The 249,729-nt window shown below is 41.2% G+C and overlaps 11 protein-coding genes across 21 annotated transcripts; 3 read left to right on the top strand and 8 right to left on the bottom strand.

Moving 5' to 3' along the window:
• Positions 1 to 17,760: 17,760 nt before the first annotated feature.
• pde10a (phosphodiesterase 10A) lies at positions 17,761 to 74,068 on the bottom strand. Of its 5 annotated transcripts, none has more exons than XM_086122487.1 (23): positions 73,723 to 74,068; positions 72,997 to 73,158; positions 41,709 to 41,840; positions 31,097 to 31,125; positions 30,091 to 30,214; positions 29,415 to 29,464; positions 29,171 to 29,311; positions 28,729 to 28,884; positions 27,800 to 27,850; positions 27,223 to 27,281; positions 27,013 to 27,064; positions 26,551 to 26,693; positions 26,258 to 26,350; positions 25,961 to 26,147; positions 24,618 to 24,760; positions 23,994 to 24,077; positions 23,756 to 23,906; positions 23,494 to 23,649; positions 22,360 to 22,532; positions 21,211 to 21,322; positions 21,044 to 21,124; positions 20,268 to 20,356; positions 17,761 to 19,953 (listed from the first exon to the last, which is right to left on the bottom strand). In XM_086122487.1, exons 1-23 carry the CDS (start codon positions 73,736 to 73,738, stop codon positions 19,854 to 19,856), a joined length of 2,484 nt encoding a protein of 827 aa, XP_085978613.1. In that variant the 5' UTR covers positions 73,739 to 74,068; the 3' UTR covers positions 17,761 to 19,853. The 5 variants fall into 5 exon arrangements, with proteins under 5 accessions (XP_085978613.1, XP_085978614.1, XP_085978615.1 ...); XM_086122488.1 differs by having other exon boundaries at positions 30,091 to 30,211; XM_086122489.1 differs by lacking the exons at positions 72,997 to 73,158; positions 73,723 to 74,068 and adding an exon at positions 54,256 to 54,611.
• Positions 74,069 to 76,434: 2,366 nt separating this feature from the next.
• Positions 76,435 to 80,793, bottom strand: tbxtb (T-box transcription factor Tb). Of its 2 annotated transcripts, none has more exons than XM_086122059.1 (9): positions 80,224 to 80,793; positions 79,906 to 80,134; positions 79,564 to 79,828; positions 79,347 to 79,481; positions 79,128 to 79,189; positions 78,703 to 78,764; positions 78,407 to 78,592; positions 77,981 to 78,113; positions 76,435 to 77,382 (listed from the first exon to the last, which is right to left on the bottom strand). In XM_086122059.1, the coding sequence occupies exons 2-9, from the start codon at positions 80,112 to 80,114 to the stop codon at positions 77,103 to 77,105; spliced, it is 1,332 nt and encodes a 443-aa protein (XP_085978185.1). In that variant the 5' UTR covers positions 80,115 to 80,134; positions 80,224 to 80,793; the 3' UTR covers positions 76,435 to 77,102. The 2 variants fall into 2 exon arrangements, with proteins under 2 accessions (XP_085978185.1, XP_085978186.1); XM_086122060.1 differs by having other exon boundaries at positions 77,981 to 78,110.
• A 12,505-nt stretch (positions 80,794 to 93,298) lies between these two features.
• prr18 (proline rich 18) lies at positions 93,299 to 95,529 on the bottom strand. The gene has a single exon (XM_086121912.1). It carries the CDS (start codon positions 94,804 to 94,806, stop codon positions 94,090 to 94,092), a length of 717 nt encoding a protein of 238 aa, XP_085978038.1. The 5' UTR covers positions 94,807 to 95,529; the 3' UTR covers positions 93,299 to 94,089.
• Positions 95,530 to 95,667: 138 nt separating this feature from the next.
• Positions 95,668 to 106,335, bottom strand: sft2d1 (SFT2 domain containing 1). The gene is made up of 8 exons (XM_086121913.1): positions 106,102 to 106,335; positions 105,259 to 105,345; positions 104,385 to 104,467; positions 103,207 to 103,288; positions 102,990 to 103,025; positions 102,846 to 102,904; positions 99,352 to 99,381; positions 95,668 to 97,377 (listed from the first exon to the last, which is right to left on the bottom strand). The coding sequence occupies exons 1-8, from the start codon at positions 106,165 to 106,167 to the stop codon at positions 97,338 to 97,340; spliced, it is 483 nt and encodes a 160-aa protein (XP_085978039.1). The 5' UTR covers positions 106,168 to 106,335; the 3' UTR covers positions 95,668 to 97,337.
• Positions 106,336 to 108,109: 1,774 nt separating this feature from the next.
• mertka (c-mer proto-oncogene tyrosine kinase a) lies at positions 108,110 to 122,782 on the top strand. Of its 2 annotated transcripts, XM_086121586.1 has the most exons (19): positions 108,111 to 108,353; positions 109,190 to 109,505; positions 110,323 to 110,423; positions 110,496 to 110,666; positions 114,365 to 114,451; positions 115,126 to 115,241; positions 115,317 to 115,506; positions 116,110 to 116,255; positions 117,744 to 117,879; positions 118,991 to 119,141; positions 119,668 to 119,756; positions 119,953 to 120,048; positions 120,129 to 120,209; positions 120,295 to 120,387; positions 120,497 to 120,615; positions 120,703 to 120,812; positions 120,909 to 121,068; positions 121,795 to 121,931; positions 122,024 to 122,782. In XM_086121586.1, the coding sequence occupies exons 1-19, from the start codon at positions 108,266 to 108,268 to the stop codon at positions 122,463 to 122,465; spliced, it is 2,829 nt and encodes a 942-aa protein (XP_085977712.1). In that variant the 5' UTR covers positions 108,111 to 108,265; the 3' UTR covers positions 122,466 to 122,782. The 2 variants fall into 2 exon arrangements, with proteins under 2 accessions (XP_085977711.1, XP_085977712.1); XM_086121585.1 differs by having other exon boundaries at positions 108,110 to 108,353; positions 120,497 to 120,812.
• Positions 122,783 to 123,060: 278 nt separating this feature from the next.
• tmem87b (transmembrane protein 87B) lies at positions 123,061 to 133,591 on the top strand. 2 transcript variants are annotated; one of them, XM_086121590.1, is made up of 19 exons: positions 123,061 to 123,321; positions 124,147 to 124,207; positions 124,303 to 124,394; positions 124,473 to 124,607; positions 124,691 to 124,744; positions 124,831 to 125,005; positions 125,297 to 125,358; positions 125,432 to 125,615; positions 125,701 to 125,800; positions 125,895 to 125,988; positions 127,051 to 127,122; positions 130,973 to 131,081; positions 131,161 to 131,219; positions 131,306 to 131,409; positions 131,508 to 131,581; positions 131,665 to 131,732; positions 132,064 to 132,116; positions 132,220 to 132,250; positions 132,359 to 133,591. In XM_086121590.1, exons 1-19 carry the CDS (start codon positions 123,175 to 123,177, stop codon positions 132,398 to 132,400), a joined length of 1,716 nt encoding a protein of 571 aa, XP_085977716.1. In that variant the 5' UTR covers positions 123,061 to 123,174; the 3' UTR covers positions 132,401 to 133,591. The 2 variants fall into 2 exon arrangements, with proteins under 2 accessions (XP_085977716.1, XP_085977715.1); XM_086121589.1 differs by lacking the exon at positions 127,051 to 127,122 and adding an exon at positions 126,820 to 126,887 and having other exon boundaries at positions 130,969 to 131,081.
• Positions 133,592 to 150,112: 16,521 nt separating this feature from the next.
• fbln7 (fibulin 7) lies at positions 150,113 to 162,690 on the bottom strand. The gene is made up of 8 exons (XM_086121318.1): positions 161,774 to 162,690; positions 160,885 to 161,050; positions 159,101 to 159,277; positions 156,427 to 156,552; positions 156,222 to 156,359; positions 155,064 to 155,201; positions 154,563 to 154,701; positions 150,113 to 151,965 (listed from the first exon to the last, which is right to left on the bottom strand). Exons 1-8 carry the CDS (start codon positions 161,846 to 161,848, stop codon positions 151,593 to 151,595), a joined length of 1,332 nt encoding a protein of 443 aa, XP_085977444.1. The 5' UTR covers positions 161,849 to 162,690; the 3' UTR covers positions 150,113 to 151,592.
• Positions 162,691 to 162,824: 134 nt separating this feature from the next.
• On the top strand, positions 162,825 to 170,990 carry zc3h6 (zinc finger CCCH-type containing 6). Of its 2 annotated transcripts, none has more exons than XM_086121315.1 (12): positions 162,825 to 163,079; positions 165,559 to 165,784; positions 165,860 to 165,982; positions 166,063 to 166,297; positions 166,367 to 166,515; positions 166,587 to 166,712; positions 167,229 to 167,343; positions 167,424 to 167,533; positions 167,603 to 167,829; positions 167,932 to 168,335; positions 168,412 to 168,600; positions 168,676 to 170,990. In XM_086121315.1, exons 1-12 carry the CDS (start codon positions 163,030 to 163,032, stop codon positions 170,088 to 170,090), a joined length of 3,369 nt encoding a protein of 1,122 aa, XP_085977441.1. In that variant the 5' UTR covers positions 162,825 to 163,029; the 3' UTR covers positions 170,091 to 170,990. The 2 variants fall into 2 exon arrangements, with proteins under 2 accessions (XP_085977441.1, XP_085977440.1); XM_086121314.1 differs by having other exon boundaries at positions 162,825 to 163,279.
• LOC147199266 (uncharacterized) lies at positions 162,849 to 176,707 on the bottom strand. Its single transcript, XM_086121313.1, has 6 exons — positions 176,296 to 176,707; positions 172,442 to 175,654; positions 172,053 to 172,223; positions 171,788 to 171,960; positions 171,595 to 171,712; positions 162,849 to 171,511 (listed from the first exon to the last, which is right to left on the bottom strand). The coding sequence occupies exons 1-6, from the start codon at positions 176,437 to 176,439 to the stop codon at positions 171,263 to 171,265; spliced, it is 4,068 nt and encodes a 1,355-aa protein (XP_085977439.1). The 5' UTR covers positions 176,440 to 176,707; the 3' UTR covers positions 162,849 to 171,262.
• A 1,486-nt stretch (positions 176,708 to 178,193) lies between these two features.
• itga9 (integrin, alpha 9) lies at positions 178,194 to 223,349 on the bottom strand. Of its 2 annotated transcripts, XM_086121317.1 has the most exons (29): positions 222,943 to 223,349; positions 222,604 to 222,731; positions 221,205 to 221,311; positions 218,161 to 218,284; positions 216,539 to 216,606; positions 214,086 to 214,215; positions 213,917 to 214,002; positions 213,756 to 213,818; positions 212,630 to 212,767; positions 212,243 to 212,348; positions 211,065 to 211,159; positions 210,033 to 210,123; positions 209,684 to 209,729; positions 209,430 to 209,581; positions 207,847 to 208,007; positions 192,754 to 192,906; positions 191,670 to 191,746; positions 190,601 to 190,748; positions 187,374 to 187,460; positions 187,199 to 187,278; positions 186,320 to 186,403; positions 185,807 to 185,915; positions 185,608 to 185,715; positions 184,214 to 184,339; positions 184,006 to 184,125; positions 183,838 to 183,933; positions 180,522 to 180,641; positions 180,060 to 180,178; positions 178,194 to 179,884 (listed from the first exon to the last, which is right to left on the bottom strand). In XM_086121317.1, the coding sequence occupies exons 1-28, from the start codon at positions 223,116 to 223,118 to the stop codon at positions 180,080 to 180,082; spliced, it is 3,078 nt and encodes a 1,025-aa protein (XP_085977443.1). In that variant the 5' UTR covers positions 223,119 to 223,349; the 3' UTR covers positions 178,194 to 179,884; positions 180,060 to 180,079. The 2 variants fall into 2 exon arrangements, with proteins under 2 accessions (XP_085977443.1, XP_085977442.1); XM_086121316.1 differs by having other exon boundaries at positions 178,194 to 180,178.
• A 1,776-nt stretch (positions 223,350 to 225,125) lies between these two features.
• golga4 (golgin A4) lies at positions 225,126 to 247,605 on the bottom strand. Of its 2 annotated transcripts, XM_086121739.1 has the most exons (25): positions 247,406 to 247,605; positions 245,819 to 245,896; positions 243,685 to 243,786; positions 241,281 to 241,349; positions 240,853 to 241,179; positions 240,729 to 240,776; positions 240,599 to 240,655; positions 240,379 to 240,477; positions 239,589 to 239,733; positions 239,303 to 239,493; positions 238,359 to 238,442; positions 238,083 to 238,230; positions 237,785 to 237,963; positions 237,537 to 237,635; positions 237,288 to 237,443; positions 233,078 to 236,766; positions 232,805 to 232,926; positions 232,432 to 232,562; positions 232,064 to 232,150; positions 230,470 to 230,490; positions 229,996 to 230,064; positions 229,559 to 229,634; positions 227,492 to 227,589; positions 226,191 to 226,277; positions 225,126 to 225,741 (listed from the first exon to the last, which is right to left on the bottom strand). In XM_086121739.1, exons 1-25 carry the CDS (start codon positions 247,481 to 247,483, stop codon positions 225,724 to 225,726), a joined length of 6,258 nt encoding a protein of 2,085 aa, XP_085977865.1. In that variant the 5' UTR covers positions 247,484 to 247,605; the 3' UTR covers positions 225,126 to 225,723. The 2 variants fall into 2 exon arrangements, with proteins under 2 accessions (XP_085977865.1, XP_085977866.1); XM_086121740.1 differs by lacking the exon at positions 243,685 to 243,786.
• Between the last annotated feature and the right edge of the window lie 2,124 nt (positions 247,606 to 249,729).

Raw genomic sequence — 249,729 nt, 5'->3', positions numbered from 1 at the left:
GCCGCCACAATTTTTTTTTTACAGTGTACGGATGTCTTACTCACACAATAGCGTCTACTATGAAATCATGACATCCCTAAACAAATGCCATTGCAAGGATGAAAAAGAATGCTTATAACATTGTCATAGGTTATGTAATAAAATATGATAATAAGATTACAGTTTGATGAAAATATACAGACTGGTAAATGTTGAAACCCATACAATCAAATCATGCTGAGATGTGAAGAACAACTGAGTGAATTGTTTAATTAAAATATAATTATTATAGTAAAACGAAACTAATTTACAAATAGTTGTCATGACTTTTAGCTTATTGGTCACGACACCTCTTATGTTAGGTTAGCAATTAGCAAACTAGATGAGATTGATCAAAAATCACTGCTGCTGTTTGCAGCCAAATAGTCCACGCCACAGCGGGTTTCCTCAATTGCGTAAGAAATGAATGAATGAATAAATAAATACATAACATCAACAATTTGTCACCTTTGAAACAATTGCACAATGGAAAAGAGAAAGGGGTACACTATAGCACCAAGCTATTATGACAGTTAAAATATGGATATTTATTTGGAATGAAATGTGACAAACCGGATGAAAAGTGTGAGTTCAATGACTATTTACCGCAGATTATTATCATTCATATTCAAGTCATTGCTGCCCTCTAGTGTTCAAAGGAAATAGTGCCACACAGGTACAATATGTCAAATTAATGTTTGTTTCGTCACCTTCAGTGGTACTGGTTTAGTGTTACTTTTGTTATATATTTATTTTACACACACACACACACACACACACACGCACACGCACACGCACACGCACACACACACACCTAGTATAAATTGTGAATGCGACATGTAGTATTTCATTTTCTAGAAAATATGACTGGAAATTTAGATTCTTATTATTACAGCGTATTTTATTCAAAGTTACTGTTACAGCAAAAATTGTTAACTCATTCTAAAGGATGGTAATTTTTAATAGTACTGTGCTTTTAATACACTGTATGCAAGATGCACGATGAGAGACGATGGAAAACTGTAGATTGTGCAGAACTTCTCCTGCTTCTTCTTCTTTCTGCTTGTCTCATTAGGGATCGCCACATGCGTCAATATTTTCCACCAAATCTTCTGTATTGTACTCTCGAACACCAATTGCCCTCATGTCTTCGCTCACCACATCCATCAAGTCGTGGAGTTCAGCCGCTTGAAAATGTGAACCTTTCCCTCGATTCCTCTGGTATCTTCTGACCCACCCCAGTCAGCAGAGGCATCTGGCCCGGATTCGGCATGAAGCTGGCACAGCTGGCCTTGAGTCGGCACTGGTATAACCAGATGAGGGTCAGTTGTGCAGTGAAGTATTTGGGCCAGAAATCAATTTACAACTCCGGCCCGTACATGGCCAGCCAGTATTGAGCCACCCTTAAATGCAGTTTCAGATTTATTTTTTCAACACACAGCCTTGTTTTTTAATTGCACACGGATGCGGAATTCCATTCATCACACACACACACACACACACACACGCACGCACACACACACACACACACACACACACACACACACACACACACACACACACACACACACACACACGCGCGCGCACACACACGCGCGAGGTTCAATCAGGCCCGCAGGATACCGGTAATTTAAAATTTTAAAAAATCAGTTGCAATGCATATATGTTTGTTGTTACGTCGTGTGGACCTGATGTGGACTTTTTTCAGCATTTTTTGGCCACGACATTCATCAAGGAGGAGACGATGTGCTCGGTGGTTGCGCCTTCTCGGCAGCATGGGTATACCAGCACTGTTTTTGACTGGGAGGAATGTCGGCGCCATTTGACTGTCGTTGCTGGACAGTCCGGGGCGCTTGTGTCTTGCGCCTGTAATGGGCAGCATTTTTCACAGCCCCGCTTTGTTCAGCGGAGAGATCGGTGCTGTTGAACGGTCTGCGGCTGGATGGATGAAAGTCTTGAGGAGCCGACGATGAGAAGAAAGGAGCGTTAGCGCGGAGCGCCGATGCGGATTTGGAACTGGGAGTCGCGGCTTGGAGTTTGAAGCGGATTACGTGGGACAGGAGAAGTGAACTCATCTCTTTTCGTCAATGGACGCTACAGCTTCGTGTTTGCTTTCAAAACTTAGCTTGTAGAAGACGTGTGCAAATTTTCAGCATGACGTCTGATCTTCTGGTGAAAGGACACTTTGATCCTCTCCTCTTTCATCTAGAACTGCTTCAGACAACAAAATGTATGCAGAAAAGTGGTGAAGATTGCACGACTGTCTGTGCCCTATGTGTTGTGTTGTGTTATTTTTGTTATTTTGACTTCAAAATGGCGCCGCGAGAGTGGCTGCCTTTCCAGCAGCTCCTATATTTATAATCTTATCTTATTTTGTTGTTCTACTTCTTCCTTTCATAACTTTGCTGCTGTGAATTGGGAATTTCTCCATTGTGAGACTAATAAAGGTTTTCTTATCTTATGTATGTAAATGATAAAAGTAAATTGCACATTTGTTGAAGGAAATGTAAGGTGCTTCATGAAATGTTTTGTAAAAGATACGTTCATTAAATTTCAACATTTTCCGAATGTTCTTGTGCTTCTTTATACCAAAACAAAGGAATGACATGTTGTTTTGGTTGTTTATAGCAAAGTATGGTATCATTTTAATGGTCCGGCCCACTTGACATTTACCGAGGCCGTATGTGGCCCACCATGTGAAATGAGTTTGACACCAAAGATGTATAGTAAGCGTTTTAGCCGAAAAAAACAACCATGTACAGAAAGGCGTTTTTAGCCGAAAAAAACGACCATGTATAATAAGGCGTTTTTAGCCGAAAAAAACGACCATGTGTAGTAAGGTGTTTTTAGCTGAAAAAAAACCGACGATATATATAGTCAGGCGTTTTTAGCCGAAACACCCCCCGACAATGTATAATAAGGTGTTTTTAGCCGAAAAAAACGACCATCTATAGTAAGGCGTTTTTAGACAAAAAAAACGACCACGTATAGTACGGTGTTTTTAGCCGAAAAAAACGACCACGAATAGAAAGGCGTTTTTAGCCGAAAAAAATGACCATGTATAGTAAGGCATTTTTAGCCCAAAAAAACGGACCATGTATCTAGTAAGGCGTTTTTAGCCCAAAAAAACAACCATGTATATAGTAAGGCGTTTTTAGCCGAAAAAAACGACCATGTAAAGTAAGGTGTTTTTAGCCCAAAAAACGACCATGTATAGTAAGGCGTTTTTAGAAGAAAAAAACGACCATGTAAAGAAAGGCGTTTTTCGACGAAAAAAACGACCATGTAAAGAAAGGTGTTTTCAGCCAAAAAAACGACCATGAATAGGAAGGTGTTTTTAGCTGAAAAAAAACGAACATGTATAGTAAGGCGTTTTTAGCCGAAAAAAAACGACCATGTATCTAGTAAGGCGTTTTTAGCCAAAAAAAAACAACCATGTGTAGTAGGCGTTTTTAGCCGAAAAAAAACGACCATGTAAAGTAAGGTGTTTTTAGCCAAAAAAACGACCATGTATAGTAAGGCGTTTTTAGAAGAAAAAAACGACCATGCAAAGAAAGGCGTTTTTTGACGAAAAAAACGACCATGTAAAGAAAGGTGTTTTCAGCCAAAAAAACGACCATGAATAGGAAGGTGTTTTTAGCTGAAAAAAACGAACATGTATAGTAAAGCGTTTTTAGCCGAAAAAAAAACGACCATGTATAGTAAGGCGTTTTTAGCCGAAAAAAACGACCACGTATAGGAAGGTGTTTTTAGCCGAAAAAAACGACCACGTATAGGAAGGTGTTTTTAGCCGAAAACAACGACCACGCATAGTCAGGCGTTTTTAGCCGAAAAAAAGACCATGTCTCATAAGCCGTTTTTTGTCGAAAAAAAAAACAACCATGTATAGTAAAGCGTTTTTAGCGGAAAAAACGACCATGTATATATAGTAAGGCGTATTTAAATGAAAAAAACGACCATGTATAGTAAGGCCTTTTTAGCCGAAAAAAAGACCATGTGTATGTAGTAAGGCGTTTTTAGCCGAAAAAAATGACCATGAATACTAAGGCGTTTTTAGCCGAAAAAAAGGACCATGTATAGTAAGGCGTTTTTAGCCGAAAAAAGGACCATGTATAGTAAGGCGTTTTTAGACGAAAAAAAAACCCGACCATGTATAGTAAGGTGTTTTTAGCCCAAAAAACCGACCACGTATAGTACGGTGTTTTTAGCCGAAAAAAACAACCACGAAAAGAAAGGCGTTTTTAGCCGAAAAAAACCGACCAGGTATCTAGTAAGGCGTTTTTAGCCGAAAAAAACGACCATGTATATAGTAAGGCGTTTTTAGCCGAAAAAAACGACCATGTGTAGTAAGGCGTTTTTAGCCGAAAAAAACGACCATGTAGAGTAAGGCGTTTTTAGAAGAAAAAAACGACCATGTATCGTAAGGCGTTTTGAGCCGAAAAAAACGACCATGTAAAGAAAGGTGTTTTGAGCCGAAATAAACGACCATGAATAGGAAGCCATTTAAAAAAAAAAAACACCATGTATAGGAAGGTGTTTTTAGCTGAAAAAAACGACCATGTATAGTAAGGCGTTTTTAGCCGAAAAAAACGACCATGTATATAGTAAGGCGTTTTTAGCCGAAAAAAACGACCATGTGTAGTAAGGCGTTTTTAGCCGAAAAAAACGACCATGTAGAGTAAGGCGTTTTTAGAAGAAAAAAACGACCATGTATCGTAAGGCGTTTTGAGCCGAAAAAAACGACCATGTAAAGAAAGGTGTTTTGAGCCGAAATAAACGACCATGAATAGGAAGCCATTTAAAAAAAAAAAACACCATGTATAGGAAGGTGTTTTTAGCTGAAAAAAACGACCATGTATAGTAAGGCGTTTTTAGCCGAAAAAAAACGACCATGTATAGTAAGGCGTTTTTTGCCGAAAAAAACGACCATGTATTGTAAGCCGTTTTTAGACGAAAAAAAGGACCATGTATAGTAAGGCGTTTTTAGACGAAAAAAGGACCATGTATAGTAAGGCGTTTTTAGACGAAAAAAACGACCATGTATAGGAAGGCCTTTTTAGCCGAAAAAAAAGACCATGTGTATGTAGTAAGGCGTTTTTAGCCGAAAAAAAACGACCATGAATACTAAGGCGTTTTTAGCCGAAAAAAAGGACCATGTATAGTAAGGCGTTTTTAGCCGAAAAAAGGACCATGTATAGTAAGGCGTTTTTAGACGAAAAAAACCCCCGACCATGTATAGTAAGGTGTTTTTAGCCCAAAAAACCGACCACGTATAGTACGGTGTTTTTAGCCGAAAAAAACAACCACGAAAAGAAAGGCGTTTTTAGCCGAAAAAAACCGACCAGGTATCTAGTAAGGCGTTTTTAGCCGAAAAAAACGACCATGTATATAGTAAGGCGTTTTTAGCCGAAAAAAACGACCATGTAGAGTAAGGCGTTTTTAGAAGAAAAAAACGACCATGTATCGTAAGGCGTTTTGAGCCGAAAAAAACGACCATGTAAAGAAAGGTGTTTTGAGCCGAAATAAACGACCATGAATAGGAAGCCATTTAAACTTCCGGGTTGAGTGAACGCTGGCGCGTCTGGCTGCCGCTGCTCACCCGTAATTATTTTTTTTTACCGTTTTTTTGCGGTTTGCTGTCATTTCTGCGGTTTGCTCTCGCCATGGGGGAGTCCCTGCACTCCAGTCGTGGTTCGTTGTGGTTTTGGACCGTCGGTCGTCACACGGTTGTCCTCGGTCGCGCTGTCGGACGGGGCCCCGTGTCTTCTCCCCTCTGCGCTCCTTGGTGGGGGTCGACGGGGCCTGTGTCTGGGCTACGCTGCTGTCTGCCCAGACACAGGTCTCCTCCGTCTGCCCGTGGAGGCACTGCTGCGGTGCTCGGAGCCCAACACTGGTACACAGTGCTTCCGCTTCCGGTGGTCGGGCTCCCCGCCTGCGCTGCACCGCTTCCCGGGCGTCGCTCCTCGTCCTTCCCGGGGGTGCATCCGCCACGGATCTTGTCGGGGCTTCCACCTCGATGGCTCCAGGGGCCTAACCTCCTTTTGGTCGTCCTCCCGCCGGCCACGCAGAGACAACGGCAGAAACGGCGGCCGATCTGCGGACCACGGCGTGTTGGCCGGCTTGGCTGGGTCGGTTAGCGCTCCTCACGACGGCGACGTTGCCAGCGTCAACTATTTAAAATCGCATATTCAGTTTAAATTCATTTCTCTTTTTATTATTTCTAATTTTATCTGTCGTTTTATTGTTCTTGTGTTGATTGTAAAGTGTCCTTGAGTGTTTTGAAAGGCGCTTATAAATGAAATGTATTATTATTATTATTATTATTATTATAAAAAAAAAAAACACCATGTATAGGAAGGTGTTTTTAGCTGAAAAAAACGACCATGTATAGTAAGGCGTTTTTAGCCGAAAAAAAACGACCATGTATAGTAAGGCGTTTTTAGCCGAAAAAAACGACCATGTATATAGTAAGGCGTTTTTAGCCGAAAAAAACGTCCATGTGTAGTAAGGCGTTTTTAGCCGAAAAAAACGACCATGTAGAGTAAGGCGTTTTTAGCCGAAAAAAACGACCATGTAGAGTAAGGCGTTTTTAGAAGAAAAAAACGACCATGTATCGTAAGGCGTTTTTAGCTGAAAAAAACGACCATGTATAGTAAGGCGTTTTTAGCCGAAAAAAAACGACCATGTATAGTAAGGCGTTTTTAGCCGAAAAAAACGACCATGTATTGTAAGCCGTTTTTAGACGAAAAAAAGGACCATGTATAGTAAGGCGTTTTTAGACGAAAAAAGGACCATGTATAGTAAGGCGTTTTTAGACGAAAAAAACGACCATGTATAGGAAGGCCTTTTTAGCCGAAAAAAAAGACCATGTGTATGTAGTAAGGCGTTTTTAGCCGAAAAAAAACGACCATGAATACTAAGGCGTTTTTAGCCGAAAAAAAGGACCATGTATAGTAAGGCTTTTTTAGCCGAAAAAAGGACCATGTATAGTAAGGCGTTTTTAGACGAAAAAAAAAAACGACCATGTATAGTAAGGCGTTTTTCGACGAAATAAACGACTATGTATAGTAAGGTGTTTTTAGCCCAAAAAAACAACCACGAAAAGAAAGGCGTTTTTAGCCGAAAAAAATGACCATGTATAGTAAGGCGTTTTTAGCCGAAAAAAAACGACCAGGTATGTAGTAAGGCGTTTTTAGCCGAAAAATGCGACCATGTATATAGTAAGGCGTTTTTAGCCGAAAAAAACGACCATGTGTAGTAAGGCGTTTTTAGCCGAAAAAAACGACCATGTAGAGTAAGGCGTTTTTAGAAGAAAAAAACGACCATGTATCGTAAGGCGTTTTGAGCCGAAAAAAAAACGACCATGTAAAGAAAGGTGTTTTGAGCCGAAATAAACGACCATGAATAGGAAGTCGTTAAAAAAAAAAAAAAAGACCATGTATAGGAAGGTGTTTTTAGCTGAAAAAAAAACGACCATGTATAGTAAAGTGTTTTTAGCCCAAAAAAACAACCACGAAAAGAAAGGCGTTTTTAGCCGAAAAAAACGACCATGTATAGTAAGGCGTTTTTAGCCCCAAAAAACGACCATGTATAGTAAGGGGTTTTTCGACGAAAAAAACGACCATGAATAGTAAGGTGTTTTTAGCCGAAAAAAACAACCATGTATATAGTAAGGCGTTTTTAGCTGAAAAAAAGGACCATGTATAGTAAGGCGTTTTGAGCCGAAAAAAAAGGACCACGTATAGTAAGGTGTTTTTAGCCGAAAAAAACGACCATGTATAGTAAGGCGTTTTTAGCCGAAAAACCCCCGACCATGTATAGTAAGGTGTTTTTAGCCGAAAAAAACGACCATGTATAGTAAGGCGTTTTCAGCCGAAAAAAAAAGGACCATGAATACTAAGGCGTTTTTAGCCGAAAAAGAACGACCATGTATAGTCAGGCGTTTTTAGACGAAAAAGAACGACCATGTATAGTAAGAAGTTTTTAGCCGAAAACCCCCCCGACCATGTATAGTAAGGTGTTTTTAGCCGAAAAAAACGACCATGAATAGTAAGGCGTTATTAGCCGAAAAAAAGGACCATGTATAGTAAGGTGTTTCAACCCTAAAAAACCACCATGTACAGTAAGGCGTTTTCAGCCGAAAAAAAAGGACCATGAATACTAAGGTGTTTTTAGCCGAAAAAGAACGACCATGTATTGTAAGAAGTTTTTAGCCGAAAAAACCCCCGACCATGTATAGTAAGGTGTTTTTAGCCGAAAAAAACGACCATGAATAGTAAGGCGTTATTAGCCGAAAAAAAAGGACCATGTATAGTAAGGTGTTTCACCCCTAAAAAACGACCATGTATAGTAAGGCGTTTTTTGCCGAAAAAAACGACTACGTATAGTAAGGTGTTTTTAAGACGAAAAAAACGACCACGTATAGTCATGCGTTTTTAGCCGAAAAAAACGACCATGTATAGTAAGGCGTTTTTAGCTGAAAAAAACCGACCATGTACAGTAAGGCGTTTTTAGCCGAAAAAAATGACCACGTATCGTAAGGTGTTTTTAGCCAAAAAAAAACGACCATGTATAGTAAGGCATTTTTAGCCGAAAAAAACCCGACCATGTATAGTAAGGTGCTTTTAGCCGAAAAAAACGACCATGTTTTCAGCCGAAAAAAAAGGACCATGAATACTAAGGCGTTTTTGGAAGAAAAAAATGACCATGTATAATAAGGCGTTTTTAGCCGAAAAAAAGGACCATGTATAGTCAGGCGTTTTTAGACGAAAAAGAACGACCATGTATAGTAAGAAGTTTTTAGCCGAAAACCCCCCGACCATGTATAGTCAGGCGTTTTTAGACGAAATAAAACGACCATGTATAGTAAGGTGTTTTAACCCAAAAAAACGACCATGTATAGTAAGGAGTTTTTCGACGAAAATAACGACCATGTTTATAATAAGGCGTTTTTAGCCGAAAAAAAGGACCATGAATACTGAGGCGTTTTTAGCCGAAAAAAAGGACCATGTATAGTAAGGCGTTTTTGGAAGAAAAAAACGACCATGTATCATAAGGCGTTTTTAGCCGAAAAAAAGCACCATGTATAGTAAGGCGTTTTTAGACGAAAAAGAACGACCATGTATAGTAAGGCCTTTTTAGCCGAAAAAAAGACCAGGTGTATGTAGTAAGGCGTTTTTAGCCGAAAAAAACGACCATGAATACTAAGGCGTTTTTAGCCGAAAAAAACGACCATGTATTGTAAGGCTTTTTTAGGCGAAAAAAAGGACCATGTATAGTAAGGCGTTTTTAGCCGAAAAAAAACGACCATGAATACTAAGGCGTTTTTAGCCGAAAAAAACGACCATGTATTGTAAGGCTTTTTTAGGCGAAAAAAAGGACCATGTATAGTAAGGCGTTTTTAGACGAAAAAAACGACCCCGTATAGTCATGCGTTTTTAGCTGAAAAAAACCCGCCAGCTGAGAACGCCTTACTATACATGGTCCTTTTTTTTTCGCCAAAAATGCCTTACGACACATGGTCGTGATTTTTCGCTAAAAACGGCGAACTCGACATGGTCGTTTTTTTCGGCTAAAAACGCCTTACTTCATGATTTTTGGCTAAAAAAGGCTGACTATATACATGGTCGTTTTTTTTCCCGGCTAAAAACGCCTTCCTATATACGTTACATGGTCATCTTTTTCGGCTAAAAACGGCTTACTATACATGGTCGTTTTTTTTCGGCTAAAAACGCCTTACTATACATGGTCCTTTTTTTCGCCTAAAAAAGCCTTACAATACATGGTCGTTTTTTTCGGCTAAAAACGCCTTAGTATTCATGGTCGTTTTTTTCGGCTAAAAACGCCTTACTAAACATGGTCGTATTTTTCGGCTAAAAACGCCTTACTATACATGGTCGTTTTTTTCGGCTAAAAACGCCTTCCTATACAAGGTCATTTTTTTCGAGTTAAAATTCCTTACTATACATGGTCGTTATTTTCGGGTTAATACGCCTTACTATACATGATCGTTTTTTTCCGGCTAAAAACGCCTGACTATATATGGTCGTTTTTTTTTTCATCTAAAAACGCCTTACTATACATGGTCGTTTTTTTTTTTTGCCAAAAACGCCTTGCTATACATGGTCTTTTTTTTTTCAGCTAAAAACACCTTACTACACATGGTCGTTTTTTTCGGCTAAAAATGTCTTTCTATACAGTACGTCGTTGTTTTTTTCGTCGAAAAACGCCTTATTATACATGGTCTTTTTTTTCGTCTAAAAACGCAATACTATACAGGCTCATTTTTTTTTAGTTAAAACGCCTTACTGTTCATTGTCGTTTCCCCCCCCCCCCCCCCGAGTTAAAATGCCTTACTATACATGGTCATTTTTTTCGGCTAAAAATGCTTTACTATATACGGTCATTTTTTTCGGCTCAAAACGCCTTATTACACATGGTCTTTTTTTTCGGCTAAAAACGCCTTACTATACATGGTCGTTTTTTTCGTCTAAAAACGGCTTACTATACGTGGTCGTTTTTTTCGGCTAAAAACGCCTTACTACACACGGTAGTTTTTTTTCGGCTAATAACGCCTTATTGTACATGGTCGTTGTTTTCATCTAAAAACGCCTTACCATACATGGTCGTTTTTTTCGGCTAAAAACGGCTAGCTATACATGGTCGCTTTTTTCGACTGAAAACGCCTTACTATACATTGTCGTTTTTTTCGGCCAAAAACGCCTTACGACACATGGTCATTTTTTTCGGCTAAAAATGCCATACTATACATGGTCGTTTTTTTCGAGTTAAAATGCCTTACTATACATGGTCATTTTTTTGGGCTAAAAATGCTTTACTATATACGGTCATTTTTTTTCGGCTCAAAACGCCCTACTACACATGGTCGTTTTTTTCGGCTAAAAACGCCTTATTATACATGGTCTTTTTTTTCGTCTAAAAACGCAATACTATACAGGCTCATTTTTTTGGGGCTAAAAACACCTTAGATGGTCATTTTTTTCGTCTAAAAACGGCTTACTATACATGGTCATTTTTTTCGGCTAAAAGCACCTTCCTGTACGTGGTCGTTTTTTTCGGCCAAAAACACCTTACTATACGTGGGCCTTTTTTTTCGGCTCCAAACGCCTTACTATACATGGTCGTTTTTTTTTCCGGCTAAAAACACTTTACTGTACAATACATGGTCATTTTTTTTGGGTTAAAACACCTTACTATTTATGGTCTTTTTTTTCGGCTAAAAACACCTTACTATTCGTGGTCCTTTTTTTTGTCGAAAAACGCCTTACCATTCATGGTCGTTTTTTTCATCGAAAAATGCCTTACTTCACATGGTCGTTTTTTTCGTCTAAAAACGGCTCATCGTTCACTTCAAAGATGTGATGGTGACAGGAAGGAGAGCATGAGAAGACAAGAGGACATGGAGAGTGCAACAATTTGATGGACAGAAAAATACCGTTCAAGAGTAAGCTGCATCCCAATTTGGACTTTGTGTTCACTGTTAAATAAAGAAAAGTGCATTTTTCCAGTGTATGTGGAGTTATATGTGAGGTTCACAAATTATGACAATAAACATATTTTTATAACAGTCGTTCTTGAGACTTTTTTTTTAAATGTGGGTCAAATATGGCTCATGAAAGATGTGGCTTAGTTGAGGTTGAATTCAGGCTGATATCAGGAACCTGTTCTGGCCCAGCGTCGGGCCGGAGTAGGGCCAGATATGGTTTTACAATGCGGCTCAGATCTGGGCCGAATGCGGCCCACATCATGGATGCCAGACGTGGGCCACTGCAGGACCGTCATTCATTGAGGTATGTGGGCCGAATGTATGTGCCATGTCTGTCCCAGAGCTGGGCCAGACCAATTTTGCTGACTGAGACTACAACTCTATCGAACAACCTGGTCAAAAACTCCACAGGCACAGCCACTGATGCTTCGATTCCTCCAAATGTACATCATCAGCACCAACTGCCTTCCCAATTTTCAGTCTTTTTTGTGCCATTCTAACCTTTTCCTTCCCAATCATTGTTGGTCCACCTCACTTGTTTCTTCTTCTCTTTCTTCTCTTTCATGTTTCTCATTCGATTCGTCAAAGTATTCTTTCGATCCATCCAGCACACGACTATCAAAGCGCCATACATTCGTCTGAACTGAAAACGTTCAGATTCCCCGAATTCATTTAAAGCGCCTATGTTTTTTTAAAAATTATTTCTATGACTAAACTCTCATTTGAACATGTTGCAAAAGGGTACACTGAACTCTCTGCATGCCTGCTATACTGACAAAGGGATTATTCACAGAACAGCAAAGACATATGATTTGAAGTTAGCATGTGCAAAAGCCCCATACGATCTTGTGTTGAATGTGCTTTTACATGCAGTGAAGAGTAGTGCGGTCAGTGCCTCAAGAACTATGCTTAAAGTTTCACTCCTCCGGGCCTGTTTTATGAATAGAACATTCTGTTATTGAGGGTGTGCGCCGTGTTCTTTTACGTCACACTCATTTATTAAGGCTTTTCCTGAAGCTCTTTTCGACCAAAGAGCCATAATTGGCAACTCTCGTCAAAATAGCCACCAACCATTTCATTTCTCCCTGACAATCAGCCAAAAAAGCCTTATAATGAACTTTGGGCATTAGGCCTTAACATTTAAAAATATTGGTTAAAAAATGTCATCTGTTGAGGCACATAAGTTTGAAAGTAAGAATTCTGTTATTTTTGTAGAAAGCTTCTGCTACTCATGTTAACATGCAGATGCCCGGTACTAAGAAAGCAGTGGTTAAAAACAGCTGATGAGGAGCAAGCAGGTATTTCAAGCTATTGGAGTCTCAAGAGTCATGTTTGCTGTTTGGAGCGAACTTCAAGTACGTCACCACTCGAATTGAGTGAAAAAAAAAAGGTGATGGAAACATTTACTTATGAGCAAAGGGGAGCCATAGTTGCAGATGCACTTTCAGCCGTTTATTGAACAGGGTAAAGAGTGCAATACACAAGTACAAAACACTCGAAAGGAGCTGTTGTCAGCCACAGCTCTTGGCCAAATGCTCACACGTTTGCACTTTATAAAAACAGTTTATGTCTTCACATTTTTTTCTCAATTTTTTAAAATTATGTGTTTAATACAGTGCATCATATAATAATATACCGGTAATATAATACAACTTTCCGTGTGTGTAACGCCATCTTTTGAATAAGCACCAATGGAGTTGTAGTCCACTGTTGACCCTGCTGTCTGACACACCAGGGCTGCTGTTTGTGCCACTTTTGCCCAGACTTTTGCAACACTCCAGGGACGTGTCGTCCCGTCTGAAACAACCCAGTCAGCAGAGGCATCTGGCCCGGATTCGGCATTAAGCTGGCACAGCTGGCCTTGAGTCGGCACTGGCATAATGCATGTGGGCCGAACACGGCCCAGGAGTGGCAAAGGAGGCACTGGCTTGACTCTGACAAACCAGATGAGGGCCAGTTGTGGAGTGAAGTATTTGGGCCAGAAATCAATTTACAACTCCGGCCCGTACATGGCCAGCCAGTACCTTACTATACGTGGTCCTGTTTTTTCGGCTCAAAACGCCTTACTTTACATTGTCTTTTTTTTCAGCTAAAAACGCCTTACTATACATGGTCGTTTTTTTCGGCTAAAAACACCTTACTATACATGATGGGGTTTTTTTGGTTAAAACGCCTTATTCATGGTCGTTTTTTTCGGCTAAAAACACTTTACTATTCATGGTCTTTTTTTTCCGTCGAAAAACGCCTTACTATTCATGGTCGCTTTTTTCGGCTAAAAACGCCTTACTACTCATGGTTGTTTTTTTTCGGCCAAAAACGCCGTACTATACATGGTCTTTTTTTTCCAGCTAAAAACACCCTACTATACATGGTCGTTTTTTTTCGGCTAAAAACGCCTTACGACACATGGTCGTTTTTTTCGGCTAAAAATGCCTTACTATACATGGTCCTTTTTTATCGGCTAAAACCGCCTTACTATAGATGGTTGTTTTTTTCGGCTAAAAACGCCTTACTATACATGGTCGTCGTTTTTTTCGGCTAAATACGCCTTACTACACACAGTTGTTTTTTTCGAGTTAAAATGCCTTACTACACAGTACATGGTCATTTTTTTCAGCTAAAAATGCCTTACGACACATAGTCGTTTTTTCGGCTAAAAATGCCTTTCTATACATGGTCTTTTTTTTCGTCTAAAAACGCTTTACTATACAGGGTCGTTTTTTTGGCCTAAAAACGCCGTACATGGTCGTTGTTTTCATCTAAAAATGCCTTACCATACATGGTCGTTTTTTTCGGCTAAAAACGCCTAACTATACATGGTCGTTTTTTTTCGGCTAAAAACACCTGACTATAGATGGTCGTTTTTTTTTTAGTTAAAACGCCTTACTGTTCATTGTCGTTTTTTTTCCGAGTTAAAATGCCTTACTATACATGGTCATTTTTTTCGGCTAAAAATGCTTTACTATATACGGTCATTTTTTTCGGCTCAAAACGCCTTTCTACACATGGTCTTTTTTTTCGGCTAAAAACGCCTTACTATTCATGGTCGGGGGGGTTTTCGGCTAAAAACGCCTTACTACACACGGTAGTTTTTTTTCGGCTAATAACGCCTTATTGTACATGGTCGTTGTTTTCATCTAAAAACGCCTTACCATACATGGTCGTTTTTTTCGGCTAAAAACGGCTAGCTATACATGGTCGCTTTTTTCGACTGAAAACGCCTTACTATACATTGTCGTTTTTTTCGGCCAAAAACGCCTTACGACACATGGTCATTTTTTTCGGCTAAAAATGCCATACTATACATGGTCGTTTTTTTTCGAGTTAAAATGCCTTACTATACATGGTCATTTTTTTGGGCTAAAAATGCTTTACTATATACGGTCATTTTTTTTCGGCTCAAAACGCCCTACTACACATGGTCGTTTTTTTCGGCTAAAAACGCCTGACAATACATGGTTCTTTTTTCTCGGCTAAAAAAGCCTTACTATTCATGGTCGTTTTTTTCGGCTAAAAACACCTTACTATACATGGTCGGGTTTTTTTTCTGCTAAAAACTCCTTACGACACACAGTTGGGTTTTTTGGGGCTAAAAACGCCTTATTGTACATGGTCGTTGTTTTCATCTAAAAACGCCTTACCATACATGGTCGTTTTTTTCGGCTAAAAACGGCTAACTATTCATGGTCTTTTTTTTTTGGCTAAAAACACCTTACTATTCATGGTCGCTTTTTTCGGCCAAAAACGCCTTACTATACATGGTCTTTTTTTTTTTCGGCTAAAAAAACCTTACTATACATGGTCGTTTTTTTTCGGCTAAAAACGCCTTACGACACATGGTCGTTTTTTTCGGCTAAAAAGGCCATACTATACATGGTCGTTTTTTTCGGCTAAAAACGCCTTACTATACATGGTTGGGTTTTTTTCGGCTAAAAACGCCTTAGTACACACGGTTGTTTTTTTTCGTCTAAAAACGCCTTACTATACATGGTCGTTTTTTTCGGCTAAAAACGCCTTATTATACGTGGTCTTTTTTTTCGTCTAAAAATGCTTTACTATACATGGTCGGTTTTTTTCGGCTAAAAACGCCTTACTACACACGGTTGTTTTTTTTCGGCTAAAAACGCCTTATTGTACATGGTCGTTGTTTTCATCTAAAAATGCCTTTCTATACATGGTCGTTTTTTTCGTCAAAAAACGCCTTATTATACATGATCTTTTTTTCATCTAAAAACGCTTTACTATACAGGGTCATTTTTTTTGGCCTAAAAACGCCGTATATGGTCTTTTTTTCGTCTAAAAACGGCTTACTATGTGTGGTCGTTTTTTCGGCTAAAAACACCTTACTATACGTGGTCCTTTTTTTCGCCTCAAAACGCCTTACTATACATGGTCCTTTTTTTGTCTAAAAACGCCTTACTATACATGGTCGGTTTTTTGGGCTAAAAACGCCTTACTATACATGGTCGTTTTTTTTTTTGTTAAAACGCCTTACTATTCATGGTCGTTTTTTTCGGCTAAAAACACCTTCTAGTCTTATAAGGTCATTTTTTACGTCGAAAATCGCCTTACTTCACATGGTCGTTTTTTTCATCTAAAAACGCTTTACTATACATGGTTGGTTTTTTGGGCTAAAAACGCCTTACTATACATGGTCGTTTTTTTCGGCTAAAAACGGCTCATCGTTCACTTCAAAGATGTGATGGTGACAGGAAGGAGAGCATGAGAAGACAAGAGGACATGGAGAGCGCAACAATTTGATGGACAGAAAAATACCGTTCAAGAGTAAGCTGCATCCCAATTTGGACTTTGTGTTCACTGTTAAATAAAGAAAAGTGCATTTTTCCAGTGTATGTGGAGTTATATGTGAGGTTCACAAATTATGACAATAAACATTTTTATAACAGTCGTTTTTGAGACTTTTTTTTAATGTGGGTCAAATATGGCTCATGAAAGATGTGGCTTAGTTGAGGTTGAATTCAGGCTGATATCAGGAACCTGTTCTGGCCCAGCGTAGGGCCAGATATGGTTTTACAATGCGGCTCAGATCTGGGCCGAATGCGGCCCACATCATGGATGTCAGACGTGGGCCACTGCAGGACCGTCATTCATTGAGGTATGTGGGCCGAGTGTACGTGCCGTGTCTACCCCAGAGCTGGGCCAGACCAATTTTGCTGACTGGGAAGTGATGGCACATGCTAAAAAAAAAATAAAAAATAAAAAATCAGCCGATGGGTACAGAGGAAATGGAACAAGCTTAATTTCCCTTAGGATGCATCCAAATACAGATGAGCCTTCACACACATCATCAAAGACGTCAGTGAACACCACCAGGCGATCTCTGTTGGAGCAGCCCTGCTGTGACACTTTCTTCAAATCCTGACAATGACACACATGCACAGCATTTAATGAGCATTACAATGGTGTGAATATGTTGAAGGCACAGAAGATTTTTTGTTATTTTTTTAAAATAAAATTAATTTCATGACATGTTAGAAAAACATTTTCACATAAAAACACATCATTATATATATCTATATCTATATATATATATATGGAAATATATGTAGAAATATATGTCACAGAAACAAGTAGAGTTCTTGTTTTGCATTCAAAGTCTTGCAACAATGATTGTACTCTTGATGATACGCACGGTGACCTTCTATTATTGAACAGGAAATTAAAATGTTAATTTGACATTGGGCGGCCCGGTAGTCCAGTGGTTAGCACGTCGACTTCACAGTGCAGAGGTACCGGGTTCAATTCCAGCTCCGGCCTCCCTGTGTGGAGTTTGCATGTTCTCCCTGGGCCTGCGTGGGTTTTCTCCGGGTACTCCGGTTTCCTCCCACATTCCAAAAACATGCATGGCAGGCTGATTGATCACTCTAAATTGTCCCTAGGTGTGAGTGAGGGCGTGGATGGTTGTTCGTCTCTGTGTGCCCTGCGATTGGCTGGCTACCGATTCGGGGTGTCCCCCGCCTACTGCCCGAAGACATCTGGGATAGGCTCCAGCACCCCCGTGACCCTAGTGAGGATGAAGCGGTTCGGAAGATGAATGAATGAATGAATTTGACATTGCTACAGCGAACAAAGATGCAATGCACGAAAATGAGTGACAATCATTTACATATGTCCATAAATGTCAACCTTGAATGAGATTTGTTGTGAAATATCTGAAATGGAGAAATGTTACTGGGGAAATGACTCACGGGGGAAAAAAATGACCCAACACAGTGTGGTATTTTTCTGGTATTTAATAAAAGTCATTTTAGCTACTGCTCTTATAATTACATCATTACAACTTCCTCAATTATTGTGGGTAACAGTAACATGTATGGACCATTTTGTTTGTCACCAACAAAAATGGCCAACATTATTTTTCTTTGTATAAAAAATATAAGTTAATTTAAATTTCATTCTAATTAAGAAAATAATAGATATAATAGCAATAATATTAATAATAATCATCATCATCAAGAATAATGATAAAGATATGCTGAACATAGTGCAGATAATGATATAACTGGTGCTGAAAAGTAGGAACAGTGCAGTGTTGTGGACGTCACCGTGTTCTCAACCATATAGGGTGAATGTAAATAGTAAATAGACTCTTGCACACACACGGACACACACACACACATTCAGAAAGTGCATGAACTGCCATTCAGTTTAGCACCATTAGAGCAAATATCGATTCTAGAATGCACACAGTACACACCTATTACTGTACTTTATATGCAAATTACATCTCACTTCAGTCTAAGTGCATGCTAAGTGTTGCTCTTGATTGGAACTTACTGGAAGCAATTTTGAACAGTTTGACAGAACACACCCGATCCACATGCCACATTCAGGGGATCAACAGAACACACATTGGATACAAAAGTCTAAACATCCCTGTCGAAATGCCAGGGTGTACACACTTATGCAACCAGACTATCTCAGTTGTTTATTTTTAATTCCCCAGTACAAAAGATTTTATTTGATTTTTTTCCCCCCAGCCCATTGCAATTGTACAGTTTGTAGGTCAGATTAACGGTGGAAAATTTTGAAACGACATCTTTTCAACCTGGCATTTGAGAGTGGCGTACAGACTTTGTATAGATGCACTGTAAATGAACCAAGTGTACATTCACACTACAGGGGCCACCTTAGCATTCGTGAATCAAATTATTAGAGGGACCACGTCCACTGGAATGACCATTCGGAAAAGATCGAGAAAATGTAATCAGGAAGATCTTGGAAAATCATCTGCAGGAGAACGAGCGGATGCTGAAACGTTAAACACACCTGCAAAAAGTCGAGCAACAATCTTGCAGAACAGTCCCAGAGTTACATGCAGCTTATCAGATTTGACACTGACGACACGGAGTAGTGCTCAAGTCTCATTTCCACCGATCATGTCTTCTGCTTTTACGTGTGGAGATCCCACGTTAAAATTTACAAGCTGTCTTAAACATACGTGACTTCTTGCCGAAGGTTTCAAGTGCTAGCAATGGCCTGAGGGCAGTGCTGTGACGGGGGGTCGACTTCAGGGCCGCACGTTGTGATTTTTGTGACAGTGTTGACACACAGAAATCCCCATCCTCTCGTAGTCGCAGTTGAACCTTTTTTTCGCGCAAAATATATCGTGCGGGATTTCTGCCATCTTTGTGTTTAAACAGGTTGTGTGTCTTTATTCAAGTACTGCAAAGGATTTTTGCTCAAAAGTTAAGAAAGAAAAACATTCTGACATCCCCCCTCATCTCTAAGGTGGCATTATTATAGCATGCATGCTCAATGTACTACACATTCCTTCTGTCTCTGAATACCTTGCTGAAGTAGTAGTGACTTGTTTACTGCAGAAGGCAAACAGTACCATTTTAAAAAAATATCAACCTAAACAACAAGGTTTCACATCACCTTCCTGTGAAAGGTTCAGTGTAAGGCCTCTCAAATACAAGACCGCAAAGAATCAACTCAAATAATAATTATAATAACAATAATAGGAACAATAACAATTAAAAAAACAATAGCAAATGACATACACAAAGCCAAATAAACAATCAAAATGGCACTAATCCATTTTCAAAAAGAAATTCCCAAACGGAGTAGATGTAGGGTGATGGGTTTCAGTTCCTCCCGTTAGCTGTCAGTCAGTCTCTGGGATCAGTAAAACCATCAGCATTGACACCTCCGTCACCCATTGAGGTAACTTGTGTTTTTTTGTTAAGTCAAGGCGCCTTTTTGCTGATCCAGCTCCTGCTCCTCTCCCCTCTTAAAAAAAGCTTCATAAGTGCGGCAAAGTTCAGATTGAACCCGTTATGACAAGCAGTCAACCCTTTGGTAGTCAGTTGTCCACCTTGACAGGTCCTGAATCAGAAGGCCGACTAGGAACCACATCCTCCACCTCACCGTGCGCTATCTTCTCCCATTGGCTCAAGTTCTCCCTGCAACACACACCGCACCTACTTTAGAGTCATACTCAACCATCCCGTATTGAAATCAACCCTTTCATGAACCCTGGAACCTGATAACATGATAAGCTCTCCACTGTCGTAACCACTGTCCCTGAAAAGGTTAACTCAAGCCATCCATTTTCTTTTCCACTATTTCCTCATTCTGTTCCATGCTGACTTTGGTATACCCCAGACTGGTCAGCAGCCAATCACAGGGTACATATAGTCAAACAACCATTCACAGTCACATCTACATCTAAATCACTTTACAGGCAGTGAAAATACGTTTCTGACAGGATCCTTACTTGCACGCTTTTAGAAGTGGACTGGATGGAGGGAAAAGGTCTGCTAGTGTCGTATAACATGGAATTGCTACAGCGTTGTAGAATCCCACCTAAAAATAGAGAATAATTAGAAATTATTACACCGATTAAAAGTATACCGTATTTTGAGGCAGCTGCGAAAAATGTCGCCTGTCCATATGGCACTTTCAAGGTTAATGAAAAAAAAAACTTGGACTTAAACTGGATTTATCAACAAATAAAAGTTATATTGTAAGAATATTGCAGCATCATCTCATCTGTCCCGAACACTATTTATTACTTCTACGGGTGGTTTCTTCACTTCAACAAATTTGCAAATGATGATACAGTAACAAGAAATACATAGTCATAGATGGCTACAATGTATCACACGGGACATCTTGTAAATTTCTCACACATTCCAATACAAAAGTGGATGACAGTTGTGCTAAATAGTTTAGAGTAATGAAACAAAATCGATATAGTTTTGAGCCTAATAGAATAAAAAAAAATCTGGATTGTAGAAGATTTTTTGGGGCAAATGTGCATATCTCAAGTGCAACATAGTATATGGTAATGTACAATATTTGAAATACAACCGTGATGCGTGTTCTGCAAATGAACAGTGTAAAAATACTGCATTGGCATTATTTGCTGGTGGGATACAATTACCCCTCTGGATGCAACGGAATTTCAAATGTCCATTCAAAAGACACGATTATAAGATACTAACTATAAAGCGATGGAATCTGTATAGTGAGTGAAACTCGTGGTCTTACTTGGCCTTGAGGGACTTCATCCTTCTTGTCTCGATCCATCATTGAGATGGGCTGCATCCCGATCTTCTTCATCTCATCTCCCTGTGGCAAAGCAAAAAATAACAAATCCCATGTATGGAAACTCTTGCAACCGAAGCACATGATTCTAAACTTGACTGATGTTGTACCTCGGCCCAGAATTCAGCATAGATGTCGTTGGCTGTGAGTCGTGTGATCTGCCACTGCTTAGTTACAGAACACAGGTCACATGCTGTCATCATCAGACCAATCACACGGTCCCTGGAGGAGAGCAAAGCTACGTTATCGCCTTAAGTGCTAATATACTGTTCACTAGTGTTCAGGGACAGCTGCAGCATGTTTTTTTTCTCTCCCGGGGCTAAATGGGGGGCTTGACTGATACATAGAGGGGCTGAGAAAATAATGTATAAACATATTTTACAACATCAAATAAAATGTTATTGCTTAACTGGGCCTACACAGATTTCTGACGGGTCCATAGCCTCCGCTAGCGCAATTCCTGCCCGGGAGTCTGTGTGTAACTCAACTCATTTGATAATAAAGTTGTATTCAATTCATTTCAATTCAATTCATTGTGTATTATACTCAAAGAAAAACATAAAAATCCAGCAATATAGGTGAATATTTTATGTTCAATAAACAAACAAACAAACAAACAATATACTTTTCCTAAATCAAGATGATTGCACATTATAGCTCTCACTCTTTAGGCAAGGAATCATATGAAAATTGCTATGAGGCCTTTTTTTTCTTTGTCGAAGAGATTCACAAAATGATTTAAAAAAGTTACAATTTCATTTCATGAAAGGGAAGTATGTAACATTGTAACAAAATGTTATATCTTGACAACTATGAGAAATGTCGTCTTTACTTAACCTTAGCAGCTTATGTTGGGGATGTGGGAGCAAAATGAATTCCCAGAGAACACCCACGCGAGCATGAGCATAACACGCAGAGATGTTCCGATGTCAGTTCAAACCAAGATCGTGTGACTGTGAGCCAGATGTGATAAGCATTTTATTTCACCATGCTGCTTGTGTGCCAATATATTCTGGCGATTTGCATGTAATGTAAATAAACTACTGAATTATGGTCAGTCAGTCAAACTCATTCAGTACCAGCCAATTCTAGACCAAGTCTGAAAAGACGTTTACAAACGTCTTTGGGAGTGAATGAGTTAATTACATTTACAAAGCACTGGCTGAAAAAAGGTGTGTGAGCATTCTTCGGACGTTGGATACAAAACAGTACAACTTCAAAGCCTCAAGGTTTTCAAGCTTCCCCGGGTGTAGTCTCACCTGTGTGAGTGGTTGTTGAAGTCCAGATCACCTGAGGTGAGAAGCTCTGACAGTTGCTGGTGGTTATTGAAGTAAAGGGCCAGGTCGGTGGCGATGATGGCCTTTCGGATGATCTCTAGCACCTGCTCATACTCGCTGGAATTCAGGTTGGAGAAAATATTGTGCCCTTCCAGCTATGAGAAACAAAGAGATCAATAAAAAAGCAAAGGCTCCACTGATGAGGCGTTCACTTCAGCTAGACTACAAGAGATTAACAAGATTTTCAACCATCGCGGATCTGTTGACCATTTGTCCAAGTGCTTCGCGAAAACAAAAGTGCCCTTGAGGCCGTTTGCCCTTGCTGCGATACACCTGTATGCGTTTGCAGAATCATTGTTGAATCATCTGTGAAGTTGAATCCTCTGAATTTTTATGGTCCTTTACAAGCAGCACCAGCACCATAACAAGGCTAACAACAACAGTTTAATATGGTGACTGGTAACTCTTAAAAATGCAACAGGAACGATATTAGCATCCTCCTCCTGAAATGGACCAACATAAGGCACCACAGAACAAATATAGAGTGCCTGAAAACATAACCTACAATAATGCTAAATGAAGAGTCTCTCACCGCATGTGGTGCGAAGCTGTTTTTTAATCATTTTGCCAGCTTGTGTGTTTAATGTTAGTGTTAAGTGATGCGAGACAATTATCGTAGCATCTTCACATGTTAAGAAACCGTCATAGACACTTGTAATGGAGAGAATCCGTTCACTTTTTAAATTCCAGCAAGTATCCATTCACTTTTCAAAATAAAATATTTTTTCAGCCTGAGACAATGAACAAACCAGAATCACTGCAAGTTTTTTTGATCCTCTTATCTGTGCGGCCAGCGGCCCGGCGGTTGAGGACCACTGTTCTATGCGTACCGACAGTGATGATGATTTTTAGGTCAGCATCTTCCATCGCTATTATTTTATATTTTGCTGTTGAAAAATCTAATCGGCAACTGTACTGCCCTGTATGATGGGGACAGCACCACTTATAAGGTCTGATTTCCAGAACCGCCCATACAGCGGCCCCTGAGCTGTGCCACTGGAACTGTAGAAATTCTGACCGGAGACATAAAGTTGGTATTGCATCGTGGAGCTCTACCTGCAAAATGGAGACAGTCTGAGAGAAGTGATGCTGCTCCATTGTAGAGGTGGAGTAGAGAGCAGCCAGAGGGTGGTCAAACTTCTGCAGATAAGTGTTGCTGTATCCTCGATGGTCCAGATCATGACACAGACAGGCTATCAAGAGTCCCTTCTTCTGTAAAAGGAAAAAAATCATTTTTGCAGCCACACACTACATACTCATATCATGCTATTTCATTCATTATTGTTTCTATTAAAAGGTGACCCAATGAGCAGCGGACCTCTAGCTCTGTGAAGGTCCCAGGGCTCTTCTGTAGGATGGCATACATACAGTGGGCCACGGTCACAGCGTGCTTCCAGTTGTGGTAGGGCACACGCCGGTAGTTCTTGCGTACAGACATGGTGAATCGACAAAGCTTCTCCAGCTCAAAGCTACACCAAGCGAAAAAGGGGATGAACAAATATAAAATGACCTTATAACCAGAGACTGCCACCTTAACAGCTCTGCAGTACCCTTACCTGGTCTTCCCACAGGAGCTGTGAACCATGTAGATGAAAACTGCAGGCCAGATCTCCTCAAAGGGATTGATGTCAAAGTGAAACCTGGACGAGGAAGAGGAGTGAATTTTACTGGCCAGGTCTGTGAAACGGTCCTGCTTGCTCCATTGTACACTTTTCCCGAGAAGTGTTAAAAGCACAAACTAAACAGCATCCCTGTTATTGTTTTGGTTGTGACATACTCAAGTATTTCGGGTTCCTAAACGGTCTTAAAGCACTGAAACGATACAAGATTGTGTTTTGGAGATGTGGGAGGTTGGGGATTTCCAAGTTGAGCGAGTCCAGACTACCGGTTCCTCCTGTGTCTTGGTTATGTAGTAAACGGATACACCAATTGCTACATTTACTGTAATACTTATCAGTGTTTGTTTTTGGAAAACCTTTGGGTGTTTAAACGATGATTTTGTCCAATGCATTTTCGCTAGGAATAAATAAATTTGTGTTTGTTTCTCAAAGTGTGTTTTTATTGAAAAAGATCCCAACAAGTATAAGGTGAAAAAAACAGGGTACGACAGATGCTGTATATGACTAATACATTTGTGCAGGCGTCATGAGGTGAAGCCCATAAAGCATTGCAAGACTCACATTTCGATCTCTTTATAAATGAGAGTGGGAAGGTTGAGCTGAGTGAGTGTTTTCCATTCTTCTGAGGTGCAGATGCTGTGATAAGACAGTTTTTCCATTGTCACTCTGTAAATGCATTCAGAGTGGCGAATTCGATGGTACATCTACACACAAGACACATACGGGGAAAGTCACAGAAAAAGTTTTTTTTAAGAGAGACATTCAGCACGAGCAACATCAACCAGCAAAGTATAATGATGAAAATACAATCATCTGAAAAAGGCTATTGGCACAAGCTTCATGTCAATTCCAATTTACAGTACTTGCAAAAAAGTATTGAGATTAATCAGTGTTTGGGCTAAACCCTTTTCTTCTTCCGGAATCATAGCAACACATTTTGAATGAGTCAGTTTTAATGTGGGAACAGTTTGACTGTTCCAGCATGGTACCTGAAGGCATAGTTAGACGACTTTGATAATGTTTGAGATCATGTGGCCAAATGAGCAAAACCTTCCATACACTCCAGAAGGCATCCCAGAAAAATGTTCCAGCTGACTTTATCATCCTGCTGGTATAATGAAACAGGTGTAGCGACGCTTTTGTCCATACAGTCTAGACCAGGGGTCGGCAACCCAAAATGTCGAAAGAGCCATATTGGACAAAAAACAAAACAAAAAAACAACTGCAAAAAAATAAAAGCCTTCTATAAAACTTACAATGAAGGAAATGCATGCTGTATGGATGCAGGAGACTGGACTGTCTCAGAATTGTTTGTTATTTATTCCTTTGTTGTGTGTTCACAAACGCCCCCATAGAATTTATTTTGTGACTTCCTTGCTTGATTTTTTGTTTTAGTGCGTTATTTTGTCGGTGAAGTGATCATGAATTTCCATTTTTCGCAGGTTGTCTTTGAACGCCTCTCGAGTCGAACGAGAAGAGAAGAGAGAAGGCACGGAGTCGGACGCAGACTTGTCTGTGTTTGTCGAGACTGAAAAGCATAAAGTGTATGTTTTAAAAAAACAACACCACGGCTCTACTTTTTCGGAGCTGCAACGTGTATCTATATCTATTTGAGCTATATTAGCCTACTATCAAAATATTTTTCCATTTTCAAACATTTTTATAAAGCTCCATGGAGCCACTAGATGTCGCTAAAGAGCCGCATGCGGCTCTGGAGCCGTGTGTTGCCGACCACCGGTCTAGACCAAATGGCATCTTAACTCACTCATTCAAATCACAGTCTAATAGAAATATACAGTCCCACATGGGAGCCATATCGCCTCATCATGACTGTTTTCTGTAAATGAACCTTTTATAGATAACGTGCTGTTGCTATAAATGAGCGTATTTGTTCACTGACTCACATTTGCACAGTGTAAGGCCAGGGCACAGAAGACAGCAAACATCTTGAAGTTGTTCTCATCTGTTTTAGTGAAGGCACTACCGCTTAACTTATTCACCATCTGCACCACTCCAATAACAGTCCCCCTGCTCACGATGGGCATGCACAGGATGTTCCGCGTGGTGTAACCTGTTTTGAGGTCCACCTCTCTGTCAAATAAGAGCCAATCATATCACAAAGTCAGTTTAGCCCACAGGTTGACGGTGTGTTGAAAGGGATGACGTTTTTCATGAAAAAGCCAAGTGCTTAGGGTGCGTACCGGTTAAACCGCGGGTCTGCATAGGCATCTGGGATATTTAAGACTTCCCCTGTCCGAGCCACTTGACCAGCTATTCCTTTCTCTATAGAAAACCTGCATGGACGTATGAAAGGGGAGCAGCCCATGAACACGACAAATTCATTATCCGATTGATAATACAAACACAAACAGGCAAAGAATCATGAATATGTTGAAGCTCAAATACACCATTCACAAATTCCTCGTCAAAACCAAGATGTAATAGACAACCTCGACTTTGTCGCTGAAGGGGGCAGAAAGTTGACTTTACACACCTAATTTCTTTGGTTTTCCTAAAGACTGGCTTGCCTTCTCTCTCCTCACCAATATCGAACAGGTCAGAATACAGTTCTTTGTTGTTTTGATCTACCTGGAAGAGTGCACACCTGTCGGCATTCACCAGGTTTTTTGCATATATCTGCAAAGAAAGCAAAGCTAGCCATTAGACCAACTCGACATGACGTGATGATGGATATTGCTGCCGTCAGGTGGAATCTTTGTATTTTCCAAAATCATCACTTCTCAGGAGATTCCCACTGTTTGTTCAACCCTTAACATTTCTTCAGCAAAGCCATTTTCAGCAATTTCGATTGGCCAATAATTATTATTATTAAATAAATAAATAAATAAATAAATAAATAACACGCACGTGCATGTGGACTGACCAATAATGAAAGATTTGTGAAAAATCTAAGATAAAAATACCAAATTGTGAAGTAAACAAAAATCCCACTTACCATAATGTGTTCAAGTAGAGAATCTATTGCCACAATATTATCAAAGTATGTTCTGTGAGAAGAGAAGAAATGATACATTGAAATGTTTGACAAAACATTCAAGACATAAACGTAAACATTTTTTTCCCCTGGGGAGAAAGCACTTTTAGCTTGTGCTAATGCTGAAGCTAAATTACTGGATAGTGATGTCAAAACAGGAGCGACTCTTACTTTGACACATCTAGTAGGAAGTCATTGAGCTCAGTCTGTTTGGCGAGACCTCGGCACACCTAGAAGAAGAAGAAGAAGGTCAGGTCATACGTGAACTCACGCATTTCCCATAGTACACTTGCAGCATCCTGCTTGTACTCCAAACAGGCCAACATGTCTGTCTAGCGACAGTGTTTTCCAGCAAGCACCCAGCCCAAGAGTACCATGCGCTGCAGTCCTATGCAGCTCACAGAGGTTCAGAGGCCCACTGTGGCCAGTCCTGCAGTGGGACACTACTTCTCTTAGGTGTTGTGCTATGACTTCACATAAAAACAGTGCCGAGGCTATAATGACGTCCCCGGAGACCTGTTTGTTGAATCTACAGCTTAGCTGATTGGACAGGGCCCGGTCACAACCCCTTCAAGTACACAGTGGATTTCTCTATTAAAAACAGCAGTGCAGAACCAGAACAAACAATGGCGCTAACATCATTACAACTGGGCATGTCAGCATTCACCTTATTCCCAAACAAGTCAAGTACATTGGAGTGTACAGCATTTGCAACAGTGTGCACAGGTCCCTGTGGACATTTGCTCACCTGTACTTGATGAATGGCAATTGACACCCAGGCTAAGTTTGCTGTTGCAACCTGAAAAATAAAAGTCCAACTTTATATATATAACATTTTATATCACATTTATTTATTTATATTATATTTTTAGGTGAGTACCCGTAAAAGTATTGGAAAACATGGACTTAAATAACACTTGTCAACACAGTTTTACATTTTTAAATCATAGATGCAAGTCATTTTCTCAATGTTTTTGAATCTAAATTTTATAATAGTATGATAATGAGAATAACATAATTAGATGGAATATATGAATATATTTAGTAATATTTATGAATTAGGCAACACGTGTAATTATTTTCTGAAACATCATTCCTATAAAATACAGTCCTTGGTAAAATCTGTACCGCAAAATCTTTGAGAGGTCAAATTTAACCCATTTAATCCCAAATTTTTCTCAGACATTTAAAAGTCAAAATCAGGTGTCATTGGTCGCCCTTTTAAGTAATCAGTCATAAAAATGTTTTGAGCCCTGCAAATGAAATCATTGTTGTCCTACACAAATGTGACCGGTGGGATTAAATGGGTTAAAACCAAAAAATGAAAATATCTTAAAATCCTGATATGCGAGGAATAAAAGCAAAGACATTTAAAAAAAAATCTGAAACAAAAATACATTCAGGGAAAAATTTACTCTTGCCCAGGGAAATCTATACATTTGGTGAGACGCAATAGTTTCTTGAAAAAACTGCACAGAGCTCATGTTTTTAGTCTACGCTTGGCATTGTACGTCATGTATTTGTTTCATAGAAAGCCCCATAACGTAAAAACAAAACAAAACAAAACAAACAAATCCAAGTGCCACCTTCGAGAGTTGAATTTCAGATTTGGGTGCACACCGGGGATCGGTTCTGTCTTTCCAATCTGACGTGTTTTTTTTAATAGGTGGAACTGACCTCTTGGTGGCTGAGGTTAAACGGCTCCTTTCCCCAGTGCCGACGCAGCTCCAGTATGGCGATGAGGTCCCCGATGGCAGTAAGGATGGGGAGGCACAAGACAGAATGAACACGGATCCCTGAGTCCTGCCCTGTGCCATCTGGGAAGCGCTCGTCCTGAACACACAGAACAATGAAGGTCATTTAAGAAAGAGTTCTTCGCTCACTATGGCCCATTGAGACAATATTAGGAAACTTTAAGCCCATGATTTAACCACTTGAAAATCGTGGCAAAAATATTTTTATGTAGTTTTTTTAATGGTTTGTACAGTGTGTTGACAGAAGGCCGTGGGTACTGCTGGAAAAGGATCCAGATCTAATAATAACATTGCGCCTCATTTGTTCTTACGCCTTTCATACTAAATTCTCTCTAATTTTATGGGTTGGCAGACAACAACCTTACCCCCATGATGTCTTCTACTAAAAGTGTTTTGCGAGTCTTGGCAACATGAGCTGCAATGGTTGTCCCGAATGCGATGGGGCCAGAGGGGACAAGGCTTGGGGGACCATCCTTGGTCCTTGTTGGAGTAAATAGACATAAACTCTGTTTGGAAGCAACGGAAAGAAAAGACAAGGTGTGAAGAAAATCTCAAACACCAAACTATACTTGCTGAGAAATTACATCACATTAATTGCTTCATACTTACATTGTTGCATTCTCCCAAAAAGTAAAGTGCAAATCCATCAGCTTTTGTTGCTGCAGGAATAAGAAGACACCAATGATCAGATAAAATAGTGGAAATAGAACAGATTAGTGCATGGACTACCAGTATCAAGGATGGTGAAGTGTCACTCGGATAGATAGATCCTTATATTGTGGTTACCACCCATCCATTCATCCATTTTTGATAACACCTGACTTCATTTGGGTCGCTGTTGAACTGAAGCCTATTCCAGCTGACTTTGTGCGACAGGCAGGATACACTCAAGCCTGGTTGGCAGCCAATCGCAGGTAATGTTGTCTCCGAAATTGGAATTTAAGACTGTCAATACTGGAGCAGAAAAGACACCATCGCCTCGTAACATGCAATCAGCCTGAATGCTGAACAAGCAACTCACTTACTGCAATTTAATAACTGTGAAAACGTGTGTACGTGCTTTTGTGCGGCTGTTTAGGTGGGCAACAGAATGAAAACGGCCTCCATATTTAACTTTGTAATGTCTGAGTAATAGCTGAGCTATTTAAAGTTACTACTATTCTTTTTTTCTTGATGGGAAAGTATCCAGAGGAACCGTTGATTTCTCTTACGTGGATGACACACTGTCTATTAGAGGTGTGGAAACAATAGTAAAAGTTGACATTTTTTAATGCAAACCTTGTACCTGTTTTAATGATGTTGCAGAGTTCATAGAGCAAGAGCTTGTTGTCTCCTCCAGTGTCCAAGCGCTGCTCCATGTAGCTATTGAGTTCATACACCACGCCCTGCATGTTCGCATCCTGGTACTGCTGGACACAAACACAAAAAAATTCCTTTCCATACCATTCACCTCGAGTGAACGGTAATGAAATGTATAAAAAAATAAATAACCGCAAGCTCCCTTTTGCGGATTTTTTTGTTGAATGAAGTAGGCTTGTCCCACGATTCACAAAAGGAGAACCTTGTCATCACAGCATTATGTGTCTCCTCACCCTTAACCTGCTCCCTCATCGCTGCATTCTAGTTGAGGGATCACCTCGCCTGTATCCCGAGAGGAGGCCATCGAAGCCTCGCAGTTCTGATGAAAGAGCTCTGGAGCTTTGATGCTCACATTCATCTTAAAAGTGTGCTTATGTAACAGGCAGACCTCCTGCTAGCACAGGGCCAAAGACCTGTCATGTCTGCGCCTGCAGGGAGGGTGAGGATGGGGGCGCGGCAGGGAGAGTGGCGCACTAGAAAGCCTCCCTCTAGGGATCCATTTGACCCGCCCACATCCTGTTTGCACAGACGTATGGATGACGCACAGAAAGGTTGAGGGACCCTCATTTTTTTCTGCGTATATGGCTTGTAAGTCCCTTTCATTGAGGTCATGCACCCCACTAAGTGGACTGAGATAGTGATTCCAGTGGGCAAACAGGCGTCAGAATAAGGTGCAAGCTTGGTATGGCAGCACAGGGGAAATTTTTCCAACTGTCCAGTCTACACGGGTGACAGCTATGTCTGTGCCAATAAACATACCGGTATGCCTTTTAACAGGGTAATGAATTGCAATTTAACAAAAGATAGAGAGTCCAGATTCTGAGAACGCACACAAAACCTGCAAAGTATTTGCCTATTGTGCCATGTCACACACTGTACATTCAATATATGAAAATATACAGTACATCTGTTCACAGTGAGGCAAAACATACCCTGCTGATTTCTTTAGATGATGTGTCATCTGTGAAGAGAAAATAAGTACATTAGATATAACGGCAATCAATACAAAACCAAGGACAACCAAGTTAGTATGTTGGATAAAATTACCAGGCATTCAATCTAGTTTGTTTCACTGCATCTTGCATTGCTGTTTAAGTTCCACCTTCCCACACAGTCTGACTTTCAAGAGGCTTTAGTATGCATGGCTGTTTTTTTTTTCCTGTCATTGACACGTTTGAGCAATCATTACCTGGGTTACCAGTCACTCCTTCACACAACATTTAGGATTTAAGATATATGCCAATTCTGCTTAAAGGAGTACATATCAACTGGTAAGTAAATAAGGTAATTTTTTTAGGGCCCAATGGTGACTAAAAAATATATTTTTTTACCAGGGCATGAGGCATGTTCTTGAAGGACTGAGTCTGCGGCAATGGGACTTCTTTGTTTCTAAAGAGGTACCAACATTGTGGTCCCGTATAGAAAAACGTTATCAAAGAAGAATCTCGAAACATTTCACAACTCTGGACCATGGTTCATTTGCCTCTGTAGGGGAAGGGACAGAGTGAATCAAAGTCAAGTCAGGTCACTTATGTAGTACCCGGGCTATTCTGTAAGAGGCAGCCTGGTGCAACAGGACATGGAGTCTGCAGGCAAATCTAAAGGAGTAATAGAAGAAGTATCAGAGGCTGTACTGTAGCTATCAGCTAATCTGGGAAAGCGCGCTTAGCAAGGCTTCTCCAAGTCATTTCGATTGTGCTGAATGATTATGGGGACACACACATTGAAGCACTTTCTCCACCACTGAGAAAAAGGTGTAATAGGTGTTACCCTCAACATGAATCCAATGGTAATTAGCAATGATGAATGAGATCTAGTTTTACAATCAATGTCACAGTCAAGTGGCACTTTACAGCAACAACTTTTAGTAACCGCTTCGTTATGTAAGCCAACCACTTGTCAGACACATTTTAGGGAACAAATGACTCACATGTGACCACCTTGTAGTTGCCAACCACGCCAGAGAATTAGATCTGAGGAATATGAACTGAAGAACCATTTTGGATACAAGGTCAAGTCTTAATCCACAAAGAAGTCTAATTGCCTTGAAGTGGAAATGCATACGCTAGTACATACATACATTTTCCAATCCGCCTTATCCTCACAAGGGTCGCGGGGAGTGCTGGAGCCTATCCCAGCTGTCTTCAGGCAGTAGGCGGGGGACACCCTGAACTGGTTGCCAGCCAATCGCAGGCATACGCCAGTATTGTTGGTAAGTCTGGTGGACTTTCCTTGACACTTTAAGTCATGTCTGCAAACATTTAATCTGAGTAACCTCAACATGTCACTTCACCAAAGACTCGAACAGTATAGCGTTCCACTGACCACACCCAGTAGGGCCACAACCTGCAGCAAGGCGAAACGGGAAAATCACTTGGAGTCGAAAGAGATGTGAGTTGATACCTTGTAAAAATGTCTACATCCATTTTTTCCCCCGGCAATACTGCAAACAAGAGGAGGCTCAACAGGAAACCGGCATTTGAAGGCTGGGTGAATTTGTTTGCAAGACTACAAGCGATTGAATAAATTAAAAGAAGGACTACATATTGCACATAAATTGTTGATTTATATTTCCTCTTCCTGTACTCAGGGACACATTTGTTTCAATTATGATTCTATTAAAAGTAAAATCTAGAGAGAAATCAATTTACTTGACAAGTACAAAATTCCGAGACCTCAAGAGCAAATTCCTGGAGGGATTTGAGGCCATTGGGAAGACAGTAAACAGATGGAAATTGACCTTGGATGTAGAAATTGACAAGTTTTGATGATAGCCAATGACAACAGCTACTGGATTTATACACTGGGAGTGCTAGTTGAGATGAAAATAAAATCACTCACGCAGTTTGAGCAGTCTCCGGTGCACATGAGTCAACAGAGGACAAGAGCAGATACTGCTCCGATCTCTTTGATAACATTTCATGTGATCCAACCATGCAAAGCCTCGGGTGCATTGGAGAAAAGAAATCTTGCTGACTCAAGCTGGTGCAAGCTTTGAAACAACCCTCTGTGCATGTGAAGAAAGAATTACAACCGGCCACATTGTTTGCTGTTTTAAACATGCCTCTCTTAGTTTCCTAACTTAGCCGTGAGAGCTATTTTAGAGTGGACCCCTGGCCATGTGTGACGTCAAACGGAGGACAGGGGGCTGCACTAAAAGAATGCAAAGCCTTTAGGGTAAAGACCACAAACCCTCTTTTTTTTAGGCAGTTTGTTTTTAAAATTACCTTTTAATGGCAAGGACCAACTTGAAGCGATTATACACCCACCTCCTGTTGCAAAATAGTTTACAGCTCTAATATGTGACGAAAAAGCACCATAACACCACTCAACATAATATGTGAGTCTTTTTTTTGTTCTGTTACTGGAGAGTCCCGTTCGGAATGTCATTTGAATAATAATGGAATGAAACACAATGCTAAGTGAATGACAGGAATCCTAACAGTCTGGATGCAGTATAATGTAAAATTGGATCCAGTGCCACATGTCGCCTTCACATTATGTATTAGGTTACATGACTTCTGTCATGCTAGTGTCAAGGGATTCAACAGTGAAGCCAAGATTATGGGCGATATTTTCGTGATTGGCACTAGGTCGACGCGTGCATTAAGTCTGTGCGGAGGCGGGTTAGACCTGGTCTTGGTAATTTCACAGACGCCTGCAAGCTGCCGCATTTAAAAAGGGTGGTTTGCGCTGTTGTGGGCGTGAACACAGCCGACTGCATTCACCGTCAATCAAAGAAGCTCCTAACAGTCTCTTTCAACGTGGTACATTCACATCGGGCATTGAGCACTGTCACTACTCTTGACTGGTGTGGCAACGGATAAGCTAAGCTCAGGTAAGCGGGTACCCTCATTAAAAGCAGAATGAGCTGACTTAAATATGTCCGCGGAACTAATTTATCTATCCCCACCACAGATTGTTCATGTACCAACCCCTCCATAGCTGTGTGTCGGCCAGTGGGATGATTTAAAAACGCCATGGTGGTATTAATAATAATAATAGTAGTACATAGGGGAGCTTAAAATCTGTCTCACCAATATTTCGTTCGTACAGCAGTCTACCCACTGCACCAGACTTAAAAGACGTATAGTGTAGACAACTGTCTGCCACCAAATTGCCAGTTCATGTGAAAAACATCCACTCACAATGCCAGAACGTTGAGCTTGGTGAAGAATGGTCATCTTAATTCCCAATTCAGCACAGCAAGGCCTGCACCTGCATGAAAATCAGGATACACCAGCATTTCCGCATGTGCTATCTACCAAAATAGAGCCCTGAGTGTTCACATGTTCCCAACACTGTGACAAGAACTATCGTCTCTCCAAATGGCAACCCCTATTTTCCGGGAACGGCTATGCTTTCAGTAAACAGCAAACTCAGGGCACTGTAGTCTTGGAAAATATTAGGCCAAATCCCTCCTCCAAAGCTCTAGAACAGACAACATCTACTGTCTCATGAAAATGACTTTCAAATTGAATGACTTTAAAAATGAATGCGAGTGTGAATGGTTGTCTTTCTCTAGATGTGCCCTGAAATTGACTTGTGACCAGTTCAGTGTAGTCTGCCTTATCGGACTCCAGGTAAAACGTGACACTGAACAGGATATGCGGTATAGAAATTGGAAGGACATATAGATTTAATAATTTAATTGCAAGAGAATTTATCAAACTGAAAGTAAGGACCGCCAGTCAGTACTATAGAAAATTTGAAAGCTCTCTGGTCAACTGTTGATGAGACAGTAACATGAAAGAGAAGGTGCGTGGACACTACTCTGAACTGAGACATGTTCACCTACGCACAATCCCTCAGTCGGCTGCGTGGAACTTGCAGGATCATTGACAAGAGCTTTATTGATCCGCTGCCACGGTTACATAAAATATCCCACAGGACACTGAGCCGCCAGACTGACTCAGCGCTCGATATGTGTCAGCCTCGTGGTGGTCTTCAATTGACCTAGTTTATGGAGGACATACTGGCTCTAGAAGATGTCATCTGCTCCATTTTGAGAATCTGGCAAGTTGGAAATGACAGACTTCTGCCTTCGGAAAATGCAAGCGTCCCACCCAGAACAAATCGATGTCGACTGAATTCACAAACTGCTGCTGTCTTACATCACACAATATTTGTGAATCATGAACTAACTCACAATAAACACCACATCTGTCTTTCTTTATTTGCTATATAGTGAACCTCATTGTCTGATTTCAACTGGCCTTTCAATCCACATGTTTGCTAGCTTTCACAAGGAAACCGATGAGGACGAAGAAAATGGTAACCTAAATTATTCTTTTGACATGACGGACTATGTTAATGGTGTTTAGAAGTAGGACAGTATTGTAACAGCCTGACCTGTTGATGGTAAGAACAACATCAACAGGTTACCCCCCCCCCCCTTCCCATTCATCCCCCCCCTTATACATGTTATGTCTTGTGACTTGTTGTAACTGTCTAATGCTTATTCATGTGCTAGGGTCTTTTTTATCCTGGACTTAAATTATCCTCGGAAGAGGATAGTTCGAGCGTGGTTTTTTTTCCCCTCTCCCTATCCAGCGTTTTTCCTTTCTGAATTCTGATTGTAATTTCCCCATTGCGGGACAAATAAAGGATATCTTAATATCTTAAATAAATAACAAGAGCTCTTCAAAGCACTCAAAAATCAAAGATTCCCGTTGGACTGGATTGGGCTTCAGTTTATAGAGCCTACTGCAGAAAATGTCAGTATGCCATGTGGACACCAGAGTAAAAAGATTGGACAATATAAGGTAGGATATAATATAAGATTATCAGCTCTTGATAATATTAGCGCAGAGCTGATCAATGACAATCTCAGTGTATAAAATTAAGATTAAAATAATTAGTGGGTGCTCCAAAAACTTTCATCAAACAATATCTCGACAATTAAAATAAATGATAGTTCATCACAGTCCTCGGGTTTGTTTTATTTTCTTATAATGCATTGAAGTTGCTCAAAAAAGGATTTTATTTATTTTCGTATTGTAATAAACATATGACACATTTTTTTCTCTACAAAACGCAACATCTTTTTTGTCACTCACCTCACATTCATGCCTCACTGAAGTATTTTCTAATTGTGTATCATTTGAGGCTTCATTTCGAACAGAGACGCACATCTCACTGGCAAGGTTTTCGAGCATGACAAGTCATTTCTTAGCTATACTTGAGACAACACTTTTCCAACATTTGAAGCTGAACCAAAAGACTGTTGTGTTGCGTTGGGATGCGCACCCGCATCCCCTCCCTCTCCCTGGTGGCAAGCCCTGCAGGTGAGACGAAGCTCTTATCCCACCAGTGGGGGGTATGTGGAATTAGGGCATGCCACACAAACACATCTTTGTCTCTGTGTCACTGCCATCCACACTCTGAACTAAAATGAGAAATCAGCTGCTTAACACGCTTGCCCTTTAGGGTGAGTTGAAACAGTCTAATCTGAAACAGAATACACATTCTTCTTCAAAGCAGTATAGGGATGGATAGCCCTCCTGATCTGGATTACCACAGTTAAATGAACTACAGCGGATGCCTGCTCACCGCTGGGGATAGGGACCGAGCGCGACCAAAAATAGCAAATATATGTGAATAATTGACACTCCCATACAAGTGATTATAAATGCCTATTAGGGGAGTAAAGAAAAGTGATTTGAATCAGGAAATGATTTTTCATTGAATAGATGGGAGTGCATCGAATCAAACCAGGTCAAAATGTTCCACTTTAATATTGAACATTGAGATACGAATCAAATCGTCTTTTATTGGAGAGATATGCATCCCGAATATACATTTTATGAAACTTATTTTGTGCACCGGTGCACAGTCGTGCTGGACGAGGAAGGTGCCAGTCCCAAACTGTTCCCACAAATTTGAGAGCATCCAAAATCTCTTGGTAAGGTGAGTGCTTCTTGACCTCAACCCGAGAGAGCACCTTTAGAATGAATTAGAGTGGAGACTGAGAGCCAAGCCTTCTCGTTCCATATTAGTGTATGACCTCACAAATGCGCTTCTGGAAGGATGGTCAAAATTTACCATAAACGCACTTTGTGGACAACCTGCCAAGAATTACATCTCTACATACATCTATATTTTTAATTTTCTCTCTCTCTCTCTCTCTCTCTCTCTCTCTCTCTCCCTCTCCCTCTCCCTCTCTCTCTCTCTCTCTCTCTCTCTCTCTCTCTCCCTCTCCCTCTCCCTCTCTCTCTCTCTCTCTCTCTCTCTCGCACATACACACTCACACACACACACAATTGTGGGTAAGTCTGATGTAATCCAATGGTGTCAATCACATGACAATAAAGAACGGGACATGCTGCAGGGACTGCTTCCGGGAAGCAGTAAACTCAGAGCTGATCACATGATGACAGGGCCTGCCGAATGTCACTAAAATAGATAAATGAACGTCTAAATGGAAAAGGCTGCTCTTATTAACACAAATGTGTAAAGAGAATAATAAGAGGGTGTCTGATAACAATCTGTACATTAAGTGTATTTTCAGAAGCGTTGGAACACAGGGTTGTACCACTATTCTTACAAATGTTACTCGGATATTTGTGTCCAAGCGGTTCAAATAAGGGAGATGAAATGGGGAGGGGGGGCATAACCTCGTAGATTTGTCACTGGAAACTGATCACTCACACAATCTCCATGTCCTTGTTGCAATTGCCCCTCCCAACATCAGGCAGGAAGTTACAAGCAAAGTGCAGAAGCCATAAAGGTTGAACACCACAATCTCTATGGACATCATCTCCCATTAGAACGACCCAAGTCAAGAAGAAACTTTCTCATTTTAGGAAGAAACCAGACTCCAGCTCTGGATCTGAAATTTTACCGAGTTAGATCCGAACATCAGGAACAAGAACAGTATGCTCCAGGGTTGCACTGAGTAACCGAGGCTACAAAACCGACCAAACATCTGTAAATGTGGTGCACATCATGGAACATAACCCCGTCTGCCCTCTACAACCCAAATCCTGCAGCCAGAAAGATTTTGTCAACTTCAACACAAACACAAAAATCTATGTCAAGAAATGGGAGACCGTTGCATAACATCCCTTTGAGGAAACGCTAATAATGCTAACATGTAATACACTTAAAGTGTGTCTAAACAAGCACAAAGGAATCCCCCGTAAGCAAACATAATGCAACTTTAGTAAAGAACGTGCAAAAGGAGACCATTAAGATAATGATACATCGTGGCCATGCACGGTCCAACAAACTTTTGTTTGTGCCTATGCACTAAAGAGCAGTTCAGAGTATCGATCATTTTGCCGGGGGATTTCAATGCTCATGTGGGCAATGACAGTGAGGACTGGAAAGGCGTGATTGGGAGGATGCCATCAAGCTGAGCAAAGAGTCCTTTTTGACCAGTGGGACTCCGGAGGCAGCTGACAGAAACTGGCTGGCCAAGGGGAATGCACTTGGCCAGCCAGTCAGCGGTCATTGAGGCAAAACCTCGGGCATGCGAGGAGTGTGGCAAGGCCATGGCAAACAACTTCAGGGTGGCTTAGAGGAAATTCTGGTCCACCATTCGGTGTCTCACGAGGGGGGAACAGTACACCACAGTGGATAGTGGAGATGGGGTGCTGCTGACCTCGACATGGGATGTGGTGAGTCGGTGGTTTGAATACTTTGAAGACCTCATCAATTCCACCAACACACCTAGTGAAGAAGCAGAGCGTGGAGATTTTGAAGTGGGCTCTCCTATCTCTGGGTTTGAAGTCATGGAGGAACAGTAGAAAAGCTCTATACCCTTGGCAGGGTCAGCGAGGGTGCATAGGAGTTTGCCCAACTAGTTTACATGTGTTTTGTGGATGTGGAGAAGGCGCTCGACCGTGTCCCTTGAGGAGTTCTGTCGTGGGTGCTTTGGGAGAACGGGGTACCAAGCCCTGATATGGGCTGTTCGGTCCCTACACCACCAATGTCAGAATTTGGTCTGCATTGCTGGCAGTAATTTGGATTTGTATCCAGTGAGTGTTGGACCTCCGCAAGGCTGCCCTTTGTCACCCTGTTCATAACTTTTATGGACAGAATTTAAAGGCGCTGTCGCGGTGTTGAGGCGATCCCGTTTGGTGGCCTCAATATTGCATCTCTGTTTTTTGCAGATGATGTGGTACTGTTGGCTTCTTCAAGCCGTGATCTCCAACTCTCATTGGAGTGATTTGCAGCCGAGAGTGAAACGGTTGGGATGAAATTCAACACCACCAAATCTGAGACCGTGGACCTCAGTCCGAAAAGGGTGGAGTGACCTCTTCAGGTCGGGGATGAGATTCTGCCGCAAGTGGAGGAGTTCAAGTACTGTATCTTGGGATCTTGTTCACGAGTGAGTGCAGGATGGAGCGCGAGATTGATAGGCGGGTCCGTGGGTCTGCTGTGATGCAGACTTTGTATCAGTCTGTCAAGAAGGTGCGCATCACAAACAGACTATTCAAATGCATGGCACCTGTTGTACATGATCCAATTCAAAGTCCTTTCTTCAAGAAAAATGGTCAGCAATATACTTTGTATATCTTTGGTTGAGTGTCTAAAATAAAACAGGTAACACTATATGATCTCCGATTAGAAGAACACAGAAACACTTGCTAAAGTTGAACTAACATACAGTATTTGACCAGGTCTTTCAGCTTAGTCATGAATTACCATTAGCATATCTTTCTGTGAATATTATACTTACATTGCTCTTGTCTTCACACCAAATATTTCAAGCTTGAAGATGTTTGAAATCATGGCTTTGGGTACTCCCTTGTTATAAGCATAACTAACTGCAGAGTGGACCCTAACAAAAGGGTTCTTAGAAGTGCAATAGTCTGGGATGTACAGTATATTTTTGGAACCATACAGGAAAGCACAATAAAATGCATATTGCACTGAAATGAACACATTCTACTGCTTGGTGGTAAGACGGGCCTTCTTGAACAATTCAAGTGCCAGAAGGTGTAAAGGGTATTTGGTACTTGCACTAAGCAGGCTAAAATCTTCTCTCTCACTGCGCTGTGATAAAGTTCTGCTCCGATTCCTCTGCACTGACCCAAGCTGAATGACTCCAGTGAGTTATTCATACTTGGCGCCAGAGAGCTTGATTACCACCAGCGCCTTAAGAAACGGACACCCTTCTATTTGTATGAAGAGAGCTGCTTCAAAATCTGACAAGTCTATCCTATTCCAGTTTCCTCCACACCCAAAGCCAGCACCCTCGCTACCACCGCCGACAACCCAAACTCTTGCCCCCCCACCCCCCACTCCCCCTCCCCTGGGCCCCCTTCAGCCAAGCTGCATGTCTCTGGAGGACGCCTCTGACGTCAGCAGCTCGACTGGGCTGTGCGCCAGCACTGTTGGCCCTTGATGGATGCCGTTGGTCTGGGAAACAGCTCACTGAGTGTGGAGCGGTACACACTCAACATGGCCTGCTCGAACACATCCAACATGCAGTAAACAAGCCCGTTCCTTCTCTTTCTGTTGTCTATCGCACACAATGGCAATTAAAGAATATGTACAGGTGAGGCATTGTACAGCAAATGAGCAAAATAATCAATAAATGCCGGCTCAAAAATGTGTGCGGGTAAATATTGTAGTGCAGTGCCATTTTTATATGACAAGAAAACTGGTGGGCCACCACTTACATACCAAAAAGACTGCAGTACTCTATTTAGCAAAGAATTTATTGAGCCAAGGCGCCCATTTTACATAATATCATGTCGCAACACCAGACAAAAAAATATGAATTCTGATATAATGACAGTCTCAACTCAATTTACTTACACTAAGTGACTTAGTCTGAAATCTGGGCCATTTTAATGGAATGCAAAGCTTGTATACTCACAGGAAGCCATGACTGACAAGAAATGGATGCACAGGTTTATTTTTTTGAAAATAATAAATTAAAACCCACAAAAGATCTTCAAAAAACACTGATAAATAATCACACGTTGCTCTCTTCACAATTGTTCTCCTGCTTAAGTCTCGGACGGTGCTCACAGACCGCAATGATTATTTTGTCTGTTTGTCCACTTTTTCCTGGGGTGGACAGTGGAGCAAATTCGGCGCAACTTTATTGACTTTATATGTAATCGCATCACGAGAATAGCTCAACATGTTCAGTTTTACTGTAAACGTTAAATGGGAATGACAAATAAACAGCTTGACCTCCTATTTAGAGAACTGTGAGAGCAAAGGCCTTTTCTTTGTTCCCTCAAAGTGATGTTACACGATAGTCGTCCATTTCTTGAGCGAGAATGAGAACAAACATGAAGGGATACTTTAACAAGTGTGTTTTAAGTAGGAAGCGTGAAAACATAGTCGCTCTATGTGGCGGATGTTGCTGGTGGGTAGTTTGGGAAGGTATCCACCGTGACAAATAAAAGCAAAAGATGGACGTAAACACGAAAATTCAAGACAGCCCCTATTTGTGGTTGATTTATTCGGGATTATGTGGGCTGAAACTTACAAATCGAATCAAAGGAACACATTAAAGCAGATCCAATCATGATGTCGAAAAGTACACGTTTGAACAAATGTGTGTGTTAGTGGTTGTACCTGCAGGCCTGCTGCTGGTCTTCCTTTTCATCCATCTGTCCAACGTCTCGGCGCTCACGCTCTCCAGCACAAAGTCATCCAGCATCTGCGGGTGCAGAGAGAGGTAGGCCTTCACTTTCTCATCTGTCAAGCCTGAGAAGCACAGAAGCAAAGGACTGTTTGAACTCACTCACTGCACAGCCTTTTTTCATGATTAACTAATGCATAAAGATTTGGAAAATACATATTCGGGAAGTTCAAAGGAAAACAAAATATGGGAGTATGTGGAATTATTTTGTGCGACAACATGTGACATGCTGTTACAATTGGGCAAGCATGGGAGCACCTGAAGTACTCATACAGGTGGGCCATGTTTATCTATGTTTACAGTCAAGCAGTGTCTCAAGGGATGGGAGCCCCCAACAGAGGCCGCAGAATAAAGGAGGACTCGATTGTGCTTAATAGGCAATTAGGTTCTTGAGAGGTCGCTAAGTGCTGCCGTTTACTGTCTTTGTTGTCAGGGAAAAAGCCTTTCGCCAGATTATTGTTGAGGGGAATTTGTTTTGAATGCTGGACCGGCATCTGATCACCGCTGCCTTGATTCACAAAGAGAAACCAACATATTTAGGTTATCCAGCGGCTTTAAGGATCGAGCCCCTGGTTCAGGACAGAAAATTAATCATACAATATGACAGAAAAAGTCCCAACATAATGACTTTCGGTTCCATCCATAAGCCAAAAAGGGGTTCAACAAAGTGAGACAGCAAATACTGAGATGTAGCCTCATCTCATTTTAAAACAGGAAGAAAAGCACAACTATCATTTGATTGATACAAAGAATTCATGTCAGATCTTTGAATACCAACTTGGGCAAATGGTTCGACTGCACCCCAGATTGGTTGCCAATCAGTCACAGGTCACATAGAGATAAATTACCGGTACATTCACACCATCCCTGAGTGGGAGTAGACCACCACGCCGCATGGAACAAAACCAGGTGACTGTACCACGACAGATCAGTGCCTGTCTTTTAATATGAGTTCAATATTAGTTCAAACACAAATACAAACCTACATGTGTGTGTGTGTGTGTGTGTGTGTGTGTGTGTGTGTGTGTGAAGGTCTTACAGAACTTGCATTTGCAGGCAAATAAGGAAATGGAAGGTAGAGGTAAGGAGGATTTGGGGGGTGCAGGATGCTGCTCTGCAGTCTGACACTGTCCAGACACGAGACACGGGGCTTCAGAAGTGCAAGGCCTCGTGAAACTCCTGGCCAGCTCTGACGCAAATCGGCGGAATATGGCTTAATAAATCAAAGCAACTTAAGGGGCTGGGGGAGGGTCGAAGAGAGCTGCTGTCGGCAGAAACCAGAGCACGGCATTGCTGAAACTTTTGTGCCGTTTGGAACACGAGGAAGTGTTTACTGTCATAAGCAGCGCTTACTGTACACACACACACACACACACACACACGTGTATGTATGTGTATGTATATATATACACACACACCTGTATATAGAAAGAAAGAGAGAGAGAGAGAGAGAATTGTATTTGCAAATTGACCATTTGATTTGCACATTAAAATTAACCCAACAGCCGGCAAGGTACGCATGCCTAATTACAAAATACTATAATATAAAAGCTCTCTAAAGTTATGTGAATTATTAAACGTAAACTCTTCTTTTTAATTCTGAAATAAAAGTCTCAATAATTACAGTTCAATTTGAAAGAAGAAGTTGCGCAGTGATGATAATGAAGATGACGATGAATCTGTGCAAATTTTGCAGCAGTGATGTATGTGCACATGAACGAAACATTTTATTTCCACAAGAATTTAGTGACGGGCATGTAAACGAGGTGACGAGTACATACTTTCATTTCTCTAAAAATCAGCAAGAAAGATCCGGGGGGGGGGGTGCGCAGGTCAGGCAGTGTGATGGCAAACTAAGGCAAACTGATGTGCTTTAATTGCTTCAACATGAGCAAAAAGCCAAAACTGGCTATGAAAAAAAAATGCCGTAAAGGATGAAAACAATCATTGAGAATACTGTTAAGACCACTGATGACCAAAACGCAGTGTTTATTATTTGCTTCCTGTCCTTTCTCTGCTCATCTTCAATATTTTGCTTCTCAATATTCAGTGAATAAATTCACTCCACCATACCGGGTATATTAGCGAAACAAAAAAGTCATATACTTGGGACCTGAATGCAGATGAGCAAGTCAGCAGCAGCTTTTTCAACCAGCTATTGAGATACCCTCCTTCATTTCTTAACATGTATTGTATTTGGTGACCCCCTTTTGCCTCCTGCATTGCCACATCTCCTTTGCACGGAGTTGATCAGGTTGTTAATTGCGGCCTGGGGAATGTTGGCCCAGGCCACTTCACCGGCTGTGCGAAGTTGCAGCAAATTGTCAGGAACTGCACGCCGCGTCGTATAGGCCGATCCAGAGGTTCTCAAGTATGCTCAATAGCTGGCAAGTCTGATGAGTATGCTGGCTCTGCAAGAACTGGCATGTTTTTAGCTTACAGGAAATGTGTACAGATTCTTGCAACCTGAGGCCTCAGGATCTCATCATTGTATCTGTGTGCATTTTCAAATTTATTAACCTCACAGCCACCAAGGGCAACTCTGTCCACGACGTTGACGTCAACAAATTGCTCGCCCCATTGATGCCATACACGTCAATGGGGTGTCAACCGCAATGTAGAGTAAAATCTGGGATTCATCAATTAACAGAACAAATTTCCGAGGACGCCATAAAAACGAGATCATTTTGCCACTCAAGTCGGTTAAGCCAATGAACTGCAGTCAGGTCGAGACCCCAAGCATGCAGATGAGGTTGCTCGAGAAAGTTTATGACGGTTTAAGCAGAACTCCTTAGATTTTGTGAAACGATTGCTGAGGCAGCTGTCCAGGTGGTTGTTCTCACATGATCCTGGGAATGTAAGATGCTGGATACATGGAAGTCATGGACAGTTGGAGGTTGGTGAACTGGTTACACGTGGCCTGTGGTTGTGAGGGCAGTTGGATCTGTTGCCAAATGATCTGAAATGCCTTTTGGAGATGGCTTATGGTCGAGGTATTAACATTCATGGGCAACAACTCAGGTGGGCATTCCTGCAGTCAGCTTGCCAATCGCTGCGTCACAGATTTTGTATCCATACAAGTCTTCGACCTTTGAGTTCAGCTCATGCAAAATGGGATCACTAACCCAATTGTTGCGTTGATATTTTTCTTCAGTACAGTACATGCAGAAATGGGAATTTCCACCTGCTCGTCAGTACTGACGGACATTCCGTCAGTCTGTCACGGATGGACTCCCATTTTTGCTGGCGGATTGCCGATTGATGGTAACTGACAGAATAAGCGCTGATGCAAGTGATTCTTGGTTGTCCGACGACTGACATGGACCCGAAGAAAACTAGATGAGGGGCCTTTTAGGGATGAGAAGCAACAGTAGCAGCAGTAATAGTATAACCATATATATATATATATATATATACCTGTATATATATACAGTATATATACACAGTATATGTACAACCATTTATATATATATCCGTCACTGACGTGCCCACCACTGAGTATATGTACTGTAAGTCATAACAGCAGTGCGGGATATCAACACTAATTATCTCGTGCAGCACAAACAAACAGCCTTGCTTGGATTTTGACATCCTCAACCATGCCTACACTGAACGCTTAACATGTATTAGCCAGTCAAAGCAATTAAGTGAGGGGAATTGTTTGAAATGCACGTTTCTTTTCAAAATTGGATTTGATTGCAACAATCAACAACTTTCAGATTGCCAAGGAGAGAAGGACTAAAATAAAGGGAAATAAAGGAAGGACATCGCAAGCGTGTGGCTTTTTATCAATAACAAATAGTGCCACCCTGGTCACGTTATTGTCAAGGGATGTTTTTTCACAATATCAAACTGTTCGCAACTGAATCCTTATTAGATCATTTCCTGATGTTTGAAGAATTACTCTTATAATGACTATAATATGGATTAAAAACAATACCTAGTAAATACAAGTTACTAAGTCTATTGACTGGATAGCAGTACCTTTGGAGTCATGCATTGGCGGTCAGCAGCTTGTTGCGCTGCATGTTCACGGATGAGTTGAGCCCATTTGGCAGAGACGTGTTGCCTGACTCAGACTTGTGCTTCCTGTGTAAAAACCGAAGCCTGAGTTCATGCAGTGAGGTATTGTTATGTAATACTTATCTGGACGACAACACACCACACCCTGACAATGGGAAAGGGAAGGCCAAACGAGTCACAGTCTGTCTGGATCGCTGCTCTGATCATTTCAAAATTAACCATGAAAAGTCTCACAGTCAATCAACAAGATTTGGCTACACCATGTTTTGGGTGAACAATGTGTGCAGAATTTGAGCAAAACAATGGATTTTTGCTGCAATCCCAGTCGAAAGGCTTTTTATTCAATGAGGTAAGGGCTGACTTTATATGGAAGTAAATTGCTGTTGGGAATAAGTATTTTGCAGGCTTTCTGGTCTATAGTGATTTTAAAATGGACTGACATCAAGCCACCTAAGAGCAAAGTCATTTATGAATAAATACAACATCCTTCTGATTTATTTCCGCTCGTTTTCTCAATCAGGACTGGAAAATCTCGAACTGCTTGATGACATCTGACCTGTTACACTTTCACACAAGAAGAAAAAGCCCCAGAGTCTATTTGACGCCGCATTTCTTTTATATGAGGCTCCTTTAGAGAATTGCTGAAAACAAGAAAGTGCTATGAAGCAAGGCCTTATTTCTCTAGCCACAGCCTTTGTGTCGAACAATGATTGGGGTTGCATGAGAATGTTCTCTTCTCTTGAGCAACATATTTGACTTTCGGTGTTTTTTATTTCTGTGGCAAGGCTGCTCGATTCATTTGAATAAAGGAAAGAAATTTCAATCACAAACCAAGCTGGCAAAGTGTCAAGGCTGAGACATGACTATCGTTTAAAGGGATGAAGACAGCTGCTATGAATGTGGTGTAGATGTGCAGATGGTGAAACAAACCTGCTTGTAAATAATGGCACCTTCAAAATAAGTGTGAGGGAATTCTAACAGCAGTTTTATCCATTTATTAGTTTCCTGTACATTGGTAATCACTAAATGTTGTTTGTAGGTAACAAGTAAATGTTTTTTGTTTTTGTTTTTTCAAAGTATGAGTGGAGGTGATGTGGACATGACCTTAGTGAGCTGTGTCGGAGAAATGTTAAGTGAGCTTGTGCCTTTAGTGCTCCAGTCAGATGATGTCAAGTGGTAAGGTCACAAGTCTAGCTGATCTTTAGTGGGCAGCATGTTTCTTCTCTGCTACACATTCATGAAAAATGAGTGAAGAAGGGGAAAAGACCACTTCTATTGAAGCTTACACTGCCTGGCACAGAGTCAAGGGCAAGCTGCCAGGGTACTACTCTCCACTTTTCATGACAAGAGTCTGAGGCAGGAAGGGAGCGGATGTGTGAGGGGTGGGGAGTGGCGGGTTGGATGCAGGGTGCGTGCGTCAGCAGCTCCGCCTGGGACTCCCTTGCCAGGAGGTTTGAAGAGCATATGTGGGTCTTATCTTATCTACTCTCCGAAAAGGGCGTAGCACAGCAGCCGACACTGACATTCAGTGGGCACCAAAAGTGACGATGGACAGGCCTTGATTTCTCTTTCCCACATTTCACCTCATATATTCATCAAGCCAGGAGGTGAGTGTGTGAGCATATACAGGTGAGTGCACGCACATTCTTCTTGTACTCCTTTGCAGAGTGTGTTCTAACCTACACCGATCAATCAATATGAGGCCGTTCAATGGTGTCAGATTAAGTAGATAAACATCATGCTTCTTGATTAGGGGTGAGACAAAATGTTGTTTGTCTCATCTCTTGTAATGAATGAGAGAGCCAACCAAATATCAAAAGTTTGCTACACACTGAAAAAAATAAATAAATGATATATACACAGTGCATCGGCCGCGGGTTCAATTTCGGCCCTGGCCTTCCTGTGTGGAGTTTGCATGTTCCCCCCATGCTTGTGTGGGTTTTGTCCGGGTACTGCGCTTTCTTCCCACATTCCAAAAACATGCATAATTGATTATTTGTAATTGTTTATTTAAAGCACTACTTGGCTGCAACCAGCAGAGGTACTATTGATCTACTCCCAAATAGTTTCTTGTTTAAAGAAGAAAAGCTGATAAAGCCAAAATCCTCCACGATGACAACGCTTCCATGAGTTTGCTCAATGTGACACTGGCATGGAAACGTTTAGACACTTTCAGCCCATTAAAAACATATTTAAAAAAAAAATAGAAATACTGGTAAATCAGTTCGTTGAACACTAATTTAATATTAATTTAGTTGACAAAGGATTTCTTTTTTAAATTTTTTTATTTTTTAATCGGCAACTATAAACCATAGTCGTGACAATATTATATTGTGAATGCCCCATTCGAAAACCACATGTGGTGGAAACATGGAGAGAAAGAGAGAGAGAGAGCGCGAGAGAGAGAGAGACTGAGGATCTCAATGGAAATGTAATTTGCATTATTTCCACTTCCTTGGCCCAGGTATACACATAAAGGGATGGTGCTATAAATGGCAAGCTGGGATAAGACATCTTGGCGTGTGCTCACAGGCAAGTAGTGAGAAATGACAGACATACAATACAATACAATACATGCTGATTTATATAGCGCTTTCACAACAGCAGCAGCTGTAACAAAGCGCTTAACAAAACAGTTAACATAAAGTAAAATAATAAACACAACACATAACATAAAACACGGACAGTCATGCAGTTCTAACCACTTTTCCATCACACGCTTTGTTGTTTGAAGCAGTTTGAGATGAAAGAGGAGAGAATCAAAGTGTCCTTTAACCAGTGGATCAGAGACGTCATGCTCAAAATGTGCACATGTCGGCTACAAGCTAAGTTTCAAAGTCAACAAGAAGCTGTAGCATCCATTGACGAAAAAAGAGATCGGTTCACTTCTCCTGTCCCATGGAAATCCATTTCAATTCCAAGCGGCGACTCACGGTTCCAAATACGCATCGGCGCTCTGCGCCAACGCTCCTCTCTCCTCATCCTCAACTTCAGCAGCCATCCATCCAGCCGCACCAACGCCGACTGTCCAACAGCGCCGACATAGCCACTGAACAAAAACGGGGTTGTGAAAAATGCTGCCCATTACAGGCGCAAAAACACAAGCGCCCCAGGTCTGTCCAGCACCGACAGTCAATGGCGCCGACATTCCTCCCAATCAAAATCTGTGCTGGTACAGGCGTGCTGCCGAGAAGGCGCAACCACCAAGCACAGATACTTCTCCTTTGACGAATGTCGTGGCCAAAAAGCGCTGAAAACAGCAAGAGACATATACAGTATCAAGAGGAACATCAGCTAACTCTGTGATTGAACTGCAGTCCATCCATGTTCTATACAGCTCATCCTGTTTGGAGTTATAAGAAAGGTTGAGTCAAACCCAAGGCAGCCAACTCCATCCTGAAGTGATCGCCTGTCAACCGCAGGCGATTACGAATGTGGCATTGAGCTAGACTTGAGCCTGCGCCAGCTGCATGAAAGTGAGTGTGACTGTGACCCATCATAATTTCACATCAACTTGCTTCAATTGATGAGAATTTTGAGGATGGCACCAATCATTGTGCCTCAGAGTCAGCATTTTTTCCAAACCACAGGTTTAATGTAAATGCTGCGACACCACGTTCCCCTTCCACCACCTCCACCGTTTCCCAGAGCCCCGTCCACGATGGGGTCGCGTTCGTCACCGCACATCTGGACTGATGTTGAACTGATGGGAAGCTGCTAATGAGAACCACAGAACTCAGATCCTGTGTCTTCTCCTGTATCACGTTTTTCGATGAGCTCCAACATGAGGACAAGTTGGAAGGGAATCTATCCGTCTGTGGCCTTTTCCCATCCCCTCAGATACCGAGACTTTGACCAGCTGACAGAGGGGTCAATGGATGGAGGATGCCTTGAGGAGAATGTCATCTGTTTTGTCACTAACATCGTGCACTGTGCCCTGGCGCTGAACCAGTGCTCCGCAGATTTTGACATAAAGGTTTCAAACTGCATCGCAGGCTTATTTTTTTTGGCTTGAACTTTATGTATTTAAAGCAAGAGAAAATGTCTTGCTCAAGGGCTCCCCCTAACAATATAAACAAAACACTAACAGCATTTTGAAATACGGTACATGCTTTACACTCTACAGCATTATTTTTCAACAACAAAAACATATTGGAACAAGGGGGCAATAAATGGGCGTGCCGACAAACTCTTCTTGCAATGTCATGGCTTAAAATCAACAAGATATGCTCTGCAACATCACACTAATGTCCTGTCTAATGTCCTTAGTCCTCCATGAAAGCAAACAAATTGTCTTTGCGTTACAAGCAAAATAGAACATTCATGGACATCAGTGCGGACTGATCATTTTTGCCCATGCAGTTTTTGACAATCTATGATTTCAACCAGGGGTAACCAATTTCGGACCAGAGCTGGTGACTCCTGGTTCAAACACGCCCATCAAAACCTCACCACATGATATCGGTTCAATGAATTCCCAAATTCTCAATTCCTGGTAAGTGTATGTGAACAAGTAGATATTAAAATGCAAATGAATAAACTGTCTAATGACCCTGTTCTGAACATTAGATTAAATAGAGTGCTTTTATCCATCAGCACAAATAATAATTACCATATTGAAATACAGTACAGTATGAACAAGAAAATATGAACACGACGATTATGACTTCAAGACAGGAAATAAGTTCTCATTAGAATGTAGCATAAAAGTCTCATTATGTAAAGTATGAAAATATTTCATATTGCAAAGCAGCGAGTGCAAAGTACTAAAGATTGTGTTTGTTCTAGCATTTAAAGAGCCTGTGTTTGATGTGTTCTTAATGTGTTTGACAATGCGTTTCTGCAGTACGGGTGGAAATTCTCCCGTCTCGGCTTTTGACACAGCCAGCTTGCATAATGTGGAAATTTGTTTTTGTGTTCATTTTTTTTAATAAATCCAATGAAAGCAATTTAATGAGAATACCGTGCACATAACTGAACGCTTCGGAGATGGTGCGAATTGCGAGTTGAGCAGGTTGCCAAGCAGCGCAATGCGCACATGGGGCATCAAATACAAAAAAAAATAAAAAATCAGTAACGAACATTCAATAATTGTAGCTCTTTGCATTTGGCGCTTCAACTCCAAGCCCCATCGGCATGTGGGAATGCTCCTCACAGGTGAAGAAAAAAAGTCAGCTGGCGCTAATCCTTTTATTCCCCAATTAATGACATAATGTTGACACTCTGCCAGCAGTGTAAATTAGTGGGAACACATATACAGTCGTATGTGAGACAAGTGACAAGTTCACTCAAGATTTGATATGTTTACAGCTTCATAAGTGCCAGGAAAAATGTTGGTGAGTCAGGTCATGAATGTCCAGAATGAGCACTTCCTGCCTGACAATGTTCCGCGTTCTTCATCCAGTTAAGCAATATGTTGAAAAGCCAATTGGGTTGAAAAACATGCACGAGAGATCACATTAGGGTTGACCTTAAATGAACACTGCGGGCCAACAATGCAGTCACACAAGCCACTACAAACAGCTGGAACTACTGTTAACTGTGTGTTAGGGTTACGCGATTTACAATGAGATGAGCAAGCGGTGATGTCAACATACCCCGAGTCTGCATTAGCTGGCCACTCTTGCATCAAGTCCCATTTCAGAGGGGGACAAACAATGGAAAACATATCAGTTGCTGCAAAACAAACCACAGATAATGCAGCCCACCTGTGCATACTGGCCTGTCACATGAAGAACCCAATGCCATGTCTTTGTGTACAGTAAGACTCACGCCACAATTAATTCTGTTGTTCTAACAATGCTATAATGTTACAGAGTTTAAAAAAAAGATATGGTAAGAAGAAAAATATTCTCATCCAACCAGGGTCACGGACGTGCTGGAACCTATCCCAGCCGACTTTGGGCAGTATAGGCGGGGTACACCCTGAACTGATTGCCAGCCAATCGCAGAGCACACATAGATAGACACCCATTCACACTCACAATCACCCCGAAGAACAATTTAAAGCCATCAATTAACCCACCGTGCATGTTTTTGGAATGTGGGAGGAAACGGGAGTACCCGAAGAAAAGCCAAGCAGGCGACACGCAAACTCAACGCAGGAAGGCCAATGCCCTATTCGAACCTACGACCTCTGCACTGTGATGGGGACGTGCGAACTTTTTAGTTTTGTAATCTTCTCCTGAGCCTTGCGTTACTGGGTTTATTTATTTATTTTTGTGTATGTATGAACATACCAAATTTGCCCATCTGTCGAAACCTTTATTTTAAAAAAAAAACCTTCCTCTATGCTCTGCCTGCTTTGGGATCTGACCAGTCGCAAATCATTACAAGGCAGGCATTACAGAAGAGAAATAAAAACTAAAAGAAGGTTTTCTTGTCATGGCCTATGTGGAAGAAGGTGTATTTTCTTAATTTGCTATTGTCTTTTTCAAAGCTCTTTTCAGAAGACATTATTTGTGCAAAACATTTGGAAACAAAAATATATCTCTACCAAAAGAACTTCGACACAGATTAGAGTACAACGATCGAACACCTGATCACATGATAAAATAAAATAAGCCATCGTGAAAAAAAAAGTGAAACATGAAACAGCATGTTTTAGTTTGTGTGCTTTGCCATCAGTGACATTCTAAGAAATGCACATTCCCTAAAGGTAACCCGATTCTCTGAATATCTCATGTGGCGTGCTAGAATGTGTGCTAGTTAATCGCAAATGCTGTCAAACACAATGTTATCCTTGCAGCAGACTGTACTGCAAAGCGACACATAGGAGGAGAACAACACAGTGTACTTCAGTCCGAGAATCTCTGTGAGGAGATACGAGTGTATCTGAGGGGGGGGGGAAACTGGTGACTTTTCAGAGACGTAAAAGAGATCGACAAGATAATAACCATGTGGCATTAATTTTACAAGGGAACAGTTTTCATGTTACATTTTGGGGTAGTTTGAGAATATCCATCCATCCATTTTCCGAACCGCTTGATCCTCACTAGGGTCACGGGGGGTGCTGGAGCCTATCCCAGCTGTCTTCGGGCAGTAGGCGGGGGACACCCTGAACCGGTTGCCAGCCAATCGCAGGGCACACAGAGACGAATAACCACGCGCGCTCACACTCACACCTAGGGACAATTTATTGTGTTCAATCAGCCTGCCATGCATGTTATTGGAACGTGGGAGGAAACCGGAGCACCCGGAGAAAACCCACGCAGGCCCGGGGAGAACATGCAAACTCCACACAGGGAGGGCAGAGCTGGAATTGAACCCGGTACCTCTGCACTGTGAAGTCGACATGCTAACCACTGGACTACCGAGCCGCCCTGTTTGAGAATATATTCAGTTATTTTATTTGGTAATCCCATATAAAAGGTTATATGACTTTATACAAGGAGAACGAAGCACCTGATTATTGGGCTCAGTGACCACTCAAGAATAATCAACAGTTAAGAGTATTGAGGGATTAAAAAATGTTAAGAATGTTAAATGTTTGGATCAAGGTATACTTTAATTTTTTATTTTTACAAATAAAGCTTTTGTATATTTTTTGTTAATTTTCTTTTTTTAAAGCATTGTTGTCTCCTTTCTGTCCCCTACTTTGTACCTTTTTTCGGTTACGTAATTATTTAGTTATTTGATTGACATTTCATGACTTTTTTTTCCCTTTTGTATTTTGGGTATTTCATACATGTAAGGGATTTCACCTTTTGCTCGCCTTTATTGTTGTGCTCGCACTGCAGAATATTGTTGCTTGTTGCAGTTTTTTAAAAACCAAAAATAATAAACCAGATGATAGATTTACACTACTGTAAATGCATATACAGGAGTTTTTATGTTTCTTTTAGTTGTTCCTTATTCACTGTCCCATTTGGTGCTTTAACATTTGCAATGTTGTGTAAATTAATCCCAGTTCGCTTTGGTAGTGTAACACTTCTGCAATAACCTTACGGTAGATGTATGAATGTTCAACAATAATTATTATTGCTTTGGCCCCCAAATTTTATTTTGCTTAGGTTCCCTTGGGGGTCGTGAGGCCCCTCTCAATTGATTTGCAACATTTCTTACAATACTGTACATGAAATGTGGTAATTAACACATTTCCATAAACGGACTGCAACTCTAATATTTTTACGGGAATAAAAAGTTATTTCGCATTTCTTGTTTATTATGCTGTTTGGTTATTTTTACGGTCCTCGGCATGACTCGCGACCAACACGCTGCATGTTTTATTAAACCGGACCGCACGCGCTATACAAGCAGCGAATCGTGTTGCTTCCAGCTCCACACCCGTGGAGGAGCCATCAATGTGTCATTCATAAACTTAAGTGGCCTCACATGAGGAGACAAGACGCCAAAATGTCGAGACCTTCGCACGGAATTGCTGCCGCGCGCTCTCCGCTCCAAGTCTTGGACATCATCTTTATAATTTGCTATGTCTTAAAAAATAAGTGTACCTACTTGCACCCAGGAAGCAGTCCGTTAACCTTCTGAAACAGCTTGTCGAAGACGGACCATCTTCCATTTCGGATAGTGAGCGCAAACTGAGAGATGAGCCGCGGAGAAAAGTGCGCTGAACCCAACAACAACCAAGAAAAAATATTATAATTTCAAAAAGAAAAAAAAACTACTCCAGGACAAGATGAGTCCTCAATTTTAGGAAGGGCGAGGAGGGTCGTGCGCTGGCCCCCGACCACTGCCGCCACCGCACCTCCACCAGGCACCGCTGGCCGAGGTGTAACTCCTGTCCGTCCGCCTCCTCGGCGTCAAGCTCCGCCGCGGATGTGCAGCAGAAGACTGGGCAAAGCACGGGCGACGGCGGAGGAAGCGAGCGCAGTCAAATACGCGCACACGCACGCATAGCCGCTCAAACACACCCGCGCACGCGGACAGTAGAAGAGAGAAAGAGCGCGTTGTCAAGTCAGCCAAAAGCAAACGTTTTCCGATTATTTGGTTTCACAATAAAATAAAACAGATGCGCCTTTCTTTGCTACCCCCAAGGGCAGTCTTTAGTAACTCACTGACCGCGACATTAGGTACTCTAAATAAATCCATAGGATTAGGATGAGCTGTAATGAAAATGTATGGTGCAATATTGCTGGTTGAGATGATTCATCTACTATAAATCGGGACGGCTCCAGGATTCTTTATCTCCCAAAGGGGGGCTTGAGTGAGACATGGAGATGGGGAGGGGGCTAAGAACATAATTTGTAATTATATTTATAATATCAAATAAAATGCTGGAGCGTCTTATCTGCGGCTACACAGATTTTTGACAGCATCACCCCCCACCCCCCTTTTTCGGCCCAGTGTCGCACCTTCCTTGCTGGATTTAAATAAGGTCACCAAATTATTGGACATATGCATCGCTTGTCACTAGTGGTGAGCACGTCTGCCTCATAGCCGAGAAGGTCTGCGTTTGAATCTTGACAAGGGGGCTATCCTGTGTGAAGTTTTCATGTTCATACCGTACATCAGCACGTCAAAAACTTGCACATTAGGTTAACTGAAGACTCTAAAGAAGACAGCTGGGACAGGCTCCAGCATGCTCACTACCTTCATGAGGAAAAGCAGAATAGAAATTGGATGGATGGATGGATGGATGGCCCCCATAAAATGATGCCGGGGGCCAAATCTGGCCTCCGGGCCCTGAGTTTCACGTCTGTGGTCTAAACATAATACATAATAGGTGCATCGAACATTAATTAAGAAAAATAATGGCAACTAGCAGCGTATTGCCGAGTTTACATTCATCTAAACCAAGAGGGCAGCATCAGTCCAGGTCAGCTGAACACTATCGTACTAAATTGGAGCTGGGCATGACCTGCAGTGTAAATCCAGCTTTTGGCTGTGTGAGACATTTGGAGGATGGCATGAGAGTGTGTGGCGCATTAGTCTAAATATTCAATATACCAAGGTCTTATTTGTCTCTTATCGACTGAGAGATTCCGTAAAGCTCTCTTGTGTGACGTGGATAACATTTGTTTGTGTGTCACAGCTTCACTGAAGGGCCAAAGCCGTTGCACTGTCCATTACTGTATTGTATTGGCACAAGGAAATTCCTCCAGACCTGACTGCACAATTCAGTTTAATAATATTATAGCCATCAATCGTAGTATCTCATCATTCAAATAGTAGGGATGGGTATCATGGAATGACCTGTGCACTTAAACAACCAGGTGTCAACAAACTTTATGAAACTGAGAGCTACTTCTTTGTTGGTGATTAATGCGAAGAGCTGCCAGCTTGATACACACTTCTAAAATAACCAATTTGCTCAAATTATGGGAAGACACTAATCATATTCATGATTTGAGGTAAAAAAACAGATACAGTGATGGTTGTTTTTAAAGTGCTCTATAAGTAACGCTGAGTTGAGCTACAGTAAATATTAATACGCAACTCTTTCGAAAAATTTCTGGAAGTGTTCACATTTTGAAACGATCACTTCTGCAACATTCCCAGGAAATCACACTTTGAGAACAGTCCCGCTATTCATGTGGTCCTTGGGGGTTAGCTGCTACCCGAACCATGTTGGTGACCACTGGTTTACGTAATCCAATATGAAATCATGCAATACTTTTATTGCATGATTTAATATTATTGCGGTATTCTGCCAACTATAATGATGATGTCACAGTAGTAATCAATATTTATTGTCGGTAGAAAATGAGCTCCATCAGATAGTCAAACAGTTGTGTTTGTGTGTAACTCAGTGCTGTCTGAGGATTTAAAAAACCACTCTTGCAACATGTACATCTACTGCACTACTACTGTCACATTACTTACCAAAGGAAGTATTGGTTAGTAAACCACATATATGCAAATGAAAGGTATTTAAAAGACATGCTGGTAAGTGAAAGCCTAAATATACGTGAAGTGTAAGTGTGAATCACGTCCACGCACTGGTGTAGGAATGGGCATAATAATTTATGACTTGACAAAGTGATGAAAGTATTTGTGGAATTAATTGTTGATCATCTTGAAGTAACTGACGGAAAGTGCCATGTAATCGTGCAAACATGAGAGGCACCTTTTATTCTGTTGTGACCAAAGATTAACATGATTTTGGCTTTATATTTTCATTTAATTATCCATCCATTCATTTTCCGATCCGCTTATCCTCACAAGGGCCGCTGGCGTTGCTGGAGCCTATCCCAGCCATCTTCGGGCAGTAGGCGGGGCACACACAGACAAACAACCATCCGTGCTCACACTCACACTTAGGGACAATTGAGAGTGTTCAATCAGCCTGCCATGCATGTTTTTGGAACGTGGGAGGAAACCGGAGTACCCGGAGAAAAGCCACGCAGGCCCGAGGAGAACATGCAAACTCTACACAGGGAGGCCAGAGCTGGAATTGAACCCAGTACCTCTGCACTGTGAGGGCAACGCGTGAACCACTGGGCCGCCTTCATTTAATTAGTCATGATTAAAATAATCACTTTTAAGAATATTCTATTCTAAAGATAAAGAAAATTGGGGCGTGGGTGGAGGGGGGTAACAAAACTTGATCCCTATACTAAATGCTGGGAGCAAATCAATATAATACAAAAATAATAGCTGACAATAACAATCAATTACTTGATTCCTATACAATATGATTGTTTTCAGAAGTGCTCATCTGTAAAACCTTAGAAGAGGAAAAGTGTTTAGTAATTTTTTCACGTGTATGAATTGGTCCCAACAATTCTGGCATCTATCATATACAAAATTATGAGTTCTTAAAGAGAATAACAGCACTTCTCTTGACCTCCTCCAGTAAATACTACAGAACAACTTTAAAGGCCCTGTGCACACTAAAGACCAAGTGAAAGTGAAATACAGGTCCAGCTCGTATCTGTTTCCACCGTAATAATCAGTGAAGATGATGTCCAAGCGTCCAAAATGAAAAGAGCTCCCTATCTACCCAGCATTCAAAGATGTCCACTTGACGTATTAGCACTGAGTGCACCTCAGCGTCTCGCCAGAGAGGTTCGGGCAACATGATCCAGCATAAACCCTCTGTGCTGCAGCGCTACATTCTGATCATATCGAGAGTCAGAGAGGAAGGTGTGGGGCGGCGGCGGGTTACGTCAGCTTGTGCGCTATCAATCACTGGCATTCCTACACTCTCCAGCAGCTGGTCCATTCAGAGGTCACGTACTGTAAAACATCATGAATTCGCTCTGACGCATGCTGTCGCTTTTCACTTCCACCGGGGAAAGATGCCAACAGCTTGCTGTGACTCTTTTCCCCATTTTATTAACTGTGCAATTTGGCCAATTTAACTGAAATTGGCCAAATTGCACCATAAGTGTGTGGGGGGGGGGCAGAGGGGGGGGGGGGGTTGTGTGTTCAATACAGTGAGAAAGTGAAGAAAAAGATCCAATATGCGGACTGATGGAAAAAAAAAATCTGTCTTCACAAACAAAAGTGAGTGACAACTTTAACTCATTACATGACCACGTTCGTAACACAAAACACGTGTCTCAGATCACCCCCCCCCCCCCCAAGAAATGAATGGAAATGCCATGAATCCGTTGCAGACCTTGTGCTCCTTCTGGTGTGCACAAATTGGCCAGCCATACAGACACAAACTAAGAAGAGTTTAACAACTATGTGACCCAGTAAGCTGAATCAATCGTAGTAATATTTTGCAGGGGATAAAGAATATATGCCAGTGAGTATTGTTATATTGTCTTTTCACATGTATTGCATCATTGGTGTTGTAATATCAGTACATCTTAAGTACCGGTAATCCTAAAAGCATTATAACACTGCCACATTGATGCAGCTTGTTAGCTAGTCTATGACTTTGTGCATTTTGTTAGCATTAAGCTAGTGGACATACAGTAAGTGTTTTAAATATGTTTAGTTTGACAGAAAGGTACAACTGGTAGTGACAATTAATAGCGTAATAAGCTATTAATGAACCTTCTTTTTTGAGATATATTTCACTATGTGCCAAACTTATGAGTTGAATTCGTGGCCACCCTCCATCGCTCTTATTGCAAATTTTCAAGGTACCACTGTCATGCGCAGTTTTTCTCGAGACATTCAGAGAGGGGATAATAATTATCATTTTACTTTTTAGAATTGCACTGCATCATACTAAGAGTTGTTTTGAATATTTTGCCTTCGTATGTAGTGAAAGACAGCCTATAAACAGATGCACTGTACCAAATACAAAGTTAAATGCCCTAAAATTGTTCTGTCCAAATTTTCAGGAAAAGTACAACCAACAACAACACAGGAATAACACAACAATGTTTTTACTTTGTTTTGTTTTGGGTAAGGTGAAGATAAAAATGTGATGGTAAACATCACAGAAAGTGATTTATATGCTCAGTACAACACGAACACTTCAATTAATTGAATAAAGTGCAAGCAAAAATGAAATGCACCAAACAGATGCTTCATTTGAGAAGCATATCGCTGAAAGCATGCTAATGACTAGCATGGAAATAACCAGACAGGTTTGCCAACACATGGTTTCCAGTCCCCTCTGCTTCATGTCTATTGGGCATTTTTGCTAACAGTGAGCAGTTACAGTGCTATGAAAAATTATTTACCCTCTTCTCAAATTCTTGATTTGTTTTGTTTCCCCACCAAAGTAAATATCAGGCAAACATAACCAGAGTCAACATAAAATGGGGATTTTACTTACATTAAAAATATATATTTCAAACTGGTTGGGGCACCCTCAGCAAGGAGGATCAACCAAAATCAATATTTCCATTGAGATATTTGGTCTAGTCCTTGCAGAATTGCTTTAATTCAGCAACACTGGAGGGTTTTTGAACATCAACGCTTTTATTTAGGTCATACCACACTATTTCAATCAAGTCCAGGCATTCACTCGCTCAAAAACCTTCATTTTGAGTCATTCATAAGTTGACTTGTGTTTTACATTGTTGTCTGTGCAGAAACCAAGATAACCAGCTATTCTTCCTCAAGATTATTTGGTTAAGAACACAATTTATGGCTCCGTCAATGACAAATTGCCTTCCAGGTCCTGAATTAAACAGGCCCAGAACATCACACTACTACCGCCAGTGTTGGTATGGCGTTCCATTTCTGAAATGCTGTGTTCCATTTATGCGAGATGTGAATTAGTGCGAGTGGACGAGAGGCGAAAAGCCATAGAGGATGATGAGACACATAAATTCGCATTTGCACGGGCCACTCTCATCTGTGTACTGCTGAAGGATGGAATAAAGCCTTCAGTTTAATGAGCATGAGAACATTTGCCCTGTACTTGTTGAAGGTACCGAGAAGATAACGTAGCATAATATTTATGATTTCATAGAAAAGGCAGCTGACGAAGGGCGATTTGGAGGGCCGTAAAATACAAAGGTACACGGTATTCTCAAGAAAGTACGGTAATCAGACTTGCGTGTGGGCGGTGAAAATGAACTCGGCTTGCCAAAAAATGTGATTCGCCACAGTCATGTCTAAAAAATGTACTTTTTCGCACAGGGCCAAGTAGCTTTGAATAGCTTTTTTTCAACAAACAAAAAAAAAATCACCATTTTAAAATTTGACTTGGGTTACCTTTGTCTGATATTACATTTGTTTGATGATCTTAAACATTTAAGTGGGGAAACGAAAAAAGTGTGAGAATTTGAGAAGAGGGTACATTTTAAAGGCAGTGTAAGATTTAATTTACTTTATTCCCGCAGAAATTTTAAAGCCCCTATCCTACTAAGAGTGACTCTTGACAAAGGTAGCAAATTGCGCTTTCCCATCAGAATTCGTCAGGGTTTGTTCAAGGTCGTAAATATTCAAAGACCGTTCACCAAACCTTAACCAGACTTTTCACCAACAGCGTTACTGATTTTTCTTGTCGCAAGGACATTTTGAACATGTTCAAACTTCCTTTGAGAAACGATGACGAACATTTGCGGCTTTGAACGAACCCTGACAAGAATACGAAATTTGCTGCCTTAGAAAACACCTCCACTTGTTTGCCACTCAGTGTGATAGGGGCCTAAATGTATCTCATGTCTTTGGGAGGGGGGGGCCGATTAAGTTAAGTTCGGTTTGGGGTCATGGGGGATCGGAGCCTGTTCGAGCTGACTTTGGGCAGAAAGCAGACGACACCCTCAACTGGTCACCAGTCAATCACAGGGCATATGGACAACCATTCACAATCATGTTCACAGAGACAGAATGGAAATTAGACTTTACGTTGCCTACATTGAAGTAAAACGAGTAGACCCTGAGAACCCCAGCCACTCAAAACAGGCGATCGATTTAACAAATGTGGATGAAAAGCTCGTTCAGCCTTTCAAGTAGCTTAGTCATTGGCTTAAAATAGAAAAGAAATACTTTAAAATGTTCCCTGCAAAGTTCGTGACTGGGCGATTATAAGCTTATGCGAAACGGTTCTGGATGAATAACCTAAAGGGAAATGTGGGAGATCACAAGGGATGTCACAACTCTCCCGTCTGAACCCCTAGTGAGGCTGTTTTCCTTCACAGCTCTCAAAAAAGGACCAAAGCTACTTAGCACATGAGTGTGGTGTTTTATAGTATTATACTTGTTTGTGTAACATAATCATCTAGCCACAGTTTGTCTGTCTGTCACATGTATCAGAGCAGCTCCTATGGACGTCGAAGCGCTCATGTCCACAGTGGGATCACCATCTGACTCAAAGTGGTTGGCGGCCATGCTGAAACATTCTGTCCTCTTGGCTGTTTTTGAACAAACATCCTCCTGATGACTGCAACCTCTGTCTCCCGGCATCCGCTGACATGAGCGCTTGTTCACAATACTCACATATGCCCCCCTCCTTATTACCGACCTTACCGACCTTATCTACTTGGGTACATTTCCAATTCAAGGAAGTCTAGACACTTTTTTTTTGCGCTGCATTGATGCGCACACGCAGTCCTGAGATGTGAGTAAAACATTTACAGATCACATGCAAGCATAGAAACATGAACACACACACGCACACACAGCGGCGCATGGTCACATTTACAGAGGCACACAGGCCTGCTTTCACACATCACATGCAGAACACACATGCACACACACCTCAGTGACTTGCAGTCCCCTCCCCCCCCAACTGAATAGTCTGTTCTGACAATCCACAGGACAGCCGGCGCATTGACGTCAGAGGCAGGCCCATGAAAATACAGGGTCCCTGGGGGGCTGAGCGAGCTATGCACATCTTCACAGCTTGGCTCATAACTAGCTAGACAACCAAGCGGCAGATCACTCTTACACTTGGCCCTTTATTTGTCTGAAAATGCAGTCATTGAAGAAAAAGAAGGAGAAGAAGAAGCGGCTACGTTTACACAAAGCCCGACGTGGAACCATTTGCATGTGACTGCATTGCGGATCACCTCACTGTGACGTCAATGCATGTCACCGTGCACCGTGATCCATTAGGACAAATGTGAGATAAGTACATCATTTAGGTTAATGGGAATACAAATTAGAGCACATCATTAAAGTAGCTGCCTTGTAACAGTAACCGTCAAACTGGAGTAAATGAACACACCCAAAGGAGACGCACAGGCCAGAGAAAAGATGACATCTTTGTTTATAACTCGACGTCTTTGTTTGGATTTTACTGCAAAGTTGCCATTAGGACATGAGAGGCATTCATCTTACACTTCTCTCTTCTGTCATCAACAGTATATCTGACATTCGGTGCTTTACTGTGTGTACTAATGTGTTTGGATTTTTTTATTTTACCAAATGTGACACAAAATGCACGTGAGTACCACAATTTTACCCATGTTGCTATAATTTAAAAAAATAAACACAAGCTTCGGAATGATGGGAAAACATGTAGTGAGAGTTAGTAAGAGGGATAATAATGCAGATTTGGTTTATGCCGTGAAAGCAAATTTTTGCTGGTCACTTCGCTATCAAGTAAGTTAGCAAACAGGACAGCAACAGTCGTTGTAGCACGTCCACCTCATAGTTCTGAGGTTCGGTCGTTCAAATCTCGGATGCGGCCTTCCCGAGTGGAGTTTGCATGTTCTCCGTGTTTGCTTGGGTGGGCTTCATTAACTCATTCAGTACCAGCCAATTCTGGACCAAGTCTGAAAAGACGTTTAAAAAAGTCTTTGGGAGTCAATGAGTTAACGATAAATTCAAGACAAAACAAGTGGGTTATGAATTACAAATATCAATTTCAATGTTATTTGACGAATGAATGAAAGTTTATTTTTAAAGAGACACTGGAATGGACTTGGACTTAAATTTTGCCAAAAGTATATTATTATTTGGGATGCTTGACAGCATAATTGTGAGTATTACACGGATTAGAGTGCGTGATGCATCTAACTAATGTGACTTGCAGCAGAGGTGCAGGCAGCATGGGCTCGTCCAGAGGAAACAGGCTGAACAAATGAAGGGTTGCCTTTTATGGCAACCTGAGGAGGATAACGGTGGAAACCTCAGTGTGGGGTGATGCATCCCGTCTCAAACACTGTTCTCTGCATCATGAGGAATTATGGGAGACATTGGATTCTGCATTCGGCATGAAAGAAGAGGGTTTTGTGCTGCATTCATTGGCCACCATCTTCTCCAACTTGACCCGATGAATTTAAGTACATACACGTGTCTATCGGGGTCTTGTTCTGTACACCAACACAATGTGATGCATACAGACATAATCAGGTTAGACAGGAGGAGCTTCCTTAAATTTCTGTTGAGCTCAAATATGTTTGTGAAGTATTCCGCGCCTTGATGAGAGAGAATGTGCTTGCAATTTGAAAGCATGAGTGAAAGCTTGTGTAGACAGAATACGTCACACAGGTATGTGGGGCACTGCAGCGTACGGTTTAGCATATGAATTAAAAAAAAAAGCAACAAAAAAAAGGTTTCACTGAGTGAGAAAAATTCATGATGAGAGAGGGGGGCGAGGTTGTGTGTGTGTGTGCGTGTGCGTGTGTGTAAATTGGGTGGAGGGGTGGGGGGGGGGGCTATCTGCGTCAGAGCGAGAGGAAATGAAGTCAGAGACGGAGGCAGGCGGGCTCGAGCAGGAGAGGCTGCTGCCGCCACTCACAGCAGTCATTTGGGCCTCACATCGGCTACGTCACAGAGCTGGCACTAATTATGCCCGTCTCAATGTAGAACAGAGTTTGTGTGTATTAGACACACACACACACACACGCTCTCCACACCTTTAAATTACCTCCGCCCCATGTATTTTATTCCACTAGAGAGGATTTCTCCAATATGTATTTTCATTGCATTATATGATGTGGGTTTATTGGAAGGTCCAAATGTGAATTGCGCTTGTCATACAATTTAGTCAAAATTTTAGGGGAAACTAGACCGTCAAAGTATGTCATGTCATACAAAGGCTTCAGCAGGTTTCGTGAGACATCAAGGAGCAAACAATGAACACCGCAGATGTGTGTGGCCTTTTTTTGTGTTTTGTAGAGCTCCCACAAAAGGGCACCAGCAGTTTCAAAAATTGGAAAATGTAATATCACCGTACCTTAGTAAAAGCAATATGCACATCTCTGTCCTGGCTGTTCAATAGAATATATATAGTAAGAATATGTTATGTGTTAGGACTGCACGACTGTCCGTGTTTTATGTTATGTGTTGTGTTTATTATTTTACTTTATGTTAACTGTTTTGTTAAGCGCTTTGTTACAGCTGCCGCTGTTGTGAAAGCGCTATATAAATCAGCATGTATTGTAAGAAGTACAGTGCTATCATTTTTACTCAGCAGAAGCTAACATTTCACAAAAGAGAGGTTGAGTATTTTAAACTGAATATTGACACATGCGATGACTTTACCTTTGGGATTTTTTTCTAAATAATCTGAAAATGCCAAACAAAAGATAAAACCATTCAAAGAACAAAACATTAAAAAATGCCTTTGTCACTTAAAATAGGTCACTTAAAAAAAGGGGCCCCTACACGGAGAGATTTGAGAACACCAATCAGTGTAACTACCATGTGGACCTCAAAATACCTTGGGAAATTTTTCAACGATTCAACCTCATTACTGATGACTTGTTTAACAGAAAAGAAGTGACCGCTAACCAAATTCAATTCATAATTCTATGTTGAAATTCAATATTTACGGCTCCCACTCACCATAGCTGCGAACAGAGAGGGGCTACAAACTCACAGTCGGTGTTGCAAACATAGTTCTTTGGTCACTATATTTAGTGAATTTTCCAACCCTTTGGCGGCTATTTTTCAAAAAGTGAGTTCAATTTAAAAAAAACTGGCATAACCTGAATAATATTTACATTGTCTTCCGGATGACAAGAAAGGAGGATAGGTGTCATGGTGTCCACCGCAATGAACATTCCCAAAGACACAGTGCCCATTAACTTTGTTGTAAAAGTAGTGATATATTGATATGTAGTTAGCATGTGCTCCCTGTGCCCGTATGGGTTTCCTCCGGGTACTCCGGTTTCCGACCACATTGCAACAACATACATGGCAGGTTAATGGAAGACTCTAAATCGTCCATATGAGTGTGAGCGCGAATGGTTGTTTGTCTAGGTGGGCCCAGTAATTGGCTGGCAACCAGTTCAGGGTGTCCCCCGCCTGACAGCTGGGGTAGGCTCCAGCAGGTCCGCAACCCTCGTGAGGATAACCGGATTAGAAAATAGATGGCTGAATGGATATTGGCATGTTGGAAACTTTTGACCCGAGATATGTTTTTCAGCTGCTGATTTTTTGCTAAGGTCACATTGCCTCACCTGTACAGCTGTTCATGAGAAAAGAACATGCTAGAAATGTTTCACTCATGCAGGGAGGAGTAATTGGTTTCGTATGTTTGCTTCATTTGTGGGCTGGTTTGCTGGTCGGTATGAAAGTTACATCATTATAAGCTATTTTGCCACCCCTCAACTTACAGCTTGCTGGTTTGAGAACCACCGCTGCATAGACATCATTAATCTTTTGTTGAACAGATTTTGACTGAACCGATTAATTGTTTCAAAGGGATGAAGTAATGCTCGTAAAATTTGCAGGTCTGGGTCAACAGTTTTCTTTGAATTTTCAAAATGGATTTAAGGTGTTTTTGCAAGGAGCACCTCCCTTAATATGGTAGCAAAGAGAATTTTCAATCTGATCTCATTTACTGTATTGGATTGAATGGATGTAGCTGGTGGAAAAACAAGCTGGGAGCCTTAAATGTAGGTGTGCAGTCATATACAGTACTTTCCATGATGATGATGATGATGCAATATGCTCGATTAAGACTATTAGACGAGAAGCAATTTAACTTGGAAACTTTATACACACTCCAAATGTACTATGCACCTGCAACCACTTATAGTAAACTAATGAAATCATGACAAATCCTTCTTTTCTTACGTCAGTACGTAATTATTGTACGTATTTGTACTACTTCAATATGCTAACTGGGTTTAATCAGTGGCGGTTCTGGGGGGGGGGGGGGGGGGGCAACGGGGGCCAGTGCCCCTGTAGCACCGATTCTGGCCCCCCCTGTGGGCCCCCCCCCCCCCTCCGAGCGCAGATTACGCAGTCGTGCCGAGTCGCCGACGCAAAAGGTGGAACCAAAGTGCGTGATTTAACATTCTAGTCGGACCCTTTAGTGCGCTGCGCCATTTAAAAATGAGCGGGAAAATGAGAAGCAGTCCGCAGAGAAGGAAATTACCACGACACGAGTGCTATTTGCGTGTGTGTGCGCGCGTGTTTGTGTGCGTGTGTAACTTTTTTAGTCTCCCTTTTTATTTAAAAGGATCAATATATAAGACATTGCCTTTTAAAATTTGGATAATTATATGCATGTAAAACATCTAGCTTCAGTGCATTTGCAATTTTTGTCCCCTGCAGGCTGGTACCATATCATCCCCTGGCTTGAATATTCTCAACAGACGTATTGCTACGCTTGCAGACATTTTAGCCCTCCTAATACTGTTTTTTTTCTCATCACTGTAATGTTATGACTACAATTTCAAAGTCTGAAGAAATAAAAAGTCAAATAAGATTTCGAATCTGTCTTTTTAGCCCTGGGTTGAATGTGCCCCCCCATCAAAACCCCTGGCCCCAGCCCGGCCCCCTCAGTGAAATTGATCCAGAACCGCCCCTGGGTTTAATGCTAAACTATCGTTCCGTTGTTTGTTCATAATTGGATTAGTTGTGTGGAATTGTGCAGTCTCGATGACTAGCATGACATGAGCTATTGACATTTGATCTTGAGCGACGTCATTGCATCTTTCAGACAACATTAAGGTACTCCATGCAATACTTGTACGGAAACAGGAGTTCAGAGTATTCAGAGGGACATCCCCCAGTAAAATAGTGATGAAATATTTAAAGCCAGGAAATAATAGTCAAAATGGCCATCGCTAATGCTGATTGTATACTTATGCCTAAAATTTATTTCATAAACACATGCATGCCGCATGCGTCTCCGACTAAATACAATCCTGCCTGTTTCTATTGGCGCTCAATTGTGACCTAGATTTTTGCATGTGTAATTGGAGTGGAAGACGACGATGATGACGAGCATGTGGTTCACAAGTGTTCATTTGCTGACGTCAATAGAACACGACAAACGTTGCACGGTCCAATCTTATAAAAATTGCAAGATGAGGTGTGTGTGTGCATGTGTCTTTTAAAAAAAAAAAAAAGGGTTGGCACAAGCGCTCATTTACATAAGTGTAGATTTGTGCTGCTAGCATAATTTAACTTCAAGTGGCCGGTGGGATGAACTACCGTTTGAGGGTTTTTTTTTAACATGATGACGCAGAACATGGGAGACATGGTAGCCTCCCTTCAAACTACTAAAAACGCGCGCATGCGCACGCTGTCTAATGAGGTTAAAAAGGAGCTCATCCCAACATTTTTATTGTACAACCGTCCAAATTTAGAGAAATGACCCCACAATGGAGATGCGATGTCAAGGGTTGGGTCACACATAGACATCTTGTATGTATGTCAAGTGATTGTGTGATTGTGTGACTCACACCTGGACACACCAAGACAAAAGTTCCCTTTAATCCTATTGATCGTAGACTTTAATGCATCGCTGGAATAGGAATACAAAATAAGATTGATGCAGTGAGACTATCGCTCCCCCCCCCCCCCCAACTGTTCATATTTAGATATTTATTACCATGATGATCAGCTGCTTGATGGAGTTTTTTTGGGGGGTTATTTTTTTCCCCACACCTGCTCATTCTGATTTGACTCAAGTCACTTTCTCTTTCTATGAAACATTTGGCATCAACAATTTTTCATGACCCTTCACTATTTTGAACAGCTATTTAATTTGTTAATGTTCTAGAATCACCTTAGGCGAGCAAGATTTTTGGTAGAATTTTCAAATGGGTCTTGAGAAAGCCATCTCTAGGAAAATAGCATTAATAACACATGTTAAATATTAGCAGCCTGTATAACAGTGTTATTATAGTGCGCATTTTGTTTTTGCATCCCCTGTGAATAATTCTGTCTTACAACATAAAATTGTGAGCGTGCATAAGATTTGTATAATTGAAAATGTGGTTCTGATCCAAATGTCCAATGCCCTGCTCGTGGACAACAGTGTACTTTGTGACAAATTTCGAGCTGCAAGCAAACTTTGACTTAAAAGGTTTGAGTCGCCTATGAAAAAAATTCAAACATGAACTCAAATCTGTCGAGACATTGTAGGCTACTAAATGTGTTGTCCTGTGGAAAAAGCCCAGAGAGTGACGTAAAGTAATGAAAAGAAAGAAGCTGCAAAGGAGCACCAATCTCAACATGTTGATAAAACTTCATTGCTGGCCTTGAAGACTAAAGATAGGGAGACCTTCAGGATGTCAAGTGCCAAGAACTGAGGGAGTGGTTGAGGAGATGAGTCGAACTCTGCTGCCTGCAGCAGCCCTCATCACAAGCCAAATAAAGTGAGTATAAATCACAGGTGAGAAATATGGGCACTGACGTCCAGGCTTGTCAGTGTGTCTGCCAAATAAGATGAGCAGCCAGACATCAGCTTTGCTTGTTTACCGATAACACGTGGACACACACACACACACACACAGTCGCCATGGACCTTACTCATGCCGTATCATTTGTCCAATGAAAAGCATGTTCTTTATTCCCAAACTAAACATATGTATATCCAACCATCTATCGATTTTCTAATCTGCTTACCCTCACAAGGGTTGCTTGCTGGAGCCTATTCCAACCGTCTTTGGACAATAGGTGGGGGTACACCCAGAACTGGTTGCTCGCTAATTCAGATAAGAAAACCTTTATTTGTCTCACAATTTAGAAATTCCCAATTGCGTGCATATATATCTATAAATGTATAGATATAGATATACTGGAAATATATCATAAAAAGGAATATATATACAGTGTGCGTGTGTGTATATATATATATATATATCAGAATCATCTTTATTGGCCAAGTATGTAGAACACACAAGGAATTTGTCTCCGGTATAACGCGCTGCATTAGTATCATCATAAACAAGGACATGACAAATAGGTATGGAAGGACCTTTCGTAATGTATATATATATATATATATATATATATATATATAAACACACACACACACACAGGGACACAGAATCAGCGAGCTCGATAGATAGAGTACTATTGAAGACACATGCTGGCAACATTTCAAGATAGTTATTTCATTTTGTTGACATCAAGACTGCGCTTTTAAAAGTGTAAATCATAAAATACTTACACTCTATCAAATAGAAATTGATTATTTTTTTAGAGTGCATTTAATATCCATGATCTCGTTTTTGTGGCGTTTTTCCGGAGTGAGACTCACTCTCTCCCTCATTAAATATTAGTGAACGACTGCATCATCTCTCCTGTGACTCATTTTTTACACTCTAGCACCACCTAGTGCCTGTTTTTGAACTAGTTTAGGCATCGTGATGAAGGCGTTTTATATAGATTTGAGGTTATGAAAGGCCAGCTTAAATGTAACCGGTATGACACAATGAAGCCAATCTCTCTGTAATCCAAGAGCTCAACAGTGATCTGCAAGTCAGACCAAATCGGCAGTCTCAAACTGAACATGCAAAGGCGAAACTGCATGCGTCCACACCAACACACCTGAACACTACACACGTTTATGACATGCATCTTTAACATATCACTCCCGTCAGTCAACGTTGTTTAAGTATTTCCTCCGTTTAAAATTGGAGGCAAATAATAATGACAATAGTAACAATCATAATAAGAATGATCAACAGAAATATCAAAATAAAAGAATTCAGACCTCTTTCTCTTTTCCTGCAGTTCTCAAAAAATCTGAAAAACAATGACTATCAGGTTTTATGATTTCATGTGGAGAAATATAAATTACTTACCAATAATCAATATGGATCTAGAAGCAAGCGATCAACAGCACAAACTGAACTGACACAAGAAACCAGATTTGCAAAAAATAAAAACAAATGTTGGCTGTTGGATCATTCATTCAGCTAAAGAATGCATCCATCCATCCATCTATTTATTTTCTAAGCCGCTTATCCTCACAAAGGTCGCGGGGCGTGCTGGAGTCTATCCCAGTTGTCTTTGGGCAATAGGCGGGGGACACCCTGAACCAGTTGCCAGCCAATCGCAGGGCACACAGACAAACAACCATCCGCGCTCACACTCACACTTAGGGACAATTTTGAGTGTTCAATCAGCCTGTCTTGCATGTTGTTGGAACGGGGGAGGAAACCGGAGTACCCAGAGAGGAAACCGGAGTACCCGGAGAAAACCCAGGCAGGCACGGGGAGAACATGCAAACTCCACACAGGGAGGCCGGAGCCAGAATCAAACCCGGTACCTCTGCACTGTGAGGTCAACGCACCAACCACTGGGCCACCCTACATACATTTTTCAAACACAGTATGATTATATGTCAAACATGTACTGTATGTTGGCATTTTTATTTCACTTCAATCTATTTGTTTTGTAGTTCTTTTTTAGTTCCCTTTTTAATCCTTTTCACACATGTTCAAATATAAAGCAGTCAGTCAGCCATGTTCACATGTTTAGCACGCTCATGTTAATTTCGAAAGCATAATAATTGATTCAACTGCCAATATTCATCTAGACAAGTATATGGCTTCACAGTGCAGAGGTACCGGGTTCGATTCCAGCTCCAGCCTCCCTGTGTGGAGTTTGCATGTTCTCCCCGGGCCTGCGTGGGTTTTCTCCGGGTGCTCCGGTTTCCTCCCACATTCCAAAAACATGCATGGCAGGCTGTTTGGACGTTCTAAATTGTCCCTGGGTGTGAGTGTGGGCGTGGATGGTTGTTCGTCTCTGTGTGCCCTGTGATTGGCTGGCAACTGATTCAGGGTGTCCCCCGCCTACTGCCCGAAGACGGCTGGGATAGGCTCCAGCACCCCCCGCAACCCTAGTGAGGATCAAGCGGTTCGGAAAATGGATGGATGGCCGGCGATGCAGCTTACTCAACTAGTCGAACATTAACGTTTAACACTTGTGACTTTCTTCACTCTTGATTTGTCATGGTTTGATTCTGATGCGCAATTCCATGCGCTGTCTTTTGAGTGTCGATGCAGAACAACAATACAACTATTCTCCCAAAAGTCACAGTGCATCCAATTCCAGATAATTGAGGGACTAAAGTTAAGGGAGTTGCGGTTCAAAAGTACATGTGCTCTCCTCAGGCAACATTTACTTGCCTCGCTGATAATCACTGATAAGCAGCCGTATGGGCCGCAGGGGTCAATGTGTAGTGATGATGTTGATAAATGACAATGTCGTTTGTGTCTTTCGCCATAAATCAAAATGGACCATTGCAGCCAATATGTGGGAAGCCCTCATTTCTACCATATCTAAATGTCATCACCGTGAAATGCAAAATAGTAACATCTTGAGTAGGCGTGCACCCCCTGAGTGGTCACAGATGTCAGGCACAGTCATGGCAAGGAAGTGCCCGTATTCTCCTTCTGTGTTAGCCAGAGGAAACTCTCACTTGGGTGTGGGCCCAGAAAGATCCAAAACTCGGAACGCAAATGAAACAGGGCAGAACAGGTTGAATCTCAAAATATGCTGTACAATTAATGGCCACAACGTTAGGTAAATGATGAATGCACAAACTGCCCCAATGAATGCATCTTGGGGAAATTATTAAAAAATGGTTTGCAGGGTAGATGTGCACAACCACGATAATAAACATACAGTATTTTCTGGCACGCCATTGCGAGGCAAGTACAGTGCAGTTTCTACAGACAGTCAACAAGCTCTATAGCACCGTTTGTGGAGCGATGACTGAGGAATAATTAATGATATTTTGAGAAGTATCCCGATTAAAGTTGCAGAGTTAATGTGGTGGTTTCAGTCACTAGCTAATCCGTCAAACTTCCAGGTTTTCCAGAATAAAAAACGCCGCCATCTGCATGTCCATCATGTCTTTTGTCGTCCTCCATGAACCAGGGCTTAGAATGCTAACCAGTAATAGATGACAAATATAAGGCACAACAGGATTTGTTTTCAACTGAGTGACATCTTTGTAATGGTGTGATGTTGATCCAATTAATTTGATACAGTTCTAGTGTGAGGGAGAGAGAGAGAGAATAATACTAAACTACTCCATCAACATCCTCCAGTTGGTTGTTTTGCATTGTGCAATTTGACACAACTGGATGAGTTGCACACGCACCGATGTCAAATTTCTGTCCGGCCTGTACAGTGATGACTCGTGACATCAAGTGTTGGGGAGCCAATCTGAGGTCCCCTCCTCATTCAGCATTGTGAGGAAATGACATGCCTCCAGGGCACAAACATGGAGAATGGAGGTTATTGTCAAGCGAGGAGCTTCTTGCACCCAGCTGTCAAACAAGCAAACTGGGAAACTATTTGTTGAGATATTTGTGAAATAAATTGATCAAACTTCGGTATTCATGTCTATAAGGAGTATGCGCAGGGGGTTTTTTTTTTTGCGTGTTTCAAATGTAGGGCATAAAACTGGGCCCCCCAAAATTTAAAAAAAATGAAGTAATGTATAGATTGTTGAAAAACCACACTAACAAACTTCCTTCTCACCACTTCTGCACCACACGCGTGTACAGTATATTTGCGTTTATGCATCCACACACTGTTCAAGTCTTCAATAGTCCGAATATAAAGACACATCAAATGTGACTTGTCAGATAAGAGATTATCGAAAATAATCCACAGCAGCACACAAGATTGAGATTAAAAATAGCAAAAGAGATGATTAAATGGTCGGGTTCACTCTTCTAATATGAGTGAACAATGCTTGCATGGAGAAATTGTCTTCCTCACCTTGGTCACTGCATCCTTCCAGGGGAGACTCCTCGAATCCCAGATCGTCAAGACTTTTCCGTTTCTTCGACATTTGTGGGACCGGACAGAATCCCCGGCCGATGTGTCGGACAACTTGGGGCGCCTTTGTCAACCGGCGGGATACACAACACGTGGAACAGTCTGCGTGGGGTGATAAGAGGGGTGACGAACACCACCAGAGGCGTTCATTCAGACGCGTGCGTGCATCGTCCTTGAAAGAGGCAGCCTGGTCACTTTGTCGCGATCTGGTTCGGCGTGTGGCCGGGCGAAAAAAATATGATGCGATTTGTCACTCACGTGTGCGGCGGATTACAATGTGGGACTTGCTCAAATGTGAATTTACGCACGAGGTTGGTGACTTGTTCCGCCATGTAGGTGAGCCGCAAAAAAAAAAGAAGTGTTTCTTCACTGGTGCCCGACCCTCGCTTCGTAACTATCGTTTCCCAAGGGAAACCGTTGCGATGCTTCATTTAGTTTTGAGCGAATGGCTCACGGCGACGTCAGACGACCCATCTAATCAGGCGTGGATGACGCACGGAGGACATCGCGGCAACTCTTGGATATCCCGATGAAAGAGTGTTCGCTCAATGCAAAAGGACCGTTCACATGCATTTCGTGTCTATTCTAACTGTCACGTCTGTCGAGGTGGGCACTTGTGCGTAAAATTAGTTCACTCATGGTGTGGAGTGCGCGAGGGTACTTTACCTTCTCTTAAATCCATAAATCCCACGAAGCTTCGTGATCGACGAAGAACCTCCTAATCCACGCGTGACAGTGACACAAATGGACCCAATACGCATTGTAAAATGAGGACCATCTAGGAATAACCTTTTCTTTTACTTGCCGGCGACACAGCAACAATACAAACCAGTACAGTAATGAATATATTAAAGTGCATTTGTCGTGCCGAGGCGTAAAATTAAAATAACCCGTATAAAGGATCAGATTTGAAAACCTGGGAATACAAATTATTAACAAACTAATAATAACATCTCGGGAGAGTTTCCGTGCACGCGTGGCTGTTCCAATTGGTTAAAACACAGGCAGTGATAACCAAATATGACACATTGTCTCTCCTTTCCAAAAAAAAAAGGCACAGATGGGTGCCACCAGTTGAGCGTGCGCGCACACACACGCACACTTCCTCTCCTCTCTTTCTCTCCCACCCTCTCTCAATTCTCCCACATCCTGATTTATTCATGAACACACCATGAGGGTCACTAGATCATATTCCTTTCCTCACATCTGGTTTACATTTACAGTGTAACGACCAAAGCTGCACAGTTGAGCTCAGGAAGACTTTGTGTTTTATTATTTCTAATAACAATTTTAATTGATCCTATTTCTTTGCACATACTCTTTAATTGTGAAGGCTGGCATTCGCTGATGCTGGTGTTTAGTGGTATTTTCTCTATGCAAACACCTTGCAAACACCCCTCTCTCTTTCTTTCCTCTCTCTTGTTCCCTCCCTCCCCCTTCCACTGCAGCTGCTGACGTCAACACACGCTTGCGTCAATGCTGCCTGCTTTGGCAGAGAGGTTTTTTTCATTGTGATCATAATGGGATTATTAGATTTAGAGAAATACCCTGCCTTCGTGTTTTTTTACATGCTTTTTTTTTCAAAAACATAATGATTGACCCATCTTTTTCTTTCCTTGCTCCTTGCACTAAATATGATTATGATCACAAAGGACTCATGACCTCTTTGTTTATCCTTTGCAAATCATTTATAGATGAAAGAAAAATCAAAAGAATTTAAGACAAATATCAAAACACGGAAGTTGCACTTGTTTCGAACCGTGACAGTACGAGCTGCATAATATGCAAGCATACATATAGAATAAATATTTCAGGTAGGGTTGAGATGCTCCCCACAAAAAAAAAAATCGACTGTCCGCTTATGTCAATGTGCATGTGTGAGACGCAGGAAGATGTTATGATGTTCTTAAGCGCTGACCTTCTACAATGAATGGACTCTACCTCCTGTAGGTCGGCCTTGATTTACCTTCCATAGCTTTAGTCTCTCACTTGGACTTTGAGAGACTAGCTGCCTGTATGTTCAAATATGTGCGTATTAAATTCTCCACTTGAGCAGTAAGTAGATTTTTCTCAGCAGCGTTTGCAAAACATGCCACAGCGTACGTGGATAAAGCAAAAGCAAATTTACTCCTTGAATGGAATATGTACCAACATGCAGTGAGGGTCCTATAACGGCACCCTGTGCAAGCCCTCTTTTGATGCTTATTGATGTTGATGTCATGCAATATACTCAATATAAGTGGGCCGTTTGGTTGTGTACACTCCTGCACAAAAGCAGTGTTAACAATTCAATTTTTCAAAATGATAAATTCTCCATTTTGATTGACACTGCCAGAAGGGGTTATTAAAGATTCGGTGTACAATTGCAGTGCATTATACAAACAGATGTTACTTTAATACTTTCAACCTCTTGTGTGACCAAAATATTAGCGATGTCTCTCAGTATGATGCAGTGCAGTTTAACGCCACTGCATTATAACTGTGCAGAGCTAATGAAGTGTCCAAAATGATTTTCATGACCAATTAATCCCACATCACTCACCCCCATTATCCGAACCGCTTTTCCTCACGAGGGTCGCAGGTGTGCTGGGGCCTAGTCCACTTGTCTTCAGGCATTAGGGCCAGGGGTGTCAAACTCAGGTCCTGCAGGGGCCGCTGTCCTGCATGTTTTCAAAGACTCCCTGTTGCAACACACCTGATTCAAACGAACAGGTTTAATGTCAGGCTTCTGCAGACCTTGCTGATGATCTGATCATTTGAATCAGGTGTGTTGCAACAGGGAGACTTTGAAAACATGCAGGACAGCGGCCCTCCAGGACCGGAGTTCGACACCTGTGCATTAGGCGGTGTGCACCCTGCCAATCACAGGGTGCACATTGCGCTCACAATCACACAGGTACAATTTAGAGCAGGGGTGCCCAACCTTTTTTCGCCGAAGATCTACTTTTCGATCAAACAACTTCCTGCGATCGACCAGTTACCGCACACACTTGCCCGGGCATGCCATGAAGAGCAACAGCCAGAACACCCTTGTTCAGGGTCACAAGGTGATGATTGAACACACAACCTTTGAGTTGCGTGTTGACAGCTCTGCCACCTGAGCCATGTGGCACTGACAGGCTGTTGCGTGATTATATTGTAGTTACCGGTAATTTACAAACGTAGCCGGGCGAGGTAAACGACTTCATTTATGGATCCAAAATCTATGATTTACTTCTCCCCAATTAAATTGGCTGCAAATTGTTACGATACATTTATTGGGTAGATTCTATAGGTTGTTTTGGGGTTGGGGGGGTTGTTTGTTTTTTCACAGAGTATACTTATTCAGTAGATTTTTTTTGTTGTTTTTTTTAAGTGTTGGTATATTTTACTAAAAGTTTCTCAGTGATGTTTATGACTGATATAAAATAGTTAGTGTATGCATAAGTTTCCCTTAATTTTATAATTCATTTATGGCCGAAAATAATCAGGTACATTTCACATGATTTTCATGAATTATCGTTACCACTCTCCAAAATCTTTTTTTACTGTGCAGTCAATGATATTGGATGACGCTTTCCTTGAATTTTGACATTTTAAAAATTTCCGCTTTTTTTTTTTTTTTTTTTAGTAGTAGGAGCCTATTTACATCAAGCTACATGAGGTATGGAATAGTCGTTTTCTCATTTGCGATTTTGCGATCAACGATTTTTGAAACCTGTAAAAAAAAAAGCTACCAATCATCACTTTATCATGGACTTGCACTTAATATAAGCGCATTAAAGCTAGAATTGTGCTTCCAATACGATACACATTCATGTACATGTATGTTCGGTGAAGGATCTAATGATCATATATACAGTACATAAACTGCAGAAAGCCAAGAGATCTTCCTTTCAGTTTAAAAGCACAGAACCTCACCTGCTGCTTCCTCTTAGTAACAAACACAATATCAGATGTCAGCATTTGAAGATCTCAAATTCATTTCCTTGAGCCTGGGAAATGGCATTTCAAAAGAGTCTTGTATTTTAGAAAAGAAAGCATTAAACTGCACTCTATCTGATCCATCACATGGACGGGAGCGTGACAGCAGTCCAGGCTGGAGAATGCCGCTGCAGAGAGGAATCATACTGAGCTGAGTCGTGCCCCTCTGTGTTACTGCTGTCATACATGGGTGAGCCAGATGAGGGCGCTGGGACCGAGTGCGCCAGATGGGGATAGTGACTGCCGGACCCTCTCAGAAACTGGGAGCTCAAGTTGTTGTTGTTCATCCCAGCCGAATGGTGAGACACCGGGGAGACTGGGGTCAGCTGTGTGTTGTTCATCGACCAAAGGCTGCTGTACTGACTTTATCAAGACATGGACGCACAAGACAGGTTGCTTAGAAAGAATTTGAATGGACATTTTGTAGATAACATTGAATGTTTTGTTTTGGCATAGGCAAATATCCATTCCAGACAAAAACTAATTACAGTTTTGACTGACTTACATGTGAATTCTACTTTAAGCAATATCATTCAGTGACAAATAACTTAAATGTTACACAAAATGTAGGGAAGAAATTTTGCATTGAAATTGGTGATTTTAACAGCGATATTAAAAACCTACCTTTAAATGAGAAGTTATGCCCTAAACAGCCACGCACGTTTATTGCTTTACATTCCCATAAAATGATTTTACTTCTTGTGGAAATTTGGCAACTTTTGTATTTTTGTAAAGCTAGCATCAGAGACAAAATAGAAGAAATAAACTCAGTATGTACACAAATTACGACCACATCAATAAATCTGTAGTGTTCACAGAATGGTAACTGATCTTTTTTGTCAAGATTGATTTGATATGGCCTAGCAAATAAAATTGCACAAGTGTAAATATCATGTCTCCATAAATGTGACCACAAATATGTGTTATTTTTCCAAATCAAGAATATTAATAAAGAACTGACCTGGAGTTGGTAGCAGAGGTTGGATTGTGGGTCATGGACATCATGCTGGAGTGCGTTGGAATCTGGAGACCGCACCAGTTGTCTTGACTTGACAGCATTGACAGACATGCAGAGGAGTTCTCTGTGTAACCTGCTGCAACATAGAAGCAAAATAGTTTTACAGTGGTTTTAATGCAACTATTATTAAGCAGGCAGTCACTCCAGCTAAGCTTCTGAGCCATGACCTTCTCTCCCTTTACCCTGTCAAATGAAGGTATAAACATTCCTTGTCTGAAGGACCAACGGTTTACAACTTTGGGGCTCCACTCGGACAAAAGCAAGTGGAATGCAGACCATGGCTCAACCGGTAACGTTTGTTTCACTTGTTAAGAATCAGAGACGATGTGTTTGGTATGAAAGCGAGGGTGAACTTAGAAGGGCACTCACTGGGCGAGTTAGTCCGATGGTTGTAAGAAGAGGTGCTGTAGGGCGCCGAGCGGTGGGTCCTGAGCGTGGAGTAGCGCTCACGACCGTGGGAAGGCGAGAGAGAGATGGGGCTTCCAAATTGACTGTGAGGGCTTGCAGCCGCAGGAGGGCAGAGGGAGCCTGACGCAGGTAGAAACCAACCGCCTACTGGCTCCAAGAAGGAAGACACAGGTTGGGAGTGACACAAAAACAGCCATCGGCTATGTCGATATAATTAAAATAGTTTTGAACACATTTAAAGGAATTAAGACACTTACACGGTGAATACGTTGACTGCTGGTGTTCAACTGTTTCGTCTTTGATATCTTTGTCATCACATCTGGAGGAATTAAAAAAAAGGTGTTTCAACTTTAATGTCTGTTAAACTATGAATAAAAGGCAAGGAACCATACTGAGGTCAGGCTGCCACGCATTTCACTATCGGACAATATTTATCCCCGCTAAAGACGTTAATAGCAACAATAATAACATTAAAAGACAAGGTAATATTACAAAGATATCCTCAAATGAATGTATAATATACTGATGCGTCACTGTTATAAATGCAATGAGTACGAGTGCGCATTTTGAAAACATTAGTTAGTAAAAATAAAGACTGCAAAAATCGTCCGGAGTATGGGATTAGCAAGTATTTGAGTAAGAGTACAACAAAGGTTTAAGTCTTATTTTGAAACCTTCTTACCTTTCCTTTGCATCCAGGAACGCCTTGGCAAAGGGGTTGTGTTTTATTTTCAAAGCGGTTATCTAAAATACAACAATGAATAATAGATCATGTTTAAATTGCAAAATACGTGCAACGCAGAAGAAACAAAGTGCGTAGATGCCGCGCGTAATCACGCACACCCGCACACGCACATACAATTTATGATTTAGCTTTCATGTCAAATGATATTTCGCTAACCTCTTCATTTTGATAGGCCGTCACTGCAATAAATTGTGTCTCTGGGAAGGAATGACTGGTAACCATCCTGCGCGGGCCTCCAACGCGCACGATGTGGATGCGCGGCTCATACTTGTGTAAGGAGTTTAACATGATCTATCAAAAAATACAGTGACGCTCGTAAATTATTCGAATGCGAGCGGCAGAGTGTAAAAAAAATCCAAAGTTCTGTTCCTACCTGACCTCCCCCGTTGAGTTTATTGGTGAGTTTGACTTTGCTAAAAGAGACGGGCGCTTTCATCCAGTGTGCGCCGAAATTTGGTGAGTCCGGGTGGATGTAGACACAGCTGGGAGTCTGAGGTTCGGGCTTCCCCCCGGGGACCCACTCCCCGCTCACGTACTTCCACCTGTGGTTGTCCGCAGATACAAAGTCCAACAAGAAGGAGTACATGGCGTTCGGGTCCAGTCCGGACACGTTGACTTTCATCACGGGAAACATGCGCCTTTCAAGAGAACAACCGGAAGCTTAATTTCAAGTTGAAATGTCTCAATTACACCCGGTGCAATGCAATAGGCTCACCTGCCGTTTTTTGTCACTATCATCTCGTTCGTGAGATCCTTAAATTTGCCCCAAAGTTCGCTGTCATCCAAAGATAGCTTCAGCTCCCTCTCCGTGGGGTCGCCCTTCTCGCTGCCGGCCTGTAGCTCACTTTGCACGGCGCTCAGGAGGTGATCCACCCGGTACTGGCCGGCCTTCCCCGGACTCTCGCTCACGCCCGCTATGGACATCCTTTCCAACCGCTGCGGGTCTGAGTAAAGGTGTGGCGGTTGTAGCCTAATTCCCACAACGATATTTATCAATGAAACAAAAAATAAATAAATACAATTAAAAACCCACTCTCTCTCTTTCTTTAGCCACTCCGAGAGATCTCTCCGGGATGAGAAGGTCAAATATATAGACCAGGGAGAAGGTACATGTCAGGAGGGCCGCTTGGAACAAATCTGGTTGGCTCGTCCTCACTTTGATCTTTGACGGCTTGGCACCGATTCGCTGCAATGAGTCCATTGAATCCACAGGAACCCACAGTCCTGAATGAAGAAGCTTGGCCCACTTGATTACAAGAACGAGTAAATATTGACACTTACATCAAAGCTCACCTGCACAAGCCCGAATGCCCGATCGCGGAGACACATTTACATTTAATTCCATTCTTTTCCCTCTGAATTTCGGAGGAGGAATTATTATTTGTCAAATTTCACTCAAAAATATACCACTTTACCTCACACAATTGTATTCTGTGACAGTCATGTTATATTGGGTTTAACTAAATTAATTTAAAACATTTACGATGTACAAAAAAATCATAAATCTTAAAACAAGAACCAAGTATCAAATTTAATTAAGGTTGATTTCTTTGACTTGACTTAATAATTAACAATTATAATTCATGTCTGAAAAAAACTTGCTTGCAAGGGTGACTGCAGATTAATTTAGAAGCTATAACATGAAATGTGAAATATTGCACGTGCAATTTAGAGATGAAATAGTTTCAAGAATACTATTCACAAATGAGTAAAAAATAAGTTGAGAGTTTTAGCAGTGAAATGTGATCATAAAAACAAAGCAATGGAGATGACAAAAAATGTTGGCCTTGCATTCCTAGAATAATTCTATTTAAAAAAATTAAAATATAAAAACCACAATCTTCAGGTTTCTAGTGTACAAACCTTTTTTGTGATCTGTGTATCTGTATAGGTTTATTTAGTTTCATCTGCTGCCTAGATTTCAAAAGGAGAGGATATAACATTTTAGAGTGCATTTCAAGTAATACAGTCTGGGACTCCACATGAGTTTGCTGACACTATTCTTCAATGCATAATGTAACAGGTGTTTCACACCACATTTCACATGTTAATTACTTTCTATATACCTCACAGGTACCTATTGTGGCTGTTTACCTTGAAGTACTGCCGAGCATTTAAATAGGAGAGGTGAGTGACTATTGCTAATTCCATTTTGGATAACCCGTTTCTACAGCTACGCAACAAAACAAAAACAAACATTAAAGGCTGAAGCGAGTAACAGCCGCGTGCTAGCTTCCGTAGCTCTGCGGTGTTGTGTTGTGGCTGGTTTGTGTTACTAACCAAATGTTGGATGCCTCATTCCTGCTGCAACCAGCAATGAGAGTCTGTCTCCACGTCCAAAAGTCTGGACGCGAGTTCACAGCAAGCAGAGAAAAACAAACCAGGGCAGTTTAAGAGGCAGTTAAAAGACTTCTTCAGTGTCTCCTCGGTTGTTCTAAATGTTACACAAGATTATATATTTAAATGGGTCAAATTATCCATCCATCGGTGAATTTCATGCAGGACACTAACCTTTGGGAAAACACCATGACGCTCGGACATATAAAACATATTTTCTTCAACCCTTTCAGGTAAATTAGGCTTTAAAAGTGCATCACTAACAAAATGACCTACTCAATATCTTATTTTAGAAGTTCATCATAAGGTTTGGCTGTACATTTACAAATGCGGGCACTTTCATCTGTGGGTGGCACATTAGAACTATTTTTCATTTCCTACTTAATGAATATTATATATGTTGGGGAAAAAAGCACCCCCACCCTTTTTTTTTTTGGTACAGGAGCTTAGGTAAGTGAGATGTAAAAGTCAGAGGTGTAATAGCCAGTGTCATTTCCCACAGTCCCAGTGTTCCATTTGGCGCCTTGCTCTCCTCCTCCAACACCCCGGACAGCGCTAAGTGTCACACTGTAGGCCACATCCTGTGTGGGGCTGCAGCACTGTGAATTAACGTTATTGGTCTGTATGGTGCTATATGGCCCCACACAGGACAATACAGGTGCAAGTAAAAAAAAAAAAAATACCTTTCAAGTCTGCAGTCAGTCATCCTTTCTTTTGGTTACATCTTAAAGGAGCGGTAGACTTTGTAGGAACAAATACCCAGTTTCTGGAATTCTACATTCATGTATTATGTATTGTTAGTATTTCTTTGTTAGATTCCTGATTTAAAGCCAACCATTTGTCAGGAAATTATTATTTATCTTTTGAAAATATTGTGTATGTTTGCTCATCTATCTTTGCCGGCAATGTGGAATGACTGGCAGAACTATTAAATATTCATGGCTGAAAGTACAACCCTGTCGGCCTTCATCCCACAAAATAAGTCATCCTGCAAGTATATCAGCTTTGTGCTCAATGAAACAGGCCCAGATTTCACACTGAGCAAGTTAATATGTGAATTGGTGGAGATAAGGTCGCAATGATTTTAGTGTACATACTTTCTGTGATATTTTTATTCCGTGGTATGCAATTGGATTTTTATTTAAAATGGGTGTCTTGGATCAATACAGGTGTACTATAATTCAGAGGACATTTGCTCTGTTAATGAATAACGTTTTCATCTACCTACAGTGTCTCTCTCTGGAAAGAGAATGTGAAACCATTAAACACAAATTGTTACATTCTGTTTGTATTTACTCGTGCTGATTTTGAGCTAATTAAAAATTATGTATGTTTCTTTCAGTTCTGTGGCAGTCAGGTGGTATTTTTAACAAAAAGGGGAAAAATTCCAACAATGTTAATAATTTTGTTCAGTTAATATCTGACAGTGGCAATCAAAACTGTTGTTATCATGAAGAGGTCAGAACATTTTTGATAGAAGAAAGAGAATACAATGCTTTTTATTATAAATGTGTCCTTCTTGTTCCCAATATTACCTTTTTGTACTCGTGAGAACAACGTTTTGCAAGGGTGCTTAAATTGGTCACCACTAATCTCAATTTTCAAAACATAAAAATAAATGATTAAATCTAAATCTTAATTTGAAAGTCTAAACCAAAAAAAAGTGATATAACAAGAGTATTTACATTAAAAAAATACAGGGTATAGTTGTATTAAGCACTGATTCAGTGTTATGTGAAGTGCTGTCACAACATGTGATTGTCTTAAGAACTTACAACTGAATGCAAATGCTTTATTTGTGAAAATGACAACAAAAACTAAGGTCAAAGATCATAGATGAATGTGTTTCACAAGAATAGGGTGACGGGCTTCTGTGGCCATGGCGGATTTGCCCTGTCACCGAAGAGCCAGGCTGAGTGGCTACTCTTGGCTCAGACTCATCTGACCAATATTTGTGCTCCTAACTCTAGACGGGCTCATCCTCTCCTGGCCCATATTGGCACAGAGGTGAGAGAAAGATGACTCCTGCATGCCTGGGTGAGTGCTTGTGTGTGTGTGCATGTTTGTGTGTGTGCGTGCATGTCTCAGTACCATCAGTGTTTGCACTTTCTTCACTTTCCCCAAGCTCCTGACATTATATGAAAATGTCAAACAGAGCCACCCAAGTCAATGTTTTTAACCAGCAGAATGTCTATGTCATCTTTGATTCACCATCAGAGATCGATGCCTTTCTTTAGAGTATAGTGGCGGAGTGACGATTCAGTCAAAACGTCTTTTTTCTGTGTACGTTGAAAACATTTTGTCTTGTATTGGCTTTGGAAAGATGACAGGGTCGTCAAAATGTTCTCTGTTCATGCATGTCTGTAAAGATGACTATAACAGCAAATTTTAATGAGATAGCGTTATGTGTCTCAAAATGTATTTTTGATATTGATTTTAAACATTTCCTTTTTCTCCCCCCTAGGGCTTTTCGTTTTTGAGATATTTTCATTTTTTGTTAAGTTAGACCTATGAAAGTTTACACAATACAGATTCCACTACGCGTTGTAATTTATTACTATAGAGTACGTTTCAGAAAAAAATCGAACAGTTGCTGACATATCCTTCAATTCATAAATATTCCTAAATATATTATTGAATTATATACTATTACTATTGCATCATGAAAACCTGATGTGTTGAAGGAAAAACAACAGCAGAGTCGGTATCAGTGCAAAACAAACCTAGAAAAGTTCATTGCAGTGCCAATCACCCAAAAAACAAAAAAAACAAAACCCCAAATAAATTGTAAAAATGTGTAATTACTGTACTGTGAAATAATCATTCAAATAGGAAGGGTACAGAGGTTGCAGACACAGAAGAACTGCCAGGGTGACTTTGACATTAACTTTGGGTAATAATGGCATAATTTCACCTTATTCTAGGTTGTCACCAAATATCTGCTGTGCTGAAACCTCACGTGAAGACACCTGTTAGCTAATCCACATCGCCAATGGATAATGACAGAGTGAAAGCGATAAAACATTTCAAAACATGTAAAAACATCCTCATCACCTGGTTGTCTATCGCCTACCGCTGTGATGTGCCACGTGTACACAAAATGCCAACTTGTTAATATATTCCTAATGGTGTGCGACTTCTCAAGAGAAGCCTTCGTGTGGTGCAACTCACACCCGATAACACCGGACACTCGGGTGACAGCACACTTTGTCTGATGGGTGCAAACTGGCTCCTAAGTAGACTCCCGAGCAAGGCAGCGTTTACTCACAGGACTGTGAAGCAGCTCACAGATGTATACAAACCCCATCTGCACTGGACCCGAATCTCAAACAATCATGTGGCCACTTCATTAGGTACGTACAATGTGAGTAGATCCAACACAAGAGTATCAAAAAAACTGCCTGACTGCAGTACCGGTAGCAACTTCATCCCACAAGCTCATGTGAAAAAAAAAAAAAGACAATTTGCGCAAAATTTGAGGAAAGTGCGTTAAAAGGCATTTGCAAGCGCACGTCTTCAACTGGTGCCACTAATATTGTGTGATGGCTCATCAATGACCTTGATGGGGTTGGATCAATGATCACTCAGTGCTCCATTCACAAGCACTGTAAACATGGATGCCCCAACGATGTCATCTTGTACCCCTGGTTGGGAATCAGTCAAATTCTGCTCATAAATACACAAACTATATTATTTTCAGTTATTTTACTGTATAGGCTGACATATACCAAAGCGGCGGTGTGGTGGTTAAATAAAACAAATATCTCTAGAAACCAAACTCATTTGTCAAGTATACATATTACACTGCGAGTGGCAATTTTAGGAATATGCAGTACACGTGAGTACTGTGTATGTTCTGGTCAATCTAATTTTGCAGGCCTGTGATGCAGGTTTTGTGAAATTCAACATGCTGCAGAGATGATGACGAGATGGCCGCAAACACAGCAAATGACCGTGTCTAGATTTGAATGAATCATTTGCTGCAAATAACGATGTTTATAAATAGGCCTTGCGGAAAGATTGATTGGATGAATGGAATTAAAAACATATCCAAGAGGCCAGTTGTCGACATGTTTTGGCTTGTGCTCTAATTGCTTTTATTTTGGGTATTTCTCGAGCATGTGGGGAATGTACTTGTATGGGAGGGCTGAGGTGGAGTACCGGGAGCTGCTGTCTCGTCGTGTTTGTCTGTACAGTGGTGGGATTTCACACCGCAGGAAGACTTGTCAGTTTCAAGACCTCACTCGCTTTCTGAGCAAGCTCCTGATTGTCTCGGAGCCAGTGTGGTTGCCACAGCAGGGGCCTCGATCCCAACGTCACCCCGTACACGTACAGTGCTATTACTAAACTTGGTTACAGTCAACATCCTGGGTTTTCTAACTTCTTGGTCAGCACTCGGATTTGAACCCACGACGTCTGAATCGTGAGGGGATACGCTGACCACTTTTTTAAAGTTCCGCCTCATTTCCACTCTTCTTGTACATTATGTTCCTCTGCATTAGTAGGCAAAAGATGACTATTTGCTGTAAGTCAGTAAAATAATGTGAACTTTAATCGGGGTAAGCTAATTATAAATGTTGATACATTTCTGTGAATGTATCCCAGTCTGTTAGTTCGTGTTAATGTAGACTTTAACTATTGTGTTCTCTGCATCCAAAACAAATTTGGACTCGAGCCTCTTTTAGCGAATCGTAACTGTCCTTGGATCATATTAATTCAGTAATGAATTAGTCATTAGAAATTCCCCTCCATCGACTGGATTTTCTTTTTTAGCCACAACAGATTTGTCGTAGCCGAGGGAAGTAATACTTCAATGACGATCCCAATACCGCTTAAACAGATTCGATTTTTCTCTTTTTTTACAATATCTGCAAAGAGGATAACCCTTTTAGTATCGACAGTACATCAGCTGACAGCGCCGGAATGATGTGAAACCAGCAGCCCAATAACCATGCTAATTTTGTGGTGCATATAATCACAACACTTTTCTTCCCAGGATGATGTTTGTCAAAGTTTCCGAAGAGGTGAATTTCCAGAAAAGGACGGGGGGTCAGGATGGTGTTTGGCCATCTCACTTCTATGTGAGTAATCAGATCTCTCCTTCAGGAGGGCCCACGCCAAACAAGCATCCACTGGAGACTGTGTTTGCTCTTAAAGTCAGCGCAAACACAGACCGTGAGGTGCTGGCGGGATGACCTGTTGGTTACATGCCTTCCATAGTCATGCTGTATGCTCATCGCTAGCCCCGGCTGTATCTTCCGAATATCAAACTCCACACTTAACTGTATAGCTTCACCAAAAGGCAAATTAAATCTTGACTTCACTTCATTGCATTTTACTGTTAAATAGTGGCGTCAAAGGTTCAACAATAATTGCTGTGGAAGGAATACTTTTGATCCGGGCAAACCCAAACCACCGTGAAGTGTAATTTACCTTGAATGAAATATTTTCTTCTGATTCTTGCAAGCATCAACATGGAGGTTCAGTGGTGATTCTGATGTTTTCTTCAACGCCATCCAATTCACTGAACTTCTGCAAAAAATCAACAAGGTCCACAAAAAACACACGGCAACATAAATGACGAATGTCGTCCAACTATTTGTTGCTCAGTTTTCCCCCCCTGATTTTCTGCTCCTGCTCTTATCAGTAATGTGGATGGCTCATGGTTACATTTGAAGCATCTATGAATGTGCTCTATCTACATCACGATATGTTTTCACATGTCCTCGCTGCGTAAACTGGTTTTGGAGTTCAAGTTCTAAAGTATTGGAGGTGATTTTAAATAGAGGTATAACAGTGCTCTAATGAGGGGAAAATACACAGGGAGACACATGAGCATAATAAGAAAGAAAATGTTCATGCTCAAAGCAATTGAATGAAATGTGAAAACAACCCTTTTCTTCAGAGAAGAACAGAAGAGGAACACGTGAAAGGAAGAAATATAACGTTGTGTGACAAGAATGTTACAAAGTGAGTCGTACCAGGCATTTCTGTGATGTCACTCATTTCATTCAAAGCACACATTATAAAAAAAATTATCCAAAATATCAGCGCAAAATGACGCTTCTTTTCTCAAAATAAATCCCGCCTCTTCCTCAGTACCCGCTGACATCTGCAACTTTCTTGACTTTAACGGACAATGGTGATGTTTTCTACATGAGGGCTTCCACAAAGGTCCTCAGTCCTTGCACTGTTTGCCACTGTGCTTTGCGTTTCTTAACTGGTTGCATTCAGCTGACGCATCATTATGATCTGTATGTGAATTCTGGCCTGCCTACCTTTCGGAGGGTAGGCAGGCATTAATATCGACCGTACGGTCATGTGACATCTTCAGCTTTACGGTTCTTCGTGTTCTGACTGAACTGAGTGAAAAGAGCGATTAGCTGTGCCGCTTGTTCCTCTTGCAACACTCGGCAAACAGAGCTGAAACAACAACACAACGACAACGGAGATCCTTTGTGACAGTGCCTTTGTTACTAATTGTACTTGTTTTGTTAGTATTTGTGATATACTGTACTGTGTTTTGTGAGAGGTATGCTCCTGACCGCTGGGCCAGTTCGCCTTTGTCGATTAGACCTTGGTCTCATCTGGTACTACTTGTCAATGTTGATGACCCAAATAAGTGGCATGCGCCAACCGATGCAAACGTATAATTTCTATCCAACGATGGCAGACAGTCAGTCAGAGGACAGACAGAAGACAGAGAATCAGACGGTGGTGGGAAACTGAGATTTAAAACGAGTCTCCCTCGGGTCAGCGGCTGGGAAACAGCACACAAAACAAATGAGAAGTAAACACGCAGCCACAGGAAGCCATTAATGGTAGCGAGGACCAATTAGGTCTCCGCAGGTGTCCTTGCCTTCGTCTTGTTTGGTCCTGCTTCACTTCAGTGTCCGTCTGTGTGACGGAGCCTCTCCATCTTAGGCGAGGAAACAACGGCCAGTTTCATTTGCTGAACAGTTGAAGGCAAAGGTTTTCATACTGAAAGGCTTCTAAAGTTCTTTATGGCATTCTCTTTGTCTCCTCCCCCCAAGTGCAAGTCATTAGAGAGGACAATTACATCCTCTGTAAAGAAGTCTTACTTTTACAGGAGGGATAGATAAGACAGGATCTCTCTCATGTTTGACCCCTCCCCCGCACCCAAAGTGGACCCACTCTGAAGCTTATTGCTCTCTTCGCACCTTGTCAGAGCTGCAACAAGAGAGTCAAAATCAAAGTCAATCCCAGCAGAGTCCTTTATGAGGAAGCTCAAATATCATTCAAAAAACTATGTTTGGCCTATAACTAAAGTTAAAGCAGGTTCATGGATTCATTTGTCTTTTAACGTTTTCGATGTAACTGCTGTAATTGTGTTCATGAATATTCATTCCACTTGAGGACTTAAACGGGAAAGTGTCAGCATCACAGTCAGAACAGATGTGCTTTGATTTGGAGTTTTGTGTATTTGAGCTCAGTGAAAGTGTCACTGAGGGAGGCAATAAGTCTGGCTCATCAGTCGGGAAGTTAGGTGACCTAAATACACTCATACACTGTGAGTTGTGCTGCTTTTTTCTGGGTGTTTGGCTCATCTGACGTTTTCCTGGATTTGGTTATTTAAAGACACCACAGGTATATATATATATATATATATATTTTACAATTTATTAAGATGATCTTTTTTGATTGACAATGACTGTGAATGTCTGGCATCCAGTTCAGGGTGTAACTCATCTCTTGTTCAAAGTCAGCAAGGACAGGCTCTTGCACACCCATGAGGACGGATAGATGGATGGATAAAAAATAAAATATGGATGGACAATGTGACTAAAAATAAAGTTTCTATGAATTAACCATTTTGACACTTGAGGTAGCAGAAATATTTGAGTAACATTCAGTCATTGTAACATTTTAAGATGGTATTCAACACGGTAATCACTAACAACCATTTTAACTTAGGTTTGCTCCCAATCAATTTCTACTGAAAAAAACCCCCAACTAAACCCAGCAAATTATAGTAAAGATAGTCATCAAATAAGGGCACATTCAATTTAAAGCAGTGGTGTCCTACAACTTACTGTTGATGTGAGGCTTGGGGAAAAAAAGACTTTACAGTTGGGCCCAAACCAGTCAGCATTTTGAGTCGGATGAATGGGTATTGTATAAATGCAAGTGACACAAGAAAATAGAAAAAAAATGAAGATCCACTACGTAGTTTGAATTAAAAAATCTGTTATTTAGATTTTCTTTTCCTGAAATTTTGCCAAACAGTATAATGCCCAAAATTAATGAGATTCTCGACATGATTATTATTATTATTATTGTTGTTGTTGTTGTTGTATGTAACTGGTTGCCAGGGTAATGAGGTTTGGCCAGGTAGTGTAAGGCAAGCCAATTATTGTGTTGTCTAATTACATTCTATAGTCAAAAGACTTAAATATCCATTTATAGCATTGGTTGTTTAAAATAGCAAATGTTAACATTTGCACGGTACTGTATTAACTGTTTGCTCAAAAAAATAATTTAAAGCTCAACTATAATGGAAAAAAATGTAACGATGTCTTTCAACTGTTTGGTGTCATTGGCTTTTCTCCCGTCCCCACTGTGCAACGAATATTTGTCAATTGACTTTTTTCAGCATGATGAGGGACAGCATATTTGAGGCAAATGCATGCACTGGTATGCCACACGATGGCGTTGCAGGACAAATTAAGAGAGTGCACTGACGCTCAATACCAGGCACTTCATCGCTGAAGAAACGTGTAGACTGAACTTTTAGATGCAGTATGTATGTTTATTGTTGGAACCGTGCTTGGGTGGGGGATTTTCTCCAGGTACTCCGACTTCCCCCCACATGTATTTATGAGGCCGATAAATAGATGTGATTGTGATTGTGATTGGAAATACGTACTGTCGTTGATTGTGCGCAGCGATTGACTGGCAACCAGTCCAGAATGCGCCCTGCCTCTCAGTCAGGTGGGACAGGGTATAGAAAGTGGATGGATGCAAGACATAAAAAAGAAGGTAATGACTCCCACTGCCTTCACTCAAACCCTCTGAAGTGAAATCTGCCTCTAAAAAAAAAAAAAACCCAACAAAAACCCAACCTGTAAGACATGTCTGGGCAACAATAAGCTTCCCTTACCAAGAGTACTAATGCAGCGGCATGCCCCAACCTTATGCTCTTGCCATGCCCATCTGTGTAAATACTGGCCTGCGAAACACAATGAGATGCTATGCATCTAAGAATGAAATTCAAATGACAAGTGGAGTCGCCTTTTTTCGAATTTTATTTGATCATTCATCTATCTAAACTTGTGGCGTCCCTCAATGAGATGATTAAGTTCTGAGGACTGTGTTTGTGCCAAAGGTGTTGCTTTTCTTTGGGTTTTTTTCATGAAAGCTGTTTGTGTCCACAAAAGCTGTTTGAGGCACAGTATTTATCAAACTGGTTGCCAGAGTAATAGTACACACTGTCTGCTGGGTATCAATGAGAAGCCAGAGACAGCGACTATCTACACTCCAATGCCACCATCAATTAGCCGAAGAATAATGGTGTCACGTGTCATGCTGACAGATCATGACAAATTAAGATGAAAAAAAATACCCAAAACGCATATGGGAAAAAGAAATGTGAGCCTGAAAGGGGTTGGGGTAGTGATGATTTTTTTTTTTTTAATTCTGAGACTATTTAAAAACACCTAGTCCATGCAAATGGGGCATGACACCTCCTTATATTCGACCATAATGCAATTGTAAAGAGTCAATTGGAGACTGACTGATTGAGCAGCATGGGCAAAAGTAGTTTTCACCAACAGAGACTCCGGGTGGTATAGTCCGTAGACCTGACAGCTGACACAAGCAGACTAGTGGAGCCCAGGTTTCAAGCAAACATGGTGACGTGGCATTTAGCTGTTAAGCTACACACAAATGGAAAAAAATTGCTCACAGATATGAAGTCAGAAAGTATAGATATTTGTAATTCCAGGTATAAAGCTATGCCTTTTTCATATGTCTTTGATCATGGTCTGTTAAGATTTTTTTAACTCAAATTTACTACACTGTCTTTTTGTGTATTCCTTGGCTTTAAAATGTCCTCATATCTATTGGTTGTAATTGTGCTTAAATGTTCTCAGTGTACGTTCTTTTCTTAGTTTTAACGAAGTGCTTTTGTTCTTTGATTTGTGAATGTGAACATCTTCAGCTGTTTCATTAGTCAATGCTTTAGGTGTGGTGTTTTTGGTTGTGTGAAACATATTGAGTTACCTTGTGTATGAAACGTGTTATATAAATAAAGTTGCCTCGCTTTGCCTAATGGTGTTTTCACCTCCGACACAAGCGAATGAATAGCACAACATTAAGTCCTCAGCAGACAGCATTGAATATAAACACGGCCAATTGATTCAGCACAATGGTTTAGGATTACACAACTTTGGGTCACCGAGTCACATGATAATATCGGCAGCAGCAGGGCATCATGGGGGGCAGGGGACAGTTAAGTCTTGGTACGAGCACTCAGTCATGATCTCAGCCTGCGACAATACATGCACTTTGTGTGTTTGTCCACAGTGACAACCTCGACAGTAGCCGGCACAAATTTGTCCATCAGCCTGTTTGTTGACAGCATTGGCAGTTGCTCTTGACATGTTACAAAGCATCCACCCACCAATTTGCCATTGTTTTTTTTAATTTTTTTTATGTAAAATATTTAGTATGGGTGACTAGTGTTTAGCTCATATGCCTCACAGTTTCGAGGTTCGGGGGTTTGAATCAAAGCTCCGGCCTTTCTGCGTGGAACTTGCACGTTTTCCCTGTGCTTGTGTGGGTTTGCCCTAATTACTTGGGCTCACATCCCAAAAGATGCTACTTAGGTAATTCGAGAATTCTTACCATATCCTTCGATATGAATGTTGAGTGACCAAAATTGTTGGTAACCCTGTGTTAACGAAAGAAAAGCCCACAGTGTTTACAGAAATAACTTGAATCTGACAAAAGTGATTTTAAATGTATTAAAATGTAAGGAAAATTAACCAATGAAAATCAGACATTACCTTTGAATTGTATATTTAGTCAAATAATTCTGTTAAACCACAATTTTAATGCATTGTGTTTGATTTTCATATATTTGTATTGTTACTTTTGTCACATTCAAGTTATTTCTGTGACCACAGAGGGTTTTTCCTTCATTAACAGTGTGGTACCAACATGTCAATGTGTGTACAGTCTAGTTTAGACAGAAACCGCACAAAGGGAGGTGGGATAGGCTCGAGCTCACCTGCAACTCTCGATAACGGATGGATGGAACAAATAAAACAATTTCCACCAAACTGTGGATCATGGGCCAAGAAGAACTCATTAAAATCTGGAAAAAGTAGAGCAATAGTAAGGGGAAAATGCTAATTTAGTTGTTGCACAGACACAAGAAGATACACATTTTAAATGCACTACCTCAAATTTTAGGAGCAAAATGCCACCATTAGTCCACAATTAACTACACCACAGAAATGTATTAAGCCATGAAAAACGCGACCATAAAGAACTTAATATTGATGTGCCAGATCTTCAAGCAGCACAACTCAATGTGGCGTATTTTAAGAGTGTATATGGCAGTGGCTATGATGCAAGTACAAAGAAAAGCTTCTTTTCTGATGTGCAATTTGTATTTGTAATGACAGTATTTGTTCTGTTGCAGCTGTGAATCAAGAGTTGACTTCAGGCGCGCTTGCATTCTGCTTGAAATATCCATTATTGTTAATAGGCACTGTCCTCGCTATTTATTTGAGCACATGGATTAATTGAACAAGACATCCATTTATTTGCATTACTTGCTGAGAATTGTACACATACACTTCAGTGTAGGAAAACCAAAGTCTCAAGACACTGTCTCGTGGTGAGGTGTATTGTTTACTTGGGTAATACAAAAAATAGAGGCAACTTCCTGATGTGGCCCCTACAGTAATACACTGGTCAACCCTGCTTAGCAGGAAATCTAAGAGGCTTAGTACACTAATGCCCAAATGGCCGCAGGTAGCTACAATGGCAACAAAGAGCCTCTCTGATATCCAGCAAAAGTCAGTGATTATAAATCATGTAAAAAGAGGCACACGTTCATATAAGCTGCGTGGATCGTACAAAACCCTTTACTTTTAAAATGGCACCAACTATCAATTTCCAGGTAGAAATAATACTGTACATCAGAATATAGAAGCCTCTTTTTGATGGGAGATAAAAGAGAGTTTGGTTTTAGCAGCAGGACATGAAACCTAATTGTGGACGCCGATTTGCTCTCACACACAAAAAGGTTTCTTTATCAAAAATCCCCGCTTTAAACCACAGGAGGCGCTTCACTGGAAACATAAACCGCATGTGCAAAAGTCACTGAATTCATAATTGAAACTATTCAAAAGGCATAATAAGCTTGGAATGCAGCTGTTTCAAGTCATTCTGGGAAGTGTTCCATAGCAAGTATACGTTCATCGGGTAACATTTCATTCCACGTGGACATTAAAAAACAACCTGAAGACTTTAGTTTTCATTGCATCATTTAACATCAATTAAGAGTCACTTCATGGCTTGAGTCCAGCTCTCAGCAACCTTTAAGGTGGGGTAGTGCAGTAAGTTTGTCAACTTTTCCCAAAGCTGCGGCACTTTCGACCCCCTTGAGCCACTCTTTGCACTTCCTCATCACCGTCTCGTCCACGTCTCCGTCCTCCTCCTCATACTCCACATCGTCATACTTGTGCTGGTCGTTCAAGAGCGATATTTTAACAATGGCCGTGATGTCCTGCTCCGCATCCTCCACTTTGGTCTCCTGCGCGCCCTTGGAGCTCCCGTGCGACGTTTTTTTGGAAGGGAAGACGCGCCTGTGCCGAAAATCCGCCGACGCGCAGCATTTCTGCTGCTTCGCCAGCATCTGCTTTTCCAAATTTCGTTTTTGAATGACAAGGATGGCCTCTGGCGTGAGGCTCAGCGTGAACTGGATCTCCTTCTTGGATGCGTCCTCTTTGCTTGCGAGCGGTCTGCCGGAGTCCGCGGAGGTGGAGCGCGTCACTCCTGCAGTTGAGTCCTGAGGTTTGGTCGATGTCAGCCACGAGTATTTTCCCTGCACCTCCTTCTGCGACGGGTTTTGACTCTTCTCCTGTTGCGTCTTGCGCCCCAAATTTCTTAAATTAGCTGTTGACCACGATGAGGTCTGCTTCTCCTTCCCGGAGTCTCTCTTCTCAACATTGGCTTTCTTCTTGCCGAATAGGTCCCTTGCAGGAGAGGGGATCTTCTGCTGGAGATTAATAGGCGGGAAAGGCATTTTCAGGACGTAAAATGCGTTACAAAAATGTGCAAAAAGTACTTCAAAGTGCAAAGCGACGGCCGGCACTCTAAGGGCATCATCCAGACAGAGCGAGTGCACCTGTTGTCCACACAAGCGAGCGTGGAATTCCGCTGTCGGCGCGTTCGGCCCAAGTTTTTATGATGGCGGAAGCGAGGGGGCGTGGTCAACAGAGACGCCAAACAAAGGCACGGAGAGGAGGCGCTGATGTCATAAAGCTATTAACTTCCGATGAGAGACATATCATACGCAACAAAACATGAATCATACATACCCAAGTGCGAGAGTGAGTGGGGTCTGCTTCATTTCTGGTGCTGCCAGTGGTCATCATACTACACGAAAGAACTGACTACTACACACCAAACGTTGAGCTACACTAGTGATAATGGTTAAGAAAAGGACAACATTTTTGGGAATTATTGATCCTTGTCTCATCATGTGCTGATGAGACTGATTCAATATTTTGATGGACTTCAATGGTCCTTTCCTTTCCATTATTTCTGAATAACTGAGTAATGTGACTCGAAACAATAGGCATAGCAGTGATAAAATATATAAAATATCAGGATTCATTGATACCATCAGAGGTATAGTATTGAAAATGCGCTAATTGCTTTAGTTTAGGTTTAAATTGGTGGGTAGGTAAACATTTCATATTTTGTTTCGAAAAGCTTTCAGTGATATTCAACACCAGTGCAAAAACTAATTTCCTTTATAAAGGCAGACGAAACATTGATTTCTCTTCTTCACGGATTTCACCACTTTTAACTCTTTTGACAGTCCTAAAATGAATTCAAAGTTGAAGTGCTTCTGTGTGAGAGTGAGAGGAAACATTGCATCTGCATGTATGTACATCATTTATTAAAATCTGCTTGGTGATTTTTTTTTCTTTTCTCACAATTTGCAAGACAATTTGCACTCAATATTATAGATTACCACATGGTTGAATGATAACCTCAGATGGCATTTACAATGCTTCAGTGTACAGCTGATCACACAGGAATGAGTAAGAAAAGGCACACATAATATGTATGGATTATTACTGCAACAACACTTCTCCTTGATTTGAACATGCAAAACGTTTTTATACCGTATTCCTCCTTCATAGCTTTTTTTAATGGCCAGCACTGTTCAGGATGCCACTTTATTCTGACCTCTGGATTAAACATAACTCCTCAGGAAACAGTTGGGACACTCGGGCAGATGCGCATCTGCCTCCTCTAACTTTTGGTAAAGAAAACTGACACCCCCCTACCCCGCACACACACACAAATGGACGTGCCTTCATTCTACAGCATTACTTGATCCCTCAAATTACATGACGAGGGTATGGTGCAGAGGGATTTGCTTGTTACTTAACAAATTATGAACAAGTTGTACTGAAGGGAGACTGTCCATAATCCTTTGCAGAAGCCTCATGAAAGAAAGAGTGGGGCTTTGCACAGCAGGAATTGCAATGCAGTTGTTTGGTTCAAAGAAAGAGCAAAACATGTGATGACTTCTTCAAATAAAGCAAGCTTTAAAAATCATGAGTTCAGTTTAAGACAAATGTGAGGCCGTGTTTCATACAAAAGCGCATGCCTTCCGTCACCATAATTCGTACATCTGCACCTAAGATGGGGGTAGAGAAGGTAATGAATCTTGCGGCGCATGTTGTCATGACAACTCAATTCTCAAAGGCTATGATGCCATCATGCTGGAGCATACGGGGATCCTGTTGGAAGCTATATTGGGTTATTAGGTCACGCCAAAACCACATTGCTCAGAAAAGCGTATTTAACTGGGTCATTGTTGCGTCTAGCAGAAAATCCAATTTAAAAATACTCAATTTTAATGTAATTTACTGAGTGGGGGAGGGGTAACGTACACAAAGGCTCCAAACATATGCTGCTGTTTTTACACTGTTGAACTGGAAAAGATCAAGAGCTGTGGATATAAAATTTGCCAGGGTAGAATCACTGAAGCAGTGCCTCAAATGCCTATGGGTATATAATGTAATTTCTATTAAAACATGGCAGGCAGCTGCTCATATTAACACAAAATGGAAACTGTGTTTTGGCGGCAGTGCCCTGATCCTAATTTGAATAAAGTTGAAGAAAACATATGTCATGGAAGTTTGGTTAAGACATAAATATGATAGTAGTATTTAAGTATGTGATAGTAGTATTTAAGTTGTTTTTCCCCAGGACTTATGTTGTAAATTACTATGGACATCATGTTCAAATTATTTTATGAGCACTCAAAACAACCATAGCCAATCTGAAATATCTATTAAATCATTAAATATATTGAGCAATGAAGGCACTCACAACATCAAGTACAAAAGTCAAATCTGATGAAAGTTTAAGACCTTCGGTTGACTCAAAAACGGCTACTATGTTAAGGAGCTACAGTGTAAAAAAAAAAAAAAAAAAAAAAGGAAAAAACACATCTATATACTGTACAAAGTTACTCTTGTTGCAGTTGCATATAAGGACCAGTCTTCACATAAAAGTGTGGACTCCTGAATCCTAGCTCAGACAGGTAGTGAAGCATTTCATCACAGCATCTCTATGGGGGAGGGAAATAGAAATGGTCTAATTAGATCAAATAGACAAATGTAATTTATAAAGAATCTAATATGTTGAGACAGCCTTGTGCTGTGATGGATTACGGACCACACAAAATGAAAAATTATCCGGGGATAAATGGGCTGACATCCCGGAGGACAGAATGCTGTCATGCATATGAAATGAAAAGTGACAAAAAAGCATTTCCAGCCTTTCTTACTCTGATTCGGGTGGGGCATTTCATAAATAAGTGAGTGTGTTATGGCGGGGAAGCTCCACATGCTCATCGAGATGGCGCGGCCCCCTTTTGCCAGGTGCGCTGTGTTGAGCAATGATGCAAGAGAAGTCATTGCCATGGCAACCACAAAGCATTGCCATGTACATTCCCCTCACCACATTCTGTTCTTGCCACGAGAGTGTTGCTATGCAGACTTTGCCTGAAGCCTCAGTTACATTTCAGTGGAGGAGGTGTGAAGCCCGTCAAGGTTAAAAGGAGAAGAGGGGGTGAATCACAACCTGGTTTGGGGGGAGGGGAGGTCAGCGTGCGAGAGAGGAGACTTGTTCCTTCTCAAGCTTTGGCTATGTACACCAGCATCCTCTTGTATCAGCCTCGGGTTTGTTTTTAATTTCTCTTGATGCTATTTTTTGCATCACCTCACAACTCCATGCATAAATAATACAGCTCTGAGACCTCCCCCATTTCTTATGAAAATGTAGCACGATGTTAGCCTCAAAGCACTGTAGGAATTGCACATATGGCGTGTTTCTGTGCTTCACCTACTTTAAATGAGGGAGCTTATAAACAGGCAGCCAGGTAAGATACATTAAAGGATCAAGTCCTCTTGCCATGTTGTGTCATGGGTGTCCCTAATTCAGTTTGAGCGTTTCATAAAAAGTCTGGAGAGAAACCTCCGAAACATCAACAGGAAAATGGTTTTAGAAGCTTGCCAGTGTGTTTGACAAAATATTTAAACATTAAGGAAAGCAGTAAAATTAAGGAGTCAATGAATGAGAATTAGAATGTCAAACTTTGGTTCTCAGGAATTTGGTTTGTGCAAGGGCAGCATGCGAGACGGTCTTTGTTTTGTTGTCAGTGTTTGGTTTGGGGGAAGGGGGACTATGCGGAGGTTATAGTAGGTTTCTCAGCTGTTGGAACGGATTAGATGGTCAGCAAAACACACACAGCACCCAGGCTTTGTTGGGTGGAGGGATCCACTCTCCAAATTGGACATAATCCTGCCTGCATCTGGATTGGCAAAACAACATCACACCTCGTGCTTGTGCTTGGAGGATGGCCTTATGGAGGAATGTGACAGGTAAACTCAGCAGTTATATGTCTGTCTCAATAGTCAAGATTGGGGGAATACAAAAAAATACTTTCAGTGTCAGTATGTGTTCAAGACATTTAGAGGAGAGTTCCATTGTTCACATATCAAGTGGGGGTAACGGGCTCATGTGATTATGAGATTGAGAATTCATATTGATTTTGGGCATTCACATTCGGCTCTCATGAAAACGTTAGGTGGAGCATCCCCCCTTTGAGGAATAAAATAATCACAGTGATGTCAGCCTAACACTGGACAGGGGAGTGGCTGGGCTTTGAGGTAAAGCTGGTTCAAACATCGTATTGGGAGAAAAAAAATATTTTGATAGTAAGACAGAAGAAAACAAAGTGCATGTGAAACAACAAGCAGCAATTTGTTTGACAAAGTGGGGTGAATGAATGTCAGAGGGAGGGAGGAGGATTACCACCAAATGGGAAAAGCAAACAGTGGGACGTTTAGAAGTAAATAAAAAAACATGTTTTTCAGTGGTCTCCATGAGAATTCTCTCTCGCGTCATTCAGAGATTAAAGATGAAAACCATCGCGTGATGACAGCAACGGACAGTCTTTCTCATGAAAAGAGTATGTTTTGCAGCACGCTTTCAGAGCCGACAATTTGCTCCAATACACTTGGCATCATGATTGGCTTACCTGGCAAAAGGAATATAGGAGATGCTGTACCTGAAAGACATAACAAACAGAACAGACTGTTCAACATAATAATAATAATAATAATAATAATAATAATTAAAAAGCAAGATCATATATTAAGGGCAAGTGAGCAGTGCAAATTTGCTCCGACATGCTGAGTATAGGTCCAATTAATCAGTACTCATTACCTCACAGCAGAATTTGACATTTTACCATTTGCTTGATTTAAATAGGGACCTGGTGGGGTTTGTAAAGGTTAAACATGACACCAAAGAAAACAACAAAAAGTTGTAAATGAACTGGAGAGTGTGATGTAACGAGGGATTAACATCATCATTATAACGGGCTAACAGGACACCAATCTTTGCGCGAATTGAAGAGATTTCAAAACATGACATTATGCCATGAGATCTTGGGCTAAAGAGTCTCCTATTGTGTGCACATCCACCATAAATTCATCTAATAGATTTTAGTAAAAAGATTTGGTTAAGGAAATCTTTAACCAAAGTCTGACTTATTTGTCAGACTTTCAGTCTTAAAGTCAGACTATCCAGGACAGTCACAGACACACTTTGTTTAGGGTCATGTGATCCTGTCTTAGGTTTACAGCATTCAGCCTGAAGTCTGAACTTTGCCCAGTTCAGTGTGTGGGCCAGTGACCATGTTTCACTCAGACGGCTCAGCTCCCGCGTGGGCGTGTACTCTAGCACAGTTTCTGTTCAGAATGCGCCTGGGATGTGCGACTTGTGGTTTCCATGGTGATGCCTTGGGGGTACGCAGGCAAGAGCGGAAGTGACTGTTCCATACGTAGGTGAAATCGACGGTGATTGCGACACGGACAGTTAAGCTGACGAAAGGCTCTTTTTCTATCCACAGAGTTGCCCAGGGGCATTCACTGACATCCTTTGGCCACATTGTGCTTATATGCTCATTAATGCTCAAGCAAGTAAGGACATGCTTACATTCATGACACTCACAGGATTTCACGTGAATTGACAAGATAGACCTTCACCTTGGTGTTCCCCAAAGTGGACGTTTGTGTTTGTATTTTGTCAGCAAAACTATCTGCTGCAACAAAATGAAATTCCACAGGGGAAAGAAACTTGCTACACTGTACTGTACTTTGAATTCACCATGCCAACATTGAGTAGTTTGATTCCATTTAGTTCTGATAGTGATCAGGGTTTTTCCTGGGTTCAAAATGGTGTGCCGGCTGTCCCCCACTAATTTTGTACCTCCCCCAGCCAGACCGATTGATATTGCTCAACACAGCGTAAAACTCCAACTGTGCTGATTGAGGGATTGATGTCCCTCTACAGCAGCTTCATATTTTAAATGAAGTTGCAGACTGAGCCACTCCGGAGGCACTACATCAGCAACAGTGCACAGAAAACACCTGATGCAAGTACCAATGAAGAAAGAATCATGTTTTTTCCCCCCTGCTAGTCTATGCTATCGACATTCTGATTTCCCTGCCAAATGGAACAAACAGGTAAATGTTGCCTGTTTTTTTGCATCCCAGCACGTTGTGTTTATTAAAATAAAAGTTTTCTTCATGTCAAAGTAATGATTTTTAGCGTTGCAGATATGGCAGGGAAAATCAATCATTTGTTCATTTTTTTTAAAAAGCGATCTCGCAAGGAGAAAAGCAGAGTCCAGGTGAAACAGCAGAGAAATGAATGCAACTGGCAGTTAAAACGTAATAATTCCTGGTGGTGACGTGTGGAAATTTGGTCTGAAACATTGCTGACAGAGAAGGTCGGAATGCAGGCCAGGATGAGTCGGTGAGGCGAGGGTACATAAATCAGTTTCCAACTAGAAGCATAACAGCGCAAAGTCAACATGTACGTGATTGAAAAATATATTTTTATTCCTCTTTCCATATAGTCTTAAAAACACACGAGCCAGTGGATTTCACAATCAGTGGCTAAATGAATTTACCTGGCTCAGGCATACTGAGGAAGGCACGCACTGTTATTTAAGCCAAAAGCACCACACCCAAAGACAGCAGGCAATTGCTGCCTCGTTTGTGAGACAGTCTTCAACCAACTACATGCTGTACACATTAAAAAGACATGAGGTGACAGATGTTCACAAAGTACCAGAAGAAAAGGAGAAGTACATTAAAGATGGTCGTACCCCAAAATACTCAACTAATTAAGTTACGGTATTTTGTTTTTTTTTAACGGAGGACACTGCAACCTGCTATTGCGCCACAGGTGGACATGGACCACAGAGCGATTGAAGGCCGCTTCAAAATCTGTGTCTCTCAAACAAAAGTGACCCCACCACACAAGCTATAAATCCATCATTCTTCATGGTAAGTTTTAATAATAAGTTTTAATTTAACATGATAATAGTCATATTCTTATTGGAACTCTTAAAGTATGTTTCCTGTAAAAGTAAGTGAGTCCGTTAAATTCATCGAATAGATGTACGTCATGGCTCATGGTCAGGATGGTACCACCTCTACCTCAATTTGAGCCTGCAAAGCCCCTGCTGATTTATATCATTTTGACAGTTAAGATGTTAAAAAGTGTGATGTGTGAATTAGACCAGCCATTCAAGTGTATAAAGTAAATGAAAACATTTGAGTGACCCAAAAAAAAGAAAGAGTTAATTTGTATTAAAAGATATGATGGCAGAAATACAGAGTCTGGCAAAAACTGTTATGTGTACAAACACCTGCCAGGACCACATACTGTCTGAGTGACACTAAAGTAGGTCCATGTTGAGTCAGGCACCACCTGGCCAAAACCATGCTGACCTACCTGGCAAACAATCAGACAAGACTTAAACTAATAAGCCTACCCCCTTTCCATCTACAGGAATCTGATTCACTGCAGCATTGAAGATTGCTCTATATGTGGGTAAAATAACAATAGAAGCGACTTGTTAACTATACTGTCCTGACAACTCGCTGACACCTTACGATGCATTATTGATGCATCCCCTAGAGATCAATGTAAAGCAAACTATCAGCAGTAAGATTGAATCAGCAAACATCTTAAAAAACAACTCTTACATGGTTCTCAGACACATAGCTTCACTATGGGCATGCTGTAGTTAGTGGCAGTATTAGCTGGCAGAGCTCAGCAGGTCATCTTGATATTGCTCATATTTATCGTATCATCTTATAACATGCCCCCCACCCCCGCCAGAGTGCGGCCCACGGCATTTAACAATTACCCAAAAATGACGTATCTGCATTTCTTCTTTTAAATTCAGAGTAACCCTTGCATCACAATTGTCCCCAAAAACTGCAAATAGACTCCAATTGAGTCCTTCTGACTTGAACCTTTGTCAAGTTTGTCCTTTTTGTTGCAACAAAGTTTCAAACAGCCCAATGTGCAACAAATCCTTATAAAAACGTTTTGGACTTCCGGTAGTTAGCAGTATAATTTCAGAAGGATTTTATTTCTTTTGTTGTTTTCAAGATTGAAGAATACTATCCTGTTGAAATTTACACATTTATACTGGTTGTTCACACTTACCACGTCATTGCTAGAAACTGGAGAATACAAAAAATGATGGCCAGTCCCTTTTTGTGCCACTGTAACAAAAATAAATGGGCCTTTTAGGCATTGTAAAGACTCCATAAAAAACATTCAAGACTGTTTTACCTGCGGTCAACTTACCCAAAACACTGCGCATAATGTTAAGACGAGGCAGAGCTGTTGGGGAAATAAAAAAGATGTTTTCACTATCATTAACTTAATGAGGTCTTGCCCTTAAAAATGTCTGAACATGGTTTATTAAAGTGCGCATGCCTACCAGGGGTCGACAAGCACCATTTAAATGAATTAAGACCTAATGAAAACATTAAGCTAGAAGTGCCAGTAATAATGTTCTTACCAGCATAACAATGGTCGCGATAAGTCGTGATGGCTCAAACATGCGCTTTAACTGCTTTAGTGGTCCCATAAGGAAGCAGGTGCTATTAGGGACAAAGCAGGCTGTTTACACAACATTTTAAAACATCATACAAATGTTAATGGTGAATTTCATTCAAGATTTTCAACCAGTATAATAAAAATAATCCATTCCAATTTAAGAAAGCAGCATAATACAGAGAAACAAATGTGGCCACTGGCCAACCTAACTTATAAAACCCATTTAAAACCCAGTGCCAGGGGAACACATTCAAAGCTTCCTGATACTTTGATGACGTCAGTGAATGTAACCTGACAGAACATTCCCCCACTGACGAAGCATAGCTCTGTGCTCAGCAGAGCTGTGAGTGGGAGGATGGTGCCTGTGGAGCGTCACGTCTGTTAGATGAGACTCTGTCGGAGCTGTTTTGACGCTCGAAAGACCGATAATCATACAGCAGCCGAAATACACAGACATCATACTGTATTGCGCGCAGGGAAATCCAGCACTGTACAGTACACGCTGTTGTTAAAACTCTAATCTGAACAAATTATCTGGTAATATTGTGATGGACAAGAGACAATGCACAATACGCAACAGCGATGGAAGCCATCATTTTTTTGTAACATCCCCGTGAGGGATGGCCCCCATCATGACTAAATCTTCAATTCATTACTTACATGACAAAATGGGTCACCTTAAGGTCATTAACAGGGACATACAATAATAAGAATGTTAAAATTCCTGTCTATGATCGTGTCTTGCTTGGGATTAGTAACCTCTGACCTATTTTCCTAATTGAGTATCCAGTAAACCCCATGGACATACGGCACGGAAAACAATGTAAAAAGCTGTCAATACCAAGATGTGAAATGCTGGGTTTTGAACCTGAAATGCCTTGCTTTAACAATGAATATCATCATCTCTTCTAGCAATAGATTCATGTATCATGAATGAAATGTTCAAATGCCACCACTTAGTAGACAAGTGGAATATGACCACTTCAATAGGGACAACTGAAAACAAATTCAACTATTGATTCCCAGCTTTCCAAAGTTGGTGGCAGGAAACTATACAGTCCAAGTACAGATACCAATGGCCACTGGGGTGACAATATTTCTTCGTACCCCTCACCATATGTCTCTGTGATTAAGTCTCACCTGGCAAGAGCTGCAATATTACCCAGTGTGTAGAAAACAGCAAAGAGTTTGATTCCATTTGGGAGGAACAGCAGAGCTGAGCCCTGAAATGGAAACAAATCATTTCTGCTATAACCAAACCGCAAAATAGCGAGGGAACACTATATATGATCATATATCCTCAAATAGTGGAATGCACTCGAAAGAATAGATGGCATGTCCCAATTGGTTGTCGGCTGTCAACTTAAATCAACGCCTTCCCCAAATAGAACATTTATTATTGCCACATTTACAAATTATTGTATAGCAGAGCGACTGTAAGTAAATAGAGTGACATCAACAGCAACTGCAATTTACAAAGAAGAATAAAATACAAACAAATTATGTGCTTACATTTTTATTTTTTACAAGATAGTCACAGTTTCTAGGGAGAAGCCCAAAGACAACTTATTATTCAAATAAGCAATGGTGATATTAACCATTGAAACTTTTCTTGTGGTTTCTCGGTTAAAAATGTGGTTCCCCCTGGAATCAGCTCAGGAAACCATCACATGTTGCCGCTTAACTGATCAACTGTAGTAATGAACTAATGATAAAGAAAAAATATACAAGTGAATTGATAATGCTATTTTTTAAGGGGCTATTCGCCAAGAAATCTGTATAAATTGATAAGAAATTGCTTTTGAGCATTTAATGGAAAGTGAACAACACTATAAATGGTAAACCCACAATCCATTTTGGGTCTTGACCCTAAATTCTAGGACATATTAACTACAAAAACACAAAGACTGTTCTCTTCATACCATTAATTTACTTTGGCACTGCATCTCCACGGTATTTATGAATACACACCAGCTAACTAATGAAAAATTGAAAGCAAGGCGGCAACACTCACGAGTATTGAGCACAAGATGCCTGAGGCGAAGCATATGACGAACCATTTCACCCTGGTGCTGTAGCTGAGCGAGGTAGCATCAAGGACCTAGTGAGAACAATAGAAGGAAGTCATAAGAAAAGCTCATGTCATCCACATTGAGGCCTGCACACTTCCTGATGATGTTTTATCCATGTTGAATTTGCCTATATCATAAAAGACACCATGCCAGCTGACTTCAAGTCACGGGATATAACACAATTAAGGCAAATTGTAATTTAGATAATATTTTAGAATGGCTAAGTCACATGATGTACTCGAGGATGAGGTACAGTTCAAAATTTCCTGCTTCGTTGACAGGGGGTGCTTTCTTAGTCAAAATGAGTTTCACCTCCATTGCTTTCCAAGGTAATAGCCGAACACTTTCGAACTAAGCATCACCGAGATCTGAATTGGGACGCAGCAATCCAATCTAGTTATTTTTTACAGTAAGCGTCAACAAGAAAATATCGTGTCGAGAGTGCAATGTCAGAATCTTACCTTAATTTATCCTCCTTTGAATAGCATGTAATAAGCATCCAGGAACAAGGAGTATAACAGCGACATATTAACAGCGTCAAAGAGTATAGAAAAAGTATAACATAAATTAAAGGACGCCATTGATTGATTAAACTCATGCCATACATTAGCTGTCACAGCTTCGACAAGCAACAGTTGACATTATGACAACCTTTTAGACCATAATGAATATAATGATGATCAGACCACTACGGTATTGAGTACGTAAAGGCAAAGCTTGTTATGACATTTGAAACTGTTAGCATTAGCATCGTAGGCTGCCGTTTACTGCAATTATACATTTACCTGAGCCGTGAGACCGAGCTCTTCGTTCTCCTCTCGGCCGTTTAGCACACGACGAAGCTTGTCCATGGTCTCAGAACGATGACAAATTAATTAAAAGCCCAATTTGTATAATTACTTCTGTTCATTTGGAGAATATTATCAAAGTTTCGAGAACTAGGAACTTCCTGGCTTCACCGAATCACCAAATTCTTACCTACTGACTTGAGGTCAAAGCAATACAGAAGTTACGTTATTTGTGAGTGCAATCATGGTAAGATAACTGATTCCTGATCAGTCTGGTCAACCAGAGTGTTGACTTCCTCTTAGCCACTCTTCCACTTCCTGTGAAACGTCTGCACGAATTTTTTGAAACTGTAATATTGAATTTGTGGTGTTGTTTTGACAATGCCAATCTTGATTATATGTTTGTATATTTTAATATATAATGTTAAATAAAATGCTGAAGTTAAAGCTCCGCGAAACTACTGGATATATAACGACTGTATATTTGTTGTCCTATATATTGTCGCCCTCTGGTCTACAAAGGCGGTAGCACAATTTAAAACACGCGTTTATGAGTCACGACTATTCTCCCTTGATTGTCTTGATTATTTCTCCCTCATTCGAATGTAAATTAGACGGTTTATTGCTATTGCACACTGAATGTACAATTACAAACATTTTGCAAAATTACATTTCTGACAAAGCCCGACTCATGCAGGGAGGCATAACTGCATCCCCATTTAAAGTATTATTTTTAAACCAATCACAGTTTTAATCGGCTTTTCCATCCATCCATCCATCCATCCATTTTCTGAACCACTTAATCCTCACAAGGGTCGCGAGGGGTGCTGGAGCCTATCCCAGCGGTCTTCGAGCAATAGGCAGGGAACACCCTGAAACGGTTGCCAGCCACACAGACGAACAACCATCCACACTCACACTCACACCTAGGGGCAATTTAGAGTGTTCAATCAGCCTGCCATGCGTGTTTTTAGAATGTGGGAGGAAACCGGAGTACCCGGAGAAAACCCACGCATGCCTGGGTAGAACATGCCAACTCCGCACAGGAAGGCTGCAGCCGAGATTGAACCCATGGCCTCTGCACTGTGAGGTTGACGCACAAACCACTGGCCTACCGGGCCCCGAGCTTTTCCCAGAACTAGAAATATATATTATGACAACCCTTGCGTATACACATGCATACATACATACACACATACACAAACAACTTTGTCCAGAAATGGATGCCACATGAAGACTATTCCACAGAAGCACAAGAGAAATAATGAATTAGGTTAAGGTTGAACCACAGATTGCATTGCCAGTTGAAGGGATCTTTTGTTGCACCTGGAACAAATTTGCATCCATCTACAATCAGATGAAAGTGTACCTGGAGCATTTATAGGCTGGTCACGAGAAGGAAATAAAATTAAATGGTCACAATTCAAACCACCACATTTGGAGAAGATCCGAAGGTGAAGAGCATGGTCGTGGAAATGTGAATATCCGGGTATACTTTTCTCCCTCTAGTTTGGACAACCTCAAATTATCTGAGGAAGTCTGTATGTATATACAGTATTTATATATCACGAGAGTGAGTCCTGCACCGTTTTTCTTACAATTCAATTTAGAGTTCATAATGCAGTATCCAACTTTGACCACACGGTGACGCACATAAAGACCTTATGTTTTCCTCTCGAAATGTGTTATTTTAATTTATCATCTTTTTAAAGGAAAAAACGATTAAATAATATACAAACTTAATTATTAATTTCAGGGTTATAGAGGTTTAGAGTGGCATGCAAGCCTAAACATATCTTGAAAAGACCAAAAAGGAAGAAAAAAAACACAATTTCTACTTGTTTTTTTTCAGAATACGCATATTTTAACTTTAAATGGCAGTGAGCTTCCATATGTTTAAGGGGCCTATAGTTTAGCTGTTTTTCTTCATTATTTAGATTCTTCCTCATAATCGCCCCGCCTCCATAGTATCCCGCATGTGACGTTGCCAATGTAAACTTTTTCTCCGCAGAGGCCAACGTGATTTGGTATCAACAAATCTCCAAGCTGCGTCAAAGCTCTACTGGTGTGATGTAGGTCAGTTGTGCAGTCGAGTCTACGCTGGCATAATTATTAAGTGGTTAGTTTTCCGACTGCTTGGACATAGACGTACAGAAGGAAAATGGCAAACAAGCTGACTTCAAATGGCTGGTTTGGATTTATGCTCTACACCGCAACCATGGCACTGACTGGTTGGGATTCCAGCCGCGGTAATGTGTTTATTTACTTTTAATTGTATTTATTTCACGCCTCTACACAAGTAGGTTTTACTCGATCCAAGAATGAAATTGTACGTAACTGCAGCTATAACAAATTTAAATGCCTTTCCAAGTGCCAACCTATGTAGTACTTGAAGACCTCAAGAGCCAAACCTTTTCCTTTAATGGGGTTATCTGCATCTCACTGATGTAATCAAATCTCGATTGTTTCTTTGCGAAACATAATCGAACATTTTGTTTACACTTTGATCTGATTCGTCAGGATGAACGTAAACATGGTCCAGATCCGTATTGCAGTGATTGCCAACCCCCACTGTAAGATTTTGGGGGGTTTTTGGTCATAAACTATATTAGAACATTATCCTCATTTTTTGTTTAAATTTTATTTTCTTCTTCTTACGTAGCATAATGATCCATTGAGTTATTGGTGAGGTAAACTAAAGAAAATAAGTCTTGTGCACGTTTTTAACCTGTTGTGTTGGATTTTGGATTCTGTTTGAAGGGTATCTTTGACTTTACAATGTTTGAACCAAATAAACAGTTTATATCAACAGCCTTGCGATATGTAAATATTTGCTTTTTTATTGGGGTTTTTTCACAACCTGGCCTTAAAAAAAGCAAGATTGTGTTATATAAAGTAATGAGTTATAAGTGACCCTAAAACACAGACACAATAGCATAATCATGTATAATCTGAGTATATATATATATATATTTTTTTTTTTAAATACACACACACACACACACACACGGTATATAATTCCTTTTTTTCCCTTACAAAACTGGGTTTGATAAAACCTAACATGATAATGTGACTGTGTAAACAGCCCAAGAATCCATCAAGCATCTCCAGCGGCCTGTCAGGAATTCTGAGCCCCTGGTTGTGCCGGCCCATGCTTCAAAGGTGTACCTCAGCCCGGATGAGCTAAGACGGCTCCATTTTAAGACCACCACGGACTCTATCCAGTTGTCGGAAGGACAAGAGGCAAAGTTCAGCTGCTCCATTGATATTCCTGATACCCAGCTGGAACCCACCATTTTGTGGATGAAGAACGGCCAGGACTTGGCTACTAATATGCAGGTACTAATCAATGAACTGCAGACCATCACAGACACGGCAACAAGGCTCCTTTCCACTGTCAGGTATGTGACCCGGAGTTCTTTTTGATGTTCTTCCACTTTCATGGTGCACTCTTTTTAACGAAAAGCCAAAAAAAGCCAGTTATTTTGTGTTGGGAAATATATTTATTTTTCAAACATCTCTGTTCCGAAATATTAGATTTTTTTCCTGCATGTTCAAACATGAGATCATGAACCATTGTATTCCAGACTGACATCCTATCTGACTACTCTGAATTTGTTGTACACAAAGCCTATTTTGGCCATATTTAGTTGTTGTGAAGTGCATTTATTACTACAACGGACACCCAGAACTAAAAACAAACAATAACAACAACAACAAAAAGCTTGACCTTCAGTTTGTTATGTATATTTTGGAAAATTATTTAAAAAACAAATGTTTTACCTTAAAATGATATGTACGTTTTTTTTTGTTAATTTAAATGAAAGTATAAAGTGACGTTCGAAAAGTAACTTTCTTTGAAATTACAATGAACGTATAATCACTGTTCGATCAGAACAGCTTTTGATGAGTTTTTGAAAAAGAAACCTGACTTGACTTCAGTTGGAAGTGTTCTATTGTTGTCATTGTTTTTTTCCCCCCTGTTTGACTTATCGTACTGATACTTTTGTACAAAGTAAAAGGGTATACTGTACACATGCAAAGGAAAAGCTCTTGGAAAAATCCACACTAGGAGGTGAGGGAGTGAGAGAAGAACTTGTTTGGGACCCACATTTCTTTCTGGATGTTTATATGGCTTTAGACTGCATTTTACTTCCATTTTTAGGGTTGAATTGAACTGTTTGAGTTTCCAGGGTGACATCTTAATATGTGTCACAGCATTACCCAGGTGCAGAGGGCAGATGCTGGTGAGTACCGCTGTAGGCTCAGCATCGGCAACATGATGGTGGAGTCTCACCCTATCACCATCAGGGTTGAAGGTAAATCAAAAGTGGCATTGGAGTCTTGTTTTAGTGCTCCGCAGTCATCATACTCGTGAATTTTCTTTGTAGGCCTTCCAACTTTTATCCTGCAACCTGAGGATAGAAACATTACAAAGGACACTCCTTTTACTCTATCATGTGAGGCGGTAGGACCTCCAGACCCCATCAAGATTCGCTGGCTGCGTGATGGCGTACCTGTTGGTGACTACCATAGATCGCCCAGCACTTACAATGTGGAAGGTGTGATTTTTTAATTTTAATTTTATTTTTATTTTTTAAAAATTTGTTTAACATCGAGAGATTATGGTTGCAAAACATCAATACAATGCAAAGCAAATAGTATTTTTTTTGAACATCAAAATCAGTCATTCTTGTTATCGTTATTTCTGCACATGAGTGTTAGTAAATAATTTGTTTCTCCAGGTGTTAGTCCTTTGTTTTGTAGACAAAACTTAAAAACACTGATTTTTTTTTTAACAATACATCGTTTAGACGAGAGTCTTATACAATCATGTAGTTGGTTGTGTGTCTCTTAGCTCAAGTTTGTGTTGCTGTGTCCTTGAGACTCAGACAATCTAGCTTGAGATATGTTTTGTGAGTTTTAACAGTAAAATAAACAATCCAAAGAGGTTGTCTGCCTTTTGAACACACACAACTGTTCGAATCTTGGACCAGTGCAACAGAAACTCGAACAGTATTCTTATCAAACCAATAAATAGAGTCATCATCAGCAGAAATGCACTTATTATAATCGAGACAACGTGAGCTGGTGTGTTCTCGGGTTGAACTGTTAGGTTGGTGCTCTGGTTTCTCTTCTGCTTCATCTTCGCTACCTCAGCATGTCCTTGTGCTTATGCAAAGAAACCACGCTGATGTCATTAAGGTTATCGTTCGTGTCAAAGAATGTTTAACAGCAGCCATTTGTGCGAAGTAAATAATTTTTTTACCTCAACATATTAGATATTAGATTAATTTTGGCTCTAATTTCCTTCATTATTTTTGTTGGATCCTTGGCTTGAGAAAATGAAAAACTAAAAGCCCCTTAAAAATTTGGAGGTGAACATGCTGACATGATATAACCCAACTGGATTTTAATATCTTGAGTTAAAACAGTAGCTATTTGTGAATATAAATGTGAAAATAGAATTTGATTTTGTAATATCTATCTATCTACTCTCTCTAATGTTGCATGATGTGGTGCCTCTTTCCTGAAAAGCATTTGTTATGAGAAGGATAAGTGTTGACTCAGTATGTCCCTCAGGCTAAAGGCTCCTACTGTGGGGTAACACAGCCAGTTGCAGAGTGGGTTAAAGGTTCAGAGCTGTGCTTTGGTCCAGTGTGTGCGAGGGCCGGGGCAGGAAGGGGCTGGAGTGGGGGTGATACAGGCATTCTATTCGGGGGTTGGCTCCAGAGACAAAGACCTCATTCACAGGACAGCCCACTGCCCAAGCAGGGAGGGGCTGCAGTCCAACAGACTAGAGCTCAATACTTTCACTGCGCACATTGCACTTGTCTTATGCAACAAGTGCTCCTATTTCATACTCTTAAAGTGTCTGTGTGCACGAGTACACATCAAGTGTCATTGATCTACCTTAAAGAACACAACACAATTTGTTTTGGGATGCTGGTTGACCTCCTATTTGTTCGGAATTTAAAGCTACTGTATGTTTCTCATCAGACATGAATTCAAGTGTTTTTGGGAAACCGTGAAGCTTTTTTTAACCAATGAACATTTCACTTTCCAAATAACCAGAAAAGTGTGAACACGCGTGAATCATTGCGATATTGAAACAAAAATATTAGTGAAAAAATAGGAAGGACCAATACAAGTCACAGCTTCACCTCACACATCTTTCAATATATCCGAACATTTATGGTTGCATAATTATAAAAATAATAAATAAACAAATAGAAAGATAGACACCCCCCCCCTCCCCCCTGCCCTTGATAAGAAGTGATGACATATTGCACCTTGCCATTCAGTGGACAGCTAGTGAGCGGCTTTCACTACCTTGTGTGTACACAGGCGACATTGGGTTCTTAGTGGTTTCGATTCTGCTTCATCTCCGCTGCCTAAGCATCTCCTCTGTGCTGATACAAAGAGATTTGCACCACCAAGGCTGGTGTCATTGAGCCATTGTTAAGAGTGGTTATATTCATTCCTGAGGAGCACGCCATCAGAACACATTAGAGTTCTACTGCTGTGAGTGACTGCACTGACATGCAGTCAATAACCCTTTTAAAACCCAAATATTGGCAGTTTTAAACAGAGATGGGCACTTCACCCTATTTTGCCGCTCTGTCCTCCGTCCATGACCTGGGTACCCTTCCGTCATCGTCCCTCCATCCTTATTCATATAATAATCGTCCTCCGTCCCTGTCTGTCCTCGTCCTTTTAAAAGCACTTCTGTCCCAGTTCGCCACCCCAGATGCTGTGGGAGAGAGGCAAAATGGACGCTCTGTCAATCCTTTCTTTCTCACTGAACTGAGCTATAGTGAAGGATAGTGATCTCTCGTGAGATATTAAGAAGAAACCTCTGTATTTTCTCATACGAAATGGCTGAAAATTCATGTCCAACTTTACAATATTAATCAATACGAGGGTCTGAGTCATGGCAACAATGTATGGTAACATGATTCTGTTGTTTACTTTGCATGAAGCAAGGTCCAATTGAGTTCACTGAAATGTGGTGGTACACAGCAGGAGCTAGTCTCTATAAATGGAAACATAATGTTTCAGGCAATTTTACAAAACCCTCAAAATTATAGCTTGCTAGACTTCCTTCTACTGTACTCCCAGCCACTTGCTCCTATGAACTGGTTGTTTCCATCTCAGTCATCAACGTTACTTGTGCTTTTTGGTTAATTTACCATAAAAGTAGAATACGAACAACATGATTTTTAGGAACTTTTAGTACAAAATATATATTTTGAGGACTTTTTGACACACATAAACCGATATAGGGCAATTCAAGAATAGCAACTTGTTTCCTGTTGGGGTGGAGCATCAGTTCATGAAACTAATGCTGGAGCATAATATATGTGTCTTTTATTCAGTCGGGAACTTTAAACAACAATTTGCATGACACAAATATTTTGTAAGAAGCTTTATTCTGGGGAAATTAAGTATTATTTAAAGCACAGATATTGGTGACAGACGCTCTTCCCCGAAAACCAGTCATGACTGAAGTTTCCCTTCATTTGTTTTCCCACATTTAACAAGAATGACTTCTTCCATTTGTGACTTGTGTCAAACCTGCTCACTTTCCACTTTACTTCTGACATCTGTTTTCTGGATATGAGATTGAGGCATGTAGTCATGGCGCTTTTACAACTTGCCTAGAAATTTACTACGGTATTGGCACTTTTCTCTGAAAAGCTTCACTGAATTGTGCAACTCCTCAGTGAATTGCACATCAGACTTTGACAGTCACTGTCATTTAAAGTTAAAAGCAGAAACATGTGGAACAGTTAGTGTTTGTGTATAAAGTGTGGCACTGTTTACACTCGAGCTCCAGAGAAGGTCAAGACACTCTTAAAAGTACAAACAAAACATCCAGTGCTTTCTCTCTGGTCGTGTTGTGGTTATCTTGGCTTCTGAAATGGAGCACAAAGGGGACAATTAACCCATTACTTTTCAAACAGAGCTAAACTTGAGTTTTTTTAAAGAGAGAAAGGCAGGATGATGGGCAGATTTTTTTTTTTACCTTTGAGTATAAAGAATCGGAAGTCACTCATAATATGTCATTTTATAGGTTGATCACATTCTTAACTCGCCAGAAGGGATGACCTGTTCCCTATTTCGTGTGTAACAGACAGAAGAGTTATCGTCAAGATTAGCATTACAGTATTTGGCATCTAGTGTTTCCTCCAAATAATTGTCGCTTGCTGAGCTTGACACTGACTATAACTCATCCTTTTTAATACATCTCCTGCAGGTGTCGACAAGTACACTCAGTTCAACTGTGAAGCTTATAACTCGAAAGGGGTCAGTACATCAAGGGAGGCAAACATCAACATTAAAGGTATGCAAGGAATGCTGATGACAAACATTTTTAAAAACAAATAGCTCGTGATTTGGGAGGTGGGAGCTATTCCATGCCAAAATATTGTACTCGCAAGCATCATAGCGCTTACTTAACTGTCCAATCAAAATGCTGATATGCATGCCGTCTCCTCTTCTCACGTGCATGATATCCACATGGGATTCAGTCGCTTCAGTGGCGCTTCTGTGCTGGAGGCTATTATTATACATAATTATAGCCTCTTGCAAGTTCAACCAATGATTTCTGGAATTCTTTTTTGGAAGACTCAAAAGTTTTTTTTCATCTTGTCCTTGAACACGTGCACGTTGCCCTGTCGTAGAAAAATGTTTTGAAATTCTGTTACTAAAGTTATAACAGGTAATATATTATTGCAATCCGCACAGTGTAATTAAATTTGTGGTTTAAAGCAAAAAGCAATATACGGTACATATGGTATGTTATACGGTAATTGTTACTTTTATAGCATGTTACTCTCAGCGCTTCAGAGGATAAATATGATGTTATGTGTAATGTCGTGTGCAATCAGTGTCACAGTCTCATTTTTCATTTTTCCATGTTAAAACACACCTGTAGTTTCTGCTTAAATGATCATTTCCTTGAGCTATATTGTGTGTTGGCCAATGTTAACAATCGTTTTTAATTATGTTTTGTAGTGCTTCCCAGGACTGTGTCTAATTTGAGTGTGATTGCAAGGGAGTCCAATAAATTGATGTTAAGTTGGGGGCCCGGACATGATGGCTTTTCTCCATTGACCAAGTGCCACATCAGGGTGAGTGTCACATCTGCTGCTTGAAGTTTTAATGTCCCTCAGATAGATCATTGCATGTTCTCTGCGCTGTCCAAGTTGAAAGAGGTGAGTCGCAGGATAGGGGAGGTGACGATAACCAGGTTCATCAACGTCACGGTGCCGCCATTCCAATGTGAAGTGCCTGGGCTGCAAGCCATGACGTCTTACAACATGAGCGTTTCCTGCAGCAATGAGGTGGGGGCTTCTCCAGTCTCCTCTTGGATCCAGAGCAACACAACAGAGGGAGGTGTGTGACTACCGCAGGACTCATCCCTCTATTTACATGCAAATATAATTCCAGTGAATGTCATCTGTGTCCTCAGCCATTTCTTTAAGTAACCTGCCATCAATATAATTAGGGTACAATAGTTGACAATGTAATTTTTATTGCTTTGATCCACAACAAAAATCCCTTCAAGGCACAATTCATACGAAGACTCTCAATTTACTTCAAATGATTATGTTGCAATAGCGTCATCAGCAACAAAAAAGAAGAAGAAAAGAACGAGGATTAATGCTATTCTTCTTACGCCTGAAATACATTGAATTACATCAGTTTTAAATACCCTGCAGAAGGAGCATGTGGATACTGTCTTAGCTAGTTTCCCTCTGACAAGTTCCTCCAGTTTTCCGAAAGAGACATTTCGGAAATAGGAGGGGTCTCACTGAAAGTGTTCTACAGGGTGGAGTTTCCCTTCAAGGTCCACTGTGGGGGATATTTAACCAGGAAAAGACAACATACCAAGCTGTTATCAAAATTTTCATGGGACATTCCTCATATAATTGTCTTTTACCCTATAACAAGTTATTATGTTGCCACGTTGATCCCTCTGTTATCCAATATTCCCAGTGCCATCAGTGTATCCTCGAAATGTCACCGTGCAGCTGAATGAAACATGGCTGGTGATCAGGTGGAAGCCTCCGCCGGATGATAAAATAAACGGTATACTGCAAGGCTATGACATAATTGTCCGCCATGGGACGCAGGTTAACAAGGTGAGCAATTTATTCTGTTTTTGTTTTTAGTTTTAAAAAAACATCAGCTATAGGAAGTTGAGGTACATCCACACCAACCTTTGCTTTGGCAATTACACTGGGCAGGATTAATCTTTCCAGTACATGCCTACTTGCACTGACAGAGGAATTCAAAACATTCAGAGTCTTTCGCATCCTATTAAAGTAATATTTTCATATATAAATAACTAACCATGAATTGATTTATTGACCATTAACTTTCCTCATGATTGAACAAGGACAGTTAGATACGCACTCCGAATACTTGAACCCTACACATAATGTATGTGATCATACTGTATATGGAAGTGAACATGGTGTCAAAACAACAGGTTATGAGGGTGTCCTCAACTGAAATGCGGCCACATTATTTCCACAAAATATCCACGCCTTACATATCGATAAAAGTTTTTCTTACTAACAAAATGACAAAGAATGACCAATATGAAGACAATGTGTCCGAGCCAGAGGTCAGCTAAATTATCTGTCAACAAGTGAAGGAAGATAGAAAAGGAAGAATGCAAGCAATGGCATAAAACCTGTTATTACCTGTTAACAGTAATCCCCCCCCCCCCCCCGACCCTCCACTACGGGTTTATCTGCTGTAGCACTGCAGTAGTGCTTTCATAGACAATGGTATATTTCCTGGTCTTCCTGTCTGTGTGGAATTTAAGGAAGCCGGTGTGAAAGAAAATTTGTCAATGTTTTTCTTCATTTGGCATGTGGCTGTGAGTCACGTCAAAGTCACTGGAATCTGAATACAACAGGATGTGTATAGTAGGCTTAAATCTCTATTGTTGCGGACGTCACACCTGTACATACTTATACAAAAGCTTTCCGATATCAGCAGCGACTGGAAGTGCGCGCGTATACATTTAAGCCACACTTGATTATAGTGTCGTAAGTATAGTGCTCAGCTTTGTGTCACAGACATGACAAAGCGTGTGAATCATGGGTTCTGCTTGGTCTGACGGAGAGTCAGCATATTGGGAGCACAGAGGAACCGCATATGCTACAATAGACTGTTACGAAATACAAGACGCTGTCTGTCACACGGTCACTCCCATTGCAGCAGGTCTAAAAGTTTCCTTTTTTTCAGGGCATTATTATGGCCAGCCAGGGTCAAGGTTCTTGGGGGTGAAATTTGGGGCGGAGGTTTATTCCTGTAAATGTGGCTCTTCCTCAAAGATGTTCTGTTGCAGTTTTTGTGAAAGATCATTCGAGCGAAAGCGAAAGGGACTGCAACAAAAGCAATGTTGTGTTTTAAGTTGCCTTTGATATGTCTCATGAAATGTTCCTGGGCATGCTGATGTTTTACTTGGATATTCGTGACTTGCTTTCTTGAACTATTAAACCCGTGACCTTATTTTTCTTATCTCTTCACATGTAATGATTAACATCTACAAGATAACTGCAATGCAAATTGTAATTTGATTGTGGCACTATTATTTATGTCATTATGTTGTTCAGATTCACAGTTACACCAACACCGCCTTTGTAGCGGTGCACGATTTCAACATCACGTACAGTGTGGAGGTGGCTGCATGCACACGTGCTGGAAGCGGGATGGTCAGCCCACGAGTCTGGTTGTTTGTGCCAGAAGACAGTAAGCCACTCTCGTGATTTATTTCCTCTTACTCTATGAACTGCCTCAACCTTGTTTTGTACATAATTGAGAAGGAGGAAAACGACAGTAGAGTCTTAAAAATAAACAAGTTGAAATTTGTCTGGAAAAAAATAGCAACACAAAGCTGATATGCTGTTGTACCTTTCGACATCTTGCAGAAGAGCATTTCATTGTTCTGTCTGTATGTCACCGTACATCACTAGCATTGCTAGGTAAACAAAGATACATTATTTGTGGTAAATATATCTTTTTCAGACAGTTTTAGTGAAATTAGATTATATTCCGTGGCACAAATGAAGATCTCACACGGCATATAGGCATTGTTGTTTGGAATAATTGCTCTAAAATTTAAAAAAAAAATCTTTAGAGGTCAAACTGCCGTCATGCTCTGAGTTATACACGTCTCTGTTTGGAATAGAATAAACACAGCAAAGTCAGCCATACAGTGTTTAAGTGAAGTGATACTCACGTCCGAGGCGCAAGTAGTAATTTCACTCTGCACGTGTGAGAGGATGGCGAAAGATGTAATGGATACAGAATAACGTTTTCAGCCATGCATGTCCTTTATTTCCTGCCCATACATACTGAACAGGGTTTACTGTTTCATGAGAAAGTAAGGTTTTATCGGCAAAACTCAGACTGATATATTCTTATTTTTATGGGAAGGCCTAACATCAGCAGATACTGTATCAATGGCCAGCTAATTTAATGGTCAGGCCCTACTCTAGTTAATTAATGTTAACAAAAAAATCTATCATGTTAGAAGTCATCAGACACCATGTCTCCCTACTTGCTTGTTGTACATTACGTGTCAGTTACGTGTCATCAAAGGGTGAATATTTTCTATTTACCGGTAGGTTGTTTATGACTGTTAAGAAGGTTGAAATGGTACTTGTTGCCTGTGAAGGTAATGAAAGGTGATGACGAGAGTTTGACCACAAAACTGATGAATTCAAATGCCATTATTTCTTTTGAAAATCTTATTCTAAATTTGAACAAATAGGAGGTTCGGAATTTAATGAATTCTGTTTGTTCATGCACTGCTTTTAACACTTCCTTTTTTAAAAAAAAAATATTTCTCTGTTTTTAGAATCCGGTCCATCACCGTCCTCAAGCCCCGACACCAAGATTCCAGATTCTGTCAGTGTTGTTCTGGGTGTGGTGTGTGGAATCTGTCTTTTGATGCTTGTCCTCTGGGTGGCTATCTGTGTGCACAACAGGACATCTGACTCTTGGCTTGGGTATGCTGAAGACTGAAATTCGATCCAATCATGAAACTCTTTCTAAAGTTGATGATTCTATCTTTGAAATGGTTTTGCTTTCCCTTCCCGCCTTGTAAAGTGATGCTGTTCCATAGTTCACGAGGCGAGCTGACTCATCGTTTTACAATTATGAGCTTCCGGAGACTTCAAAAAACATCACACGTCCTGATCATAACGTGTCTTCCCTTCCTCTTAATCACAACCCTTTGCACCTGAACTCACTGTATCTGTGCAGCTGCTGGTTTGCAACAAGTTAACAACAAGTCGGCGTACAGTAAAGTCCGTGACTCAGTCTTGCCTCTCAGGATGCAGATAGGATTTTGTCACCACACACATATTCAGGAAAACAGCAGCTGACTCGCAGAAACATCTCATAGAGTCCATGCTTTGACTGTCTATTGTGAATCTCACTCTGTGTTCACAGAGCTACGACAGCATAATGACCTCAGTGTGCCCAGTGATTTCTTTCTCATCATCTTTTCTTTTTCACCATCTCCCCCTACAGGTGGTTGTTGGGAAGTGGACAAAAGCAACAGCCAATTGTCCACTACAAACCTCAGAGATCCTACAATCGAGCTGCAGTTGGAGTAACACGTATGTTTGCGAATCTATTTTCTTCAGAAAGAAAACAAATCTGTGTAGACTGCTATATTCTCAGTGCAGTCGTCATGAAATACATAAATTAACCACTTTGTATTTAAATTAATGGGCAAATTTGTATATTGATTTGCATTGAAGTGTTTTAGGAGATCTAAAATGATTCATCTAAACATTACAACTTTGTCTGCAGTTGTAAACCTTGGCGTCAGCAATGAACTCCATGCCAAATTGCAGGATGTGATGGTCATGAGGAACTTGCTTTCCGTAGGAAAGATTCTTGGAGAAGGTGAATGGGAGAAAAACAACCACAGAAAAAAATTATTTTTCATATTGTGAATTTTAAAGTATTTTTTTTTCTCCTGTCAGGTGAATTTGGCTCAGTGATGGAAGGTCATTTAAGACAACCAGATGGGACATCGGAAAAAGTTGCTGTGAAGACAATGAAATGCAAGTCTTTATTTGTTTTTTTAAACAGCAATTTTGCACAGATTTAAATGTAATAGTAATTACTGATAATTTGTTTTTGAAACAGTGGATAGCTTTTCCCAGAGAGAAATAGAGGAGTTCCTGAATGAGGCAGCCTGCATGAAAGATTTCCACCATCCTAATGTCATCAGGCTGCTGGGTTAGGACATACACGTTGCATTTTTTGTGTGTTGTGTTAAAAAAAAACAAAAAAAACCCGTTTTTGATTAATATTGTCTCCTTTTGTGTGAAATGATTAACCTCTATAGGTGTGTGCCTGGAAATGAGCGCCGGACACTTCCCCAAGCCAATGGTCATCCTACCCTTTATGAAATATGGAGATCTACACACCTTCCTGCTGCGCTCACGCCTGGGAGAGAATTCAGTAGTAAGGAGTCTGACTAACAATCGAATCGTGGATAATATGAGTACTTCTTACCACGTTAAATTTGCCATCTTGCGTTTTATGCCTCAGTTCTTACCAACACAGACACTTCTGAAGTTCATGGTCGACATTGCCTCTGGTATGGAGTATCTCAGCGGTCGGAACTTTCTGCATCGTGACCTGGCCGCTCGCAACTGCATGTGAGTTATTGGTGTGCCTGTGGTACTTGTAATGCGTGTAATATTTATTTATCGTTGTAGATATTGTTCTTTTGATGACGGGGTTTTCCCACTCAGGCTGCGAGATGACATGACGGTCTGTGTAGCCGACTTCGGCTTATCCAAGAAGATCTACAGTGGAGATTATTACCGGCAGGGCAGAATCGCCAAAATGCCTGTCAAATGGATCGCAGTTGAAAGTCTGGCAGACAGAGTATTTACTGTCAAAAGTGATGTGGTAAGCACCCTAGTTAATATGCTTTACATATCCACTGTCAGAGACTTTAGAGAAGGGCTCAGCACCTTTTTGTAACTGAGAGCTACTTTTTGCGAATGATTCATGTGAAGCTTAGTACACATTTCTGAATTGAATTTGTTCAAATTATACTGGTTAACAGCAAATTTTAATTAGATGTTGCTTGATGTCCCCAAATTTTATATATATATATTTTATGCAGATTTCAAAAATGTCTCGGTTTTTTTTCTCAGGTGTTTGAGATTACATAACATGCTTACTCTCTTTTTCGTCCTGTCAAAAATGCTGCACCCACCTTTAGAAGTATCGATCATTTTTAACCACTGAATCTTATTTCTTCATTTTAGACAGTTCTACAGTTAAAACTTTGTGGAATGTTTTTTGGAAGCCCCTTTTCAGTTTCATCATGCCTGTGCCGAAGTGTACTAAGGCAAGGCCCATAAAGGCATGCTTGCATAAGTTTGATGTTGAAGAACTAGACCTCACCGCCATTGAAAACCTTTTGGGTGATTTGGAATAAAGTCTGTGTGCTAACATGGACACAAATTGAGACACAAAATGTGGAGCAATTCCATATTTTCTTCCTTTTCCTAAAGGTGTGATGGCCTTGTCTCTCAATAGTTTTGGCAATCTCTACATGTACTTTCCATTGGTACCATTCACAGATAAAATAAAATCAAAATTTGTACCTTCCGTTTCATCCTGCAGTGGGCATTTGGTGTAACCATGTGGGAGATCGCTACACGAGGGATGACACCATATCCGGGCATACAGAACCATGAGATTTATGACTACCTCCTTGAAGGACACAGGCTCAAGCAGCCAACAGACTGTTTGGATGACCTGTGAGTGTTTTCAGCTCGGTTCACAAATTTGAACTTGAAATTAGTTGTATTCTTGTTGTTTTTTCCTAAAAGTTATACTTCATTTTGACTAGGTATGAGATCATGTACAGCTGTTGGAGGGCCGATCCTCTGGACCGACCCCTTTTTTCCAAACTGCGAAAAATGCTGGAAAAAATCACAGAAAGGTTTCCAGAGTCTTTCAGTAAAGAGGATATCATCTACATCAACACCAGCTTCCAGGATGAGAGCCTTGATGGAGAGGCCGCAGAACATCCTGTGCTCAGCTCTTCACCTTCCTGCAGCCACCAGGGAGCAGAAAACGCAACAGTTACGGCAGACGTTCACGGGAGCATGGAAGATGACAGTGACGACGGTCGTTATGTGGTGGTTATCTCCCCAGATAGTTCACCAAGATCTCCAACACTGGACACTCCTCTTTTGTCGAGTAATTCGTCAAGTCGCTCAAACGGCAATATAGTTCCTGATGGTACGCGGACAGATCACAACTCCAGTGATATTTCCCACCTGCTGTAAAGTTTGGTATCAAGAACTTTTAAAGTATTGAATTGTGTTGAAAATTCTCTTGCGTACTAAATATTTTGCACTGAAAGCACCCATAATGTTATTTAGTTTCATAAGAAAATGATGGTTTGGTCAGCTTAGTTTATGTCAATGTTGATGTCAACCTAAAAACATGTTTGCACATAAACTTAGAATTCACTAGACTATGAAATTATTTTCTGTAGTATTTTGTTCCTGTTGATGTACAGTATATATATTGTAAAGTAAATAACGTACATAAATGCATATTGTATGCTGTAAGAATAAAAAAAGGTCACCTAGGTGTTAAACATCTTTGTGGGCACTTGCCTTTCAATAATCACTGTAAATTGGTCGTTTTTATGTGGTTTTCCAACTAAGTTAATTTGTTCCTGTCTAGCAAAATCGCAAAGATAATTTTTTTTTGACAATAGTCCGAGAACATAGGGCATGCGTAAAGCAATGCATCTTTGAAATTGTACATGCAATACCGACATGTTACACTATTAAAAGGCCAAATTTAATGGCGTTGTCATGGGGCGTCATGTTTTCGTATAGTATTTATGTCAATTTCTCTGAATAAATGATTCCGCATTAGAACAGTACAGGGGGACGACGATGCAAGTGAAAAGTGACTTCACCGAGCTTTCTGTTGTGGTGCGTTCAGGACACCTCGTGAATAAAACTGTTCACACGTTACAACATGGCAGCTGTTTCAATGAGTACGTGGAGCTGTTTGACCAAGGAGAGTTTCTATTCATGGATACTTCTTTATGTGCTCTCATTCGTGACTATAGAAACAGCCGCTGCTGCTCCAGAGAAGGGATTCTGGAAAATTACCGCTTTAAGTGTAAGTAAAGAATCACAAGTTACCATCAGGTACGGCTAGCTGTGGTAGCCGTGTGATGCTAGCTTGCTGTCATTTTAGAATGGTGTCCGGTGGTTAACCTTCCTTGTCTATTTACCGATACACGTCAGATCAAAACAATATAAACTCCTGGACGTCATGTTTGTGTGTATGTGTTGTCGTGAAAGAAATGTTGTATTCGTGGCTGGCTAGCTATCGCCACATTGGTATTTAATTGGACAGTACTGTATTATGGTTTCTTCGACCCTTAGGAGAAACCCTAATTAATTTGTGTGTTTTCATGTTTACTTAAACCACTTCATTTGGGGTTTTAACACCATTAAAATAAAGAAGAGAATCTATTGATTTACGGTATTTGGTTTACAGACCAATCCTTTCCATTGAGTTGCAGCTGCAGACAGTGTGATTGTTTTATTAAACTGGAAGGGTGACCTGTCGATCAAAAACAATGTAAAAAGTCGACAATTATTGCTGAACGAGTTTGGAACGAGCCTAATCGTGATTCTTTTCCTCCTGCCAGTTATCACTATTTCAATTAAATTCATGCTTATCTTTAAATTGTGCTCTAGTGCAATATCCACTCTGCATATTATTATTATTGTTTCCAAACATTAAAACGAATTACATCATACTATCAACAATTTAAAGCTGTGACTAGAATGTAAGGGCATTAAGAGGCTATCTGAAGGATGCATTCTTTTTTTCAAGATTTTCATATTCGCTCAATAAAGCAAGAACAATTGCTTGCGACATACATTTAAATATGTAGTCTGATGTAATGTATAAAAATAATTTGCTCTTCAACAGACCTCAAGACCGCTGCTGTTAAGGAAGTCCATGTTCAAAGACACTAACATTGAATTGAAAGGTGAGAAATGAAAAATTGTCAATCTGACGATTTCACAATTCACACACTCCCAATTTGTTTATTCTTGCTTGTTTGTTTAAATTTGTTGAATGTAGTTGTGTCATTTGGCTGCCCCGAGGAGGTAACATTCACCATTCAGTGGTATTTGAAATACTACCCATGCCACAATGATTTCAATAATATTGATGTAAGTATGACTGTATTTAAATATTCTTCGCGGTTGTCCTTGCTTGATGACAGGTGAAATTGTTCTCGTCTTGTATAGGAAATATATGAGCGAACACCGCTGAGTCGCGGGCAGAGCCTTGATCCAAATCCCCTCATAAAAGGAGAGTACATCGAGCACAAACACAAACCTATAACATGTAACAGTGATGTGCGCTCCTTTCCAATGTTTAAAGTAGGTTGTTGTTGCATTGGGTTAGTCAGTCACTTGCAGTCGTTGCGATTGTCTTAGGATCTCATCTCCTCCCCTTCCTTCAGAAAGCCAAGGCAGAGCCACGAGCTGTCAGTCCACCTGTTGAGGGAAAAGAGTTGGTCAGTAGAATTGGGAAGTCTTCCTTGCATATTTGATAGCAGTTTTATGCTGTTTTCATCTGTGTATTATTTTCGCAACGCTGCAGGACGAAAATGACATCAGATGGATTACTGAAGAGTTCGACAGCGGCACAGTGGCAAATAGCAGCACAGTGGTCAAAAACAAAGACAATATCATAGCCTCCACATGGAAGGATGGGCCTTACCTACTTGTGGTGAAGATTGTGTCCAGTAAACAAGATGCTAACTGGAACTTAACTTGTGAGGTTTATTTATTTATTTACTTACATATATATACGTCATGCACATTATTACATTCATCAATACTGAAAACAATGTAGCAACTGTAAAGCTGATGCCACTGAGGGGTTTAAAAAAAAAGATGATTCATCAAAATGAAAACAAATGATAAACCTTTGGAAACAAACATAAAATAATTTTAATTGAAATGCCCCACTGTTTGAAAATCTATCGTCAAGTCATTTTTACCCCTCACATAATGCTTATGTCATTGTCCTTAAATTTAAAAAAAAAAAAAACATCTCTTTTCAGTCAATGTGGTGATGAAAGGCCGGCGTGGCTACATTTCCATCACAGAATACCCTCTCATGATTGTAAGTAGACATAATTTTGTATTTATGAACTGTTTGTTTGTTTCAAAACATTTCCACAAACATTTCTTGACAGTTCTACATGGTGATGTGCGTGGTGTACATCCTGTTTGCCCTGTTGTGGTTCATTTGGGCTGCCTGCTACTGGAAAGATATACTGAGGATCCAGTTTTGGATCGCAGGGGTCATATTCCTGGGGATGGTGGAGAAGGCGGTCTTTTGCGCTGAATATGAAAACACCAACATGGTTGGCTCTGCCTGTGAGTGTTCACTGAAATTCATCATTGACAGGGAAACATTTCCCCCCCCATTGTCAGTAACGGTCCCGCTGTTTGGGTTCTTCAGCTCCAGGCCTGCTGATTTTTGCCGAGCTGGTCTCGGCCCTCAAGAGAACGATAGCCCGCTTGCTCGTCATCATCGTCAGCCTCGGCTATGGCATTGTAAAGTATGTCAACATATATGTACACACTGCTACTGATTTCAAATGAACACGTGTTTGTTTGTTCTGAACCCTTAACTGTGGGTCTGCATCCTTACAGGCCTCGATTGGGGACGGTAATGCACCGAGTGATTGGTCTCGGTGTTCTCTACTTTATCTTTGCTGCCATTGAAGGCGTACTGAGGATAACTGGGGTGAGACTCGGCCTCGTTCTATGACTTTTTTTGTTTTCTTTTCAGGTAACAAGCGGTCCGACTTGATACTGTCTAAACAATATAGCCTCGTAATCGAGAGGAGGAGTGGTTTGTAGTTCACTTATGTTCGGTGTTTTAACCCCTCCCATATCCTCAAATATTGCTAACACATTTTACCCTTTGGGGTCAATTTGAGAGAGACAACAGGAGGGTCAAAACTCTCATTCATCAGATGAGAATGCCTCAAAATGCGGGTCCTCCTCAACACAATCCCCTGTCTCAGACACATTCTCCTCTAAAATCACTTTCATTGGCAAAGAGCTGTTCCAAAACCTCATGGACAGTAAACTTTTTCCCACAGGATATTTTCAAGTGAGAGAGAATGCAGATTGCAGTATACACGAAGCACAATGTGGAATGATTTGGATAGTGGGCTGTTGTGCAAGCTTCTATCTTTGCTCCGCCCTTATATTGCATGAACTGCCAATGTCCTTGTGGGAAACTATCAAAAGTTCTCGCATAAATAGTTCTTGTCCCCACCTCCTGTGATGTATCAACTCTGCACCCGTAGGTGTAGGGATTTTAGGTCACACCCACATTGACACCTTTTCTGCATTTGAACTAGCTTCACCCCTGACGATCACCAATATGTGTTCAGGACATTGAAAAAAGAGCATCATGATCAATTTATCCTTCACCAGTTGTCCCCATTAATTAAATAAGGAAAAGTCATGAAATATGGAACATTATTATTTTGGAGATAAACATTGAATGGGGTTAAAGGATAATAGTAGAGTTAAATAAGAATCCAAATGTCTCCCCCTCCCAAAGGGTCGAGACAATGGCCCAGCTCTCATTACAGCAATTATTCTGGCTGTTCTCGACTCATTCATCATCTGGTTCATATCCTTTCATTGTTTTACTCTCAAAAGTCAACTTGTCTCTGCTAAACTGTCATTGCTGTGGCCTAACGGGTTCCTTTCATGCACTTCTGTGAGCGGTTTTGTTTACTCCTCTTCCTTGTGTCCACATGTGATTGTCCCATTCTGTCCCTCTTTCCAGGCAAAAGACTCTGACTTGGCCCTACTAGCCAACATTCCCTTGGCTCTGCTTGACTCCTCTCTATGCTGGTGGATATCCTTCTGTGCACATATTCCTTTCCCTCTGTCTCCTTTGCTTTTGAAGCTCTTAGACCAAGAGCAGCGCATGCACAGTTGTCTCTCTGGGCAAGACATAGCAACGAATATTACAAAGCAGCACTCTCTCTTGAATTTGAATTAAATCCTAAACTTATTCAGACACTAATGACATCTCTTGGTCTAAGATGATTTGCCCGCATTCTTCTCCAGCCTTTATATTGCCTCTGCATGCCACCGCACTCACTAACCTCAACCTTCAAGGCACACCTGTATCAAAAACTCTGCCATTACAAAAGTAGGAATACTCCGTTTTAATTGGCATAGTCAGACAGGTATTTACAATGTGTTTATGATTGTGGCTGTAGAACTGCATTGCATTACGGGGGGACAATTAGAAATAAACAGTAATGTGGTCGTTCAATTGTTGATTCCAAACAAGATTAATAAAAGAAAATAAATACAAGCTTGTTTTACAGTGTAAAATAATTCAAACTTAGTGTTATTCTTATGCTCATTGCCCCCCGGCTCAGTGCCTGTACATTGGGGTTCGCACCTGTAGACGAGAGGGTTGCTTCCCTCCGCCTTCGGGTGGGGGGACGGGTCCTGACTGTTGTTTGTGCATATGCACCAAACAGCAGCTCAGCATACCCACCCTTTTTGGAGTCCTTGGAGGGTGTGCTGGAGAGTACTCCTGCTGGGGACTCCCTTGTTCTACTGGGGGACTTCAATGCTCACGTGGGCAATGACAGTGAGACCTGGAGGGGCGTGATTGGGAGGAACGGCCCCCCCGATCAGAACTCGAGTGGTGTTTTGTTATTGGACTTCTGTGCTCGTCACGGACTGTCCATAACGAACACCTTGTTCAAACATAAGGGTGTCCATATGTGCACTTGGCACCAGGACACCCTGGGCCGTAGTTCGATGATCGACCTTGTGGTTGTATCATCGGATTTGCGGCCGCATGTTTTGGACACTCGGGTGAAGAGAGGGGCGGAGCTGTCAACTGATCACCACCTGGTGGTGAGTAGGCTCCGATAGTGGGGGAAGATGCCGGTCCGTCCTGGCAGACCCAAACGTATTGTGAGGGTTTGTTGGGAGCGTCTGGCGGAATCCCCTGTCAGAAGGAGTTTCAACTCCCACCTCCGACAGAGCTTTTCCCATGTTCCGGGGGAGACGGGGGACATTGAGTCCGAGTGGACCATGTTCCGTGCCTCTATTGTTGAGGCGGCCAATCTGAGTTGTGGCCGTAAGGTGGTTGGTGCCTGTCGTGGCGGCAACCCTCGTACTCGCTGGTGGACACCAGCAGTAAGGGATGCCGTCAAGCTGAAGAAGGAGTCCTATCGAGCCTTTATGGCCTGTGGGACCCCAGAGGCAGCTGATGGGTATCGACTGGCCAAGCGGAACGCAGCTTCGGTGGTCGCCGAGGCAAAAACCCGAGCGTGGGAAGAGTTCGGTGAGGCCATGGAAGCCGACTTCCGGACGGCTTCGAGGAAATTCTGGTCCACCATCTGACGTCTCAGGAGGGGGAAGCAGTGCACCACTAACACTGTGTACAGTGGGGATGGGGCACTGCTGACTTCGACTCGGGACGTTGTGAACCGGTGGGCAGAGTACTTCGAAGACCTCCTCAACTCCGCCAACACGTCTTCCTTGGAGGAAGCAGAGTCTGAGGACCCTGAGGTGGGCTCTCCTATCTCTGTGGTTGAAGTCACCGATGTGGTTAAAAAGCTCCTCGGTGGCAAGGCCCCAGGGGTGGATGAGATCCGCCCGGAGTTCCTCAAGGCTCTGGATGTTGTGGGGCTGTCCTGGTTGACACGCCTCTGCAACATCGCGTGGTCAACGGGGAGAGTGCCTCTGGATTGGCAGACCGGGGTGGTAGTCCCTCTTTTTAAAAAGGGGGACCGGAGGGTGTGTTCCAACTACAGAGGGATCACACTCCTCAGCCTCCCTGGTAAGGTCTATTCAGGGGTGCTGGAGAGGAGGGTCCGTCAGGAAGTCGAGCCTCAGATTGAGGAGGAGCAGTGTGGTTTTCGTCCCGGCCGTGGAACAGTGGACCAGCTCTACACCCTTAGCAGGGTCCTCGAGGGTATGTGGGAATTCGCCCAACCAGTCTACATGTGTTTTGTGGACTTGGAGAAGGCGTTTGACCGTGTCCCTCGGGGAGTTCTGTGGGGGGTGCTTCGTGGGTATGGGGTACCGAACCCCCTGATATGGGCTATTCGGTCACTATACCACCGATGTCAGAGTTTGGTTCGCATTGCCGGCAGTAAGTCGGAATCGTTTCCAGTGAGGGTAGGACTCCGCCAAGGCTGCCCTTTGTCGCCGATTCTGTTCATAATCTTTATGGACAGAATTTCTAGGCGCAGCCGAAGCGTTGAGGGCGTCTGTTTTGGTGGCCTCAGTATTGCATCCCTGCTTTTTGCAGATGATGTGGTGCTGTTGGCTCCTTCAAACAGGGCTCTCCAACTCTCACTGGAGCGTTTCGCAGCCGAGTGTGAAGCGGTTGGGATGAAAATCAGCACCTCCAAATCTGAAACCATGGTCCTCAGTCGGAAAAGGGTGGAGTGCCCCCTCCGGGTCGGGGGAGAGATCTTGCCCCAAGTGGAGGAGTTTAAGTATCTTGGGGTCTTGTTCACGAGTGAGGGCAGGAGGGAGCGAGAGATCGACAGGCGGATCGGTGCAGCGTCTGCTGTGATGCGGACGTTGTATCGGTCTGTCGTGGTGAAGAAGGAGCTGAGCCAAAGGGCGAAGCTCTCAATTTACCGGTCTATCTACGTTCCAACCCTCATCTATGGTCACGAGCTATGGGTCGTGACCGAAAGAACGAGATCCCGGATACAAGCGGCCGAAATGAGTTTTCTCCGCAGGGTGTCCGGGCTCTCCCTTAGAGATAAGGTGAGAAGCTCGGTCATCCGGGAGGGGCTCAGAGTCGAGCCGCTTCTCCTCCACATCGAGAGGAGCCAGATGAGGTGGCTTGGGCATCTGATTCGGATGCCTCCTGAACGCCTCCCTGGTGAGGTGTTCCGGGCATGTCCCACCGGGAGGAGACCCCGAGGAAGACCCAGGACACGTTGGAGTGACTATGTCACCCAGCTGGCCTGGGAACGCCTCGGGATCCCCCGGGGAGAGCTGGAAGAAGTAGCTAGGGAGAGGGAAGTCTGGGCTTCCCTGCTAAAGCTGTTGCCCCCGCGACCCGGCCCCGGATAAGCGGTAGAAGATGGATGGATGGATGGATGTTATTCTTATACACCGCATTCCAAATTCTGAAAATGGTTTTCTCAGGCTTTTACAGAATGCCAGTACTCCAAGCAAATGACACTCAGCGTAATTTTAAAGTCATCAACCGTTAAAGAATAATTTGAATGTTTTTAAACGACACCCCTAATGATGCCAGTATTTTTTTTTAAATAACACTTTTTTTCCAAACGTACTGTTCCCAAATTTTATGCACAGCAATGCTTCACAACAATTTATAAGGTTTGTAAAGAAATGAAAATAGTGTGTCCTTACATAATCGAAACCACTTTATCCTCACAAGGGTCGCGACTGTGTGATATTGTTTGGGGAGAAAAAAAACGTGAGATGTTTTTTCTTTTTTTAATAATTTTTTTATAACGGGTACAGTGTATGCAGCATACTAGTTTGCTCAATTGACTGAATTTCACGGTCATTTTGGTACAGTTAAACCTCATTCCAAGGAATTTAAAGCATAAAGCACCAGCATGCGCACTATTTCCAGATCATTGTCTGTACCGTTTGTCCTCTTAATGTTTTCATGTCCATTTACTACAAAACATGGAGGTTCGTTTTAGTTGAGTTGTGCATTTGCCTTGACTGCCAGTTACATATTTGTCAGCCTGGCTCAAACCATCAAGACTCTCAAGCTGAGAAAAAACCCAGTGAAGTTGTCCCTCTACAGGCACTTCACCAACACACTCATATTTGCAGTCATCGGTGAGTCGAATAGACAACGCCTATCCATGCATGTCTATGTGTTACAGTTACAGTACAGTAGTAATTTTTCGTCCATCAGCTTCCATCATTTTCATGGGTTGGACAGCAAAGAAATTCCGTCTTGCCGATTGCCAGTTAGTGAGTATGCTTGGCATAATTGTATTGATTGCATTGAGTAAGATGCTAAAAATATTTTTTTACACGCTGACTTCATTTGTGCTCAGGATTGGATTGAGCTGTGGGTGGAAGATGCTTTCTGGAGGTTTTTGTTCTCCCTCATTCTTCTTGTCATAATGTTCCTATGGAGACCGTCTGCAAACAACCAAAGGCAAGCACTTATCCAGCACAGCCCTATACCCTGTTTGTCCCCAATCCCTCAAACCCCCTTTTTATTCTCTCCCCCTCATTGAATGTCAATACCCACAGGTACGCCTTCACACCTCTCATGGACGACTCCGATGATGAGGAAATCGAGGAATTTATTGCCTCTGCAAACATCGGTGCGATAGCCTAACTGAGCTTGGCTTTATCGTGTAATGCGCTGGCTCTTCTCCTCTGTTAATGTCTCGTTTTCCTTCCACAGCCGGCATTAAACTGAGAGCCACAAAAAATGAGACAAATGGTGTCGTGAAATCACAGGAAACAAACATGGTCAGTAATGCATGTGTAATTGTTTTAACTGTTAAAATGAGTCATGTTTGTTATTACAAAAGCGTTTCCCAAAAATCGAATTCTATTGATTCAGTTAAAAGGCTTTACTGTTTTAGTAAATGGATCATAAGTTAATAAACATGGTGCATGTTGATATTGTGCCTACATCTGCTGTACTTTAGGAAGTTGGGCCTCTGACGAGAAAGCTAAAGTATGATTTGGGACTTGAGCTGAAAACATTTGGGAAAGCCTGCCATTTAGCCACAACGGCTCTGCAGTCATAAGCACGTTCCTACAGGTGGCAGTGTTGACTTTATTTACCTCCGTCCAGGAAGAAGACTTGAAGTGGGTGGAGGAAAACATTGCAAGCTCTCTCACTGATGTGTAAGTCATTCAATGAAGATAATGATTCAGTTTAGCAACATGTTTTGAATTAATGAGATTTAATCGGTTGAGTGACATTCAACCCGTCATTATGTCTTTTCAGAGCGCTGCCGGTCTTGCTCGACTCTGATGAGGTATTCCATTTTAAATCTATGAACTTGTTGTGCTGTATGTCAAGTCAGGAATGAATTCTTAGTTATTAGTTAAAATATTAAAGTTACACCACTGTCATTACTGTCTAGGAAATCATGACGACCAAGTACGAGATGTCCAAGCTGGAATGAGGAAAAACCTTTGAAGCTCTCAGCTTGGAAGATGAGTGGCTCGTCGTGACTCTGCGGCCGTCTTTAGTGCAGAATGACACCTTATTGCAGGTGCCAAGCCATTGGGGAGCTTGACTATTGCCCCCCCCCCCCCCCTCAACAACTGGTTTCTCTCTACCCGACAGAATCAGTTTGAGCCTTTTTTTCCAAAGAGATGACATTATTTAATATTACGTGCTGTATTTATTTGCATTATGTCTACAAAAAAAATTTAAGAAGTAAAGAGAGAGGGCCCCATGCATGAGCATGCTAACAGATCCATTTTGCTTCTATGCACTTTTACCATCAAAACGGTGCCTCCAATGTCGTTCTTGTATGAAGCCTGATGTCATGATCCAGTCGTCTCAGTATTGATGTGTCATTCAATGTGTGAGTGGGAAGATTTGAAGACAAAGTCATTTGTACAATTGAACCGCAAGTGTGTTCAGTAGTTTGATACTAGGAGGATCCTCTTGTGTGGGTGTGTCGATGAAGCAAAATACTGTATGTGTATGAATTGTGTCATTCTTATTTATTTGCAATGAAAGTGTACTTAAAAGAAATGTGCATGCCAAGTTTACTCCTATTTTGTTTACACTGTCTTCTTCGGAGCTGGACCAATCTCAATGTACTGGGAAAAATGGCAATTTGTTTCTCTTCATGACCAATTTTGCTTTCTGTGCTCGTTTTCTTCTTTTTTTTCAAGTTATTGTTGGAAAATGTCTGCTGGATGGTGTTATTGTAATCGGGAGTAGGGACACTGTTGTCATGCTGTGTGGGATGCTTTCAGTGATTAGCAAAAGCACAAGCTGATCACATCAAGGTTATTACCCTTTAATGTCAATGTTGACGATCGTTACCATTTTAAGGGTCGTCGGAAACGCAATACTGTATGTGTTTATGATGGCAAACGGTCAGTCCTTGGGTTATACGAATTACAGACACCTGCACCTTGAATATTTCTGCAGATGCCTGATTTCATAATTCTGCCTGAGTTACTCGGATTACAGAAGGTATTTTTTGTTGTTGTTTGGATTGAATTAAGATTGTTTTTCATGTATTTTTTTCTTACCTTTTCCATGTTGGGAAGTGTTTAAGATTATATTCCGGATTATGTTGGTTTCCTGGACTATAATTTTCTCTGTTATTACTGCAATAAAATGAATTATTTTACATTGGTTTCGTTGCGTCATCACTTTCTAAAGACAATATTACGACGAATGCTAAGGAAACACAGAATTGAGTTTATTGTCATAATTTGTGAACCTCACATATAACTCCACATACACTGGAAAAATGCACTTTTCTTTATTTAACAGTGAACACAAAGTCCAAATTGGGATGCAGCTTACTCTTGAACGGTATTTTTCTGTCCATCAAATTGTTGCACTCTCCATGTCCTCTTGTCTTCTCATGCTCTCCTTCCTGTCACCATCACACCTTTGAAGGGAACGATGAGCCGTTTTTAGGCGAAAAAAACGACCATGTATAGTAAGGCGTTTTTAGCCCCAAAAAACGACCATGTATAGTAAGGGGTTTTTCGACGAAAAAAACGACCATGTAAAGTAAGGGGTTTTTCGACGAAAAAAACGACCATGTGAAGTAAGGCGTTTTTCGACGAAAAAAACGACCATGAATAGTAAGGTGTTTTTAGCCGAAAAAAACAACCATGTATATAGTAAGAAGTTTTTAGCTGAAAAAAAGGACCATGTATAGTAAGGCGTTTTGAGCCGAAAAAAAAGGACCACGTATAGTAAGGCGTTTTTAGCCGAAAAAAAAGACCATGTGTAGTAAGGCGTTTTTAGCCGAAAAAAACGACCATGTATAGTAAGGCATTTTTAGCTGAAAAAAACGACCATGTATAGTAAGGCGATTTGAGCCGGAAAAAAAAGGACCATGTATAGTAAGGCGTTTTTGGACGAAAAAAACGACCATGTATAGTAAGGGGTTTTTCGACGAAAAAAACGACCATGTGAAGTAAGGGGTTTTTCGACGAAAAAAACGACCATGAATAGTAAGGTGTTTTTAGCCGAAAAAAACAACCATGTATATAGTAAGAAGTTTTTAGCTGAAAAAAAGGACCATGTATAGTAAGGCGTTTTGAGCCGAAAAAAAAGGACCACGTATAGTAAGGCGTTTTTAGCCGAAAAAAAAGACCATGTGTAGTAAGGCGTTTTTAGCCGAAAAAAACGACCATGTATAGTAAGGCATTTTTAGCTGAAAAAAACGACCATGTATAGTAAGGCGATTTGAGCCGGAAAAAAAAGGACCATGTATAGTAAGGCGTTTTTGGACGAAAAAAACGACCATGTATAGTAAGGTGTTTTAATTTAAAAAAAAAAAAACGACCATGTATATAGTAAGGTGTTTTTAGCCGAAAAAAACCCGACCATGTATAGTAATGCGTTTTTGGCCGAAAAAAAAAAGACCATGTATAGTAAGGCGTTTTTAGCCGAAAAAAACGACGATGAATAGTAAGGCGTTTTTCGACGAAAAAAACGACCATGAATAGTAAGGCGTTTTAACAACAAAAAAAAAACGACCATGTATAGTAAGATGTTTTTAGACGAAAAAAAACGACCATTATAGTAAGGCGTATTTAGCTGAAAAAAACCACCATGTATGGTCAGGTGTTTTGAACCAAAAAAAAGGACCACGTATGGTAAAGTGTTTTTAGCCGAAAAAAACATCCACGTATAGTAAGGCGCTTTTAGCCGAAAAAAAATGACCATGTACAGTATAGTAAGGCATTTTTAGCCGAAAAAAACGACCATGTATAGTAAGGTGTTTTTAGCCGAAAAAAAAAAACACCATGTATAGTAAGGCCTTTTTTGCCGAAAAAAACAACCATGTATAGTAAGGTGTTTTTAGCCCAAAAAAAAGACCATGTATAGTAAGGCGTTTTCAGCCGAAAAAAAAAAACGACCACGTATAGTAAGGTGTTTTGAGCCGAAAAAAAAAACGACCATGAACAGTACGGCGTTTTAATTTTTAAAAAAACGACCATGTATATAGTAAGGTGTTTTTAGCCGAAAAAAAACGACCATGTATAGTAAGGCGTTTTTAGCCCAAAAAAACGACCATGAATAGTAAGGCGTTTTTAACTGAAAAAAAGGACCATGTATAGTAAGGCGTTTTTAGCCAAAAAAGACGACCGTGTATGGTAAGGCGTTTTTAGCCGAAAAAAACGACCATGTATAGTAAGGCGTTTTTAGCCGAAAAAAAAGCACCACGTATAGTAAGGTGTTTTTAGCCGAAAAAAACGACCACATATATGAAGGCGCTTTTAGCCGAAAAAAATATGACCATGTATAGTAAGGCGTTTTTTGACGAAAAAAAACGACCATGTACAGGATATAGAAAGGCATTTTTAGCTGAAAAAACGACAATGTGTCGTAAGGGGTTTTTAGCCGAAAAAAAACGACCATGTATAGTAAGGCGTTTTTAGCCGAAAAAAACGACCATGAATAGTAAGGCGCTTTTCGACGAAAAAAACGACCATATATACTAAGGCGTTTTTAGCCGAAAAAAACGACCATGAATAGTAAGGCGCTTTTCGACAAAAAAAAAACGACCATGAATAGTAAGGCGCTTTTCGACGAAAAAAACGACCATGAATAGTAAGGCGTTTTAACAACAACAAAAAACGACCATGTATATATAGTAAGGCGTATTTAGCTGAAAAAAACGACCATATATAGTCAAGCGTTTTGAGCCAAAAAAAAGGACCACGTACAGTAAGGCACTTTTAGCCGAAAAAAATGACCATGTACAGTGTAGTAAGGCATTTTTAGCCGAAAAAAAAACGACCATGTATAGTAAGGCGTTTTTAGCCGAAAAAAACGAGCATGTATAGTAAGGCATTTTTAGACGAAAAAAACGAACATGTATAGTAAGGCGTTTTTAGACGAAAAAAACAACCAAGAATAGTAAGGCATTTTTACATGAAAAAAACGACCATGTATAGTAAGTTATTTTTAGACGAAAAAAACGACCATTTATATATGGTAAGGCGTTTTTAGCTGAAAAAAACGACCATGTATAGTAAGGCGTTTTTAGACGAAAAAAACGACCATGTATAGTAAGACATTTTTAGACGAAAAAAACGACCATGTATAGTAATGCGTTTTTAGACGAAAAAAAATGACCATGTATAGTAAGGCATTTTTAGACGAAAAAAACGACAACGTATAGTAAGGCATTTTTAAACGAAAAAAACGACCATGTATAGTAAGGCGTTTTTAGCCGAAAAAAAAGACCATGTATAGTAAGGCGTTTTTAGCCGAAGAAAATGACCATGTATAGTAAGGCGTTTTGAGCCGAAAAAAAAGCACCACGTATAGTAAGGTGTTTTTAGCCGAAAAAAACGACCACATATATGAAGGCGCTTTTAGCCGAAAAAAATATGACCATGTATAGTAAGGCGTTTGTTGACGAAAAAAAAACGACCATGTACAGGATATAGAAAGGCATTTTTAGCTGAAAAAACGACAATGTGTCGTAAAGTGTTTTTAGCCGAAAAAAAACGACCATGTATAGTAAGCCGTTTTTGGCCGAAAAAAAATGCCCATGTATAGTAAGGCGTTTTTAGCCGAAAAAAACGACCATGAATAGTAAGGCGCTTTTCGACGAAAAAAACGACCATATATACTAAGGCGTTTTTAGCCGAAAAAAACGACCATGAATAGTAAGGCGCTTTTCGACGAAAAAAACGATCATGAATAATAAGGCGCTTTTCGACGAAAAAAACGACCATGAATAGTAAAGCATTTTAACAACAACAAAAAAAAACGACCATGTATATATAGTAAGGCGTATTTAGCTGAAAAAAACGACCATATATAGTCAAGCGTTTTGAGCCAAAAAAAAGGACCACGTATAGTAAAGTGTTTTTAGCCGAAAAAAACGTCCACGTACAGTAAGGCACTTTTAGCCGGAAAAAATGACCATGTACAGTGTAGTAAGGCATTTTTAGCCGAAAAAAACGACCATGTATAGTAAGGTGTTTTTGGCCGAAAAAAAACGACCATGTATATAGTAAGGCATTTTTAGCCGAAAAAAAACCCGACCACGTATAGTAAGGTGTTTTGAGCCGAAAAAAACGACCATGAACAGTAAGGCATTTTAATTAAAAAAAAAACGACCATGTATATAGTAAGGTGTTTTTAGCCGAAAAAAACGACCATGAACAGTAAGGCGTTTTAATTTTAAAAAAAAACGACCATGTATATAGTAAGGTGTTTTGAGCCGAAAAAAACGACCATGAACAGTAAGGCGTTTTAATTTAAAAAAAAAACGACCATGTATATAGTAAGGCGTTTTAGCCCAAAAAAAACCGACCGTGTATAGTAAGGCGTTTTTAGCTGAAAAAAAACGACCATGTATAGTAAGGCGTTTTTAGCTGAAAAAAACGACCATGTATAGTAAGGCGTTTTTAGATGAAAAAAACAACCATGAATAGTAAGGCATTTTTACATGAAAAAAACGACCATGTATAGTAAGTTATTTTTAGACGAAAAAAACGACCATGTATATATGGTAAGGCGTTTCTAGCTGAAAAAAACGACAGTGTATAGTAAAGCGTTTTTAAGCCGAAAAAAACGACCATGTATAGTAAGGCGTTTTTAGAAAAAAAAAACGACCATGTATAGTAAGGCGTTTTTAGACGAAAAAAACGACCATGTATAGTAAGACATTTTTAGACGAAAAAAACGACCATGTATAGTAATGCGTTTTTAACCGAAAAAAACGACCATGTATAGTAAGGCGTTTTTAGACGAAAAAAAATGACCATGTATAGTAAGGCATTTTTAGATGAAAAAAACGACCATGTATAGTAAGGCGTTTTTAGACGAAAAAAACGACCATGTATAGTAAGGCGTTTTTAGCCGAAAAAAAGACCATACACATGGTCTTTTTTTTTTCGGCTAAAAACGCCTTACTATACATGGTCGTTTTTTTCGGCTAACAACGCCTTACTATACATAGTCATTTTTTTCGTCTAAAAACGCCTTAGTATTCATGGTCGGGTTTTTTTCGGCTAAAAACGCCTCAGTATACATGGTCGTTTTTTTTCGGCTAAAAACGCCTTACTATACATGTTCGTTTTGTTTGTCTAAAAACGGCTTACTATACATGGTCCTTTTTTCAGCTAAAAACGCCTTGACGATCGTTACCATTTTAAGGGTCGTCGGAAACGCAATACTGTATGTGTTTATGATGGCAAACGGTCAGTCCTTGGGTTATACGAATTACAGACACCTGCACCTTGAATATTTCTGCAGATGCCTGATTTCATAATTCTGCCTGAGTTACTCGGATTGCAGAAGGTATTTTTTGTTGTTGTTTGGATTGAATTAAGATTGTTTTTCATGTATTTTTTTCTTACCTTTTCCATGTTGGGAAGTGTTTAAGATTATATTCCGGATTATGTTGGTTTCCTGGACTATAATTTTCTCTGTTATTACTGCAATAAAATGAATTATTTTACATTGGTTTCGTTGCGTCATCACTTTCTAAAGACAATATTACGACGAATGCTAAGGAAACACAGAATTGAGTTTATTGTCATAATTTGTGAACCTCACATATAACTCCACATACACTGGAAAAATGCACTTTTCTTTATTTAACAGTGAACACAAAGTCCAAATTGGGATGCAGCTTACTCTTGAACGGTATTTTTCTGTCCATCAAATTGTTGCACTCTCCATGTCCTCTTGTCTTCTCATGCTCTCCTTCCTGTCACCATCACACCTTTGAAGGGAACGATGAGCCGTTTTTAGGCGAAAAAAACGACCATGTATAGTAAGGCGTTTTTAGCCCCAAAAAACGACCATGTATAGTAAGGGGTTTTTCGACGAAAAAAACGACCATGTGAAGTAAGGGGTTTTTCGACGAAAAAAACGACCATGTGAAGTAAGGCGTTTTTCGACGAAAAAAACGACCATGAATAGTAAGGTGTTTTTAGCCGAAAAAAACAACCATGTATATAGTAAGAAGTTTTTAGCTGAAAAAAAGGACCATGTATAGTAAGGCGTTTTGAGCCGAAAAAAAAGGACCACGTATAGTAAGGCGTTTTTAGCCGAAAAAAAAGACCATGTGTAGTAAGGCGTTTTTAGCCGAAAAAAACGACCATGTATAGTAAGGCATTTTTAGCTGAAAAAAACGACCATGTATAGTAAGGCGATTTGAGCCGGAAAAAAAAGGACCATGTATAGTAAGGCGTTTTTGGACGAAAAAAACGACCATGTATAGTAAGGGGTTTTTCGACGAAAAAAACGACCATGTGAAGTAAGGGGTTTTTCGACGAAAAAAACGACCATGAATAGTAAGGTGTTTTTAGCCGAAAAAAACAACCATGTATATAGTAAGAAGTTTTTAGCTGAAAAAAAGGACCATGTATAGTAAGGCGTTTTGAGCCGAAAAAAAAGGACCACGTATAGTAAGGCGTTTTTAGCCGAAAAAAAAGACCATGTGTAGTAAGGCGTTTTTAGCCGAAAAAAACGACCATGTATAGTAAGGCATTTTTAGCTGAAAAAAACGACCATGTATAGTAAGGCGATTTGAGCCGGAAAAAAAAGGACCATGTATAGTAAGGCGTTTTTGGACGAAAAAAACGACCATGTATAGTAAGGTGTTTTAATTTAAAAAAAAAAAAACGACCATGTATATAGTAAGGTGTTTTTAGCCGAAAAAAACCCGACCATGTATAGTAATGCGTTTTTGGCCGAAAAAAAAAAGACCATGTATAGTAAGGCGTTTTTAGCCGAAAAAAACGACGATGAATAGTAAGGCGTTTTTCGACGAAAAAAACGACCATGAATAGTAAGGCGTTTTAACAACAAAAAAAAAACGACCATGTATAGTAAGATGTTTTTAGACGAAAAAAAACGACCATTATAGTAAGGCGTATTTAGCTGAAAAAAACCACCATGTATGGTCAGGTGTTTTGAACCAAAAAAAAGGACCACGTATGGTAAAGTGTTTTTAGCCGAAAAAAACATCCACGTATAGTAAGGCGCTTTTAGCCGAAAAAAAATGACCATGTACAGTATAGTAAGGCATTTTTAGCCGAAAAAAACGACCATGTATAGTAAGGTGTTTTTAGCCGAAAAAAAAAAACACCATGTATAGTAAGGCCTTTTTTGCCGAAAAAAACAACCATGTATAGTAAGGTGTTTTTAGCCCAAAAAAAAGACCATGTATAGTAAGGCGTTTTCAGCCGAAAAAAAAAAACGACCACGTATAGTAAGGTGTTTTGAGCCGAAAAAAAAAACGACCATGAACAGTACGGCGTTTTAATTTTTAAAAAAACGACCATGTATATAGTAAGGTGTTTTTAGCCGAAAAAAAACGACCATGTATAGTAAGGCGTTTTTAGCCCAAAAAAACGACCATGAATAGTAAGGCGTTTTTAACTGAAAAAAAGGACCATGTATAGTAAGGCGTTTTTAGCCAAAAAAGACGACCGTGTATGGTAAGGCGTTTTTAGCCGAAAAAAACGACCATGTATAGTAAGGCGTTTTTAGCCGAAAAAAAAGCACCACGTATAGTAAGGTGTTTTTAGCCGAAAAAAACGACCACATATATGAAGGCGCTTTTAGCCGAAAAAAATATGACCATGTATAGTAAGGCGTTTTTTGACGAAAAAAAACGACCATGTACAGGATATAGAAAGGCATTTTTAGCTGAAAAAACGACAATGTGTCGTAAGGGGTTTTTAGCCGAAAAAAAACGACCATGTATAGTAAGGCGTTTTTAGCCGAAAAAAACGACCATGAATAGTAAGGCGCTTTTCGACGAAAAAAACGACCATATATACTAAGGCGTTTTTAGCCGAAAAAAACGACCATGAATAGTAAGGCGCTTTTCGACAAAAAAAAAACGACCATGAATAGTAAGGCGCTTTTCGACGAAAAAAACGACCATGAATAGTAAGGCGTTTTAACAACAACAAAAAACGACCATGTATATATAGTAAGGCGTATTTAGCTGAAAAAAACGACCATATATAGTCAAGCGTTTTGAGCCAAAAAAAAGGACCACGTACAGTAAGGCACTTTTAGCCGAAAAAAATGACCATGTACAGTGTAGTAAGGCATTTTTAGCCGAAAAAAAACGACCATGTATAGTAAGGCGTTTTTAGCCGAAAAAAACGAGCATGTATAGTAAGGCATTTTTAGACGAAAAAAACGAACATGTATAGTAAGGCGTTTTTAGACGAAAAAAACAACCAAGAATAGTAAGGCATTTTTACATGAAAAAAACGACCATGTATAGTAAGTTATTTTTAGACGAAAAAAACGACCATTTATATATGGTAAGGCGTTTTTAGCTGAAAAAAACGACCATGTATAGTAAGGCGTTTTTAGACGAAAAAAACGACCATGTATAGTAAGACATTTTTAGACGAAAAAAACGACCATGTATAGTAATGCGTTTTTAGACGAAAAAAAATGACCATGTATAGTAAGGCATTTTTAGACGAAAAAAACGACAACGTATAGTAAGGCATTTTTAAACGAAAAAAACGACCATGTATAGTAAGGCGTTTTTAGCCGAAAAAAAAGACCATGTATAGTAAGGCGTTTTTAGCCGAAGAAAATGACCATGTATAGTAAGGCATTTTGAGCCGAAAAAAAAGCACCACGTATAGTAAGGTGTTTTTAGCCGAAAAAAACGACCACATATATGAAGGCGCTTTTAGCCGAAAAAAATATGACCATGTATAGTAAGGCGTTTGTTGACGAAAAAAAAACGACCATGTACAGGATATAGAAAGGCATTTTTAGCTGAAAAAACGACAATGTGTCGTAAAGTGTTTTTAGCCGAAAAAAAACGACCATGTATAGTAAGCCGTTTTTGGCCGAAAAAAAATGCCCATGTATAGTAAGGCGTTTTTAGCCGAAAAAAACGACCATGAATAGTAAGGCGCTTTTCGACGAAAAAAACGACCATATATACTAAGGCGTTTTTAGCCGAAAAAAACGACCATGAATAGTAAGGCGCTTTTCGACGAAAAAAACGATCATGAATAATAAGGCGCTTTTCGACGAAAAAAACGACCATGAATAGTAAAGCATTTTAACAACAACAAAAAAAAACGACCATGTATATATAGTAAGGCGTATTTAGCTGAAAAAAACGACCATATATAGTCAAGCGTTTTGAGCCAAAAAAAAGGACCACGTATAGTAAAGTGTTTTTAGCCGAAAAAAACGTCCACGTACAGTAAGGCACTTTTAGCCGGAAAAAATGACCATGTACAGTGTAGTAAGGCATTTTTAGCCGAAAAAAACGACCATGTATAGTAAGGTGTTTTTGGCCGAAAAAAAACGACCATGTATATAGTAAGGCATTTTTAGCCGAAAAAAAACCCGACCACGTATAGTAAGGTGTTTTGAGCCGAAAAAAACGACCATGAACAGTAAGGCATTTTAATTAAAAAAAAAACGACCATGTATATAGTAAGGTGTTTTTAGCCGAAAAAAACGACCATGAACAGTAAGGCGTTTTAATTTTAAAAAAAAACGACCATGTATATAGTAAGGTGTTTTGAGCCGAAAAAAACGACCATGAACAGTAAGGCGTTTTAATTTAAAAAAAAAACGACCATGTATATAGTAAGGCGTTTTAGCCCAAAAAAAACCGACCGTGTATAGTAAGGCGTTTTTAGCTGAAAAAAAAACGACCATGTATAGTAAGGCGTTTTTAGCCGAAAAAAACGACCATGTATAGTAAGGCGTTTTTAGATGAAAAAAACAACCATGAATAGTAAGGCATTTTTACATGAAAAAAACCACCATGTATAGTAAGTTATTTTTAGACGAAAAAAACGACCATGTATATATGGTAAGGCGTTTCTAGCTGAAAAAAACGACAGTGTATAGTAAAGCGTTTTTAAGCCGAAAAAAACGACCATGTATAGTAAGGCGTTTTTAGAAAAAAAAAACGACCATGTATAGTAAGGCGTTTTTAGACGAAAAAAACGACCATGTATAGTAAGACATTTTTAGACGAAAAAAACGACCATGTATAGTAATGCGTTTTTAACCGAAAAAAACGACCATGTATAGTAAGGCGTTTTTAGACGAAAAAAAATGACCATGTATAGTAAGGCATTTTTAGATGAAAAAAACGACCATGTATAGTAAGGCGTTTTTAGACGAAAAAAACGACCATGTATAGTAAGGCGTTTTTAGCCGAAAAAAAGACCATGTATAGTAAGGCGTTTTTAGCCGAAGAAAATGACCATGTATAGTAAGGCGTTTTTAGCCGAAAAAAACGACCGTGTATAGTAAGGCGTTTTTAGCTGAAAAAAACGACCATTTATAGTAAGGCGTCTTGAGCCGAAAAAAAAGGACCACGTATAGTAAGGTGTTTTTAGCCGGAAAAAAACGACCACATATAGTAAGGCGCTTTTAGCCGAAAAAAATATGACCATGTATAGTAAGGCGTTTTTAGATGAAAAAAAACGACCATGTAAGGCGTTTTTAGCCCATAAAAAACGACCCTGTATAGTAATGCGTTTTTAGCCGAAAAAAACGATCATGTATAGAAAGGCATTTTTAGCCGAAAAAAAAGACCATGTAAAGTAAGGTGTTTTTTGCTGAAAAAAAAGACCATGTATAGTAAGGCGTTTTTTTGGCCGAAAAAAAACGACCATGTATAGTAAGGCGTTTTTAGCCGAAAAAAGGGACCATGAATAGTAAGGTGTTTTTAGCCGAAAAAAACTACCATGAATAGTAAGGCGTTTTAACAAAAAAAAAAAAACGACCATGTATAGTAAGGCGTTTTTAGCCGAAAAAAACGATCATGTATAGAAAGGCATTTTTAGCCCAAAAAAAACGACCGTGTATAGTAAGGCGTTTTTAGCTGAAAAAAACGACCATGTATAGTAAGGCGTTTTTAGCCGAAAAAAACGACCATGTATAGTAAGGCGTTTTTAGATGAAAAAAACAACCATGAATAGTAAGGCATTTTTACATGAAAAAAACGACCATGTATAGTAAGTTTTTTTTAGACGAAAAAAACGACCATGTATATATGGTAAGGCGTTTTTAGCTGAAAAAAACGACAGTGTATAGTAAAGCGTTTTTAAGCCGAAAAAAACGACCATGTATAGTAAGGCGTTTTGAGCCGAAAAAAACGGACCACGTATAGTGAGGTGGTTTTAGCCGAAAAAAAAAACGACCACGTATAGTAAGGCGTTTTAACAAAAAAAAAAAAAAAACGACCATGTATAGTAAGGTGTTTTTAGCCCAAAAAAACGACCATTTATAGTAAGGCTTTTTGAGCCGAAAAAAAAGGACCATGTATCGTAAGCCGTTTTTAGCCGAAAAAACCCCAAAACATGTATAGTAAGGCGTTTTTAGCCAAAAATCATGACCATGTGTCGTAAGGCGTTTTTCGCCCAAAAAAACCGACCATGTGTAGTAAGGCCTTTTTAGCCGAATAAACCCCCACCATGTCTAGTTCGCCGTTTTTCGCCAAAAATCATGACCATGTGTCGTAAGGCGTTTTTAGCCGAAAAAAACCCGACCATGTATAGTGAGGCATTTTTATCGGAAAAAAAGGACCATGTGTAGTAAGGCGTTCTCAGCCGGGGGGGTTTCGGCTAAAAACGCCAAAGTACACATGGTCCTTTTTTTTCGTCTAAAAACGCCTTACATGGTATACATGGTCCTTTTTTTCGGCTAAAAACGCATTAGTATTCATGGTCATTTTTTTTCGTCTAAAAACGCCTTACTACATACACATGGTCTTTTTTTTTTCGGCTAAAAACGCCTTACTATACATGGTCGTTTTTTTCGGCTAACAACGCCTTACTATACATAGTCATTTTTTTCGTCTAAAAACGCCTTAGTATTCATGGTCGGGTTTTTTTCGGCTAAAAACGCCTCAGTATACATGGTCGTTTTTTTTTCGGCTAAAAACGCCTTACTATACATGTTCGTTTTGTTTGTCTAAAAACGGCTTACTATACATGGTCCTTTTTTCAGCTAAAAACGCCTTACTATCCATGGTCGGTTTTTTTTCGGCTAAAAACGCCTTACTGCACACGGTTGTTTTTTTTCCGGCTAAAAACGCCTTACTATACATGGTCGTTATTTTCATAGAAAAACGCCTTACTATACATGGTCGTTTTTTTTCGGCTAAAAACGCCTTACTCTATATGGTCGTTTGTTTCGGGTTAAAAAGCCTTACTCTGCATGGTCATTTTTTCGGCTAAAAACGCCTTCCGATACTTGGTCGTTTTTTTTTTCAGTTAAAACCCCCTTCCTATACATGGTTGGGTTTTTTTCGGCTTAAAATGCCCTCCTATACATGGTCGTTTTTTTTTCGGGTTAAAATGCCTTACGATACATGGTCGTTTTTTTCGCCTAAAAACCTCTTACTACACATGGCCGTTTTTTTCGTCTAAAAACGCCTTACTACACATGGTCGTTTTTTTTGGCTAAAAATGCCTTACTATTCATGGTCCTTTTTTTCGGCTAAAAACGCCTTACTACACATGGTCGTTTTTTTCCATCTAAAAACGCCTTACTATTTACATGGTCGTTTTTTTTGTTTGTTTTTTTGTCAAAACGCCTTACTATTCTTGGTCATTTTTTTCGGCTAAAAACACCTTACTATTCATGGTCTTTTTTTCGGCTAAAAACGCCTTACTGTACATGGTCGTTTTTTTGGGCTAAAAACGCCTCACTCTTTATGGTCCTTTTTTTCGGCTAAAAACGCCTGACTATACATGGTTGTTTTTTTTTCGGCTAAAAACGCCTTACTACACATGGTCTTTTTTTTCATCTAAAAACGCCTTACTATATACATGGTCATTTTTTTTTGTTGTCAAAACGCCTTACTATTTATGGTCATTTTTTTCGGCTAAAAACACCTAACTATGCGTGGTCGGTATTTTCAGCTAAAAGCACCTTACTATACGTAGTCGTTTTTTTCCTCTAAAAACGCCTTATTATACATGGTCGTTTTTTCGGCTAAAAACACCTTACTATACGTAGTCGGGTTTTTTTCGGCTAAAAACGCCTTACTATACATAGTCGTTTTTTTGGGCTAAAAACACCTTATGGTGGTTTTTTTTCCTAAGTTAAGTTATAAATCAGGATTTGAACTGTTTAAAAGTGACATTGAGCATGAACAAAATGCCTGAGGCCACTGTGACCAGACCGTGACAGGATGCTACCATTAGCATGTGTATGGATGTGTTCACATCTTTTATCGAGTTTCTGATTTATCCATCCATCCATTTTCCGAACCGCTTGATCCTCACTAGGGTCGCGGGGGGTGCTGGAGCCTATCCCAGCCGTCTTCGGGCAGTAGGCGGGGACACCCTGAATCAGTTGCCAGCCAATCGCAGGGCACACAGAGACGAACAACCATTCACGCCCACACTCACACCTAGGGACAATTTAGAGCGTCCAATCAGCCTGCCATGCATGTTTTCTGGAATGTGGGAGGAAACCGGAGCACCCGGAGAAAACCCACGCAGGCCCGGGGAGAACATGCAAACTCCACACAGGGAGGCCGGAGCTGGAATTGAACCCGGTACCTCTGCACTGTGAAGCCGACGTGCTAACCACTGGACTACCGGGCCGCTGAGTTTCTGATTTACTGACTGAAAAAAAAAAAAAAAAAAGCCCAGTTCTATTTGCTTACTCTTTGTCAGCAAAAAATAAGAATTGGTTCTCAGCAAAATAAAAAAATATATATATATAACATTTAAACAATAGAAAATGTTCAGTGAGTTGCAGTACTCCCCAAATTTGTTAACTGCATCAACTTGGCATTTAGTAGCTTCTTACTTATCTCGTTGTCCCCTGTACTCAAGCCACCGCAGATTTGAGACCCGCAGGCCAAAACACACTGGAACCTGGCTTTGCCTCAAGGCCTTATAGGTGTCTTTTCACCACCTCTGTCTCTCTCTCTCACTCTCTCACACACACACACACGCACGCACGCACGGACACACACACACACACAAACACACACACACACTAGCAAATGGCCTGCATTAGCAAGCCTGACATTCTCCAAATGTCTCTGGCAACATCCTTCCTCCCATTCGGAATGGATGCAACATGTGCCTTGAGGCCAAGCCTTGAAAACTAACACACCATAACGAGTGTAGAGTAGAACCTTTGAAGTTGAACACAAGTCGTTATGGGATGCTGTTTGACCTGGAGTGGACCTGATGCTGTTTGACCTGGAGTGGACCTGGACCTTGGAGTTTTGAAAAATGAAAATAGCCACTCTCATACATTCTTTATTAGCTGCAAATGCTATATGGTAGAAATACTTTACCATACTTTTATGGTAGAAATTCTTCGTGGTCATACAAGTGTAAAAAATAATTAACCCGTTCATCATCAGTCACATTCAGACGAATCCAAAGGAAGTTAACACACACCTACCACCATGTAATGGGCATCTGAATAACTCAAAATAAAGTTTAGCTGTTCTAGTAGGCTTTTCCTGGCATTTTTCACTTTCTCGCTGAATCCTGGTGGTTGCGTCCAAACACTGACTAGTATTTAAAATCCCCAGTTCCAGCTGAAAAGAAAAACAGTCACAAAGCATGATGCTGCCACCATACGTGGCAATGTAGGCGTGGTCTTCTTTAGTGATGAGTATTGTTGCTTGTGCCCAACATATGCTGTGGATTTATAGCCCAAAAAAATGTAACCTTTTTTTCCCATCAGGCCATAACAGATTGCCCTCGAGTGTTAGGGAGATTTCAACCATGCTTTTGTTGTGCCTGGATGCTTTTATTTTAAGATAAACCTTCCATCTTGCCGCCCTACCCCATAATTATAAGAAGAAGATGAGAGATTGTTGTCAAATGTACTCAACCACCAGTACTTGTCATGGATTCTTGCAGCTCTTTCAATGCTGTCGGCCGTTTGGCAGCGTCATGGATGGTTTTCCTCTCGCCTATTCATCAATTTTGGAGGAACATCCAGTTCTTGGTGATGTCACTGTCGTGCCATGTTTTCTCTGCTTGATGATGACTGCGTCCACTATGATCCATGGTACATTTGATACTTTGGAAGTTCTTTTGGACCCTTTTCTTGATTGATATCTTTCAACAACAAGATCCGTCTGATACTGTGGAAGCTCTCTCTGGATCATGGCTTGCTCTCAAATTGTCACTTCAAAATGAGCAGCTAACTTTATTTGGGGGCGTTAATCACAGACATTTTAAATGGCGGCAGGTTCGTGTTGACTCCCATTTGGCATGAGTTGAATGTGATTGGTTACCGGTAATTCTGAACCAAAGCCAGATTCCCATTGATGAGGGTGTTGACACTTGTACCAATTTTTTTTTTTTTTGTCCAAATTGAGACCAATTCATTTATTTATTTGCCTGGCAGTCTAACAGGAGTGTAGAGGCTGTTTGTATGCACTGTATACAAGATACATAGATGGACAACCCTTTACAGTCACATTCACTTATTTTCGGTGGGTCGTGGACAGCTAGAAACAAAAAAATCAAAACGTTTTTATTTTTAGATCTTTTCAGAACAGTACTGAGACGTGGCAATTTCCCACATAGAACATGCAATAGTAGGTAAGCGTCAAGAAATGATACTCACTTGTGCTCAAGTCACTAGCTACTCTGTAAACAAATACAGTGCAGCTCAGACTTTGGCTAATGGACATCAAAGCTAGCATTAAGCTTTTGGTGGTATGATAAAATCTTTTGAAAGTGCATTTAGAAATATAAATACACTGTACATGTATGCTCAATGGCTATTTTTAGCATTTTAAAAAAAGCTGTTATTGTTTCTAACAATGGATCTTGACTTTTCAACTCTAGGAATCTGTGGGTCACAGAGTGACAACAGTTGCGAACCGCTGCATTAGAACAACAAACAACAAAACAAATTATTATTGTCATTTAATGACAAATTATGAAGCTATTTTGCGCGCTAAATTTACACTTTTTCCAACATTCTTACTCATCACACAAGTTTAGAAGGAAGTTTCCCCTTGTAAAATGTTGAAATTAAAACTGCCTTAACTTCAATAAGAAGTCGTGTTTGGTTACGCTACACTTTTAAAAACTTGCCGTGAGTCTTTTTCTTCTCTTCTGACTTTCTCCTTCTCTTGACAGCCCTTGTTTATAGCGGTTGATCTTTCGGAGATGAAAAAAAGAAACTGCCAAAGAAAAAGCTAAACACACGCCCAGAGTTGATGCTGTGCTCACTGAACTGAGCTCATGTCAGTTCATGTCGAGCAACCTTTTCCAAAGTCTCACATGACATCATGCAAGACGGCAGCCCATCTTTTGGAATAAGTGGTCCAAATAACCAAATAAAGAGCATGAACCCCCTGCCCTCCTCTGGAAAAATATAATTTCATTTGAGTGTAAATGTCACGTCCAGGATGGAGATGTGAGAGGACGGGGGAAGGAAGACAACTTGTTACTGTCTTACTGAAAAAAAAAATAAAGACACAATGAGATGTGTTTTAAGATATTTGACACTTCCCTCGTCTCGGAGTAGTTCCAAACTGCTTTGAAAGTGTGCTGAATACTCTCTTGTCATGCATTCAGAGAACATCTGATCACTATCCAGGATTTATAAATGACCTCTGCTTTGGTTTCACTGCCTAACTCGAACTTGAAACCAAGCCCTGGCACACTGTTCAGCAGTGAGTGAGATAACTAACAAAAGCTGAGATGTTACACTGAGTTTATTTCATTTATGTAGACAAAATGTTTCAACTTGTCCGGTTGTTATTACCTTCAAGATACATGTACTATGTGTGAAGGGTGGAACAGAATATGAAATGTCTTGCTACTGCAGATCATCCACTCTTTAAAAGAGCAAAATACTCTTAGCAGGAATGAATAGTGTACCTATATATACAGTATATGGTGGAAGATAATACAAGAAACAGGAATAAAATATCCAAAATATACAGTAATACTATAGATGCCCGTGTGTCTAGTTGTCAATCATTCTTAAAACAAGGTGGCTGGACACCGTGGCATCTTGTGTAGCAACAATCATGTTATTCTCCACAACGGTGCTCTTTGATGAAGCAATTGGATATTTTCCACGGAAATAACTGGGAATTAAAAGCAATGAAGTCACCATTTGGGAGGAACAGAGGGCACTTAAATGTGTGTGTGTGTGTGTATATATATATATATATATATATATATATAATTTTGGGACAGTGCATTCGAACAAAAACTGTCATTTTTGAAAAAAAAAATACTTAATAGTAATTAGGGCGTTTGTTTAAACCTGGCTGTAGGCTTCTTGTGTAGAGTTCGCATGTTCTCCCTGTGCCACTATGGGTTTTCTCTGGGTACTCCGGTTTCCTCCCACATTCCAAAAACATGCATAGCAGGTTAATTGAAAACTGTAAATTGTCCCTAGGTGGGAGTGTGTCTCTCTCTTTATATATATATATATATATATACACAGGTATATATATACAGTATATATATAAAGAGAGAGACACACTCACTTATTTATATATATATGAAATAGCTTGAGCTCTTTGACGCTGGTTGAGAAAACATGTCGTTTTGGGGATTTCCTGAAAAATGATTATTTTGGAGGCACAAGTGTAATGGGAATCTGATTCCCATTACACAAGGATTCTGCTTTATGCAAGCTAATATATTCCGGCATGTGTTAGCGTTTGAAAGAATAAGTTCCCAAATTTTCCAATTGATTCCCAATTTGCAATGAGAGACATGGAAAGTGTCTTGCTCGTCCAAATGAATATTTTCAAAAATCTTTCTTCCAAGGGAATGTGTCCAGAACGTTTTGAAAAATCAACTGGAAAATTGCTGTCTCGTTGCAACTCCAACATCATATTTTATGCATTCAAATTCAGGACGTGCTCTTGAGAAAGCAGACCATGCAAGACAATGGAGATCTTTGAGGGTGTACAATTTGATGTTGACTCCTTTTAGGGTTATTTGGCTCTTGTGGAGGTTCTGTGCTTTGTCACTGAGTGACATTCTCGTGCTGCCACATGTGTACTGTAATTTATAACATTAATAATATATCTTCACACACGTTTGCTTGCTTTCACTAGAAAAATCTTAAAGTGAAGCACGCTCTGACCTGCAGACTTGCTGCAATGTAATCAAGGTGGTCAAACGATCAGTTAATCCGCCCCATCCCCATCATCCTCAGAAGTTGTAGGGTGACACCAGAACGTGGACTCTGGCCACATGCTTTGCCTGAAAAGTGCGGTCGGCATATTCCGACATGTCCACATCCACGGTGATCTCCTGCGGCCCGCGCAGTTGCTGGACCAGGATCAGCTCGCCGGTTTGTCTGTCTGAGCGCTGCATGACAAAGATACCCCGCATGTTTCCTCCCACAATGCCAAAGCGCAGGCTGTCGGGCCCTGCGCGCCCGGGGGCTCCAGCGGTGGCCATACGGAAAAGGGTGGCGGGCGTCTGTACGTTGGACGGGAGGGACAGGTAGTGGAAAGAGACGGTCTTTGGAGCGAGGTGGCAGGAGCGGCTTTCCATGGGGCAGGGATTCCTCTCACACTGACTATACAAGATAGAAACACATCACCTTAGAGCAGTACTTCTCAATTATTTTCGGCTAAACCCCACCCAGGAAAAATAAAATATTCCATACCCCCGCCCCCAACTCTCCGCCACAGCTATTAACTGTATCATTTGTCCCTAAAAATTCTTAAAAATACACTTCATCATTACATTGCATCTTATATCTTTTTTTTTTTTTTACTTTATCGGACTGTATACACAAAGTCCAAAACATATATCAATACAAAACAAACAACAAAGAAATATAATGCTGCTGAATAATTTAACTACTGGTACTCCGTGTTTTGGGGCATTCTGAATAACCGAACAGCATAGTTTAACAACATTCTGGGTTTTCCGAACAGTCCGAGTGTAGCAGTGCGCTCGGAGTATATCCCACGATGCAGGAATGGAGAATTTGGGAACGACAAGCTCTAATGTTCGTGGTGTCGGTTTTTGTAAAACTAATTTCCGCCCGGTTCTTGAGCGGTTAGCGCATCAGCCTCACAATGCAGAGGATAATTGGATAATTGGATAATTTCCTCACAACAGATAAAGTGGCAGAACGAAGCCGCACCAACTGAGCCGCGAAGTAGTGGGGGAACACTGTATAGACTACGATAGGTTTCCTGGTACAACACAGTCGTTATGAGGGACAGGTCACTGTGCCCTTGATAGTACAGCGATGTACTTGATGAGTGTTACATAAATAATATACCCATGTGGGAGCGTACACAGCCAGTGAGTTCAAAACTCAGTTTTAAGCCTTGAGGAGAGGCCACACATACTGTACATACAAGCACTTACTTAGAAGATCATGAAAGATTTCCGTAAGCTGTGAAAAGTTTCTTTGTGTACGTTGTCAGAACTTTTTAAAAAAGTAACCGTGTATTAATGTGCGGACAAATGTTTCTTTCAACTTCTGAAATCGGTTCCATGACATCCCTATCAAATTAAAGGCTGGTTGTTGTTTTGTTTCAACTGAAAGACACCAGAAAAACAGGCGTTTCTTTGTGTTCGTGTGTGTGTGTGTGTATACGTGGGTTTTAAAAGGAAAGTTACAATTGTGACGTGGCTACACTCCAAGTAGCAGCAATAAATTCTGGCAAATTATGTGAAATGTGTGGCATTTTCAATTTCCTGTTAAGATGATTGCTTCATTCAGTTGGCATCACTTGGAATGCGTGGAAAATGATCATGCGGTGAGGAAGAATCAACGATGACGTCCAACATGCTGCAAATGATCAGTGGCTGGACACTTCATTAGGCACAGCTGCATCTGATGAGCTCCACGATGAGAGCTGTCTCAAAAACGTGCCTCATACTGAGAGATTTCTTGAAGCGCCGTTGTCCACCACTGCAAACTACGATTACACGGAATAATATACAAATCTTTGAATCACTATATCGCCGATAGAGTCGATCCAAACTTTGCCTTTTTATTTTGCAAAGGTAGAATCTCTGTGTCTGGTGGGGCTGTATGGTTTGGAATGTAGCATCTGATTGGGCTTATAGAGCTACGCAATGCTTTGCTTTGTCCGTGTTAGGGTCTGCCAAAAGCTTCAGTCATCTCCTCTGCTGGCATCGGTGTTCGACCACACTGCTGGTTCAGTAAGAGCATACAGTGCTATGTTTCAGTCCTTTAGACCAGGCAGCTTGGCTTGACAGAGACGTTGTAATGTTTCTCAGCAATTGGACGGCATTGAAGAGAAAATAATGTTTGGCAATGCTGTTCTGCTGAGTATGCATGCTCTTGTCACATATGGTTTGCTTCACTATTATACAGCTTGAACCGCAAATCTTATTTTTGTAATTTGGGGCTTCTCATGTGGCTTCTGTGTGTGCGCGTACAATCATCTCGTCTTCCTCCTTTGAGTTGCGCTCCAAGCTTAATAATGATGAAATACACTCACCAGTCACAACTTTCTGTACACTTGCACAAGGTCATGATATCCCATTCAAGACGTTTTAAAGTGGGGCCCCTACCATGATAATTATTTTATTCATTTAACAAAATGTTACAGTATACAGTAATAGTGTTTCTAGTATTCTGATGCCCTTATTTAAGCCTTGTCCCTGACTTGATGAAATGGGCAAAATAATAATAATAATAAATAGCCATTGTGTTGCTTGATTAGGGGCCGTTTTGCTTGACTCTCAGACGATGAAAATTATCATGCTGAGTAGAAAAGTTGCACACACAATTGCATCAAGTATCTCAGCAGTCTGTTATTAATTTCATTGCATTCTACACGTTAGATCCATCCTGGCATGTAGGTTTTGTTATATCTAGTCCAGGTTGTGTTGACCAAAAGTAACAGAAAATGTGCCAATATGAATGAAGTCCCTACCTTCTTCTCGAGCTAATCTCCACATTCAGACCCGATTTACACGGGGGAACTTGGACATGTTTTGAGGGTTATAAATAAATTTGAATGCAATCTTGACATTTTACTCTCCTTTTTCCTGCTATTAATCAAAGTGTCCCCCTAGGAGCCCACTCTTCCATTCTCATCTAACACGACATGAAGAGCCCGTTGACTGCTGCTGGAACATGGACGATAAAACAGCAAGAAAAAGTTAAAAAGGTACACGTACAGGGGAGATGTTTTGACGTAGGTGACGTTGCCATGGGAACGGGGACAGTCTGGGTTGACGCACTGAAAGCCTCCCCCAGTGTTGATACACGTCGTTCCTCGGCTACAGTTGTGCTGCTGGTTTAAACATTCGTCCACATCTGGAAGACAAAACAGCAGAGGCATGAAAGTAGAGTGCGGGGCCGGCAGCCAGACCGTCCACAGTCTGAGCGCCGGGTGCTGAGCTCCAGTTGTTTATTTGGTTTTTCGGGTCAGTCTCGCATAAATGCTTCATGTCCTAAAGATCCTTTCTGCTGGGAAATGGTGAGGTCATTCATTCCAGGGACAAACTTTGTGTTAAAAAAAAATTGGTCATGGGGAGAATCTAGGAGTTTGGGACCTTTGCACCGTGGTAAATCACAGGTTACCCCCTTTGGTCCTACACAGTACACACCCAGTCAGATCCGCAGCTGTTAAAGCCTCGTGAATGAGCCTTTGTCCCTGGTGCCCTCCTGTCACTCACCCTCACAGCTCCGCCCATCTGGGAGCAACTTGTAGCCACTGGGACATGAGCAGTGGTATGAACCCGGGACGTTGACACATTCATGGATGCATAACGTCCCTCCCTGGTCCAGACGGTAGACTTCACACTCGTTGACATCTGTGCAAAACAGGAAAACGCAGGCATTCTCAGGACCATGCGGGGCTGCCGTACACAGGACGGCAGGAATGTTTGGGATGGAGGAAATTCACCATATTAAAATCACGTTCTGGAACAAAATTATGGGAAGACCGTTTCCGTCTGCAGGGTTGCCGATTTGGAGTAAAATTTGCTCTGAATATCTTAGTCTCTTCCAAGTGCAAATTTTACGCTATTTAAACTCTGTTAATGTGTTTCAACTGTTCAACCACTATAAAATGACTCTCAATTTCTAATACTACCCAATCCATCCATTTTCTATAGCACTTGTCCTCATTAGGGTCATGTGGGAGCTAGACCATATCTATGGACAATTGAGAGTCTTTTACTAAGCTCATCGAACCTGCTGTTAGAAATGTGGGAGAGAGCTGCCTGTGAGGCAAACATGTTAACCTTCACTCCACTATAAGTCCCTTATTCAGAATCATAGGAATTCAAATTAATTAAGTATCATAGACACTCTAGTATCATATACTACACTCCATTGTATCATAGCGAGCCTCAGAAACTACGCAAATATGCCCCTACAGAAAGTATGAGCAGTAGCCTACAAAGATTACGTCAAAGCAATGGACTAGACGTTTACCAAAGTGCTGTATGTTGATGCTCACAAAGCATCATTGAATCGTTTTTAGCATTGTTTACAATTCATGTCAATGCCACTGTGATTGCATGTTCCTTCCCACTCACAGAATTACTGTACATCCTAAAAGGACCTGAACTGTGACCTAAATGGATGCTAATCAGCTTGTGACCTCTCGATAGGATTATTTTGTTTTGTTCCAAACTGGCCTCCACTGATTAGTAGTCGAAGATTCAGTCATTTAGTGGATGTTTTCTTGCACCGTTTACAAGTCAGCAAGTGAAATTGCTCCAAATGTCAAGCTGCAGGAACCGCTTGCTACTGCATATGCTGACCTTGTCTTGTCAGCAAAATCTTGACAGTAATGAAGTAATACATTACATTTAAAAGAAGCTCACCTTGGCAGATGCTGTTATCAGAGGTGCCACTCATGTGGAAACCTGCATCGCAGCTGCAGTGTCGGGCCTGTTTCACTTGGGCACAGCGAGGTTTTCGGCTGAAGGCTGGGTCATTCATTACACTCCACTCGGGAGGAGCTGCAATAAAGAATGCAGCATAATTCGGCCGAAGAAAGAGCGGTGTGATTTATTTAGTGCAACATACCTGTCTGAGTGTGGTGCTGGCAGTGAGAGCCACTCCAGTTCTGTGAGCAGGTGCATTTGTACTGATTGACCCCTTCCACGCAGGTACCTCCATTTTGGCAGGGGTTACTTGCACATTCACTGACGTCTGAAGTCAGAGGGGACAGAGGGTAGCACAAATATAAAGTATCCTTCTACCCTGATGGATAATCCTAGTAGTGTCCTACTAGGGTTAATGGGATCTGAAGCCTTGTGAAAAAGACAGAAACTATTTATACTCACATTCACATTTTCACTAAGTGGGAGCTGAACCCACACTGCCTAGCTGCACTGAAGTCAAGCGTGTCAACAGCGACACAGTCAGTGACTCCACTTGCAACATTTTAAAGGAAGAGTCAAGGCATTTTCTTTCTTTACTGTATGTTCTATGGGTCCCCACTAGTCTCAAGGCGGTAAGATAATTAATATTGTGTTTGTGGAATATGAATTAAGGAGAAAGATCCACCCATAATCCATCTCAGCGGGCGGCCATTTTGCCTTGTACTGCCACGTGCTGGCGATCAGAATATCGCGTTTCGACTAGTGGGGCTGCATAGAACATAGCATGGTAAAGAAATGTTTTCACTTGATTTGGCCTTTAAAGGAAAATATAACAGTTCAAAATGGAATACGGGCAATTGAACAAAAATGTAATTATAAAAATATGGTGTGATGCATTTTAAGTCATCTGGAAACAGAATCCAAACACAATTTGGTTGGACAGCTGTGGTGGAGCAAGCAAAAGGAAACGGAAGAACAAAGTCCTTAGTTTCCATCACTTGTAGTGTCAAATCCAATACAGATATTCCAGAAAGAAAAAGCAAACTTCAAAGTATGATATGATGGAAACATTGACTATGCCCTTACACTGTTACTTTTAAAGTTTTCTGGGCATTGAGATTTAAACTGTCTCGCTACACACTGTCTACAAATGGACTCGTCCATTTTGGTGAATTCTCCTGATACATGATTCTTTCCGCTTAAATGTGCACAAACTACATCAATTGGAGCACCGCAGACAAGAAAATGACTAGATAATAATAAGGCTGTAGAAAGGGGGAATAAACACGCATATAGACCTGAGCTAGAAAGAACCAAATTGCACACATCCCTATGAAATCCATTCTCTGTACCGCATATCCTCAGTAGAGTTGCGGGTGTGCCGGAGCCAATCCCAGCTAACTTTGAGCGAGAGGCGGGATACATAATAAACTGGTTGCCAGACAATCGCAGGGCACTCTGATAAAATATTCCTTGCAAGAGGGATGTGGGCAGTCTGTAAATGTCTGTTGGCTTTAGTGTATTTTACTCGTTATGCAGCCTCGTCATAAATTATGTTCATATTTTCTTTTCTGTACTTCATCATCTGTTGATCTTTGCAGTTTAGACCACTGAACACAGTGAAAGTGAAATAACAGCTGCATGAGTGCTGTCACTCAAGCATTGTTTTCACACTTAATAGTCATAAAAAAAAGTGTTCATTCAACAAACAAAATGGGTCCTGTACCTCACTTTTGAGGTGCTCAAAAGCATTTGTGGACAAAGTAACATGAGTGTAAATATAATGCTTTTTTTTTTTTCTACACGAGCTTGAAAACGTTTCTGCGTGGAGCAAATCAAGATATTGTATTCATCACTGACACCAGCTCTGCACATTCTGAGAGTGTTCAAAAGTGAGCAATGAAGTCACAGTTGGATATTTTTAAACTCATTTGAACGCACCCCCCCCCCCGACTATGTTAATAGCGTTCAGCATGGCTAAAATTATCATATTAATGCCGGATATTTAAAAAAACACGAATAGAGATAGTGTAATACTGTTGTAGGGTCATGCCTTCTATTGCTGCTCTATGAGTGAATCTCAATAAACTCATGTTGAAAATTTTGGGCTTTTTGTGGAAGTGCTGCCACTGCAGGCTGATGGGGATATGAAAAGCATACTTAGCATACTTCGGCGCTATCAGACCATAGTTGGGATATCATTTCAGGTCTGAATCTCATCTAACGGGACACCACTGTTAAGAAACATGAGTGAGATAGTGAGAGGAGAAAATGGAGAGAGGGTCTTAACAGTTACCCAACATAGAGGCACAAAGCTGGCTGTGGAATCCATTCACAGTGGAATGAAAGAAAGGTGGTTTGTTGTGCTCTCAGTCATTGGCTGCCATGCCAGATTTAACTATAGGCCTTCTGGCAGAATGTCAAAGATGTCCAAGCATTGTGAAGGCTACCTTTCTCTGCATTCTGGATTTTTTCGGAATGCAGAAAAACATAACTTTATTTAGTCCCCTGTGGACAAATAAAGTTGAATTTCAAACGGATTTGAAACAAAACTGGAATTAGAGCTGGAATTTGTATTGACTAGAACAAAATTTGAAGTATAAAGAAAGTGAATAAAAACTGTGACTGTAAAACGAGGGTCCCCGATAGTGTAGTGATCCACTTGTATGACTTCCATGCTGGCTGTATGTGAATAAATTGGATGGATGAATAAGTGAACTAAATTGAATTTAGAATATAATTGGATTTAACTCAGAATTGAATTAAGTTCAGAACTGGAATCAAATAGAACGTTCAATTGGAACTGCATTTCAATCTCCTACATTCATACGCCCCTCATTTGTAGCAGTAGCAGGTTAAGTGCCATCCGGGCTCACCTTTACACACGGCGTCCACTCCGCTCCAGGTTCCATTGTCTTGGCACACACGTGTGGCTGAGCCCACGAGGTGATAGCCCTGCGAGCAAGCAAAATGCACCTCATGTCCGGCTATGTATTTGGATCCAAACTTTGTGCCGTGCTCCAGTTCTTCCAGGGGCTGACAGGTGGTAGGGGCTTGGAAAAAGAAGAAGAAGGAGGAGGAAGGAGGAGAAAAAGAAAAAGAAGAAGAAGAAGGCTGAAAACACTGGAGAACAACAAGCCTCCAAACATCCTCTGGCATTTGATGCCTGGGGATGTACACGTGTCACCGAGCAGTCTAAAACGCATCATTAAGCAGACTGGAAAGTTGAATGCCTGCACAATATACAGTGTTAATATTACATAACGTTATAAATGCACTAAAAATGTGACTTTTATGGTACATTTAAGCTTCCTGCACCGATGAAGCTTGTGCTAAAGTCTTTAATAACAACTCAGAGTTTTGTTCTTTTGTGTCTCGAGAACAATTTTGCAGTTCAATGTTTTCCAGATGAACAGGATAAGCTTCATGACAGAACCACACCACATGGGAAAAATGTGCGCACAGAAACAAGGGAGGGAAGGCATAATGTTCTTGTTTGTTTGTTTGTTTTTAGATTTCAAATTGTGAATGACCGAATCCAAACAACACCTTATTTCACCGATTTGCCTTTTCATATTTTGGCATCCAGTTAAAAGCTATGCAGAGTTATGGGTTGGATTTTCACTAACAAACCAGCCAAGTAACACAACAATCCCACAATTCCACTTCCTCATTTGAATAGTGACGGATGACCTTGAATTTCTTGGATGAATAATTCCGCAAGAACAGATATCTGGGGTCATATCTAGAAGAATTAAGAACGAATTCTAGATACGTAATATTACTTTGTATCATTTGGCAGGTTTGCATATACAGTAGTATGATGTCTTTTAACCTTACAAGGATTACCTTACAGGAAGTCTGTTACACTATTTGCACATGTGATGACTGTAACCAAATGGCCACGAAGTTACAAGGGTTCCTGATAAAGTGTTTATAAATTGTTGATAAACATGTTGATAATCCCATTTGCATTTACACGATTCCAAGACTTATAACGGTTCCTAAACTGGGGTCCCTGGAGCCCTGTGGGTCCGTGAACCATCGATCCTAAACCTCCTCTCTGCTTTATATGTAGGCCAAATTTTCATATAAATGAGCGTCTCAACGGGATTTACAAAAAAAATAATGTGAAAATTATTCAGCTCATGTTGTCTCTTTCATAACTGGAATTAAACTTGCTAGACACTTTGGAAAAGAAAATAGGACAGCGGTCGGAATAATCACTAAATATTGCGGCAAAACCCCAGGTTGGCAGTACTGACTGCTTTTTTAAACTCGTTACTCTCTGTTAGCAGTCCTGTTGTTAGTGGAAACGATGCTCATCAGCTTGTGACAATGGATAAACATTGGAATTAATTCATTTGAATTTGGTTAGGGTTTGAAATGTTAAAAAAAAATCTCATAGCATTTAGGCATGCCCATTTATGTCTAATTGAAGTTGGGATTTTGAGTGGGCCCTAAACATTTCTCTAGAAAGAGGTACAAACCCTTTGTGAACCTTATACAGGGTTAGCTGTATTAGTATACCCACATACTTAGCATATGCTGCCCTTTTCATGTAGATAACCAAAATATCAGCAGTCTACGTTACAGTCCTACACCCTTGTAAACTACAATTATAGATGTTTTGATGATGATGTGACAGTTTATTACTCACCAGCTGACTGGTCCGCTTGAGGCAATTTGGAGACAGAATTCTGCAGTGTTGCCAGTTTTGACTTCATGATCCGGAAGCCTTCTGTGAATCGAAGCTCTTGGCCTTTCAGAAACTTCTCCATCTGTCGCAGCACTCCAACCACTTGATGTTTATCCATGCAGGTTTGCTGATCCAACAATGACATTAAAAAACTAATAATCTTATTGGAGGAAATGTGGATTCTGTTTGTCATCGGCTCTCAAATGTTTTGTATTCAACTTAATTCAATATTTTCAATCAGATAGAAAATATCCAGCTCCAACCTCTTTTCTAAGTGCAACCCAAACACAACAAGACAAAATCTGTCTGGCAGATGTCTCTAGGACGTGAGTCCAAATGCTGTTCCTTTGTATATTTTGCATGGCAACAGGACAGTAAGCTTTTTGGGTGATTCTGAATGGCCAAAATCAAAGTTGAACGGATGCTACAATCAGTTACTAGAGCAAAAGTAGATGTCAAGTCAGTACAAAATAGCATTTAATCCTTCCTGCAAGGTTTATTAATCACATGCTCATTGAAGCAATTTCTCAGGGGAGGCATACCTTGAATTCCTGTTCTCCTATTTGTAAGGAGGGGGGCTTACAACAACAGCAACTACCTCCTAGACATTAAAAGTCAAATGCACAAAGTTTTTCTTGTGTAGTTGCGAGTGCCTCCAGCTGACAAGGAATGAGGATTCTGAATCTTCCACCCAGATGCAGCAGCAAAACTCATTTTGCCTCTCTCACTACCGCGTGATATGATTTTTGTGAATATGATATTGCCACACACAAAAAAATTGAGAAAAAATGCTCGAAACCAATACTTCCAATTCCAAAGTTCATGTTAGACAACTGATAAACATTCTTACCTGAACGGCAGCACGGCTATGAGCAGCTGTCAAACACAGCAAAAGTAAACACCTGCAACAAAAAGACAGCCCCATAGCTCCACGTCCAGTCACTAATTTGTTCCTCTTTTAGGAAAAACGCTGTGGCACCTCACAGTCAATTTAATAATAATTCTAACAAGCGTCCTTCAGTTGGACTCGGAATGTTTTAGTGGGATGCTCATCAGGTGTCTAAGATGTTTCGGTACTCCTGGAAAGTTTGGTCTCTAAATTCCACACGTCGCTTGCTGCAGCAAGAATCCCTCCCACTAATGTAGGCTACAATCTCCACTTTCTAGCCTTCTTACAGCGTGGAAATAGCATCATATGTTTGGTTAATTACGCCAAAAGTGTTCTGTAAATCACATAGTATGCGTTTTGGAATCGTAATTAATGTTGTATGTGTGTGTGTGTGTGTGTGTGTGTGTGTGTAATGGCAATATTTTTAATTATAGCCTCAGCCAATTGGTTTGAATTATTTTGTAATTATTATAATTATTATTTAAAGTTATTGAACAAGCCAAATGTTAATTATTTTCAATTTTATTCTTATTTTGCTTCTAGTTGGGGGCTTCCAAACCAAACAACTGATGTTTGCGATTCCTTTCGTATTGTTTGAAGGGATACAGCGACACTTCGTGGTCAAAGTGGAATGCGCGAGTTCATGAAGCCGAGCTCATCTGCAGCATACTACTACTAGAGGGCGCGTCTACACTTATCATTCACTTTCCTAAACGTGGTTAAAACATTTAAAAAATATTCAAAGCAAACGTCGGGTGTGGAATTAACAGACAAAATGCAGATTTTCCGCATGAACGAATCCTACAATATCACGCGAAATGAATCATCGCATACACATGGAAATGTGAGGGGCCAGGGGAGGGGAGTTAACTGACGGCAATTTGAACCAACGACAAACACCGTCGTAATGACGCTACCAAACTATGACCAATCACGGACGGTGATTCGGAGGCTCCAGTTAGTTAGATCCGCAACGGGCTTGAAACGTGCGGACGAATACACCATTTGGGAATGTGCGCGACGGGCAGAGTAGCCATTTTGAGATGATATCGCTGTTGAGAAATCCCGTGAAGATGCTGAAATCAACGAACATGGTTACAACACAGATTGTTTCTCCCTCCGTTTCCTCACTTCTTTCACCATGGCAGCTGTCAACCGACGGGACATTAGCAAAGCGGGGTATCGAGCTGTGCTCACAGAGTTAAAACGTCATTGGTATGAAAGAGGAGAATGTCTGTACACTGTCTCAGTCGAGACATGAAACACCGTGAGTTTTTTGTTTTCCTGCAGTCTGAACATCTTCCAGCATCTGTCACAACACAACGCCTCATTGACTGCTTGAGTTAATTCACTCTTGTACTGGACAGAGATTTGATTTCCAATGGCCTCTGTGAGCCTTGTTTCCAGTCCCCCAGCCCCTGTTTTTGACAAAAACATGACAGACTCTGAGCTGGCAGGGGACGAAAGGTCGAGTAACAATCTTAATGCAATTCTTAACACAATCATCTGTGCGTTCCAGTGCTGTGCCTCGACATGCTTGTTTTCTGTTTTTTCCTCATCATACATTTGGCAGTTTATACTTATTCCTGCTGCCCCCCTTTACGTTACTTGCATGCTTTTTCAGTGCATTGGAGTATCGCCTGTAGCTTTCCGCCTGCCTTCCTGTCTGTCGAAACTACTCATTCACGATCATTTCCATGCGATGGCCTCATCATAATTATCTGTAGCGTTGAGATGAATCCATGACTGCGTTGTTGCCATCTGCAGGGAGACATGACGTAGGACACGCCCATTTTTGTAACGTTCTTTCCTCTGCTGGCCGCTAGGCGGTACTGCAAGGAAGCCATGTTAACTCAGTGGTCATAGGATGATGATGATGATGATGATGATAATGCCTGTGGGAAGACAGGCAATACTATCATTTGTATCCATCTTAAGGTCCATGTACATGAGACACTTCTACTAGATCATCTAATGCTTCAGTAGTGGTACTCGTAGTGAACAGATGTCAACTAGTGCTGTTTTATCTCACTAATAACATGTAGTTGTACTATTACAATGCCATGGCTTTCCTCCCAATGGGCAGAAATGCCACACAATAGATGATGTTCTACCAGTGTCCTGAATTGTCATACTAGAGAGGACACAAAGAGTGTACTAATACATGGACCTTTCAGGTGGAAATTTCAGAGATCAGATAAATGCTCAAATGGCTTTTCGTATATTACATACCATGTGTTGAGACTAGGGTGATATCTTTCGTGTCCTAATACAGTTAATAATCCATGAAGCGTTCCCCCATGTTCATGTTAAACTTGGGTGTTATCCTGAATGAAATGGTCGCTCCATTTATCGTCTGATTTATTTCGTTATTAGACAAGCACAATCACTAATTGGCAAAAAGTGCTTTATGAAAACAAATCATTGGAAGTGTACTTGTTTGATTGGTATTAAAATATATTCCGTTTTATTCCATACAATGAGAGAAAAAGGCCAAATCTTTCAAACCTAATTTTGCTTGTTCTTGTGATTCTCTAAACAAACTAACTACAATGGACCCCCACTATTTGTTGGAGATAGGGCTTGCAAAATCTATGTACAATTGAAGAGCAAAAAAAAAAAAAGTAGTAAATTGACAAAAAAAATGCTGATAAACATTCAATATACATTTTCCACAACAAAAAAAAACAGGATGGGGGGGTTGAGAAACAAAAAAGGGAAAAAAACCCTAAAATATAAGGAATGTATTTTTTAAAAAGTATGCAAATCTGCAGGCGCCAAACCACGAGTAAGCTTGGGTCCACTTTCCACCAAATATGCAAACAATTTTGGCATCAAAGGATCATATGGTTATCATGCTATTGTAATTTTCAACAGTTAATTCTAGGAGCCTGGTTCACTAAAACCCAGCCTCTGTTGAGAGACTAGCGGTGTGTTCAATGACCGCTCACAAAGTAGAACATTTCAGAATTATATTGAAAATACAGTACTCATTCAGTGCACCAAACAGCAATGACTACCATTTGGGCAAATTGCAAGGGGGTATATAGAAACATTTTCAAATTTATTGGACGCACCAAAATCCGATCGGCCGCATGTCAACTCAAGTGGCAGGGACAGCTGCTCTGAGAAAGTGGGTGTGTGTTTAGGCTGCGGGTGCAGTATGGGCTGGCTCGTTTTCCGGTTGTTTTCTGGGATTGGGCGGAGATGGTGCTTCGAGAGGAGGAATGAGCAGGAAGGAAAACACCACTTTTTGTGTTTTGCACCGGCAGCATGGGGTGTGAATCTCAGCTCTGGCTTTCCTATGTAGAGTTTGTATTTTCTCCCTATCTTGCAGGGTTTTATTCCTCACACATTCCCCAAAAAGTGTTTGCTTAATTGAAGATTCAAAAGCAAGTATAAAGAGTGTAGAAAATGCATGGCAGTTAATTTTGCACATACATTAATTGCCTTGGCTTTTCCAACCTTTATCGAAAAAAAAAGCTGTCCAGCAAAAATCATGCTATTCAAATTTTGTACATTTGTTCAAGTTTGCATCTCTCTATTTGTATTTCTCCTTTAAAGGCATAAATGATCCATATTAACTGTAGGAAACATAAAAAAAATTACCAATTGACATATGGAGAGGACTTGATGGAACTGAAATGAAGAAGCCAAACCGTTGGAAAGGTTTAAAAAAAACAGGTTTGGATTTATTCATGGACGTTAGCTCCTATAGTACTCATGTTTTAATTGGTTTGTTTCAGAGAGGATGGAGAGTTGGAAGATGGAGAAATAGACGATGAGGGAATCGGGATAGAGGAGGAAAACAAAGAGTCCACAGAGGTGACTGAAGACAAAGAAAAGCCAAAGGAGAAGGAATGGGACAAAACAAAAGAAAAAGAAGACAAGTCTCACAGGCACTCAAGGAAACGCTACAAAAAGACCAGAGAGAAGAGAAGGTCGAAAAGGAGGAGACGGGACAGACAAAAAGTAAAGTGACTTGACTTGCAATGTAAGTTGGATTGGTTCCATTATTCAATTTGTTGTTTCTGTCCCTCTTTTCAGCATCACTCATCTTCGAGCAGCTCCAGTTCTGACAGCTACGACTCAGATTACGACCGTCCCGAGAGACCCAAAAACAGACCGAGTCATGGATCCGGACGTGAGTGTGACAGCCAGAATACTCAGGTGAGTGTGTCCACACCCAACCTTGGGCAGTATTGAAGCAGGCGGTTAATGATTGTCACTTGTCACTGTTGATTTTTCAGCATGGAAGAGACCAGAAAGCGTCACGCGGCAGCATGCACAAGTCGCCGCCTCACAAAAGCTGCAATTTTCCCAAATACAGCGATAACAGCGACAACTACGAAGATGAGGAGGATCATTATGACGATGAGTCAGAGTACACCAAGTCTAAAGATTCAACATCTGGCCCGGGGAAGGGCCGCTATGCGAAGGAGCAGATGGGGAGGAGGGGGAACATGAGGGGCATGAAACACCAATGTGAGAAATAATCTTTCATCTCAAACAAATTAATTAGCAATAAACAAGCACGGATTTGTTTCCCCGCAGTTGGGCAGAGAGGAAGAGGCAGAGGGAATGGACCTGGAAGAGTTCGAGGGATGCTCAATAAACACAAGAAGATGAGGGGGGGGAAACCCTGGATGGGACGCGGAGGACGAGGCAGAGTGATTGACCAGGATATGGAAGATACAGCTCCTGTAGGCCCATAAAATCTTTGATTTCCAATAAATTGTTGTGGGGCTCTAATGTCTTCCCATTTATTTGACAGGATGTCAAAAATTGCGGCTTTCAGAAGAAGCGACTGATTATGAGCAAGGAATTTATCAGTCAACACACAGTGGAACACAATGGAAGATACATTTGCAAGTACTTTCTGGAGGGTCGCTGCATCAAGGTACGCTACATCGAATAAGCACGCTTGAATTGACTGCAAGCTGCTGTATGCTAAGGTGAACATAATAATAATACAAGCGATAATAAATAATTTGGGAAAAAATTGTTATCTAATTAAAATATACACAAGGAGCTCTCTTGACTTTAGTCATACAGCAGGTTGAGAGTTTTACTCCCTCTTGTTTCACAGTCTTAACGTGGGAATTAATGACAAGCTGTCAAGAAAATGAATGGATTGCTAAATCCAATCATTCCTCAAGATGACCTTTTTGTTCCACTCTAGCGCATTGTGCTGTACCTGCTGAATAAACGTGGGCATTACCCCACTTGGCCCCAAAGCTGGTAGACTGTAATGGCCACAAAAATAGTGATGGCAGCAAAAGAACAAGCTTCTTTTGCTGCCATCACTGTTTTTGTTCCCCCAAAAATCTGCAAATGCCAAAGGCTGACGTTGACTGTTTACTATATGGTATAAAAACACTAAACTGAAAGGATAAGCGCTCTTCTCTTCCTGTAGGGAGAGCAGTGCAAGTTTGAGCATGAGTTGGTCATTCCCGATAAGAAGAAGGAACTTTGTAAGTTCTACCTCCAGGGATACTGCAGCAAAGGAGACCATTGCATTTACATGCACAATATCCTTCAGTGACAATCATCCATGACCTTGTAAAAGTAACCTGCCAATTCAGGAAGGCTCCTTAATTCGCGGCTGAATGTGAATATCCTTGCAAGTTCTTTCACACAGGAGCCAAATGTTATCAAGGGGACAACTGCAAATTTTCCCATGATGCTCTGACTGACGTGACGAAAGAATTGCTCGATAAGGTGAAACATATTTAAGCGCATGAGAATCCAAAACGAATTCAAAGTTTTTCTTCTTGTACACATGATAAGATCATTAATACCGAGGAGGAGAATGCCCGTGAGGATGAGTTGGAGCTTGAGGACCTGAGAAAACAGGGCATCGCCCCTCTTCCCAAGCCGCCTCCAGGTGTGGGCTTGCTCCCCACGCCGGGTCAGAGCAGCCCCACAGATGAGTCTTCTCAGGGAGGCAAGATCCCCTCCCTCTTCGAAATCAAGGTTCAACCCACAGTTGACCTAGCGCAGAAAATTGCCTTTAAGTAAGTCAAAGGAAAAGCAAGGAACAGTTAGTTGATTTTATTTATTTTGTTTCTTTTAATCAGTCAACTTCAAATTAATTGTGATTAATTTCTCTTTACCAGTGAGTCCAACCCCCAGGATCCCAATGAATGCACTGACCAGATTAGTGGTGGATCGGAAGAAACACAAAGTGGAGCTTTGGTGTCTTCAGCCTCTGATGCTACCACAGTCCCATCCTTAGGGTCGCCAAGTTCTCTGGGTTACCCAACAGGACCATCCATGAGCACCCAAAGCCCTCCTGGACAGCAGCTGCCGCATGGATACCCATTGCAGCAGCCGATTCTACCTGGTCAGCAGCCGGTGTTTCGTGGAAATATAAACCATCCGATGAATATACAGAGGCCTCCATTACCTGCAGTACCAGAACTACAAATGCCGCAGAGCATTTTCCCATTTCCATCGATGGGCCAGAACCCAATAGAACTCCTTAGCAACTTGCTCCAAAACCAACCAGTGGGCCATCACGGTTTGTATCTGATTACCACTCGTGTGAATTTTGAGTTACTTAAGGTGTGATGGATCTTTATTTTTGTTCTTTTTAGTGGAACCTGGAATGAACCAGGTCCAGAACCTACAGCAGCAGATAGGTCCAGATCTCCAGTTGCAGTCTCTACCTTCAGCAGTGCAGAAAGCCATCCTTTTACACCTGACTCAGCACCAGCCAGAGTCAAAGCCACATGAGAGCGATCCACAAATAGGAGAGAGTCAAGATGATAAGAATATGAACAGAGGCGAGTGTCCTTTCTGATCTAAAAGATGTTCTATGAAAAGCACGGAGCTCAGTCCAACCTGTTCTTGTCCTCTAGATGAAACAACAAACTGGTATTCCAGCGACGAAGAGGGCGGGAGTAGTGTCACGTCCATCCTAAAATGTCTGAAGAGGCAGAGTGAGATGCAGCAGTCCAAGACCCCAACACCGGCCCCTGCAACACCTCTGGGCGACCCTCGGCTTGTCAAGGACAGAACTCAACCTAGTGACCCTCGTGTGAAGGTGCAGAGACCTTCTGATATGAAAAAGGACTCTGATGTAGGTTTGGGTCCAAGACTGTCCAGGGACCCCAGGAAACCAAGGCCTATGGAGTCGACCACCTACCGCCAGCAAAACCAGCCGACTGTCCCAAAAAAGGCCACTGGAGATGAGGATGATGAAGGGGAGAGGGAACTCCGAGACAGAGCAGTCCTCATCCCATTGGAGGCCAGTCCAGGCGTGGTGCTGCGGGATCCTCGCTGCCAGCTGAAACAGTTCAGCCATATTCGAGTGGACATACTGCTTCAACGTCCGGCCTTTGCCCAAACGGTGATCTGGGCCCCTGAAGACCTGATTCCTTCTCTGATACCCAAACAGGAGCATTGCATCAATCTACCCCTGCCACCTCTAATCGCTGATGCTCAGATGAACAAAACAAGCGTGTCAGACCACCCGTCTGCTTCCAGTCCGCCACCGACTGACCCCAGATTGGCGGCTGCTCGTTTAAAGGAACGTCTCGTTCGTCTGCCATCTGGATCCTCAACGGAGAGACCTGTTGATCCACGTCAGCAAAAGAATTTAGACCCCAGAATCAGGCGTACGGGAAGTCTGGACTCCAAGCTGCTGGGTCAGAAGGAAGCTACTGGAGGAGTTGTGGAACCCAGGTTACAAAAGATAGGTGCTTGCTCTTCCCTTTTGGAGAGGCTGCCACCCTACGCACCACGCCTGGCTTCATCTGGGGGGGTCCTGGAAAGCCCCGCAGCAATCCTTGGAGGCATCAGTCTGTACGACCCACGCAATCAGACTGAGCCATTTCAGAAGGATCAGGCAGAGCCTCCGAAAAAAGCTGGCATTCTCAAACATCCAGTGAAGAAAGACGGTCCTCCAACACAACCCGACTCCCCAAGTCAAGACCGCGTCTCTTTGGAGGAGACGAAAACCACAGACGCTGCCTCTGATCACGACAGTCTACACCCACCCCCCCAGGATTCGATCATCACCCCCTACGCAGTGCATAATCTGCCCATGCAGGCTCTTGCAGGCTTGATCCGACCCCAATACGCTGACGGCAGGCAGGCCAAACTGGCAGGATCAGGTTCTGCAGGGGCACTAGATGATGCAGAGGAAGAGAAGGAGCAGAAAGAAGTTCCTGTGGAGGCACCAAAGCAGCTCAATGAGGAGGAGCTCGAAGACAGGACTCTCAAAGAAGTCTTCAAGACCTTTGACCCCACCGCTTCTCCTTTCTCCCAGTAAACTGCATTGAATTGTTATATTGGCGACACATGCCAATCATTACTAAGCTATAAATATCTTTGTATATTTACATGTGCGTTCACTTTATACACAGTCATAAGTGGATGGTATGGGATTGAGCATGTTCATGTCTTTTTGGTTTAGTTAATTGTTCATTTGGCCAAAAAAAAAAAAAAGTGAATCATTACCCTTTTGTTTTTGCGTTTCCCTACAGTATATTTCTATTTGTAATGTGAGGTGGATGTTTCACTACGTTTAGTGTCTCAATTTAAATGTGTATAAAATAGATTGTTCTGATCATATTTTTATGGTCATGTGGTCTCCATGCTTTCAGGTTATAAAATCCATGAAACATTTCATAACATATTTTCTACCGTGACAAGCTTGTATATTACACCAAATGTAATGGCTCAATCACAAGAAATTAGAATATCCTATTATTAATTTCTCAACATTTTATAACTGTAATGGTTATTATAGCTTCCAGCTAATGAAAACCCCAAATCCATCATTTCAAAAAATTGCAATATTACATATGATCCACGTTGCTTTTTAATTTAGAAATGACGTCAAAATTGACCTACTGAAAGGTATTTTCCTGTGGAACTGCACTGCTACAGTTATTGCGATGGACTTGTAAATAACATTGTAACATTTTTTTTTGTTGTTTTTAATTTTAAATATGTTTTTGATATCAAACTGTCCTCAAAATGAGTTTGTGTGATTATTTTAAGCCATATTGGAACTTTTTTAGATTGTTTTCACAACTGTTGAAATGACATGTTCATTGTATGTGTATATGTGGATGACCTTCATTTTCTGTGGACATTTCATCAGTTTTTAAATTCAGTCCACTGTACATATCTTGATGTGAATTAAATGTTTACACTACAACCTGACATAAAAGAGTGGAAATTGATTTTACTGCAGCTACGTGACAGTCGCTAATGAAATACTTTGTCTCTCAATACAGTACCGTACGAATGTACAAATCTCTTTCAGTCAATGTGGGTTTAGTGTTTTGTGTTGGTAATACAAGAGGGGCACAATGTATAATAATTAATAGCCCCTGTGGCTATGAAGCGATGCAGCGCTATGCGACTGAAAACTACAACCACAATAAATGACACAACTTCCCTCTGGGAACAGAGCCAAAATGAGGGATGATCTCCTTAAAGCAAATATTGTGATAAAGCTCTATTACTGTGACCTTTCCACTGAAGCGTCAAGTTGGAGCCATCTTGTACTGGAGTTACGAGACTCGGTATGACGGAGTGCGATGAAATCTTCCTCAAACCCAGCTCATCTGTTTTTGGGTTGGAGGTTTGCTGGGCTCGGTGGATCTCCAGGTTCTTCTTCCACTGGAAAAACAAAGCGGTCGCTTCGGCTCCATCCGAGTTTGGCTCTGGCTGCTTTAAACCCTCAAACAAGAAAAATCACGCGCCTTTGAACAAAATCTTGAACGTCATTCCATAATACGTAAATGCGGGTCTGTCCTGTTTACTGTGATGCAGGCGGTCTCTGCTGCATGAACCCCCTTCAGGACTGTGCGGAGGAGATTCTGTGTGTTTTTCACCAGGATCTCATCAGATGATTTACAGCCAGGTGTTACAGAATTGACACTGCGATACAAAAGATCATTACAGGTTTTTTTTTCATCCTCTTGTTTTGTTTTCAGCCTGTTTGCTTATTCTGACCTGGAAAGGATGCTGAGCTGGTTGGTAATGGTGAGAATCTGCTCCACGGTGAGGGACAGTTCCAGTGCACACTGTGCATCCAGGCAGTGGTTGGCTATAACTTGAATAAAGTTGGTAACCAATTGTCCATTTGACATCACGTCTTTGGCTGCACACACAAACGCTTCTTTATTCTAAGAGGGGGAAACCCAAAGCTCAAAAGATTAATTAACACGCATGACAGTTAAAAGCAAAATCCATACAAGTACCCTTTGGTGGTTCTTACCAGTATTGGGCCTCTATTCCTCAGGTACTGGGTCATGTTGTACAGTGTGTCTGCCATCTTCCTGGTCTCTTGGACTATCTTGTTGTCGTTGGGATCCCAACTGGCACTTTCTTGTTTCAGCAAAAAAGAGGTGGATGTCAGTGCGGACGCTTCTTTGAAACTAGAAGCAACCTGCAAAGAAACGACGTGGATAATCTTAAGCAGAGCCTCGGACATGACATTGGAAAGTGAAATTATGGCCTCAATATAGACAGAACATGCGCACAATTTGCTTTCCGACAGACCAGTTCGGAGCCACAGCTACTTCATGGCCACTACTTCACTAATACAAACTTTTCTGTGGTCATTTTAAGTTTCGATTGAATCTAACCTGAAAACTCCATACTTACATCCTTTGCTGTACTTGTGGATCCATCTTGAATCCAAGGTGACATCTTTGATTCTGCAGCAACTTCACATGCCTGCCAAAAAACTTTATTTGTCTTTTCGTTGCATTTCATGAAGACATTCTGGAAACATCCACCAGTGGTGGTGCCCTGAAGACTTGCTCTGATGTTCTCCTTTACCTCCTGGTGGATTCCATCTTGCTTACTGATCTCCTCTACCACATAGTGCGCTTGGGCTGACCAGCACTGAATCTTCATTTCCAGGTTGAATGTGTCACTCATGGAGCAGGTCTGTGCCATGAGACGCACCATGCTGATGATTTCAGACATCAGAAATGACAGATGTGTGTTCAGGGAGCGCAGGTTGGCACGTTCACGGGAATCCCTCATGTAGTTGAAACTCTCCTCCACTTTTTTGCAAGCATCTTTCACCCTTTCCAGAAGTGAATTAGCGGAGTGTTCAAGTCTTTGCTGCGCTTCATCTGATTTGTTCTCAGTTTGCTTTACTATCAAATCAACAATGCCGACCAGATTTTGGAGTGGAGTGTCATAATATTTATTTGCTTTACTCAAAAGCCCCGAGAGCTCTTTCATCTTAATGATAAGATTCCTCTGAAGGAGCTCTGACTTTGCGAGCTGCATGACACGAGGCATTACGCCGAGTTCCTCTGCGGCTCGAAGGTAGCGCTCAGTCAGCGTCTTCACCTCGCTCTGGTAAGACGTCAACTCTTTGGATTTAAAAGCACTTTTACAAATTAGACTGGTGAGCCTTGCTGCCTCCTGGATTCTCAGCGAGTTCTCCGATAAGATGGAAAGTTGCTTGTGAGGAGTGTGTTGGCTCATAGCTCCGGACATTCCTAAAACCCTGTCCAGAGAATTGAACAAAATGCGAACGGATAGACCCCAGAGGACGCACAGACCCTCGAGCTGTTCGAGCTGAACATCAGATAAGACCCCGAACTCTATCAGATGTCTTGTGTTGTTCTGGGCTTTGTTCAATTTGTTGTGCAAAAGTGTCAGTGTCTCCTGGTTTCCACTTTGAGGGGTTATATGTACTGTTGTGAGCAGCTGCACGGTGTCCGCACACTGGTTCATCATTTCACTGAGCTGCTGTTTCACGTCCGTCTTAGTTGATTGAGCTCGCCTCAGCTCGGCGTAAACGGCGTGAAACCAAGGTTCGCTTCCTGGCAGCAGAACCTTGCGAATGGTGTCGATGAGGTCTGAAAACTGCGTACAGAGTCTACAGACGTTCTCCGTGCCCGGCGACGAGCTCATCGCCGTCTCTTGAGCGGTCTGGACCAGCAGCGGTGTCAGTGACACCAGTTGAGCCCGAAAGCTTTCCAAATTCTTACAGTCGACATCGTCTTTGATGGCTAAAGCTTCTCTCGTTGCTTGGGAGTAGCAGTTTGACAGCTCGAGAACACCGGTGCACACTCGGCTGAGGACCGCAACGTCTTTTTCTTTAGTCACAGTCACAACTTCTTTTAGGAGGGGTAAAAGTTCAAATTTGAAAGGCATCTGGATCCTTTTGGGTTCTTCTAAATCATCATCACATCTAGGAGACAGCTCCACTTCCACGCATTCTCCGTCTGAGTCCTCGTCCTCCTCGCGTTCCGTTTCTGTCTCAATCAAATCCAGAATGGAGGAATCCAAACGTCTCAGCCCACGATCGTCATTCAGATCAGACGGCTCATCTTCCAAGAGATCAGTCTGACGGGCACCTTCTCGCAAAGGACTGAGTAGATGTGGATGCTGGTGGCCATCTAATCCCTCTCGGAGGACTTTAAATTGGCGAAAAAGATCAGAAGCATTGTCAGAAAAGGTCGAATAGTGCTCCACATTCAGACTGTCACCTAAAAGCATGTCGCTCACTGATTGGTTGGTTTTTCTTTGACACAGTTGAGCTTGTTTCAGCAGAACCAGGAGGCCGTTCCTGTAGATGGGGTCCTCGCTGCGGTCCAAGTGTGTCCTGACTAAGTGTGTCACCAGCCGCATGCGACATATTAGGTTGGCCGCGTGTTCACTAAAGAGCTCGTAGCTTTGCTGTCTGTATGCGGCGTCACAACCACTGCGATCATTCGCTATCTCTTTAATGGCTAGACTCGTAAACTCCTTGATATCCATCACGTAGCTGAGAGCCTCCACTAGCTGGTTAATCACTTCTTCCCATATGGGAAACATTTCATGAAGTTTCTGAAGCGTTTGCATGGAGTTGTCAGCCAGTTCAAGAGACAAAGGAGCAATTTGAGCTTGGAGTCTGGTGAGACACACTCGGGAGTGCTCCATATTTTCTAGGCTCTTTGCGTCATTGGCTGCGGCAGAGAAAAAGCTGGCAACTTGGATCAGTCTATCCAAGTAGGATATGAACTCTTCCACCGGTGACTGAAGAAAGCTCAGCTCGGGCTCGATGGAGGAATCTGCAACCAGAAATTGCCTCACCATTCGAGAAAATTCTTCAAATGCAGATGCCGCAGCCAGAAATGTGTCGAACAGTTGATGTAGAATGGCGGCCATCATTGCTCCATCGAAATCTTTTAGAAGCTCCTTCAACGAGGCGCAGATGTTCGCGAGATGCTCCTCAAGATTGTTGGGGGACTTTATGATCAGTTTTATGTCAGACCACAAGTGGAGAATGTGTCGACTGTGGAGCACTAAACTTTGCTGGAACTCTCTTCGAGAACAGTTGGCCACGGTCATACCGTGGAAGACAAGATCTCGCATCAGGGTGTCCAAATCCCCACACGGCAGGACCGACGAGTTGGAACAATCTTCCAGTAACTGTGACAAACGTTTCCTCTTCTCTGTATAAAAACCACAAGCTCCCAGTGGTCCTGTCTGATATTCACTTGTCAGGGTGCGAACAATGTCATCGATCGTGCTCCTCACCTTGTCAAGTATGTAGCTCTTGGCAGCTTGGGCCTCCTTGCTCATCGGGTGCTTGATGGTGGTGCAGGTCGCAGTGTGCATCATGGGCATGCACCTCCTCAGGGTCTCCAAGGAGTCTCCAAGTTTTTGGGTCTGTTGGGGGTCCTTTAAGGAGTCCGCACGCTCCGCTGTCAGGCGGCTGAGCAGAAGCAAGGCATCAGAAAACTCCTGAAGGACTTTAACCAGGGACTGAATGTCTGAGCAGGAGGCGAGCTCAGAGAGATGCTTGGACACTTGAGCGGCAGCTGCAAGAACTTCTCTCACTACAGAGTCGTCATGCACGAGCAGAACCTGAAAGAGGAAAAACAAGAAAGTCCCTTGGATAACAGACTATGCTAATAAGTGTTAAAATTACAGCTCTCAGTATGACGCACTGCAGTTCTACCCCACTGCAAATTATTATTGTCTTTGTAAAGTTATAATTTCTTCATGAATATACTGCCCATCCCCCGGCCCCACCCTCCTTATGATTATCCCATCTCAATGAATCAAATAATCGGGTTAAGTTATATTTTGCATTAAAGTGTATCACAAAACCATTTTTTAAAAATGCAGACTCCCGCTAATTTTAATTCAGCAATTTTTAAAAATTTGGTATTGCTTTGTGGTAAAAACAACAATAAAGCAATGCCACAATAAAAGGTCAGATATTGTACTCGCCAACCTTTCTGAAACTGTTTCAATTCAAAGTAAAAGCAAATGTTTGCACATGTCTTATGTTGATTAAACACAAAAGTCCTGAAGTACTACAGACATCAAGACAGTAATTACTATTGAGAGGCTGAAATCAGAGAATTTAGACAGTTTGAAGTTGGAAAAAAATGGCATGAAATGATTACTCAATTCATTGATAAAATAGCGGTCAATTAATTGGTTAATTGATTAGTTGTCAATTAATCCATTTATTTTGACACCTCTAATTCACGCCTTACTTTGACTACACCGAGGAAAACAGTTTGTGCAGCAGCAATGAGTTCCTCTTTGTGCGCCGTCAAACTGGGCTGGATGCTGAGCTTCTGGGCCGCCAGCAGCACATGTTGGCCCGACAGCGTGATGGGCTCCAGCAGGGAGGCCATCTCCTTACGCAGCACATCATCATCAGTATCACTGACTTGTCTGGGAATGGACAAACTGGTGTTAATTTGGTGGTGATTTGACTCAACCGTATATTACACCAGCGGTTCCTAATGTGCTGTTGTCGTGGTACATGCTGCTTCCTTTCATGCAGGCAGCGTAGGTTTGCGTCCCAGCCACTGCACTAATACCCACCATGTGTTGTGCCAAGTAAGGGAGTCCGGCATTGAAATCATCCAATTTCACAAAATACATACCTAGAGGCCACTGCAGCCATGTTGTCAGTAGCTTTAGCCACAGTCCGAGCTGCCTCCTCTAACTGGCTGAAGTGTTCGTGATCCTCCAAGTTGTCACACAACAGCACAAGATGACACAGGTGACATGCAAACGGAGCGACCACCTGGTCTGCTGCGGCTGTCCTTAAGAGGCCATGGACCAGTGATGAATACATACTTATAGTCTACAGAGATTCTGGCTAGTCCAACTAATACTTCTATGCAGTTTGTTAATAATTCAGTGCAGCCTCCAGCATGTGCTCGATTTCCAAGCAACGGGTGTCACATGACCAAACAGACACACCAATTTCTTTCCCCCCCCCCATTGACAGTGACAATCTTGAGTAAAAGGCAGACGTTTTGATACAGCTGTTTTTTCTCAGATGTACCAAAAAATGATAGATTACTGTAATATACAATTATAAATTCGTTTGCAATGCTGAAAAGGCTTCAGATTTTATTATTAGTTTTTTTGTTTTGAGTCAATACCAAAATTTACTTTGTAAAACATTTATATGTTGACAGTGCCCCAAAATTTCAATAATTTTGTAGTTTGATAACCTAGCTAATTTTTGCTCAATTTATCTACTTATTTTATTTTAACACTACGTCTTTAGAAATTCTATATGTTTAATGGACTTCATAATATATTTATATTGTATAGTATATTTTTCATCGACTGAATTGGCGCACTGTTTTGATCACTAACAAAAAATAAAACAAAGACTGTTAATTAAAAAAATAAGTACCTCTTAAATGAGGCTCTCAAAAACGTGTTTTTGAGAAAGTTTAAATATATCAAACGTTCCATGAGTTCCGTTTCCTAGCATGATCATGTGCTCGTTTGGTGCTCAACAACCAATAGAGGGCGCCAGACACCGTCGATCAACTTCATGAAAACAACATTGGGTTTTTTCCACTGTAAAATTATTCATGATTTGATAAATATACAATTTAAACACCATTTTAAAAACATCCAACACTCTATAATGGAAATGATAATCCGCAACAGTAGTATACCGAGAACACCCCCCCCCCCCCCCCCCCACCTCCAAAAGTGTGACTAAGGGTGATAAGAAACCACCAAAAAATATTTCCATCACAGTTCAAATTCACCCCCAACAAAGCGAAACGTCAAGTGTCCCTTGGTTCGGCGTTCAGGTTTGAATCAGCAATGAAGCGGACTGAAGACGTGACGGTGTACCAAGTATATGCTGTCAAGACAGTGGAATTCATTGGTAACATAAGCTGGCCAGTCCAATTAATACAACACAACAGGAAGTTCAAAAAAATCTTAGTGTGCCTCTCAACACTGCAGCCCTGAAGAAAGTCTGAATTACCGGTACATTTAAACCAAAATCTAAATTTGCACTGGAGGTCTTCAAATGTTTAAAATACTTACAGATGTTACATGTTGGGGGTCATTTTATATACATTCCCTTTCACTGTATTCTGCATTAAATCAAAATGGCATGGCTGAGCGCAGTTAAACACTTTATTGGAAGCAGTTCGGTAATGTTTCGTGATCCCAAGAGAATAATTGCCCAAGTCTTTTTCTTTTTTTTAAACTTTGAGTCACAATATCCCAAAGAAATAATGTACTTGCTAAAATATTTCTTTACATCTGTGTAGATTCTCAGTCACCCAGGCCCCAAAGCTGTGAGGCAATTGGACGACAGCAACTATATTATTATTCGCCTGACGGTTTGCTTCTGTTCTTGTCAAATAAAGCCCTAAAAGGCTAATTCATGTGTCATTATTTAATGTAGCCCATCACCACCTATTTTTAGGGCATGACTCACACTACAGACCCATGAGGGGGTCCAATCCCACACATACATCAGGCTGCGGTGGGCCATGAAGCTCAGGTTTCTTACTCCAGACTCCATACGATACTATAACTACAGTTTTAGTATACTTAAACATCATAGTCAAACTCAATACTCGCAGCTGTCGTCGAATCGGGATCAGCGCGCACATAAATCATAACATCATCTTATCTCATTGTATCAAGTTAAACATTTCATTGAGAATTTAGAACATGATCCATTAGGATACACTGGGCACAACATTAGGTACGTCAGCGCAATCAAATCGAATCGATCTAAAAAAAAACGCTGCCTAAACAGAATGAAGTGCTTGTTATTGTGTAAAAAAGTGGTGTCGTTTTACTATTTGTATTTAGTTTTGTTATACAGTGGTTAACTTCTTTTTATGCTTGTATGGCCGTTAAGATGATTAAAAAGTGCTTGTTAAATCATGTCTGTACAGTTTAATAAAGGTTTTATCAAGATACTAAATTAAAGAATAGGATAAATTAATTTTCTTTATTTTTGTTTTGAAATTAGTACAACTGGTATAATGGTACGGACTAAGTTCCACTTCGGCGGTTCCACTGCAGCAGATGAAATGAGAACATAAAGGTGTACCTAATGTTGTGGCCAGTGAGTTGCTATTTACTGCTATTTATTTTGGGGTTGGTCATCTTCATACCTAGCACTGATTTTAGGAAACATTAACACATTACACAAGCAAAAATCCTTCACACGAAACATCACCGAGAGTGAGCTACAGTACTTGCTTATCAATGCTGATGCCACTCGAGATGAATGTGAAAATGTGTCTTGGCTCAAGAAATGTTGGCAAACACCGGTGTAGAAGATGAAAAAGCATGACCCATAAAGTGTTACTATTTCTAACGGCCTCAGCCAGCGCATTCACTGCACTTGCGGGCCAACTCTGCAGACACCAGCAGAGGCTACAGTGTTTTAAACCGTGTGTGCGTGTGTTTTTTTTTGTGTCTCGACGACAACAATAGCTTTCAACGATGGTCAATGTGAAGACACAATCGCCCACTCTCAATATAAGGAATACGTCTAATCTGTTCTGGGCAGGATATACTCCGTAGCTGAGGCATTCAGGCATATCAGACATCAGTGCTTTTAGGAAAACATACTACAGACACAATGGCCCAAACTCCTCTCCATGACCACTTTTTGCACAATATGGCTTAAAGTGTACAAAAATAAAGTTGCTATGTAACACAGCCCTGAGGTTTTTGTTGTCCACCAGTATCCACATTCGGACTTTTAACCGGCGGCTCCATGCCGCCAGCTGCAAATTGTCGTAGTTCATCATCCTCTGGCAGGCCACGCTGTCACCTCGAAAGTTCCTGGGGACCCCCCCCCCAAAACATATCAAGTCTCCAGAAAATATGGAGAATATTCTTCTTCTTCCACATATGGAAGGCTTGATGGGCCCGGTGGCAGGGCTGAAAAGGAGCCCCATGCCATTGAATTCACCACGACCCGATCCCGAAATCTCTTTGGCGGCACAGGGACCCTCACCACCTTTGCCAGCATGAGTCTCAGTGGTTCTTTTCCATCCAATCCCAGCTATCATCGCTGTCCTTCCTGTTCCTCTCGGCCTCGATGATCTCGCGATACCGCCGACGGAAGAAACCCATCTGTCAAAAACACAAAATGTTCACCTTGGACTGCTGCAGTGAGATTACATTAACAGTACACATTAACAAAATATACGAGCAAAACATTTGACGGGCATTACCATTACAGTAGGCCATGTGCAATAAATGTAATTACATAGAAAGGAAGACCTTTTGCTAGTTTGTAATAAGTGGATCTAAAAGCAGTCCAGGAGAGAGTTTGGTGTTTTTATTGAGACGCCACCGACTGTTCACCTGCTCCACGAAGCTGAGACCTCACTCACCTGGATTTCAAACTCCAGTGACAAAACACACATAACAAAGCCTTTGACACATAAAAAAAAAATACAATGAGTAGTTTTACCTTCCATAGCAGCACAGCTAGGAGCAAAAAGATGAGGATCCCTACAAGCAGACTGATGGCGATGATCCAACCCACAACGTAGCCTCTGGGCTCTTGACTGTGCAGCGCCTCGAAGATCAGCTAGAACAACCGTGGATACACTTATGGTCAAATTTTTTTAAACTTGAAATGCCAGCTATTCAAAAAAAAAAAAAGGAGTGAAGCTATTGAGTGCCGGTCAATTTAGAGCATTCTGACTGATTAATCAAGGCTCACAGAATATTGTTTTATGAGTACGCAAACACAGAAACGACCAAATGAAATGACCAATCAAGATTTTTTTTAAACAGATATATTTGATGTACAACAGTGATTTGTCGGCTTTTATTTTTGAATTGCTTATTATTTGCCAAATTTATATCTCTAATATTAAAGCCACAAATAATATGGCAGATGGGCTGACATATCGCTTCGACCCGGTTCAGGAATTGTCCATTCCAGAATTGGAAAGCAAAAGGAAAAGAATATTTCTATTCATTTTAGATTTCCAAAGAGTTTATGGCTCCCATGGAATTTTGTGTGAAATGGTTCAAATGTCTCTTTAGTTGCCAACACTAATGTAATATGTCCTTTCTCACTTAGCATACAGTTATGCAACATGACAGTCTGAACCCGTAATGTGGGAATTTAAACGTCGCCTAATGTGCCAAAACTGCGATCGACAGTCACCAAAATTTATTTTGACATCTTTACTTTACTTAATGCTCACCTCAACCTAGTTGGCATTTTAGGGTGTTTTCCTCTTTACAGAGGTGCTCACTACAAAGCTTATGTCACTGCATGAGAGAAAAGCGTCGTCCATAAAATACAAAACACACGACATGTTTTGCCACATTACAAAAGTGCCACACTTTGAAAAGTATGCAGGACTCTCGTATGCAAACATTAAAGTATTCACTGCATTTATGCCTGCCTACAGAACCCATATTGTCTGTTGCAGATAAGGGTGGCCAAAAATGACATCACTGTTTCTTTATATTTTTAATGTCTTTAGTGATAAACAACTCAGCATTAGTATTTCACGACACAAAAATAGCTACTATGATAAAATAAAATGATAATAAAAACTTTACTTTTAGAAATCCGTGCCTCAAATGGCATAAACAGCAAGCTTTCTTAACCGGCTGGATTGATAGTTAGTCAAATTGGTGTTCGTAGATACTGTACTTTGTTATGTTTTCTGACTGTACACTAGGTAGCAGTGTTGCTAGAAAAATACTCGAGATGGAAAAAGGTTGAGCTATTAAAGAAAATACAGTGTTTGGCTACACTCTGGCCTTGTTATTTTGCCTCCCGACACCACATACGATGAAAGGGACGGACAAAAACCTACTTCCGTCCTTGTTTAGCCTGTCCTTTAAAAATAAACAAACACACCGTCCCAAAAATGGAGTCCGTCTGAGACAGACGGACGGGCCGTTCCATCTCTTGGACGGAATGCCCATCTCTGGTACACAATATTGTATATATATTAGTACGTGATGTATTTTCATTACTTTGGGTCCTGGGGAGGAATAATATTTGTAAGGCAGGTTTTGAGCTGGAAAATAGTATACTATTGCATTAAACACATTTTCTGTTGAATTAAAGTGTTTTTTGGTAACCATTTCTTAAAACGTAACTTCATATTATTAATGTTTCAATTAAAAGATAACACATAAGAGTAGTGTACATTCATCCTATTAGGTCAGAGTATCTCTAAATCATCCACTCCCTTTTTAAATTTAGAGTCTCCACACATCATAAGTAATTTTTCTTTACAGCTCATAGGCTTAGGCCGCTTCCCAGTACAGTCACATCCCGAATCATCCATCACTGTCAGCAAGTCCAGATTGTTTAGTAAACTCAAACTGCAACACCACAAAAATCTTACATTCGCATATACTTCCCACTTACCAATGCTTTGGTATTTGTTTAATTTTCTCACAATTACTTCTGTTTCCATCATAGATCAACATTTTTATTTTGGGAATAAAGTAGGTTTATATTTGTGCGCTCAAATCATTTCCAGCATGATCACCCTGATTGCTTTTATATATTTACACTGCATTAGCTGGGATGAAAAATGTCATTCTTCTGAAATAACTCTAAGCCTGTGTTTATGCTGGCATGCAGGCATCAAATGGAGGATCATGAGATGCATTTATTTATTTATGCAGTCATGATCTTGGACAATTGCAAATTTTGTCCATTTTGCCCCGTCCACGGGAGCGCTGCACAATTACAAACGAGGCACGACGTCATCATCAGTGCAGCAGCCTGGCTCTGAAGTGCCGCTTGCCCTTTGAAAAGGCAAGTGTGTGTGTGAGGTGGCGCGAGAACACAAAATGAGGATAATCTCTCTGTTGCATAGATTTTCACATTAACACCTTCGCCCAAGTCAGGGTGCGAAAATTCAACAACTGCAGAGCCAGATGACTGCTCTTCTGGTCATTGCTTTTGTTGCAACCTGCAATCTGTTCATTGTGAGAATGTGAGGTTCAATGTAAAGTTCATACATCATGGATTTATGTTGATATGCTTACATTAAATGAGTGATGAGAAACTCAGCTTGCTGGTCAGCTGCAAGTAATGCAACCTGGGACCACAAATCAGACTTTGGAGTGTGTGTTTATCACTTGATGGTAGTGGATGGAAAAGGGGGGGGTTGGTGAGCATGTCTGGAACTCAGGGTAGGAAAGCCTGCTGTTTGGTCACTAATGTAATCATTTGCGAGATGCTTCCTAGAGTATCCCGGGGTGCTCAATTTAATCATCAGGACAGATCTTCTGAGCCATTCAATCAGTCAGCAACGAACAGCGGGGGCAGCGCTGGCCTTTGTATGCAGTTGAGGGCCCCAATACGAGCGCCAGCACATAGCTAAGGGCCCCAACTGTTCCACAAAGGGCTCAACAGATTTGTACTATTTTGTCAGGAGAAATTAAACATCTTATAAAGGGCCTTCAATGAAACAAGGTCTCTTCATCCCTCCATTTTTTAAAGCATTTATCATCATTAGGGTGCCAGCTGGGTACACCCTGAACTGGTCGCTGCAACAAAAGTGACAATTCACTCCAAAAATTCCGCATAACATGAACTAATGTTTATTTTTAGTGAGGTTTTAAGATATGCATCTCCCGAGAGTTCCGAAGCCACAAACCTCACTCTGAACACTTCATACTGAAGTTTACACAAACCCATTTTCACATAGGCCTCTTCTGCAGGCTTTGCAGAACAAATCTCAAGAAATGAAATTTTTTAAAAATGTAGATATACTGTACAATATTTCTGTACTCACAGCGATGTCTTCTGGCAGGCCTTTGGGCACCTCCACCGTCCTGTCATTTACTTGTACATGGCCTCGTGTCACAAACTGAATCACAGAGGAAGTATCCTGCAGAAAATATGGGATTGCATTTCAGTCACAATAACTTTGCAAGCGACCGGCTGGTCAAACATCTCTTACCGTCTTCAGAATTTCAGTATTGAGTAAAAGCTTTATGTCTATATTCAAAGCTTCTTCTTTCAGCTGCGGCCCCAGACTGCAGGAAATGGTCATACACGCTCTTCCCGGTCGTTCACAATCCTGATACAGATAGTTGAGGAAACACATTGAACAGCCAGCAAGATGAGTGTCAGGCAAACATGAGCCTGGTGGCCTGGTGCATACTTACCAAGACCTTGCGGCCTGATTTGGTGAAAAAGGCAAATATAGTGTGAAAGATGCTCTCTCGGTCCTGGGGAATTGTGCAAGGTGTCGGGTTCCGATGTGGGGTGCAGTTTCCTCGGCTGCCTGCCACCTGAAAAAAAAAAAGAAGACATTAGCGGGATTTATTTATTTTATTGACCATCAAAACATCTAATTATTACATCAAACCATACAGTTGCAAAAATTGTCCGACAAAGGTTTCTGTGACCAATAATGACGCAACCCCACTAACATGAGTTTCCATGTGGGGAAGGTTAGGAAGTTTTCCCAAATAAGAAATTGCACCCCTCCAAAACATCAGGTTTCTCATATGGAGTGATTTCGAGGTAGCTGGTTTGAAACTCAGCCCCCCCCTCAAGGGAACACTTCACCTTTTCCCCTCTCTTCTCTCTGACCTGAAGGTCTTTCGGTGAATTTCTCCCATTGTCATTGCTCATCCATTTGAAAGTCAACCACTTATCAAGAAAATGCAAGGTGACTAATAATAAATGTGGCAGACTCTCAAAACTTTACACAATACAAAATTCTTTCCACAATCAATGTGTATGTCACACGCTTACATTAAAAAAAAAGAAATTCCAGCATATATTGTATAAATATTAAATATTTTCAAATTTCCTGTGTGCTCTTTTGCCACCCAGCATGAAAGACCGCACAGTTTACTACAGCACTTTCTCCTGCCATGTGATGATTCATCGGCCCTAAACCTGCTGGATTCTTATCCTGGGAAACCCGTATTTACACGTCAAATAAGCAAGATTTGCATGGAAAATTCGGAACATATGGGGCAGGAGCCAAGAAAGTGAATGGCGTAATCAAAATAAATGAACGAATGTGTAAAAAGTCCGAATATATGTGCCTATATAGTGACTATTTCAAGGCATTTTGATAAGTGGTGGAAGGGTTGGATGGTATGGTGCGCAGTAGCCTGCTCCACAGGTGTCACATTCCCATTCCGTGCAAGCCGTCTGATCCCTTCAAAGTGATTCCAGATGGGCTCAAGGAGGGTGGGATATAGTCAACTCTATCCTCCCATTCATAGTAGATACAATTAACAGCTTGAGCTCCCCATGAGCTACCTCAATGAAGGGGCCAATGTAAGGGTTAAGAAAATATCCAAACCGACTGGGAATACTGCGCTCCTTTATCTAAATGCAAAATGTTGTGAAAACCGAATGACCGGCTAGCTTCAGTAGCAACGTCGACAGTTTGACTTTTCGCCTCACATGGAGCTGCAACACCACAAGAAGTCCGACGGACAATGAGCTAGATAAATGAGCACAAGATGTGGCTGCCTGCAGGTGTATAAACAAACTATCAATGCTTTGGGCTGGAAATTCAATTACTGTCGCCATCCACCTGCGTCTCCAAAATGTGGAACATATCTGCTCCATTGCCAGCTAGCCGATTGGGTATCCTGATGACCACGGTGGAGCCCGGCAGCCGGCTGGGCCCGTTATTTATCACCTGGAACACATCGAGAAAAAAAAAAAAATGAAGACACACAAGAAGCGAGATACATTCAGACGATTGTGCGTGTAGACGGTGCCGGCGTTACCTGGAAAGTGACATTGAGAGGCTGGAAGCTGCACTCCATGTCTTCAAGCTGGACGAAGCGCGAGGTGTCAATGGAGTTTCCATACACAAAGGAGTTTGGTGTCACCACACTGCAGAACACAGGGGAAGTCATGTTTACATTTCTTTTTCGTGTGTGTGTGTGTGTGATTTATAGTGGCATTAGCGCCCTATGAGCATCCTTGTATACTGTAGTGGTTGAGATAAGAGCCAGATGTGCTCCGATGCCTCCCTTCATGTTACAAACAGCAGAGACAGCAGTCTTATCAAATGCCAAAGTTCTGGTGGATTGAGGCTGTTTTACATCGTTCTCCCTTTCGCCTGGCGATAAAACATTCCGAGATAAGGCCTCTCATGTTGATGTGCTCCTCCAGTGTGACAACAGTACTCCCTTATTTCCTGAGAACCCGCAAGCAGTCAATCAAGCCACATGGCCATTCCGCACATGTTTAAGGTATCATGTGGGGTTTTTTTTTTTTTTTTGAATGGATCTTACCCTGTAATTGTTGTGTCAGTCTCATGAATCAGCGGGATTGACAGATCCAGAATATTGTCAGAGAGTTTGTGCTCCGGATTGGCACTAAAACAAACAAAGACGCTATTCAGGTAAATAATTGTAACCACATTCTAAGATGCACACAAGCTAAAACATTCTGGTAAAGACACACGGTATCCATCCATCCATCCATCCATTTTCCACCGCTTATCCGGGGTCGGGTTGTGGGGGCAGCAGCATTAGGAGGGAAGCCCAGACTTCCCTCTCCCCAGCCACTTCTTCGAGCTCTTCCTGGCGGATCCTGAGGCGTTCCCATGCCAGCTGGGTGACATAGTCTCTCCAGCGTGTCCTGGGTCGCCCTCGGGGTCTCCTGCGATTGGTCACGAGCTATGGGTCGTGACCGAAAGAACGAGATCCCGGATACAAGCGGCCGAAATGAGTTTTCTCTGCAGGGTGTCCGGGCTCTCCCTTAGAGATAAGGTGAGAAGCTCGGTCATCCGGGAGGGGCTCAGAGTAGAGCCGCTTCTCCTCCACATCGAGAGGAGCTAGATGAGGTGGTTCGGGCATCTAATTAGGATGCCTCCTGGACGCCTCCCTGGTGAGGTGTTGCAGGCATGTCCCACTGGCAGGAGACCCCGAGGACGACACACGGTATAACATTCATAAATCATAGTGTTTCTATTAGTTTGACCCTCACACGTAGCTAAGGAAGATAAATTATTAGTTATGATTTTCTGTGTGATGCAGCATAAGAATAAAAAGATATTGTACATATTTTATACAAAAATTAAAACCTGTTAAAAGTGATCATTGTTTTATTTTTGATACAGCAATTATTGTCTGTAGATATACCGAATGAAATGTCAGTTCAGTACATACCTCTTTGCTTGCACCAAGAACTGCAAAGTGTCATTTTCCCCAGAGAGCTGAGTGGTGTCAAAGAGGACTGCAAAATGATACTAAAAAAAAAAAAAAATGCAGTTGGTGGACCTTGTTGAATTGTTTTGACATATTTTGAAAATTCTGACTGTCAATTTCATCACAACTTGCTTACCTTTGTCTGTGCTCTCATGAAGGGAAATCCCACGCTGCATCGGAGGAAGTCCAAGTCGACAAGTTCACAGGAAATGCCCTTCTCTTCCTGCAAAAAGAGAGATAGACGGAGTAGTCGGGGAGCCAGACGGACTGGCTGGTGACATGGGAATTGTAAAAAGGAAGCCATGTTCACGATAAGTCTCTAATCATGACAGAGCAATCCTTTCTGATAAAAGCTGAGGTTTGTCACTGGCAGCGTGTGCACACTAAAGACAATAGTGTTGGGACACCTGCTCATTGCACTTCCAGGAAGTGAAAATGAAAGAAACTGGTTTGCATTTCTACGTGACGAATCAATTGAGAGATTGAAAAGGCAGAAAAGTGTTTTGGCTAGTACAGTGTACTATATTCTTGTCTTGTTTACTTATATATATATATATATAAGTACTATACTGTGTGTGTGTGTGTGTGTGTATATATATATATATATATATATATATATACACACAGTATATACCGTAGATATATATATACACACACACACACACACACATTTTGGCGGCTGGGTAAATTGGCCAAGCTCCAGGTTGTGTGTTTGGAAGCTTGTCTAAACAAAATGGAGCTCCACCGGCTGCACTATGTAAACATTCAGGCCCTGACCCTGCGAGCAGTAAGGATTCTTTTAGCCAGAGGTTCACTGGGAGGCTTTTGGCCGAGCCTGTGGTGTCGGAGCATGGACGAGGGCAGAGAGACACAACTGTAAAAGCTAGGCCCGCCCTCCCGGAACATTCTGCAGGGGGTCAGCCTGCCAAGTTTTCAGAAGCCTGTTGATCACACTTCCAAAAGTGATGAGGAAATGAGCTGCAAGGGTAGACAAAGGTGACAAATTTTTATGATCCTTACTTTGGTTCTGCTGATTCAGCAAGGCGTGGCAGGGGACCTCATCGTCATTAACTCAACCTAAACAAGCACCGCTTCTCTCTTTTGGAGGTGTGGGGGACCGAGCACAACTGGCAATGATGGAATTTCCTCTGTTTCCTGTATTCTTCTGTGCAAACACCGCCCATCCCGTGGGGCTGCACATGCAGTGCACGAGGGAAGACTGCCTGTTTACTCATCACCCACCTGGCAGTCCTTGAGCAAGAGCAGAGCGCAGACATGGCGTGTGGTGCCTCCATGGGGAGAACAACGACAAGACTCTGTTTGTGCAGCACTTCTTCACTTTCTGTCGCTTGCTTACTTTGTCGGGGTCTCACATGAAGCCGTACGCACGCACACACACAGGGATTCTCACAAATATCAGTGGGACTGTTTAGTGTTCTTTAGTGTCATGCCAAACTTCTAATGGAGGAAGCACATCAGGATGACAATTCACAGGTGGTTCGGTTTCTTTTTAGGCATCACTTCGACCTCAGTATGTATATACATTTGGATTTACATTTCCTAACTAGTGTCATGGTCCTTGCAGCATGGAATCAAGTTGTTCGCCTTTATTTTTTTTAAAAAGAAAGATCTTAAGTCCATCTCAGTTTCAGCGGCTACAAAACTCAGCAGTTGTGTGATTCAAACTGTGCACATGGCTGCTAATATTCAGCGTAAATTGCTGTATAACAAAAACGTGCATCTCAAAATGAAGGGATTGTTTGTTCACCTGTCTCACCATAATCTTTACGCACAATATCAATCTGGTTTCTACGCCATCAGAGAGACAGCCCTTGTTAAAATCACCTATGACCTCGTCATCGCAGCTGACTCTGGACTCAGGACGCTTAGCAATTGTCATTCTCCTAGATTTAAGGACAGCTTTTGACATCGTATCTTCCTCGACAGATTAAATGGATTTTTAGACGCATCCCATGACTTTTTAAAATCATATCTTTCTAACTGCATTGAGTGAATCCAGCTCAAAACTCTCAAATTCCACTCATCTCCAGTCACTTCTGGTGTTTCACAGGTGTCTGTTCTTGGCCCACTACTGTTTAGCAGTTACCTTGAGTGTAAAATAGTTTGAGCTACCGTCGGGTAGTAGTACCATTACTAGTTACAGTAAACTCAACTTCTCAGTAGCTTGGTCACACTGCTGCTGTTTTCAAATTCAAATAGCTTTTCAGTGATCACATCACGCTGTAGCGTCCATAGACGCTACATTTCCCCTGGCAGTTCTAAACATTTATGCATCTTTTCCATTTGACGTGACGTCAAAAAAGGAAGCACTGAAGATGCTGCATCCCCACAGAAGTCTCAGCCAGCGTTGTCAAAGCAGTTGACTTCCAAAGCTTTTTGATAGCTTACATTGAAAAACAACAGCCAGCTAAGACCCCTCACTCTTAAATCTGAGGGGCAGACAAGCTCATGCTGAGTTTTCTGGAGAAAATTGCCCTGGGGAGGACTGAAAGTTTGCCTCTGAGCTTTGCATCAATTAAGAACATATCACTTTAGTCTTCTCTGGTAGTAATTAGAAAGGTCTCTGAGAGCATTAAATGTGGTCAATGGATTGTTTGTCATTTCTTCCTAAAGTTGGTTTCCTGTTTCCTCTGTGCAGCAGGTCACCCGAACTATCAGGTTCCTGCAGCAAATCCTGGCAACCTGATAAATGACGTCAGCAGGGGGACATTAAATTTACTGGGGCACTCCAAATCTGCGTTTCTCATACAACTTGCCTATACCTCGCGTTCCGCTGAAATGGAATTTCACCTTGTCATTTCATATCATTGGGTGTGAGAATGTGAGCTTTCATCAATCACTTGGCTCTGGTGTGAGCCTGATGACAGGATGTGGTCCTGTGCACCATCTAAAAAGCAAACTGATGGGGTGCCTCTGAGCTGGACTAGACTTGCTTGCTTCCTCTTCCAAGTGACATGAGTTTGAGGCAAAGGTTGCCACTGTGGAATCCATTTGCTTTGCAGAAAATCTCTCCCCCAGGTATTGCAGGGGATGGAAGAGGGTTGGATTTTATTGTCAAGGATGACATCATGATGAATTTCCATGAAGAGTAATAGCTCTCATTTATACGGTGACATAGGATATTGCAATGACGTGTGAAGCACCGTGGGAATATGAAGGATGTGCCCACATGTGGGATCTTCTGCATTTGGTGTATAAAACAATCTGCCATTGGTCTGTCTTTATTCTCCTACTGTTTCACCTACTTTTATTGTATATATTTTAACCTAAGACATAAATGGAAGAAGGGCAAACAACAGATCGGACTGATACGGATAACTGCCAACCAGGCTTGAAACTCACCTTTTGCCAGAAGTTGATATAGAAAACCTCTCGGGAGAAGTTGAGATAGACGTTGGTGTCGTAGGCGTCATCTCCAGCATTTGAGATGGTCAAGTTCAACGAGACGTTCCTTACTCCTCCCAGGGCCAAATGGGGCCTGCTGTGTGCCCTGATTAAAACATAAAGCAAACTATATGACGTAGCCAATAAACTATTGTCCACACAACCATGAGCAATGTCACAGGAGAGGATTTGTGAAACTTTTCTCACTCCTCAAAACCACAGTATTAAGTGAATCCGCAAAATACTGATAGCCAATACAATAGCTTGAAGTGGAATTTAATATGATGCATATTTTTGCGGCTTTAGTTTTGTTGCAGTGCCCCGTTGAATATTTTTAGTTGTGAGAAATATTAGAAACACCGCTGTGAGAATTAATGTCTTGTATTGGATATCAGACTCCACATGTGCACCTTTTGCTGTGTCCACTCAGTGGTAGTCCTAACCTAATATAATTAATTTAATACCAGGTTTTGGACCACAAAATATAATAGACACATGGCTTGACCCAAACAATACAATGGTAAAATGAATCCAAGTCGCCAACGTTTTAGAAAGCTGCAGTTTGTGGAGGTGTCTAATCTTCTTGCATGCCAACAGGTGGTTTCCACTAATGTAAAAGAGGGAGGATGAAAGTCAGAAAACATCTGTCTGAGCATCGGAATCAAATTTCCACAGCTCCATAACTAATATAAATGACAAAAAAAGACATTTGAAGAGAAGTTAGCAAGACCTCTCAGATAGACTAAATCTTCTACATGAGGATGCTAATGATGTGGGGCTGTTTCATGAAATTGTAGTGGAAATTATTTTAAAATAATAAAAAACATCTAGCAAAAAGACTGTTAGTGAGTTAGTTCATAGAGTAATACTTCATAAAAAGAGAGGGAACTCCCTGTGCATGGAAAAACATATGGACATCCTCCAAGCATGCGTCATGGACCCACACCCACAGGGCTGATGGCTTCTCTTTGCAAAAAGGTCCAAATCAGACTGAATCTGAACAATGATGTAGTAGCTTTGTTTTTACCCAGACAGCAACAGCTTTCCATGGAGACGCAGGTCTGCAGCACAGTCGTCTGACAGGCAGTTCTTCTCAAACCAAGTCTGAGGAGGAAACACAAAAGTTCACAATGACTTGCTACTCCGTCTAGGGGGCAGTGTTGTGTTGATGTCTGTCATCGACAGGAATGCCAGCTTACTTGCAGCCTATCTTAAACTTTGTCATCAATCGTTCTATGGTCAGGCTAATCCACACTGAGAAACTTTACGACCAGCAGATCAGAAGTTGTTACGTTTAATGTTACAGTATTGCTTGATTCAGATAAATGCAATTTGCGGGTGTTGAGAGACATCATCCTTCCTTTTTTGCATGACGTGCAGCCCCGTCTTGGAAACATGTGGGCTAGGTTAGAGGTGGCGACAGTGAAAATAAATGAACCTGTCTCTTGGATTCCACTCAAGAAAACCTAACACGGACAATAACAAACTCGTAACCACCACAGAAGAAGCGACTTTGGGCTTTTCCCTGTCGGGTTGCCACAGCAAGTCACTCACGTGATTTGGTTAGCGCAGCTTTTGACATCACATGTGCTTTCCTGACATAACCCACCCATTTTTATATGGGCTCAGGACTGGCAGTGGTCCGCTGACTAGGACTTCAACCCACCACATTTGCGTGAAAGTTATCAGCAGTTAGTAGTATCCTCAAGTTGCCATACTACAGGTGCAAGCTGGTAACCACCACATTGGATCTTAAGTTTTTCAAATGCTGTAGTGAGCGGATTCATGCTGCCTGGATATGTTGAAAAATGGAGGTCTGAGATGGCATCATGTTATTGAGGGGCTAAAGCAACAGCACCTCTGCTGGTTGCAATCAAGTAGCGCACTCCGCTTTGCTCATTTATGATGAGCTGCCTGCTGACATGTCATCAAATTGGATGCTCAATTACTTTAGGTTTGATGTCGGAACTGTTTGTAATTTGGATGAAACCATAATGATTTGCTTTGGCCACAAAAATAAATAAATAACATATTTGCATCACTGTAAATCAACTTGGAGGAACCACAACAAGACTTGGCCCAGAATGCCCATGTTCAGCAGTGTCTTATACCTCGTTCCTCACTGCGATCTTGTTTCCTTTCCTCCACCGAAGCACAGGGGTGAGAGCAGGCAAGTCTCCATCCTGATGTCCACCTACCACATGCTTCCCAAGGCTGTATGCCACCTCAAACGTGATGGCTGTGAACACGTCCTTCACATCTTTCTGTTAAAAAACAGCAATAACAAACAAAAATGGCAGTTATTGTGAGTTCTGCTCCATAAGACACAAGTTAGACAAGTTTGCCTATTCATGGTCAAGCAGAGTCAGGAATAATTGTCTGTTTATTGTTAAATTGACCCCTAAACAGTTTGGAATCTTAACAATATAAACTGTGTATAAAAAAATATAAAATTGCAACACATTTGTAATCCAACAGCCATGGAGATGTTAATAAAATTTAAGTGGCGGGCGGACTGATGGCACTCAAATAAAATGCAATCCGGTTTTCAATCCACATCAATGCTTGCAGTGAATTCTTCCAAAACAAGATCATCTCGGTTGCTTTTTATTTTCTGATTTACGCAACCCATCAAAGCACTTAATTTACTGAAACTAAAGCAAGCGGAGCCACTGATGATGACGACGTTCGGAGTCATCATTCTGAAGACATGCAACATTTTTTTTTAAATCTAATTGTGCCTGTGAGGACTATTCTTGTGTATCCAGTGGCTTAATCAGAGACCACGGGAGGACAGTTTGATTTGGCATCGGCTTTGGAAACATGTTGAGAGAAAAAAAATAGAGCTACATTTGATCAACTCTCAAATCTTCATTAATGACGGAATAATACGGAAAAAAAACAAAAACCTTTTCATCTCCTTTGCCCGTTATATATAAAGAGTGGATCAGGTCACACTGTCTCAAAGTCAACAGTATAACCACGCAGAGGCTTGAACAGTAATCTAACAACAGTGAGCCAAAATCCACAATGAAAACACCCTTTGTTTCCAGGCATCACACACTCCATTCTGCCCACTTTCACAACATTTTCCATTGACCACCCACCCATCTTCTTTACTCAGACAGGCACACAGCCAGTCTGGGCTTTGAACACACTGAGCATCACGAGTGGTGAACCCACCCAGCTCATCACCAGTGAGAGAGTAATAGCAGGAAGCAGCGCTCATTAGAGGACATGAACAGACAGAAACAGAAGATTTGGGTCTGCTTTGGGAAGCGGTGTAGCATGCAGATAAAACGCTGGCCTTGGAAATGATATCACTTTATTTGGTTGCCGACTACACTGAGTTGCTACTGAAAGAAAGGGCTTTGTATAATGAATAATCCTTAGATTCGTGTGATACTTTACATGCAGTGAAAACTTTTTTCAAATGCCTCTGACCCCATACAATTTGGTGTTCAACTCATATTTTCAGGAAAGGTCCAGCCATCAACAGATGTCAGCATACGTGTTTTTGTGCATGCTTTAGGATACCACCACTGAAGAGTACAAATGATGACAACAAAACCATACATTTAAAAAAAACAACAACAACAACAACAACTTCTCTGGTCCTTAAATTGCGGTATGGCTAAAAGGACAATAAGTTGACACCATTAAGAAATGTGAAGAGACTCACCTCCCGGATATAAGCAGTAACCATAATTTGTGTCCGCAACAAGTTAAAGGTGAATAGAAATGTCAAGTTTAATATACATTTACATTTACACAGGTAAAAAACAAAAACGTAGCGTGTCTGTCTGGAATCTTGTGGATTTCAATTATGGATATGAACTTTTTTTTAGGGGGTTTAGTCATTTCTTCCCCCCTCCCAGTGTCTACTTGGTTGGACACATCAGGACCAAAAGCCGATTCATTTTATGTCACTTACCCAGTGCACACTCTCGCAGTAATACTGATCAATAACAATAAAGCAGCGGGCCAGAGACAGAGGTCACACTCCAATCCATCAGTGCACTGAGATTCATGCTGCACTGGACAGAGACTGTGTTGTTTGCGCTTTGCCGCTGTTCGGTTGGACGGTAGTAACATGACCAGTGTTGGAGTGAGCACATGAGAAACGGCGGCAGATTTGCCGGCCAAAGTCTCCACCCAAGTAGCCATTAAACCAGCATGCTTCTAATGGCCCCTGTCCACTGGCCCCTTTGTGAACTGAACCCCCACGGGAGTTCATTGCTCGGGCCTGGAGCCCCTAACGTCCCGCTGCTTATCTCACATTTTCGCAAGCCACATGAGAACTTAGGGTTCAGGGGGCAATGGGGCATAATGACTTGAAATGTTGTGTTACTGCACAATTCCATGCTGAAGGAGTGACTTTATTAAATCGGCATAATCACTCGACTGCACTGCGAATGGATTCCCATAAATAGAACAACCCATATTTCGCTGTCCACTAATACGCTGCACGTCTTCCGTTTTTCACTTATCGCTTGATCAAAAGCTCCCAATTGGCACCACACCCCTGGCACAAACACCCCCGCTCCAGTGCCGAAATCACACACAGGAATTCCTAAGCACCAACTGAAAAGGCGACTCACATAGTGTTAACTGCGGGCTAAGTTTAAGGAAGTATAGTCCACAACTGTTTGACAATAAACAGTTGACAACAGAACGCTTGTGAGAGGTCATTCTTACTTCAAAGGACTCCGTAAGGGTCGGATGACAGCATTGCTGGGAATGCGTTGGAAATGAAAAAAGGGAACAAAACCAGTCACTTTAAAGACCCTTCTGAGTCTGATATGACTTGTCATTTATAGGTGTTATGCTGATCATGATGCCTCAAGGGGAAATTCTATTTGCATGATGTTTGTTGTACCCGACACAGAGGACTAGATCGTGCACATGGAGGCATGCAAGGAGCGAAGGAACCACTGAAGGTGCTGAGGTAGAAGGAAGCTGTGATGCCTTGCTGAAGAGCACCTCAAAAGTAGTCAAGAAGCAGACGAGCATTCCTTCAAAAACAAGATGCCATTTTGGTGGGGGAGGAGGGAGGGGGGCTCAAACCACAACCCTCCGGACAGATGAACTACTTCTGACCATTGGCTTCAATCGTGACACGATGGTATGTGACATCTCAAACATCTTAGCACAGGAAGTGTAGCGTGTCAGAATATTTAGGGGGTATTTTGTTGCCGGATCATCTGACAACTCCTGTGACATGGTACTTGACCTCAGTCAACAGGATGACCGTTTAAACCCTGGCGAAAACAGCAGCATGCAAACATGCCAGAGAAGAAGCGAGACACTTCCATCGCTTAAGGAAGAATTGCTTGTTGAGTATCGGCAGCGTTAATTAATTCGGTCATAAGTCTTTTTATACAGCTTTTATCTTGACATCATGACACCAGTGTCATTGTTAGACAGCCCGATTCACTACTGTAAAACAATAAAAATGTTTGTGCACTTTTTTCCTTGCCAGGTGCGGTCTCTGGGCCCCAGTTTGGTAGATCGGTGCCCGTGTTGCGCCTCTTTGGCCGTTCAGATGAATTTACGACGCCACACTTGTTGCTCCCGCCATGTGGCAGCTGTAAATTTTGGTTACAACAACTAGACTTGATATCAGACTTGCTGAAAGCAGGTCTAACTGGAGGTGGTGATCGAGGCAAAGACAGACAAATTTGGCGTTCCATGGATGTGCATGGTGGAAGTGATCAGACAAATATAACACCAGCATGGGACAATCCTTATGAGTAATTGTTAAAATCTATTCCTTGAACGGGTTATAATCATTATCATCTTTAAAATATTTGAAGAGCACCCCAATCACTCGTGCAAGAGGTGTGGGGGGATATTGTCACGCACGGATGCATAATTGGGGGTGCCAATGGTACATGCGACATCATCCACAAGGGGAGAGCTTGCAGTTTAACAGCCAACGTCATGTATGGACCCCAGAGAGTCTATTTCCGTTTCCACATTTGAAGCACTTGGACTTACGGCGCTTAGAGCGCTGTGATTTTTATGCAAATGATGGATGCTGTGAGGATTGGCTGGGAAAAGACAATTTCCATCCAACAACAGAGCACAGAGGTGTAAACGACAGAATTACAGCATCACTGTAATCCCCTATCACCATCCCACCAATGATTTATTAATGCTTCCAGTCACACTGTAACCCAGCAGGAAGTATTTTCTTTCCAACTATCCTTTGGAACTGTCAATTCTCAAATATGACAGTTATTCATGTTACGAGAGTTTTGTTTTTGTTTTCAGTAATCTTTCTTTGCATTATGTATGAATGTAGTGAAATCACAGGAGGCTTGCCATTCGTTGTGCTATGAAAGAAAACAGCTGTTTCACAAACCTTTATTCACAACACCACCTCACAGTGGAACAAAGGTAGAGCCTACGCTCGGTGTTTATGTTCACACTCAGAGCCACTGTATTTGGTATGTGCTCATGTTTATGTCCATACGTAAACATAATGTATGTTTGCACTCAAAAGAATTCAATCAATGAGGCTTATTAGATCATTGCAAAACACCACCTTTGTATTCCCCTAGAAGCTCTGATACATGTTAATTTGATCAACATAATGGTAACAAACCAAGCACCCCCGCCCCTACCCCCCTCCCTCTCATAAGCACCCCTTTGGTTTAGGAGCATAGATCTGCCGCAGTGGTTCTATGGGAGGAGTGACGTCAGGCTGCATAAGGCTCTGATCTTTAAACGCCTCATGCTCGTCTGAAATGCACAAGAGTTACTCTCTCAGCCAAACCCTCAAAAGCATATGGCTGGATTTTACTCATGGGAAGTTTTATTAACTTGCAAGGGGCACACACACACACACACACACACACACACACACACACACACACACACACACACACACACACACACACACACACACACACACACACACACACACACACACACACACACACACGCGCTACTCCTTATTAGGACAATAGACGTTTGGATGACTTGCAGCTTGAGCCCCTTTCATTGGAGGGCTAAACGCCAGGGAATCTAAGCCCAAATGGAAAAACCTTTTGAGTGAAGTGATGAATGAATCCAGCCTGTCCAAACGTTAGCGTGACATGTGTGTATGATGAGACATGCATTACTGGCAAGAATGCTTCCAGCATGTACTGGGCTATGGCAAAATGAACAGAAATGTGAGGAAAAGTGGTGTGCTTCACAAGAACCACAATCTTGCTTGAGGATGTGAGAAGTCTGGCCTAAAGAAGTAATGGGAAGCATTGTCTTGGGAGAGCGATTCTCAATTTATAAAGCTCTCGAGGTGTGTATGTAACTGACAAAGTTGTTTTCATGAGCATTCGGTAGGAAATAGTCAAGCGTTAAAGCATATTCACACTTCACCATTTTACAGTGACACAAGGCAATGATACACGACTAAAAGTTGTGAGTACTGCCCGAAAACAGCATAAACATGTCAGCTATCCTCCATCCATCTCCATCATTACATAATGTTCAGGGTCACAGCACGAGCTGGAGCCCAACGCGGTTGACGACGTGCTAGACTGGTCACCAGTCAATCACAGGGCAATTCTGAGGAGAAGTGATATCCTGCCAACATGTGAAACGCTCCACTTAAATGACCTAATCGCAGATGCACAGAAAAGGCACGTATGTCAGTTACCTTACTAGAAAATGTCTAATCACAGTGCAGCACGTTACTTGCTCATTTCACATACACTTCATTAGCCACTGAAACGTAGTCATTGGTGGCTAAGTGAAGCGAAGTCATAATTCTTGTTTATCGGTTTTATTTTTTGCCACCGCATAGGCCTACTACAGCTGGTATGAATTGACACACGTGTCAAAGCAAATAGCAGTCGCCTGCATGCGACAGTTGTCCTGTTCTGTCAGACTCAAGGACAGAGCGACTGGGTGGATACATGTTTAATTCAAACTGTTTATGATCTTATTCCGCTTATTGTTTGCCACTTAATGACGTATGGCCGGATTCTGCACATACATAAGTTTGAGTTTATGACCACATCAGTTTCCTACTTCCTTTGTGTGAAAATGTTGTGTCTGGATGGTGTACTACCCTTTTAAAAGCGCTTTATAAAGTGCCAAAGTTTATTTTTTAAAAAATGAGATTTTTCACATGAGGGTTACAGTTTGGTTTAGCCTAACCCTTGCAAAGTTCAAGAGAAAGAAAATCATGTCTGCAAAATTACACAAATTCGTTCATAATTCCAACCCTGATTACAAAAAAAGCTCACAAGCCAGCAAAACATGCATTTGGACTTTGGACTCTCGAGAGGCATTGGAAAGTACAGCTCACACCAGATGTATGCTCTGACAAACTTCAACAAACATCCAACACGCAATCAAACCTTCGGCCTGTCTGATGTTAGCGGCCGAGGGAGGCAGAGATGTTTGTCCAGCTTCGGGCATTAACCTGATAACCTCCACAACCTGCTGTCCGTCACAGCAGAGTGAACCTGACACAATCCAAACAAACCGAGCATTGAAGAGATTATTGCACATTGTCCACTTTGCAAAAGTCAATTTATGAGCTTCTTTAACGTATTATTAAATCAGTTTATCAAGGCAAATTATGTTTGCGGGAACCAGTTTTATGGCGGCCCGGTAGTCCAGTGGTTAGCACATCGGCTTCACAGTGCAGAGGTACCGGGTTCGATTCCAGCTCCGGCCTCCCTGTGTGGAGTTTGCATGTTCTCCCCGGGCCTGCGTGGGTTTTCTCCGGGTGCTCCGGTTTCCTCCCACATTCCAAAAACATGCATGGCAGGCTGATTGGATGCTCTAAATTGTCCCTAGGTGTGAGTGTGGGCGTGGATGGTTGTTCGTCTCTGTGTGCCCTGCGATTGGCTGGCAACTGATTCAGGGTGTCCCCCGCCTACTGCCCGGAGACGGCTGGGATAGGCTCCAGCACCCCCCGCGACCCTAGTGAGGATCAAGCGGTTCGGAAAATGGATGGATGGATGGATGGAACCAGTTTTATTAACTTAGGTCATTTCTGAATCTCAATACAGTAGACAATACAACTCGCAATGGTAGGATTTGGTTGCATTTGTTTGTTTGCAAGGTCATGTTAAAATGACCATGAACACGTTATCATCGAAACTCGTTTCTTTGAATAAAATGGTCATGTCTTCTCTTTAATTGTTTAACATTTGCATATGCCCACCTCCTGTAGTGCTGGAGTGGACCAATATGATTGTTCCCGTTTATAAATGGGTCCAAGGTCATCACTGTGACAAATGTTGGGGGTATGTACTTTCACAATGCTTTTGTTTTACTTGAAATTATTTGTGCAGTTCGAGTATGTCGATCTAAATCATCATCTCACCCATATAAGGATTCCTTTCCACAAAAGAGAAATTATTATTGTGAAATAGAGCACTGCGCGACACCGTAAAGCTGTGTTGAAATACATCTCATGAGCAAACGCATACTTCCTCTTGGAAACCATTTGCACCGGCATACTAGAATCTTGTTTCACAATTGAAATATCAGGCACGCGCATTATTAGTTGACAAAAGTACTTGCAATGTGCAATTTCAAGTCAGTGTTGCATTTTTTTTCACAACACAACTGAAACACACCTTTTTGCATGTGATGACTTGGCCAAGCTGAGCCAACAGAGGCCTGCCGGGTGCAGTTCCAGTCGGGTGATATACATAGTCAACATTTACATTTTTGCAAATGTATCTTCATGTCCATCTATTTCAAACACCACTCAGGTCAATGCAAATGAAGTTCAACTTTTATAGCCTCATTCAGAAGGCATCCAACGTTTGACCCTTGGATAGTGAAAACCACAGCTGGGTTTCATAAAAGAGGAGAGGAGAGGAGAGATAGGTGCCTGAAGTTCCTGCTTGAAATGGGCAGATGGAATAGGCTTACTGCTCAAACATACCAAAATCATCTGCGTTGTTATTTTTACTACGTTCCATGAACAGCTACTTGATTCAATGCCAGTGACCACAGTTGTGTTCTGTACCATCTGAATATGAAAGCCTGCCAATCGCCTATAAATACACAGATGTGTTTTCAGAATCAGAATCAGAATCATCTTTATTGGCCAAGTATGTAGAACACACAAGGAATTTGTCTCCGGTATAACACAGCTTTTCTCACAGCTTTCTCATTCAAACCTCTCACCTTGTTTTATTTTCAATCAGGACTTTGCTTCTGGTCTATTTTCAGGAACAAGGGATTTAATTCTGGAAATGACCCCGAAGCAGCACGGTAGCAGAACCAAGAGGTGGGCTGGTCAAAAAAAAAGAAAAATGTTTGTGCTTACAGAGTCTACATTCCATAAATTCTTAACCCAACTTACCCGTCATCATTGTAATTGTCATTATCATCATCATCAGTCTACTACCTTTAACCCGTCAGTTATCCCGGCAGTGTACTGCCGAGTCACGTGCAAGAAACTAAACAAAACCCTCATCGGGGGTGGAAAGCAGAGTCCAGACGAGATCCTTTTAAGGAAGCAGTTTGGGTTCTTAACAACGGGTAATCAAATAGAGTCGGGTCCCCACTACAGCAAGTATCTCAGAGAGCTCATAAAAAAAGGAAACTAAATAATTGTCTTCGTATAAACCTTTTCATTTGCATGCAAGCAGGCAGGTTCATTGTCAAATAATTCACTGAGCGAGCCATAATTCTGTTGTTGTTTAGAAAAGGAGCCCTCTAAAGACTTCCTCACTTTGAAAAATTTGCTTCCTCCAACATGGTGATTAACTTTCATCCATAAACAGGAAGTTTATTATCTCCACACTCGTGCAATCAGTTCAAGCTACCCGGATGCGGATGCTTGCACAAAACCATTAAAATGATTCTGGTGCTCGAAGAATCTTATTTTTTTGAAAGTTGCCTTCAAGTGCTAATCTAACAGTGAACAGCTCTCAAATGCAAGAGAAAGCAGCAGGGAGGGACGGCTTAAAAAGTGCATTGTTTGTGTTTGAGACTCTTCCATCCCGGTGATGGAAGAAGGCTCCAGATGCTTCCTGCAGCCGATTTCGTCACTCCGCGCAAACGCCTTTGGCCACTTCTGCTTTACTGTTGTCATTGGAGACATTATTTATGGGCCCAACCCAGATAAAGCTGCAACACACAAAGCCAATTATACTAAAGTCATTCTTCAAGAGCTCGCTTGGCTGGATATAAACAGATGTCTCGTGTATGCATTTTTATGTTCACTTTGCTGCAGACGTTGGCTATTGACGCAGGAAGCGGAGGATGATGTTGACATCTAAAATAACAACCATTAACGAAGAGAAGTGGGAAATGACAACACGGTCACGGCCATGTCTCAGGGAAGTGCCGCCAAGTGATGAAGTCATGGCAGCCTTTTGTCTTCCCTCTCCATAGGATAACTCGCTTGTGTTTCCTCTGCAGTGCAAGTTGGGGAAAACACGGCGAGAGAATCTCCTTCATTGTGGTCAGACTTGGCCACCCATAACGTTTCCTTGCGGTGGCATCGTGTGGTAAGCAGGCAGCCAAAATCCTGCAGAACCATTTTGCTCTGTAAGCGGAGCTGCCAAAGTCAACGAATCATCCAATCGGCGCAAGTTTTGGTGAGTGAGATATGACGATGGATTTACGATGGCAAGAACAGACTCGGTATAAATGATCCACGGCAGAAACAACACCCTACTAATGACTCGATTGCACATTTATGAGAATGACTTCAAATGTTTTACTGTAAGAAAAACTCTGCTGGCTGTGCACTCCCAAAACAAGGCTGAAGAAGAACTGTCTCACGTTCGCTCTGGCACGACCATGTAGGGAAATCCTGACGAAAATATTAGTCTCTGCTAAATTTAACTGGGATAATTCATCTTTACTACCTTGTGATAGAAACAGCCAGAATTCCGGGACAAAGCATCAAGTATTAGCCACTGACGTTTTCCACTCTAGATATTGTTACAGCTCATTTTAATTATATTCTTTAGACACGATGTTTGACGCGCAGTCGTGTGTGACAGACGACAGCTGGGTATGATTACCTGCCCGCTATGTACCTTTACTGTATCAGCTCTCTTGGTAAATGAAACCAAGAGGGCGGCATCAAGAGAAGTGCACGTTTCAGCCGAGTCTGTATTTTGTCTGTAGAACGGCAAACAAAGCAGGCAGTGTGACAGCAGGCCCGGCCGGCTTTGGGCTTCCACGCGCCGCGCGTTGCCGTCTCTGGGACTTTATCAACATGGGGGACTCTTTGGGAGGTTGTTACAGGAACTCCTGGTTTGCTTTTTTCTCACCGGGGTTTCCTGTTTGTCTGTCAAGAGAAAACTGCCAGGTGCCAATGACATGGAACATTTGAACACTCACCTGGAGGAGTGGATAAAGGATTTAAGGATAGACTTGACTGAGCGCCAAAAAGATGTAGCCAGTAAATGTATAGGTCACTGTTTCAATTTTTACTTTGCACTTGACAATTTTGCCTTCTGAATAGTGCTTTTATTTAAAAAAAAAAAAAAAAGCACCTACATTGGAAGTAGTCCCCTAAGGTCAAACAGTTCAGAATACGGTTGTCAGAGGGCAATTTGCTTTTAGTGCAGCTTTATTTTGTAACAGATATTCCCAAAACCAGCCTCAAAAGGAATTTTAAGAGAACATAAAGACAGGCAAATATACAAAAATTAAGTGAACTAAGGGCCTACAACTCTAATGGCTCCACGCGTATTTTAGCTTACGCGCCTTACTATTAACGCTAGTTAACTAATTTTGCTTTACACTTATGTGACTATTAATAATATAATAAAATATCTGCACCGTGACATTATTTCTATTTCGAATTGTGTTGAACCTTGTGGATTGTTTATTTTTGAAGGCCTGTCTTTTCTCGTGGTGTAGCAGTGTTAATCACAAGAGAATAAGCAGCGAGAGAATAAGCAGCGCATGGCTACGTCTAATATTTATGGAGTTTATCACACGTCTGTTCCCAAGGGCCGTTATTCATCAACAATGGGGAAAATGGAATGATGTGAGTGTCCCAATGTGTCACCATAGATGCCGGCATGATGGGGAAGTAAAGCAGACCTGTCACCCTACAGAGTAAACTCATTGATCAGCACCGCCACGTGACTGTTGCAATATAATCTACTTGTGGATTGTGGTAGAAGAAAGTCAGCATGTTCTTGCTTACGAAAAAAGTAGACCCACCACCCCCACTCCCAGATTATTACAAACAGTTACTACGCGGTATCACATAATATGATGCTGCCTTTTGGTTTGGAGGACATAACTGAACAAAAATGTTTTTCAAAGTTATTTAAACAATGTTAAGAAACTTCAGAAGCATCATGAGTCTTGCGGTCATCGTACATTCAAAACCAATTACCATTTAGCTCTGTTTAGCCCAAACTAGATTGTGAATGTAGTTCTTGAGCTGCTACAAGTTTCTACATATTTGTTAAGTCACTTATAAAAGATGTTACTGGCTAAATGTACAGAGAGTGGGGCTGATCGAAAAGCCTTTCAGTGCTTTGTCCCGAAAACAGCTGCTGACAAGCTGACTGTGAATCAAAACAATGAGAAGTGGTGAGATCTCCTCCCCGTCACCAGAGACGCAACACAAGTTCCGTGAACTTACTGTGTTGGTGCCAGGCAAATGTTAGTGGGGCAGTGGAATATAGGCCAGAGCAAAGTGCACGTGTTTGGGGTGTAGCAAGCAAGACACTTACAAGCTAAATTAAACGGACAACTGCTACAGGCAGGGCTTTGGCGGCCTATTTTAGCTCCTCCTTGGAGACAGAAATGCATCGACTGATGGACCCGCTGGAATTAAAACACACGTATGGCGATGGACACTTTACGGTAGATGTAAACAAGCCATAAGCATGACAGAGTTCACGAGAAATGCGGAGCACCTAATAAGGGATTAGGTGAAAGAGTTTGTTTACTTGGACGAGCTATGAATCAAATCAATGCAAGCCATGTAGACTATGCATAGACATAGTGAATCATAACTATGCTTTAGTGAGAGGGACTGTTTATCCCAACGTAATGTTAACACTGCACCTGTCGCTCCACTGAACATTCTGCAACTGAAGAGCGCATTGAGTGGTCATCGATTCCAAACCAGCTGCATTTGACAACTACACAAACCATCCAACCGGCAGAAAAATACCACTGATATGAGACAAGAAGAAGAAGAATACAAATCATCCCTCACATCTTCCTGACTCAACCCTCGCACATTGTTTATTCTATATTACAAACCATACGTGGTCCAGTCTAACTTTCCATGGGGTTTCCTCCTAAATGTTCACAAGAACATGCTGGGCTTAAGTATGTTGTCACTTAAAAAGTCACGCATATATATATATATATATATATATATATATATATATATTTTTTTTTTTTTAAAGTGACAACATACTTAACACATATATATATATATATATATATATATATACACACACACAACATATATATATATATATATATAGAGAGAGAGAGAGAGAGATAGAGAGATAGATAGATAGATAGATAGATAGATAGATAGATAGATAGAATTTTTTTTTAAAGAATGTTTGCATTCCCAGTTCTAAGTCTGCATCTGTCAAACCTTCAAGAAGTGTTTATTCTGGCACAATACGTGGAAACCTCGCCACAGCCGAAAAGGATGTCAATTCAAAACACTTAAGATGCACATATGACACTGAAGAATTTGGCTTACCTGTCAACATGAGTCAGTTGCATGGAGCCCCTCTGGTCATTTCAATTTTAATTACTCATAACTGTGCAACATCACATTTTCCAATGGGGGCAAAAGCAAGCGGGAGGGTTATTTAGCCGAAAATAACCAAACATGGACCATCTGGACGGCTGGTATGTCGCAAGTCCATGCCAACGAAAACATGTTGAAAATGGTCAACATGACAGACTTGCATAATTTCAGGAGGTAATACTGAATATGGGATGAGGTACGAGCCTTTGCGTGTGCCATATCTGATGTTATATTATGTTTTCTCAAAGTGTGATTTACTGAACCACTGGTCTAGACTTTTCATTTGAACTCAGATGGTTGAAATTGAGCATGTCTGTTCCAGTTCTTCATTTTGCCAAACAAATTCCACTTTAACAGTGTATTATCGTGCATCTTTTAAAACGCCTTCGGCCACCAAATAGGGAAGACAGACGATCCAGAAACGCTCAAGTGTCACGGCTCAAGAAATAAGCTTTTACGTCCCGCCGACATAAAAGCAACACAAGTCTTGCACCCTGCTGAGGTGCTCACCCCTGTTCTGTGCGTCTACTGAATACAACGACTCCCTGGTAAGGCTTAATTACGACCCACCCAAAAGGATGCAACTGGGAAACCAGATGCTTTCTATTAGCATACCTCTTCTGGGGAATGGGAGAACTGGCTGGTTGATGTGGGGAAACATGTGAGAAAGACAAATGACGCCACTGGTTAGCAAGACCCCTTGAAAGGGCAACTGCATCACCTCTGGTAATGCTGACTCTTTAAAGTTTAGGACAAACACATGCTGGAAAAAAAATAAAGAGTCACAGCAGGTCATAATGTGTGTACCCCTTCATATTTCACTAAATCATTCAGCCTGTGCTACTGCTGTGATTTTCAACACAGCCAAAACACATGGGATTGGACACCAAGACAAGTGGCATAGTTCCTGCAGCATGACCATGTTAAAATTCAACACGTAAACAATAATTCATTTTACATGACTATCTCCTCTAACACCCATCAATGACGTGACAAACCAAAGCTTTCAGACATGCTCTCATTTTCACACTATCCACATTTGGTGTCTTTGCCAGTTGGGGAAGGTTTGCACTGTCAAATGTCAGTTGGGAGAGACGCGACTCTGCACAAAATATGCAAAGGCAACTATTTCACTTTTAGTTGTGGGCAATCAAATAGTAACCATAACAGGACAACACCTCCTCGTGACCATTGCTCGTAACTTAACCCTATAATGCCATTTGTATCATATTTGATACATGCATTTTCATTATGCAACTCATTCTTTATCTTACATTAAATCATCTGTATCAAATTTGATACTGCAGGTTTAAAATATGATTTTCCCCAAATTATCATTTTCAGATGTAATCTACATAATGCTTATAAATGTGATACGACTAATACCGGTTTCTAAAACAACATGACATGGCAAAAATATTTTCGTGGCTTTTTTATAAGGGTAAATGAACATCTCAGTTCCCACAAATCAGATTTTTCTGGCTATTCCTTGATGGGTCAGGCATTACAGGGTTGAAGGGAATTTGCACAGTTGGTTATAATCCTGTCAAATACCCACAGCCCAATAGATGTTTCGGGAGTTGATAGGGCATAATTACAAAAAAACCCCCAAAACAAAACAGTAGTATGGATAGGACAGTAAATCGTAATTTTAGCAATTCGATATCCAATTTTACAAGCTATTTAAGAATACGAAAAAGAGGCGGTCGATGACAGATTTAAATAAGGCACATAAATGTAGATAAAATAACTCATTGCTCCATTTGTGCTGTGTGATGCTCGTATCGTGTCCGTGGATCACCAAGGAGAAGCATGCACACCCCCCCCCCTCCACCCTGTCTCCTCCCCAGTGGGTAGCTGAACCTCCCATAGACAAAGTACCAGGCATCTATCTATCTATCTATAAAAACTGGTCATGAAATTTACAAGCATGCACTATGGGCTTCTGTGTATAAGGAAGGGAAGCATGGCCGGTGCCCTCAGGACGTGGACCCTCTCTAGGGCTGCACAGCATAATCACAGCAGAAAATAATGGAGGGACTGTGATGACAATGGAGACTTTGTGTCTTTTTCTGAGACATGTACACTCGATGCTAGTAATACACAGCCCGATGACAGCATGATTTCATCAAGCGCATGACTGGTACGTTAACCTCAGCAACTGATGGAAGGGAGGTGGAAGCAAATATTCTCATAGCCGCCTACACATTCTGTGATGTTGCATCCTTGATTGTAAATGTTGCTTATTTGTATTAAACCGCATAAACATTTCAACTGGAAAAGTGTGCACTTGGCCTCTGAAATAAACAGATGAAGATCAAAACAAACTTCAGAGGGAAAGAGTTCGAATGTCACACAGCATAAGTGTTTCCGTCGTGGGAAACAAACTCAAGAGACTATTTATGGGAGTTCAACGGCAAAGAAAACAAGCCAACACGGGGACCAGACCGTCTAAACTTACTTTGACATAGGCAGTGTAGCGCTGGCACTCATCCTTGTTGATGTCCAATTTGAGCTGCTCGCTCTTTTGGCTGATCTGAGAGCCACTCTGAATGAAGTAGACGCGTGAAGGCAGGCTCTTTTGTCTCTTATCCACATCAGCCGTCAGGTTGTACAGCAACTCTAAACCGGATCGCACACACACACACGCACAAAATATTTACGTTTAAGTTTACTTCTGAATGCCATTTGTGCAACTGAATGGCACTCTGTAGAGTGGAGGACAGACAGAGCACATTCAAATGAGAATGGCATTGACACCAGCACTATAAGACGAATGCAATAATTGTATTATTAACTGAGAAATTGAGGACAATTCTCCAAATTGGCTCACAGAGATGAACAAATGAAAGATAACATTCACTCAAAAATGCATCACAATTTAAGGGACTCCTTTTTGGTCCATAGCCCACAGAGGTTTTGTGGAAGTGAGTTAAGAAGTAAGCAGGCTCAGTGTCAAACAGAAGCAGTCCACCCTCGTTGGTGGAGGAGTGGTGATTTTATTTTGAGATTGTCCCCTCCGAAGACTGGAGCTAAATCCAAGGTGGTTTATAAAAGGAGCTATTTTGATTCTGGGATGAATGAAGCGGAACTTTGTGTAATGATGGCGCTTAAGGTGAGAAGTTGATGAAAAACATTGTCAAAAGGAAACCGATTCTCCAGCTAGTCAAGCAGAGTATGTTTTTAGTGCACCCCTGCTGGTTCCGCCCCTGGCTTTCGTGATGGAGAAAATGAACAACTACTGTATTTTGAAGAGGAATCACAAGCCTGAGGTCAAGTGTTACTGGTGATTCTGAGAAAACCATACACGAGCCTCTTGTCATCCAAACTTAGGACCGTGAATGAATCAACCTCAGTCTGTAAGTAATTGCTTCATGGGGTGTTAGACTGGGAGGGGCGACAAACACACCCAGGTAGGATCAAACCCCCCTGTCCAGTCGAGGCAAAGCCATGAGCTCACTCTCGGGGAGGCAACGGAAGGTTTCATTGTGGACGTCACCAAGCACATGGCGCTGCACTTTCCACGCGCTTTGCCAGACGACCGAACAGAGGGGCTTTTTTTACAACAAGCTAGTACGCAGTCATTATGCAACACGGTTCTTACTCCCCAGGGGGGGTGGGAGCAGGGAGAGGGACCACACCCAAACACTGAAACAGGATAGAACCTCAGCGCTCTACGCCACCGTAAGCCCCTGGCAAAAGCTAAGCACACATACTCACTTCCTGTCCAGGCAGAATTGCTCAACATGATCCTTCTTTAAAAGGTTCCCTCTGTTTCAATGACCAGAAAAAGGTCAGAAAGCAAGAATGTACTTGAGCAATTGCAACAGCCAACGCCAAAAGGGATTTTTGGCTTTCGACATTATTTTCACATTATGTGCTAAATTGAGAGCAGGCAGGGTGCAAAAATGTTGATCTCAAGCTGCAACAACTCTGAAGCGTTTCAAGTAGCTGACATTAGTATTCTTTGTCAACACACTTGTGAGAATATGATGGAGATGGACCGTGTGTGTGTGAAACCTACGAATGTTCTCTCATCCCCACCTATTTGTCCAGGTAGTTGTCTTCCATGGAAGCGCATGCAAACGGTGATGATGAAGCAGTTTATGTTCTGGCCTTCGTGGCACTGAGGTACAGAAATGTTGATGGACACAGGTAAAAAGATGGTGACGTCCACTGTAATGACAGGCCGGGACCTAGCACCATATTGGACAGAAATTAAGAGTGAGTCAAAGTCGCGAAAAGAAAAAGACATTGCCTCCTTCCCTACATGGTACTGAAGTGTAACGATTCCTCACCTCAGTAGCACAACACTATCCGTCATGAAAGCTCCAATTGTGACATCTGCAACAAGAACATGCCAGTGATCAAGTAACATAATGTGGATGACATCATTTGATACACCTGCAACAGATTACCAAAGAACCATTGAGTCAGTCATTTTGGGTAGGATTGAATCTGGTCTGAGGAATGCTGTCAACAAAATGCCTCTGTCACGAGTCTTAAGTGAGGCTCTTACAAGAGAATGAGGGTCAGAACTTGTGACCTTGAAAATCAAATATTTAAGGTTATTTTTCTGGTTATGAGGTTTTCACATCATCTTTATGATGCTATTGGGAAAAATAAAAAAATCGGATTTGATCCTACCTGTGTATCCATTACTGTCCATGTCCACACTGCCAGATATTGCCTGTCCAAACATCTGGAGACCAGGGTTGACACCACGCCCAGTTATTTTCTGTAACACAAGATAGTACCCCTTAAAATACATGAACGTGAACACTGTGAGACTTCCACTTTGCTTGGTGTTTGCTTTTCCACAGAAACAGATATAAAAGCACTTGGGGTCATTAGAAAAACATGTCAAATTTTGGAGTGGCGTGTCCCCAAATTTGCCTTTTACATCTCCATACAAAACAAATGACAGATCAAATTCACTTTTGACATGATACATACTTATATGTGATTTACAGTCCACTCTGCTGCTGTTAAAAAAAAATCTTATCATTAAATGCTTACTGTCGTCTGTTTCACTAATATTACATGACAGTCACTAGAATTGAGCTTGTATTCATGGTCTGGCCGATTGGCAAGGAAACACACTCAACTCTTTGTGCCAGTTAGCCTGTGCTGCATCCTGATAAAGCCATATCTAATCAAGCCAGCATGTTAATTGTTCAAACAAAATTGGATATACAATATGTGTTCATGAGCAGTCCTTCAGTACAAAATCGATGCTTACAAAAACACGCCTTAGTATTAACACTAAGCAAAACTAGTCATGATCCAAGCCCCAAGAGGAAATTATATCACTCCTAAAATAAAAAAATGTCAGTTTAATCCACAAATTGAATATTACTGTAATAAAGTATACCACTCTCATCGGTGTGTGAAGATACGGTTGGAACTATTTGGGCAGTACTGCGGTTAAAGCTTTCTGGTCTAAAATGGCTTGTGGGGTTACATAAGGGATTTTCAGCATGGAAATGCATTGTGGCTCATTACGGTCCGGCTCAGTGAAAAACGTAACATTAATTCCATGAACCGCATTCTACTCACAATTCTATATTACCTCAAGAGTGGTTATTTGGCACACATTCATGGTGACCTTATGTTTTCAATTGAAAATCCAACACGCAGTCTACATTATGCATGCATTTCTGCACAGCAATGTCTTACCATGGAATATTTGCTGATAATTCCTGCGGCATCCCCGTGATAGATATAAACAGCTCCACTATAGTCATCCTCTTTGGGAGCTCCTATGGCTACATCTGCAGAGGAATATTTGACAATTGAAATGCAACAATGGCAGACCCGGTGTTTGTGAAGCATTGAGGCTTTAGTGTTTGTTTCGGCTGCACAGTACACACTTGGGCCACAAGCGACGAGCTATAGATTACTAACAGACAACTAAGTGTTGTTGGTGGCTATAAAAAGTAGCACGACCTTATGAGAGATTGGAAATAAGACTATAAAGCACTGGCAAGAGCATTTGAATACCATTACTATATCCCGTTTCCACAGAAAGCAACACATTCAAGCTTTGATGCAGTTGAAGCACACCGCACCAGGAGTCAAAAAAGGGGACGGCACGTTTGAGTATCTAACATGCAATAATTAACTAATCATGAATTAACAAGGCATTTATCTTCATAAATTTTTTTTACATTTGTTCGTTGAAATTAAAGGGTAACTCTGCTCGTCAGTCGGTCTGTCTGTCTCTTTTTGCCATCAAGAAGGTTATAATGATAATGGGTAATGATTTATAATTGCTAGCGGCCATTTTCCGCCCACAAACAAAAACTGTGCCTGGATGCACGCCACGAGACTGTTGAAACCAAGAAATGGTGCGACATGAGATAAGCGCATACTAATAAAATGTCAGAATGGCAGTTTGAGCTACTTTCATGGTAAGCGATTGACTGCAACTGAAGCAGACAATTAAAAAAAAAATGTAATTGTCATGTGCCATGACAGTGGACAAAGAAGAAAAGTATTTATTGAAAGTTTGTCAAATACTTCCTTGACTGCACAACTAACGACATATAAGGTCACTTTATTTTTTACTTCTAACTCAAGAAAAAAAAAAAGTAAAGTGGTTGCTTAACGTTGATAGAGCTGTGGAGTTTCCATCTGCATAATTTGGGAATGCAATTATTGTTTACAAGACAACCAACATCTCCTGAGCATGTGTTGTTTTCATTCAGTAAGCATACTTAACTGCACTGTCAGAAAAGTGGTATGCACCAAGTAGCAATTACTTGATGGCCACTCGACCACCTGAGCCGTACTGCCCCACGCCGGCCCTGAGGTCACCGCGTAAGTGGACCGTGATGCTATTACTTCACACTGACCTTGGTAGCCATCGTCATCGATGTCTCCAATCGCGGAAATGTACTCTCCAAAGTGGGCGTTGTAAGCATTGTCCCCGCTCAAAACGGCCTGCTCCTCCATCACTCCCTGAAAAAAAATGTGTATACAGGCAGGCGGTGAGGACAACACACACGAAGAACTCATGATGTTAAACGGAAGCTCGTGGTGGAATCATGCAGAGCTTTGTAACAAAATAACTTGTGAGTGGTGGTAGGGAAAATACAGCTGACCATACACTCATATGAGAAATTACCGGTAATTCCAACAGAAATTGCACGTGAATACCGAGAAAGTGCCGCTAGTTTAGAGCTAATTTCAGCAGTGTACATGGTGGTATAACCGTGCCAAGCCACAAGATCCCAACTTACATTGCCCTTGCTGAGGTACACAGATACACGGCCTTCATCCCGTAGCTGGCTGTGCATGGGTGCCCCCACCAGCAGGTCTGACAGGCCGTCTTTGTTCAGATCAACTGCACACAATGAGGAGCCAAAGTAAGAGCCCATCTGGAACCAAGCCGAGCCACAGAGCATTGGGTCAGATCACAGACATTTTTTTTTCTCCATCATTTCATCATTGACATGCAGACAGACTGATTGACTGATGGTATGCTCCCTCGTAAAAGTGCATCGATATCAAAGGAAGAGTTCAACATAAAGTTGATTTCAAGGGAATATTTATTTGGGGAAAGTCTATCTTTCATTTCTACAGAACATTAAGACTGTAAAATGAAAAAAGATTTGAGCTATATATATATATATATATATATATATACTGTATATATATATATATATATATATATATTTTTTTTTTTTAAAGTGGGATATGAATAACTTTCAAAATGTAAAAAGCTATGAAATCGGCAAACATTTTTCAGTGATAGTGTCATTTGCAGCCAAAACATTCAACAAATTAGTCGAATTTCACCAGGGTATTAATCATCATCATGATGTACATGATGATGATTAACGATTAATGATTAGAGATCCATTACTTCAAATGCAGAGTGTTTAGGGCAGGGGTATCAAACCCATTTTTGTCACGGGCCACATTTTAGTTACCGTTTCCCTTGGATGGCCATTATGATTGACATCATATAAGGAAGTTAAGAATAACGTTTAAGTGACTCTAATGAGGTGTTTGACAACAAGAAAATGCCTACCATATCTCTATTATGCATCACATCTCGGAATTTTTGGTACATATTTTAGCAAGCATCATGGAAGTTGCCATGTTTGACTTGCTTTCGCAGGCCACATAAAATGATGTGGAGGGCCAGATTTGGCCCCCGGGCCTTGACTTTGACATGTGGTTTAGAGTGTCCTCTTAGCTTCCCTCTCTGCAAAATATCAGCTACTTCACTTAAATACAGAGCTAAATATTGCAGTATTACATTGTCTCAACGGCATCACAATTCCTGGCAGATGGTAAACTCTGTGTGGTGATTTAAAACAGGACTGTCAGTGTGCATTTAAACCACATTTGAAGCCATACCATTTTCCCTGAGGCTTGAAAACTCTTCACCAAAGACACGCCATCAATTTTGAAAATGTAAACCTGGAGGGTTTGGGGGGTGGGGATGGAAAAAAAAAACATGATCAGTGTTGCAATCGGCACCAGCTCGCAAATAAAGCAGAAAGATGTGGTGACCATACCTTCCCGCTGCTGTTGTGCTGAGGCGCCCCTGCCGCTATGTCAATCACATTCGGTGAGGAGAAGTGTCCCGCAGTCACAGCATAGCCTTCACACACACAGGTAGGTTGAGCCCTCTTTGATTTGTTGGACTTTTATATTTGACACTCATTCATGTTAACAGCCTCTCACCAAGGTAGCTGTATCTGTGCGAGTCAATATCATCTTTGTTTGGACTGTAGAAGGTGTCAGACGTCAGGTTGTAAACCTTAATTGTCCCGGTCCAGTAGTAAGACCCAGGGGCCCCCATCACCACCAGCTCCTGAAAATACACCCCCCACCACGCTCATTCAGTTCCTTCTCTCTTTGTGGACATGGATTACCTTTCCTCTGCACCGCTCGAGTTGAAAAACACAAGTGCCGCAGGGTGAAATTTTGGTTAACCGAAGGCCACAGCCGGTTGTGCGCTATCTGCTGCGAAACCACCCAGCTGGAGGCCAAGAAGTGTGACGAGGAATGCAGAACCCGTGCAAAATTGACAGCTGTAGGATGACTTCTTTAGTCACGGCTCGACACTGTGACAGTTTGATGCAATTGGAGCCGTGGCCGGGGAATGACAATTAAGACTGACCACACACACATACAGTATTTACTTCCAATGTTTCTTTTACAGTCTCTCTTTTTAAAAAAAATTGAATTAGACTCCACGCAAACTTTCAACTTGGAAAAAACCCCAACATCCTGCTTTATTGCGTCACCTGTGACACCACTTTATGGTAGATCGCTCACACGCACAGACACACGCACGCACAGTCCTAGCCATCAGTCACAGACGCCAAACATCTGGCGACCGGTGAGCCCATGGATCTCGGTGTAGACGAGGCCAAGATTTAACAGTTGGACATCTTTTTAAGAAATTCCATACATTCTTGCAGGAGTGGGGGCTTGTTGGTGGGGGAGTGGGGGGCACTCAAATGCCTTAACAGCTCAACAGTGATCCTTTGTCGATTGAAGTGTTTGAGATTTAACTTTTCTCCTTTTAAAACCACACTCAATACTCATTTGAAATAAAATCAACAAAATTAGAGGAAAGCATTTGAGAATTTGGTCGATGTGCTTAATATACAAGCCCATGTTGTATTTGTCCTCACGAATAGGACAATTCACATAAACGGCAGAGTGAATAGGGTGCACGAATCAAACATACGAGTAACATTTTGTCATTACTACAGCCACAATTAAACCTTATGCTTTTAAATTCAGGTTCAAAATTGAATCATTAAGGTCATTTAAAGCATTTTTGAAATCATGTTTAATTGTTCTTGCACTGTATGTTCATTTATAATTTTAGAAAGCTACTTTGTATTTCTTCACTTTGCACTTACATGTCTTCAGTGCAACTCACGCTTACACCGAGGGACAATTTAGAGCATTCCGTTAACCTGCCATGCATGTTATTGGAATGAGTGAGGAAACCGGAGTACCCGGAGAAAACCCACGCGGGCACGGGGAGAACATGCAAACTCTGGAAGGCCAGAGCCCGAATCGAACCCTGTACCTCTGCACTGTGAGGCGGACGTCTTAACCACTCATCCCCGTGTATGAAATGCGCGAGATAAATGAAGCTGCCTTATGTCATACACTAGTAGCTTCCTGAACCCTACAATTAGCAACAAAACGCCCACCAGTAGTTTTGCCTCAATATGAACTAGTTATACTTATTTGACAACTGAATGTTAAAAACAACACAAACAATACAATGCGGCTCGCCAAAGCATTGCATTTTGTCATAGCGTTCTCGTCTCAACTTTTGAACTTAATTTTACACTTGCGTGACTGTTAAGCATTATAAAGTGACAGAGTAAAACAGCTTCAATCAGTCACAAGTACCCATGGTAAGATTACTTCAACCGTCACATTTTATTCTCCGTGGGAGGAACATTCATTTCAAACGAAGACAGGTCTGTGATCGGCTGTGCCTGAATTGACTTTGACTGCAATTTGAGACTTGCTGCTTTTGAGCACCATCGGGTAAGAATTATATTGCAAATGTATAGAAAACCTAATGTCTCCATTGGGCGCACGTTTAACGTATACCTTACTTCTGATGAACTCTACAGTACATTTCACAGAAAGACAGTGTGGGACCTCATCTGTTCCGCTCCCTTGGGCTTCACTCAGGCTGCTTAAAGATGGTGCGGTGGACAAACCACTATTGTCTGACAGCGGATGATGTCATCGGTCAGTAGTGCATCCCCCGTTATATTCAGAAAAAAAAGGAAACGTGTGTTTTCTTAATCGTTTTATCTCGGGGAAGCACCCCATGGGCGAAGAGAGCTCACTGCAGCCAAGGGAAACATAAGTCTGCAGATAACCGGCAACACGAATGTGTCATACTATCTTTACGAGTTGGATTTTCCACATCATTTCACATCCTAAAATATGTTGCTGACAAACATAAAAAAATATTCTCATGTTCCCACAGAGTAAAAATAGACTCTTGCAGTCTTCAAATAAATCGCCTGGACAAGAGCAATTAGGTGAGGAGTCGAATTAAGTATACGTGATGAAAACATTAAATAAACATCATTTTCTCATTGGATGTGTTAAGGAGATTAAGAAGACGAACAAGCACTGTTACTGACCTCTCTAAAAACTCCCGCTATCCCAGCTTGGCAGGAGCCGTGCTCTTCCCCATACTTCTGCTTATAATCTGGACACAAAAAACAAACCACAAATTATTTCACTGTGTGCTTGATCCAACATTTACTGGAGTTTTCTCTTTCTCTCTCTCTCGGCATTCCATATGGAGCTAGTCAAGGAGCTGGTCACATCCAAGAGGAATTTGGGGGAGCAGAGCGTAGGCAGAAAGGAGCCGTGCAACATCCAACCAGACCACTCACTTTGAGGGGGACGCTCTCAGGTTACAAAAAAAGCTCAACTTGGATCAGCGTAAAATGAGCAGTAAGTTGAATACAACACAAACCGTCAAGTCATACTGCTGCTGACTTGGAGGGAAGCGAGACCCCCAAAAACATCATTGGAAGCACAAATGCGGTAATTTTTTTTTTTTTTTTTTTGTCGGAATAGAGGGTATGAAATCTCCTTTGAGAATTGACCAAACCAACACGTACTTTCAACCTCACAAGTGTACTTTTGTTGGACTCGCGGAGGGGAGGTCACACTTCACTCTACCTGTTTTCAGAGGCTCAAAAGCAGATGTGGCGGCTGCTTGAACGCACGTATCGTGACTAAAATGGATTCGCACACTCACGTCGCATAATATAAATACTTTTGGGTCCCTTATATAGGCACTACATAAACGACATAATCTAAATCTAAATACAGTAAATACAAGCTATCATTATTATTAATACATAACACAGGGAGCGGAATGGTCCAAACGTGGTACAATTTGGAGCTTAAGCAACAGTTCATAGAAGAAAAAGTCCAACAAAACTTTAAACCATCATCATTTGAGCATTTGAATGATTAACTACATGAGTGTATTCAGATTTTCCTTCATTTGTATTTTTTTCATCTTTTTTTTTTTGTGGGGGGTTTTTGTGATGCCATCACAGAAAAGTGTGATGGTAACCATAGAACCTTCAATGAAATTTATAGCTACATAGGAAAAGGTCTACCTTTGAGCATATAAATCAATCGGACCACCTACAAAATCCGTCCATTTCACCAAGCAGAAGCTAATATAGGACTCACATGTAGCCAAAAGCAGGTACCGTACGGATGATCAATTCCAGTCAGACCTTTGAGACACCACCCTGGTGACAATATCGCCATGCAAAAATCTCCCTGTTTCCTTTCTTGGCAGTCTGTCGGGTGTATTGAATGGGTGAGTGGTTTTACTTTATTTTAGTTTCACAACACGGTTGTTAAATCGCCTTTGTACTGGTAATGACAGTTCAGACAATGAAGTGACTTCAAACAATGTCCGTACAGTTAAAGAAGACAATGATGGCAGCGGTTTGACTTGAGGGGAAATGATGCAATAGAAGTGGGTGTTATAAATTCAAACAACTTGGAATTCATCAAGTATAACAGCGACCCATTGTGTTTGACTTTTGAAGGTTCCACTTCATTTAAGCGGCTATGCTTTATGCACTGAATAAGTCAAATATTAGTGGAGGGTTACAGGCTCAGAAACGAGGAAAAATAAGTGTGTTTAAAAAAAGCAGAGTGGGGGCTGCTACAATCGCGCAACCGAGACAAAATCGGAAATGATACCATGTCAAATGGTCCACTGTACCTTCATAACATGGGATGAGGGGCTGCGTCCTGCCCTGGAGATTTGGGGGGATGATCGAGCAGTATCCATGCGGGAGGATAAGCTCCGAGTCGTAGTAGACATTTTTCCAGCGGTGGGCACATGCCTGCAGGAAATAAAAACACGACTTTTACTCTTTTAAACCGTGTACAGAAAGCTGGTGACCAGGACAGCAAGACGTTGCCCGCGCTGGGCTGGAGTCAGTAGCTCTCAGAGGATGTGGAACCTGGCATCGATCAATGCAAGCCCTTACGGCGTTCAACATGCCGTGTGGAAGAATTGTATGTAAGTTAAGGAGCACAAAAGCCTTAAGCAACAAAATCCGAATTTAAAATAATATCAAAATCATTTGCATGGTACACTGGATTGTAAAAGGCAGACTAGTGTCTCGCTCACTGTTTTGATGCGCCTAGATCAGTTATTTTAGCGATATACATTACTGGGTGACCAGCCAGGACATGTTAATGTCAGTGCCAGGTAGAAAAGGCAAACAAGGCCTTCTCTACTGACATCAATACTATCAGATGCACGGACCTACATTGATAACCTAAATTCTAACATTTGCTCCATCAAACTGTATTGATTTATTCTACTCCCTTCATTTTGTAGTTTCTCTTGCCGCCACTGTTTCCGGTACATGTGCTGTACATGGATGTGGATATTTTTTATCCAGCTAGATTTTACTCTCTCTGTTGGCAAATTAATCTCATTTGCCGACTGGTCAGAGCTGTGGTCAGTCATAATTCACTGCTTATCAATGGATGCCATAAAGTGTATTAAAAAAAAAAAAAGACTACCAATATTTTAGGTCTATTTTTTCTGTCCAACTTCCAATGACCATCCATGCATTTTCTGTAGGACTTCTTCATCATTTGGGCTGCAATTGAGCTGGGACCAAGCCCAGGTGACCTTTGGTGAAGGAAGACAACCATTTTCACTCACATTCAGACCCATGGATAATTGGCGTCTTCAATTAATCTCGCTGAATCATATACTTAAGTGGCAATAGAATAACCTGAAAGAGTGCATTGTCAATGGCGCCACAGCTTATCGTCATGTTCCTGTTCAATGAGCGCCTTGGAAGAAACATCTGCCAAGCAGCCGGTTACCCCCTGATGTGTTGCAACATGACTCATTCAGATGACGAGAACAAAAAAAAAAAAATGGTTAAAACAGGCTTTAGAGCAGTTTAGCCACACGTCGGTTCTTTTATCATGTACATATCGAGACAGCCTCAACTCATTGCAGCCAAAGGTTGCGCAACTTCTCACTCACATTCCTGAAACAGGAGCCAGGGGTAATAGGCTGATGCAAAGTCATTCCAAAAGATTCCGTTCGTGTGTATAAAACATATATTCGTACAGGTTGAACAGGCGCCAAGAAGGACCCGGAAACCCTCAGAGGGAGAGAAAGATTCTGGTAATGTTTCCTCCCTGAGGAGGAAGTCAGCGGGACGGGTGTTCGAGCCAATGAGTATTGAAATTAAATCGGAGTGACTCACGATGATTCTAGAACTTGCTTCGGCCCTGCTTGACTGATTGATGGTACTCTTTCCACCCATTATAAGAGGGGCTATGAGGTTAATAAAGGACCACCAAATAGGGGATGAAGCCTACACAAACCTGCTTACCTATCATGTGAACCTAACTGTGGAAGACACAAAATTATTTTCTTTTGACAGTCCTCATTCCATTAATTTGAATGTAAACATTTTTTGTCATTACAAAACAGGCACATATCCTGCGCAGCACGTGGCAAATCTCCGTGTGGAGGCCGGTTCGCCCTGATGTGAGTCATTTCGCAGATGAGTACAATCCAAAGCGCTGCACCGCTGTGGGAGTAGTCACTGTCAACTTAAATCATGGTTATCAAAGTGAATGCTTGGGTTGATTTTAAATATCCAATACAGTGATTCAAAGGGTTTGATGCCCTCTGTACACATATTTATGAATGAATTTAACTTTGTGCCATGAAATTGTCGCTCTGAGAGGCACATCTGCAAGACACTCGATCTGCCAAAGGTGCAGCAGGTCTGCGCCGAAATGGAAATCAGGATCCGCTGGGCGCAAATGCACTGTCTACAAAAATAGAGCTCATTCAAGCATCCCAGAAAGTGAGATTTGGACCTAGATGAAAGACTCAGAAAGTAGGTAGTTGACGATACTTGTCTGAAGCTAAAATCTGAGGAAAACCACAAATTCTGTAAAACCAAGTATGCAGAAGACATAAGCCTGCCTTACAAATCACTAAGGTATAAATCTCACAGTTTTATTATTCAGATCTCTCACAAAGTGGAAGCTCAGATGGGAAATATTTTTCTGCTGATGGTCCAAACTTTGGCATGACCACCTTCTGCGTATTAGACAAGCCCATGTACTGCCAATTAAAAAAAAGTTTGCTCCTTGTCTACACAACATGAGACTCTGCCCTCGTGTTCTTTTTGTTTTATTCGTTTTCAACTTTAATTTGGTGTTTTTTTAAATAAGCGTTTCTTTAAACGCTTATTTGAAAAGATACACCAAAGACTATGTGAAATAATGCTCTCATTCAAAGACTCCACCATAACCATTACACAAATGCAATTGAACAATCAGAACATCAAAAGTTAACTCTCCAAAACTGTCCTGATGTCCACATTTTTATCTGTAGTGGGGGTTTTTTCTGAACTATCTTCTGTTTCCAAATCTAGCCCCTACTGACCAAACCCCCCACCCTCCCAAACCCCTCCTTGTCAATGCATTGCTTTGTCTTTCCACTGCATAAGGAACACAGTACTACATATATACGCCATATGATTAAAAAGTCTCTTGGAATAACTTGAATTATGAATTGCTGCTACTGTATATAAATGAAACTGAAATGAACTAAAAACCACCCAAGGCATGTCATAAGGCAACTCATGTCTTAGTGAGAGAGAATACCAAGAAGTAATGTGAAACCACATCCTAGGACTATGTTTTTATGTTGTTGTTTTTTTTGACACTGATGTTGCTGTAATCAGACCCAGTTCTCATTAATCAACTCACCAGTACTCTGCCGTCGGCTCTGTTCTGACGCGCCAGGCTTACTCCCATCCACTCGTCGTCTCTGTCCCCTTGGCAAGTCTTCCCACACGACTCTCTGGGCTTGTTTCCTGATGGACAATGAGAGCAGAGACGTCATGACATCAGGACAAAGGGAGGTTTGCAGAAGAAAAAAAAAAAGTCATCCGGTCTTGTCAGACTTTTGGGTCTTGTCCTGTCAGCTTGGCAAAGAATATCCTGACACTTTAAAAACAGGGAGTTGTTTGTTTAAATGTGGTCGCTAGGTTGCTGCACAACTGCAAGACCAGAGAATACATGTATAATGAGATTTTATGCTCCAAAAGTAGTACGATTCGGAGTTCAACCAAGGATTTTATGACAAATAGCCTTGAAAAAATGGTGATAAACAGAATATGAAATGGAACTTCTGATGATCAATGACTGTCGGGCTACTCAGTACAGAATGATCAATATGATTAACCAAATACATACTGCATTCTAAAGCTAACTTTACCAAACAGATGCTCAGAAAAATAGTGTGAAGATAAGCATAATGGCTCATGACCACATAACTCGATTAACTTGGGAACAAATGATACATTTTTCCCCTCTGCATGACTTTCATGCATTTTCCTCTCTTCTTCTTTTTAAATGATAGAAAAGCTTACTTAATAACAGCTTGTGTCACGTTACTAAAGGTGTTGTGAGAGTGGCAGCCCCCGCCATGTAACAAATGAATTTGATTCATAGATTTCCGATGAGTAAAACTGTTTTGAAGTTAGAACAACTTGAAAGTCAACCGGCATCCCAGAATGCTCTGTGTTTGACTTTGGAGGTTCAATTGTATTGTGACAGGATGAATACTGGATGTTTTTTCAAGCATGATGTGTTGCAACTTATATGTTGCAAAGTTCTCCTGTCTTACCTTAAATATAAATTCAGATATATTTAAAATAATGCTAGGGTGGAGGTTAATCACATTTCGACAGTTTGATAACTGAAATGATCAAGATGATGCTTCCCATAAATCAGCATGTGATTTTATTGTATCATAAGCCATGAATGCACTCCGGTGTTCTCCACAACAAGAACAGAAAACGAGGCTGGACAGTGGATGGTAGAAGCTCAGCTTTTTTGCCCTGCAGGGAAAAATTAGCCGGGGACTAAATCATATTTGTCCAGGCAAGTAGTGAGAAAACCACTGCACACAGAAGCCTCTTGTTTCGTGTGAATCTTGCAAGTTTTGGTCTAAAAAGAAAAGACTAGTGAAGGGTTTTATTATTCTGATCAAACAGAACAGATGTTGGGGGGAGTGTATGTCGATTTTGGAAGGTCAGAGTGTGAGTATAGGAGTTTTCTTATGTGGGAGCATGTCTCAGCTTAACACATGACTGTGACTGACCTCTTCCCAAGTCCATCTCTGTGCAGCGGCGCTCCGGGTTGCTGTGGACTCTGCACTTGAACAGAGCACCAGGAGCGTGCACGGAGCTACTGTAGGTAGAGTTGGCCCTTGGAGCCCCAACTATGACCCTGAACACATGAAGGGAAGAGAAAGGATGCGGAGTTGTCATTACACAGCCATGAACATTTAGCAATGAGCATCCCTCAAGTGTCTTTTACATTCGCTATGTTTCGAGTTTAACATTTGTTAATAGTTCATCAAAACAGTTACATTCCTGGATTCCCCCCCTTCTTTCTCCTGAATTTGAGCTGTTGAAATAAATGGGAAAAACTAACTCACCAGCGTGTGTTGTCATGATAATGCTCCAGCACAGAGTAGCCAAAAAAACTAGAATTGGGTCCACGGAAGACCAACGGATGTTCCAAGTCTATGTTGTATGAGAAAACCACAGAAATAGAGAGGCACACGTGTAAAATTGTTTGTACTCCCGTTTTTTGTCTTCGACGAGAAGCCATTCCTTTTCGCGTACGCTGCGTAATTACGCACTAACTGTCCAAATGGATGGTAAAACAATAAGGAAAAGTCGGTTGTACGCAGGTCAAAAAGTTCCCAAAAAAATGTGGAGCGCTGTTCCCACTTTATTGTTGCACGTAGGTTGTAATGGCATGAGGGAAAAGCTTCGCGAGGAAAGTTAACGGTCCAGAGAATAACAGTGCGTCAGCTTCTCTCCATTCTGAGTCCGTCTGATAAAGTTGCCGCAGCTGGCAGTCAGTCTAACATGGAGATAAACGCTGTCACCCAACATCAAACTCACGTGAAGCAGCAGAAGCGGGACAGGAAGTACCGAACGGTGTTAACAAATTAAAAGCATTGTGTGAAATTGACGAGGGGAGCGGTTGCGTTAAGGTTTACTTCGAAAGGGCAAAGCGAGCAATATGGACCGCCGAGAAGCAAAAGCATTTTGGGTCACACGTGAGGCGCGTCGCATTTCTTTAGCACCGCGTTGGGGCGCAATGCCGCCCTCTAACGGTTATAATTCGACGGTCAGTGCAGGCCACCCTTTAGTCACCAATTAAACCCTAAATTGAACGGCGGGGTGGGTTGAAGTTGCACTTACGCTGAGGATCTATGGATAGGAGAGACATTACACAAACCGATATTAATCAACAAAATTTATGACATGGCATTTGTTTTCTTTTTTTTTTCTAAGAGGGAGGAAAATATTTGCCACTCACTTTTCTCTCTCCTTGCCTCTGGAAAACACCACGGGATGCTCAAATCTAGAACCACGGTCCAAGAGGCTCAAAGACAGCTTCCACCACCAAACTGTAAAACAAATTCATCTAACACTCCAACCAACCCTTCAATAAGAATGAATGACTAGACACCCCTGTAAAGTTAAATGCAACATAATAAACAAAAATTCGGAACAATATTGCTTGCAAATACCATGTCATAAGATAGACACTCATAAACTGTATGTTCTGTCTTTTGAGGACTGCTGTTATTCTCTCTGTGACAATGAAGTTCTATCCCTCCCAAAAAATATATATACAGTATATATTAAACATTTTCAGATATTTGGTTTATTTTACAAATGGGTAAATGTGTCCATTTAAAGAACAGAGCAGAGGTTTTTTTTGTAAAAGACCTACTTCGAATATCGACACTACAACAGAGATACTCTATCAACACATTGGGGGCTCCTATGGTTCAATTTATACAAAATGTAAGAGAAAGAGCACCACTATTCAACACGTGTTTGTTGTTGTTGTTAAGGAAACCCTGACCACTGTAACATCCATCCATCCATTTTCCGAACCGCTTGATCCTCACTAGGGTCGCGGGGGGTGCTGGAGCCTATCCCAGCCGTCTTCGGGCAGTAGGCGGGGGACACCCTGAATCAGTTGCCAGCCAATCGCAGGGCACACAGAGACGAACAACCATCCATGCCCACACTCACGCCTAGGGACAATTTAGAGCTTCCAATCAACCTGCCACGCATGTTTTAGGAATGTGGGAGGAAACCGGAGCACCCGGAGAAAACCCACGCAGGCCCGGGGAGAACATGCAAACTCCACACAGGGAGGCCGGAGCTGGAATCGAACCCGGTACCTCTGCACTGTGAAGCCGACGTGCTAACCACTGGACTACCGGGCCGCTAACACTGTAACATATGTGGTTATATATGGCCCAACTACAAAATGTGTTGGAAAAACATGCATTCCTGCTACACTAAAGTGAAATTAGGCCTGAATAATATACAGGTGTTTTGGCTCTAATTCTTTTCGGTGCATACTTGCTATAAAAGCTTTATGGGATTATTTATATCCTTCTGTAAATGTGCTCCCTGCTGCGAGTGCCTATATTAAAGGCAGCTCAGAACTCGCTCTCGCTGATGACAAACTTGAGTAAGACATTTGTTTCTTGGGTCTGTTGAAATTAAAAATTATCATGTGGGGATGTTGTAATTTTTTTTCTGAAGGCGATGAACAAAAGATATGAGCTTGGCAGAGAAGATATTCTGTAAATAAGATTTAATTTGTTATACAGAAAACGTATAGCAAGTCATACTGAGCCCTATAGTACATATCCCATTTGAATACAAAGTACAGTGTCGTTTGGGGTTGGGGTCAGGGGTGGACTACAAAGCTTGGGGAAGAAATAAGTGGTCAACAGGCGGCCAACTTAAATGTGTAGTGAGGGCAGAGGTAAAGGGTCATTTAAAGTTTTGCAGAGGGAAGTGAACGGGACGACAGCACGTCACAAGAAAATCTATAAACCAACTGACTGTGGTCCTCGATATGTGATAACACAACAGTACCATTTATTGCACACGCCAATCTGTATAAACACATTTAAGAATAAAAAGCATAGCATCTAAAACACAAGTTAATCTCAAATAAAATGCAGACGTATGGAAGATTTGTGTTTGGATTCCCTCATACTTGTAGTGTTACTCACACATTCCAAACTATACAAAACACACTAAAATCTCAGTGTGCGGTCATTCAGACACAAATATAGAAGTAATGCAGAGAGAAGGGTTTCATCAAATGCTTGGCAGTCTTCCCCTTCAGCAGCAGCAGCAGCAGTCGTTATGATTTTCATCTCAAAGCATCAGACGCTCAACCAATGCTGCAGAGAGAAACATGAATTACCTATTTGTATTGTATTCTGTAACTAAACACTTGATGTCTTTTCTCTGGTGTGTCTACAATCATGTACAAGCCACTATCAGGCTTTTCTCATTTACAAGTCACATTAGATAGAGGTGGAAAAAAGTACTCATATTGCATTTCTTTATTTAAAGGGGGAGCTGAGGAGGACCCGCCCACCCCAAAAAAAACCCAAAACTTTTTGTCATATTTGTTAAGACTGTTTTTTACCTGACAGTAGAACATCAGTGAACTGGGCGAACATTGGTGCTCTACTGAACTACTTCACTAGAAGCTGACACATCATATATATTTATATTTACAGTATATATAGATATAAATATAGCTAAATAGATGTGCAAATTACATAAGTACATTAGACACATTATCAGTCATGAAGTAAAAATCAAAATAAAACTACAGCCCTACCATTGCTTTGGATTCCTCTTTGTCCAAAACCTTTTGAGCCTGGTCTGGAGGAAACTTCAGCATGGATGTTATCACTTTGGCCATCGTCTGTGAGTGACATCAAAATGACAGTTGAAAAGTCAATTAATTTTTAGTTTGACCCCACCACCAAACGCGTGGTTAAACATGAGTTTTATATATAGTGTAGAAATACAACTTTAGCTCAAACACACTGGATAAACCGTACATGTGATGCACTCATCAAATTTACTCATTTAAAAAAAAAAAAAAAAAATTAAAAAACATCTGAGATGATTAAGAAGAAAAAAATCCCGACGTGCATCATCACCACCAGGCCTATCTGCAAGGGTGCATGCACCCGAGCCATAAACAAGGCGATAATCAGGAACAGGGCTGCTGCAGAGAGAAACTCAACTGCTTTGCTAACAATAAACAAGGCCGGCATGTCTTTAAGTGTGTGCATCATGCAACACATATGCGCTCGCAGTCTGCCTGCAGGACATCCTGCGCACAAGGAACATTGCCAGGCTGCTACTAACAGACCCTCTGGAAGCTGCTGGGGAAATCATGCTGACTTTAGGACAATGTCAACAGCACTGGGAATTGGGGAGATCAATGTCAATTAGATGCTGCCACACAGTGTGTCAATAGGTAATGTTCTCATTCAGTTCAAATTAGATAAAGCGGACAAATTTGTGTCCATAAAATGAAACTTAGTCATTGGCCAGCAACGTTGAAAGTGTTCGGTTTTGGTCTAAATGACATATTATGTCTTTGTTGTTGTGTAAGCTTTGTATAGTAATATGGCTAATAGGCTCATAGTATAGTGTAGTATAAGTAATATGACACCACACACACCATCAAAATTGTTTGTTTTGTAGTTTTGTGATTTAGTCAATAATATGCCAGTAAAAGGACAAATATATAAGTTTTCAAAAGTTAAAAATTAACAGTTTTCACCATGATGTGGATTTTTCTTACCACAATAAACAGCTCACAAAAACAAACACCGGAACTCGAAGAGGTTTGCATTCATTCATTCATTTTTTTCTTTGTGATCTGCACATTTTATAGCTTCCACAGTTGTGGAGGGTTTGGTTTATTTCAAATATATTTTATAGATCCATAAAATGTAACAAACCACACTTCAGCACTGAGAAAATAAGGAAATAACTGAACAGTGTTTCAGTGCCAACATCTCAGTCGAGCAACAATTTACGGGGAGAGAAAATGACCCACTCACATCATTTGAGCATAATGATATTGAAAGAAAAAAAGAAAATAGAAATTGAAAATCATACTTTTGTTTCTCGTCCCATCATGTACTCAAACAGCACCTTCTTCAGGTACTCCATCTCAGTAGCTTCTGAGAGCGGCTCAGGTTTGTTGAGTGCAGCATCTGTGAAGAGAAAGTCAAGCAAATAAAGTTTGTGACTGAGACCAATGATCCAATGGCATACCCCAACCTGTTACAAATTTAGTTTGCGCCCTCCACCTACTACTAGTACTATCAAACTAATGGGGCCACTTGCACAATGGCACGGCTGTAAATTAAACACTAAATAAAAGTGCAGGCTCGTGAGTCAAGCTCAGCATGAACCGGCAGACTGAAGATTGTAATTCTTTGCCTACGGGTATTTGACATTAAGCCTTCCAAATCAATGAATGCCCATTGTTGGTGAGGGCTGCTAACACTTTTACCACTTTTACCATACAATGATTTTACTACAATTTAAACCAAGTACAGTTCAGTTGCCATTGCTTGCTCTGTGCCGGTCTGGAACAGTAAATGAGGCAGCAACATTCAGGCTGTCGACAAAGTCTCTTTATTTAAAAATACTGTGTCTCAAGCAATTGATGAGATCTGGTGGTCAGATTTATTCTACAATGTACACACTGGTTCTCAAGGTTTTTAATTACGTTACATATGTGTACTACAGGGCTTTCTATCAACCTCAAAATGGCTCCTTCACAAAGAAGACAAAAAGAAGAAAAATTGGTTTTGCAGACTTAAGTATGGAAGACATCCAGTGGCATACGAAATTTATGAAGACTGGGACAGAGTTGGATAAAGGAATGTTTGTGCAACTACTTGTTAGGACTTTCCCCATTTACTCCGCACCTATCCCTTACTTCAGCCACCACCGAGGAAAGACGCAAAGTTGGTCATAACATCACTGAAAACGTCACAACGTTTCATTACGGGAGCAGTTTCATCATTCTGTTACATGTCCATGATGACTGATTGATTCTGATGTATTCACCAAATGAATTTTCGAGTGACACTGACCCAAATGAGTCAATAAATTAATTTAAATCAGACAATAATAAATAAATAAAGTTGTATGTGGGTGACGGGTGGAGGAAGGCCAGGAAAAAGGTGTGGCAGAAACTCAAACATATCTTAGAATGGCTGACCAATAAATTCCACATTGCCTTTGCCTTCCTGACCCCACAGTGGCGCAGGTGTCAGTGTTTACAGTTTACTCATATCATTCAATCATTAATTGCACTACTGCCATATTAAGACACGTATTCAGTATAATACTGCACATACTCAGCATTTCATAATGAATGTTTGATCAAAAATGCATTCATTTCAACTATGGTAGTGGAAAGACCATATATAAAACATGATGTCATTACATTGTGTTTGTGTACCTTAAAATTTCCTTGCGAGGGGAAAAATAAATTATCAGCTCCAGAAGATGAGGCAGCCCCATAATGAAGGCTCTGATAAAATATGCGTCGAGGAAATGGCGGTCGTGAGAAATCAGAGTGCTGTGTATAATAATTTAACATTGCAACCTGCAAAAGTCATTCTTTCCAAGTGGAGCTGCTTCACAGGCACCCCTTCCACTGTTCACCTTCTGACAGCCGCTTCACTTTATTACAGCAGCAGCAGCAGGAAAAGTTTAAAAGGAGTAATTCACTTGATCCCATGATAGCTTTATAATACTGTATACATGAAGACATAGCACTGATTTATAATCCCAGGGGTTTCAGACACCGATGTTGCATGTCGAACCCTAAAACCTCACCCTAACCTTGACCAAAGCCCAGTTCTAAAGCGCAAAGCTCATCTGAGACCTCAATCATACTTAGCCATATAGTTTTCTAAAGTATAGCTAAACCGGAACACGCGGCCACATGCCACAACACCCCCACATAATAATACCTCAGCACATCCTGTGACCCCACCGACGTGTGAGGAGACATGGCCGGTAACAGATAATCTTATATGCATCTGCTCTAATTGAGGTGCTGCAGCTCATTTTGAAAGCTCATTTTTTGTTACTGAGCGAAATTAAAAGAAAAAAAAAGAGGGAAATCGACTCCAGAAGGAGAACTCAGCGATTCAGTGTTACCTTTGTACATGCTCCCCAGATGAGTTACGACTGTGTTCCGGTGGAAACATTTAATCTTGTCCTCAAGCGAGTGAATCTGAAAAAAACAAAACAAAAAAACAAGCAGAGAAGTGATCACAAAAGAAAGCATTGGACCCCAGCAGGTTAATTCTCTCCATTAGCTTAATTGATATGTGGGACGAATGAGAAGCACTTTGCTGAGCATCCCTGAGGGGGATGTTTGCGGGAAAGATGATGTAGGGGAGAGAAACTGCGGGAGGCGTTGCTCTGATTGTTTATATGGCAACCAACAAATGTAAGCAGATGTGCGGTAATTAAATTGATGCAGCAGGAAAGCAGCAGCGCTGGCTGGAGGCCACTCAAGCATGGGAACACACTGCACGAGATTTGCGGTTCACTCGTTCTGAAAAGAAGCACACGGTGGACCAAATAGTCACCCTCTCAACAAAGCCCTGCTCCTTCAGTCGAGCTTCACTCAACAAAGTCGTCTTCTCGGCAAGCTGCGCCTGCAGAGCACAGGGATGAGAAAATGGAATCAGTGAGACCTCCAAGAGGTAGTTTGGAACAGGAAGCACGGCCGTGTGTGTTCTTCCAATCGGGCTTACTCATTTGCCAGGCCAAAAGAAAAGACAAGACTGGATAAAAGCTATTTAAGACGAATAGCGAGTAGTTTCTCTTTGTCTTAACAAATCTGCCCAGACAAAAATACTCTCACCGAATGAGAATGTTAAATGAGTTATGAAAGGGTGGGTGGGGGGAGATCAACAACCCCTTACAGATGATGCAAATAGCCATATCCTTGACGATATGTATCCAATGAAGGGCATATGATTTCATTTTTGTTTTTTTGGGTGTACAAAAAGTAATTGGAGTCTAAAAAGATACTAAAAAATAAAACTCGCATCACATACCTGTAGTTTCTCGGGGCTCATCTGTGTCAAAGACAAAAAAATATATATACAGTATATATTTAGCTCAGTGGAACGCAATAGATTACAGAAAATGTATGTAACAACACAACAATTCATTTTGAGATATATTTATTATCATAATTAATTTGAAAGAGATCGGGGAAATCTGGGGGTTTCTTTGGGAATTTTTTGAACGGGCATTTGCATAGTATAAATCACTTCAGCTCACTGTCCCAAACTTTTTTTTTCCAATCTAACAATGTAAACATATCAGTCTTAAATGAATCTGAATTTCATAATCCAATCATGTTTTCCTCTCCTTAATGGATTATATTATATCCATTTCAGGTGATGCACTACCAAAAATACAAAAAAACAAAAAAAATAAAACAGGATAATGGGTTTCATATGATAAATTATGATACTTTGATAAGACAGATATCACTCATCATAATGCAATTCAGTATAAAATAGTCTAATCAGGATTTTTTTTCTCCAACTTTTAATAAGAGTGATCATCTCCTGTATAATTTTCTTGGCATCTTTAACGGTTGTCCACAACTGTGTACTCAACTTCAACTCTTGCAGACGAGACGTGAAATCATTCCCAAATGCATGCTGTGCAGCTGTAAATCCTCAATTAAGTGCCACAGTTGCAGACAGTCCCACACACAAACAACATCCAGCGTTAGTATATGTGCAGATCTATTTATTTATTTAGTTTTTTTTTAAAGGAACCAGCTGCTTTTGTTTTAACAACCGAAGCATACTATCGTGATCCCTTTTCAAAAAGCTCATCTTCAGTGAAAATCAGTGTGTTTGTAGGCTGCTAAGTAGATTTATTTTTCTGCTAAACTCCCATCTGTGACTGAACTACTCCAGCAGCTCACCAACTTTGTTATTTATTTGCACATTCTGCTTAAAGGAAAGCTCAAAAAGCATGTTTTGGAACTAACCGAGTCTTGAATACAGCAATGTCGGTGTGCCGTCTCTGTGGAAAGACACACTGACCCACTCTTTTGATGACAAATGGTTTTTGAGGCCCTTTGCAGGGGGAGGCCTCCGTGATCATAAAGCCATACAATCCATCTGTAAAGCTATTACCTCACTGGAGAGATATGCCACAGGGAGGATAATTCTTGTGTATCTGACCACGTGTGGTAAAGATAGAGGAATCAGCACTTGGCTCTCATCGTGTAACATCACCTGGGTCAGCCACGTCCCCGAGGTGCTTTTTAGTGTGCATTTTCTTGCACGATAGTGTTGCTGAATGAGGCCCGTGCCTTGAGTCACCTCACAGAATAATAATTAAGAACAGGGACAGAGTCTTGTTTTCCAAAAAGAACATTCCTGAGCGATTCAAATGAACTCCACAGCTCCCGGTACACTTTGGAGAGTCGCCACTCGACTGAGGCCAAAAAGACGGATTGGACTGAAGTATGAGAGCAAACTGTCCCTGAACTTTTAAAAGAAAAGGTATTGGAACTACTTGTCAACTTACAGTATTGTATGTATGGATGTATTTGAGAGTCTTGATGATTGATGCTGAACACCTTTTTTTTTTTTTTTAACCCTGGAAGAGAAGTTTAAGTACCTCAGAGGTGTCGTGGCTCCTAGCTTGTAGCTCCTCCAGTTCTTTCTGGACCTGCCACACTCGAGTGCCCATCTCCTCCTCTCGACTCTGAAGAAAAGAACAACGGCTGAGTCATTTCCGATGTATCAACAAAGCATCATAACTCAAGTATGTTGGTCACGTCACTGCGTTGTTTCAAAACTCCCACTTTCTAAAACACCCTGATCATGAGTATTACCCAGTATAAAATCAGTTCAAATAAAGACACATGGAATGCGATGCGGGTGTAGCGAGAGTTTATGTGGGGTACAAGTCATTTCTTTGATAGCTTCTACTTGATGGATGCGATCGATGGATGTGGGCGCTGATCGACTACATATGTTCAGTACCTGGATGACCTGCTCATATTTCTGAACAGTTCTGTTCAATTCATCCTCCTTCTGGGCAATGGCCTTCTGCAGCTGGATGGTTTCCTCTCGATGGCTACTGAGAAGCTCCGCCTCCACAATCTGGGCCTTGCCTGCAATGAGTAACAACCAGATTCAGACTCTTAAAAACCCTTTAGTGAAACACTATTTAACATTAGAGGGGACATTGACATCAACAGCTGCCTGCTAATTTAGTTTCGACAAGGGTAGGGATTCAAATTTACATTTGATTGGAAGTTGGAGCTCCATTTGACAGACTTGTTCGTACAATTCGGTTCTTCCACTGGTTCAGTGGTAATAACACGTGGCAAGAAAAAAGTAAAACTGATCCTACCAATGGTTTCTGTCACTGCTGTGTCTATCTCCTTCTCTTTTACGGCCATTTGGGTATTGAACTCCCTCATTAACTGCTTGATCGCTGAGTTGTGCTTCATTTCAATGTCTTCTAACTCCAATCTGTTAGATCAAAAAGGAGCAAGAATGATGATGACATCATGATACAGTAGACACTTGTAAGGAAATCCCAGTTAAACTGCCTAATAAATCCACACGGTATATGCCTAAAATATTTTTCACTGCACACAGACATTTTGCAGCCAAAACTTACTTTAGCTTCTGTTCGCTCTCCTCCAACAACTGTTTCTTTGCATATTCAATTTCCTGATCGTGCTCCTTCCTCATTAATCTGACGTCTTTCTGCAACCGGGTGAAATCTTTGTGAATTTTCTCCTTCTCATTCTTCATGTGATTTAGTTTGCTTTTGAGAGACTCGAGAGAATCCTCCTCTGGGTTGGCTAAGTGGTTTTCCATTTCATTTTCCAACATGCTCTTGGTTTGTTGGAGGCTACTCCGCTCGATCTTCCTGTCGGGTTCAACTGACGTCTGGGCCTGCACCGAGACAGCTTGATGTTCATCACACTGAACAAGCTTCTGTGTCATTTCTTCTTTCAGCGTGCTAATTGCTTCAAGTAGCTCTTCTTTCTGCTTCTCTGCCTCTTTCAGCCTAGATTCCATTTCAAGAGCTTCCGCTTGTTTGAGCTCCGTTTGATGGAGTGAATCTCGCTGAAGTGCGGACAGCTTCTCTTCATACATGCTCCTCAGTTCCTCTAAAGACTTCTCCATTGTCCGCCTCTCGTCAGCCTGAGTCCGTTCCAGTTGGCTCACCTGCTCTTCTTTGAGCTTGACAAGAACTTCCTCGAGCTTTTTGTTTTTCGTCTCTAATGTGTCGATGCATTCTTTACTGGAGGTTTCATTTTTCTTGAATTCCTTGTGGCTCGCCTCAAGACTCTTGAGAAGCTCATCTTTTTCATCGAGCTGTGAAGTGAGCTGCTTCTTAATTTGTCCGATTTTCTGTTCAGCTTTCTTCTTTAGCTCCGAAACTTTACGATTGCTCTCTGTTGTCAACCTCTCCTCGGTTTCTTTCACACACTCCTCTTTGCTTTTCATCATCTCATCTTTCAGCCTTTCAAATTCGTCTTCCTGAGTCTTGAGTTGGCTTTTGCACTTTTGGTAGTCCTCCTCGAGGTGGTGCAGTTTTTCCGCCAGCTCTTGTTCTAAGTGGCCATTCTTTTGCAGCGTTTCAACCAATTCTTTCTTCTCGTTCTCTCTGATGCTGTGCTGCTGCTTGAGGTCGACTGCGAGTTGTTCGCACTGTTTTATCTTTAAGTCGAACTGCTCCTGGAGCTCACAGAGCCGACGGTTGGAGCTCTCGAGTTCTGCAGTCAGACCGCTCACCCTCTGCTCCTTCTCGCTCAAAACTTGGTCCATCTCAGATTTGCTGACGGACTGATTGTCAAAACTGACAGTGAGCCTTTGTAACGCCTCGTCCTTCTCAGAGACAAGGCGCTCCAGCTCGTCGAGCCTGCTCTTCAGAGATGCTACAGTGTTGTCACTCTCAGACAGACTTGCATTAAGAGCACTTGCTTGCTCAGAAGTGGCCTCTCGCTCCTGCGTTAAACTCCGAACGGTCTCTTCCATTTCGGCTAATGCCTTTTGTCTCTCCTCTTCATGCTGCTGCTTCAGCTCAAGTATGGCTTCCTCCTTACCTTCGAGTTGCTGTTTCAAGTCACTGATGATGCCTTCCAAGTTAGTCACTTGCAACTCATTTTCCTTCAGACTCATCGATATGACTCTGTTGAATTCACTCAGCTCCTCCGTCTTCAGAGCTTTTTCGCTGACTGAAAGAGAATTTTTCTCATTCTCCATCGTTAAGGCTTTGATTTGCTCCATGTGAGCATTTACCTGAGCAGTCGCCTGTTCTAATGAAATGCATAGTTTGTTATTCTCCTCGCTCTTCTGGCGCAAATTCTCCTCTAAAGTGCAAACTCTCTCGACTTTGCTCGAAAGAATATTTTTAAGGTGCACAATATTTTTCTGGCTACACAGAAGTCTCTCTTTTAAATCAGAGACTCTAAGTTCAACTTTCTGACAAAGTTCGGCGGTGCCGTCCACCATTTTGCTCTGGACGTCCTCGCAGGAATGCTGCATTTGGGTGCTCATCAAAAGGAACTGCTGTTGGAACTGGGCTTCTCTCTGAATGGCATCTTCCGCAGATTTATTCTGCAAGTCCTCACATTCCTTCCATCTCGAACTTTCAAGGGCTTGAAGCTGCTTCTTCACATCCACCAAATTGTCTGACAAAGTCTTTAATTTCGCTCTGCTCTCTTCCTCTGTTATGTTGAGCTTGTCCTTCAGGGAGTCTCGCTCATTCAAAGCCTGGCTGAGGTTCCTCTCTACTGATTCTAGTTGTTCTCTCAGTAAAGTGTCTCTTGTTGACAAATCTTCAAGTTTAACCCCGGCATCATGAAGTTCTTCTTGAAGCTTTTGCACAGTCGTTTCTTGAATCGCAAGCTCCTCCTTTTGGTTCTTCATTGCGGTTAGTAGCTGCTCATGATCATCTTTGCTCCTGTTAAGTTTTAAAGAACATTCTTGCAGCTCTTGCATGATTTCCTGAAGTACGTTTGAGTGTTTTTCCACTAATTCCTCCTCCTGCTGTTTTAACTGCTCCTGCCAATGGCGCTCCAGCTCCAAGATTTCGTGTTTATGGATATCACGTAATTTCTCCACTTCCCCCAAATGGTTAGCTTGCAGCTCTGCCATTGTATCGTTTAAGCCTTCGGAATTTTTCTGGGCCATCTCTAAAATTTTCTCTTGGACTTGCTGCTCTTTTTGTTGGAGCTCCTCATCTTTCTTTGCAAGTGCCATCTTCATGGATTCTTCTTTCTGCTGAATTTTTTTCTTAAAGTGATCTTGCATTTCTTTGGCCTTCTGTTTGAACTTGTCCATCTTTGTTTCCTGCGTTTTCAGTTTATCTTGCATCTCTGTTATAGTGTCGTTCAGCTTCTTTTCTTGAGCATCTCTTTCATCCTCCAACTGTTTCATGAGGTTTGTTTGCTCTTCCTTTTTAGTGTTGAGATCTTCTCCGTGCAACTTTTCCTGCTCAGCGAGTTCCTTTTTGCTCTGCTGTAATTGCTGCTCTAATTCTTGAAGTAATAACTCTTTGTGTTGAGAGTCCTTTTTCCCTACTTCAAGCTGATATTGCAAATCTGTCAAGGCGGTCTTAGACTGAACAAGATCGTTTGAGAGTTTATTTGATTCTTCTTGAGCTTCTTTCAGCTTTGAATTTTCCATCTGGAGATGTGATAAAGATTGCTGCAAATCCTCCAGTTGCTTTGCTCTGACGCCCAGCTCGTCTAGATCGCAGTGTAATTTTTCTTTTAGCGTTTTCTCTCCTTGAATTAGCTCTTCAATTTCCTTGTCCTTCTCTCTTAAAATAACTTTCAATGCATTAACTTCCTCCATCAGGGTTTTCTCCATTCCTCCAAGTGACTGTTCATGCTTCTGCTTAATATTTTCCATTTCTTCATTGTGCTTGACCACCTGATCCTGCACAGCTAAACAATGTGCATCTTGGACTTCAACCAACTTCAGTTCCAAATGTTGTTTACTCTTCAAAATTTCAGAAAGTTCAACTGAAAGAGCTTCATGCTCTGCTTGCTTTGCATCCAATTTCTGATTCATCTCCTCGGTGTGCAGACGAATCTGCAGGTCTTTCTCTTTCAGAAGTGTCTCCAACTCCATCCTCTGTTTTTCCTTGAGCTCTTCCAGAGCAGCTTTGTGCTGCTGGGATAGAGTGTCCTTGTGCTTTTCCAGCTGTGCCTGGTGCTCTTCCTCTAATGCAGACATTTGCTCTTTGTGGTTGTCCTTCATCTTGTCCAGTAGATCGGATTGTTCATGGGACAGCACTGATCCATCTTGGGACATCTTCTCCAGGGAGCTCTCCAACTCCATTATTCTCTGAAGGCATAGGGTGATCGGTTAAAAGCAACATATCGTTAATACAACAAACAACATTATTGTGCTGACAATGGTGTGAGTATTATGGGGAAGAACATAATTGTACTTAAAAAAAAAAAAAACACCATCTGCAGCTCTGTCCACTATCTGGACACATGTACTGGGGATTCTAACTATTAAACTACGCAACCCATTTTTCTGATATGACGATGTGCTTTATTTTGTAGCATCTGTGGAATTGTTTCAAAATCATTACAATGTGTTAAGTTAGATACAAGACAGCTTGGCTTGTTCGGGCTCTTCGTGGGCCAGTCAACTTCCTCCACCCCCACATCATCTAACAGTTGGACACAGTCATGCTGGAGCAGAAAAGGACCTCGACTGTTCCTGTGAAGTTGGAAGCATAGACTACAAAAAATGTCTTGGTGATATAAAGAATACTTGAGCATTGTCCTGCAAAAAAAAAGGGTCAAGTTTGCAAGTCACAAGTTTTAAATTGGCGACAAAACAACACAACTCACAGTTTTTGCTACTTCCAGCTCTTGTTGAATCTCTTTAACTCTATTCTCGCCCTCTGAAATAAGAGCTGTCTTCTGTAACTCTGCATCCTCCAGAGCAAGAGAGACCTGATGCTCTTTTTCCTTGGTTAGCTGAGCAAACTCCTCTTTACACTGCTCCTGAAAACCCAAGCAGCAATCTCATAAAATGTTGGCATTCTATGGCAAATCATTGGAATTTAGTGTGAGAAAATGATTCACTTTGACACCTACCACAGCCTTGCTGATTCTGTCACTTAAGTCCTCTTCCTTGGCAGCCAGGGCTTCACTATGGGATTTTTCCATGTTGGCCACCTTTTCTTCCAAAGATTTCTAATGTTCAGAAAAATAGATTTGATACTCTGCGACTCAGTAAGTCAGTAACTCGATGGCTTTTAATAAAACGTGGAAGGCAATGCAAATGGGTGTAATTGAAAGGCAGGATGGAGGTATTGGAACGTGTGTGTGTGTCATGCGCGAACCTTCATGATTGTGACAACCTCCTGCTTGACCCGTGTTAGCTCCTGCTGCAGACTCTTCCTCTCTTCTTCATTGATTTGTTCTGCTTCCCTCATCCGCTCCTCCATCTGAACCTGCAGCTGCTTTCGTGCTTCCTCAGCCTTATGCGCTGAAGCCATTGCCCTTTCAAGCTCTTCAAACGCTACAAGAAATGCGCAAATAATAAACACATGAAGAGATGGTCAGAACAAGGTTTTCCATAACAGGCGCTGAAGGAAGTTTGGTTTTCTATTCTTTTTAACAGGAATAAACATCTCTCACCGGATTTCTCAGCCTTTTCCTTCTGGTCCTGCAGATCTTCATTCTGGGCATTAGCCAGGTGGAGCCTGGACCGGAGCTGCGCAACCTCCTCTTCTTTCATTTCCAGAGTTTCGTGCATCTGCCGCTTTGTTTCAGCAATCACCATACCCTAAAAGCCACTTACATCAGTACTGTTTTGAAGAGTTTTCTCCAGGTTAGAGCTAACGATGAGTGGGAAAACACAAGTGGAATTTGAAAAACTAGACTTCTGTTCAACTTGAAAAGCTGCACACTCACCTTGTCCTGCTCTAGCTGTTCATTTTGGTTCTTGACATCGCGCAACTGATTGATCAACTTAGACTTCTCAGTCGTGTGCAGTTCCTATAAACAAGTGACGAAGAAAAAAATGTATCAGTGCAATTGCTAAAGGCAATTGGTCATAGTCACTTTTAATCTTTGGACTATAAATTGTTCGGATTATTTTAATTTGCTCCACTACACACAGCGACTCACGACAAGCCAAACCGCAGTATAAAACCAGACAAACCTAAAACGTTGACCTAAATTACAGCCCGCTTTAGTGGCTTGTAGAAACAATGCATTTTTACCACTGCTATGTAACCAGTGGCTACTACACACATGCAGACAGGATTGCGTCTCAGCTTTGAGCTTTTGACCATTGAAGACCTCGACGGATAGCGTAGAGTACTTATTAAAAGAGTCCTGTTTTAAGAAGTAGTCAAAGTGCCCTTTGTCACAATTTTTGCATGATCATCTGCTGTGTGTTATCAGATACTAGAAAAAACAAATTGCGGAATGACAAACAATCCTGTTATTCCAGGGAGGATAACTGTTGTGAAATGTTGAAAAGAAAACAATGATGCAGACATGTCACAGTGACATGCCATTAGCAAACATTCTTGAGCTGAACCAACGGGTGTTCAAACTGAGCGACGCAGCAACACACACGCTGTGTCCACGAGATGATGGTACCCACAAAAGGCGGCGAGTACTACTGACCCAGACAGCTTTTTTCAAGGAACTATTAATTATTTTCACTGATTGGTCTTATCTCAACATGAGACATATTATGCGAGAAAATATTTTGGGATGGTAATGAAGAAATTTCACAAACTTGTAACTGTGGCATCAGCGATGATCTATTTAGCGTGACCCATTCTACGAAAGTGCTTTGCAAAGGCAGAGAGGGTAGCAAAGTGCTATATTTTATAGTATACCACCTTCATCCTTTCCAGTTCTTGTAGTCTCTCCTGCAGCTGCTCTTGCAGAGTTTCATTTTCACTACTAATGTGGACGCTGCGCTCCTTGTGCATCCGTATCATCTCTTTGCACTTATGCAGGAGGTTCTCCTGCCTCTTCACTCGCTTCTGGAGCGCTTCCAAAAGTTTAGCTGGATCGCTAATGCCCTCTTCTGTCATAAAAGAGAATGCACCATTTAAAAGGTTTGTGTTCAAACTTCTCTTAAACGGAACTTGCATTTTGAAAAGAAAAAAAATGAATGCACACCCTCAGGTATTTCAGGTTCTACTTCCTGGTCCTTTGATAGGCTGTTGGATTTGGAATCTGCAGCATCTGTAGAAATGGGCGGCTCACCCTCTGCGACCAAAGCACCGTCAGACATTCCCTTAACTCGTTTCTTCAGCAGAGTAACCTGTGGCAAAGACACTCTCATGAAAAAAAAAAAAAAAGTAAAATGGACCTGACGTGCATGTTTGTGGAATGGGAAAGAAAGCCTGAGTACTCAGAAGAAAAACCTACGCAAGATAGGGGAGGACATGCAAATGCCACACGGGAAACCCACAGCTGAGATTCAAACCCGAAATCTCAGAACTGTGAGACAGTTATGCTCAGCATTTGACCACTGTGCTGCCTGTCATGCTAACTAAAAAATGCAGTTTGAGTTTACAGGGGAACCAAACAGAAAGAGTTTCAATACAAGAATATATACTGTATATGTGCCCGTACCAGTCGCAAAACGGGACTCTGGTTCATAATGCATTCATGGAATAAGAATTCAGCAGATTAATCAAATAATTTTCATCATCTCATATTCTTGCAAAGAACATTTTTGCATTTAGTTCTCCTTTAAGCCAACAGGGTCATCTCTGAATACTGAACAAACACATCCTGTCTCTACTGAACACCTGTAAACAATGCATGTATTGCAAGTTACAAAATCCAAAAGAGAAAATGTAGACCTACTTTGGCTAAGAAGAAGATTAAACAAAAAACGGTGCCTCTGTTCCTACCTTTTGAATCAACAAACTGACAATCGTGTACATGGTGAGGCAGTTACCTGAGTTTGCAAGACAGTAATCGTCTGATCTTTCTCCTCCAGTGCGGCATCAAATTCGTCCTGAAGGTGTTTCTTTGCCTGCTGGTCCATTTGTAACTCCTAAAATAATTTTAAGGTTTAATTTTACTAAATAAGACAAAACTCCTTAAAAAAGCAAAATATGTGGTAAAACTAAAAAAATAAAAAATTTAAAAAAAGTAAACAAATCAATGGAGCCTACCTCTCGTAGTTCTCCTATTCTGCGGAGGGCCTTGTCTTGACACTGGCTGAGGATGGCCTTGGCAAGGAAAGCAGAAATGTATATAATAAATTGTTAAAGGAAAAACATAACAGATTTTACAAGAAGTTACCTGTGTTTTTTCTTTATCTCGTTGCACTGTACGATATGCAGTAACCAGCTGAAGGGCAAACAACGGAGTGAATTAAATAAACTAGTTGACTGGTTGACAATGGGATTACCTGAAGGTCACTCACCTCTGAGTACTTTCCGCGATACTTCCCCAGACTCGTCTCCACTCTGACCAAACGATGCAACAGTTGATCTTTGGAGAGAGACTCTGTGTTCCCTGGCGCCTCTTCAGCCTCACTCTCAATGTCTGAAGGCGGGTCATATGTAGGGGCACCAGAGGCTTCGTTTTCTCCCAAATGTGTCAAGGACTCGCGTGATGAGCTCCGAACCAGGTTTTCTTTCGAGGGAGAGCGGAAGAGGTGTTCAGCCCGACTGGCGCCACTTCGAATGATGGACTCCATTGAGGGTACTTTGAGCTGTAGTTTTTGGGCAAAGGACTGTGGTTCTTCTCTCTGTTGGAAAAGTTGGTCCAAATGGAAAATAATCTTAAAGATAGGAACATGTACGCAACCATATTCAAAGGAAATATATGGACGAGAGTGTGTTAACGTACATGAGGAGACACGCTTCCATCCCCATTGATACTTCCTCTGGGAGACCCGGTTGGCTCTTTAGAGGCACTCTGCAGAGATAACGTTTATTAGAAGGAGAATGCCTACTCGTGTGTCAGGTGAATTGGTGTCCCGGGTCAGTTAGTTATCCACATCCCGCATGACTCCCTGATTACTCTGAAGGGAGCAATATTAGTATTGCTGGGAGCAATGCAGGGGCATTGGGCACCCTCATGCAATTCGGGGATGGGGGGTGGGGGGGAGTTAAAACAAAGGCATCCCGACAAAACAAAAGGGTTAAAACTCAACTGAACAGCCATAAGGTAAGAACAGACAGACAGTTTCATTCAAGTCGAAGAGTGAGCCTTAGGAGAGCAAAAGAGTTGTAACTGGGGCAAGTTGAAGATTCAGCAGCTTAGCTGGTTTAGTCAACTGGTTAGAAGCAGATTTAGCGAAGCAAATTATTCTCTCCTCACTTATCCAGCTCCAAGCTTTCCTGGCCTCACAAAATTTTAGATTCCTCTGACAGAAATTTGGTGCAGTAGGTATGTTGTGTAATTTTCTGACAATGTGAAAATCTTTTTAATGTGACTATTATTTGCTCGCAGGATGTTTTGTAGATTCAATTTGTAAAAAGATTTCTTATTTTAAAGAATAAACCGAGCAAAGATGCTTAATTTGGGCACATGTATAGATGCACTCACTACTTCTGCTTTTCTCCATTTCTACGATGTAAAAGAGCACACAGGTGTGGCAATGTCTCGCTTTACGGTCCTGTACAAAGGACACCGGAGGATTTAAGACTTGCATGTGTCAATTTTGCAGGATCTCCAATCGAAACAGGCTTATCGATAGCTGCCACACAATGCTACCATAACCTTTGTCACTAGATTCGCATTTTCCCCAAAATAAAAGAAAACTCATAGTATAGAGTGGATGAATAGAAATTTGAGGATATTTTATTTATTACGGTTGCTATTTGCAACAGTTAAGCTCCCAAATAGTCAATCAAACCCAACAATACAAAAGCAACCTGAATAATCTTAACATAATTGAATACTCAGAATCTGAAAATAGTTTGCATTGCAGAGCTCATGAATGAAATGGTGAACAAAAATATAGAAGAGGAATAGAGAATAACCCTCTACAGAAAATATGACATTATTTTGGTTCTGCTGTTTAGCTACACGAGAAGGGTAAAATATTACAAACACCTCCAGAAAACTACCACTATAATAATGAACGCATTTTCGGATGCACTGCCCTATATAATTACTTGGAAAAGCTATTTACTTTTAAAATAAACGAGGCATGAATTGTACCGTTTAAAAATCCAGACAGACAAGCTTACGACAGCGATGGACAACTTAAATAATGGCGGGGGCCACAATTTTTCCATCAGTTCGACTAGGGGGGCCCACATATCACCACACACTTCCTGTATGACAAAAATACCACCTTAAATATGGACAAAGTACTTTCTTGCAGCCACAATATACCCTATTAAAATATGTCCTTTTTCAAAATACATTTTTCGCTGTATGTATAAAATTGATCCCCGGATCAACAACAAAGGGTTTGAAGCAAACAGCAAAATAACCACAATGCAAAGGACTCTTGCATAAATATTACCATTCAAGGACAGCACAAAACTGCTCAACAGCGAATCAATATAAAGTGTAGGAACTCATTTTGTGCATTCTCAAAAACCAACTTCACTCAAAATTGTTTTATTATTGAGCCATATTAGTCTGAATCCACCCAAAAATATTGGGCCTACTCACCTTGTAGAATGGGACAGTATATGACCTGGTGCCATCTAGTGGTGCATGGTGGTATTACTACACAAAGGGACTGTGTTATTTGTGGGGAATAAGGCCAAGCCGACCCGTGAATAAAGAAACTCAGCATATGATTGATGTCCATTGTGCATTGGAAACGTTTTTTTTGTTTGTTTTGTTTTTTTGCAAACCCCAAAAATTCAGCATAATACACTTATAAGGAGAAGGGGGCAAGGTCTTTCAGGCAACCAAACAGGATGCTGTAGGTGGGGATCTAAAGAAGGCAGGCAACTGAGGGCAAAAGACAAGTGGCACATTTTGTGACATGTGGTAAGAACAGAAGGGCATAAAACATACAGCAAAAAGCAGACAAGCTTCTAAACCACAATATAAACCATAACTCTCATCAGATGCAGAGTTAGCCCTCTTGTTACTACTGTATATCCAAAAGGAAACGGGTGACAGAAGAGCAGGGAACAAGCCGGCTCTAAATGGGACACAGCCCTCTACCGGTTTTCCCCAGGGGGACAGTCAGGAGGAAGGACCAGAGCAGGAGGAGGAGGAGGAGGAGGAAGAGGAGCAGCGATGCGGAGGAAGAAGAGGCAGGACGTGAGGGCAAACTCACCACACTGGCTACCTGTGCCGTTTTGGGTCGTTTTGAATGGTCCAGAGCAAAGATAGTATACTCAGAGAGAAAAGCGGGTTCTGCTATCATTCCGGCCAGTACCTGACCCCCCGTCAGTGCAGTTACGGGCCAAAAGGTGGGGGGAGGAGAGGAACACAGAGAGCAATGACAAAAAAACAACACCATGAGAGTGGAACGGCACTGTGGGGAGTGAGAGAAAGAAAGAGACAGATAGAGGGAATTTTGTTACAGCTACAGCGAAACCTCTACAGTCGAATGCCCCTGACGTTGTGCAATTCATAATTTGACCATTTGTATATATATTTTTTGTTTTGTTTTGTTTTGTTTTTGTGTGCCTGTATAGAAGGGGTGGGTAAATTTTCATGCTCAAATTATTTATTTATTTATTTTTATGGGCAGAAGTGACAAATCGCCAATTTGGAAAAAATAATTACAAATACATAAATGTAATCAATTAAGCAATGGTTTAAAAAAACACCACATTGTTAGATTGACATACATTTTTTTCCTAGTTTATTTCAGTTTACCAATTTTATAATAATATTAAGTAAAAATTATTTCATAAATACATATTAACTCCTATGCAGGAAAAAAAATGGCAAAATACTATACAAATATAAGATTCTTGATCAGGTCAACGCTCAGTGGGCAAGAGTAAAGAACAGAGGCAGTGCGTAATCATGATCAAAATAAAGAACACTATTATTTTTAAAGCATTATTAACAGCATTTTTTTGGAGATTTTTTTTTTAAACACATTGTTTCTCAGAACTTGCCCATGCTGTACAGTTAAATTTACCCGTATAATGATGCTGACAGTTTAGCATTGGACCAGAAATTTTTCTAACCGTCTTGAAAGCTGAACAAATTGGAGCTCATCCAACATTTGGTAAAGGATGGTAATCAACCTTAGAGGCTCCACTGTATAAGCAAGAATGAAAGAGCATGAAAAATAAGAGAAGTGGGGACATGAAATAGTAAATGTTAATGTCACGAGGAACAGTTTCACATCCAAGTGTGTGGTCTTCAAGGCAAATTATCATCGGCTGCTTAAATTTCTTACAAATAATGGTCATTGGTGCACTTGAGTTGCAAATGTTCAGGTATTCTTTGGAGAAAAAAAAAAACAAAGACTTCTTTCAATGATAAACTTGAAAACACACGCTCAAAGATGTCAAAGTGTTGGAGATTTGTGAGGTGAAAATTACGCTACCATCAGGAGATGCGACAAAATGGAGGGCTGGAAGACCTAAATTGAAACCCCTGGGTGGATGAAAATGGAGGAGGACCACAACTATTAGGGGTACCATCGCTCATCTCATGTTTGGTATCGATGACCTATGATGGAAAATAGCACTAACGCAGATGTACTTCTAAACATCTAAGGTTCTTTTAGCAGGATGCTGCAACATCCCATTATCATCTACCTCAGTCTTGCCCATATCTTCAAACTGAGACTGCTCGGGAGAAAAAAAACCCAAAACAACAACTCACCAGAGAAAGAAATCGCTTAACGTTGCATTAATTATGAATGAAAACATACACTAAAAGCTGCTCTGTTCTGCCCCCATTCAACCGTCCTTTTGCAATGTTGCCGATTATGAAACCTCCTGGGAGGCACTGTTACAATAATGGAAAAACACCTTGCTCATTCACTGATATTAGCATGCTTTGTTAAATTATAGTTTGTTATAATTGGCCTCATTTTGCAAAGTCAAACATCATAACAGTTTTTATTAAACGTTTCGTTGATCTCCAGCAGCTGAAAGGCATAATGATGCTTGTCAATGAAGGGGCTGTGACAGAGACAATAATGACAGACATTAATTGAGCAAAGTGTGATACTGTGTGGAACATAAAGTGGAGATATTTTAATTAAACAGCATTCCGTGATTGAGGATAAGTAGTCTCATGCTTCAGTGGCTCGAGCTGTAAAACGTTGAAGCACTGCAGGTTAGCTGCGTTACATGTATTAGCTGAGGGGATGTTGTTTAGGGAGATTGGAGCATAACACAGATTGGACTCCCATGAAAATATTGCACTTTATCTTGCATAGAAATTTGGGGAGATATAAATAGTTGTCTCTTTCCATCAGATTTCATCATCATGCTCACCTCTCTGTCACTGGCAGAGGGAACACCGTCATGCTGAAATGGGTGGGTTTGGCTGTTCCGGCGGTCTCCAGACACCATCTGTTTAAAAAAAACAAAAAAAGGAAGCTCAATCTATTCAGCTTTACACCTACCAAATCATACTGAGAGTGTTTCATTTGTTGTGTGTTTTATAAACTAATGGGGCTTGTTCTTTTTCAAACCAGCTCATCAAAGAACAGTATTCATAATGGCAAAGGCATGTTCTGATAAACATCAAACCGTAACCTGATTTGACTGTGACAAATACAATATAACGATTTTTTTTGTAAATAGCTCATTACAGTCATACATATATTTTGCCAGTCAGATGTTCAGCCTTTTATTTGAACATGTTTAACAGTCAGCTGGTACAACAAAGAAGATGGAAAGCTGATGCATTTGGGGAGCCAATGTAACTATTGAAAAAACAAACAAACATGCAATGTGCACTTCAAACACCTCTAAATTCCTCCATAAGAAATAAATTCAAGAAAAAAAACAACTGATGAGAACTAGTGGTATAGCTTGCTTGGTTTCAGCGAGTACGCAAGAGTTGAGTACACGTGCTGGTAGTGGTCTGAAAAAAGTGGTACTGAACATTCCTATTAAAAACATGACTGAAATGGGGCAAATGGATCAATATTCGTGAGAAGACCAGCATGGATACTACAATGGGTCACGTGCTCCCATCAATTGTTTTTTTCTTGCTTATTCCATGTTTTTTTTTTCAAATTCCACAAAAATGACGGACACTTGTCAGGGCTCAATGGTGTGCCCGATGCATACAAGGGTCCCCAACTTCACGATTAGGAAAATCAAAATAAATTGCTCAGGCAGAATTTCTACAGGTCAAAGAATGTTTTGCGTGAAAAATTTTGGTGCAACTACGAAAAGTTGGACGTCCCAATGCAACCAGTCCAAAGTTAGTCCTGCTTGTCACATTGCTACTCGGTGTTCTTAAGCAAACGTAAAACAATTTATCTTGTGTATGAACAAATTAGCCATTTCTTACTTTTAACTGTTATTATATCTATATGATCAGCTAGTTGCTTGCATTGCCTCCTGACAAAACGAAGCTTTTTAGCTGTGTTTGTATTTTATATTATACAACCAGTATTTGCACTCGTCTTATTACGTACTGAAACGCAGACAGCTGTCGTGTGCTGACGGGAGTTGAACGTGCCAAAGAAAGCAGCCATCTGAAATCCACTGACAGCAACAGTCACGCCCATAAATATATTTGAGCCCTGGTCACGTATCCCCTCGTGAGTATCACTGCCAGGTACTTGAAACATCAAGACTGCAAAGTTACAAGTTTGTTTTGGTGCGTCCCAAACTACAAAATAAGTCGCTCACCAGTCAATTTGAGAGTTGTTAGCCTACTGCTAACGTTTGCGAGCAACATTGTATCTAAAAATACATCTTAATAAGATTAGTAAGAGAGATAACCAAAACAATAATCCCTATTCCACGAACACTTGGTTCTTCGAGAACTCTTCGAAGCCACAAGTGCACACAGGAAACAGATGTTAGCTTAGCTACTTAGCTCACAGGGGCACAACAACTAACCTGGGCCTGTTGATGAGTCTGCGCGTTCTTCTGCGGCGACTGCTCCTCGTTTATCTTCTGCTTGAGTTTTTTGAACATCTTGTCCAATCGACGTTGCTTAAAAAAAATTGACGAGCAGATGACAACTATCGGTCTAAGAAATGTTTTGATTTCACATTGAACGCTCCTTTGACTTCCTTGTTCGTGCAGGTGACCGAGCCTTCTGCGCATGTGCGGCCAACGTGGAGGAAAACTGAAACGTCAGAGATTTAAAGGACCAGTCCTAAACGTCATAGCAGCCACAACCAAACACGCGCGCGCACACACACTTCACACACGCACACACGCATACACACACGCACACACACGCCGAAGGCAAGAGAAGAGAAAAAAAGAAAACGCCCTGGGTGGAGATTTGAACGTTTGTGCTTTTCTTCTTCACCTGTGTCACAATGTCATTTGGTGTTAATCAAGTGGGCCGAGAAGCTGGTGGAAAAGAAATTAATTTCCATTTGGACTTTGGCAATGTGCAAACATAGTGTTGCTTCTTTGTTGTGGGTCGAAAAACGTACCATAAATCATTTCTGGGCCCTGAGGCATCACATTAAGCCTTTATTTTTTAAACATCATTTCTATACATAAGACTCTGATGTAGGGGTTTTTGGATCAATGGGTTTGAACAATGGGTGGTTAATGGCTCTTCTGCACCATGCTGCACTTAATGTGCCATGCTCAAGTATGGAAAATGCATCTGCTTCATGTCTGATTTATGAATTTTGTTTTCAACTTCTGCCAAATCATCAGCAATTGTCATGTTTTTTTTTCTTCACGATATAATGTTGCCTATTTATACAGTACAGGTATATACAATTCATTTAGATATCCATCCCTCCGTTTTCTATTCTGCTTGTCCTTGTTCGGGTCGCAGTGCTACAGCATATCCCAGCAGACTTTGGGTTACACCAGTCAGTTGCAGGTTACACATAATCAAACAAGCATTCACACTCACATTCACACCTTTGGACAAATTACAATGTTCAATCAGGCACTCCACACAAAAAAGGCCTATGCCAAGATCCATACAAATCTATCATTTCCACACACCTGTGTACTCAACACAGCCAAGCGGTTCAAACACAAACAACTTGTTTATTTCCAAATGTTATTTGATGCTTTTCATTGTGGTTGGAACAAATTGCAAGCAGCTGTCGCTCAAGTTTACACACCAACTGTTTTGGCAATGATTTCAGTAATTAAGGACTGATACACTGACCAACTCTTTAGCATCTCATATGGCGTCATCATTGGTACGTGCCAGTGCCTTCTGTCACTGCGATTCAGGCCAATGCTGAGGGTTTCATCAATCGTTCATTCCTCCCATGTTTTTCTCAAGCATGAAAAAACATCTGCACAATCGAATGGCATCTGATACAAGGGCTACATTAACAATTGTGCCTTTACAAACATACTCAGTTTTGCTCTGACAAAAATATTATTTTAAAGGTTTCAAACCAGAGTTGATGATGTATGCAGTTTTACTATTATAGTAAAGGGAATGCCCAAATTATGATGGCAAATGTTAAAGACATCAAGTTCTCAGTTACAAATGACTAAAAGGCCCAGACTGACATGAATCATAGAAGAAGAAAGCAACTTGATTGTTGAGGTATGGGGTAGATGTCCAGTAGATGGCGGCATCATGCTGTGCTTCATAGCATTCCATAGTAACTTGTTTTGTTTTTGTTTTTTCATAATAGAGAGGGAAATTTATGGTAGCATTGCGTTGAGTGAAATGGCATTTAACATGCATAATACAAACAAGAGTGATTGAGTGTTCTTTTGTGCAATATTGCTTTGGGTTTCAACAATATTTAGTACATTTAAAGACTGGATGGTGGAGCAGTTTGGGATTCAGTGGCATGACTTATGACCGCATGTTGTGTGGACTAGTGGTTATCATATATACCTCAGGGTTCTAAGGCCCGGGTTCGAATCTCGGCTCTGCCCTCGCTATGTGGAGTTTGCATGTTCTCTGCATGGGTTTCATCTGATTACTTTTGCTTTTTCTCAAGTTCCAAAAACATGCACATTAGGATCACAGATAACTAAGTTGTCCACCAATGAATATGAGTGTGAATGGTTGTTTGTCTATATGCATCATCATCACATCAGATTTATTTATTTGGCCTTTTATTTACATTTTAATTTTGAAAGCGCTTTTCATCGTACTCAAAGACACTTTACAAGAGTTTAAAACACAGGATAAAAATGTACACTTTAAAGCCAAGCATACATGATTTAAAACAAACACATTTAGAAGAAGAAAAACGAAGCAGATACGAGTA

This window comes from Hippocampus guttulatus, chromosome 10 (genome assembly GCF_054856545.1).
Source record: "Hippocampus guttulatus isolate MCC_2025c chromosome 10, RoL_Hgut_1.0, whole genome shotgun sequence".
Taxonomy (NCBI): domain Eukaryota; kingdom Metazoa; phylum Chordata; class Actinopteri; order Syngnathiformes; family Syngnathidae; genus Hippocampus; species Hippocampus guttulatus.
Note: the sequence above shows the minus strand (reverse complement) of the source record. Positions and strands in the feature narration are given on the sequence as shown.

Coding starts and splice junctions, on each gene's coding strand:
- pde10a (XM_086122487.1), bottom strand. Junction 28,885..29,170: donor TAGTAGAAGACATCATGGGG/GTAAGGTTGTTG, acceptor CTGTGTGTTCAG/GACGAGCGCTTCCCAGATGG. Junction 23,650..23,755: donor GGACCTTCACAGAGCTAGAG/GTCCGCTGCTCA, acceptor TTCCTTTTACAG/AAGAAGGGACTCTTGATAGC.
- tbxtb (XM_086122059.1), bottom strand. CDS start 80,114: ATGTCCATAGCGGGCGTGAGCGAGAGTCCGGGGAAGGCCGGCCAGTAC. Junction 78,593..78,702: donor GCAGTCAACGTATTCACCGT/GTAAGTGTCTTA, acceptor TCTTGGAGCCAG/TAGGCGGTTGGTTTCTACCT. Junction 77,383..77,980: donor ACCTCTGCTACCAACTCCAG/GTCAGTTCTTTA, acceptor GTCTTGATAAAG/TCAGTACAGCAGCCTTTGGT.
- prr18 (XM_086121912.1), bottom strand. CDS start 94,806: ATGCCTTTCCCGCCTATTAATCTCCAGCAGAAGATCCCCTCTCCTGCA.
- sft2d1 (XM_086121913.1), bottom strand. CDS start 106,167: ATGGACAAGCTTCGTCGTGTGCTAAACGGCCGAGAGGAGAACGAAGAG. Junction 103,289..104,384: donor AATATTGCAGCTCTTGCCAG/GTGAGACTTAAT, acceptor TGTCCCTAATAG/CACCTGCTTCCTTATGGGAC. Junction 97,378..99,351: donor TCCTATATTCCTTTTGCCAG/GTAAGCCAATCA, acceptor CCTCCCCCATAG/AGATGCTGTGATGAAATGCT.
- mertka (XM_086121585.1), top strand. CDS start 108,266: ATGGCAAACAAGCTGACTTCAAATGGCTGGTTTGGATTTATGCTCTAC. Junction 114,452..115,125: donor GGCAAACATCAACATTAAAG/GTATGCAAGGAA, acceptor TATGTTTTGTAG/TGCTTCCCAGGACTGTGTCT. Junction 117,880..118,990: donor GTTGTTTGTGCCAGAAGACA/GTAAGCCACTCT, acceptor CTCTGTTTTTAG/AATCCGGTCCATCACCGTCC.
- tmem87b (XM_086121590.1), top strand. CDS start 123,175: ATGGCAGCTGTTTCAATGAGTACGTGGAGCTGTTTGACCAAGGAGAGT. Junction 123,322..124,146: donor GGAAAATTACCGCTTTAAGT/GTAAGTAAAGAA, acceptor GCTCTTCAACAG/ACCTCAAGACCGCTGCTGTT. Junction 131,410..131,507: donor CCGTCTGCAAACAACCAAAG/GCAAGCACTTAT, acceptor CAATACCCACAG/GTACGCCTTCACACCTCTCA.
- fbln7 (XM_086121318.1), bottom strand. CDS start 161,848: ATGGGGCTGTCTTTTTGTTGCAGGTGTTTACTTTTGCTGTGTTTGACA. Junction 154,702..155,063: donor AGATGGGCGGAGCTGTGAGG/GTGAGTGACAGG, acceptor TTTGTCTTCCAG/ATGTGGACGAATGTTTAAAC. Junction 151,966..154,562: donor TACGTCAAAACATCTCCCCT/GTACGTGTACCT, acceptor TATCTTGTATAG/TCAGTGTGAGAGGAATCCCT.
- zc3h6 (XM_086121314.1), top strand. CDS start 163,194: ATGGCCTCTGTGAGCCTTGTTTCCAGTCCCCCAGCCCCTGTTTTTGAC. Junction 163,280..165,558: donor GAGCTGGCAGGGGACGAAAG/GTCGAGTAACAA, acceptor GGTTTGTTTCAG/AGAGGATGGAGAGTTGGAAG. Junction 167,830..167,931: donor GCGCAGAAAATTGCCTTTAA/GTAAGTCAAAGG, acceptor TCTCTTTACCAG/TGAGTCCAACCCCCAGGATC.
- LOC147199266 (XM_086121313.1), bottom strand. CDS start 176,439: ATGGCCTCCCTGCTGGAGCCCATCACGCTGTCGGGCCAACATGTGCTG. Junction 175,655..176,295: donor TTTTCCTCGGTGTAGTCAAA/GTAAGGCGTGAA, acceptor TTCCTCTTTCAG/GTTCTGCTCGTGCATGACGA. Junction 172,224..172,441: donor CCACAAGTACAGCAAAGGAT/GTAAGTATGGAG, acceptor GTTTCTTTGCAG/GTTGCTTCTAGTTTCAAAGA.
- itga9 (XM_086121316.1), bottom strand. CDS start 223,118: ATGGCTTCTCGTCGAAGACAAAAAACGGGAGTACAAACAATTTTACAC. Junction 214,216..216,538: donor TAGCGGGAGTTTTTAGAGAG/GTCAGTAACAGT, acceptor GTGTATTTTCAG/GAGCTGGTGGTGATGGGGGC. Junction 184,340..185,607: donor TCCACATTTTGGAGACGCAG/GTGGATGGCGAC, acceptor TTTTTTTTTCAG/GTGGCAGGCAGCCGAGGAAA.
- golga4 (XM_086121739.1), bottom strand. CDS start 247,483: ATGTTCAAAAAACTCAAGCAGAAGATAAACGAGGAGCAGTCGCCGCAG. Junction 238,443..239,302: donor AAGAACTGGAAAGGATGAAG/GTGGTATACTAT, acceptor ACTTGTTTATAG/GAACTGCACACGACTGAGAA. Junction 237,444..237,536: donor ACAGAATCAGCAAGGCTGTG/GTAGGTGTCAAA, acceptor TTGGGTTTTCAG/GAGCAGTGTAAAGAGGAGTT.